We start from the raw sequence: 281,771 nt of genomic DNA, 5'->3' as shown, positions 1-281,771 counted from the left end.
ATTGCATGTGTACATTGTCAAATTATTGCAGGCATGGAGAAGCTGGAGGGATAGGTCAGTTTCAAATTTGATAGATCCTTCGGTGAGCACTGGCTCAAGAAGTGAAATTATGAGATGCATACATATTGGGTTGTTATGTGTTCAAGAAAATGTAGCTGACAGACCCACAATGGCTTCAGTTGTTCTCATGCTTAGTAGCTACTCTATCACTCTCCCATTACCTTCACAACCTGCATTTTTTATGCACAGTAGCATGGACACAGAGGCACCCTTGCTGCAGGACTCTGATTCTGGGGCAACTAGGTCTTCTGATAATGCTTTGTCGGTCAATGATGCTTCAATTACTGAGCTCCACCCTCGTTAGTGTTGTGGGGATGCAGGTTATATATGTTGAAATGTGACTCTTTTTGTTTTCTTTGTTCCAGATCAATTTCTATGACCCCATTTATTTTGTATATCAAATCGATCTTGATTTTTGCTTTCGTGAATACTCATGTGTGATATCCCAAACGTCATCATTGTTCAAGGATTAAGATAAGAAGTTTTGATTGGGAATGCTCCAAAGTTTTTATTGATCTAGATATGTAGAGATTTGAATTTAAAAACTGCCCATTGATGATGCAAAGTTGTTAATGCCAGCAAGAGTGCACGTTGACTGGTCGATTTCCTGGCGTGCCTTCAACCACATCTGTCCCAATTAACTCATTTACAAACAGCATACTTGACCGACAGTATTGCAGGTACCTATTCTTCCAAGCTATGTTAGTTTGTTCTTATGCTCCAGTGGAAAATTGATAAGCCAAATTTTGGCTGGTGTGCGGCCACTCCTGTCCCTATCAGCTTGTTCAAACCGCGTCTTTGACCGCTCCACTCGAAACCAAACCTTGTCTGATTTCATCATTTTTATTAATTAAATCTGAGCACTTTGATTAATTAAATATGAGGTAGCCACTGGGGGTAGGAAACAAGGAGGGGAGAAAAAATTTGAATAAAAAAAAATTAAACAAAAATTGTGAATCTATTGTATGGGTGTGGGGGGTTGGTGGGGGGATGGGGGATGAGAGGGACTTGGGTGGGTGAAATCTAGAAATTCGAGTGATGATTTGCTTAAAACCTTCTATGGAAAGAGGTGAAAAGGATATTTGATTGGATAAAGTCAGTCTTTTGATTCCTGAAACTTCGTGGATCCGACCTGGTGTTAATAGTGCATGTATTTGAATGGAAATGTCAGCTTTTGGTTCAGCAAAGGCGTGTCAAACTTGGCCACATGATTTTCTGTTTCACAAAACCACAATCACAGTGTACATGAGTAGAAAAAAATTTAGGTGAGATCTGTTTTCTATCTGAAATATAATTAAGTCTGTATTTATATAATCTAAATAAATATTCAAATAAATGTCATTTAAATACAAATTAAAGTAAAAATATCATTTACCACACACTTCCTGTCTATCATATTTGAGAAGCCCAGTGGGAACCATCCTTAGATTGAATAGAATTCTGCATTATTCAATGTCTCATATCGTATTTCGAGGGAAACGCATTTGACTGACCGTTCCCTTGTGCCTCTGCCTTTCTTCAGGGGACTCTTTCCTTCTCCAATCAACTCTCTGCACATGGACCTCCAATACCTAATCGTAGACTGACTCCCTTTCTTTTTTTCCATTTTTTTTTTTAAATACATTATCTTAAACCATCTCCCGGTTTATACTTTTCTAGTTAAGCTGATCATGTTAATCATTCTTCTCAAATTTTCTGAAAACCTTCTCTTATTTTTCTGTTTCTAAATGAGTTGACCACAACTCCTCAGCTCGTCATTTTTATTTTCTGAGTCTTTGAAATACATAAATCCTCTGTAAGTACTAAGTAGATTGAAGAGTTCATCCATCTTACAAATTATGAATTCAAGGGTGGGAAAGATGACGATAATGGATCCTCCAAGATTGCTTCTCTTCCTTTATCCCTTCCTCACACTTCACCTTCTTGCCGTAACAGTCTTTGCTCAGCCAGACTTCCTCTACCATTTCTGCATAGAGGGTGTTGGTAATTACACAAGTAATAGCACCTACAAGGCAAACCTCAACACCCTCCTCTCTTCTCTCCCCTCAGACAACGCAATCGACTACGGCTTTTATAATTTCTCCGCCGGCCAAAACTCTGAAAGAGTCAACGCAATTGGGCTTTGCAGAGGAGACGTTACACCAGATGCGTGCCGGAGTTGCCTCAATGACTCCAGGCTTCAACTCACTGAGCTCTGTCCCAATCAGAAGGAGGCAATAGGATGGTACGATAATTGTATGTTACGATACTCGAATCGCTCCATATTCAGCACCAAGGAAGATTTGCCTGCCTTCTCTATGCACAATGTGAACAACGTCTCCAATGGAGATGAGTTCAATGAAGCCCTGGGGAACTTGTTCGCCAGCCTTAAAAGCAAAGCTGCTTCGGGTGATTCGCGTTATAAATTTGCAACAGGAGAAGTGAATGTGTCGAGTTTTCAGAACATATATGCCCTGGTGCAGTGCACCCCTGATTTATCCCAGTTGTCCTGCAGCAACTGCATAGATGGGGCTATTAATGGTATTCCGGGTTGTTGTGATAGAAAGCAAGGAGGAAGAGTTGTGAAACCCAGTTGCAACATTAGGTTCGAGTTGTACCGTTTCTATGACTTCACTGCGGCTAATGCTCCTCCACCAGCAGCAGCAACGCTACCGCCTTCTCCTCCCACTAATGTCAGTACTCCACCTCCATCCAATACCACGTCTACAAAAGGTACATTTATTAATCAGTCTGTGTCTCCATGTTCTGAATCTTATTGAGTTTATGATTCACTATTCAAATTAACCACAATGATTTACAAAGCGTAACAAATTGTTAAAGCCAGATGGTTAGCATCCAATGTCTATTATCGAGTTTGAGTTTGAGTGGAAGGCAGCTGTTTGATAAAATTATTAAGACCCGCAATTAAATCAATGCTTTTGTTTTTTTTCCTCGGCATGAAGACATCCAAGAAGTCATGATGACTACGCATGAAAAGATGGATTCTTCAGTATTGTAACTTGAATACAAATTATAAATCTCAAAACTTTTCAAATCAACCATTTGTAGAGGGGAAAATGATGGGTCCTCCTGTGAAAAAGAAAAGAAAAGCAATATGTTGTATTCTTTACTATTCCCGCTTAGAGAAAATTAAGAATTCAGCAATTAATGGAGGGATCTCTAATTATGTGGGTTCTGCAGGAAAGAACAGCAACACCTCCGGGACGGTGGTCCTAATAATTGTCCCCTCAGTTGTTATTTCTGTAATGCTCATCACCTTCATCTGCTGCCTTTTAAAAAGGAGGCGAACAAGGGAAAGTGTTGGAAGTAAGTTAAACACGGACTATACTTTGTTGACTTTGCCTCATGCAATTGAAATCATCGTGATGTCGGAAAATGACAGGATACAGCTGTTCTCCATTAACAATTTAAAAATAAAAGCACTTATCTCGTTTACAGCACTTTCGGCAATATATTAGTTTCTAAAGTCAACCCTTGGATTAAATTGAAGTAAAAAAAGAAATGCTGAAAATCTTCTCAAATTCTTCAAAGTATGTAGAGTAGATTTCCTTTCCCACTTTCGAATGGGAATGGGATTCTAAAAGTCATTTCAGCTGTCAAAAAGTCAATTCATCTTTCATGAATTTTTTTTTTTTACGTGTAATTTAAAATTTTTAATAACAAAATTATATTAAAGAACTTATTTTTAAAATTTATTTTTTCCTGTGAAAACCCTTAGCTCCTTACACATTATATTATATTTTTATCTATTTTTAACGTTTTTTTATTATTATTTCATAAAAATATCTTAAATATATTCTTAAAACCATTCCATCCTTGGTTGTTGCATGATATTTTGTTGGTGTACATGATCCTTTAATTGAAACCACTCCTTCTAATATGATGAAAACATGAGAGCATATATACATAGAACAAAAATTCCATTCTATTTCAGTATAATTGGGTTGCTGAGGTTGTAATAATTAGATATGCATGTATGTGTAATTAATCGATCACATATTCAATAAAAGCTAGCTCACTTTTGATGGTTTTACTTCCTTCCTTTTGTGAATTAAGCTCAAGATGAGGATGAAATTGGAAATACGGAATCCTTGCAATTTGACTTTGCCACTATTAGAGTTGCAACAAATAACTTCTCTGATGCTAATAAGCTTGGACAAGGTGGATTTGGCCCTGTTTATAAGGTAATTAATTTGGTCAATTGATCAAATGTTATCAATTTTCTTATTTGTTGAATGTGGCTTAAATTATTTTGTATTTATCCCTATACATATTTTCATCAGGGTCGGCTTTCCAATGGACAAGAAATTGCTGTGAAGAGGTTGTCAAGCGGCTCGGGACAAGGAGAACTAGAGTTCAAGAATGAGGTGATATTGGTGGCCAAGCTTCAACACAGAAATTTGGTTAGGCTCTTGGGTTTTTGTTTGGAAGGAATAGAAAGGCTTCTTATCTATGAGTTTGTGCCTAAGACTAGCCTTGATAACTTCATCTTTGGTAATAATATCTCTTTGACTTTATCTAGATTATAATTTACAGAACTTCATTAGCGATGCATTCCTAGATGGATTAGTTCAACTTGGATGTTATACAATAAACTGAAGCATCCTATATTTCAGTCATTTGGTGATGCATAAACCTGAACCTTTCTAGTTATTTTTCTTTTGTTAGTTTATTACCTATTCATCCCTTAACAATGTGATATATGTTCTACTTGTATTAATAATATAGATCCAGTCAAACGTGCGCAATTAGATTGGGACAGGCGCTACAAAATCATAGGAGGCATTGCTCGAGGACTTCTCTACCTTCATGAAGATTCTAGACTTCGGATCATTCATCGTGATCTCAAAGCAAGCAACATTCTCTTGGATACAGAAATGAACCCTAAAATTTCAGATTTTGGCATGGCAAGATTATTTGTAGTAGATCAAACCCAAGGCAATACCAGTAGAATTGTAGGAACCTAGTAAGTACTAAAAATAAACTAGCTCAGACCAATGATTTTAACTTTTCATGCTTTTATTGAAAGCTTTTGTTGTCATTGAAATTCCATATTGATGTCTATAACTTTAATATGCAGTGGCTATATGGCTCCTGAATATGCCATGCATGGACACTTTTCAGTTAAGACAGATGTTTATAGCTTTGGTGTTCTAGTTCTGGAAATTGTGAGCGGCCAAAGGAACAATTGTATCCGTATTGGTGAGAATGTTGAGGATCTCCTGAGCTATGTAAGTAATGCTTGAGATATTGAATACATAACCAATCTTGTTGTTGATTCCAAAGATTTATATTGTTGAAATATTCTTGTAGGCCTGGAAAAATTGGAGGGAGGGGAAAGCAACCAATGTGATGGATCCAACAATGGGGACTGGCTCAACAAGTGAAATAATGAGATGCATCCACATTGGGCTCCTATGCGTGCAAGAAAATGAAGCTGACAGACCAACCATGGCTTCTGTTGTTCTCATGCTTAATAGCTACTCTTTGAGTCTCCCACTACCTTCACAACCTGCATTCTTTATGAATAGTGGCATGAATGGGGACTTGCCTCTTGAACTAGAGGATAATTCAAGCGTGACCAAGTCAGATCATTCTCAAAATAAATCTGCCAAGTTTTCAGCAAATGAGGCTTCAATCACCGATCTGTATCCTCGATAATGTGCCAGCTGCAGGCTATGATAAAAAAGCATGCTTGTTTTAACTAAATACCCAATGGGGTTAAGAGGAAAAGATGATACATAGAGTACTCATTCATAACGAATTCATAATTGCTTTCAGTTCTTTGTATCTAAATCCCGTGTATTGTTATTATATGGTTCCCTTCCAACAGGACATTTTTAAGTTTTTCATTTATTTACTTTATGTTTAATTAAAACAAAAAATTATTGCAAGTGCATATATTGGTAATTGGGATGATAAGACAAGTTTCTAAGGTATAATTCAGAGTAATTCCAATAGATGTATTGTACTATGTGAACTCTTATAATTTTAAAACACATCTACATGGTTAAAAAGACTTTTTACATTTATAATACTAAAAAAAATTCTCATATCCGATGTAGAATATCATAATCACCTTATCTTTTGGATATTTCAATCATCATATACCTACATGAGGGTGATTATTATATCCGATAACAAACAAGAAAATTTCTTTTTGACAATATATACATAAGCATTTCTTAATATTTTTTTTTTTAACCTTAATAGATGTATTTTTTAAAATCGTAAAAACTCATTAGATGATAAACAATATCTACATGATTGAAAACAAATCATTACAATATACATCACTATTGAAGATTCATAATTTCAAATTTATATCACCAACTCATTAATATTATATGTCATATGACAAAACTATGTTACATTAATCTTCTACTTACTAAATATTTTCAAGGTGCAAGTCTCCCTAATTACCCTTTTTTTTTTTTCTTTTTAATTTTGTTAGCATGATGTATATCATAGTCCCATAGTCTAATAGTGGATTCTTGATAAATGTACGGCTAATGGGGAAAGTAGTTTTTAAAATGCCGTAGATTGGAAAATAATTTCAATTCTACGACACTTTTTAACACGTAGGATGAGAAGTGGAAACCCATTTCCTCCAACCCATTTCTTCTCTGCCTCAAAACTCATTTTGTCCTTAGTCCGAAAACCCATTATCCCGCACGTTGATCATGGAGTGGAGATCCTTGCCTCAACACCAATAGGAAGGAAGTAAAGTGCAGATCTAAGACACTATTGCCTCCGATGTTTTCTGTAAGTTTTGTGGTTATATTTGGTGGTGTGGTTGTGTTTGGTCACCAAGAAAGTGTGGGAAAGTTGAAAAAAAAATAAAGTTTTCGTTTTTTTTTTTTTACAATGAAACTGAGTAGACTAAAAATTATGGAGAAAGTTTTCATTTTTTTTTTTTTTTTTTTGTAGTTCGGCTTGTTGTGATTCTATTTGGTTGCCAAGGAAGTGTGGGAAAGTTGAAAAAAATAAAGTTTTTTTTTTTTTTTTTTTTTTTTTTTTTTTTTTTTTTTTTGTGGTTCGGCTTGTTGTGATTCTGTTTGGTTGGCAAGAAAGTGTGGGAAAGTTGAAAAAAAATAAGGGCCTATTAGGATCTGAGATAACACATCAACTCCTCATTTCTTTTTCCACACAACCATTAACAAAAACCTCAAAATTCTCCCTCCCTCAATTTTTTCAACAACCAAACAAAACCATACCTAAAAAAATATTGAAGAAAAAAACATCTGGAACAAAAAAAAAAAAGGAAAAAAAAAACAGAGTAAATCAAACAACCAATTTTTTTTGTGTGACAATTCAGTAATTCTAGAAATTTCACCCGTTGATTCCATTTATTTTTGTGTTATTCTCTTTGGAGTTTAATTTCTTTAGATTTTAAAGATAAAGAGGTTGTAGTTGTGGGACTATGGGAGTACGTGGAGTGTTGGGAGAGAAAGTAGAGATAGAAGTATTCTCTTTTCATACAATTTTTATTTTTTTTATTTATTAAAAAAACGATTTTTAATTAAAAGTTTTTTATTTTATTTATTCTAAAAAATTATTTTTTATAAAGTGTGAATGTAAAATTTATTTATATATTTACAATATCAATTAGTTAAAGAAAATACTCAATTTTAAAAAACAAAACCAATTATTATTATCTTTTGTTGAATTTTTTTATTTATATCTTTTTTTATTAATCTAGAGGAGTTACAAAAAAAACATTCAATTAAAAAAAAAAAAACCAACTTTCAAACATGTTTTTTGTTTTACTTATTCTAAAAAACTTTTTTATTAACATAACCAAACATTTTTTTTTTTTAGAACAAAAACTGTTTTCTAAAATTCAGTTCCCAAACACAATTTGTTTTTTTGAAAACACAAAAAATTGTTTTAAAAAACCGTTATCATCCATTACTTGATCAGGAGGTGTACGGACTAGAGGGAGAGAGGCTCATACGAGGAGTAGTCCACCACCTCATGAGCAGCCAATATCATCCATTACTCGATCAGGAGGTGTATGGACTAGAGGGCGAGGGGCTCATACGAGAGAGACTAGGCATACATCTGTTCTTAGAGATGCACCATTGACTAACATTAGCCTGCCACCTATTAAGGAGACTCCTATTACACTTATGGAGGTGCCATCCACCTCACCTATAGTACCACTTATTGCATCATCACCACCATCGATAGAGACTACATTGGTTGATGAGGAGTTAGTTCATATAGCAAATGATGATCAACAATGACAAAAGACTAATTGTGGTAGAGGACATGGTCGAGGATGTGGCAGGAGACGTGGTCGTGGAGCTCATGGAGGGTTACATGTTAGCCCCATAAAGCCAATAGTGGAACATGCACATCATGGATGCCCACTACGAAAGAGGAAGGCTCCTTCATGCGGTACACATTGAGGATGTTACTACATATGACTTGTATTTTGGATACTATTAGTATTTTGCATATCATTATTTTGGACAAATACTCAAGATGTATGCTTTTACTTGTTATATTTTGGATTAACTAACTTTTTATTAACGTAAGTTCTATAGTACTCTATCTATTTTAGACTTATTTTACACAAAATAGTATTGTTACTATTTTGGAAAGGTGCTGACTTAATTGACATTTGGTTTACTTGTTTTCATTGGTTTTGGATCAAATGTCAAAATATTGATTATAATGTATACAGGTGATAAAATTTAAACATTTGGTTGTACAGTAGGTAATACTAATTAAGAGATAGAATTTTTTTTTTTTCCTTTGTGGAAGGTGTCTCTTCAAGAGATACCTTCAGCATAAATTCAAAATTTTCTACTATGTATGGAAATTGTGGAAAGTGTCTATTGAAGAGACACTTTCAGTATAAACCGAAATTTTTTAAAAATTATGGAAATTGTGGAAAGTGTCTCTTGAAGAGACACTTTCAATATAAACCCAATTTTTTTTTTTAAATTATGGAAAGTGTCTCTTTAAGAGACACCTTTAGTATAATTTTATTTTTTGGGAATTGTAGAATGTCCCTTTTCAAAATTCGAAATTTTCGATTGTGTATGAAAAATTGTAGAAAGTGTCTTTTGAAGAAACACTTTCAGTATAAACCCAATTGTTTTAAAAATTATGAAAGGTGTTCGAATATAATTCCATTTTTTTGGTAATTATGGAAGGTGTCTCTTGAAGATACAACTTTAGCATAAATTCGAAATTTTCCACTGTTTGAATGGAAATTGTGGTAAGTGTCTTTTGAAGAGACACTTTCAGTATAAACCCAATTTTTTTAAAATTGTGGAAGGTGTCAAGAGACACCTTTCACAATTCCCAAAAAATGGAGAGACACCTTCCATTATTTTAAAAAAATTGGGTGTATACTGAAAGTGTCTCTTGAAGAGACTTTCCACAATTTTCATGCACAGTAGACAATTTCGAATTTATGTTGAAGAGAGACATCTTTAGCTTTAAAATCATTTCCACAATTTTTAATACATATTGGATTTTGTGGAATTGTGAAAAGTGTTTTTTCAAGAGACACCTTTAGTATAAATCTTATTTTTTGGAATTGTAGAAGGTGTCTCTTTAAGAGACACCTTTGATACCTTTTGTGTAAATTAAAATTTTTAAGAATTGTAGAAGGTATCTCTTCAAGAGATATCTTTAACTTTAAAATCAAATTCATGAGACATTCAACTTTATCAAATTATTGAAGGTGTTTCTTCAAAAAACGCCTTTAATGCACATTGAATTTTTTGCCACTTGAAAAATGTCTTTCCAAGATACACCTTTAATATAAATCCAATTTTATGAAATTGTATAAGGTATCTCTTGAAGAGACACCTTTAACTTAAATTCAATTATTTTAAATATGTATCTTGATTTTGAAAATTGTGGAAAAAGACACCTTCCACGTTTCAAATCTATCAATATTTTTCCAACTACCATTTTTTAATAATTATTTTTAAAAATTGCCTCAAAAGTTAAAAAAGCCCGTCTAATAGTTTAAATTTTAGAAAAATTAGTAGTTAAATAACAATCAAAACATTGCAGGGCACCCAACCGTATTCAGTGAAGGGGTCCATTCTTTCTGTTTACCTTGTCATAATAATAGTCAAAGGTCACCATTATGCACGGGACGGGTATCTCACTATGATTTCACACCACGTTGGAAAGCAGAGCCACTGCTGTCCCAGTCAGCGTGTTCGAACCGCGTGAACTTTGATCACCAGTCCAGTCCCAATCAAATCTTTCTTCTATTAAATATGAGAAAAATCGATTAATTTAATAAGAGACGCCACGGCTTGCTTTAGAAAGAGGAGGACAAATTTGACTGCGAAGTATTCAAAAACCATCAACCCAGTTAGGTGCAAAAATTGAGGGCCTATTAATTATTATTTCCTTGGGGAAAAAATCTGCGTAAAGTGGCGGAAATATGTTTGGTTTGATGAAATTTCCACCCCATATTTCCATTCATATGGAACTGAAAGGAACCCACCTGGTTTTTGGAGTATGGGAATGGGAATTTCGGAATTTTGGTTCAGCAAAATCAGGATAAACATATATAGCTACATGGGAATGTAGAAATTTCTATTAAGGGAAAGTTTTGTTAAGATAGTTTTGAATTGATTTGTTATTCGATCAACTTGAATGAATTCCAGATAGCTATTTGAAATGTCAATGAAATACTGAATTTGTTGTCTCTTAACTGGGCCAAATTTCCAAGTTATTTTTCCATGGCCAGTATCATTGCTAATAGATGAAAGAATGATGATTAGTGCAAGTATCTTCTTCAGAAGGAAAAGACAAAAAGCAAAAAAACTCTCATCCCGTGATATTCAAAAAGCAGCCCACTTGGTGGTCAACTGTAGAGCCTGGTGGTCAATCCTTGAGGTCATGTATCTTCTTCCTCTCTCCTTCCTTTTCCTTCAAAAAGCCTTACAGAGAGCCAAGCTGAGAAACGAATGGAGTCTCCAAGATTACTTTTCTTCCTTTATCCCATTCTCATACTTCACCTTCTTGCTGTCACCAATGCTCAGCCAAGGTTTCTCTCCTATTGGTGTTCAAACGGTGTTGGTAATTATACCAATAACAGCACCTACAAGGCAAACCTCAACACTCTCCTCACCTCCCTCTCTTCAAACAACGAAATAGATTATGGCTTTTACAATTTCTCCGCTGGCCAAAACTCGGACAAAGTCAACGCAATCGCGCTTTGCAGAGGAGACGTAATGCCAACCGCGTGCCGGAGTTGTATCAATGACTCTAGGATTCAACTCACTCAGCTCTGTCCCAACCAGAAGGAGGCGATAGGATGGTACGATAATTGTATGCTGCGATACTCCAATGACTCCATATTTGGAACACAACAAAGTTCGCCTTATTTTTACATGAGGAATAGTAAAAACGCCTCCAATGTGGAAGAATTCAATCAGGTTCTGGGAAACATGATGGCCAGCCTCCGAAGCAAAGCTGCGTCTGGTGATTGGGGTCGCAAGTTCGCAACTGGAGAAGCAAATGTTACGAGCTTCCAAAGCATATATGGGCTTATGCAGTGCACTCCTGATTTGTCCGAGTTGTCTTGCAGTAATTGCTTAGAGGGCGCTACCAATGAAATTCCAACATGTTGTGATAGCAGAAAAGGAGGGAGAGTTGTTAAACCCAGCTGTAATTTGAGATACGAAACATACCGTTTCTATGATTTTACAGCAGCTAACGCGCCGCCACCACCAGCAACATCCCCACCGCCTTTAGCTAATACCACCTCTACACAAGGTACGTACGTATCCCTACATATCTCCATGCTTGAAATTTAATCAATTCCAAGATCGAGTAGATCCTTGATTGTAAAAGATAGATATATATGTGGTGCTCATTCTCCCTTGATTATGATTTGCAGTCGAGTGATCATCTAGATTACTGGGTTTCCAGAATTCATGGGTCTGAGTGATCTTTAATAATTGGGTTTTGCAGAAACAAGGAGTAACTCATCCCGAACCATCATCCTCATAATCGTCCCATCCGTAATTATTTTAATCATAATCCTTGTTGGCTTCATCTGTTTCTTTTCCAGAAAAAAGAGCTCAATGGAGAAGCTTGAGAGTAAGTTAAATACACTCCGTCCTTTCTTGACTTTGCTTCTTCCAATTGAAAACATGATCTTCTTGGAAAGTGACAAGGGCAGCTGATTGTCCTATTAGTAATTAATATGCATGCATGTGCTTCTCTTGCTTTACACGAAGTTGGTGGGAAGACTACTATCGACATTCATGACTTCATAATCTGTTACGCTTACGAAATTTTAATAGAATTCGACTGGCTGAGATTCATGGGTAGATCTGCATGTGTAGCCAAGCACTCATTATAATGCCTGACTAATTTAACCTTCTCCTTCTGTGAAGCTCATGATGAGGATGAAATTACAAATGTTGAATCCTTGCACTTCGACTTTGACACAATTAGAGTTGCTACAAATAACTTCTCTGATTCTAATAAGCTAGGACAAGGTGGATTTGGCCCTGTTTATAAGGTAATACAATATTTTCTTAAAAAATTTCACCATTTCATCGAGCTTATTAATCTAAATTTTCTTATTTTTTTAAAGGCGGCTTCAATTATTTTCCATCAATTCTTATTTTTATGTTCAGGGTAAGCTTTCTAATGGACAAAACGTTGCTGTGAAGAGATTGTCTAGTGGTTCAGCACAAGGAGAATTGGAATTCAAGAACGAGGTGGTATTAGTGGCCAAGCTTCAACACAGGAATTTGGTTAGGCTCCTGGGTTTTTGTTTGGATGGAGCCGAAAGACTTCTTATCTATGAGTTTGTGCCTAATACAAGTCTCGATCACTTCATCTTCGGTAACAACTCTTGACTTAATTTTAGATTGTGTTTTATTAACTTTATTTGTGATGCATGCCTTGATGAATTAACTTCAATGTCATTGATAATCAATAGCCACTATGGGATGTATACTCCTAAACCTTTCTAGGTTTATTTCTTTGGATGGTTTACTGCCTGTTTTAGCTTTAACTCTTACCCTACATGTGCTTGTATTAATGATATAGATCCAATTAGACGTGCACAATTGGATTGGGAAAGGCGTTACAAAATCATAGGAGGTATTGCTCGAGGGCTTCTATACCTTCATGAAGATTCTCGACTTCGCATTATTCATCGTGATCTTAAAGCTAGCAACATTCTCTTAGATGCAGAAATGAACCCTAAAATTTCTGATTTTGGTATGGCGAGGTTATTCTTAGTGGATCAAACTCAAGGCAACACTAATAGAATTGTGGGAACCTAGTAAGTATTACAAACAAGTTAGCTTGAACCAATAATTTTAGTTTTTCTTGTTTTATTAAAAACTTTACTGTCACTGAAATTCTATATTGACATAATGTGCAGTGGATATATGGCTCCTGAATATGCCATGCATGGACACTTCTCCGTTAAGACAGATGTTTATAGCTTTGGCGTGTTAGTTTTGGAACTTGTGAGTGGTCAAAGGAATAACTGTTTTCGTGTCAGTGAAAACATTGAGGATCTCCTAAGCTATGTAAGTAATGCATGAGACATTGAAAACATTACTAATCTTGCTTTTTATGTTGAATATTAATACGTTGTTGCATTCTTATAGGCCTGGAAAAATTGGAGGGAAGGGACAGCCACCAACTTGATAGATCCGACAATGAGGATCAGTTCAATAAGTGAAATAATGAGATGCATCCACATTGGGCTCTTGTGCGTTCAAGAAAACGAAGCTGACAGACCGACCATGGCTTCCATTGTTCTCATGCTTAACAGTTACTCTCTAAGTCTCCCAGTACCTTCACACCCTGCATTTTTTATGAATACTAGCATGAATCGGGACATGTCTTTGGAATTGGAGGATAATTCAAGGGTGGCCCAGTCGAATTATTTGCCGAGTAGATCATCCCATTTTTCAGTGAATGAGGCTTCAATCACTGATCCATATCCTCGATAAGGTGCCAATAGATGTTGACAACAGTCAAAAGCATGTGTTTTACGTACAATTTTTGTAGCATTGTTTCAACTCCAAATACTGTTTCCCTATTTGGTGTTAAAAATAAAAGATGCCACATGGAGTCATCATAATGAATTAATATTTGTTTTCAGTTCTTTTATTTTGAATCTTGTTTATGTTTATCATGTATAATTCATGAATTCAGAGGATTTTACAGTTAAAATGTTTGAATATCAATGGCTTGTTATTTAACATGTGTATAATTGGTTAAATCAAATTCCTTTATATAGGTTTTATAACAATTCTTCCAAAACCATTTTCTCTCTAAATTCTTCTTTTTGTTTAATTAAGTTGATTTGGTATCAGAGCTTTGAAAGTTTTAGAGCTACCATCATTCCCAAGCATTTACCGGAAATGAAGCTCTATTCACTAACCTTGATGTTTCTTATACCTCGAATTCAAAAACCCCAAACCAAAATGAGAATTTAAAAAAAAAAAAAAAAAAATCAACTAAACCCTCTTCCAATCTTTCAAAATCAAAACCTACCCTTTCTTATTCAGCCCCTTACCATCAAACTATTTCACTAAAAGCATCATGGGCTGGATTGTACACTACTCGAATACTCATAAGATCTTAGATGATTTAAATAGCGTTTACCCTCTCCATGAATAGATATAATGATGAGCCTAAAATCTCAACTCCAAATAAATAATAAAAGATAGGTATATTGGTCTCTTATTACTTAGCTAAAATTAAAGAAACGTTTGATAAGTTTGTTGCCATTGGAGTGCCACTTTCACATAGAGGACGGCTGATGTTTACACTTAAGGCCTTCAAGAATGGCCTTGAGATCAAGTCTTGATTATCAAAACACATTTTGTTTCTTCATGTTTACACTTAACAAAATGTGTTTTGATAATCATGCCACTTTCATAATCAAGTTTCTTCATGTCTTGCCCCTGAATGATCAAATCTTGAAGAAACTTCTTCAGGGGCACCTTGAGAATGACCTTAACAAACTTGATTATGTAGTCACCATCTCTAACTCTTCAACAATTCCAAAATCTTTAACTCCTCAATTTCTTCTTGAGCTTTTGCTTTTCTCAATCAGTCCAAGGATGCAGGCACAATAGGTTATGCTATCCTATGCCTCATGTAGTTCGCCAAGTCATAAATTCTTGTAATATGAAGTTTCCAAGTACAAAAAATTTTAATTTTTGTTATTCTTGTCAATTAGCCAAGAGTCATAAACCCCCTTTTGTACTCTCTGATTCTAGAGTAATAAAACTATTTGATTTAGTGCATTTTGATCTTTAGGGTGCTTCCCATATTGCTTTAGTTACTAATATAAAATATTGTTTATTAATATTCGTTAATGAATACTCTCGGTTCACATAGTTTTATCTTCTCACAACTAAAAATGAAGCTTTTTCCACATTTCTTAAATTTTAAAATCTTGTTGAGACTCAAGTTGAAACAAAAATCAAGTCTCTTTAAAGTAATTGGGGAGGTGAATTCAAACTACCCAAACCACTTTTTGATAAACTAGGTATTCATCATAGCACCTTCGCCCACATATCCCTTAGCAAAATTGTTAAGTTGAGAGAAAGAATAGACACATAATTGAGGTTGGCCTCTCCTTCCTAGCACATTCTCATGTTCCTTTAACCTATTGACCATATGCTTTTCAATCTGCTGCATACCTTATGAACATATTATCAACAGTAATCTTATCTAACAAATGCCCTTCTTGAAATGTTGTATCACAATGTGTCTTGCATCCTAAAAATCTCTATGGATGTTTGGTTGTGTATGTTTTCCTTTACCTTCGACCTTATAAATCAACAAACTTCAATTTTGATCTACTAAATGTGTTCTACTTGGTTTCAATTCCTATCATAAAGGGTTATGTCTAAAAAAATATACTAGCAGGATTTATGTCTCTAACCTTGTTATCTTTAATGAGTCTCATTTTCTTTTGTCCACATTTACTTCCTCACCATCCTATTCTACCTCCAAGCTTAACTCATCTTTTTTTTTTCACCTTTTTTTTTTCCTCTGTCATTCTTATTCTCACACTCAATGCCCTTTCTCCTCTACAACCAAAAAACTGTTTTGCTTCTTCCCCTATTGATGCTCCTACTTCTCTTTTGCTTTTTCCTTCCTCTTTCATATCTTCTCAATCTCCCCATTCCCTTTTATTCTTTTCCTACTTGTACTCTATGGTGTTCAGGTCTAAGTCACATAATAAAAAACGTGGAATATTCTTAATAGCATGTATTAATTATGTTTCATCTTTGCTTCATAAGCCATCTACCTTTCACCAAGGAATTATCCACCCCTATTTTTTGGTTTTAATGCAAACTAAATACTCTACTTTATTGAAAAGCAATACTCAGATTTTGGTTCCACCTCCTACTAATCATAAGATCATTGGTTGCAAGTGGATCTATAAGTTGAAATTCAAACTAGATGGATCCATTAAAAAAATACTAGGTTTAACTTATGGCAAAAGGTTTTCATCAAACAAATGGGTTTGACTATTTTGAAATGTTTAGTCCTATGGTTAAACAAACTATTATCTTAATTGCGTTGAGTCTTGCCTTATCACTTAACTGACCTATTAAGCAACTCAATGTTCATAATGTCTTATTGAATGGTTATTTGAATGCAGAAGTTTATATGGAGCAATCTGTCGTTTTCATTGATTTGACATACTTGCATTATGTTTACAAATTGAAGTTAGCTCTCTGTTGCATAAAATAGAGTCATCGTGCCTAGTTTACCAAACTAAGCAATTGTCTTCTACACTAAAGCTTTTATAGTTCAATGTTAGAGCATTCATATATGTTTGTTCTTATGACCATCACTGTTATGACTTTTGTTTTAGCATATGTTGATGATATTATTGTCACTAGAAGCAATGAACCTTTCATTCAAAGTCTCATTCATAGGCTAAATAAACATTTCGTTCTTAAAGATTTAAGAGATCTATCTTATTTTTTGGGAATTCAAGTCTACATATCCTCCTCATCTATTCATCTTTCTTAGCAAACTTTTATTACAGATCTGCTTCATCTAGTTGAAATGTTTGATTGCAAGCCAATCCTCACTCTTATGGCCTCGAACACTTCTTTGTCCTAGTGTGAAGGTGAAGTATTAATACTTTATCCAACTACTTATCAAAGTATTGTTGGTGTCCTTCAATATTGTACCATTACTAGCTAGACCTGAGCTTAGTTTTGCAATTAATAAAGCATGTCAATTTATGCGTGCCCCACCTCCTCTCACTGATAGGCTATTTAGAGGATCTTAGATACTTAAAGGGTAGTATAGTCTCATTCATGGAATTTCTCTCTAGGCCTCCTCAAACTTCTCCCTTACCTGCTATATTGATGTTGATTGGGCAAGTTACCCTAATGACACAAAGAGCACAAGTACTGGTTATTTCTATTTCTTTGGACCTAATCTAATATCTTGGAATTCCTCAAAGTAGGCAGTTGTCTCTTTATCCATGTTGAATCTGCGTATCATGGTTTGGTTAATGCAGTAACTGAAATCATATGGATTACAACACTCCTTAAGGAACTCAATGTCACTTTACCAAACCCATCCCTCCTCATTTGTAGACATGTCAAGATTGATTAGAATGTTTTCAAGAACTTGTTATGAATCATACTTCATTGGTTCAATTTACTCCTAAAGATCAATTTGTTGATACTATACAAAGCTCCTTTCAACTCAACAATTCTTGAGCTAACAAAGCAAGCTTACAGTGCTACATAGCCTCATCAACTTAAGGGGATGATGTATAGAATATAGGGGTTTATTCAAACTTGAGCTTTTTATAACAATTCTACTCTCCAAGATACGACTGAGTATTTCTTACAAAAACCATTTTCTTTGTGAATTCTTCCAATTTGACTAAAATGCAAAAGATAATATATTTTTTGGTTTCTATTATAAATTCTTTTGAACTCAAAATAATTTTAAGTTCTGCTTAATTAATATAAAATTACTCTAAAATAGATATATGAAATTATTTATGTGATAGCTTATAGGAAAAACACTTTTTTATATTGAATGAAAAATTTTTCATTTATTGAATCATAAAAGAAGAATTTAATTATTTGAAATAATAAATGAAATTAAGAAATTGAATCTCACCTCCATAAATCATTTTTCAATGAAATAAAAAAAAATTATAAAATAAATCAATCAATTATGATGCAAGGTGATTTACATCATGATGAACTCAAAAATAAAAGGGATATAACTCAAATGAAAATCATGATCGACTCAAAAATCAAAGTTGTTTATACTAATATATTAAAAGGTTAAAGGATATCCCTCTGGTTAATAAGTTATTCTTGGATCCAAATATTTCATGTCTACAATTATAAAAACAAAGGTAACTTCATTCATAATAAAAAGACATAACTAATTTAAGATATTAATTCATTTTCAGGCAAAAGTATATTAAATTAGTGAAAAATTATAAAAATATACTTGTTATCACTCTTCTTTATTATTATTATTTTTTTACACTAGATGTTACCAAATTTAAAAACAAATTCATATGAACTTAACTCTAAATTAATGTCTACTTGTTAAAAATATATTAGTGTTAAAAAACATTACCAAATATATCTGTATTTTAATGTAAATCTTTTATATAGAGAGAGTTATTTATTTGTTTATTCTAACAAAAAGGTTGACAAAAGAGATCATAGGAGAGAAAGCATGCCCACTTGTCATTTGTCAAGAAAAGATAAAAGATACAATGTTGATATGAAAATATGAAGTCAATAACATTCAAAAATTCTAAAATTTCACTACTTTAAAGAGTTCAAAACTTTTAAAATTCTTCACAAAAACCCTTGGAATCCCCTCCATCTAGAAATTCCTACGATTCCAAACAAGGAAAACTTCTAGAAAGGAGAATAAAGCCCACAAAAAAAAAAAAAACAAAAAACAAAAAAACAAAACAAAAGCAAAAGTAAAAGGTGCCCATTTAACACGCAAATGCGTGGATGGAACTAGCGAATTGTCGTCAGCCACTCAGCCTCAATCAACATGTTGAAACCGCGTGTTCACCAATATAAACCCAATCATCTTTTTCTTTTGTCTATTAATTAAGTGTTGACCAGTTGACCTGTGCAAAGGCCCAGGACCACAGCATAAGGGCTATGCATATGGCAATGGGTTCTTCAAAAAATACAAAATTAATTTTATTTTCGTAGTTTCAACACTGAAGTTTGATCAAGATCTGAGAAAAGCAAGATTGACTTGGTTGTCAATCCCTGCTCATCACTTCTCTTTTCAAAGGTATGAATCTTAAAGCTTTGACCCAAGTTATCTTAAAATTTGTTACTAGTTAAGTCTTGGAAGTAATTTTAATATAGAGTTTAAGATAGTATTCTTGGAGCATGAAGCCCATTGTGTGGGCTGTAATATTTCAATCAGCAACTTGATCCAAATTTTGTGTGGTTATTTGGAGGCTTCTCAAGCCTAACATTGTGGAAATCTGAGATCAGTCTCCACGGGGGGTCACATTTTATGTGACGAATGATACTTTTAGTTCTACAAAAAATTAAGATGAAGTGACCCACGTCTAGAGAATTTTAAGTAAAAGGAAAAAATAATGATATATATAAAGAAGGGTAAAATGAAAAAGTCTTTTAATAGCTTTACCATCACCTCTGAGAGCAATTTCAAAATTCTGCAGTCAATGAATGTGGTGTTAAATTGACTTTTTCAGGAAAGAAGAGTAACACATCCCGGACCCTCATCCTCATAGTCGTTCCCACGGTTATTAATTCAGTGTTATTGATCAGCATCATCTGCTTCTTTTTAAAAAAGAGGAGGCCAAGGGGGCAGTTTCTAAGTAAGTTAATCATAGGTGCTTCATCTTTTATTGACTTTTCCTCTAGCAATTGAAATCATTTTCTTCTTGAAACCACTCCCAAGATCTTTTATAATAACATTCATGACTCCACAATGCGCATTTTTACTCACAAAGTTTTAGTATATGCTGGCTCAGATCATGATGGTGAAGTCTGCATGACTAACCAACCATTCATAAAAAGCTACACTCAAGTTATTCAATTTCCAATTTTTTTTCTCATATGTATTTGTATATATGTAACTCTATCCTTCATGTGAAGGTTTTGAGGGTGAAACGAGAACCCTGGAATCCTTGCAATTTCAGTTCAGCACCATTAGAGTTGCAACAGACAACTTCTCTGATGCTAATAAGCTTGGAGAAGGTGGATTCGGCTCTGTTTACAAGGTAATAAAACAGAACCATATGAGAGAGAATATAAATGTTTTACTTTCTAACATGTGTTAAATTCAAAGTTTCTCATTCATTGAGGATGATTTTCATGAACTATTTTGCTTTCTTTTGTTGCCATATATCATCAGGGTAGGCTTTCCGAAGGGCAAGAAATAGCTGTTAAGAGGCTGTCTGCTGGTTCTAAACAAGGAGAACTAGAGTGTAATAGTTTGCTAACTTCTCTAACAGCAAGCTAATTACTCTTCATAGCCCCCCTCAAACTTAGAGTGTTGAGATCCTTAACTCTGAGTTTGTGTCTTAAGGTTAGAAAACAAGAACTAGAAAAGCCTTTGTGAGAACATCAACTATTTGATCTTGAGATGGCACATGATAAACTTCTAGAGTTTTCCAAATCTGAGTTGTTGTATCACAATTAACCATTCTAGAAAGAATTCCTTCAGTCATTGATGGCAAAAGCCAAGATACAAGAAGTTGATCTTGTTGTTCACAATCCCGAAAATCAGGATTTATCTTATCATGAGTTCGATCTTCTTGAATAGGATACTTTGATGGTTGTGAGTTGTGTCTGAAATGAAGCCTTGTAATTTGTAGCCTTTGATTGCAGCCATAACTTGTTTCCTCCAAAGAATGAAGTTGTTGATATCAAGCTTAAGTGAGATTGAATAATTGAATGTTATAGGAATAAACTTTGGAAGAGGATGGATGGTGGAGATTGATGATGAATCCATTGCTAGAGAAGAGTGGCTTTGATACCAGGTCAGAGGAATCCCTTAAATGAAAGAACTTTCTGAATAGTGGTTTTTCATTACAATGGTAAAAGAATGGTTACAAATGGTCTTTTAAATATAGTTTTAATAGTCAAGATCTAGCACTACCTACTCAATTGTTTCTTTCATTTTCAGCAACTTAATAACAACCTGGAACAGCACGCTAACTACTCTTGAGACCCTTATCTTCTAAAGCTTCCACCAACACCTTCTACAATGATACCTTGAACCAAATCTACAGCCTCTACCTCTGCAGAGGCGATGTTAACGCTACTGCCTGCCAGAGTTGTGTGAAAACTGCAGTCCAAGTAATCCAGGAGGAGTGCCAGTATAATAAAACAGCTATCATGAAGGCATGATACGGTACTCAAATGAAGACTTCATTGGAACTATGGATACTACTCCAGGCTTCTTAATGTGGAAGGTGAACAACAGAACTTATCCCAATGAAGGAGATGTTGGCGCTCTATCTTTGATGAATAAGCTGCTGTCAGAAGCTCCATATTCTGAGTCCATGTTTGCGATAAAAGAGGGTCCGTGGATAACACATCTCTTATTTTATATGGGCTAGTGCAGTGTACTAGAGATCCAGGAGGGTTGCCAAGAGAAGGTAGGATGGCGTGTTCTGGGTCCAAATCACAATATAAGGTATGAACGGTACCGCTTCTACGATGAAGTCTCTGCTGGTAACCCAGGTGAGTTAAGTATATGTGTAATTGAGTTAAGTCTCCGTATGTCCTATTTGGCCTATCCCTAAAAATACCAAAATAAAAAATCAAGTATTGTTATAACTAAAGTAATGAATGCCACCACATTAATTATAATAAATGTTAATTAAGTATTATTTATGACTTCCATTAATACTCATTAATGGAAACCATTAATATTATTTATGAGTTCCATTAATATTCATTAATGAGAATATTAATGGAAGCCATTTGGAAAGCCTATAAAAGGGATTCACATCCCTTATAATATGTATCCCAAAGTAAGAAAGAAATTTCTTACTTTCTCTTATTTTCTCTGTCTTTCATTCTCTCAACTCTCTTCTTTGATTCCTTCTTCCTATTATTTATATTGTTAAAGTAAAACATATTTTATCTCTACTACTTTATTTGTGTTGCATTTATCCTTGTTTTACAATATGTTATCAGCACGAATTGCTTTGAAGGTAATTCTCGTATCTTAAAATTGAAGTTATTTATATAGAATAAAATTTCACATATTTATATTATTGTTGATTTGTTTTGTTACATATTGTTAAAAGTTATAAACAAATTATTTGATTTTGTTTATAATCAAAGTTATACCAATGCTATCAATTTATTATAATTGATTCTAATAATATTGTTTTGTCATATATATGAAGTTATTTGACAATGTCGAATCTCACAAAACTCGAATTTGTGGCACTTGACATTTCGGGAAAGAACTATCTATCTTAGATCCTTTATGTTGAAATACATCTTGATACAATGAATCTTAGAGCTATTATCAAAGAAGAAAATCAAGCATTCCTGCAGGATCGCACAAAAACTCTGATTTTCCTTCGCCATCACCTCCATGAAGGTTTAAAAAATGAGTATTTTACGGTAAAGGATCCTTTTACTCTATGGAGTAATTTGAAAGAAAGATATGACCACTAGAAAACTATGATTCTCCCAAAAGCTCGATATGATTGGATGCACTTGAGGTTGCTGGATTTTAAAACTGTTAGTGAATATAACTTTGCATTTTTCAAAATTAGCTCTCAATTAAAGCTATGTGGAGAAAAAAATCACAAAAGAAGACATGTTAGAGGAAACTTTTACTACATTTCATGCCTCGAAAGTGCTCCTGCAGCAGCAATATCGAGAGCATAGATTTAAAAAATATTCTGAATTAATATCATGACTTCTTGTTGCTGAACAAAATAATGAGCTTTTAATGAGAAATCACTAGTCTTGTCCAATTGCATCTAAACCATTCCTTGAAGTGAATGCAATATCGTCCCAAACTCGTAGACGTGAATGAGGATGAGGACGTGGTCGTGGTCATGGAAGAAATACTCGATACCATGGTTCTTATAGTAATAATTCATCAAATTCTCAAAAAATGAAAGCCTCATTGCACTACCAGAAGTGGAAAATACTGAGGCAAAACAAGAAAATAGGAAGTGTTTACAAGATAAACCTCCTAAGAACCATAAGAATAATTGTTATAGATGTGGTATGAAGGGGCATTGGTCGCATACTTGTCGTACACCCAAACATTTGGTTGACCTTTACCAAGCATCAATAAAAGCAAAATGAAAAGAGATAGAGATGAACTTTACCAATGGTGATGGATTAGACCTAACCTACTATGACATTGATTTCTTTAAAGGTCCTAATGAAAAAACAGACCATTTAATAAATGATGAGAAAATTAACATTGATTGATGTTACTTTATATATCAAATAATATATTATTATTTCTTATATTTACATCTGATTTTCTTTTGTTATTTACATTATGCCTTGTTTTTTTTAGTTATATCTAAAATCCGTGTGTTATTTGGTCTCAAGATGAATAAGGATGATGTATGTCTCACAGACTGTGCAACCACGCACACAATTCTTCGAGATAAAAGACATTTCCTCGAATTGACATTAATAAAAGTTAATGTAAGTACTATATCTGGTACTACAAACTTAGTTGAAGGTTGTGGAAGAGAAAACATAACGCTACCGAATGGAACTAGATTCCATTTAAATGATGTTTTATATTCTAGAAAATCAGAAGAAATTTGCTCAGTTTTAAAGATATCTATAGAAATGGATATCATATTGAAACTATGAATGAAGATAATGTAGAATATTTTTACATTACTTCCATTATATCTAGCTAGAAGCTTATAATGGAAAAACTTCTAGCTTTTTCTTTTGGGTTGTATCATACAACTATAAAGCCTATTGAATCATATGTTGTCATGAACTAGAAGTTCAACGACCCAAAAGTTTTTGTCCTTTGGCATGACAGGCTAGGTCACCCAAGGTCTTCAATGATGCATCGAATAATCGAACACTCACATAAGCATCCACTAAAGAACTAGAAGATTCTTTCACCTAATGAATACTCATGTGTTGCCTGCTCACAAGGTAAATTGATAGTCAAACCATCTTTTACTAAAGTTATATCTGAGTCACCAGACTTTTTAGAAGGAATACATGGGGACATATGTGGGCCTATCCATCCACCATGTGGACCATTCCGTTATTTTATGATCTTAATAGATGCTTCTACTAGGTAGTCACATGTTTGTCTTATTTCTACACGTAAAGTTGCCTTTGCTAGACTCCTTACACAAATAATCAGATTACAAGCACATTTTCTAGATTATCCAATTAAGACAATACGTCTTAATAATGCTAGAAAATTTAATTCTCAAACATTCATTGACTATTATTGCATGTCAATAGGGATAAATATTGAACATCCTGCTGTTCATACTCATACCCAAAATGGTTTAGCAAAATCTTTCATCAAACGCCTCTAATTAATAGCTTGGCCATTACTAATGAAAACCAAATTACCTACTTCCACCTGGGGACATGCTATTATGCATGCTGCAGCTTTAGTCCATATTCAACTTACAACTTACCATGAATATTCCTCTTCACAACTTGTGTTAGGAAAACAACCAAATATCTATCACTTAAAAATCTTTGGTTGTGCAGTATATGTACCAATTGCACCTACACAAAGCACTAAAATGGGTCCCTAAAGAAGACTTGGCATTTATGTAGGTTTTGATTCTCCATCTATCATAAAATATCTTGAACCTTTGACAGGTGATGTTTTTACAACTCGCTTGCAGATTGTCATTTTAATGAGAGTGTTTTCCCATCATTAGGAGGAGAAAAGTTGATTCCTGAAGAACGACGAGAAATTAGTTGGAAGACATCTACTATGACCCATCTTGATGCTCGTACAAATTAATGTGAACTAGAGGTTCAAAGGATCATTCATTTGCAAAATCTTGCAAATCAATTACCAGATGCATTCATTGATACAAAGAAAGTGACAAAGTCACATATCTCGGCCACAAATACTCTAGCACGAATTGATGTCCCTATAAGATAGTTAACAAATGAATCTAAGATACACCTGAAGCGTGGTAAACTTGTCGGCTCAAAAAATGTAACTTCCCGAAAGAGGAGAACACACGAAAAACTTAGCACTTTAGAAAAGGTCATCAAAATGACTGATCAGTTTAAAATTGATAAATCTATAGTCTTAGAAGAGGCACAAATAATGCAGAAAGCCCTTGAAGAGGCACAAGTATCTGAAAATTGTGAGATCTTAGCAAGTTATGTACATATGGGAGAAAAATAGGATCGAAATAATATTGGTATTAACAATATTTTCGCTTTCCAAGTGGCCTCCGATATCATAAGAAATTATAAAGATCCCGAACCATGAAATATGGAAGAATGTCGACATAGAAATGATTGGCCAAAATGGAAAGAAGTTATACAGGCAGTGTTAAACCTATTAACAAAACGAGAAGTTTTTGGACTTGTAGTCTAAACACCTAAAGATATAAATCCTGTTGGATACAAATGGGTATTTGTACGAAAGCACAATGAGAATAATGAGATCATAAGATATAAAGCGCAATTAGTAGCACAAGGTTTCTCGTAGAGTCCTAGTATTGACTACGAGGAAACATACTCTTCTATCATGGACGTAGTCACATTTCGTTTCTTAATTAGTTTGATAGTCTCAGAAAGACTAGATATGCATCTCATGGATGTTATCACAACATATTTATACAAATCCATGGATAATGATGTATACATGAAAATCCCTGAATGATTTAAATTGCTTAAAGCAAATTGTACAAAGCCTTAGAGCATGTACTAAATCAAGTTACAACAATCCTTGTATGGATTAAAGCAATCTAGATGCATGTGGTACAATCGCCTTAGCAAATACTTGATAAAAGAAGGGTGTGTGAATAACCCCTATATGGCCATGCATTTTCATTAAGAAATCAGAAAACGGATTTGCAATTATTGTAGTGTATGTTGATGACTTAAATCTTGTTAGAACTCTTGAAGAGCTCACAAGAACAACAAAATACTTGAAAAAAGAATTTGAGATGAAAGATCTTGGAAAAACAAAATTTTGTCTCGGCCTGCAGATCGAGCATTTTCCAAATGGAGTTTTAGTACATCAATCAACATACATTAAGAAAGTTTTAAAGTATTTTTATATGGATAAAACGCATCCTTTAAGTTCTCCAATAGTTGTCCAATCACTTGATGTGGAAAAAAACTCATTTCGTCATTGCAAAAAAACCAAAGAATTACTTGGTCTTGAAGTACCATATCTTAGTGATATTATTGCACTTATGTATCTTGCCAATTGTACACGTCCAGACATTGTTTTTTCTATCAATTTATTAGCAAGATATAGTTCCGCTCCAACTCGAAGACATTAGAATGGTATCAAACATTCATTGTGTTATCTTCGTGGAACTACTAATATGGGTCTATTTTATTCAAGAGAATCAAAGCAATAATTGCTTGGATATGCAGATGTATGATATCTTTCAGATCCATATAAAGGTAGGTCACAAACAGGGTATGTGTTTGATTGCAATAGTACTACTATTTCATGGAGATTTATCAAACAAACAATGGTGGCCACATCATCAAATCATTCAAAAATACTAGCAATTCATGAAGCAAGTTGTGAAAGTATATGACTAAGATCTATGATCCAGCATATTCGGGAATCATGTGGACTCTCCTCTATCAAAGGTGACCCGACAATATTATTTGAAGATAATGTTGCATGCATTGCACAAATAGCAGGGAGTTATATTAAAAGAGATAGAACTAAACACATTTCACCAAAATTCTTTTATACACATGAACTCCAGAAGAGTGGTGAAATTGATGTGCAACAAATACACTCAAGTGATAATCTAGCAGATTTATTCACAAAATCATTGCCAACTTCAACATTCAAGAAGTTAATACACAAGATTAGAATGCGTCAACTCAAGGATATCGACATGAGGGAGAGTATGCTTGTAAAAGGGTGTTAGTGTACTGTACTCTTTTTTCCTTCATCTAGGTTTTGTCCTACTGGGTTTTACTGGCAAGGTTTTTAACGAGACAGTCCTAATATATCAAAAGCAACTAAAGAATTATAAGAATATTGTACTCTTTTTCCTTCACTAGGTTTTTCCCATATGGTTTTTTACTAGCAAGGTTTTAATAAGACATATTCTTCAATGTGGTGGACATCAAGGGGAGTGTTATAACTGAAGTAATGAATGTCACCACATTAATTATAATAAATGTTAATTAAGTAATATTTATGACTTCCATTAATACTCATTACTGGAAACCATTAATGTTATTTATGAGTTCCATTAATATTTATTAATAGGAATATTAATGGAAGTCATTTGGAAAGCCTATAAAAGGGCTTCCCATCCTCTGTAATATGTATCTCAAAGTAAGAAAGAAATTTCTTATTTTCTCTTATTCTCTCTGTCTTTCATTCTCTTAATTTTCTCAACTCCTTCTTCATTCCCATTATCATTTTGTTATGTATTAATCTTCACTAGATTTTGAGTCTCGTTTGGATGCTAGGGGGTAGAATGACAAAGGTCATATGTTTGTCTACATTGGTACTTGATTGCTTCTATAGATGTTGTTGATTTGTCCATTTGGAGTTCTCTAATTTTGATTTAGGGCTGTAAGGTTCCATTTTTTTATTATTTCCTGTGCATTACATGAGAACTGTGGTTGTATTTGTTTGCTGGAATATGCTCGTACTTCTCTCACCATTTCAAGCCCATTGAATAAGCATGAAATGTGGCATTATAGTGTTCCTGTTTTACTTGTTCCATTTTTTCTCCTCTCTGCTTCATTCATTTCCCATTTCTGCACATTCTTCTATTTTTTCCTTTCTGGTGATCCACCACGGTTATTCCTCCTAGACAAGTTTGATATTGCGGGTGTTAGATCATGTTTGAAGCGCTACACAGATCCATCATTCTTTAAAGCAGAATCAGCATCCTCTAGGGCTGTGAAGTTACAGGTTCAAAGGGGAAAGAAAATCTGCAAAGAAATGAGGAAAGAGATACCAAACCCTGTTTTATTGCAATTGACGACGTTGGGGAATGGAAAAAGAACAAGAGTTGGAGTGGCTTGAAACCCAGAAGATTGTAATAAGTGAAGATCTTGTGGCCATTGCAAAAAAAATGCAGCTTCAGTCCCTTGCAATTGTTGATAAGCACAGATGTCTCTATGATGGTCCCACTTTACAAATAACCATCTACTGGTATAATGTTTACTGGTTTCCCTTGCTTGCCAAACACTCTTAAGTCCCAGACCTTTGAAGAAGCCCTAGTTGTTCCTGTGGATTATGAATGGATTTGGCATTATCACAGGCTCAATACAATGAGATACAAAACCGATTGTGAGGGTCTTCATGGTAGGATTCTTGATAACTGCAATGTTGTATCTTCTGTTCAAGGGACTTCAACAAGTGAAACTGAAAAAATATGCAACACAATGTACCCCAACGAGTCCCACCTCTTGGACTTGACAAGAGATATTTCACAAGATATATCTGAAAAGAAAAATTTTTGGATGTGGAAAACATACCAAATATGATTTGGTTTCAGCTGTTAAAAGGCAGAGTCCTTTCTATTACCAGGTACCCAGACCCCATATGGATAATCAACATTTTCTTGAAGGAATTAAAGCCAAATACAAAGGCTTTCTATATTTAATCAAGATAAATAGGGAAAGATCCATAAAGTGTTTATGTGTTCCAACTTACGACACTGACCTTATCTGACACTCTCATCAGACGCATCCTGTTTCTTATTGCAAAGACCTGTGTAAATTAGTTGGCAAGGTGTTAGAGCATGATGACATGGATTCAGACAGAACAAAGGGGAAAAGTCAGATGTTGGGCTTTCAGAAACTACCAAGCAGTGGGATGAGGCACTTGGTTCACGTTACTGGAAAGCATGAGCAATGTATAGAGACAGTGTTCCCTCTCCTCTTATGACCGCTCCTTACTCACCCAATGTGATGACCAAGAAGGTAGCTACACCATATGATTGTCAGAAAATAATCTAGCTTCCTGAGTTGAAAGTTGTAGAGGTCATTCTGGAGATTGTTGGAGTCAAAAACTTATTAGTGGGACATAAAGGAAGCCTATTCGTTTCATTTTGAAAATAAATAAATAAATAAAACACAGTCGGGCACAAAATTCAATGCTAAGCGAAGACTGACCAGATTATTAAAAAGTAAGGCTGACGATGAATTTAATGACAAGTTGGCATCATTTGATCATTTGTTGTTCTCTCCACGTGGACTATGAATCAGATAGTTGAGATATTAATGACTTTGAATGTTGTTGGCTAGAGAGCAGTTTTGAAGCCTGCTCAGTATACCGGTGTTTATGCAATAACTGAAAGACACATACCAGACTTTGAAGAAAATTGAGATTGCTAAGAGAAGGAATGGAAGATGATGAAGTCGGTGGAAATGGTGAGTTGACCTCTGAAACTCACAAGGAGTCACATTTACCTGTTGCCTTTTCTGGTGTGTATACTTCTGCTCAGGTGAGGGATATATTTGAGATAGAATTGGATCAAGATAATAGCTCTGATAGAGATGGAGTGAGCACGATACTTGAAGAAACTGAGAGTATTTCAGTTGGAGAAGTGATGAAGAGCCCATTTTTCAGTGAAGATGAATCATCAGACAACTCATTCTGGATTGATTTAGGGCACAATCCAATGGGGTTTGACTATGCGAGCCAGGTGAACAAATAGAAATTGGCTTCTCCCCTACCACCCACAATCACCATCATGAGGGAAATTTCCAACAGTGGTGACCACCATCGTGCTCAAAAAGCTGGTCTCATGGCAACTTAGCTTGAGGGTTCTTCTGAGGATGAGCAGAAGGTGAAGGGTGGAGTTAAACAAAAGAAGCAATGGAATACCAATTTACAACGGGCATGTCTTCATGTACTTGGGGATTCCAACCAGAACATTAGTATTATGATTGATGGTAGCATCATTCGTTATAAACCTGAGTGGAAGATTATTTAACTGATATGCACTCTCATATTCTCAGCATTTATTCTGGGCACAAAGTAGAGATGCTACAGATCGAAAGTGGAAAGCTCTTGCAAGTAAAACAACAATTTTTCATATTAATGATCCTCATGTTCAGGCTTCCTTACTTTCGTTTCTACCAGCAGACCTACTGAAAATATCATAAATTCCAAGGCTGACAGCAAATGCTTTCACTCTGCTTATTCGTTGGTTTCATGATAACTTCCATGTCAGAAGCCCAAGCAGTGCAGAGAGACCCTTCATTCATCATTGGCCTTTGCTCTTGAGGCTCATGAAGGCACTTCAGAAGAGGTTGCTGCATTATTTGTTGCACTGTTTAGAGCTTTGAATCTTACCACTCGGTTCGTATCCATTCTGGATGTGGCTCCCTTGAAACTAGGAACTGACAAATCTGAATCAGCTATTCAAAATGCAAACAGAGCAAGTAAAGGGATATTTGATAATTCAACACTAATGGTGGCAGAAAAAGAAAAAAATCAGGTTTCCTTCTCTCCTGTTAAATCATCCTCATGCCATAGCAAGGGCAACGTCTGTGAACCTTCTCAAAACAATGCATGTACAAATAAGGATCTTAAATCAACAAGAAAAACTACTCAGTCTAAAGATTCTCCAATCTCTGATCAATTAAATGATAGAATGTTGGATTCATTAACTTGCAAGGAACAATTTGCTATCTCTCAAAACTGCATTACTGATAAAATAGAGGGGTCAAAGAGGAAAGGAGATCTTGAGTTCGAGATGCAGCATGATCAATGGCATCCTCAATCACCAGGCAGGCCTACATATCAGGTAACTTGTTGCATGAATCAGCATGTCCGAGAGGAGTTCCGTCAGTGAGTAACCAGACACTATGAAGCTCAACGCAATAATTTGTCTTCAGAAGGATCTATCATCTGTTCCATCTCATGAGGTGAAATTGCCTATACTGTGGGGAATCTCTAGTTGCTTCCAGTTCAACCAAAACTATCCAGTACAGCAGTTTACTTCATTGAAAAACAGGAGCACAGAACTTTAAGCACAGAGGCTACATACAAGGGCAAAAGCTGAGGAAGCGCTGAGAATGGTAGAAACAAATAGTGTTGAACTGGCCATGAAATGGTTGTTTAGTCGTCCTGAAGATCATGTGCAGGAGGATGATGAATTGGCTCGGGCACTTGCTTCGTCACTAGGAAGTTCTTCAGAAACTTCTAAAGTGGAAAGCATTGATAAGTCAATGGACATTCTGACCAAAGAGGGACAAACAAAGGCACCGCCTGTTGATGATATTACATTGATGAAGTTGTTTCAGAGTAGTGGTACAATGGCATTCCCATTAATAGATTTGTTTGTGATTCTTTGCAATCGGAGCAAAGGAGAAGATCGGTCAAAGGTGGTCACTTAACTTATTCAGCAGCTAAAGCTTTGTCCACTAGAATTTTCAAAGAATGCTAGTGTACTGTATATGGTATCACAAATTTCAGCATGGATTCTGTTTGAAGGTGAAAGTACACGAGAAATTGATGCATGTAATGGCATTGTTTCTACTGCAAGTGATATTTTGATGAGCTTCAAGCCTAGAAACGAGTTAGGGAATGAGGTTCTAGTCCCAAAATGCATAAGTGCTCTACTGTTTATCTTGGATAACTTGTTGCAGTCCCGTCCTAGATTTTCTTCTGAAACTATGGAAGGAAATGCAGTAGGAACTGTACCTGACTCGACTGGAAAGCATGTTTTTTCGTCCATTCCACCAGATACAGAAAACAAATTGGATTCTGATGCCCATGAGAAGTAACCTGATTCCACCCTCGAGAAAATATTAGGCAAATCTACTGGTTATTTGACAATTGAAGAGAGTCGTAGCGTATTGTTAGTTGCTTGTCAATTGTTAAAACAAGAAGTTCCTATTGTGGTCATGCAGGCTAGTCTACAATTGTGTGCTCGTCTAACAAAAACACATTCTCTAGCCTTGGAGTTCCTTGAAAATGGAGGTATGACTGTTTTTTGTAGTCTTCCAAGAAGCTACTTCTTTCCTGGATATGAAATGCTAGCATCTGTTATCATTCGACATCTCCTTGAGGATCCGCAAACACTTCAAACAGCTATGGAGCTGGAGATACGACAAACTCTAAGTGGAAGTCGGCATGCTGCCCCCCTGTACTCTCTCGAGCCTTTTAAACATCAATGGCACCGGTCATCTCTAGAAATCCTGTGGTTTTCATGAAAGTTGTAGCTGCAGTTTGTCAGTTGGAATCATCAGTAGGGAGGACTGTCATCATGTTATCAAAGGAAAAAGAAAAGGACAAACCAAAATTCTCCAATGTTGAACTTGGTTTATCTTCTAATGAATGTGTGCGGATTCAAGAAAATAAGATACATGATGGACCAGGAAAGTGTCCTAAAGGCCACAAAAAGATTCCTGTGAATCTCACTCAAGTTATTGATCTTCTTCTCGAAATTATGCTGAAATACCCTGCTCCAAAAAGGCCAGAAGATGGTGCAGGTTACTCAACTACTATGGAGGTAGATGAACCTACTACTAAGGTAAAGGGTAAGTCAAAGGTCAATGCAAGAAGGAAGAATTTAAAGAAGAACAAAATAAAGTTGTAAATTCGCAAATCAATATCTTCATCTTGCAGAAATGTGTACAGGAGCTGGCAGCAAAGAATTTCTCTCTGTTGACTGAATGCCAGAAACTCTCAAAGGTGTCCAAATTGTCAGAAAAACTAATTTCTGAATTAGAACAAGAAAATCTTGAGCAACAAGTGCAAGTTAACTCCTTGTTTGATCAAGTAAAAATGCTAAGAACGAGGATGTATCACGTATCAAGAGCATTTGATATTGATGCAGAGCATAGGGCTGCAAACCAAGTGATCAAGATGATGCAGGCTGAAACTTCAAGACCGCACGATTAGCTTCTGGAGACATTCGAAAGACAATAGAATCTTGCTTCAGCAAAAGAAAATCAAGAGCTCAGAAATCAAATTACGGCCAAATCAAATATTGTACAATGTATTAGTTTCATTGGCCTCAGAATAATGGGGTTCGGGATAGGCACTAGAATCTGACCAGAAATGAATGCCTCAACAGAAAAAAAAAAAAAAAAAAAAACGTGTGTTCCATCTGGTTACTGGTAAGTTGAATTTTGGAGCCATGAGTGTGTGGTTTCTATTGAATCCCCCCTTATCAAAGCAACCATTCCGATAATGCAATGGGATTAGATTATAGCCAAAACTCTGAGCCATTCTTGCAAAAGGGTTTTACTGTCAGATCATCATAAGAAAAGGATTCTTTCAACAAGAATACTAGTTGAGATTAATGGAAAAGAAGAAACAACCGTGAAGTTTGATTTGGATGGGCTTGTTGTCATTGGTAGAGTTGACTCAAGCACAAATACTTACCTACTTGCTGAAAACTTAGGAAGTTCTGATCGTGAGATGCCTCGGTCTCGTGTATTGATTGACAAGATGATTTTTAGAGAAAATGACCCATTGGTAATTTTGTTGGAGCGGACGGTTACAGTAATGGTTTTATGCCCCAATATTCAAACCAAAGCCCAGTCTGAAATTGATGCACCATGGTCTTCAAAGGCTTTACTCAACATCACATTTAAAGGAACCCTTTAAGGTAATGCCTATTCAGGACAAGATTCCCATTGGAGCAAATTCTTTTGGGGAATATACCAGTCCACTTTACATATTCTGCGAAATCATATAGCAGCTCTCTGTTTGGCCTTTCTCTTGGGTTCTCTTCTACCTTGAATGAGAAAATGTCAGTTCTTCTTGCAACCCAGGGAAGCACATTGCTTACGATGAACCAATTCTCTAGACCTGACAAATTCGCAGAGTTTTGTATCTTTACTCATGCCTGATTCTCCCATTCTATTTGAGAAAATCTGGTTCAAGAATTCCACTTGCGCCTTGCTCATCTTCAGCTATTGCATTGTCAAATTTTCTCCGAAGTGCTAGCGTAAATGAATAAAAAACAAGCTTAGTTAGAAGTCCTAACCTGCTTTTGTCTGAATTATCAGAGTTTTCAAAGGATACATTGCAACAAAACATGAATCAATTGGACCCAGCTTATAGTCTCAATGCTGATGGTGAAAACAACTATGCTGATCCAGAAGAGTACAGTGAAGACAGTGACAGTGATGAAGATTACAATAGTTTATAGAGGCCAATCTTTTTTGCTTGATGGAGAACCTGATTTTGATTCTAGTCCTCTAACTCTATGTCGATCCCCTGGTCGAGTGACCTTCGTACTACAAGCCAGCCTTGAACTCTCGTTATCGGACTTGTCTAGTTTAATTATTCAAGTCAACTAGACCGTATAATCCTTCCTATGGTTCTGTTAACGAGATGAATCTTGTTGTTAATGTCAGGTCACTCTCTCACTTAGTTGCCGGGGGGTTCCCCTGGACCCCCAGTTGTCATAGGCCCCTAATATTAAAACAAAAACTCAGGAACTACTTTCCTAGTATCCTGAGGGCTTTCCCTCCCTCTAATTCACCTCCCCTCTGTATGGAGAATCTAATTTGAGGTTTTATTGAATTTCGGATAATGGAACAAGTGAAGCACATCTTTTGTTGTTTCCACTGCTTGACGTGTACGTGTCCTCAACAACCTGGCGGTTGTTCGGTCTCCACTTTTGGGGGCGGGAGTGCTTGGTGGCTGGGGTTTCCTTTTCCTCAACCAATTCAGTTGTGTTGGCCCGGTATAACATTATGCAGATGTGTGGCAAACCTAGCATAGATGAGTCAATCTGCCTATTCGATTCCTTAAGTCCCAGACCTGCTAAGACTAGCAGCGGATTCTCTAACAGCCAACCCTGTACATTTGTAACGGTCACAATGGTATTGTTAAAACTTGCTTGAACATGAATAACTCCCTTTGGTATTCTACGCGCACTCTTACGTGAACCAATACGTCCATTCCTACGTGAACCAATTCTTGGTATAGGTTTTGCCATATTTTATCATCTCATAAATATGAGTAAGAGATATATGGATATATCCATTTCATGTCAAAACATGATTTTTTTATTTTTTTTATTTTTTAAGAAATGCGAGTCTGTTTTGTCCACTTTCTCCATCCCCCTCTATCAAAATGATCAGAAAATGAGTTTACTAAAGTAGAGTTAAAGAGTTGGGATTGAATTTTGGAATTTTTTTATTATTTTTTTTATGGAAGTCGGTTGGAGAGAGGGTTCCCCCTCTCCCCCTTATAAAGGTCGTCAATATGGAATTACATCGAAAAAATATCTTCATAAAGCTATTGCACCAAAGCCATCTGGTAGAGACCAGGGTTTATCACAGAAAGCCATTGTAATAGTTGTTCCTGCCATAACTAAGAAGCGGTCACCTGATGCCTCTCCTACTCGATCTAGTAGAAATCCTCATCTCCTATAGAGTAGCCTTTCTGTCGGAACAAAGAGTGAATTGACTGTTTCTGAAATCAAGGATCCTCAAGAAGTGTCAAATGTCAATGGGAATGAGGAGCTCACAAAGGGAGTGGTGCAACACATGCACTTCATGCAAATTATGCTTAGATGCCACCACAAAGGATGCCACAACCATGAATAGCCGAAATGACCATATTCCAATCTTTCTTTGGGACACTTCGAGTATAAAGGATATTATGATTACCTGGGTCATTATTTCTTAGTTCCAACAGGTCCAACAGGTCCCATGAATTTTGGTGGTGAGGTCATTTCAGCATTGTGGGGACCGCAACAGGAAATATGGGCCTCATCCTGTTGTAACTCGCCTGGACTGCATAGATGAGTTTACAGTCACTGTGCCAATTTTGAGTCTTACTGGAATAAGTGGTAGCTTACCAATTGGAGAATAATGGTTGCAGAAACTGAAAGTGGAAGGAGCAGAGTAGTTTTGTTTTTAGATCTTTTATGATCGTCATGCAGAAAAGCAACTCAGTAGCTGAAGTTGAGTATATTGATAAACTTGAGAATGCATCTCCAACTGATGGAACTGAGCAACAGCACAGGAAATTTGATCAGGAACTAGATCTTACCGCTCCACCACAAGCTCCAGTTGATGATTTAAATCATGATCCCGAGAAACTAAAGTTGAATTTGAGCGACAATGATGATGAAGTTAATGTACCAAACCTAGTGAGTGTAACGACCCACACCCAACCATGTAGATATTGTCCGCTTTGGGCCCAAGGGGGCCCTCACGGCTTTAAAACGCGTCTACTTGGTTAAGAGGAGCCTCTACATATATAGCGTCAGGAACTTGCTCCCTTATCCGATGTGGGACATCACAAACACCCCCCCATGCAGACACAACGTCCTCGTTGTGTCCCATGGGATTGCGGGGCCAAACAGACAAACACCCCTTACGGGGCCAAACAAACCCCCACACCGGGGTCAGGGATCGGCTCTGATACCATTTGTAACGACCCGCACCCAACCATGTAGATATTGTCCGCTTTGGGCCCAAGGGGGCCCTCACGGCTTTAAAACGTGTCTACTTGGTTAAGAGGAGCCTCTACATATATAGCGCCAGGAACCTGCTCCCTTATCCGATGTGGGACATCACAGTGAGCATCGACTCTGAAATGAATATGGCCAATCCCTTTTCAGACAATTAGCATTCTACAAAGGCCTTCTCATGCGCCCATCAGTAATCAAACTTAGTCATACCCCCTGGTCCCACTCCAGCATGGCCACCTTGCCACATATCATACTCCTCATAATGTTTCTTTTTCTTCATTTTGTGATCTTATACATCTTAAATCTAGATTTCAAAATCTTTTTCCATCAAAATAACTTTGGTTTTCTTTAAAATTCCTTAGGAGTTTCTAGGTATAAAATCCAGATTTTAACATGCTATTTGCTGCCACTTTCCTTCGGGCATGCACTTTCACTATTTTTTTTTTTTTAACTATTTTTGTGATTTTCCACAAGCATGAACAAAATTCATGATTCCAAACAATGGAATTCATAGAATCAACTCATGCAAAATTGATTAGGGCTTTGGAGGGGCCCTGACATTTATGATATTCTCTTCGATATTGTTTATTTGATATCCGATTGATTCTTGATTCCTCTTGAAAATACATGAATCTGTTTTACATTTATTGTTAAGCTACTCATGTTTCCCATTGAGGTGTTGATGCCTGCTAAGCAAGTACGCTTTTTATGCCCCCCAACTCTAAGATTCTATGAATGTGTATGTTATCATGAGTCATGTCCATGTTTGATGTCATACTTGATTGCCATGATGTTGGATTCGCTTGGATGAAACACATGTTGTATGCTATATTTTTATGCTAACTTTCATGTTTCATGATAGCGCTTGAGAAGTCGTTCAAGTACGTACTTTGACTATCTCTTATGATCAGACTTTCTTGTTTAACATGCTATTTTTTTAAATCACTTAGTCTACCTAGGTACCCTTAATTAACCAATTAATTGCCACATTTCCTTTAATTTAGTTAGTAGAGACCTTTATAGGGCTTAGAGGGGTGCTACCTTTTTAGAGGTACCTTCCCAATTAGTAACCTGATCCCTGGACCTAGACTCGGGTTTTTCAAAGACACGCTTTTCAAAAACTATGGAGTCATTTTTCAGGGTTTTATTTTTTGTTTTATTTTCCCTTTAAAATAAAATAAAATAAGTGGCGACTCTGACTTTTCCAAAAATTAATTTTTTATTAATAAAAGCGAATATCGTCGATCGAGTGGGGACACACGTGAAAAATGCAGGTCCACAATATTATTCAAGACTAAAATGACTTATTTATTTTGCAAATTTAGAATTTGTTGCTTTGTTAGACATATGATTGAATAAGGAAAATGATAATTTTGATTGGTTTAAATTTGTATGGTTAGGGTTTCTTTTAGTGTGTATAATGTAAATGTAATATTATATTTTGGCATATGATTGTTTTTTATTCACCTAAAATTTCTAACCTATTTGGATGTAAAACACCCTATTGAACAATGAGGAATTGTTCACTAATTTATTCTCTAAAACTTTTAGATGCAGATATAGTTTTTAAAGGACCATAAGAAGATCATGAAGTATTCCAAAAAACAAAAGAAACATAATAATGATTGTTTTTTTATTTATTTATATTACCTTTTTTACATGTACTAATTTGAGTTATATGGACTTTTGTAAGTTAAATTATACTTTGTTAGTTTGTAAAACATTTTTGAAAATATTCTTTTTGACTTAGAGATTATTGTAAATATTTGATTTTTTGGGTAGGAAGATGATTGATGGAATTTTTTTTATACTAGTGAACAGGAGATAGTGTGGTGATTGGTTTTGGAAAAATAAAATAATATGTCACAATAAATCTTAGCTTAATAAATTTGTTTAGAATTAGACGCTTTATTAAAAAAGAAAAAAAAATCAGAATGTTTTGATATATTGCTAGCATGGATATGACTAATATTTAGGGTCAAACCTTTGACTTGGGCTCACAAGTCGAGTTCTAGGTTGCCCAGAATTTGGGGCATGACAAATTTTATTATATTTAGTATAGAATTGAGACAAAAAAAAAAAAACAAACAAAAGAATGTATAAGGGACTCTTTGAAAATATTTTCAAAAAGAATTTTTAAAAAGTAGTTTTAAAAAGAATTTTTAAAAATAATTCTCATTTGTTCTCAAAAACAAAATTTTGTTTCAAAACTTAAATATAAAAATTGGTTGTATCTACTTATTTTTTATGAATATATTACGTCTCTATATGGAATACAAAATTTTTTAAAGTATTTCTCATATCTTTGATTGTTACTTAGACCATTTTAAAAAATACCTAAGTCTTATTTTAGAAAACAACTTTTTTTCAATACAAATTCTTAAATAATTATTTTCTTAATAAAAGTTTATCTTTTCGAGAACAGTTTTCAAACTGACCAAAAATTTTACATTTGTATTGTAAATGTTATATAACATATACATACTTAGTACTAAATTTCTTTCAATATATAAACTGCTAAATTTTGTGATCACATCATTTTAGACCATTGAATACACAAAGTCGTCTTAAATTTGGTCCTAATTGGATTAAAGAAATGGATAAAAGACTTGCTAGAGAATTATAACTTCATCCATTTAAGTGCAAGGTGTGTAACTTAATTATTATTCTATTTTTCTCATCAAATTAATGATAATATTAATAAAATTTAAGTTATTTAGGTAAGATGGATGAAATCATCAAGAAAATGAGTCAACATATAGTGACAAATAGTACATAAAAATATAAAATAAAAATTATAAATTAATTAACTAGGGATCATCGAGAGAATGGGTCAACATATAGTGACAAATAGTACATAAAAATTATAAATTAATTAACTAGGGCGGCATTTGGATGCCCTTCTTATCTTTTTACTTTTAAAAATAGAAACTCATACAAAATAAAAATAAAACTCTAATTAATAGAACAAGTATGGGCTTATTTATGTTCTTAAAAATACTTTTACAAAAAATTTAAAATTTAAAATATTTTTTGAATTTAATTTTTTTTTAAATAATCCTTAAAAATATATAGAAAATGTTTTTTATTTTTAAAATTAAAAGCAGATTTTTTTTTTTCCAAAGAAACCTGTACGCTTCAAAATTTAGAGTAATGCTAGAAGACAAGGGCACCAGGGCGGCAGGGTGATGAGGCACTTCATAAGTCAAGTCAATCATCTGTGTTAGGCCAGTTAAAGGCGAATTACTGATAAGCACACAGTATGGTGGCAAGGAATTATGGAATTATACTCTTGAAAGATGATGAAAAGATCAGTATTTGGGGCGTTCTTCTAACCGGAAATTTCTATGCTTGTGGTAGAGCGTCTCTGAGGAAAGAGAGAATTCAACTCTTGCACCAGACGGCTAAAGAAGAAGGGTTCTAGTTCTCTTATACACAGTTTTCTTTTCATCAAACTTGCAATTTTCCTTGATGGGTTTCGATTTGTTTAGCACCAGAGCCTTTCTATTGTTCTTGATCTCAATCTTTAGCCTTTTCGTCTTCGCCAATGGGCAATCACCCCTCTACCACATTTGTGGCACTGAGACACCCGATGGGGATTACAAAACTGATCTCACTTCCCTCTTGGATTCTCTATCTTCTAAAGCTTCCACCTACACCTTCTACAATGATACCTTGAACCAAATCTACGGCCTCTATCTATGCAGAGGCGATGTTAACGCTACTACCTGCCAGAGTTGTGTGAAAACTGCAGGCCAAGAAATCCAGGAGCAGTGCCAGAATAATAAAACAGCTATCATATGGTATGATGAATGCATGTTACGTTACTCTAATGAAGACTTCATTGGAACTATGAGCACTTCTCCATGGTTCATAATGTACAATGTGAAGAACAAAACTGATTCCGGTGAAAGGGATGTGGGCGCTCTATCTTTGATGTATAAGCTGGTGTCAGAAGCTCCAGATTCGGAAGACATGGTTTCCATAAAAAACGAGACGTCCGTAAATAACGCGTCTCTGATGTTATATGGTCTAGCGCAGTGTACAAGAGATATCAGCGATGCTTCATGCAGTAGCTGTTTAGTGGAGCTGTCTTCGGAGATTGACAAGTGTTGCCAAGAGAAGGTAGGATGGCGTGTTCTGGGTCCAAATTGCAATATAAGGTATGAACGGTACCTCTTCTATGATGAAGTCTCTGCCGATCCACCCGCACCTGCGCCTGCTCCCGATAACCCAGGTGAGTTAAAGATATGTTCAAGCCCACAAATTTAGCAGAGTTAAGTCTCCGTTTGGGTGGTCAAAAAGTATTACCAGAAATCTCTTATTTGGTCTATCCCTAAAAAATACCAAAATAAAAAAATTGAGTATTAAATTAATTTGAAATTTATGCATTTTTTTAGTTCTATAATGAAAGAAAACTATTTTGAGGAGCATGTAAACAAATTTACAAACTATAAAATTATTTTTTATTTTAATTTATTGGCTAATTTCCTCTCATTTTTCCATTGTTTTACCAAGTGTAGGATCTGGATAGAATCTAAAACATATCTTGTAAGGGACAGACTTAGACATCATTTCTATAGAGGACCCATTAACCATTAGACTAGTCAAGCGGGTGGTTGGTCTTTACCCTAGTTAAAACAGATATTTATGAAGGCCAGGAGCTTAAAAGTGTGGGGATTTGGCCCTGGCAGAGGTGGTTGGTGGGGAATCTGGGATTGGAATAAATGGTGATTGGTATGCACGTGGGTTCGAGTTTATCCAAATTAGACATTGGGAGCTGACCCTGACTAGGAGCAAGGTCTGAGATTTAAGCTTGACGGAACTCATCAGATTGGTGTTTGTTGGGAGGTGCTAGTCAGGTTGACAAGCACGTGGGTCCAGGGAAGACTCAAGAAAGGTAAGGCCTTACATTTGGTTTGGGATTTGATGTTCAAACCGGTGAACTGGGAAGTTTATTCATGTAAGGTTGTGTTGCTGACTTGGGATTTTGTATTGGCTTTAAGAAGTAAGTAGGAGATTCTTAACTTGGGATTTTCTATTGGCTCCTCAGGAAGTCTGGCGAAGGTTAGCTAGGGATTTAGTGTGACTTGAACCATATAAAGAGAATTAGTTTAATTTCGTCGACAGCCAATTGATTTTCAAATGATATGATTAATGTTGCTAGAGTATTAATTCAAATCTCAAGACGGTCATGTTGGAGGAGAGATTTGTTAGGTTAGGAACAAAGCCACTACTCAGGAAAACAGTGGTTCAAGAAGTAAGGCCTTAGATTTGTATGCTTCTCAGGATTTGATATGATTTGGCTTTGGTATGACCTTGACAATATAAAGAGAACTAACTTGGCCTCACTAACAGTAAATTAATTTTCAAATGTGATGACTAATGTCCATGCATAACACCAACCACGCGGTTGTTGGAGAATCATAATCAAATAGTTTGTTGAAGAATGACAAACAAATTTCTAACTATATATACGTGTATAATGAGATGGCAGGAGGGGGAGGAAACAACACCATAAAGATCGTGATCATCACTGTATCAGCAATTACAGGAGCTGCAGTTGTCTTGGGTTTCTTCCTTTATTTTTCATTCTTTAGCAGGAAGAGCAGACGAGGTATGTATGATTGAGCTTGTCTATTAATCACCACACTGTTGAATATTGCTATTAAATTTTGGTGTCGGCACTGATTCAGGGGAGCAGAAAAGTGAAGAAATTCTGTTAAATGTGTTGGACCGTCCAACCGGCACACACTTTATGGAAGGGCATATGCATGATCAAGACAACACTGTAGAAACTTACTACTTCAATTTAACCACCATACTGGCTGCTACAAACAATTTTTCTGATTCCAATAAGCTTGGAGAAGGGGGTTTTGGTCCTGTTTACAAGGTTAAAGAAACATATGTTTTTCATATTGAAACCCTTGATCATGGAAGTGGGGTTCACTTGACAGATTAATACGACATTTGATTTTTAGAATAGACAAAATCTTAATTACCTTGAAAAGGATAACTGAGAGAGTTACCCAGACAAATGCCTAAAGAGCTGGCTGTGAACCTTGCTATCATGTGAAAAAATAGTAGTGCTTGGCTATTAAGATATAATACAATTTCTTCGGTTGTGAAAGTTTGGAATGCTGTCAGGGAAAGCTGCTTGATGGAAGGGAAATGGCTGTTAAAAGGCTTTCGACGAAATCAGGGCAAGGTCTTGAGGAGTTCAAGAATGAAGTTATGTTAATTGTTAAACTTCAACACAAAAATCTTGTGAGGCTGTTGGGTTGCTGCCTGGAGGGAGACGAGAAGCTCCTGGTCTACGAGTACATGGCTAATACAAGTCTTGATGCTTTTTTGTTTGGTTTGCTCTTCCTCTCTCTTTCTCTCTATACAATTAATGAATTTTAATGAGTAACAAACTTAGAATTTTTAAATTATTGAACCTCAAGTCTTTTTGTCCAATATTACAGCTGAGCTTTGCAGCTTTTGTTTGCGACCATTACAAATTCATCCACAGTCCAAGTCCCTGGAAATTTTGATTTAGTCTTGACCAACCCCAATTAGCCTGCTTGGTTACAACTGAACTAGTTTGAAGTTTTTAAACCTTGTCATGGAACACCATAGTTTCAAATTCAGGGCTTCAACAGGCTAAAAAGGCCACTTGAGTATGCAAAGAGCACTTCATAGTCGATGAAGCACAGGCTTGAGTAAGATGAATCAAATATGATGGCTATGTGCATTGAACTCCTTGGCCAGAAGATTAGAAATTTTAGGCCTATGATAAGATCAAGTGTGCCCTGACCTCAAATAGGTAAAAGGGATGCTCTGGGAACCTATCAATTATAAAGTTTAGGTTGGACCTGGTTCCAATTCTTAGAATAGTAATAGTCAGGTTACATTTCAAAATAAGTTGCCTTTCTTCTGTTACTTTCAAAATTCTTGTAGGATTTTTTTCTTTCTTCAAAAAATAAAAACTTCTCCCTGGCAGATCCAACAAAATGCAAGGAACTAGACTGGGATAAGCGAGCAGCCATTGTTCGTGGAATAGCAAGGGGGATCCTGTATCTTCATGAAGACTCTCGTCTCAAAATCATCCACAGGGATTTGAAAGCAAGCAATGTTTTGTTGGATGAGGAAATGAATGCAAAGATCTCAGACTTTGGCACTGCTAGGATTTTTGGCAGCAAGCAACTTGATGCTAACACCAACAGAGTGGTCGGTACATTGTAAGTCATCTTGCTGTTTTGAACTATTAAACTGAACTAAACTAAACAATTAATTAAAAAAAAAAAAAAGTGATTATTTCCAAAGATTTTAGATCTGTTTTCAGTAAAATTACCCCTACATAAGCAAATTGCAGAGGAAAAGAAAATGGCATTTCCCCATGATCATGATGTTCTCAATGTCTCTTTTGCTCAGTGTTTTATTTCAAATTACATTTTGAGTTATTTTAAGCACTGCTGTTGATTGCTTTACTCCATTCTGATGCTGAACTGTACCTCAAATTTTGTTTCCCAATAGTGGGTACATGGCACCAGAGTACGCAATGGAGGGACTATTTTCTGTGAAATCTGATACTTACAGCTTTGGAGTTCTATTGCTAGAAATCTTGAGTGGGAAAAAGAACAGTGGATTGTATAGCACGGATCATTCCCAAAACCTTCTATCTCATGTAGGCTTCTCTTTCTTCATCTCTATGTTGTGATCTTACTTTATTTTTCCCATTTATGAAGATCTCCATTATCTTGCCAACAGGCATGGCAGCTGTGGAATGAAGACAAGGGACTTGAATTTATAGATAGGAACTTAGTTGAGAAATGTCCTGTAAGTGAGGTTGTCAGATGGATCCATACTGCTCTGCTGTGTGTTCAAGAAGACCCCAATGATAGACCTCCCATGTCATCAGTTGCTCTCATGCTTGGAAGCAAATGGGCCAACCTTCCCCAACCATCAGCACCCCCATTCTCAGTGGGAAGATCTTTCATGTCTGATCTATCTTCAACAACCGGGTCGGGGTTAGGTTTTCTCATTTCAGATCAATCATCTACTAGTGCCTCTGTTTAGTTCGGAGGTTCATTGCAGCATACTTGAGATTCAAGGGTTATCGAGTCAGATCAAAACTAAAGTTAATATCTGTCCTTTTTCATTAGATAAGTCTTTTGTGACCCATAGACAACAAATGTGGATGCAAGTTATTATAACTGAAAGGCATGTTTGTATGATAATGTGTAGACAATATAAAAGTAAGACATGTGGAACAATTCAATTGAAAAAACAGTTGGTCGGTGATATGTCTTTTCCAGGGGAGAAGCGTGTTTCTAATCAAATAAGAGTGAAGCCTTCATGGAGAGTTCGGAAAACAAACGTATCTTTTCTTAGTGGGCAGCCGAAAAGATAAAGATTTGTGCTGAATCTTTCTTTTCCAACCACCAATACAATTCAATTATTGGCCTTCTCAATTCTTGCAGTGTTGATTCTGAAAAATATAAAAAGCAACAGAAGTCTACCAGTTTCCATGTTCGAAAACTCCAAGTTCCTACTAGCATGCTCCCACCATGGAGAGAAGTCAATTTTTGGCCGGTAGCTAAAAAGGAGTCATCCTCAAAAGTTTTTCTTGCCAGGCCTGCTATAGTGCTTTAGATCCCCAAACTTGAAAAAATGCCTTTTTCTCTATGTGCTTCTTTGATCTATTGAAGGTCGTATTTATGCTATCATAGAATTAGCAAACAGTTCAATTAGGCAATTAGCTATAAGAATTTTCTTTCATGTATGTCCTCCTTTAGATTTTCATTCACCTAAGGATATCAGTAGGAATATTTGATATCCAAGACACCAGAGCCTTTCCACTGATGATCTTAATCTCAATCTTCAACCTTATCAACTTCATCAATGGCCAACCAATTTACGATTACCACCTCTGTCAAGGCCAAGACGGTGACACTGGCAATTTTGAAACCAATCTTTCTTCCCTCTTGGATTCTGTGTCTTCTAAGGCTTCCCTCCATAAATTCTACAATGACTCCTCCAACCAAATCTACAGTCTCTACCAACGCAGAGGCGATGTCAACACTATCACCTGCCGCACTTGTGTGAAAGCTGCAGCTCAAGAAATCCAAGAGCGATGCCAGTTTAATAAAAAAGCGATCATATGGTTCGATGCTTTCATGGTACGTTACTCTAATCAAGACTTCTTTGGAATTCCAGAGACATACACAGGGTACTTGATGTGGAATAATAGGAACAGTACTGAATCCTCTTCAAGGCGTGATGCTGGGGCTCTAGCTTTGATCTATGAGCTAGTGGAAAAGGCTTCCAATCAGAAAGGATGTTTGAAATGGATGAGAGAGTGGCTTTGGATAATCCTTCTTGGAAGATATATGGGCTAGTTCTGTCACGCCCCAAGACCCACTCCAAGGGTGTGACGGTCATTTCACACTTCAAACCCGAAGTCTCACAATGTAACCTGACCCAAACAATTATCTTGTAATCGGAAGTTACCAATTACCAAAATACCTGTTCAGAGTAACGGAACAAAATCTAAAATCCTTAAAATTCAATTTCAAAACTAAAACATCCACTATCCAAAAATCAATTGTCCAAATATTTATAAACTTAAACAATTCAAGTACTAGAACAAATTTCAAAATCTCCAAAACTCAACTTTGATCTAACATAAAATTTGAAGGATCAATATCCAAATAACTTTCAAATACCAAAAGATCCAAATGAACACAACTAACAGTTAAACAAAATCCAACATAAAATCCTAAGTCAAATCCTAATGATGACCATTCCTCAGCCTAGCCATCACTCCTCATCCGAACTAAGGGTACCTGAAAAATAGTCAACAAATGGGAATGAGCTCACAGCCCAATAAGGAACATTAATGTAGTCCATGGATCAAACATTTCAAACTCACTTGCAAAATAGGGGATATTGTAATCAATCATTTTCATAAAGTTGTGAGTAAATTTTATTTTATTTTATTATTATTATTATTTTGCCAATACATTCAAAATTTCTAACTGTATGCATTTATTTCTAATTCAAATAATTTCTTATTAAATTCAGTCAAAACATTCTAATAATTTATTTACTCTGGTCATCAAACTTCAAAGGATGCCCAGTTAGGTGGGACTTTTCAAATGGGTGGCTAGCCTCAAATTGTTCCTTTAAGGTGGACGGAACCAAACACTACTAGTACTAGTAACCTCTAACCGAAACCCCTAGAGGCTGGGGTTCAAATCAATTACATTTCCCACCAAGAAATGTAAAGGTCAACTATTATATCCCATTGACAAGGGCCAAAAGTCAACTATTATATCCTGTTGACAAGGGTCAAACAAACCAGAGTCAAATATTTATTTCATTTATTCAAATTTACAACATATAATATCTCCACATTTATTTGTCAAAAACATAATATAAAATTCTAACATACTTTTCATGCAAAACAGGTTTGATCTATGCATAAAACGGAATATAACTCAAACGTTTTCAAATAATGTATATATATATATATATATATATATAAATTGTTTCAAAAAAAGAATTTAACAACTACATCAATTTCCCTTACCTCAAAATAATCCTGAAAATCTACTCTTCACCTAACAAAATATAAGAGGAATAACTATAACTATTTATCTATAATTTAACTAATCTATTCCTTATTTAAATAAATTAACAAATTCTCAATTTGTTTCTAATAACACAAAACTCTGCCATTATTAAATAATACAGTACTCAGTACTCAAGTACCCATCAAAGTCTAACAATATGGAGTCCTGTTACTATTAAATATTACATACCCAAGTATCCATCAAAGTCTAATAATAGAGTATGTGAAAATCCACCAACTAGATTTCAACCATGAAATCCTTACAAAAAAAAGTGGATGCATAGTTCCCACACGCATGCAACTAGTGCACATGCGTTTTTTTTTTTTTTTCTAAAAAAACCTTAAGATCTCCCCAATTCCAACAATAAATCAAAATCTTAAATTTTCACTATTTGATATTAAAACGAATAAAAAATAATAATAGTAAACTAACCCTAATCTAAATCGAAATCTTCACAGGAATCTTTTTTTTTTTTTTTTTCTAAAAAACCTTAAGATCTCCCCAATTCCAACAATAAATCAAAATCTTAAATTTTCACTATTTGATATGAAAACAAATAAATAAATAATAATAATAAACTAACCCTAATCTAGATTTGGGTTTTTCGAAAAAAATATATATCTAATGTGCTTGAAATTAACTAATGAATCTAAAATAATAATCTAGGGGTTAGAATCTTACCTATAGAGGTTTGTTCTTCAAACCTTGAAATCTGACCTCAACTTCACGTTCTCTGGAAACTCTCTGCAAACAGAAATACAATTCAGAAAAGAACAGGAAGAAGAGAATTTTCTATTTATACCTAGGATATTATTCGTAAAATTACCTTTTCATCCCTCTTCATTTTTATTAAATTAATTAATTAATTAATTTAATATCATTATTATGAATTTCCTAAATTACCCTTAAAAAAAAAAAACTTGGGCGTTACAAGTTCAGTGTACAAGAGATATCAGTAATGTTTCATGCAAAGATTGTTTAGTGAAGCTGCTGAAGAACATTGAATTGTGCTGCCGAGAGAGGTTAGGGTGGCATATTATGAGCCCAAGTTGCCATTTAAGATACGAACAAATCTTCTACCAGCAACCCATGCGCAATTCAGGTATGTTGATGTTATAATCATTGAGAAATTTATCACACTTTGAAGTCCCCATATGAAGTATGTTCTCTATTTTGTTCTAATTATGAAAAAAAAAAAAAAAAACAGATCCAATCTTAGAGCAGGGGCTAACAATAATTGAAAGGAGCCCATGTATGTAAGAGGCTAAGGGGATTCATGTAAGCAAACTTGATAACCTAAATTAATTTTGTGAAGGTTATTATTTCATTTATGCTTATTATTTATTGTATGTATATATAATTTAGATGTTTTCTACTCTTCCTTATTTTTATTTACAGGTTGCAAAGGAAACTTGTTTGCTAAAAGAAGAGAAACCATTGTGTTAAAGAAGATGAAGTCAAAAACCATGAAGATTACATCAGTGAACTCATTAGGAGGTTGAACTATGCTTTTAAAGATTATGGTTTATTTTAGTAGTCTTAGTACCAATGTTTGTTATTATGTTAGAATTAGAAATTCTTATTGAAATATTTTGATATAATTAACAAGTTTATGTGTAATTAATATATATAGGTGGTTACATTAATTGTTTAAACTAGGTTCATGTGTATCAATATTTGGATATATTTTAATTAATAAAATTTGATTTGATTTTATTGGTTGTAATTGTTTTTTTAATTTAATTATATAAGAAATCAATTGTTTTAATAACAAAATCAAAATATTATTTTTTAATAGAAACTGTTCAAAGATGATGCTTTTATAAGCGTCATTGTTAACATGAAACAAAGAAGACATTTTTAAAAGTGTCATTAATAAGATTAAATCAAAGATGGTGTTCACATAAGTGTCAAGAGTGGTAATTTTATAAAAATTATTTCAATTAAAATGTTCAAAGATGACGCTTTCACAAGTGTCATTGTTGACATTATTCAAGGATAACACTTCTTAAAGCGCCATTGAAAGCATTAATAAAAGATGGCGCTTCTTGGAAGTGTCATTGTTAATTGTAACATTTAATGACAGGGGCGGAGATGACGCTTCAGGGAAGTGTCATCTTTACCTTTCTTGACGCTTAAAAAGCGTCATTATTTCACTTTTTTCTTGTAGTGAATGAATTAAGTACCTAAAATACCTAAATCTAAAACAGGTACTCATGTAAAACCCACCTTGAGATCAACTCAAAACTTTATACATACTATAAAAGGAAAAGTCTAAGGAATAGTATACCAAGCCTTTTCCTAGTCTTCATTGACGCCATATGTGGGAATCTTACCAAAAAAGAGAGGATTTTGGATTTGAACGCTATGAATGGAGAAAAGGTCATCGTTGAAGAAAGTCATACATATGATGGTGGCCTGAACCAACAAGACAAAGCGCAAAACCTGTTGGCCCGATTGTGACATCAACTGGAACATCAACAACAATTGGAAAGTATTCTAGATCGACAGGATTATTTGGTTCAGTAGCTCTATCGAACTCTGGGAAACCAAATACCACTTGCCCAAAGCCACTTCAACCTTGGAGAAAATGTCGTTGGTTCCGCGCAAAGGGCTTCCGTTGGGCAAACAAATTCAGTAAGAGACGTAGTACCACGAATCCATTGACTAGTGGAATTGGAGCAAAAATACAAAGAACTGGTAGGAAGTCCAACAAATGAAGTTCCAGGCAAATCCGACAGCAGGACCAGTCAGGGAATGGAAAGGAATGGTGTATTCCCCTTTGTCCACCCAATTGCTCCAAGAAGAGTTGCCAACACATTGTGTGCCATCGAAGTTTAACCTCTACGATGGCACAAGAGACCCTACGGAACATATTTACCATTTTCATCAACTAATGGCATTGGTTGATGATCGTAAAGGCCTTCTATGCCAAGTCTTTTCGGCAAGCTTACAGGGTCATCGCTAACCTGGTTTCATCAACTCCCCCCGCACTCTATTCATAGTTTTGCACAACTCTGTGACCAATTTGTGATTCAGTATGCATGCAACGCTCGACCGCTCTAGGGGATCAATCATCTATTCAACCTAAAGCAAAATTCAAGAGAAACACTTAGGCAATTTATCCATTGTTTCATGAATGAAATGGTACAATTGGAAAACTATATATGACCAAAGAACGGCGGTTATTGCCTTTCGAAAGGCACTCTTGCCTGGGAGTTCACTACTCAGGTCGTTAGCGAAAATCAAGATAAACACTATGGAGGATTTGCTTTCCAAGGCAAAATGATATGCCAATGTGGAAGAAGAGTTCCAGACTATATAAGGAAATAAGAAAATATCTCAAGTTGATCAAGCACAAGAGTGAGGCTCTGTTGGGCTTTGTGGAGCCTAGTTTTGTTTGATTCGGTTTGACGACCCGACCCAAATAATATTGCATGGCTTTTTAATGGGAGATTTATTAAGGCCTGTTGGGCCCGTTTAGCCCATTGTGGAACCACCTTTTGTAATTAGGGTTTTTTAGTGTGGTGGGGTTGCCGTGTTATATATATAGAGAGAATATTATAGCCGCTATGTTGTACTCTGTATTTTTCCCTGATAATAGTGATATCCCTGCAACTCCGTGAATGTAGGCAAATTGCCGAACCACGTAAATACTGTCTTGTGCGTGTGATTATTTTTCTTTGGCGTGTGTTTTCTCTAATTTTTGTTTCTCACGGGTTAGGAATTCGGTTTAATTCCCTACAGGCTCAATATCTAAAAGGAAAGTGGAGTATAATCAAAAGTCTGCTATGGGGCATTCAACTAAGAAAGTCCCCCGGGCGGAATTTACTATTCCTTTGCGAGAGCTAATGATCAAACTACAAGCTGATCCCGACTTTCAGTGGCCGCTCGAACCGATTCGGCCACCCCAATCTCCAGACAAGTCAATGTACTGCCATTATCATCGCATCCATGGGCATCAGACCAACCAGTGTAAGGCACTAAGGAGGAACCTTGAAAATCTGGTGCGACAGGCGAAGCTACACTAGTACGTGAAGAAAAAATATGCATAACCTGACCTGAACTCAGAAGATAAATCTGGTGACCCTATGGATGTATCAAAGCCGAAAGTTAACACGCCGCCATTTATTCAAGTCGTCAACAACTATTCGGCTAACGATGTTCAACGTCAACGAAACGATCGACACTTAAAACACCAAATGAAGCATCGGGAACTCACACAACCTATGACATACGCCTAGATGATAGGTTGTATGAGGACGTCTGCACCTACCATTGAGTTCACTGCAAAGGACGTGAGCCATGTATTCCTTCCTCATGACGACCTTCTTGGTTGACAAAGGAACTTCTTAATGTTTTGGGTGGCCAAAAAGTATTAACACAAATCTCTAATTTGGTTTATCCCGAGAAATACCGAAATAAAAAATCAAGTATAATTAAATTAATTTGAAACTTCTTATAAATTTTTTACTTCTATAAAAAGAAATATTTTGAGAAGCATGTAAACAAATTTACTAACTATAAAATTATTTTTTACTTTTCTTGATTAATTTCCTACCATTTTTTCCACTGTTTTACGAGGCGTAGGATCTAGATAGAGCCTAAACTAAATCTTGTAAGGGACAGACTTAGACGTCATTTCCATCGAGGACTCACTAACCATTAGACTAGTCAAGTAGGCAGCTAGTCTTTATCCTAATTAAAACAGATATTTATGAAGGCCAGGAGCTTAGAAGTATGGGGATTAGGCCCTGGCAGAGGTCGTTAGTGGGAATCTGGGATTGTACTAAATGGTGATGGGCTAGCGTGTGGGTTTGAGTTAAAAGCAGGGTCTGGGGCTTAAGCTTGATAGAACTCATTAGAATTGGTGTTTGTCCGTAGGTGCTTTTCAGTAGATACTTTGGAAATATCGATCAATATTTAGATAAAAATATCAAAAAATATTTTTTAAAAAATGATCGATAGAACAAAAATGCTTCAAAATTTATTAAAATATTTAAAATTTAAAAAAATAAATAAATAAATAAATAAAAATACATATATTAAAATTATTTTATTAATATAATTAACATAAATAATATTAAATATAATATTTAACCATTTTTTTATAAAACAATTACCTTAAATTCCTTTAATATATTTATATTTATTTATTTTAAAAATTAAAAAATATTTTTATTAAAACATGTTTTATTATATTTTACATAAAAAATTAAATTGATTTATGTAAAATATTTTATTTGATATTTACTTTTTTATTACAAATATGTGATGATAACTCGTTCTATTAATATTAATTTATTTAAGTAATTAAAATAATTAATAATTTATCTTATCAAATTAATTTTAATTTATAAAATATTAAGACTTCATTAATTTTGTTTATTGTAGCAATTTTTGAGTAAAATTATATCTTTAATATTTTAAAATAAAAATATTTAAAATTAAATAAAATTAAAAGAATAAATGAAAAAATTTAAGAGTAAAGTCATAACAATTTTTTAAAATAGGATTAATGAGATAAATATAAAAAGTAATTAAACAAAATAACTACTTAATATTGGGTGTGTTGATTCTGGAGATTAAAAGCGGTCAAAACAATAATGGTTTCCATGTTGGCGAGAACACTGAGTTTCTGTAAGTATGAATAGAGAGGTGCATTTCTGTTTTTAGGGTAATGCATACAATAATGAAAATGTTTTAGAACCTCATACCTAATATTGAATATGCATATATATCCTTGCATCCCCATCGGCCTGGATTTCTTGGAGGGAAGGAATAGCAAGCAGTTGATAGATCCAACATTAAGGAATGGCTCAACAAGCGAAATAATGAGACGTATCCACATTGGGTTGCTATGTGTTCAAGAAAACGTGGCTGATCGACCAACAATGGCTTCAGTAATGCTCATGCTAAATAGCTACTCTCTGAGTCTCCCAATACCTTCACACCCTGCATTTTTTTTACGTAGTAACATTGACCAGAACATTTCTTCGGGGCTGGAGCATAATTCAAGGTTGACAGATTCTGATCTTTCCTGAAGTAGGTAGTCCTATTGATTCTCAATACATACGGCTTGAAAAAAAGATGGATGATGTTGCATTTTTGAGTTATAATCTAAAGACATGCATGTTTATGTTATAATTTGTTCTCAGAAATGATAGCATCAAAATAGAATTCTGATTTGTTCTCAAAAACAAAATTTTGTTTCGAAGCTTAAATATAAAAGATAGTAATTTTTGCTCGTTTTTTATGAATACACTATACATAATACAATTTTTTTAAAGTATTCCTCATATCTTCGATTGTTAATCAAACTGTTTTAAAAAATACCCTAATTTTATTTTAGAAAACAAATTTTTTTTTCAATACAAATTCTCAAATAATTATTTTCCTAACAAAAGTTTATCAAATATGTTTTCTAGAGCGGTCCCAAAGTTTTGTATTTGTCTCACAAATGTTGTATAAACATATACGTAGTTGAACTAAATTTTCTTTCTAGTACCGGCAAAAATAAAACATATGCCTCACAATAGATGCAGCTACAATCAATTAAATACCTAAAATACCTCAATCTAAAACCGGTACTCATATAAAACTCACCTGAAGAGTAGACCAAGCCTTTTCCTAGTCTTCATTGGCGCCGTCGGTGGGAATCTTACCAAAAAGAGAGAGGATTCTGGATATGAACGCTATGAATGGAGAAGAGGCCATGCATTGTCGGAGAAAGTCGTACATATGATGGTGGCCTGGACCAGCAAGACGAAGTGAAAAACCAGTTGCCCGACTGCGAAATCAACTGGAGCAACAATATCAGGAACATCAACAGCTATTGGAAAGTATTCTAGATCGACAGGATTATTTGGTTCGACAGCTTTGTCGAACTCTGGGAAATCAAATACCACCTACCCGAAACCACTCTGACCCTGGAGAAAATGTTGTTGGTTCTGATGCGAGGGGCTTCCGCTGGGCGAACAGATTCACGACGAATGAAGTTGCATCCAAATCCAGCAGCAGGACCAGTTAAGGGATGGAAAGGAATGGCGTATTCCCCTTTGTCCACCTAACTACTCCATGATGCCAGCACATTATGTGCCATCAAAGTTTAACCTCTACGATGGCACAAGAGACCCTATGGAACATACCAACCATTTCCGTCAGCTAATGGCGTTGGTTGATGATTGTGAAGGCCTACTATATCAAGTCTTTTCGGCAAGCTTACGAGAATCGTCGCTAACCTGGTTTCATCAACTCCCTCCGCACTCTATGCACAGTTTTGCACAACTCTGCGACCAATTTGTGATTCAGCATGCATGCAACGCTCGACCGCGCGCACAGGGGGATCGATCATCTGTTCAACTTAAAGCAGAATTCAGGAGAACCAGTTAGGCAATTTATCCATCGTTTTGTGAATGAAATGGTACAAGTGGAAAAGTGTGACCAAAGAACGACGGTTATCGCCTTTCGGAAGGCACTCCCGCCTGGGAGTTCACTACTCAGGTCATTAGCCAAAAGCGACCTAGACACTATGAAGGTATTGCTTTCCAAGGCAAACAAATATACCAATATGGAAGACGAGCTCGGAAATACAGAAGGAAAAAAGAAAATATCTCAGGTTGATCAAGCGCAAGAGTGGGGCTCAGCACCTAGAAGGAAGGTGGAGTATAATCAAAAGTCTTCTATGGGGCATTCAACTAAGAAAGTCCCCCGGGTGGAATTTACTATTCCTCCGCGAGAGCTAATGATCAAACTACAAGATGATCCTGACTTTCAGTGGCCGCCTGAACCAGTTCGGCCACCCCAATCTCCAGACAAGTCAATGTACTACCATTATCATCGCATCCATGGGCATCAGACCAACTAGTGTAAGGCACTAAGGAGGTACCTTGAAAATCTGGTGTGACAGGGGAAGCTACACTAGTACGTGAAGAAAAAATCTACACAACCCGACTTGAACTTAGAAGATAAATCTGGTGACCCTATGGATGTATCGAAGCCGAAAGTTAACACGCCGCCAGTTATATAAGTCATCAACGACTATTGGGCCAACCATGTTCAACGTCGACTAAACGATCCGCGCCTAAAGCGCCAAGGCGCTAAATGAAGCTCCGGAAACTCACACAACCTATGACATACGCCCAGATAATAGGCTGTGTGAGGACGTCTGCACCTACCATTGAGTTCACTAGAAAGGACCTCAGCCATGTATTCCTACCTCATGATGATCCTCTTGTGGTAACGCTACAACTCGAATCATACCAAGTACATCGAATCTTTGTAGACATAGGGAGTTCAACGAACATCCTGTTGAACTCGAAGAACAACCGAGTATTAATGAAATTGAAGTCAACATGAGTTGTAACACTGAAATCGACGAAGAAAACTGGAGAACCCCAATCCTGAAATATCTCCTGCACCAGATTCAACCTTCCGACAAAAGGGAAGCACACAAACTTCGAGCTCAAGCCTCACGATACTCTGTGACAGATGGGCACCTATATCGACAATCCGCTCGGGGACCTTATTTGAAATGCTTATCACGACTAGAATCTCCGTATGTGTTGGCTGAAATACACCAAGGCTAGTGTGGGAATCACATCAGTAGAAGAACTCTAACTCATTGGGCGATCAGTAGAAGAACTCTAACTACTGGCCATATATGCAGAAAAATGTGACGCAATTCGTGCAAGCGTGCGAGCAATGCCAAAGAAATGCACCCCAACAACGTTTGCCTCCATAGGAATACCGCGCAACCGTATCAGTTTGGTCTTTCGCACATTGGGGAATAGATCTTATGGGTCCCTTACCAACCTCATCTGCTCAAAAGCAATTTTTATTGGTCGCCCACAGATTATTTCACCAAGTGGATTGAAGTTGAACCCCTAACTCAAATTAAAGGTAAGAATGCGCGAAATTTTCTCTGGAAATATATCATATGTCGATTTGGCATACCCCGAGAAATTACAACTGACAACGGGACCCAATTTGAGTCCTGGGAGGTTAGCGATCTATGTAAAGAGTTGAAAATCGAGCACCATTTTTCTACGCCCACCTACCCGCAAGGCAACGGACAAGCTAAAATAGTAATCGAACCATCCTAACTGTTCTCAAGAAGAGATTATAAGCCTCAAAAACTATATTCAATCTTTTGCCTGCTACATATTTTCTAGGTGCAAGTCTCTCTAATTACCCTTGTTTTGTCCTTTTTCCTTTTTAATTTTGTTTGCATGATGTAAACATAGTCTCAATATTCTAATAGTTTAAATTTTAGAAAAATTAGTAGTTAAATAACAACCATTACCTACAGATACAAAGTTCTCAATGTTTCTCCTGTTGAAGTTTCTTGTATTGCGGGGCATTTGAAAAGTATTCATTGAAAGGGTCCATTCTTTCTGTTCTTCTTTTCATAATAATGGTCAAAGCTCACCATCATACACGGCACGTTGGAAAGTATTCAGCCAATTGGAGGTATGTGTGGAATCACTCTCCTTTCCTGAACAGCGTATTCAGACCGCGTCTTTGGTCACCACTCCAGTCCTAATCAGATCTTTCTTCTATTAATTTCACCCTTTTTGCTAATTAAATATGAGAAAATTTGATTAACTAAATGTGAAACGCCACGGGTGGGGTGATTATTAATCGGGCAGCTACCAGTTGGGTGCAAAAATTTAGGGCTTATGAATTATTCTTTTAAGATTTCGGTCATCTTAACGTAGGAAGCCCAAAGGAGGATGGACTAACCAACAATGCGGCCCCACATTTCTTCTTTTCGTGGACGTGTTTATTTATAATTAGAATGTTTCTCCAAACTGCCTTTCTATGTGCTTTTTTCCCATTAGAACGTATCATAAGGAGCCAGTTGCTTCTTCCAAAGCCTTTCAAATTCAGCTTCACACTGTTTTTAATTTGATAGATACGTTCAACTTGTAAAATTTTTACTAAAATTAATTTTTTTTTAAAAATCGTTTTCAAAATAAATATTTTCAACAAATGACTTAATTTTTTTACTCCAAGCAGCACACAAATTATTAAAAATATTATAAATAAGCATTGTAAATAAATATTACACCTTGATTATGAGCCTTCACTATTTATAGTTGCATCGTTCCTTTTTTATTATGTATTTTTCGATAAAATGATATCTTGTATGACTTAATGTACTTATTTCTATCATGCAATATTAGTTTATTTGCTAAGATGCAAGAACAAAAACTAGAATGTTCTTATTAATGAGAATATTCATGCCTTCTCCTAAGAGTCATTGTTCCAAGATTGAGATTTTATATTTCATATTTGACACATATAATCTACATTTCAAATAAATTGTACATTCTATTCTTTAAGTAATCAAAATTTTGCCTTTGATATTATGAATATCACTTTAATATTTGGATGCATATGCCCCAACCCTAAATCCACGATTTTTTAGCCAAGCTGAAAAACACAACCTTTGCCTGCAAATCATGATCAGATTACCAAATAGCATCTTATGTTTTTTTAAAAAAAAATTGGACAGATTTTGTATCCTGTGCGCAGCCTGGACTGGTAGGAAATATCGGGAAATTTCCCAAAAAAATTGGTAAAATTACCAAAATTTCAGCGATATTTTCGAATCGATAAAAATATTGTGTCTTCCTCAGAAATATCGTCGAACTTTTTCGACATTTCAATCACTACCATATTGTTGGGTTTTTCCTCATGTGGAAGGCCCAAATTAAGAGCCCAAAATTTAAGGCCTCTTAGGCCTTTATATAAAAGGGCTAGAAAAAGAATCCTTCTTTTTCTTCTTCCAATTTTTCTCAACCACCAAAGGTAGGAGAAAAGAGAAAAAAAAAGGAGAACCGCCATTTTTTAAGTTAGAGAGAAAAATTCAGTTTTTTTTCTTCATTGCCCAGATTTCATCAAAGGTTCGGTCCCACTTTGTCTGTGGGCCGATCAACCTGAAATTTGGAGGAAAGGTTCTTGATCATTGATCTCCATTCTGAACGGTGGAGATTGGATTTGGAGATACGGACGGTCGTCTTTCAGTCTAAGAACAGAGCCTCCGTTTTGATGCATTTTCTATCCAGACAGTTTTGATCATGAACTCCGATTGAGGTTGATCTGTGGTTCGATTGAGCCAATTTTTGGAGAGCACATTCAGAACTCATTGTTCTTCATTCTGAACGGTGGAGATTGGATTTGAAGTTCTAAAAAGTTATATTTTAGTCTGAGAACAGTGGTGTGTTTGGTGAGATCTTTCCATTGTTTTTATGCAAAGTTGTTGAAATTGTCAAGATCAATTTGTCTTGAGATATGGTTGATGTATGCCTCTAGTTTTATCCAAAGAGAATTGTGTAACCCATTAATTATATTAGTGGAGTTTTTAAGTGGCCTAAGGGTCCCGTGGTTTTTACTTCTCATATTGGAGAAGGTTTTCCACGCTAAAATTATTGGTGTTCATATACTTGTTGATTGGGTGTTTTCTTGCTACTCTATTTGATTGATTCCTATTAGGTTCTCATAAGAGGGGATAAAAGATGGTTGTGCATTATTTGTATTTATCCCTTCACATATGACATAGGATGAGTGAAGTACCTGTTCTGGGGGAGTGGCTAGAGTTGCTTGCAAAGGGAGATTGGTTTCGGATACTCCGCCAAAGTCCGGATTGAACCATCTTCATCCAATGGCCAAAGGAACTAATCAAGGTGTCAGCGTGTTCAAACCGCGTGGACTTTGACAACCATTCCAATCCCAATCGAATCTTTCTTCTATTAAATATGAGAAAAACCAATTAATTTAATATGAGAGGCCACGGCTTGCTTTAGAAAGAGGAGGACAAATTTGACTGCGAAGTATTCAAAAACCATGAACCCAGTTAGGTGCAAAAATTGAGGGCCTATTAATTATTATTTCCTTGGGGAAAAAATCTGCGTAAAGTGGCTGAAATATGTTTGGTTTGATGAAATTTCCACCCCAATATTTCCATTCATATGGAACTGAAAGGAACCCACCTGGTTTTTGGAGTATGGGAATGGGAATTTCGGAATTTTGGTTCAGCAAAATCAGGATAAACATATATAGCTACATGGGAATGTAGAAATTTCTATTAAGGGAAAGTTTTGTTAAGATAGTTTTGAATTGATTTGTTATTCGATCAACTTGAATGAATTCCAGATAGCTATTTGAAATGTCAATGAAATACTGAATTTGTTGTCTCTTAACTGGGCCTAATTTCCAAGTTATTTTTCCATGGCCAGTATCATTGCTAATAGATGAAAGAATGATGATTAGTGCAAGTATCTTCTTCAGAAGGAAAAGACCAAAAGCAACAACAGTCAACGGGAAACTCTCATCCCGTGATATTCAAAGCCCACTTGGTGGTCAACTGTAGAGCCTGGTGGTCAATCCTTGAGGTCATGTATCTTCTTCCTCTCTCCTTCCTTTTCCTTCAAAAAGCCTTACAGAGAGCCAAGCTGAGAAACGAATGGAGTCTCCAAGATTACTTTTCTTCCTTTATCCCATTCTCATACTTCACCTTCTTGCTGTCACCAATGCTCAGCCAAACTTTCTCTTCTATCGGTGTTCAAACGGTGTTGGTAATTATACCAATAACAGCACCTACAAGGCAAACCTCAACACTCTCCTCACCTCCCTCTCTTCAAACAACGAAATAGATTATGGCTTTTACAATTTCTCCGCAGGCCAAAACTCGGACAAAGTCAACGCAATCGCGCTTTGCAGAGGAGACGTAATGCCAACCGCGTGCCGGAGTTGTATCAATGACTCTAGGATTCAACTCACTCGGCTCTGTCCCAACCAGAAGGAGGCAATAGGATGGTACGATAATTGTATGCTGCGATACTCCAATGACTCCATATTTGGAAAAGCCCAAAATTCGCCCTACTTTACAATGTGGAACCTTCAAAACGTCTCCAATGTGGAAGATTTCAATCAGGTTCTGGGAAACCTGATGGCCAGCCTCCGAAGCAAAGCTGCGTCTGGTGATTGGCGTCGCAAGTTCGCAACTGAAGAAGCAAATGTTACGAGTTTCCAAAGCATATATGGGCTTATGCAGTGCACTCCTGATTTGTCCGAGTTGTCTTGCAGTAATTGCTTAGAGGGCGCTATCAATGAAATTCCAAGATGTTGTAATAGGAGCAAAGCAGGGAGAGTTGTTAAACCCAGCTGTATTGTGAGATACGCAACATACCGTTTCTATTATTTTACAGCAGCTAACGCGCCGCCACCACCAGCAACACCCCCACCTTCTCCTCCCTCAGCTGATCTCTCTCCACCGCCTTTAGCTAATACCACCTCTACACAAGGTACGTACGTATCCCTACATATCTCCATGCTTGAAATTTAATCAATTCCAAGATCGAGTAGATCCTTGATTGTAAAAGATAGATATATCTGTGGTGCTCATTCTCCCTTGATTATGATTTGCAGTCGAGTGATCATCTAGATCACTGGGTTTCCAGAATTCATGGGTCTGAGTGATCTTTAATAATTGGGTTTTGCAGAACCAAGGAGTAACTCATCCCGAACCATCATCCTCATAATCGTCCCATCCGTAATTATTTTAATCATAATCCTTGTTGGCTTCATCTGTTTCTTTTCCAGAAAAAGGAGCTCAATGGAGAAGCTTGAGAGTAAGTTAAATACACTCCGTCCTTTCTTGACTTTGCTTCTTCCTATTGAAAACATGATCTTCTTGGAAAGTGACAAGGGCAGCTGATTGTCCTTTTAGTAATTTAAATATGCAAGCACGTGCTTCTCTTGCTTTACACGAAGTTGGTGGGAAGACTACTATAGACATTCATGACTTCATAATCTATTACGCTTACAAAATTTTAATAGAATTCGACTGGCTGAGATTCATGGGTAGATCTGCATGTGTAGCCAAGCACTCATTATAATGCCTGACTAATCTAACCTTCTCCTTTTGTGAAGCTAATGACGAGGATGACATTATAAATGTTGAATCCTTGCACTTCGACTTTGACACAATTAGAGTTGCTACAAATAACTTCTCTGATTCTAATAAGCTAGGACAAGGTGGATTTGGCCCTGTTTATAAGGTAATACAATATTTTCTTATAAAATTTCACCATTTCATCGAGCTTCTTAATCTAAATTTTCTTACTTTTTTAAAGGCGGCTTCAATTATTTTCCATCAATTCCTATTTTTATGTTCAGGGTAAGCTTTCTACTGGACAAGATATTGCTGTGAAGAGATTGTCTAGTGGTTCAGGACAAGGAGAATTGGAATTCAAGAACGAGGTGGTATTAGTAGCCAAGCTTCAGCACAGGAATTTGGTTAGGCTCCTAGGTTTTTGTTTGGATGGAGCCGAAAGACTTCTTATCTATGAGTTTGTGCCTAATACAAGTCTCGATCACTTCATCTTCGGTAACAACTCTTGACTTAATTTTAGATTGTGTTTTATTAACTTTATTTGTGATGCATGCCTTGATGAATTAACTTCAATGTCATTGATAATCAATAGCCACTATGGGATGTATACTCCTAAACCTTTCTAGGTTTATTTCTTTGGATGGTTTACTGCCTGTTTTAGCTTTAACTCATGTGCTTGTATTAATGATATAGATCCAATTAGACGTGAACAATTGGATTGGGAAAGGCGTTACAAAATCATAGGAGGCATTGCTCGAGGGCTTCTATACCTTCATGAAGATTCTCGACTTCGCATTATTCATCGTGATCTTAAAGCTAGCAACATTCTCTTAGATGCAGAAATGAACCCTAAAATTTCTGATTTTGGTATGGCGAGGTTATTCTTAGTGGATCAAACTCAAGGCAACACTAATAGAATTGTGGGAACCTAGTAAGTATTACAAACAAGTTAGCTTGAACCAATAATTTTAGTTTTTCTTGTTTTATTAAAAACTTTACTGTCACTGAAATTCTATATTGACATAATATGCAGTGGCTATATGCCTCCTGAATATGCCATGCATGGACACTTCTCTGTTAAGACAGATGTTTATAGCTTTGGCGTGTTAGTTTTGGAACTTGTGAGTGGTCAAAGGAATAACTGTTTTCGTGTCAGTGAAAACATTGAGCATCTCCCAAGCTATGTAAGTAATGCATGAGACATGAAAACATTACTAATCTTGCTTTTTATGTTAATACATTGTTGCATTCTTATAGGCCTGGAAAAATTGGAGGGAAGGGACAGCCACCAACTTGATAGATCCGACAATGAGGATCAGTTCAATAAGTGAAATAATGAGATGCATTCACATTGGGCTCTTGTGCGTTCAAGAAAACGAAGCTGACAGACCGACCACGGCTTCTATTGTTCTCATGCTTAACAGTTACTCTCTAAGTCTCCCAGTACCTTCACACCCTGCATTTTTTATTAATACTAGCATGAATCGGGACATGTCTTTGGAATTGGAGGATAATTCAAGGGTGGCCCAGTCGAATTATTTGCCGAGTAGATCATCCCATTTTTCAGTGAATGAGGCTTCAATCACTGATCCATATCCTCGATAAGGTGCCAATAAATGTTGACAACAGTCAAAAGCATGTGTATTACGTACAATCTTTGTAGCATTGTTTCAACTCCAAATACTGTTTCCCTATTTGGTGCTAAAAATAAAAGATGCCACATGGAGTCATCATAATGAATTAATATTTGTTTTCAGTTCTTTTATTTTGAATCTTGTATATGTTTATCATGTATAATTCATGAATTCAGAGGATTTTACTGTTAAAATGTTTGAATATCAATGACTTGTTATTTATAGAATATAGAGGTTATTTATTCGGTCTTTTTTTATACAATTAACTTAGCTTATAGTGTTGTAACATGTCTATAATTGGTTAAATCAAATTCATTTATATAGGTTTTATAGCAATTCTTCCAAAACCATTTTCTCTCTAAATTCTTCTTTTTGTTTAACTAAGTTGATTTGGTATCGGAGCTTTGAAAGCTTTAGAGCTACCATCATTCCTAAACATTTACCAAAAATCAAGCTCTATTCACTAACCTTGATATTTCTTAAACCTCAAATTCAAAAACCCCAAACCAAAATGAGAATTTTAAAAAAAATCAACTAAACCCTCTTCCAATATTTCAAAACAAAAACCTACCCTTTCTTACTTAGCCCCTTACCATCAAACTATTTCACTAAAGGCATGATGGGCTGGATTGCATGTAAGCTACTCGAATACTGATAAGTTCTCAAATGATTTAAATAGAGTTTACCAATCTCCATCAATAGCTATAATGATAAGCCTAAAATCTCAACTCCAAATAAATAATAAAAGAAGGTATATTGGTCTCTTATTACTTAGCTAAAATTAGAGAAATGTTTGATAAGTTCGTTGCCATTAGAGCGCCACTTTCATATAGAGAACGGTTGATGTTTACACTTAAGGCCTTCAAGAATGGCCTTGAGGTCAAGTCTTGATTATCAAAACACATTTTGTTTCTTCATGTTTACACTTAACAAAATGTGTTTTGATAATCACACCACTTTCATAATCAAGTTTCTTCATGTCTTACCCCTGAATGATCAAATCTTGAAGAAACTTCTTCTAGAGCACCTTGAGAATGGCCTTAACAAACTTGATTATGTAGTCACCATCTCTAAGCCTTCAACAATTCCAAAATCTTCAACTCCTCAATTTTTTTCTCAAGCTTTTGCTTTTCTCAATCAGTCCAAGGATGCATACTCAATAGGTTATGCTATCCAATGCCTCAAGTAGTTCACCAAGTCATAAATTCTTGTAATTTGAAGTTTCCAAGTATAAAAAATTTTAATTTTTGTTATTCTTGTCAATTAGACAAGAGTCATAAACCCCCTTTTGTACTCTCTGATTCTAGAGCAATAAAACTATTTGATTTAGTGCATTTTGATCTTTAGGGTCCTTCCCATATTGCTTTAATTACTCGTATAAAATATTGTCTATTAATATTCGTTAATAAATACTCTCGGTTCACATAGTTTTATCTTCTCACAACTAAAAATGAAGCTTTTTCTACCTTTCTTAAATTTAAAAATCTTATTGAGACTCAACTTGAAACAAAAACTAACTCTCTTTAAAGTAATTGGGGAGGTGAATTCAGACAACCCAAACCACTTTTTGATAAATTGGGTATTCATCATAGGCACCTTTGCCTGCATATCCCTCGGCAAAATTGTTAAGTTGAGAGAAAGAATAGACACATAATTGAGGTTGGCCTCTCCTTACTAGCACATTCTCATGTTCCTTTAACCTATTGACCATATGTTTTTCAATTTGTTGCATACCTTACAATCATATTATCAACACTAATCTTATCTAACAAATTCCCTTTTGAAATGTTGTATCACAATGTGTCTTGCATCCTAAAAATCTCTATGGGTGTTTGGTTGTGTATGTTATCCTTTACCTTCGACCTTATAAATCAACAAACTTCAATTCTGATCCACTGAATGTGTTCTACTTGGTTTCAATTCCTATCATAAAGAGTTATGTATAAAAAAATATGCTAGCAGGATTTACGTCTCTAACCTTGTTATCTTTAATGAGTTTCATTTTCCTTTGTCCACATTTACTTCCTCGCCATCCTATTCTACCTCCAAGCTTAACTCATCTTTTTTTTTTTCACCTTTTTTTTTCCTCTGTCATTCCTATTCTCACACTCAATGCCCTTTCTCCTCTACAACCAACAAACTCTTTTGCTTCTTCTCCTATTGATGCTCCTACTTCTCTTTTGCTTTTTCCTTCCTCTCTCATATCTTCTCAATCTCCCCCTTCCCTTTTATTATTTTCCTACTTGTACTCTATGGTGTTCAGGTCTAAGTCACGTAATAAAAAACGTGGAATATTCTTAATAGCATGTATTAATTATGTTGCATCTTTGCTTCGTAACCCACCTCCTCTCACTGATAGGCTATTAAGAGGATCTTAGATACTTGAAGGATATAGTCTCATTCATGGAATTTCTCTCTAGGCCTCCTCAAACTTCTCTCTTACCTGCTATATTGATGTTGATTGGGCAAGTTACCCTAATGACATAAAGATCACAAGTACTAGTTATTTCCATTTCTTTGGACCTAATCTAGTATCTTGGAATTCCAAACAAAGTAGGCAGTTGTCTCTTTATCCATGTTGAATCTGAGTATCATGGTTTGGCTAATGCAGTAACTCTAAATCATATGGATTACTACAACACTCCTTGAGGAACTCAATGTCACTTTACCAAACCCACCCCTCCTCATTTGTAAACATGTCGAGATTGATTAGAATGTTTTCAAGAACTTGTTATGAATCATACTTTATTGGTTCAGTTTACTCCTAAAGATCAATTTGTTGATACTATGACAAAGCTCCTTTCAACTCAACGATTCTTGAGCTAACAAAGCAAGCTTACAGTGCTACATAGTGTCATCAACTTCAGGGGGATGATGTATAGAATATAGGGGTTTATTCAAACTTGAGCTTTTTATAACAATTCTACTCTCCAAGATACGGTTGAGTATTTCTTACAAAAACCATTTTCTTTGTGAATTCTTCCAATTTTGACTAAAATGCAAAAGATAATATATTTTTTGGTTTCTATTGTAAATTCTTTTGAACCCAAAATAGTTTTAAGTTCTTCTTAATCAATATAAAATTACTCTTAAATAGAAATATGAAATGATTTATGTGATAGCTTATAGGAAAAACACTTTTTTATATTGAATGAAAAAAATCTTTCATTTATTGAATCATAAAAGAAAAGAATTTAATTATTTGAAATAATAAATGAAATTAGGAAATTGAATCTCACCTCCATAAATCATTTTTCAATGAAATAAAAAAATAAATTTAAAAAATAAATCAATTAATTATGATGCAAAGTGATTTATATCATGATCAACTCAAAAATCAAAGTTATTTATACTAATATATTAAAAGTTTAAAGGATATCCTTCCAGTTAACAAGTTATTTTTGAATCCAAATATGTCATGTCTACAATTATAAAAACGAACATAACTTCATTGATAATAAAAAGACATAACTAATTTAAGACATTAATTCATTTGCAGGTAAAAGTATATTAAATTAGTGAAAAATTATAAAAATATACTAGTTATCACTCTTCCTTTTTCTTTTTTTTTACACAAGATGTTACCTGATTTAAAAACAAATTCATCTGAACTGAACTCTAAATTAATGTCTACTTGTTAAAAATATATTAGTGTTAAAAAACATTGCCAAATATATCGGTATTTTAATGTAATCTTTTATATAGAGAGAGAGTTATTTATTTGTTTATTACAACAAAAAGGTTGACAAAAGAGATCATAGGAGAGAAAGCATGCCCACTTGTCATTCAAGAAAAGATAAAAGATACAATGTTGATATGAAAATATGAAGTCAATAACATTCAAAAATTCTAAAATTTCACTACTTTAAAGAGTTCAAAACTTCTAAAATTCTTCACAAAAACCCTTGGAATCCCTCCATCTAGAAATTCCTACCATTCCAAACAAGGAAAACTTCTAGAAAGGAGAATAAAGCCCAAAAAAAAATAACAAAAAGAAAAAAAAACAAAACAAAAGCAAAAGTAAAAGGTGCCCATTTAACACGCAAATGCGTGGATGGAACTAGCGAATTGTCGTCAGCCACTCAGTCTCAATCAACATGTTGAAACCGCGTGTTCACCAATATAAACGCAATCATCTTTTTCTTGTCTATTAATTAGTTGACGAGTTGACCTGTGCAAGGCCAAGGACCACAGCATAAGGACTATGCCTATGGAAATGGGTCCTTCAAAATTACAAAATTAATTTTATTTTCGTAGTTTCAACACTGAAGTTTGATCAAGATCTGAGAAAAGCAAGATTGACTTGGTTGTCAATCCCTGCTAATCACTTTCATTTCAAAGCCGTGGAGCCTGAATCTTTCCATTTAGTGAAAACCATCACAAGAAGCCATGGAGATGAGAATGGATTTTCCCAGACTGGTTTTCTTCGCTTATACCATTCTCATACCACACCTTGTTGCTGTAACAGTAGCCCAGCCTGACCTGGTCTACCACAATTGTTCAGAAAATGTTGGTACTTACAGCAATAACAGCACCTACCAGTCAAACCTCAACACCCTTCTCTCTACACTGTTCTCATACAAAGAAATCAACTATGGCTTTTACAATTTCTCCGTCGGCCAAAGCCCCAACGAGGTTAACGCAATTGCCCTCTGCAGAGGAGACATCACACAAGATAAGTGCCACAGTTGCCTCAACGACTCCAGGCTTCAGCTCCCGCAGCGCTGTCCCTACCAGAATGAAGCAATAGGAGGGTATGATGAATGCATGTTACGATACTCCAATCGGTCCATATTCAGGACTCTGGAAATTTTGCCTAGTTTTTATGTTTCAAACCCGAACAACGTCTCCAATGAAGATGTGTTCAATCAGGCGCTGAAGACCTTGTTGGACAGCCTCCGAAGCAAAGCTGCTTCGGGCAATTCGCTGCTCAAATTTGCGACAGGAGAAGCGACTGGCACTGGTGATAAAAGGATATACGGGTTTATGCAGTGCACTCCTGATCTAAATGAGTCGTCTTGCAGAAGTTGTTTAGAAGGGGCTATTAATGATGTTCCAGCATGTTGCGGTAACAAGGAAGGAGGACGAATTTTTAAGCCCAGTTGCAGCCTCAGGTTTGAAACATTCCGTTTCTATGATTTTACAGCGGCTAACACGCCTCCACCTGCAACATGGCCACCTTCCTCACCTTCTCCTTCGGATAACCTCACCCCACCCTCCCCAGCCATTGTTACACCTACCAAAGGTATGAATCTTAAAGCTTTGACCCAAGTTATCTTAAAATTTGTTACTAGTTAAGTCTTGGAAGTAATTTTAATATAGAGTTTAAGATAGTATTCTTGGAGCATGAAGCCCATTGTGTGGGCTGTAATATTTCAATCAGCAACTTGATCCAAATTTTGTGTGGTTATTTGGAGGCTTCTCAAGCCTAACATTGTGGAAATCTGAGATCAGTCTCCACGGGGGGTCACATTTTATGTGACGAATGATACTTTTAGTTCTACAAAAAATTAAGATGAAGTGACCCACGTCTAGAGAATTTTAAGTAAAAGGAAAAAATAATGATATATATAAAGAAGGGTAAAATGAAAAAGTCTTTTAATAGCTTTACCATCACCTCTGAGAGCAATTTCAAAATTCTGCAGTCAATGAATGTGGTGTTAAATTGACTTTTTCAGGAAAGAAGAGTAACACATCCCGGACCCTCATCCTCATAGTCGTTCCCACGGTTATTAATTCAGTGTTATTGATCAGCATCATCTGCTTCTTTTTAAAAAAGAGGAGGCCAAGGGGGCAGTTTCTAAGTAAGTTAATCATAGGTGCTTCATCTTTTATTGACTTTTCCTCTAGCAATTGAAATCATTTTCTTCTTGAAACCACTCCCAAGATCTTTTATAATAACATTCATGACTCCACAATGCGCATTTTTACTCACAAAGTTTTAGTATATGCTGGCTCAGATCATGATGGTGAAGTCTGCATGACTAACCAACCATTCATAAAAAGCTACACTCAAGTTATTCCATTTCCAATTTTTTTTCTCATATGTATTTGTATATATGTAACTCTATCCTTCATGTGAAGGTTTTGAGGGTGAAACTAGAACCCTGGAATCCTTGCAATTTCAGTTCAGCACCATTAGAGTTGCAACAGACAACTTCTCTGATGCTAATAAGCTTGGAGAAGGTGGATTCGGCTCTGTTTACAAGGTAATAAAACATAACCATATGAGAGAGAATATCAATGTTTTACTTTCTAACATGTGTTAAATTCAAAGTTTCTCATTCATTGAGGATGATTTTCATGAACTATTTTGCTTTCTTTTGTTGCCATATATCATCAGGGTAGGCTTTCCGATGGGCAAGAAATAGCTGTTAAGAGGCTGTCTGCTGGTTCTAAACAAGGAGAACTAGAATTCAAAAATGAGGTGCTGTTAATGGCGAAGCTTCAACATAGAAATTTGGTTAGGCTACTGGGTTTTTGCTTGGAAAGATCCGAAAGACTTCTCATCTATGAGTTTATGCCTAACTTAAGCCTCCATGGCTTCATATTTGGTACAACTGCTCGTCCTGTTCTATATTAGATTCTATTTATCAACATTTGATATGCATGGTGGGACTGATTAAAATCGAACTACATATATAAACAAGAAAAACATCTCAGACATGCTCCTGCTTACAGTTATTTTCCTTTTGTAGTTCAGGAGCCATATAAATCTTCACTTAATCACTTATATACTCATACTTGTCTGAGCATGTAGATCCAATTAAGCAGACACAATTGGATTGGGAAAAGCGTTACAAAATCATAGGAGGCATCGCTCGAGGGCTTCTTTATCTTCATGAAGATTCTCGACTTCGAATTATTCACCGTGATCTCAAAGCAAGCAACATTCTATTAGATGCAGAGATGAACCCTAAAATTTCTGATTTTGGGATAGCTAGATTATTTGCAGTTGATCAAACTCAAGAGAATACAAGTAGAATTATGGGAACCTAGTAAGTACCAAAATTAGGACTACTAGTTAACTACAACATTGAATAAATATAAATCTTGAGAGCTTTTTTTCCTTTTTCTTTTTTCCTTTCTTTCATATTTGACTTTATTGACTATGATATGCAGTGGATATATGGCCCCAGAATATGTATTGCATGGGAAATTCTCAGTTAAGTCGGACGTATATAGCTTGGGTGTGTTGATTCTGGAGATTATAAGCGGTCAAAAGAATAATTGTTTCCATGTTGGCGAGAACACTGAGTATCTTCTGACCCACGTAAGTATGAATAGAGAGGTGCATTTCTCTTTTTATGGTAATGCATACAATAATGAAAATGTTATAGAACCTCATACTTAATATTGAATATGCACATATATCCTTGCATCCCCATAGGCTTGGATTTCTTGGAGGGAAGGAACAGCAAACAGTATGATAGATCCAACATTAAGGGATGGCTCAACAAGCGAAATAATGAGATGTATCCACATTGGGTTGCTATGTGTTCAAGAAAATGTGGCTGATCGACCAACAATGGCTTCAGTAATGCTCATGCTAAATAGCTACTCTCTCAGTCTCCCAATACCTTCACACCCTGCATTTTTTTTACGTAGTAACATTGACCAGAACATTTCTTCGGGGCTGGAGCATAATTCAAGGTCGACTGATTCTGATCTTTCCCGAAGTAGTAGTCCTATTAATTCTCAATACATACGACTTGAATAACAGATGGATGATGTTGCATTTTTGAGTTATAATCTAAAGACATGCATGTTCATGTTATAATTTGTTCTCAGAAATGATTGCATCAAAACAGAATTAAAATTTTATTTAAATTCTTTCTTTTTTTTTTTCTTTTTTTTCTTTTTTCATTTTTTTCTCTCTCCACCAACCCACTACCACATGAATTATGGGGTAGGATATATGATGAAGACTTTAATGGCATCATCTAACCTTATGCCACGAGCTGTGACCTCTCCACGAGCAAATAGGAATGGGATTGTTTGATTAAAGATTGTTTATCAAAAATAAAAATTCACTATCATGATAATCAAAACTTACTCTTATTTAAATTTTGATTCATCTCTTCACGTGATGTTACGATCTAATTTCTTTACCATTTTCACTGACCAAATGCTCTTGAGAAGAAAAATGTGTAATTTATTTTTTCCTAGTTTGTAGCACATTTTTTGTCATCCCTTTTAAACGAGAAGCATTTTAATATTTAATGGTATATCTGGATGTAAAAGTAATAAGAAGCATAACATCACTTAGAACCAATATACCATTTTAATTATTTTTATCCATGTGATCCGTGAAGAATAACATCACCTTGAAAATTTGATGAAACAACTAACATTGTCCTTAAAAAAATAATTGAAATACATCGATAATAATTAAACTATAACTTTATTTCATTTAATATGGAATTGACACCAAAACAAAAACACAAAAAAATGTATCAGGGACTCTTTGAAAATGTTTTCGAAAACAACTTTCAGAAAATAGTTTTAAAATTTTTAAAAATAATTCTCATTTATTTTTAAAAACATAATTTTGTTTCAAAACTTAATATAAAAAACAGTTTTCTCTACTTTTATATATATATATATATATATAAATAATACAAAAATTGTATATCTTCAATTGTTGCTTGGACCATTTTAGAAAATACCTAAATTTTATATAGTCACCATTATATCAAAGGTGCACATAATGTCATGCTCTAATGTTCACAAATAAAGTAATTAATGTCCACAAATAAAGTTTCAAGGCTTTACACAAGTAATATCTAAGTTTAATTAAGGTAGTACCTAAGGTTAGTTAAGATCGGACCTAAGGTAGATTAAGGTAATACTTAAAGGTTACTAAGGTAGTACCTAAATGTTACTAAGGTATTACCTAAAGGTTACTAAAGGTTCCTAAGCAAGTTCCAAAACTCCAACCTGCATTTTTTTCTTTTTATCTACTTTCTTAGCAACCAAATGCAGCATTCCATCCTAAGAACGCCCAGTTAAAAAATGATTTCAATAGGCGTAACTAGGATTCTGATTTTGTTATAACAGAGCATAACTGAACGAAAAGTTGAAATCCAAAATATTGGTTTCTTTAAAAAAATATCTCATCTTCCTGTCATTTTGTTGCATTTTTCCCTAACCCCTACCCGAAAGCTGAAGATAATTAATTTTTATTTATTGCAACTAGGCTCCAAACTAATAATTTTTAACTTTTTCCTTGTTGCATTTTTTCAACATTAGCATTAGTACTTTCAACATGAACAACAATTAGTAAATTAGTTCAACATCAGTGTTATCATTTGTGAGAAAGAAATAAATAAAAGTTACAAACCAATATAACGGACCAACATTATAGTAACCTCTTCCAATCTGTGCTAGCATTTGTAAGGAGTTATGACTACAATATGAACCTGTAAAGTCATTCACATAAAAAAGAAAAGAAAAATTGAATGAAAATTCATAAGAAATAGAAGCACTACAAGATTGTGAGATTAAGACCATAAGAATTTTTCACTTACCTGATACCCATGCCAAAATACAGATACAAGGACAAATTGGGCCTCTGTTTCTAAGTTGACCTTCTAGAGAATTACAAATGTGTCTTCCATCTTCAACAACCCTATCAGTAATGACAAAAATGTGAGGCATCAAGAAGTAACGAAGTTAAAAATAAAATAAAATCTCTAAATTTAAGCTCAAAATGAAAATATTATTAGTTTAAGTTTCACTAGCAAAGATTTCAGCAGAGAATTTCAGGCTTTGAACGTTGAGAGAGGTAACAGAGAGAGGTGGAAGCGTTGGATCTAGAGGTGGCAACTGAAAATGCGACGACGACAATGAGGAAGAGGTGTTGCCCATGGTAGGTGTGACAGTGAGCATGAGAGAGACAATTTGAGGGGGATATGCTCGAGTTTCTTTCATTGAATTGACCGTCTCAAGTCAGGGTTAGGGCAAAATGAGAGAAAGATGAGAAATTTTGTTTCGGAAATAAGGAAATTTCAAATGACACTATGTTTGGGTGATGAGGAAGTCAAAGAAAGAGAGAAATGTTGTTTGGGGAATTTCAAACTGTAGTAATGCAAAGTGAATGCTGATATGGAGATTGGATAAGAGCAAAGTGGGTATAAAAAGACCACTCAGCACATAGTGTATAAAAATCATATATTTTTCCACATATTAATGGGGGAATCTTGGATTTCCAATTTTTAGGTTTTGAAAACCCTATTACCTCCAAATGGGCGACCCAAAACACAAGTTTCCCCATATAAAACCTTCCTCGCCTCAAGTGGTCAAGTCAAACTTTCGTTATCAACTCAAAACTTTATACAAACTATAAAAGGAAATGTCGAGGGAGGAGTGGACCAAGCCTTTTCCTTGTCTTCCACTTTCAATAAATAAAATGCTAAAATTTGTCATCCTTTAGACGTTGAATAAATAAAGTGATCTTAAACCTAATTGGATTAAAGAAATGAATAAAAGACCTTTTAGAGAGTTATAACTTCATTCATTTAAGTGTGTAACTTAATTATTTTTTATTTTTCTCATCAAATTAATAATAACAATTAAGTCATTTAGGTCAAATGGATGAAATCATTAAAATTGATGCCACAAAAAATAATCCCTCCTCAAATTAGGTACCCATAACTAGTGATTAAAATATCAAGATATTTCTTCGCCAATATCGGAAAATGGGAGCATGAGCATTTTCCTGCTCCCAAACCCCAACCAAAAGGTTGGGACCAACACCTACCATCCATTAAGGCAGTTCCCAACCCCCAACCAAAAGGCTGGGACCAACACCTACCATCCATTAAGGCAGTTTGCACCACACACACACACACACATATACCTACCATCCATTAAAGACAGTTTGCCCTTTGATGATTATCTCACGCGCACACACACACACATACCATCCATTAAAGGCAGTTTGCCCTTTGATGATTATCTCACACACACACACACAGATATATATATATAAAAGTGTTCATATACACAAAATATTAAAACAATCTTTTAAACAACGAATTAAATATAATTATTTTATAAATAAATAAATGAATTCATTTAATTAAGTAGAAAAAAGTTTTTAATATCATTAATATATTAATTAAATATTAAAAAATTATATATTTATTATCATTTAATACAATTAAATTAAATATAGTATAATCAAATATCACAATATTATTATTGAATAATATTTTATGTAATTTAACAATCAATATATATATATATATATATATTAATTTCTTCAACAAAACAACTTTAAAATGCATATTATACTTCTAATTTCATTTATAATAGCTTTGTTTCATATTTTTATAAGTTTTGATCAATTTTAAACCAATCAATATTTTTCATCATAATATTCATAGATATATCTTCGATATATCCGTAAAATGAAACTAGTGATATATTCGTGATTACCAATATTTTTATCCTTGTATAAAACCCACCTCGATCAAGCAGTCAATTCAAACCTTCATGATCTACCTAGAACTTTATACTAACTATAAAAAGGGATGATTCAAAAGGGATCAGGTCCAAGCCTTTTACCAAGTCTTCAAAAATATAAAATAAATTTTACAAATTAATTAATTGCACTTCTTACCGTTTTACTTTTAAAAATAGAAATTCATATAAAATAAAAATAAAACTCTTAATAGAATAGGTAGGGACTTATTTATGTTCTTAAAAAAATTACAAAAAAAATTAAAATTTAAAATACTTTTCTAATTTTAAATTTTTTTTAAAAAATAATTCTTAAAAATAGAAAATATTTTTTATTTTAAAAATTAAAAGCAGATTTTTATTTTTCAAAGTACACTTTAAAGGTCTAGTCAACAATCCATGTTACGTCAGTTAAAGGCGAATTACTGATGAGAACGCGAGTACGGTGATTAGGAATTATGGAAATGTTCTCTTGTAAGATGATGAAAAGGTCAGTATTTGAGGCGTTCTTCTAATTTGAAATTTCTAAGTTTGTGGTAGCACGTCTCTTCTGAGGAAAGAGAGAGAAGGCAACTTGTGCACCAGACAGCTAAAGAAGAAGGGCTCTAGTTCTCTTGTACACAGTTTTCTTTTCATCAAACTTGCAATTTTCCTTGATGGGTTCCGACTTGTTTAGCACCAGAGCCTTTCTATTGTTCTTGATCTCAATCTTTAGCCTTATCGTCTTCGCCAGTGGGCAATTATCATACCTCTACAGCTCTTGTGGCAGTGAGACACCCGATGGGGATTACAAAACTAATCTCACTTCCCTCTTGGATTCTCAACCTTCTAAAGCTTCCACCTACACCTTTTACAATGATACCTTGAACCAAATCTACAGCCTCTATCTATGCAGAGGCGACGTTAACGCTACTACCTGCCAGAGTTGTGTGAAAACTGCAGGCCAAGAAATCCAGGAGCAGTGCCAGTATAATAAAACAGCTATCATATGGTATGATGAATGCATGTTACGTTACTCTAATGAAGACTTCATTGGAACTATGAACACTTCTCCAGGCTTCTTAATGTACAATGTGAACAACAGAACTGATTCCGGTGAAAGGGATGTGGGCGCTCTATCTTTGATGGATCAGCTGAGGGGAGAAACTCCATATTCGGAGCTCATGTTTCAGACAGATGAGAGACCGTCCACAGATAACGCGTCTCTAATTTTATATGGGCTGGCGCAGTGTACTAGAGATATCAACACTACTTCATGCTATAACTGTTTATTTGACCTGTCGTCGATGATCCAAGAGTGTTGCCAAGAGAAGGTAGGATGGCGTGCTTTGGGTCCAAATTGCAATATAAGGTATGAACGGTACCGCTTCTATGCTGATCCAGCCTCTCCTGCGCCTGCTCAGCTGCCGCCTCCGCCTCCGCCTACTGCAGAGCCACCTCCTCCTGATAACCCAGGTGAGTTAAATATATGTGTAATTGCTCACAAATTTAGCAGAGTTATGTCTCCTTTGGGTGGTCAGAAAGTATTACCAGAAATCTCTTATTTGGTCTATCCCTAAAAAAATACCAAAATAAAAACTCAAGAATGATTAAATTATTTTGAAATTTATGCATTTTTTTAGGTCTACAATGAAAACTATTTTGAGAAGCATGTAAACAAATTTACAAACTATATAATTATTTTTTTATTTTAATTTCTTGGCTAATTTCCTCTCATTTTTCCATTGTTTTACGAAGTGTAGGATCTAGATAGAGCCTAAAATATATCTTGTAAGGGACAGACTTGGACATCATTTCTATAGACGACCCATTAACCATTAGCCTAGTCAAGTGGGTGGTTGCTCTTTACCCTAGTTAAAACAGATATTTTTGAAGGCCAAGAGCTTAGAAATATGGGGGCCTGGCAGAGGTGGTTGGTGGGAATCTGGGATTGGAAAAAATGGTGATTGGTGAGCATGTGGGTTTGAGTTGATCCAATCGAGGTATTGGGAGCTGACCCTGACTAGGAGCAAGGTCTAACATTTAAGCTTGAAGGAACTCATCAGATTGGTGTTAATATGGGGATTTAGTCCTGCCAGAGGTGGCTGGTGGGAATCTGGGATAGGAATAAATAGTGATCGGTGAGCATGTGGGTTAGAGTTGATCCAATTGAGGTATTGGGAGCTGACCCTGACTCGGAGCAAGGTCTGAGATTGATGCTTGACAGAACTCATCAGTTTGGTGTACGTATGATGATTTGGCCCTGGCAGAGGTGGTTGGTGGGAATCTGGGATTGGAATAAACGGTGATTGGTGAGCACGTGGGTTCGAGTTGATCCAAATTAGGCATTGGGAGCTGACCCTGACTAGGAGCAAGGTCTGAGATTTAAGCTTGACGGAACTCATCAGATTGGTGTTTGTTGGGAGGTGCTAGTCAGGTTGACAAGCACGTGGGTCCAGGGAAGACTCAAGAAAGGTAAGGCCTTACATTTGGTTTGGGATTTGATGTTCAAACTGGTGAACTGGGAAGTCTATACATATAAGGTTGTGCTGGTGACCTGGGATTTTGTATTGGCTTTAAGAAGTAAGTAGGAGATTCTCTTAACTTGGGATTTTATATTGGCTCTCAGGAAGTCTGGCGAAGGTTAGCTAGGGATTTAGTGTGACTTGAACCATATAAAGAGAATTAGTTTAATTTCATCGACAGCCAATTGATTTTCAAATGATATGATTAATGTTGCTAGACTATTAATTCAAATCTCAAGACGGTCATGTTGGAGGAGAGATTTGTTAGGTTAGGAACAAAGCCACTACTCAGGAAAACAGTGGTTCAAGAAGTAAGGCCTTAGATTTGTATGCTTCTCACGATTTGATATGATTTGGCTTTGGTATGACCTTGACAATATAAAGAGAACTAACTTGGCCTCACTAACAGTAAATTAATTTTCAAATGTGATGACTAATGTCCATGCATAACTCCAACCACGCGGTTGTTGGAGAATCATAATCAAATAGTTTGTTGAAGAATGACAAACAAATTTCTAACTATATATACGTGTATAATGTAATGGCAGGAGGGGAAGGAAACAACACCATAAAGATCGCGATCATCACTGTATCAGCAATTACAGGAGCTGCAGTTGTCTTGGGTTTCTTCCTTTATTTTTCATTCTTTAGCAGGAAGAGCAGACGAGGTATGTATGATTGAGCTTGTCTATTAATCACCACACTGTTGAATATTGCTATTAAATTTTGGTGCCGGCACTGATTCAGGGGAGCAGAAAAGTGAAGAAATTCTGTTAAATGTGTTGGACCGTCCAACCGGCACACACTTTATGGAAGGGCATATGCATGATCAAGACAACACTGTAGAAACTTACTACTTCAATTTAACCACCATACTGGCTGCTACAAACAATTTTTCTGATTACAATAAGCTTGGAGAAGGGGGTTTTGGCCCTGTTTACAAGGTTAAAGAAACATATATTTTTCATATTGAAGAAAAATGATAAGTAATGGAAGTGGGGTTCACTTGACAGATTAATATGACATTTGATTTTTAGAATAGAAAAAATCTTAATTACCTTGAAAAGGGTAACTGAGAGAGTTACCCAGACAAATGCGTAATGAGCTGGCTGTGAACCTTGCTATCATGTGAAAAAATGGTAGTGCTTGGCTGTTAAGATATGATACAATTTCTTTGGTTGTGAAAGTTTGAAATTCTGTCAGGGGAAGCTGCTTGATGGAAGGGAAATAGCTGTTAAAAGGCTTTCAACGAAATCAGGACAAGGTCTTGAGGAGTTCAAGAATGAAGTTATGTTAATCGTTAAACTTCAACACAAAAATCTTGTGAGGCTGTTGGGTTGCTGCATGGAGGGAGACGAGAAGCTCCTGGTCTACGAGTACATGGCTAATACGAGTCTTGATGCTTTTTTGTTTGGTTTGCTCTTCCTCTCTCTTTCTCTCTATACAATTAATGAATTTTAATGAATAACAAACTTAGAATTTTTAAATTATTGAGCCTCAAGTCTTTTTGTCCAATATTACAGCTGAGCTTTGCAGCTTTTGTTTGCAACCATTACAAATTCATCCACAGTCCAAGTCCCTGGAAATTTTGATTTAGTCTTGACCAACCCCAATTAGCCTGCTTGGTTACAACTGAACTAGTTTGAAGTTTTCAAACCTTGTCATGGAACACCATAGTTTCAAATTCAGGGCTTCAACAGGCTAAAAAGGCCACTTGAGTATGCAAAGAGCACTTCATAGTCGATGAAGCACAGGCTTGAGTAAGATGAATCAAATAAGATGGCTATGTGCATTGAACTCCTTGGCCAGAACATTAGAAATTTTAGGCCTATGATAAGATCAAGTGTGCCCTGACCTCAAATAGGTAAAAGGGATGCTCTGGGAACCTATCAATTATAAAGTTTAGGTTGGACCTGGTTCCAATTCTTAGAAAAGTAATAGTCAGGTTACATTTCAAAATAAGTTGCCTTTCTTCTGTTACTTTCAAAATTGTTGTAGGATTTTTTTCTTTCTTCCAAAAACAAAACTTCTCCCTGGCAGATCCAACAAAATGCAAGGAACTAGACTGGGATAAGCGAGCAGCCATTGTTCGTGGAATAGCAAGGGGGATCCTGTATCTTCATGAAGACTCTCGTCTCAAAATCATCCACAGGGATTTGAAAGCAAGCAATGTTTTGTTGGATGAGGAAATGAATGCAAAGATCTCAGACTTTGGCACTGCTAGGATTTTTGGCAGCAAGCAACTTGATGCTAACACCAACAGAGTGGTCGGTACATTGTAAGTCATCTTGCTGTTTTGAACTATTAAACTGAACTAAACTAAACAATTAATTAAAAAAAAAAAAGTGATTATTTCCAAAGATTTTAGATCTGTTTTCAGTAAAATTACCCCTACATAAGCAAATTGCAGAGGAAAAAGAAAATGGCATTTCCCCATGATCATGATGTTCTCAATGTCTCTTTTGCTCAGTGTTTTATTTCAAATTACATTTTGAGTTATTTTAAGCACTGCTGTTGATTGCTTTACTCCATTCTGATGCTGAACTGTACCTCAAATTTTGTTTCCCAATAGTGGGTACATGGCACCAGAGTACGCAATGGAGGGACTATTTTCTGTGAAATCTGATACTTACAGCTTTGGAGTTCTATTGCTAGAAATCTTGAGTGGGAAAAAGAACAGTGGATTGTATAGCACGGATCATTCCCAAAACCTTCTATCTCATGTAGGCTTCTCTTTCTTCATCTCTATGTTGTGATCTTACTTTATTTTCCCCATTTACGAAGATCTCCATTATCTTGCCAACAGGCATGGCAGCTGTGGAATGAAGACAAGGGACTTGAATTTATAGATAGGAACTTAGTTGACAAATGTCCTGTAAGTGAGGCTGTCAGATGGATCCATATTGCTCTGCTGTGTGTTCAGGAAGACCCCAATGATAGACCACCTATGTCATCAGTTGCTCTCATGCTTGGAAGCAAATGGGTCAACCTTCCCCAACCATCAGCACCCCCATTCTCAGTGGGAAGATCTTTCATGTCTGATCTATCTTCAACAAGCGGGTCGGGGTTAGGTTTTCTCATTTCAGATCAATCATCCACTAGTGCCTCTGTTTAGTTCGGAGGTTCATTGCATCATACTTGAGCTCATACCAGTATACCTTGATTCATAATTTCAATTTCAGGAACACAGTGATGTACCAATAAGATAGAATAGCCTGCCACTTGTCAGTGCAATTTTTTTCCTTGGTTTTTTCCGGTGGATCAGACCAACTTTTGAATAGGTTCTACTGAAATTTTCTCACCAATCAGACCTCATTTTTGCAAAAATATCTTACTGTCTTTAGATTATACTCAAAGCCATTTAAATTCTGATTCTCTTGAATATACTTCCAACAACCAATTTTTTATAATTGTTTCTCTTCCCTTCCAACTCTATTTTGTTTCTTTTTATATCAGCTCATTGATAAATAAAAGAATCAGAATCTGCTTAGCTTCAACTACAAATTATAACTCCCCATAATTTTTAGCTCCAACTAGTAATTACAACTCAGCACAAGTTCTATAATTCTAACTAATTAAAGATCTAGCCATGTCTTCTTCTTCTTTATTAGGGAAAAAGAGTTCGCATCTCATTAACAGAAAGTATCAACTAATTAGATATTGATTCTGAGGAGCTAAAGTATAATTGGAATTTCATAATGATCTCATTGACTGCAATACTGCAGATGCACATCCTTCCACAGGAAGGGATGTCTACCAATATGATGGATCCCATATTGAGGATGGGATTGTGAGCAAAATAACGAGATGCATCGGCATTGGTCTACTGTGTGTTCCAGAAGGCTTTGCTGACAGACCAAAAATGCCTTCAGTTCTTTTCATGCTTGATAGCCACTCTTGGTCCCCAGTACCCTCACAACCTTCGTTTCTATGCCTGTAATGTGGGACAAGAGCATAATTCAAGGGTTATCGACTCAGATCAAAACTAAAGTTAATATCTGTCTTTTTTCATTAAATAAGTCTTTAGTGAACCATAGACAACAAATGTGGATGCAAGTTATTATAACTGAAAGGCATGTTTGTATGATAATGTGTAGACAATATAAAAGTAAGACATGTGGAACAATTCAATTAAAAAAAAAAAAACAGTTGGCCGATGATATGTTAGGAGAAAAGTGTTTCTAATAAAATAAGAGTGAAGATTTCAGGGAGAGTTCTGAAAACAAACATATCTTTTCTTAGTGAGCAGCCGAAAAGAACGATAAAGATTTGTGTCTAGAAAAGCATAACATTAAAAAAGCCATATCTGAATCTTTCTTTTCCAACCACCAATACAATTCAATTATTGGCCTTCTCAATTCTTGCAGTGTTGATTCTGAAAAATATAAAAAACAACAGAAATCTACCAGTTTCCATGTTTGAAAACTCCAAGTTCCTACTAGCATGCTCCCACCATGGAGAGAAGTCAATTTTTGGCAGGTAGCTAAAAAGGAGTCATCCTCAAAGTTTTTCTTGCCAGGCCTGCTATAGTGCTTTAGATCCCCAAACTTGAAAAAATGCCTTTTTCTCTATGTGCTTCTTTGATTTATTGAAGGTCATATTAATGCTATCATAGAATTAGCAAACAGTTCAATTAGGCAATTAGATATAAGAATTTTCTTTCATGTATGTCCTCCTTTAGATTTTCATTCACCTAAGGATATCAGTAGGAATGTTTGATATCCAAGACACCAGAGCCTTTCCACTGATGATTTTAATCTCAATCTTCAGCCTTATGAGCTTCATCAATGCCCAACCAATTTACGATTACCACCTCTGTCAAGGCCAAGATGGTGACACTGCAAACCGCAATTTTGAAACCAATCTTTCTTCCCTCTTGGATTCTGTGTCTTCTAAGGCTTCCCTCCATAAATTCTACAATGACTCCTCTAACCAAATCTACAGTTGTCAACACTACCACCTGTCACACTTGTGTGAAAGCTGCAGCTCAAGAAATCCAAGAACGATGCCATTTTAGTAAAAAAGCGATCATATGGTTCGATGCTTGCATGGTACTTTAATCAAGAATTCTTTGGAATTCCAGAGACATATACAGGGTACTTGATGTGGAATAATAGGAACGGTACTGAATCCTCTCCAAGGCATGATGCTGGGGCTCTAGCTTTGATCTATGAGCTAGTGGAAAAGGCTTCCAATTCAGAAAGGATGTTTGAAATGGATGAGAGAGTGGCTTTGGATAATCCTTCTTGGAAGATATATGGGCTAGTTCAGTGCACAAGAGATATCAGTAATGTTTCATGCAAAGATTGTTTAGTGAAGCTGCTGAAGAACATTGAACAATGCTGCCGAGAGAGGTTAGGGTGGCGTATAATGAGCCCAAGTTGACATTTAAGAAACGGACAAATCTTCTACCAGCAACCCATGTGCGGTTCAGGTATGTTGATGTTATAATCATTGAGAAATTTATCACACTTTAAAGTCCCCCCATATGAAGTATGTTCTCTGTTTTGTTCTATTTATGAAAAAAAAAAAAAAAAAAAAAAACAGATCCAATCTTGGAGCAGGGGCTAACAATAAACAATTCTTTTGGCCATTCTCTTATCTTCTTTAATTGATAATTTGCTTAAGACTCACTATCAGACTAATAATTGTAAAACTTGACTGCAGGAAAAGCAGGAAAGAAGAGAACAAAGATTGTAATCTGCATAGCATCAGCATTTACAGTAGTTGTTATTTTTTTGGGTTGCTGCATTTACTATTCAGTTAGCAGAGGAGGTATATGTATATATAACAATAATGCCTGTATTTCAACAACCACATAGGTCAACTTGTGCGATTAAATCTTAATCTTCTTTCCTACTCAGGGAAGAAAACAAGGGAAGATATTTTATTGAAAGATTTGGAACGTCCCACTGGCAAAACAAAATTCAGGGAGGGAAATATGCAAGCAAGGGGTGAGGAGGACAGTGGAGAAATGTATTACTTCAATTTAACCACTATTCTGGCTGCTACAAACAATTTCTCTGAGGCTAATAAGCTTGGACAAGGAGGTTTTGGCCCTGTTTACAAGGTTAAGAAATTCAAACTCTTTCACTAAATTTATACACAAAAATAATGTCATGAAAGTTGAATTCACTGGCTTGAGTGCTATGAAAAAGGCTATTGGGAGAAACTACCCAACTGTCTTTGTGTGTTGTTTTTATGAGATACAGCAGCAGTCATGGCCATTAGTGTATGATGTGTTAATATATGATACAATATTCTGGTTGAGAAAGTTTGAATGACTGCAGGGCATTCTGCTTAATGGAAAAGAAATAGCAGTTAAAAGGCTTTCAGCCAAATCAAGACAAGGGATTGAAGAGTTCAGGAATGAAGTTTTGCTAATCGTTAAACTTCAACACAAAAATCTTGTGAGGCTGTTGGGTTACTGCATAAAGGGAGATGAAAAGCTTCTTGTCTATGAGTACATGGCCAACACGAGTCTGGATGCCTTTTTGTTTGGTTTGTTTCCTCTCCTTCTCTCAATTGAAGAGTTGTAAGACTCTCTTGGCTTGAATGGCATCACTGCCCTATGATTCAAGTCTTCTCACCTCATGAAAAACTTTCACAAGGACATAACACCAATGTCATGGACTCATAGGAAACCTTGAATCTTGTGTGATTTATGGTTCATTTATTTATCTTGTTCTTGCTCTTCTGACTGACATTCTTTTTCTTCTGTAAATCTCAATTGAAAATTTTCATGCTGTTTTGACAAAGACAGATCCAACAAAAACAAAGCAACTAGACTGGGCTAGGCAGGCAGCCATTATTGGTGGCATAGCTAGGGGGCTTCTATATCTGCATGAGGATTCTAGGCTCAAAATCATCCATAGGGATTTGAAATCAAGCAATGTTTTGTTGGATGATGAGATGAACCCTAAGATCTCAGACTTTGGCACTGCCAGGATTTTTGGAAGCAACCAAATTGAAGCTAGCACCAACAGTATTGTTGGCACATTGTAAGTCATCTCCTCCTCTTTTCATTCTGCCTTAACTGCAAAACAATAAAGATTACAACTACAAAAAACGCTCAATTGTTACTGAAATTTCATATCATTGTCATTGACTATCATATGCAGTGGATATATGGCTCCAGAGTATGCAATGCACGGCCACTTCTCAGTCAAGACAGATGTTTATAGCTTTGGTGTGTTAGTTTTGGATGTTGTGACTGGTCAAAGGAATAACCATATCCGCAGCAGGGAAACCATTGAGGACCTTCTGAGCTATGTAAGTATAATGAACTCCTCTTTTGCATGGATGTAGATGTTGAATAATGCTTGAGGAATTGGTGACATTACAAAACCTTGTCTTTAATATTGAACATATTGATATATTCTTGTAGGCTTGGGAAAATTGGAAAGAAGGGACAGCTACCAATATAGTAGATCCCACATTAAGGGATAGCTCAACAAGCGAGATAATGAAATATATCCACATTAAGGGAAATGAAGCTGACAGACCAGCCATGGCTTCCATTGTTCTCATGCTTAATGGCCACTCTCTGAGTCTCCCTGTACCTTCACATCCTGCATTTTTTGTCCATAACAGCAGCCAGTTGGACATGCCTTTAGGAAACAAGTTGGATCAATTCTCAGTAGATGAGGCTACAATTACCGATCTACATCCTCGATAATTTGTAAACGAAGATTATAATCAAAAGAATGTTTTTGTTACAATTTATATGATAATAGAAGTTATATCATATGTTTTTCTTTTCTTTCTTTCTTAACATGTTTGAATGCTTACATATAAAAGAGACAGGCCATGTGATATTCAGTACTTGAAAATGATACATCTAATTCAGTAAAATCATTTAAGGGGATGTCTAATTAACATCAAATGTTTGAAAATTTGATTTATTTTTTAAACTCCCTCTTACTATTTCTCTGTAGATGAGATCTCATATGATCATGAAACCTAATATCATTCCAAATAACTTTATATACACTATTGCTTCGATTGAGCCACATCATCTTCAAATTCATTTTTCCTTTCTGCAAAGAAAGATTTTAAGGCATGGCCCGGTTACAGCCTGCTTCTGGGATTTTAAAGTCAAATGGCAAGGCCCATTAAACGTGTATTGAGAAGTGCACCAACGACCAGGAATTGCGATATTGGAAAATAATCTCAATGTAGACGACTTTCATCTTCCTCCAGTGCATGTGCATATTCAATTGCCATAGAAATTTGTGAAGAACAGCATCTCATAAAGGCCACGAGCGACAGCTTCAGTCTTTTCTGGGAATTGACACATTCTTCTTTTGTAAAATTTCAAAGAGAATTTAATTTGTGGGGTTACAAGTTGGAACACTGGTAGTAAAGGGACTGGTCCTTGGTTTTTTCGTATTCAATCGGTTCCTTTCTTCCCTTCTCTAAGCAGTTCTACCTGTTGTATGTGATCAATCACATCCTCATTTGTGCCTTGGAATGATTTAGCAGAGAGTGGTGGATACAATCCCTTTACCATTACCCTTACAATTTTCTTTTCGTCAATTAAGTGGATGAATACCTTCATGGATTTGATTTCCATGTCGAGAAGCTAGTGTAGCAGCAGGAATGTTTGACACCCAAGACAACAGAGCCTTCCTATTTCTGTTAATCTCAATATTTCTGCTTACGATCAGCAACCACACTGTTAAATTTGCAATTAGATTTTGATGTTGTTACTTACCCGGAGGAGGGAACAGGTGTAGAAATTTCATTAAATGATTTGGAAGGTACAACTGAAACTTGCTGCATGGAGGGAGATATGCATGCAAGGGTTCAAGACCACAGCAGGGAGATCCATTACTTCAATTTTACTACTATTCTGGCTGCATGGAGGGAGATATGCATGCAGAGGCGATGTTAACACTACTGCCTGCCAGAGTTGTGTGAAAACAACAGTCCAAGTAATCCAGGAGGAGTGCCAGTATAATAAAACAGCTACCATATGGTATGATGAATGCATGTTACGTTACTCAAATGAGGACTTCCTTGGAACTATGGAGACTACTCGAGGCTTCTTAATGTGGAATGTGAACAACAGAACTGATCCCGATGAAGGGGATGTTGGCGCTCTATCTTTGATGAATGAGCTGCTGTCAGAAGCTCCATATTGGGAGTCCATGTTTGTGGTAAAAGAGGGACCGTCCGTTGATAACGCGTCTCTGATATTATATGGGCTAGCGCAGTGTAGTAGAGATACCAGCGATGTTAGATGCAATAGGTGTTTGGGGAAGCTGTTTTTGGAGACCCAAGAGTGTTGCCAACAGAAGGTAGGATGGTGTGTTCTGGGTCCAAATTGCAATATAAGGTATGAACAGTACCCCTTCTATGTTGAAGTCTCTGCTGATCCACCCGCTCCTGCGCCTGCACAGCGGCCGCCTCCGCCTCCTGCAGAACCATTTCCTCCTGATAACGCAGGTGAGTTAAATGTTTGTTTTGGGTGGCCAAAAAGTATTAACAGAAATCTCTTAGGTGGTGTTTGTATTTTTTACTTAATTCTAAATAGAATATTAATGCTTAATAATGTTAAATATTAGATTGTTTGTTTTTGTAGTATTTTATTTCTATTAAGTATTAAAAAGAAAAGAAAAATAACAATATTTTTTCTATTTAGAAAAAGCTACATATTTTGGTTTTTTCTATTTTGTAAAAAGTTTATAATAAGTTATGAAAAAATAGAAAAACAAATAATATAATTTCTGAAAACAAATTGGTATTAGCAAAAATCCAAAAAAACAAATACCACCTTTTACTTATGCATTTTTTAGTTTTATAAGGAAAAATATTTTGAGAAGCATGTAAACAAATTTACTAATTAGAAAATTATTTTTATTTTTCTTGGTTAATTTCCTCTCATTTTTCCACTGTTTTACGAGGTGTAGGATCTAGATAGAGCCTAAAATATATCTTGCAAGGGACAGACTTAGACATCATTCCCATAAAGGATCCATTAACCATTAGACTAGTCAAGTGGTTGGCCGGTCTTGACCCTAGCTAAAACAGATATTTATGAAGGCCAGAGGTGGTTAGTGGGAATCTGGGGTTGGAATAAATGGTGAATGGTTAACACGTGGGTTTGAGTTTATCCAATTGAGGTATTGGGAGCCGACCCTGACTAGTAGCAAGATCTGGAGTTTGAGCTTTGACGGAACTCATCAGACCTGATGTTTGTTGGGAGGTGCTTGTCATGTTGACTACAATGTGGGTCCCGGGAAGACTCGAGAAGTAAGGCCTTACATTTGGTGTATTTGGATTTCATGTTCACATCAGGAAGGATATAAATATAAGGTGGTGTTGACTTGGGATTTTGTATTAGCTTTAAGAAGTAAGTTCCAGATTTTGTTAACTTGGATTTGATATAGGCTCCCAGGAAGTGTGGCCAAGGTTAGCTAAGGATTTGGTGTGACTCAAACCATATAAAGAGAATTAGTTTAACTTCATTGACAGGCAATTGATTTTCTAATCATATGATTAATGTCACTAGGTTATTAATTCAAATCTCAAGAGGTCATGTTGGAGGAGCAGACGAGGTTCCCATGGTTGAGCTTGTCTGTTAAGCGCACACTGTTGAATATATCTATTAAATTTTGATGTCACCACTGATTCAGGGGAGCAGACAATTGAAGAAATTCTGTTAAATGTTTTGGACCGTCCAACTGGCGTACACTTCATGAAAGGGCATATGCATCATCAAGACAACACTGTAGAAACTTACTACTTCATTTTAACTACCATCCTGGCTGCCACAAACAATTTTTCTGAGTCCAATAAGCTTGGAGAAGGAGGTTTTGGCCCTGTCTACAAGGTTAAAGAAAAATACATGATTCACATTGAAGAAAAATGATGATGGAAGTGGGGTTCACTTGACAGATTAATATGACATTTGATTTTTAATATAGAAAAAAACTTAATTACCTTGAAAAGGGTACCTGAGAGAGTTACCCAGGCATATGCATAATGTCTGATCAGCACCTCCATTCTCAGTGGGAAGATCCTTCATGTCTGATCAATCTTCAACAAGCGGGTCGAGGTTAGGTATTCTCATTTCAGATCAATCATCCACAAGTGCCTCTGTTTAGTTAGGAGATTCATCGGAGCATGCTTGAGCTCATACCAGTATACCTTGATTCATAATTTCAATTTCATGAATACAATGATGTAGCAATAAGATATTATAGCATACCACTTAACAGTGCAAATTGTTTTTTTCCTTGTTTTTTCCAATTATGTGGGACAAGAGCATAATTCAAGGGTTATGGACGTTATCATATGTCTTTTTCTGTAAATAAGGCTTTAATTAATGCCCATAGACAAGAATTGTGGATGCAAGTTATTATATAATTGTGGACTATCTCAAAGTTTTTAAACGTCAAGATATGTGCAACAATTCAATTAAAAAATCAGTTGGTGGGTCATATGTTAGGACAAACGTGTTTTTAATAAAATAAGATTGAAGACTTCAGGGAGAGTTCTGAAAACAAACATATTTTTTCTTAGTGGGCAGCATAAAAGAAGGATAGAGACTTGTGCCTAGAAAAGTATGACGTTAGAAATGCTCTGCCTGAGTCTTTCTTTTCCAACCCCCAATACAATTCAGTTATTGGCCTTGTCAATTCTTGCCGTCTTGATTCTGAAAAATATATAAACACTGGAAATCTATCAGTTTCCATATTTGAAAATTCCAAGCTTCTATTAGCATGCTCCCACCAAAGAGAAAAGTCAATTTGTGGCAGCTAGGTAAAAACAAGTCATCCTCAAGGTTTTTCTTGTCAAGCCTGCTATAGAACTTGAGGCCCCCAAACTTGAAAAATGCCTTTTTCTCTATTTGCTTCTTTGATTTATTCAAGGTCGTATTTATGCTATGTACTTCTGCTTTGTGTAGCAACCATTTCAATCAGTCAGTGAGCTATAAGACTATTATCTTTCATGTATGTCCTCTAGATTTTCATTCACCTAAGGATAGCAGTAGGAATGTTTGATATCCAAGACACCAGAGTCTTTCCATTGCTGATCTTAATCTCAATCTTCAGCCTTATCAGCTTCATCAATGCCCAACCAAACTATGATTACCACCTCTGTCAAGGCCAAGACGGTGACACGGCAAACAGCAATTTTGAAACCAATCTTTCTTCCCTGTTAGATTCTCTGTCTTCTAAGGCTTCCCTCTACAACTTCTACAATGACTCCTTCAACCAAATCTACAGCCTCTACCAATGCAGAGGCGATGTCAACACTACCACTTGCCACACTTGTGTGAAAGCTGCAGCTCAACAAATTCAAGAGCGATGCCAGTTTAATAAAACAGCAATCATATGGTTCGATTATTGCATGTTACGTTACTCTAATGAAGACTTCTTTGGAATTCCAGAGACATATACAGGGTACTTGCTGTGGAATAATAAGAACAGTACTGAATCCTCTCCAAGACTTGATGTTGGGGCTCTTGCTTTGATCTATGAGCTAGTGGAAAAGGCTCCCAATTCAGAAAGGATGTTTGCCATGGATGAGGGAGTGCCTTTGGATAATTCTTCTTGGAACATATATGGACTGGTTCAGTGTACAAGAGATATAAATAATGTTTCCTGCAAAGATTGTTTGGTGAAGCTGCTGAAGAACATTGAACAGTGTTGCCGAGAGAGGTTAGGGTGGCGTATTATGAGCCCAAGTTGCCATTTGAGATACGAACAAACCCTATTCTACCAGCAATCTCCAGCTAATCAACCCATGCCCACTTCAGGTAAGTTGATGTTATAATCATTGAGAAATTTATCACACTTTGAAGTCCTCATGCTACACCTCAAATAGCACAACCCCTAGGCCCAACCATATGAAGTTTGTTCTCTGTTTTGTTTTATTTATAAAAAGCGCAGATCTAGTCTTGGGAGATGATGAAATTTTGGTAATTATTTTGCTATGGTAGTTTATCTATAAGAATTAAGAGTTCTTTTTAATTATTCACTTGTATGGGGAGTGATCAGTATTCTGGGGCCAGTCAGAATGATCTCCCTCCAAACGGGGTAACAACATACCATTGTTTTGGCCTTGCTCCTGTCTTCTTTAATTGATTATACTTTGTTTAAGAATCATAATCAAACTTATAACTGTATCACTTGATTGCAGGAAAAAGACGAAAGGGCACAAGAAAGATTGTAATTAGTACCGTTTCAGCATTTACAGTAGTAGTAATTCTTTTGGGTTGCTACATTTACTATTCAGTTTTCAGAAGGAAGAGCAGAGGAGGTACATATATATTATAATGCCTGTAATTCAACGACCACATAGGTTAACTTGTGCCATTAAATTTAACCTTATTACCCACTCAGGGGAGAAAACAAGGGAAGATATGTTATTGAAAGATTTGAAACGTCCAACTGGCAAAACAAAATTCAGGGAGGGAGGTATGCAAGCAAGCGGTGATGAGGACAGTGGAGAAATGTATTACTTCGATTTAACCACTATACTGGCTGCTACAAACAATTTCTCTGATGCTAATAAGCTTGGACAAGGAGGTTTTGGCCCTGTTTACAAGGTTTAGAAATACAAACTCTTCCACTAAATTTATACTAGTAAAAATAATGTCATGAAAGTTGAATTCACTGTCTTTATGTCTTGCTTTTGTGAGATATAGCAGTTGTCATGGCCATTAGTGTATGATTTGTTGATATATGAGAGGATATTCTGGTTGAGAAAGTTTGAATGACTGCAGGGCACTCTGCTTAATGGAAAAGAAATAGCAGTTAAAAGGCTTTCAGCAAAATCAGGGCAAGGAATTGAAGAGTTCAGGAATGAAGTTTTGCTGATTGTTAAACTTCAACATAAAAATCTTGTGAGGCTTCTGGGTTGCTGCATAAAGGGAGATGAAAAGCTTCTAGTCTACGAGTACATGGCCAACACTAGTCTGGATGCCTTTTTGTTTGGTCTGTTCCCTCTCCTCTCAATTGAAGGGTCATACGATTCTCTTGGCTTGAATGGCATCACTGTCCTATAATTCATGTCTTCTCACCTCATGAAAAACCTTCACAAGAAGGGCATAACACCAATGTCATGGACTCATACGAATCCTTGAATCTTGGATGATTTATGGTTCATTTATTTACTTTTGCTCCTGCCTGCTCTTCTCAATAACATGCTTTTTCTTCTGTAAATCTCAATTGAAATTTTTTATGTTGTTTTCACAAGGACAGATCCAACAAAAAAAAAGCAACTAGACTGGGCTAAGCGGGCAGCCATTATTGGTGGCATAGCAAGGGGGCTTCTATATCTGCATGAGGATTCTCGGCTCAAAATCATCCATAGGGATTTGAAAGCAAGCAATGTTTTGTTGGATGATGAGATGAACCCCAAGATCTCAGACTTTGGCACTGCCAGGATTTTTGGAAGCAATCAAATTGAAGCTAGCACCAACAGAATTGTTGGTACATTGTAAGTCATCTCCTCATCTTTTCATTCTGCCTCAACTACTAAACAATAAAGATTACAACTATAAAGAAATTTCCATTGTCACTGAAATTTCATATCATTGTCATTGACTATCATATGCAGTGGCTATATGGCTCCAGAGTATGCAATGCACGGCCACTTCTCAGTCAAGACAGATGTTTATGGCTTTGGTGTGTTGGTTTTGGAAATTGTGACTGGTCAGAGGAATAACCGTTTCCGGAACGGGGAAAACACTGAGGACCTTCTTAGCTATGTAAGCAAAGGTGAATAATGCTTGAGAGATCAGAAACACAACAAAATTTTGTCTCTAATATTGAACATATTGTTATATTCTTGTAGGCTTGGAAAAATTGGAAAGAAGGGACAGCTACCAATATAGTAGATCCCATGTTAAAGGATGGCTCAACAAGCGAGATAATGAAAGGCATCCACATTGGGCTCCTATGCGTTCAAGAAAAGGAAGTTGACAGACCAACCATGGCTTCTATTGTTCTCATGCTTAATGGCCACTCTCTGAGTCTCCCTGCACCTTCACATCCTGCATTTTTTATGCATAGCAGCAGTCAGTTGGACATGCCTATAGGAACCAACTCGGGTCAATCCCAAAGTGGGAATACACAATTCTCAGTAGATGAGGTTGCAATTACTGATGTACATCCTCGATAGTTTGTAAGTCAAGATTATAACTAAAAGAATGTTTTGTTGCAATTTATAAGATAATAGAAGTTATATCATATGTTTTTCTTTTCTTTCTTCCTTAACAAGTTTGAATGCTCACGCATAAATGAGACAGACCATGTGATATTCAATGTTTGAAAATGATACATTTAATTCAGTAAATTATTGAAGGAGATATCTAATTAACATCAAATGTTTGAAAATTTAACGTATTTTTTAGACTCCCTCTTACTATTTCTCTGTAGATCATATGATCATAAAACCTAATATCATTCTAAATAGCTTCATATCTGTTGCTTCGATTGAGCCACATTAGATTTCCATGTCGAGAAGCTGGTGCAGCAGCAGGAATGTTTAATACCCGAGATACCAGAGCCTTCCTGATGCTGTTAATCTCAACTTTTTTGCTTATGATCAGCTCCATCAATGGCCAACCATGTTATAACTACTGTGATTGTTCAGCTCCAGACAATGGCACAGACAGCACCAATTACATAGATAATCTCACTTCCCTCCTGGGGTCCACCTACAGCTTCTACAATGATACGTTGAGTCAAATCTACAGCCTCTATCTCTGCAGAGACGATGTTGATGCAACTACTTGCCAGAATTGCTAGTCAGGAAATTCAAAAGCTAGCTATGCCTGTCTAATAAAACAGCCATCATCCGGCATGATGAATGCATAGTAAGATACTCTAACCTCAACTTCTTTGGAATTGGACAGACCACTCCAAGGGTGGTCGTGTGGAATGCCTAGAACGCTAGTTCCAGAGAAGAACCGGCGTTGGACGCTCTAGGTATGATATCCAAGCTCGTGGCAAATGCTCCATATGCAGGGAAAAAGTTGGGGGACAGTGTAGATACGAGTTGGTGCAGTGTAGTAAAGATATGTGCAGGGATGAATGCAGAAGTTGATAGACGCAGCTGAGGGAAGATATTAGTTAGTGTTGCCAAGGAAGGAGAGGATGGCGGATTATGCGCCCAAATTGCTATCTAAGGTATGAAGACCACCAATTCTACAATCACAAAACTCTGGCTCCATCTCCACCATCACCACCACCACCATCTCTACTGCCTTCCCCGGTTCTGCCTTGCAGGGGCCACCTGAAGATGACCGAGGTCAGTCAACATGGACCAGACAAGTAATTTTAGTTTTGTGGAAATTTTGGTTTGGAGAGAAGTGTTGAGAATCTGATTAGTCTTGAACATGCCTTTGAATGAGTTTGTAAACTGTTTGAAGACAACCTCTTTGACGCTAACCACTCAAAATTTCAACATCTTATCTAAAATGTTGTTAGACAATAATGAATGAAACAGCGTGCATAGATGATTTTTTGCCCCAACAACAAATCAACCAGTCCCAAGAAAGACTTGCATCTTTTTAAAATAAACCATCTTCTTTTGGCAGGAAAGGGAGGAAATTTAGTATACTATATGAATTGTATGATTTAATGGCAGGAAAGGGAGGAAAGAACACAACAAAGACTAATCATGACTGTATCAACTTGTACAGCAGTTGTAGTTCTCTTCAGTTTCTACATTTATTATTCAATCATCAGAAGGAAGAGCATACCAAGTATATATACTTAAAACTGCTGATAGCAACCACACTGTTAAATTTGCTGTTAGATTTTGATCTTATTACTTACCCAGAGGAAGGAACAGGAGTAGAAATTGTATTAAATGATTTAGAAGGTACAACTGGAACTTGCTGCATGGAGGCAGATAAGCATACAAAGCCTATGTTAACACTACTGCCTGCCAGAGTTGTGTGAAAACTGCAGTCCAAGTAATCCAGGAGGTGCGCCAGTATGATAAAACAGCTATCATATGGTTTGATGAATGCATGTTACGATACTCAAATGAATACTTCTTTGGAACCCTGGAGACTACTCCGGGCTTCTTAATGTGGAATGTGAACAACAGAACTGATCCCGATGAAGGGGATGTTGGCTCTCTATCTTTGATGAATAAGCTGCTCTCAGAAGCTCCATATTCGGAGTCCATGTTTGCGATAAAAGAGGGACCGTCCATGGATAACGCGTCGACTCTGATTTTACATGGGCTAGCGCAGTGTAAAAGAGATAAGCGATGTTGGATGCGATAGGTGTTCGGGGAAGCTGTTTTTGGAGATCCAAGAGTGTTGCCAAGAGAAGGTAGGATAGCGTGTTCTGGGTCCAAATTGCAATATAAGGTATGAAGGGTACTCCTATGTTGAAGTTTCCGCTGATCCACCCGCTCCTGCTCCTGCACAGCGGCTTGATGGAAGGGAAATGGCTGTTGAAAGGCTTCCGAGGAAGTCAGGGCAAGGTCTTGAGGCGTACGTTCAAGAATGAAGTTATGTTAATTGTTAAACTTCAACACAAAAATCTTGTGAGGCTGTTGGGTTACTGCATGGAGAGAGACGAGTACCTCTGTTTAGTTAGGAGATTATTTCAATTTCATGAATACATTGATGTACCAATAAGACATTATATCATACCACTTAACAGTGCAGTTTTTTCTTTTTTGTTCTTGTTTTTTTCCAGTGGATCAGACCCACTTTTGAACAGGTTCCAGTGAAATTTTCTCACCAATCAGATCTCATTTTTCCAAAAATATCTCACTGACTTTAGATTATAAAAACTATTTTAATTTTTCTAGGTTTTACAAGAGTCCTTAGGTCAACTCTTCATCCTAAAGGGGGTTTGATTCTTAATCATCTTGAATAAGCTTCTGAAACCCAATTGTTTATGATTGTATCTCTTCTCTTCCAACCCTATTTTATTCTTTGGCTATTTCCCTTTATATCAGTTGGTATATAAATAAGAGAATCTGAATCGGCTTAGCTTCAACTAGAAATTATAACTCCCCATAATTTTGAGCTCCAACTAATAATTACAACTCAGCACAGGTCTTATAATTCCTAACTAATCAAAGGTCTAGCCATGTCTTCTTCTTTATTAGAAAAGAAGAAGGTACGCGGAAGTTGAAAAAACAGTTGGTCAGTGATCTATTAGGAGAAATGTCTTTCTAATAAAACAAAAGTGAAGCCTTCAGGGATAGTTCTAAGAACACGTTGTTTACAGTAGGTATAAAGACTTGTGCCTAGAAAAGTCTTCACGTTAAAAATAGTATACCTGAGTCTTTATTTTCCAACCCCCAATACAATCCAATTCTAGCCTTATCAATTCTAGCCGTCAAAAAAAATATCCCACCAAACCACGAAGATAAGTCAATTTATGGCTGGAAGCTAAAAAGAAGCCATCCTCAGTCTTTCTTGTGAAGCCTGTTATAGAACTTAAAGAGTCCCCCAAACTTGAAAACTGCCTTTTTCTCTATGTGCCTCTTTGATTTATTGAAGGTCATATTTATGCTATCAAAGAATCAGCTGTACTTCTGCTTTGTGTTGCAACCATTTCAATTAGGCAATTAGCTTTAAGAATTATCTTTCATGTATGTCCTTTAAATTTTCGTTCACCTAAGGATAACAGTAGGAATGTTTGATATCCAAGACACCAGAACCTTTCCGTTGCTGATCTTAATCTCAATCTTCAGCCTTATCAGCTTCATCAATGCCCAACCAAACTACGATTACCACCTCTGTCAAGGCCAAGATGGTGACTCGGCAAATGCCAATTTTGAAACTGATCTCTCTTCCCTCTTGGATTCTCTGTCTCCTAAGGCTGCCCTCTACAAATTCTACAATGACTCCTTTAACCAAATCTACAGCCTCTACCAGTGCAGAGGCGATATCAACGCTACCACCTGCTACAATTGTGTGAAAGCTGCAGCTCAAGAAATCCAAGAGCAATGCCGGTTTAATAAAACAGCGATCATATGGTTTGATGCTTGCATGGTACGTTACTCTAATAAATACTTCTTTGGAATTCCAGAGACATATACAGGGTACTTGATGTGGAATAACAACAACAGTACTGAATCCTCTCCAAGCCTTGGTGTTGGGGCTTTAGCTTTGATCTATGAGCTAGTGGAAAAGGCTCCCAATTCAGAAATGATGTTTGCCACGAAGGAGGGAGTGGCTATGGATAATTCTTCTTGGAAGATATATGGGCTGGTTCAGTGTACAGGAGATATCAATAATGTTTCATGCAAAGATTGTTTAGTGAAGCTGCTGAAGAACATTGAAGAATGCTGCCGAGAGAGGTTGGGGTGGCGTACTATGAGCCCAAGTTGTCATTTAAGATACGACCAAAGGCCTTTCTACCAGCAATCTCTGGCTAATCCACCCTTGCACACTTCAGGTAAGTTGATGTTATAATCATTGAGAAATTTATCACACTCTGAAGTCATCGTGCTACGCACCAAAAAATAGCACAACTCCAAGGCCCAACCACATGAAGTATGTTCTCTGTTTTGTCTTATTTATGAAAAAGGCAGATCTAGTCTTGGGAAGTAATGAAATTTTGGTAATTATTTTGCTATGCTGGTTTATTCACTTGTATGGGGAGTGATCAATTTTCTGGGGCGAGTCACAATGATCTCCCTCTAAATGATGTAAAAAAGTATCATCGCTTTGGACATGCTCCTGTCTTCTTTAATTGATACTTTGCTTTAGAATCATAATCAAATTTATAATTGTATTACATGATTGCAGGAAAAGGAGGAAAGCGCACAACAAAGATTGTAATTGGTACCGTGTCAGCATTTATGGTAGTAGTAATTCTTTTGGGTTGCTACATTTACTATTCAGTTTTCAGAAGGAAGAGCAGAGGAGGTATATATACATATTATAACGCCTGTAATTCAATGACCACATAGGTTAACTTGTGCCATTAAATCTTAATCTTGTTACCTACTCAGGGGAGAAATCTAGGGAAGATATTTTATTCAAAGATTTGAAACGTCCAACTGGCAAAACAAAATTCAGGGAGGGAAATATGCAAGCAAGGGGTGAGGAGGACAGTGGAGAAATGTATTACTTCAATTTAACCACTATTCTGACGGCTACAAACAATTTCTATGAGGCTAATAAGCTTGGACAAGGAGGTTTTGGCCCTGTTTACAAGGTTAAGAAATATAAAATCTTTCACTAAGTTTATACTCACAAAAATAATGTTATGGAAGTTGAATTCACTGTCTTTACATCTTGCTTTTGTGGGATATAGCAGCAGTCACGGCCATTAGTGTATGATTTGTTCATATTCTGATTGAGAAAGCTTGAATGACTGCAGGGCACTCTGCCTAATGGCAAAGAAATAGCAGTTAAAAGGCTTTCAGCAAAATCAGGGCAAGGGATTGAAGAGTTCAGAAATGAAGTTATGGTAATTGTTAAACTTCAACACAAAAATCTTGTGAGGCTGTTGGGTTGCTGCATAGAAGGAGATGAAAAGCTTCTAGTCTACGAGTACATGGCCAACACGAGTCTAGACGCCTTTTTGTTTGGTCCGTTCCCTCTCCTTCTTTCAATTGAAGAGTTATAAGAGTCTTGGCTTGAATAGCATCACTGTCCTATCTAATCTCATGAAAACCTTCACAAGGTCTTAACACCAATGTCATGGACTCATATGAATCCTTGAAATTTGAGTTATTGATGGTTGATTTATTGCTTTGCTCTTGCATGCTCTTCTCATTAACATGCTTTTTCTTCTGCAAATCTCAATTGAAAATTTTCATGTTGTTTTCACCAAGACAGATCCAACAAAAAAAAAGCAACTAGACTGGGCTAAGCGGGCAGCCATTATTGGTGGCATAGCAAGGGGGCTTCTATATCTGCATGAGGATTCTAGGCTCAAAATCATCCATAGGGATTTGAAAGCAAGCAATGTTTTGTTGGATGATGAGATGAACCCCAAGATCTCAGACTTTGGCACTGCCAGGATTTTTGGAAGCAACCAAATTGAAGCTAGCACCAACAGAATTGTTGGTACATTGTAAGCCATCTCCTCATCTTTTCATTCTGCCTCAACTGCTAAACAATAAAGATTACAACTATAAAAAAAGTTCCATTGTTACTGAAATTCCATATCATTGTCATTGACTATCATATGCAGTGGCTATATGGCGCCAGAGTATGCAATGCACGGTCACTTCTCAGTCAAGACAGATGTTTATAGCTTTGGTGTGTTAGTTTTGGAGATTGTGACCGGTCAGAGGAATAACCGTTTTGGCCGCAGGGAAAATGTTGAGGACCTTCTGAGCTATGTAAGTATAGATGAATTTCTCTTTTGCATGGATGTATTGGTGAATAATGCTTGTGAGATTTGAGACATTACAAAACCTTGTCTACAATATTGAACATATTGTTGTATTCTTGTAGGCTTGGAAAAATTGGAAAGAAGGGACAGCTACCAATATAGTAGATCCCATGTTAAGGGATGACACAACAAGTGAAATAATGAAATGTATCCACATTGGGCTCCTCTGCGTTCAAGAAAAGGAAGTTGATAGACCAACCATGGCTTCTATTGTTCTTATGCTTAATGGCCACTCTCTAAGTCTCCCGGTACCTTCACATCCTGCATTTTTTAGCCATAACAGTAGCCAGTTGGACATGCCTTTAGGAACCAAGTTGGATCAATTCTCAGTAGATGAGGCTACAATTACTGATCTACATCCTCGATAGTTTGTAAATGACGATTATAATTAAAAGAATTGTTTTGCTACAATTTATATGATAAAAGAACTAATATCCTATATTTTTCTTTCCTTTCTTTCTTAACATGTTTGAATGTGTTGAAATCTGTGCAACGATTTATGGCGAAAAAAATAGAAAAACGAGAAAGAAGAACACAAAGATTTAACGTGGTTCGGCTAATTACCTAAGTCCACAAGAACAGGGAAAGAGGATTTTCACTATGTATCAAATTAGGGTTACATAAAAGAGTATTTATATTAACCCTTAAGAATGAAAATTTCAAAAATACCCCTGAACCATACCGTGAGAGGCAACCCCAACCTATGGTTCGCCCCACAACAAAAGAAGTACAAACCTAAATGGCAAATGCCATCACACCGCTTCTCTCCGGCATTTGCCACTTTTTCTCCATATGTCTTTTCACTCAAATATGAGCCACATACTACAACAAAATGCTCACACAGAAAGAAGATAGGCCATGTGATATTCAACGCTTGAAAATGATACATCTAATTCAGTAAATTATTGAAGGACACATCTAATTAACATGTAATGTTTGAAAATTTAACTAATTTTTTAAACTCCCTCTTACCATTTCTTGGTAGATGAGATCTCATATAATCATGAAACCTAATATCATTCTAAATAGCTACATATCCATTGCTTTGATTGACCTGCATTATCTTCAAATTCATTCTATTGAAAAGTGATTCAAATTTCTAATTAGTAAAAATTCCCTTTTTGTAAAAAAATATATTAGAAAATATTTCCTAAATTGATATATTGTCGTAATATTAGATTGTCTAATTGAACAAATTATTAGGAATATCTTTATAACTATTATAATTCATAAGGGAAAAAGGTTATGAGATAAAGATGGGCTTATAAAGACTATACGAGGTGAATAAAAATATGAGAAAGAACGAGAGACACCTGATGAAATAAGGGGCTCATGATTCAAGGTGTGGATACAAACATGGGATATTTATATTTGGTTTTGTCCTCTATAGTAGTTTATGGTATAATGGAAAGATTCTCTCTCATCCATGGATGTCAGTATGATCGGTCAAACCATGTTAAGACCTCATGTGTCCTTAAGTTGATTGTTTTATCTGTGTTCTTGGACTAACTTTGTTTAGGCACAACACGTTTCTCATTTCTGGCAAGAAAAAGTTTGAGGCATGGCCCGGTTACAGCTTGCTTTGAGTGTTTAAAGTCAAATGGCAAGGCCCATTAAACGTGTGTTGAAAAGTGCACCAACGACCAGGAATTGCTTTATTGGAAAATAATCACAACGTAGACGACTTGCATGTTCCTCCAGTGTATGTGCATTATTCAATTGCCATAGAAATTTGTGAATAACAACATCTTAAGCGACGTTTCAGTCTCTACTGGGAATTGACACATTCTTCTTTTGTGAAATTTCAAAGATAGAATTTAATTTGTGGGGTTATAAGTTGGACCACTGGTAGTAAAGGGACTGGTCATTGTTTCTTTTTTCTTCAGTCATTTCCCTTTTTCCGTTCTCTAAGCAGTTCTACCTGTTATATATGATCAATCACATCCTCATTTGCACCTTGGAATGGTTTAGCAGAGAGTGGTGGATACAACAATCCATTTACCATTACCATTACCATTACATAGATGAATATCTAGCTAGTGTAGCAGCAGGAATGTTTGATACCCAAGACACCAGAGCCTTCCTATTGCTGTCAATCTCAACTTTTTTGCTGACGATCATCTCCATCAATGGCCAACCAAGTTATAACCACTGTGATTGTTCAGGTCCAGACAATGACTCAGACAGCGCCAATTACATAGACAATCTCACTTCCCTCTTGGATTCTCTATCTTCTAAAGCTTCCACCAACAGCTTCTACAATGATACCTTCAATCAAATCTACAGCCTCTATCTCTGCAGAGGCGATGTTGATGCTACTACTTGCCAGAATTGCGTGAAAACTGCTAGTCAAGAAATTCAAAAGCGATGCCAGTCCAATAAAACAGCCATCATCTGGTATGATGAATGCATAGTAAGATACTCTAACCTCAATTTCTTTGGAATTGGGCAGACCACTCCGATGGTGCTCATGTGGAATGCCCAGAACACTAGTTCCAGAGAAGAGCCGCCGTGGGAGGCTGTAGGTATGATATCGGAGCTCCTGGCAAATGCTCCATATGCAGAGAATATGTTTAAAACGTCAGAGAAAAAGTTGGACAGTGGATATAGATACGGGTTGGTGCAGTGTAGTAGAGATATGGGCAGGGATGAATGCAGAAATTGTTTAACGCAGCTGAGGGAGAATATTAGCCAGTGTTGCAACGGAAGGAGAGGATGGCAGATTATGTGCCCAAGTTGCTATGTAAGGTATGAAGACCACCAATTCTACAACCACAAAACTCTGGCTCCATCTCCACCACCACCACCATCGCTACTGCCTTCCCTGGTTGTCACTACCTTGCAGGGGCCGCCTGAAGATGACCAAGGTCAGTCAACAGCGGCCAGACAAGTAATTTTAGTTTTGTGGAAATTTTGGTTTGCCTTTGAATGAGTTTCGCAAACTGTTTGAAGACAATCTCTTTGACACTAACCACTCAAAATTTCAACATCTTATCTCAAATGTTATTAGAGAATAATCAGACGAAACAGTATGCTTAGATAATTTTTTGCCCAAACAACAATCCAACCAGTCCCAAGAAACTCCTACATCTTTTAAAGTAAACCATCTTCTTTTGGTCCCCTCAGATAGACTATGCTCCTATATTCTTTGAGATTTGTATGAGAATCATAAACAAATTCAAAATTATATGAATTGTATAATATAATGGCAGGAAAGGGAGGAAAGACCATAACAAAGACTGTAATTATAACCGTATCAACTTGTACAGCAGTTGTGGTTCTCTTCGGTTTCTACATTTATTGTTCGATCATCAGAAGGAAGCACATACCAGGTATATATAATTAAACTGTTGATAGCAACGACACTGTTAAATTTGCTATTAGATTTTGACGTTATTTCTTACCCAGAGGAGGGAACAGGTGTAGAAATTCTATTAAATGATTTGGAAGGTACAACTGGAACTTGCTGCATGGAGGCACATATGCACGCAAGGGATCAAGACCACAGCAGGGAGATGCATTACTTCAATTTTACTACCATACTGGCTGCCACAAACAGTTTCTCTGATGAGAATAAGCTTGGAGAAGGAGGTTTTGGCCCTGTTTACAAGGTTAAGTCATACACATATTTCTTTGTACATATAGAAAAATGTTGTCATGAAAATTGGGCGGCTCGGACTAATCAGATATTTGATTGACACAATCTTAACTGCCTTGAAAAGGTTCTACCGTGTGCATCTGCATAATAAACTGCCCATGGTCCTCACTGTCATGACATGTAGCTAATTCATATATGATAAAATTTCTTTCATTGAGAAAGCTTGAAATGACCTCAGGGTAAGCTGCTTAATGGAAAGGAAGTAGCAGTCAAAAGATTTTGGGCAAAATCAGGGCAAGGCCATGGAGAGTTTGAGAATGAAGTCATGTTGCTTGTTAAACTTCAACACAAGAATCTTGTGAGGCTGTTGGGTTACTGCACAGAGGGGGATGAAAAGCTCCTTGTCTATGAATACATGGCTAACACTAGTCTCGACTCCTTTTTGTTTGGTTTGTTCTCTCAAACTCTGTCTATTGAAACTATTGAAATCATTATGGGATTTCCTTAGAAATTTTCCCATCTTTTTCTCCCAAAGCCAGATCCTACAAAGAGCAGACAACTGGACTGGCCAAAGCGCGCAGCCATTGTTGGTGGAATAGCAAGGGGCCTTCTCTATCTGCATGAAGACTCTCGTCTCAAAATCATCCACAGGGACTTGAAAGCAAGCAATATTTTGTTGGATGAAGAGATGAACCCAAAGATCTCAGATTTTGGTACTGCAAGGATTTTTGGCCGAAATCAAATTGATGCCAACACCAGCAGAGTTGTTGGTACATTGTAAGCCATCTCATTCTCTCTAACTATTGAGTAATTTCAATTCATTTCCAATTTTTTAACTTTTCTTCACACGATTTAAAGTTGAACTGCACCTCAAAATTTGTTCTCCAATAGTGGGTACATGGCACCAGAGTATGCAATGGAGGGATTATTTTCGGTGAAGTCTGATACTTACAGCTTTGGAGTTCTGTTGCTAGAAATCTTAAGTGGAAGAAAGAACAGTGGCTTCCATAACCCAGACCATTCCCAAAGCCTTCTATCATATGTAGATCTTTCTCTTCTCTTATGTGCTGAGCTTAAACATTAGAAGTTCCTTTACTATTCCCATTTGTAAATTCATCAATTTTGCTGTTGAACAGGCATGGCGGCTATGGAATGAAGACAAAGGACTGGAGTTTATAGACCAGAACTTAGTTGACACTTGTCCTGTAAGCGAGGCACTCAGATGGATCCATATTGCTTTGTTGTGTGTTCAGGAAGAACCCAATGATAGACCCCTCATGTCATCAGTTGCTCTCATGCTTGGAAGCAAATCAGTGAACCTTCCCCAACCATCAGCACCTCCCTTCTCTATGGGAAGACATTTCATGTCTGATCAATCTTCAACAACCGGGACCAGCACTGGTTTTCTCATGACAGATCAAGACGAGGGGGAGTTGGAGATGCAAGTCTAGCTTTTCTCCCTGTGATTCACAAATTCAAATATACAAGATCTCTTCATTCTTTCCTCTTCATTCTCTGCTTCTCTCTGTTTTAATATTCAACAACTCCCTATGGTTTTGTTAAAATCTCTTTTAAATTAACACTTGAAGAAATGGTCAAACACCTTCCCAAAATTATGATTTCTTTGGGGAAATCTGGTCATTGTAAGACATGATTATTTAACAAACATATTTATCATCAGACTCAGTCAAAAAAAGAAATACATCTCTTACCCATAGTCAAAGAAGGGAAGAGAAAACCACAAATGATTATGTCTAATTTCTGCCAGAAGTTCTCAAGTTCTTTACCAGCAGTTAGCCTCTTTTAGCCAACCACCAGCTGCAGTTTTATGGGCAGCAAAATTTCCCTCTTTTCCTTTTGGATGGTCCATAAGAGGGTAATTCTCTGTAAATGAGACCAATTCAGCCATTCAGTGCTATGATTCATAGAACATATATAGTTGAATATATGGTAGAAGTAATAACAAATGTCCACGATTGCGGAATTCCTAGAAAATTTGTACACAGTCATTTTATTATCAAAAGTTCACCAATCTTTTAAAATTGAATGCAGTCTCTCCAGGTGACGGACATATTATTCTTCAGTTTCCTTCTAAAATCAAATTCCCAAGTTCCAAGTCTACAATTGCTCTTACAGTGACATACCTCATCAGAGGGAAGTGAACTACTTGTATGGTATATACCTAGAAGGCGGCATTCTAGACGCCTTTTTTTTTTTTAATCCTTCTTCAAACATTTCTTCTTTTCACATTCTTCAAACACCTGGTCTCTGCTGGTAGGATGGTAGTTGTGCTAACTTCATAATATAATAGTTCTCATTAATATAATCATCGAGGGGAGCCATTGTTTTCAAGTTTTGACACGTACCAGGAGACTAATTCTAATCCCTTCACCATTACAATGTTCAATTATTAATAGCTATAAGAGTATCTCCAAAGCCTCCCTTGGACTAATTTCCATTGATAGAAGCTTAGCATAGGAATGGAAATGTTTGAGATCAACAGCGCTGGAGCCTTTCTGTTGCTCTTAGTCTCAACTTTGTGGCTTGTTAGCTCCATCAATGCCCAACCAACCTATGTTTCCCACAGTTGTTCACGTCCAAATAATGCCACGGACAACGCCAATTATGAAAATAATCTCGCTGCCCTCTTGGATTCTCTGTCTTCTAAAGCTTCCCTCTACAGCTTCTACAATGACTCTGCTAATCAAATATACAGCCTCTATCTCTGCAGAGGCGATGTTAACGCTACTACCTGCCAGAATTGTGTGAGAACTGCAAGTCAAGAAGTCCAACAACAATGTCAGTCTAACAGAACTGCAATTATATGGTATGATGAATGCAAGTTACGCTACTCTAGTGAAAACTTCTTTGGAATTGCAGCTACTTCTCCATACTTCTTACTATGGAATACTAGGAACAATAGTTCATCAGATGAAAGGGATGTTGGAGCTCTAGCTTTGATCTATACTTTAGTGTCAAAAGCTCCAAATTCGGAAAATATGTTTGGGACGGATGTTGCAGAGGCTGTGAATAATGCATCTCAGAATATATATGGGTTGGTGCAGTGTACTAGAGATATAAGCAATGATGAATGCAGAAGCTGTTTGCTGCAGCAGATAGAGGAGATTGAGGGGTGTTGCCAGGGGAAGACAGGATGGAATATTATGGGCCCAAGTTGCAATATGAGGTATGAACAATACCTCTTTTACCAGCAACCTTTGGCTCCATCAACCCCTGCTTCACAGCCAATGCCTGATGACAACCCAGGTGAGTTAAATGTTATAATTACTGACTATTTTGGTTTTTGGTAGAAAATTAGGGGAGATTTAGCCTCCCTTATGTTTTAAAGATTATTTTAGCTTTGAAAATGGTTGATGTAGATTATAGATAGGAATACCAATGCTCTAGTTACTTACTCATGTGGCAAGTCAAGTGCATTAGGCCCAGTCACACCAAGAAACCAACAAAAAAACATGATCTAATCTCCATTGAATGAGGATATCAGATCATGGTTCAAATGAAGTAAAATAAATCAATAAATTTTTCTGTGCTCTAATATTCTTTTATTGCCAATTTGTTTGAGAATTATAAGAAAATTTACCATCGTAATGTATAATATAGTGGTAGGAAAGGGAGGAAAGAACACAACCAATATAGTGATCATCACTGTATCAACAGTTACGGGAGCTGCAGTTCTCTTGGGCTTCTACCTTTATTGCGCAATCTTCAGAAGGAAGAGATAACCAGGTATATATGGTTAAGCTTGTGCGTTAACAACACACCGTTTTCCTTTTTCATTTTTGGCTGTTGAAGCCTAGTCTTTTTATTACTCAGAGGAGCACGTAAGTGAAGAAATTCTTTTACATCATTCAACTGCTGCCACACACTTCATGGAGGGACATATTCATGCAAGGGATCAAGATAAAAGTGGGGAATTGCATTACTTCAATTTAACTACTATATTGACTGCTACAAACGACTTTTCTGATGCCACTAAGCTTGGAGAGGGAGGTTTTGGCCCAGTCTACAAGGTGAAGAATGATCTTAATTGCCTTAGAAAAAGGTGTAAAGAGACACTACCATATATATGCACATTAAACTCTGTGAACCTTAATTTCATGACATAGAGCAATGCTTGGCCACTACTTGTTTGATTGAGAAAGTGTGAAATTGCTCTAGGGGAAGCTGCTTAATGGGAAGGAGATAGCAGTCAAAAGGCTTTCAAGGAAATCAGGGCAAGGTCTTGAAGAGTTCAAGAATGAAGTTATGTTAATTGTTAAACTTCAACACAAGAATCTTGTGAGGCTGCTGGGTTGCTGCATAGAGAGAGAGGAAAAGCTCCTTGTCTACGAGTACATGGCCAACACTAGTCTTGATGCCTTTTTATTTGGTTTGCTCTCTCTGTCTCTCTCCCACACACATATAGCATCATCTTACTAATACTTTGCTCTTCGAGTATCATGAAAAACCTTCACAAGAATGGTCTAAACCTCAAAATTATTATAAGATTTTCCCCTGAAATTTTTTCATATGTTCTTACAAAAACAGATCCAATAAAAAGTAGGCAACTAGACTGGGCCAAACGCGCTGCCATTGTTGGTGGAATGGCAAGAGGGATTCTGTATCTGCATGAGGACTCCCGGCTCAAAATCATCCATAGGGATTTGAAAGCAAGCAACGTTTTGTTGGATGAAGAGATGAACCCAAAGATCTCAGACTTTGGAACTGCTAGGATTTTTGGCAGCAATCAGATTGACGCTAACACAAAGAAAGTTGTCGGTACATTGTAAGTCATCTCCTCTTGCCATGCTGTGTTTAACTGTCAAACCAAAAAGAAAAAAAGAAAAACTGCACATACATATAGAGAAATTTTGTCACACTTCCATTATTTTTTACACCATGTGAAGCTGAACTGTTCCTCAAAATTTGGTCTTCCAATAGTGGGTACATGGCACCAGAGTATGCAATGGAGGGACTATTTTCAATGAAGTCTGATACCTACAGCTTTGGAGTCCTATTACTGGAAATTTTAAGTGGGAAAAAGAACAGTGGCTTCCATCACCCAGATCATTCCCAAAACCTTCTATCACATGTAGGTTTCTCCTCCACCATCTATATTCCCCAAATTTGATATAAGGTTACTTTCTTTTCCCATTCATGAATTCCTGAATTATGATGTTGAGCAGGCATGGCAGCTATGGAATGAAGGCAAGGGACTTGAGTTCATAGATCCGAACTTAGTTGACAATTGTCCTGTAAGTGTGGCTCTCAGATGGATCCATTTCGCATTATTGTGTGTTCAGGAAGACCCCAATGATAGACCCCCCATGTCATCGGTTGTTCTCATGCTTGGAAGTGAGACAGCAAGTCTTCCTACACCAGCAGCTCGCCCATTCTCTGTGGGAAGATTTTTCATCTCTGATCAATCTTCAACAACCGGAACCGAACCGGCTTTCTCACATCGGATAAATCTTCAACCAGTGTTTCTACCTAGCTAAGAGATTTATAGGAGCATGCTGTTCCAGCTAGTTAACAGATGACAGTTCCATTGTTAAATACACATTCATATCTAATATGTACGAGATCATATCACTAGTAATAGAGCATTTAATGATTTCCTGGTGAATGGTCCATTCTTGGTGTGTTTTTCTATCCTTGAAGCATGGATACATATCCCTTCTCAGTATGCCCCAATAAGATGCAGCACACCTTCTGAATCATTAGAACACCCATGACATGCTCTGTTTGATTCTCTATCCAACTACAGACTAAAGCCTTGTGCTGTTGATGATATAAATCAACCAACAGAGACGTATACCACCATGCTTTCTCACTAGAAAGTCAAAAGGAGAATTTATTAGGTTTGGATCCCAACTACAAAAGTACGAAGAACTCATCAGCACAGAGAGCACCGATATTCAAGTCGAGAAGTGCATTTATAAGGCTTAGCTTCCAAACTACCAATAGAAATTTTCAAGAAAATTTCATTGTCTGAAGGTTTCAGTTATCTGGCCTCTCTTTCTTCCTCACTCTCCCAAATATGAATTCCTCTGTTCTGAAATCCTCTACTCTTCTTCTGTTCTTCTATTCTTTCCTCTGTTTCTGCAGCCCCACAAAGGCTGATTACATCTACAGCGTCTGTTCTAATCATTCTGAAATCGCCAGTAACAGTTACAAGACTAACCTCAATAGTCTATTTTCTTCACTGACCACCAAAGGCCCTCTCACCGGCTTCTACAACACAACGTCCGGCAAAACCCCAGATGAAGTTTTTGGTCTAGTTCTCTGCAGAGGTGATGATACAAGCAATGATTGCCAGATTTGCATCAAAGAAGCAAGTCAAGAGCTATTACAACGTTGCAACAGTAGTAAAGAAGGTACAATATGGTATGATGAATGCCTCCTAAGATACTCCAGCCAGAATTTTTTCTCTTCTGTAACATTGAAGAAGGAATTGTCTTTGCTGAACACCATTAGTGCGTCAGATCCAATTCGGTTCAATACCATACTGGGACAGTTGATGGATAACATTTCATCAGAGGCCGCATTTTCCTCTAGCCAGATGTTTGCTACCGGAGAGGCCGTTGTTTCAAGCCTTCAGAAGATATATGGGCTGGTGCAGTGCACTAGAGACTTGTCCAAGGAGGATTGTAATGATTGTCTTGAGAGCTCAATAGAGAAACTATCATCTTGCTGCAGTGGAAAGCAAGGAGGCCAAGTGATTTCCAAGAGTTGTATTCTGAGATATGAGGTATATCCCTTCTTCAGGGGTGCTTCAACCGCTGCTACATCCCCTCCACCTGCAAATGCCATGGTTGATGGGAAGAATTCTACCACTACAGCCCCAACAGCCACAACTAAAGGTCAGTGTGGTGATGGGTAATCACAATTTACAAGTTCATTTCAGTTCATCTTGATTTTTTTGTTTATTTTCCATTATTTTTTGGTCTTTTTACCCTAGAAAAAAAAAATCTGAAGCTTTGACACAAGAAGCAAATCCTTCCCTCCCTCTGCTTAACCTCTTGATTGTGATTGTTTTTCTAAGTGATGTAGAATTTGTAACCATTTCTGATGACCCATATATCATTACCCTTAAATTGTTGATAATTCTTCATCTACTTCACCAGCGTTAGGTTGAGACTTTATTGTTGACCAGTCTTATCAGTTTGGAAAGGAGATCGGAGGTCATTAGTAAAGGTTGCGAGTAAGGATATACTTTGGTTAGCTGTAATGGACTGACCATGATCTAGCTGTCAAGTGGTAGCCCCTAACATTTGAGGGATTCTGCTACGTGTTGGGCTCTAAGTCTCTCCGTACATGACTCATTTAAGAGGGGCATCCGTTGATGATAAGACTAGGGATTGGCCAAACTTATTTGTTTAGAAAGTGTAGTAGAACATGACAGTTCAATGCCAAAATAGTCCTTTCAAAAAAAAAATAATAATCAAATAGATCTCGTCCTAAACTATTTACCAATCTAATTTTTATTATGATATATTTATTTGCATGACTTTTTTTTATTTTAAGCATATAAAACTATAATTACCCATTATGATTTTAAAATTAAAAATTAAATTAAATTAAATTTGGTGTTACAGGAACACACTACTTTGATAAATATTTTGAACACAAGTTTACATTAACAATTATTTTTACAAAAAAATTACTTTGATCGAAAACTCAATATGACAACACTTTTGTTGTCATCCTAAAAAATCAAAATTCTCATGTTTGCAAAACACAACTTTGCTCCAACTTTTTCACGAGTTTAGATTTGGATTGGTTTAGGCCTACTTTGTTGTTGACTTATAAATATATAATTTTTGGATTAGTATATATAAAATAAATTTATTTTGAATTGACATATTTAATAATTTAATTATAATTTTAAATTATTTAATTTATTTTTAAATAAATATTTTAATTGAGTCATAAATATATTTAATGAAAATATTAATCATATATAACTTATAGAAGATTTAACTCGATATGATTATTAAATGAGTCACATGACATATTACCTATATAATAATCAAGTAGTATTTGGATTTATATTTTTCATACAATTATTTTTGTGTCAAGTTTGGGTTGATATATTAACACAACACAATTAAAGCCCACCGATAGGAACTACCACCTCTAATTACAAATTTCCACTAGCATATTGTAGGCTTCATTCATGGTGGGGCTCTTCATTCAAATATCAGCATAAGACTGAAAACCCCCACACATCTTAAGCTATTTTGTTGCTCTCCTGGTCTTATCAATAAAGTTCCTGTATAAGGTGGTTGCACCTGGCAGGTTTTGTTCACCTTTATAAACTGAGCTGCATACACATCAGGCCACAAATTGAGGCCCCAAGCCTGGCCAAATTTAGAATAGTCTTCTTGAAGACCCCAACCCGGAATTGCATATAGGAGAAGATGGCTGCATGGAGCAGTAGTTGTAGAGGATTATGCCTTCAACTGCAATTCTATCCACACATTGTGGCCTCTAGATGTTAGATTACTTGATCACAGAAAGACTTCATACTTGTGTTTATACCAACTCTAACTATGGTTTCTTTAAGAAATTAATATGGCCACAGTCTTCTGTCACATGACAAAATCTGATTTCTAATAAGAATGTGATGAAAACTACAATGACAGACTGACACACATGAGAACATCGAAGTTATAATAATCAAGCACCAAAAATTAACAAATATACTTCTGCAACTAAGTTTTGAAGCTAATGATAAAGAAAGGCCCTGCTAATTTTCCATTGAACTTTCCCTTGATCTCCTGCCAACCTTACATTTCCTTCTTGCCTCCAAAAATTGGAGACATGTTCTGCTAGATATGCATAGAACCACAGAGCATTTTCTCCTTCACCTAATGTTTTTTCTCTTTTCATTCATGCAGGGAACAGAAAGAAAACTTTGACAATTGCCCTGGCTATTGTCATCCCCATAATTGTTTTGCTGGTGATCTTTATAGCTCTATGGTACTGTCTCTTGAAGAGAAAGACAAAGAAAGCAAGTGGAGGTAAGCATACAAAACATATCCATTCTCATATGCTGCTTCTGCATTGTTCAGTAGTGGATGAGTTACAGAGTCTGTTAACTACAGACATGTCACTGACATTATTGCATTTTTTTGTGCAGTTGACACAGAGATAATGAGCATTGAATCCCTGCTATTTGATCTGAACACAATTAAAGCAGCAACAGATGACTTTGCAGATTCAAATAAACTTGGGGAAGGTGGATTTGGTCCTGTTTACAAGGTAATTGTGTGCCTTAAGCTTTCTAAATTGACTTCTTGGACTATTCTTAAATTAAAACCATTGCATTTTATGGAGACATGCCCCTCCAGTGTGAGGTATCCAGGTGCTGATAGAGTGATTCTGATAGTTCATATTTCTATTTTTTTAGGGTAAGTTGAGAGATGGACAAGAAATAGCCGTAAAAAGACTCTCAAGAACTTCTGGACAAGGTGTTGAAGAATTCAAGAATGAGATCATATTAGTGGCAAAACTTCAACACAGGAATCTTGTTAGACTCTTGGGGTGTTGCTTTGAAGGACAGGAAAGGTTGCTCGTATATGAATTTGTCCCCAACACAAGCCTTGATAAATTCTTATTTGGTGGGCAAAATCTTCCTCTTCTACAAGTGATTTTCTTCAATGTAAAACTTAATTTTGGTTTTGATTACTGGTTTCAGTTTTGATATAAAATCACCATAATTTTGGTGCAGATCCAACCAGACGTACACAGCTAGACTGGGATACTCGTTACAAGATTATTTCAGGGGTGGCTCGTGGGATTCTCTATCTTCATGAAGATTCTAGGCTCCGCGTAATCCACAGGGACATTAAAGCTAGCAATGTGTTGTTGGATAACAAGATGAATCCTAAAATTTCAGATTTTGGTGTGGCAAGAATGTTCGATGTAGATCAAACTCGAGCCAATACCAATAGAATTGTAGGGACATAGTAAGGCCAAACCTTTTACTACATCTTTCAATGAATCATCAACTAAATTTAGTGTCAAATTTTTATATATGAAATTTTGTTCTGAGTTTCATTGTTGTCTGATTTAACTGTTTCAGTGGATACATGTCTCCTGAGTATGCTATGCAAGGACTGTTCTCTGTAAAATCTGATGTCTTCAGCTTCGGAGTCCTGTTACTAGAAATTGTGAGGGGCCAGAAGAACAGCTCTTTTTATTTAACTGATTCCTCTCATGATCTTCTAAGCTATGTAAGTATGCACCTAAATAAGCTTATGTATACTCAATTATTTGTTTCTTCTAGTAGTCATACCGCAAAGCGAAGCTCATTGTTGGTTGTTCTGCTTTCTGTTTGGATATCGGGTACTGAAGGCTTGGAAACTGTGGACTGAAAATAGGCCATTAGAATTGGTGGATTCGGCTTTGGGGAATATGTTTCCAAGCAATGAAGTTCTGAAATGCATTCACGTAGGCCTACTATGCGTTCAAGAAGATGCAGCTGACAGACCCACAATGTCATCCGTGGCTTTCATGCTCAACAGCTATTCTTCCACGCTTGACCATCCTGCTCCACCACCATTAGTAGGGGAAAACCGTTCCAAGGAACTGCACTGGTCAGCTACCAGGTCACAGTACTCAGCGAATGAGCTTGATGCTTCAGAAATAGAACCCAGATAGAAAAATGCTTCATATGACTCCAAACCAAATATTGTAAACGCTTAATATTTTGGTGTATGCAACCTTTGGGAGCATGCTAATACCTCTCACTATCACTCCTACAAGAGACTCAATTTCTGTCCTACTTTTATTTGTTTGTTTCCATTTATTTTTTTCTCCCTCCTCTTTTCAAATATTAGAAAGAAATCATGGAGTATTTATTGTTAAATCATTTCATTGTAGAAAAATGCCTTGTAGCAAAGCTGCTTTGTCTTGGTGGTTAAGATGTTAAACTTGAAATAGAACTTTTGAAACGACAAGGTAATCACAGGCCAAAGTAAAGAGTATACACAATTTCAGAACTAACAATTATCTGATTTCACAGTTTTGGGTCAGCAGCACCTGATTTCAGATCTACAACCATATGGTCAAAAGCACCAAGAAGCAGAAACCGAATCAAGTTGGTGAAGAAATGATGAATATCATATTCACGATCATCAACCGCAGGGATGAATAACAGAATAGTACTCTGGGTTACTACAGAATCATTAGAAAGGCTAAGATTGTAAATGTGAGTATGCCAGTCATGACTCCACCATGTAACGATCTTCTATTTCCTGTATTGCACAGTAATATCAGACAATGCCATCAATCTTAAATAATCAAATTTGTGCTAGTTTAGAGGATGGTTTGGGGTTAGGCTTCAGGGCAAGAGTGGGGTTGGGCAGCCTTATGAGGATTGAGGTGGTCAAATACAAATAGCATCAAAAAGATCTACGGTGATCAAATTAACTCACCTTCACTTGCAGTTGTCGTGGAGATGTTGGTATAGAACTGGTAGTCATGGTACCACATGCTGCAACTCTTCCCATAAATCTCCCATCCTCTTTTATTTGAAAGTGTCGATCCTAGACCACCCAACTGAGCATCCAAGCACTTGCTGCAGTCAGTCCTGCTAATATCTCTGGTGCATTGAGCCATGCCATACCTGTTCCCACTTTCTCCAACATCCAACACCGCCATCTGGAACATCAGCCGCTGCTTTGGAGCTCCAGATATTAGCCCACCCATGAATGCAAGTCCTTTTGAAACCACAACTGGATCATCAAAATCAGCCCCATAGTCAATGGCTGCAAAACTTGGTTCCACAACACCAAAGAAATTCTCATCCGAATATCGCAGGAAACACCATGTGAACCAAACCCCAACTTGCTTGCTCTTTGAGCATTGATGCAAGGCTACCGCAACAGACTCCTTGGTGCAGTTAGCACAATCTCTGGCTGAAACATCACCTCTACATTGCACCAGGCCATAAATCTTGTGGGAACTTTTACCCATTGTGGCTCTGTAGAAGCCATTGTTGAGAGGCACATTTGATGAAAGTGAATCCAGAAGATTGTTTAGATTGGTCTGGAATGAGTTCTCAAGTGTTGAATTATCTGCTTCTGAGCACTCAGTCCCAGCACTCATATTGGTATCAGCATGGCAATGGCCAAATAACAACATCACAATTGATACCAGAACCAAACTCATCACTGTCAAATGGCATGCCTCCATCAAGCTGCAGGGCCTCCAATATCTTTGATTCTTTGAAGGATTAGTAAGGGAAGAGAGAGAAAGAGAGAATGTATGTGCCATGTTCTTACCAAGTCAAAATTATAAAACTAATGCATTATTCTATTGAAATGTTAGGTCAACTCTTCTTGCTTTGACGTCAAAAACTGAGTAGCTTGTGGCTCATGACAGAGTATAGTTGACATTGCCATGAATTGTATATCCATATTTTTTTTTTATTTTTTTTTTCATCATTTCACAAGTCAAATAGGAATAAAATTGTGAAAGGAGGTCGGATTTAGAGAAGGGACAAAATAATATAGGGCGAAGATGTTTAGCTTAGCAACTTCTTATAAAACTTGGTTTTGACTTTGGGCAACCATAAATTTAATGTCTCACCTTAATATAAAAATGTATAGATTGTGCATACTTTTAAGGGATGTTAGCATTTTCATATTTTGACTTTGGGCTATCATAGATTCAATGTCTTAACATTTGGTGGGCACCCTGGACCCAAAAATTTTGAGCCAAACCTCGGTCTGGTTCATGTATGAGATCGGCCCAATCCTAACCTGACCATGTTTACTAATTTTTGTAAGTAATTTCTCAATTAGGAGTGCAACATGGGCTTACAAGTACTATTTTTAAAAAAAAATTGAGAGAGGTAAGGCAACTCGAGTTGCAAATCAGATTGGAATGAACTTCAAACAAATATGATTTATTCTTGAATCGACTGTCAACTTGACCCAAGTCGCCCAAATTACACCCCCTTGTACACACAAGCATACTCTTTGAACGGGTTCAAAGCATGATGAATTATCATTTAGCTACAAGTTTTTAAATTATATTTAAAAAAAAAAATCTATAATTAAATTTCTTGTTCAAAATTCAGTGGCCCAAAAGGCCTGGCTTGGAATGCAATTCCCAGCCCAACCAAGACGAGAAGCGTGCCTGGACCAAGCTACCCAAGCCCGCCTGATCCGGTCATGCCTAATCCAACCTCACCTAACTACAGAGAACTTAATGCACTATTCGCTGTGGTTGTGTACGTTGTTTTCTTGCATTTCACACAATGGCAGACAACAGCCGGAGGAACTTATCTAGTTGTTTTTAATATAATAAAGTACAACGAGCCAAGATAAGGGTCATTTAACTTTCACATTAACAATATAGAGGATAAGCGGAGACTTTCTCAAATCCAATTATTCTGTGTCTTGGGCCAGCCAATGAGCGCTGGATCAAACGTCGCCATTGATGGACCTTGTGAACAACCATACCATTATTTCTCCCTCGGAGAGAAGGCAGCAGTCCATGTTTGTCCTCCACTAATTAGCTAAGTCTACATCGGTGATCAGTGGGACTCCTTTAACCCTGCTGTTCAATCATATGCCACACCACCACATGAAATCAAAGTCTAGTATACATTGACGTTTCCTCCATGAAAGCAACTCCACCAAAACAATGGAGGATTCCATGGATAAAGGCAAAGAGACAAGCTCATTTATGGGGATCCCTCCAAATTAAGGAAATCATGGATGGATTCCAAGTTGAAGAGTGACTGACAAATTAATTAATTAATTAATTCCTTTTTTCTTCATCCCATGCATGTCTGATAGTAATAATAATATCAAGAATGATCATGGGAAAATAATTCTAGTAATTGATAGAATCAAAACTTGCAAATAGGCAGGAAAATAATTGAAGTAATGAATGGAATCAAATCTTTACAAAGAAGCCATAGTTGCAGACATGCAAGACCCAGAATTAGTGCAGTAGATAGACAAAACTTGTACTTCAAATAAGCCACGTTTTGAATTTCCAAACTCAAAAACTAACATATGGCAGATAAGTACGATGGCTTTTCCAATTTCAGTCACAGTTACTAGTTATTACAAGAACATTGTTTCCACTTTCTGTCTAGTTAGTGGAGAAACTTCTTGTTCTCAAAAGGGCTTTTGCATTGCATTGGCTGCGACCTTGAAAACTTCACGTACATTCTCAAAAGGCACTCTGAAGGTTGGATGAAGCTTCCTCCTTTTAAGTTGCGACTCCATTATTGTTTTCCTGGTTGGATAAAATCAAGTGGTTTTCCTAAGATTGAAGATTATTTTAGCTAGTCCTCCTTTCATGATTGAAGGGGAGAAAGGAAAACCCAGATAAGATACTGGGTGAACGAAAGCACACAATCCAATAAATTTTGTGACCAAAGTAAATGTGATGATTTTATGGAAGACTAGCTTATATGCTTTTCTATTTGCTTCTGTAGTTCTGCAGCCAAGGGCACAAACTTTGAGTAAGGGGACCCTTGAAATAAGAGCTATGCTTTGTCAATAAATTGTCTGAATGATTGAAGAACTTCTAGTCTATGAAAAGATCCAAATGTCTCATTTTGTTCCTCACACCCTTGAATCACCCTCAAATGGAACCATGTGATGGTTTTCTTTATATTAAAAATTAAACTTTTACTCTGGATGCAGATTAACGGGGTCTCTATATGGACGTCCATTAGCACTGAAAGGACTTGTGGGGTCACAAAATGACTCATTTCCCACCAGGGTTAACACAAGAAATTATCTTCTTTATTGAAGATTTTCTTTGTAGGGTAGGTTTTTGTTGGTTAAAAAGCTTACATGGTCAGTGTCAAAACCTACCATAATCTAACCCTTGAAAATTAAGAAATAAAAATAAGAACCAATTAGTCCCTTTACAGTATGTTTTTCCCCCACGATCGTGATCACATAAGCAGTAATGAGAAATGGAGCTATGCAAAGACTTGAAATGAATCTTGCCAACCTCCAACAGGATTTTGTAGGACAAGGGCTAAGCAGGCTGCCTAAAGAAATGGGAAAAGACAAAGAAGACAAATTAAATGTAGCCAATTGTACATGAACATGTCACACCCACAAATGGGTTTAAACTTTTCGAAGTACACTGAACTCTTTCCATAAAAAATGTTTGTTTCTCAATATAATATGAGCCTCTTGTTTGGAGAGGAAAGTTCCTGGAGCTTTCGATTTGGCTTGTTTTTATTGGTTCACATGGATGATGCAGTGAGGAAATTGTATAGAAACTGCTTGCTCGGCAAGGGTTCACACTGCCCCCCACCCTTCTAGCTCCCTTTTTCTTTTGTGGCCAGGAGAAAAACCTCTTTCTAGAGGATGGCCTTCTCCCTGTGCTTTGAATACTTAAGGATGGTTCAAAAAGTTGGTTCATCTTTGAACTCCATGTTTAATCTAAATTTTAGAAGATTGGTATTAAGTTGTTAATTTTTCCAAAATTTTAAGCTTTTAGAGATTAAGTTAGCAGTTTCATGTGAATTCATAGTCTTGATTTTCAAAAGATCATGAACTTTAACTACACTATTTATTTAATTATTTTATTTTAATATATATAAACGGACAAAAATAATAACTCAAAAATCATAACGATGAACTTGATATATATTGATAGTTGATTATATTGTGGTTTAAACCCTCAAATTAAACTGATAGCTTAATATATTATGAATTTTCACTTTAACAATAATCTTCATCTAAATTTAATTTAGTCTAAGGATGACATCGAAGTTTTTTTATTAACTTTGTTAGGGATATACTTGTTTTACTATTCCGATCTCAATCTAATTTAAATCTTAAAACTTAATGTAACCGATCGTCAAAACCTCCTTCATAACTCGATTAAAAATATATAATTCTATTTTCATCAAAAAAGAATTAACTTAATTTTAGTTTAAGAGCTTATTGCTAACTTGGTTAGAGGTGTACTATACCATCTTATTAGTTGAAAATAGGTTTATTACTCATTTTTACATACCAATAGTCCTATATGAAAAAGTCTTCTCTATCATAAATAATATTGTTGATGTAAGTTACATCACTTAACTCACTCTTGACACGTGTACGGACGTATCAAAATATTCTTTACTTAATTCCCTAACTAGTCTTGTCTCCAATCAATTGATTTTTAGACTTAGTACTATGTTAACTTAGGTCCATTACTTCTATACCTACATTAGGATCTTTCATAAGTCTTACTTGTCATGGACTTAAAATTTGATTTTTTTTTTTCATTTATTTCGATCTAATCAATATTCAAACATTTGTATATATTCCATGTTACATGATGTATACCAAAATTAAATTAAAAACTAATAAATCATGAATTCAAGACAAACAAAGTGCAATATTGTCCCCCCTAATAAAGGAATAAGTAGGAATGATAGAGAAATAGCCCTAATTACAATTTAAGGAGAAGAATTGGATGTGTTTATTGACCTATGACAAAAGACAAAGACTCTTTATTGAAGGAGATTGTTTTACTCTTGGACAAATTTTTTCGATTAAAGTTATATTTTATTTGCCCTCTCGTTAAAATAAACATTAAGAATTTAACCAAAATAAAATTCTTGTGTATAAATTAATTATGGGTAATCATGCATAAATCCCTTTTTACCGAAATCTTATTTTATCAAAATTCTTAGTTAAAATGCATGTTCAAGAAATTAACCAAAATAAGTTTCCACCTAATTAAAGGTCACATTCCCTTCTTCTTTAGTATATTTGGAAGTATATATTGGGATAATTTCTCCAATTTATGCCTTGCATATCTCTCTTATCAATATTATCATTCTAATATTAACATAGCTTTATTTGCATTATTTTGTGTAATTTGCTTCCTAATTAAAATGCATACTAGAAAATTAATCAAAATAATTAAGCATCTACCTAAAAGGTCACATTCCCTTCTTTAATATACTCGAGTATATCTAGACAATTTCTCTAATTTTATGTGTTGTATGTCCTCTTATCACTGTTATCATTCTCATATCAACCTAGTTATACTTGGATTATTCTATGATTATATTTGGTTCATAAAAGAAAGAATATTATTAAAGAAAATAATTTCCTCATATTTGATTATACTATGAAAATAAATAAATAAATAAATATAAATTAAAATTAGCAAATACTTATATATTTTTAAATTATTTAATTTTTATATTAAAGAGTTAAATGAGCTTGAAATAATATATAAAAATAATTTATTAATTTTAAATCTATTTTTTATTTTATTTTTTCATTTTCTTTTATGCTTTTCCTTTTGTATTTTTTTTCTCAAATATTTCGGAGACAAACATGTGCCCTGTGATTTGCTAAAATATGGCCAAACAAATGACCCAGGGAATGATTAAAGAGAAAATAAAGAAAAAAAATTTGCATTAGTTAGATATGATCATAATGAGCATGGATGAAGTCCCATAATAGCCAAATAATAACACCTCATTCCAATCCATGAGAACCAGACCCATTTCTCCACAAGCAATCCCTGGTTTATAAAATCAAATCCCAATGTCTACGTTTGAAGAATTCTGGAAACAATGGTTTTTTTTTTTTTTTTTTTTTCTGAAGTCACCGCTTCTGTCGATCATTACAGAGCTTTTTGGCCACATGCTATTCAAACCAGAAGGTACACAGGCTTTTTCCTCTTTCCAATATGTTCCTTTTCTTAATTTTGTTTTCTTCCTCAGAAATGCCATGCAACTCCTTTATCCTTATATAAAGCCACAATACACTGGCTTTTGATTTACAGCGCCACCAAGAATTGCCAAATGAAGGGCCATACCTTGATGAGAAGGGCAGTTCTTCTCCCCCTTTTCATTCTCTTCTCCTTAAGCCATGCAGAACAATCACAACCCATTTCTGATGTACCCAAAATGGAAGAGCTTACCAACACAAGCCATCAATGGAGCAATCTCCAGAAGGTGTTCCAAGAAATTCAACTGAAATTTTCGCCTCCTATTGTGAGAGCAGCAGTGTTGTGCTTCATAGCTGCATCTATATCCAGTGCTGGTGGGATTGGAGGTGGTGGGCTGTTCGTTCCCATATTGGCTATAGTGGGGGGTCTAGACCTCAAAACAGCATCAACATTCTCAGCATTCATGGTTGCAGGAGGGTCAACTGCTAATATCTTGTGCACCATGTTCATCAATTGCATTCATGGTGGTAAGAGTGTCATTGATTTTGATATAGCACTTTTATCAGAGCCATGCTTGTTACTGGGTGTGAGTATTGGAGTAGTCTGCAACATTGTCTTCCCAGAGTGGCTGATTACCATACTGTTTGTAGTTTTCCTTTCTTGGACCACCTCTAAAACATGTAGAAAAGGGGTGGTGTCTTGGAAATTGGAGTCAGAGGTGATAAGAAGAAATGGGCTTGGAGAATTGGAAAATGGGGTGAGGAGAGATGAGAGTAATGGTGAGAATGAAGTGATCAAAAGCCTTAAAGAGCCTCTTATGGGTGAGGTAGAGAACTTCAAAATCAGTATCCCATGGACGAAATTTGGGGCGCTTCTTGTAATTTGGTTGTCTTTCTTCCTTCTCTATATTCTTCGTGGTGACAGAGATGGGCAGGTATGACTACTTACTTTTTCATCTTCATTCATTTTTCAATTTTTTTTCAAACACACTGAGGACTCTGAGTTCCCTCTTTCAATATCTGCAGAGCATTATACCAATGGAGCCTTGTGGGGAGGGATATTGGATCCTCTCATCACTCCAATTTCCTCTTGCCATAACGTTTACTGCTTGGATCCTACACAGAAGAGAAACTTCCAACCAGCAGGTACTTGTCAAAACATAATCAAAATCATCCCCCTCCTCTTGTCATATATCCGAACTTTCATCTCTCTGCTGCACATCAATAAAATGGTGTTTTTTATGAAGGAGATACTAGGCCAAACTGGGGAAAAACCACCAAACCTTATTTTCCCAATAATGGCTCTACTAGCAGGGATTTTGGGTGGAGTTTTTGGGATTGGAGGTGGAATGCTTATAAGCCCACTTCTTCTTCACATTGGAATACCCCCGGAGGTAAAGTTTGCTCAACCTTTTTGGCTTTTCAGTAAGGACAATGCAGTCCATCCTCTCATGGCAGACTGTGATTGGTAACTACCATTTGGTACATGGGTGCAGGTAACAGCCGCCACATGTTCTGTGATGGTTTTCTTCTCATCAACCATGTCATCATTTCAGTACTTGTTGATAGGGATGGAGCACAAAGAGGTGGCCCTCATCTTTGCCATTATCTGCTTCTTTGCATCAATCCTTGGAGTGGTGGTGGTACAGAGAGCCATTGAGAAATATGGTAGGGCCTCCCTCATTGTATTCTCTGTCAGTACAGTGATGGCACTGAGTACTGTTCTGATAACCAGCTTTGGGGCTATTGATGTTTGGAGAGACTATGCCAGGGGAGAATATATGGGGTTCAAGCTTCCCTGTTAAATGCAATTTTGTAAATGAGGTTAGCAAATGTGTACAATTATCTAAGTAGGATTGTGAGTGCCAAGACATCTGGTCTTGGGCATTTAATTTCGAGTTTATAATGCGAATGTGTTGATGGAAATAATGAAATAATGGAATAATGGAAATAACAAGCTAGATTTTTCTAGATTTGGTAATTCAAACAAACAGCCATTCTCAAGGATGTCTTCTGATCTTTTTGTATTCCGATGAACGTAAACATTGTTCTAAAACAGTTACAAAAATCAACAGTTCGACTAGACAAAATTGGGAACATAAATTGCCAGATTTGGCTAATGAAAAATTACAGGTAATAGCAACAATATCCGAACCAAATTTCCCAACAATATCAGTCAGTCACCTAATTGAGTCTTGGGGTCTTCAAGAGCCAGAAGAAAACCCAGATCATGGAACCATGCCACACGCACAGGGAAGGAAGATCCACAGTTAACGCCTTCAAATTTAAGCAACTGGGGGCCGGAGAACATGATCCTGTGAAGTATCAACGGCAGCAGGTGGCATGAACTGCCACATGGAAACTCCAGGGTAGCCAATGAAAGGCATCAGCTTGCTGCCAACAACTTGGCCTGGAGCGGCAAATGGAGCTGGGATTGCAGAAGGGTGTGGCAGGAAGCCTGCTTGGGAACTCAGAGCTTTTATTTGCTGCACAATGTTCTCTTTCTCTGTCTTCAGCCTCTGCTTCTCATCACGAAGCTCATTCTTCTCAGCCTGCACAAACAAAGTTCTTCAATGTAACTAAAGAGGAATTGGACACTCCGAAATGCATTTTCTTGAAACTATCTGCAGAACCCAGGCATGATAACCAATTTCTAAAATGAATTGAATTCTGAAATAGCTTCTAAAAGTGAAAAGAACGGAAAAAAAAACATCAGATAAAAAATTGCAGGCAGACCTTCAATTCATTGATCTTCTCTTGCAGATCCTCACATGATTTCTTCAGCTTCTGTCTTTCACTACGCAGCTGAGTCATCATTCTAAGAGCATCACTTAATATAACAGCCTTGTCCATTTTAGGGGGTCTTCCAGGCTCCAGGATAGAACCCAATTCTAGGAACCTTTAGATGAAGCCAAAATTCAACATGAGAAAGACTGAGAGATGAATCCAAAGATAAAATGAGAGAGAGAGAGAGAGAGAGAGTATAGTAGAACATGCCTGTCATTCAGCCTATCCCTCCGTACTTTCTCCCGACATGCTTTGGAGCCAGATGCGCTGCACAGTCCAGACCTCATCCTGTAGCAGAATCAGACATGAATTGATGGAACAACAAATAAAGATGTGAGAAGCAAAGAACTAATAAATTGTTTGCCACCGATCTAATTTGATAGCACAGATATAATTGTGCAATATAAATTTGAAGCTACTAAATTGGAAGTCAGAAGAAAACTACACCAAGAAAACAAATGTAGAAAATATGCTGTATTGTAACGGGATAAAGCATTGGTCTAGTGTAACTATCCCTACCACAAACAAAATGAATAGTTACATGCCTTTTCCGGGAGTGATTTTCCTTCACATCATCCAAATTCACAGGCGAGTCATCAAATTCCACACTGAGAAAAATGATAAGAAAACACATGAGTCTGTTTTGCAAAACAAGAGTTTATTTTGCTCAGTTGCAACAAAATTGATGAAACCATTAAAGCATTAAAAAATAAGAAATAAAGAGGGGTAAAAACAGTAACAAGAGAAGAACAGCACAATCATGTAGAGATAATCTTTGAAGTTGGCAAATTCCCTCTAAGGGATGTTTAGTTCTCATACTACCTCAGTAAAAAGGTCTAGAGGGAAAAAAAAATTCTGCAGAAACATAATCACATACAAATGCTCCGGTTGCAAATATCAGAACTTGCAATTGTTTTCTTTTATCTGAACTGCATTTGTTCGCACAAACAAACCCAAAAAGTAAATAAATAAAATAAAATGAAATAACTTTACAACTAACATTCATTGACCAGAGCATTAATACAGGAGAAAGAACCATTTGAATATGCAAGCATTCAGATTTCCTGGTTATCCTGAAGGCTAAAGAAAGATAAAGCTGAGCCATATTGAATCCTTTATTAATCATAATGTTTCAAGTTTCATTCTTTTATAATCATCTATCTAATCTATAGTCAGCAGATATAAACCAATAATTGGTAAATAACACAGATAAAACTGTCATCACATTGGTAGATATCACCGTTTTATGTACTTCAAGGAGGTTCAGAAATTGAGAATATTACCAATCTCTACTATGTTTTCTAAAATATTCCTAAAGGCCCTGGTCTTGAATCTTGCCTTAAATCAACTGTTAAATGATAATTTACTTTCTTATAACTAACTTTACTATTTAGGTTGATAATCAAAATGAGGGTAAAAAATTGTTTTACTTAACTTGCATTGACCAGAAAACTCAGATCAGGAAGAGAAGTGATGCATCATAGCCATATAGAGAGAAAGAATGTCATTGATATTTCAGAAACCACAAAGGAAGTCAATGAAAAATTCAAAAACGTGAAGGAAGTATATGACACATTCCCTTTTTGTCATGAGAAAACATATTAGGCATATGAATATTAAAAACGTTATTTTTTAAGGTGGGATCCAGAAAAGCATGCCAGATTTACTACCAACAGTAACTAACAACATTTTGCATCGTGCAGAAAACTTTCATCCACTTTGGGGGCTGCAGATGGTGTTAAATGATATTAGAGGAACTATAAGAGTTCCTTGTTTTTTAAATGGTTGTAAGCTGCTTACTCTGAAGGCAAACAAAGTATTTCAAGCATGAATCCTTGCAGCAAATACCAGCATCCTGTCTTTTTCAAGCTATATAACCAGTCAGGGACGTCTGATGTCAAAATCCATGTAAAACAAGGTTCCTTGAGGTAACTCTGAACCGAACCAAAAGGATAAATGCCGAACCCAAGTGAAATAAAAGTGCAAGGAGTAGAGCCAAACCGAGCCTATGCCCAGCAACACTTAAATAAGAGTGATCCAAACTAGTGAAACTTCAGAACAATTTAGCTTATATACACTGGAACAGCCAGAGTCACTGATAAGCAGTGGATTGGATGTGTATCATTTGTATTTTCATAGAGTTCCAAAAAGAAAACTCTCTCTGGAGAATGTACAAGAACTAATAACCGAACTAGTTTTCATGGAGGCTTCAACAATCTGAAATTGTTCTTATAAAGGGCAACTGAAAATAGTTATTTCAGCAACACAAGCATTTACGCAAGACTTACAAGATCCAAATCAAAGCAATTCCATAACGCTTGGCGGAAATAAGCAATTTGACAATCCTAAAACCTCAGATCATCACTTATCCTTGCTCTTCAAACACCTAAAAATTATTGATTAGAAAAAATGACAGCACTCTCAAATTGGAAAAAGTCTTGGGCTCTCTACTTTCCACAAAAACCCGGGCGTATAATCTGAAAAGGCAAAAGCATAACTCATTCCATTGTCCCTGGTAAAGAGTGGTTATTTTATCTGAAAATAAAGCAGTCACCGTATTTCACACATTTTTTCAACTCTAATTATGAATTTTCAGGAAATTGCTTCCTTCATTCTACTTCAAACAATCCCCAACCCAAAGTATACCTCACAACTGACTACAGTTGGTACCATTTTCAACTTCTCACGCCAAATCCAGCCAAGATGCCGACAAAAGTAATACCCAACCGACACAAATTAGCTAAATGTCACAACTGGGCTCAACAATTGGCAGAATGAAAGTATAAAATTATTTATCATGTCTCCATTAGCTGTGCTCCACAATTAGTCATTTTATGAAGAACAAACTCGAAGATGACCACATTATACTCTCCACAGTCATGCACAATTTTGAAGCATTGCACTTGATCAAGGCACGCAGATTTACAGTCATTTCAACAAATAAAATATTGCAATAAATCAAATAATTCAAAGCACAACAAAAAGGAGGAAGACAAACATCATAAATCAAATCCTCAATTACATCACTAAAGACAAAGAAGAACGAACCCGAGAGCGGCGGAAGCAGTGAAATCATGAGAAGGCCAATTAAAGGTTGCTTGGAGGGAGGGGACAGGAACGTCGTCGATCAAGCCGTAGTCGAAGATCCAATTTGGATCTTCTTCTGGAGATACCATACCGGAGTTTTCTCCGGCGAAATTGAAGTCGGTGGTGAGAAGAGAAATGAATTTGGGTTTTTTTTTTTTTTTTTTTTCTGGTTTTAAGGATCGGTGGCACCATTCACCATCACACACCACCGTTCAAATTCATTCATTTTCGTGGACCGGGGCTCAGCCATCCATTTCCAGGCACAGTCAATACGACGTCGTTTTGCTTTCCCACTTTTCACAAAAGTGGCAACATATTAGTCAATTTCGCAGACCCGGGCTCAGCCATCCACTTGCAATCACAGTCAATACGACGTCGTTTTTGTTTTCATGCCATTTCATATTTTCCTTTATCTCAAATAAAAAAATTAAATAAATACACTTTACTTTTTCTTTTTTTTTAAATTTTCTTTTTCCCATTCAATTAGAATCATGGTTATAGTTCAATTAACGCTCATCAAGGAATGGATTTCTTGAGTTTTTCTGTTTGGAAGCAACATTGGGCACACCAGCTGTACCTAATATCCACCTGCCCAAAGTAATGGTCCTGAATAAGGGCACATAACCCAACAAACACAAGAGGTCTGATTTCATTTTCTGGCCCTGGGGTAGAGGCTAGAGCAAGGCCATTCAAATGGAGTCAGTGGTGACCAGAGGGATGAGAAATGCCACTCTTTACACACGATTAAGGTGAATTCAGAAACCCTGATGTACAAAGGAGAAGATAAGAAAGTGATGATTAGGAATTTAGAATTTCAATCATTCACTCATAGTCATCCATATCCTCGTCTGGAATAGCACAACCGCATATTTACACTATTATATATCTATATATGCGTATGCATAAACCCACTAGGCTACATACACGCGAAAGGACTGCACCAAAGCATCTATCCTTTTCCTTATCTCATCTGGATTGGCACCCACCAGCCTGTCCACCTGAGCTCCTTCCTTCATCAGCAGAAATGTGGGCATAGCCTTCACTTCCATTTTGACCGCAACCGCCTAAACCAAACCAAAGAGAACAAAAAAAAATTATGTTCACATCACCATAAACAAACTGGCATCAAATTTGTTGTTAATTCACAAGGGCATAAGCATAAACCCATCTCCACACCCTCTTCCCCCCTTTGGTTGCCGTACAAGCAAGGAACTTTCTAAGAAGATCAAGCCCACAACAAAGGTTTCCAATTATATTTCCATAAAACAGAGGGGGGCTCACCTTAACTTCATCCACATCAACAGTGAGGAACAGAGCATCTGGGTAATTTGAAGCCAGTTCTTCAAAAAACTGGTTCATGGCCACAGAGGGGATGCACCATGCAGCAGTGAAGTGCACAACAACCTGCAATTCGACAACCCCACAACCCAATTTAAAAACACTTTCGAATCATCATCAAGATTGAATGAATATGAAGTTGGGATCGATTGATCTATCTGGCATGTCAGGGTTACATGGGATGATTCCATCAAACAAAAGTCATTTATGGGTGAGAAGTGAGACGGTTCCGCTGAAATCAGTTGATAAAAATCAAAACAGCAGAGAAGATACAATATGGAATTGAGAAAATGAAAATTGTGAAGTTGATGATGATGATGGGGAAAGAATACTGACAGGGCAGCCTTGGGTGGTGGCTTGGCTGATATAGAAATCCCATGACTCCTCAGACTCCACCTTAACAACTCTAGACTTGTTTTCCTCCGGCTCCTGATTTTCCATCTTTTTCCTCTTCCTCTTCCTCTTCCTCTTCCTCTTCGTTTGATAGTTAAAGATATTAAACCAGGGTGGAATCTAGAATATCTATCTTGCGTCATGACAACTAGTGGACCCAGCCACGGATCATAATTGAGGCTATTTCTTATTAGCAAACTATTTCAGCAAGTAACGGATGACAATCCCCAACACAAGTTGGACACGGATCATAATTAAGGCAATTTCTTATTAGCTAACTATTTCAGCAAGTTAACGGATGACCATCCACAACATGAGTTGGATAAATAGAAATAGAAATATAAATAAAATGGAATATTAAAAAATTCAATTGAAAATTAATATATTGTTTTGTTTCAATTTCCGTTACAACTTTTACCCGGATAAATAGAGGGTTTGATTTGTTGAAACCAAACCTTGTGCATAAGGATAAGGATAAGGAGGATGCAATTAAGGCATCCATACTTTTTCATTGCCTACATTTATCAAATGGCAGATAGCTTTTGTTTTTCATGTAAGATTCGATTATCATGTTAATACGCCAATAAGTTGATTTCTGCGTTTCTATCAGTCACCAAAGAAAAGGGGAAATGGCCTCACCGCGGCACCACTCTAAAATACAAATTAGTAAGCTCACTCTATAATCACTGATACAAGCCAGATCCATTTCTTGATTATACACGTTACAACCAAACATGAACCTTCATTGCAAATAACGGTTACACAAAAAAAAATATTTAGCCATAGCTCAAGCGAGAATCTGAAATCCGCATGGTGGTCTGGCGCCGAGGAATCCCAATTTCACAGGCATTGACCTTGGCAGCAAACCTAAGAGAGCATAGGGACTCACCAACTGAAGATGGGTCGGGAGAGATGTTGACAAACATCAGGGTCTTGGAATCCCCACCTAAGCAAGGCTGATTATTCAAATAACAAAGATTTCAGAAATTCTTAATGATGCAAAACCAGCTAAGATATGACAAACTTCTATGCCATTTAATAGAACAGAAACTTACTTAACTTATGGAGACCAGTCCAAGTTCCGAATCAAATACATCTCATCAATATAAGAACATGAATAAAAACTGGTGATGACTAGCATGGAATGTCCCATATCCAACATTTCACAATCATATGAGGGATATATGGAGGAAACAATCATAACAAGAGTCTGGAAGTACATGATTGGCATGTTTATTTTCCACAAAGCATCAAAATAAAACAAGCATCTCTTTCTATGCATTGTTCTAACATAATTTAAAATCACTAAAGCAGGCAAACAGTATAGCTTTGGGAGTTTGCATCAAATTGTCAACCCTTCAATCCAAAACTAATCTGCCAAAAAGATTATATCTAAACCTTTATTTAATCATGGAAGATAGATATTGGGGAATCAATTTTTCAGGATTATTTGAACTGCCAACAGTCAAACTTGTTCATAATTTTAATGAGTATGATTATGCTAATTCAACCAGAAAGGCCAATCAACCTAATTCTTTTTCCAACAGATAGGTCCAGCTCAGCTTTTACTAGATCGACAAACCATTGTTCCAAAGAACATGCAGCCACAAGGTCAGGAAGTTTGAAGACATTTACCTGGAGAAGATAGGTTAGCTTTGAGTTCCTATATGGAACATGATCATCTTTCCTTGCTAGGGCCAGTATGACATCGCTTAGTGAAGATAAGCTTTTATTAATAGCCTGATTTTTTAAGGGAAGGTCAGAATAATTATTTAGAATGAATATTAAAAACAAATCAAAAAGGGTGGATAGTAAAAAGGATCTCTAAAAGAGATACCTGAGTTTCCTTCAACCGGTCTCCGGTTGACATACTCTTGGAGAGTCGCTCACTTCCCGCAAGATCAATGAGGTTTAAGACACCTTGTACTTGTTGTTCGGTACTCTAGCAGATCAACAAAGTGGTCAACAGATGTGGATGAGAGTTTGTTTGTGCACGCATGTATGTAGCAGAAGAGTACAAAAATGTAGTATTGCAAGGGAATGGGAATGTACCTCATTTACCCCAGATATTCGCAAGGTAAATACCAAGTGACTTCTGGATGACTGCTCATTCATTTGTGTTCTGCCAACAGACCTAAGAGAAAAAAGTGGCAATACCCTTTTATCTTAGAATTTACAGATCCAAATAAATGAAATTTCTTAACGAGATTAAAAGTGTCATATATTTAACATTTTATGTTTTATCTAAGATTTATCATATCTAACATTTATATATATATATATATATATATATATATATATATATATATATATATATATATTAACAAAAAAAATCTCAGGAAAAGCATTGCAGAACTTAACACAAAATCAATAGCAATATAAGAAACATAACCTAGAACCCATTTTGTGTATCAACATTCTTAAATTGACAACAAATATTAATGGACAACTTCAAAATACCTGCAATGAGCAGCCTGCTGTAGAAGAGATGAAATCTCTTTCATACTGCTGACGTCAACAATGGTGAGATCAGAGACATGGGTGTTTCCATTCACATCATGTTTAATTGCATACTGCTTTCCACCAACACCATTTTCTGTACGTGTCACATCTAGACCACCTGTTCTACTCGTTGATAACAAATCACGGATGGTTTCATTATAAATTTCCAGCATCGAGGCCTACAAATTTCATAAGAAATGGTAAGAACTCAGAACAGAAAATCTCAAGAAAGTGGATGAAAACCGACAAAAACTATTTACCTGCATTTTATATCTCCAGCCCTGGGCCAAAAGAGACTGACTGGTTTGAAATATCTGTTCTAATGACCGAGGTATCAGGCCTTTCTCATCAGAAGCTTCTGGCCTTCCCATCATTGTATAGGTTTTACCAGAACCTGTCTGACCATATGCAAATATGCAAACCTACAAAGAGAACAAAACAAGAATCAAATGAGAATTATACAAAATATTTCATTGCATTTTACAACATTAAGAGGTAATCAGACAATTGCAACCAATAAGCTAAATTCTTCTCAATGCACATCCAATAAAATAAAGTTCTCTATGGAAAGAAAAATATTTTGTATGGTTTCACAAGAAAAACAAATCCATCAGAAGGTTTATAGACAATGCAACAATGTAAACAAATAAGTCAAATTTTTAAAGAAGCAAATAGTGATTCCATTTCCATCCATTTTCATAAAGTAATAGAATAAAATACATTTCAACCTTGCATTTGCAGAAATCTATTCTAGTAAACAATAAGAGAAAGGCGTCTAAGGCTACATGAATTCAAATAGTAGCAGAAGGTCAAAACTGCCAAATCAGATAACAATTTCAGATAAGCATAATCCAAGAACAAACGACTCCAAACAGCCTTTCTATTGCAATCAAGTTGCGTTTTAAAATTTGGGTCTGAACTGTAGCTGAAAAAATAATCAGCTCGAACCTTCAAATTCAAGTTAAATCTTAATTCCAGGCTACCTTACCCACCCAAATCAGTACAGTTTTATGCTCATAATTTTGTTACAGTTTCAAAGGACAAAAGCACAGATGAATCACCTTATAGCCATCAAGGGCACTCTGTACTAACTGTGATATTTCTACAAATACATCCTGCTGGGAGGCCCCATGAGCAAAAACTTTGTCAAATGTGAAAGGATATATCTGCCCTGTTGACAATTAAAATATTGTAAGAAATTTTCTATTTCTACTCAGTAACAAATATGCTGGCACAAAAACAAAAATGATTTTCTGAATTTTTTTTTCAGCTGATAAAGGAAATAGAATAAAAGATTTCACACGTTAAATTTCAGAGATGCTAAAACATTGTCCACAAAAAGTCTTATTTGGGACCACTGCATGACAATTGAAATATGTAAAGCGACTATCTATTTAGCTTTGAACAGACTGTAACTATAGATTCTTTACCATTCTGTGTTAAGTCAATGCCCCGGCCAAGGGCTTCTGTAGATGTAGGAAAAGAAACTACTGAGGTTTCAGAACCAGCACCATCTTCGGGTAACAAAGGTCGCACTCTGCAGAATACACGAATGTTCCCTTTTAGTTCCTGCAGAGAAACAAATGTTTAGTAACAGTCAATCTTTATGCCAAGCAGTAAAGTGCAAGAACCTCACCAAAATAGTGTTGTGAAGCTTCTTTCGTAAATTCTCTCCCTCAATAATTCGAAGCTCTGCATCTGCCAAACGATCTTGTAATTCGCTTACAACACCCTTTTGCAGCTCAAATTCTGTCCTTGTTTCTGAAGCAGACAAATCAACCATCTAAAGAAAGCAAATCACATGCTCATGGATCAGCAATATCACAAAGACCATCACTATATGCTACATGTGATGGACTACATCAAAAATACAAACACAACAAACATTTGAAACAATTCCAAAAACCTTAAGAGCATTACCTTCAATTTCTCATTTGCTGCTGCTAGTTGATGCTGTAAGATGCGTAACTGCTCCCGTTGAGAAGAACATGTTTCCTGAAAAACAAAGTCCAAGATCTTCAGAAGGCATGCCAGTGTGAAACCTACAATGCATGACAATAGGACCAACAGACCTCCAATGCATTTGATTTTACTGTCAAATTATCCAACTCTACGAATGATTTCCCAGTACTCTCTTTGTACTTCTCCACTTCTGTAGCCAAGGCATGCACCTGCATCACTTGTCGATCACGGTCATCTCTTACTTGTTGCAGTTCTCCTCTAAGACACTGGACTTCATTTCCTAGCAATTCCCTTTGCTTTACAGCCTCGTCCTGAGAAGCCTAAAAAACAAAAGAAACAAACAAAAAACCCACAAACTTAAACACAACCAACGTAATAGCGTATGCAAAATAATAATAAAGAGTTTCCTTATAAAGGAAAACAATTTAGGCCAAAACAAAACAAACAAACAAACAAAAAACCCTACAAATTTAAACAAAGCCGTTGAAATGATATATGCAAACTAATAATAAACAGTTTCCTTCTAGAGGAAAACAATTTTGGTCCTTGACTTTCTTTCTCCCTCCTAAGTATCTTCTTTTAGTGTATAGTTAAATTTATTTTTAAAAATGATCCCATTTGACAGAGATTTGTAGTTTTTAGTTATGAGGAAATGGGACTGTAATGGGAGATGGAATAGATAAGTTCGGACAAATGATCACTACATTATTCATCCAAACTGCATAGTGTAAATCTCCAAATCTCCGGGAGCACCTGTCCTTATTGTTTGAATTTATTTTCAACTGCATTTACCAATTTGTAACTTTTCCTTTATTTTCTTCATTTATTTTTCTTACTATGATTCGAATATAACTAAATTAAAGCATTAAAATCCACCACAAGTATTTATGTTTGCTGCCGTTTCAACTTCTGGCATTCTATGTAAGAAAAGGTCAACAAGCTAACTACTACAGGAAAGATAAATGTACAAGCTTGAGACCTTGCAAGAAAAGAACCAAGATGGTAGTAGGGTTAAGAGATCAACCACCAGGTTAATAAGCAATGCTATTCAAGCTAGGTTAGGCATGCCATTTGTTAGAATTCGAAAAAAAATAGGTTCACATTATTCCAATGAGTAGCTCACACAAACAAGCTTTTCAAGCATTCTGCCAATATACATTACAGCGACTAAAAACAAGTGGAGGAATGGGAACAAGTATAATACATTCAAATCAACATTGTTTGTTGAGATATAGTAATATAGTGATAACAACAATGAAAAGATCAATAATAATAAGACGAAGCCCAAGTGAAAAACAGCCCAAATTCAGCATAAAATGAACAATGCACTTACTCTAGATGATGTTAATTGCTCTTGCAGCGAGTTATAGTGACCTCGCAAGGTGCTAAGGTTCTCCACTATAGCCAGTTTCTCCTTTTCCACTCTTTTTTGTGACTCATTTGCCGTTGCAAGATCTGTTTGAAGCTTGCTATTGTACTGCTGTAAACTTGTGTTGTACTCTTGCAATCGCTTGTACATATCATTTAGTGAGGTTACCTGCAAAATTCAAAATATACAAAGGGAGACATTAATTATATGAATTCGGAGATAAAAACACAAATCATCTAGATGACTGTTGTTACATTACCTTTTGATTAGCATTTAATTTCTCCTGCTGAGTTTTAGCAAGCTCCTCTGATAAAGAAGCTTTCACTTTCTCAACTGCAGCCCTGGCTTCTTTTTCTCTTGTATAAGAGTCCATTGCATCCTGATTGTTCAATCATAAACATTTACATGAAGGAAAAAGAAAAGGAAAAATATAAAATGTCATAGTAAACAATCAAAAAGGATTGAAAAACTAACCAATTTTTCTGATTCTTCCTTCACAAGTTTGTCTTGTAAAGAAGCAATGCTTTTCCTCAGTTCCTCGATAATTACATTCAACTCCTCTTCCTTGTTTTTCATCTCCAACTCTGAGAGCATACAAATAAATCTACATTACAGCTCCCCTGGGGTTCTGCTTGATTTGGTGGAAACAAAATCAAGAAAAAAAAAACATTCTTAATGATGAATGAGAGTATGCATCATTGAGAATGTTAGACTACCATGTTTATTTCTATAACAGGAGTGGGATGAGCACAATATATCTAATTTACGTCCTGGAAATGGCATTGTAGAAATGGAAGGAAACACAATTCCCAACAAATCAACTAATTGGTTTTGCTGTATAAAGAGAAATTGTTAGGTTTTCAAATGATTTTTTTGTATCTTCTTATCCAAAAAAATAAGACCAAGAAAGGACCTTCTTAGAAAAGAAGCAAATGATTTTTTTTCAAGACTATATAAATAAAACGAAGGTGTCACTGTTACCAGTATCAGCGCATTTTTTCTCAGCACATTCCAATGCGTTCTGTAGTTTTCCCTGCTCGACAAGTTGGCCTTCTTCGTGTTGTTGAAACCATTTGATACAAAGCTTTAGCTTCTTAATATGACCATCCATTTGTTCCATTTTCCCCTGCAAAAATAGGTACTCAAAATTAACAGGCAAACCATGGAAACAAGCAAAATGAAGAATTAAATTACAATCTTGAAAGATCAAGACAACCTTCGTGTCAAACTTCTTTGCCTTAATCTTTTCATTTAGTAGTGCCTCGACTTCCTCTTTAGTAAACTCGATGGTTCCACACTCCGGACCTTCAGTACTAGTCATTCCACTTGGAGCCCCCAAATCTTGCTGATTATTGATGGCGGCAAAGGCTTGGCGTCCACGACCCACCCCTCTTGTGCCCAACATTCTACCTGTTCCAATCTTCCTACGCTTATCTAGGGGAACTTCATCCATATTGTCCTTTTTCTAAAAGGAAAAAAATTCAAATTAAGGGGTAAGGAAAATAAGGCAGAAAGAAGCAAATGTATTACAAACAAAGAAACGCTAATTCTGCGCTGTTTGGTTGCTTACAAAATGTAGAAAAAGAAAACTTAAGTTGTTAAAGCTTAGATTTCCCATTGTCAGAAACTAAAGCTCCTCCAACCGAGCCAAATGTAATTAGTTAACAGACTTGAGTTCTTCCTTTTATGAGAGTAAATTCACACAACTTTTTACTTCAATTGAGAGTTTTACATATTCTACAACCCAAAAACAACAACAAAAACAAGATTCATAACTTCCATTTCTTTCCCCTGTCCTCAGTTCCCTCAGTGACCAAACAAACCTAGGAAAACAACCTAACAAAATGAAGCTTACCGTAGCAGGACTACGAGGAGGCCTGTTCTGATTACGGGAAGCCATTCACCGAAGCCGAGAAAGTGAAGAGAAAAAAAATCAGAGAGTGAGATTTTCCAAGAGTTCTTGGTGCGCGGCCGTGGATTGCATCTGAATGTACCAGACTTCTATCGGATTGATTCAACAGATGGAAGGATAATGATCCAGATCTGGCTTTGATTTTCTCAAAAAACAATGGAATTTGGAGTTGGAATCAGCGGTTAGGGTTAGGGCTTGCAGAAGAGCGAGATGGAGAGACAGGAGGGAGAAGGAGGAATTTGAATTGTTTTGAATGTTCGATCTGGCGGTAGCCGCGGTACTCGATTTTCATTTTTTGGGGTCTGAACCGAACCGGTTGTAAAGACCGGTTCATGATATATTTGTAGCTTCTACGGTCCGGCTCAGCTGTATACAAGTAGGAATAATACCAAAAAATGTACAAAAAAAAATTATTTTCGAGGACAAGAACCTTAATTTGGTCATTAATATTCCCTAAATGTTTTTTTTAATTATTCTGAAAATGGAGTATTATAGGAGAAAATATTTTAATTGCTTTTATTTATTTTTTGGATTTATTTTAAAAAATAATTTAATTTTTTTAAAAATAGATTAAAATATTTAACAAAGTTTTTAAACAAGCTTTTACTATAAAAAAAACACCGAACATTTGTTTTGAAAATTATTTTAAAAAACATTCTCAAGATACAATATGATTTTCTCATAAATATTTTACTTGAATGTGCATTTTTTTAATACACATCTATTAAAATGTGATAATAATATATGTTAATTTTTTTCAAAGTAACCTTTTTAAGAAATATCTTTCTTCTTGCTTTTCATCTTTTTTCTAATTTTGAAAACATGGAGTTATTACGATTATTATTGGTAAATTGATATTTTCTTTAAATAAGTCTACCAACTTGAATTTCGACAATATGCTTGATAAATTAATATTACTTGTCATATTTAACGGATTATTATAACCTTTTTTTCTTTATGAATCGAATAAGTGTTATCAAAATTTAGATTTTACGGAACTTTGATAAATTTCATACATCTTGCTAGATGTTTAAGCAAGGGAATATCTCTCTTATTTTGAATAAAAAAGAGACAAATGAAAATAATAAATAAAAAGGGTAAAAATGCATTTGAAGAAAATTTAAATAAAAAATGATGGTGTATTTAATTCAAACCCAATTAATAAAATACTTTAATAAGTCAAATGTGGGAACTTCATAATTTAATCATCCTTAAATTACAAATGTAACAACGGTAACTATGCAACTTTTGACTAAATGTCCTAGAGCTTTTCGATAGGGTCAAAATCTTGTTGGAGAAAATGAAGGAAGCCAATCATATAGGATGATTAAAAAAAAAAGATGGAGTTTTATATTTTATGTTTTCTAATTATGTTTTGTTCCCGAAAAATATTAAGGAAAGAAAAAAAATGTAAAGGAGAATGATTTTTTTCATGTTTGGTTGTCCTATGAAAAATATAAAAAAAAATCAAACATAATTAAAATTAATTAAAATTTTATGTATTTTTAAAGTATTTAATCTTTATATTGATGAGTTTAAATAAATAAAATGAGTTTGAAGTAACAAAAATAATAATTTATCTACTTTTAATCTATTTTTTATTTTCCTTCACTTTTTCTTTCATTCTATTTTTCCTTTGTATTTTATTTCCCATGCATTTTCCCCTTAATTTTTTGGGAACCAAACATAGCCTAAGGTTGTGTTTGGTTCCTGAAAAGTACAAAGGAAAGAAAAAAGGGAAACTTGTGTTTTGATGGGGTCATTTGGGAAATATATGGTTTTTGAAACCCAACTTTATGAAATCTGAAAACCAGTTTTTAATGTGGAAAGTTATATATTTTTCATGCACTTTGAGCCGACTGCATATTTTGTGCTAATATTGCCCCCGGGTCTAGTGATTTTCCAAAATTATCATTTCTTTTCCTCACGTACCCACCATCCACCTCTCCCTCCCTTCCCAATGAAACCGGCAGACACTTTGTCGGCGTCATCACCGACTACCACTCACACCTCTCTCCGGTCGGCAATCTCTCCCCCCCCCCCCTCTCTCTCTTTCCCTTCCCTCTTTCTCTCTCTTTCCTTCCCTTTCGACATCACCAAGAGAGAGAAAAGGGAAGGGAAAGGGAGAAAGGGGGAGGTTGCCAGCCGGAGAGAGTTGTAAGCGACGGCCAATGATGAAGCTGACAAAGTGCCGCCTGGTTTTGCCGCTGATGAGAGGTAGCAAGAGCAATGGGTCATTGGTAGTGGTGGCGGTGGCGATGGTGGAGAACTAGGGCCGGAGGGAAGAAGGCGCGACTGAGTTCCACTGTTAACCTCTCCTAGAGGTGAGCTCGCCCTCGTCGGCCTCCCTCCCGCCCCTCCTCGACGTCTCTCCCTACACTGGTGCTTCCGCCGTCGCCGCCATCAATGACTGCGAGAGTTGCTCCTACAACGGCGGTGACAACAACAACAATAGCAATGTGCGTGATCAGCGCGTGATCAACAAGTGCCCTTCCCTTTTGACATCACCAAGAGAAAGAAAGAGATAAAGGAAATGGAGAGAAGGGGAGATTGCCGACCAGAGAGAGGTGTGAGTGACAGCCAGTGATGATGCCAACAAAGTGTTGGCTAGTTTCACTAAGGATGGAAGGAGAGGCGGATAGTGGGTACGAGGAGGGAAAAAAAAAAAGAACAAAAAGGATAATTTTTGAAAATCTCTAAACCCGAGGGCAATCTCGGCACAAAATATGTAGCCGACTCAGAGTGCATGAAAAATATGTAACTTTCCACATTAAAAGTTGGTTTTCAAATCTCATAAAGTTGGGTTCCGAAAACCATATATTTCTTAAATTGCCCCATCAAAATACAAGTTTCTCAAGAAAAAAAAATGTTAAGAAAAATGATTTTCTCATGTTTGGTTGTCTTATAAAATATTCCAAAGAAAATTAAATATAACTAAAATTAATTGGAAACTTATGCATTTTAAAATTATTTAATCTTTATATTGATAAGTTAAAATAAATAAAATGAGTTTGAAGTAACAAATAAAAATAATTTATCATATTTAACTCTATTTTTTATTTTCCTTCAGTTTTTCTTTTATTTTACTTTTTTTCTCTATTTTCTTTCCTTTGCATTTTCCCTCAAAATTTTTGAGAACCATACATAGCTTAAAAGTTTTGGTTGAAAATTCAACTTGATGAACTTCTATATCGTGGATGCAATGATGTCATTCTTGAGTTTGGGAATGAATTACTCAAATGATGGTAGTCAAATACCATAAAAAGGCTTAACTTATCCTCATTGAATATCAATTGGTTTCAAGTCATTGATACCATAAATTCAATGACTATTTTCTTTGATAATTAAATTCTAATCCGAAACTATTTTCTTTAAAACGATTTTTCATCCAAATTCCAAAAATATAAAATAATTTGAAATAACTTAGATGAGCTATGATGCTTTAAAACCGATGAAATGCAATTCTAACCTAGTGCCTCTACAATCTTACAAAAATTCAATTTAAAATGGTCTTTATCTTTTTGAAAACTTCCATGGCTCCATTTGATCTTCCTTAGCTATTGACATGGTAAAAAACATTTTAGTTCAAAGAGCTAAAAAACAACATTAGATCAATTTCCTTTGGTTTGTAATCATCAAAATTAATTGAAAAGAAAACCTTTAGCTAACAAAAATGTAACCTAAATTGAGGGGGGTTGGATTAGTTAACATTTATTATATTAATAATTTTATACTATATTAATTAACTAGTGACATTTAAATTTTAATTAAATTTACGAATTTAAATAATTTATCTTATATCAACAATAAATCGATGGATGTCATGATTTTGATGAAATTAATAGATATTATATATTTCTCCACCCAATGAAATGCAAACTTTTAATGTCGCAAACTTCCTTCAACTTGTTAATATATTATACTTTTTTTTTCCATGAAGCAATCTATTAGAAAGTGTCTCAAATTTTGAATTAATATATATTCCTTTTTTTATAAAAAAAAAATATTATACAAAAATATTTTTTATATTCACATGTCATAATAATATTAAATTTCCTTATGATATAAGGAAATTAAGTTATTAAAAATATTTATATACATATGATTGGTAAATGTTAATTAGATAGAGATGAACTTATGAAAGATTATATATGGTAGATAGAGATTGTGGAGAAAGTGAGACACTCTAAGGAACAAAGAGATGACTCGTTGATTCAACGTGTAGATACAATGAAAAAAAAAATAGGATATTTTTAAATTAAATAATTGTATTTTTATTTTTATTATATTTTCTATAATGCATAATAATATTTTCTTTCATTTTTGGATGTACATACAATATTGCGTGTGAATTGTTTTATCTTTTATATTTTTGTATTAACATATTTACATTGAAATTATATATTTTTCTTTTGTTCTTTTCCTTGGTGCAAGCCAAATCGACTCAAGTTTTGATCTTGTTAACCCATGTAAACCACCCAATCCGACGGATGTGAGCCTAACTCATACATCTTCTCTAATTCGAACCTAACCCGAGTATGAAAAAAAAAGTTTGATTGAATTCGGATTAAGCAATTGGGGTTATAAATCAAATTGGACTGAACTTTGGACAAATATGATTTATTTTTGGATTGAGTTTGAGTATCGACCCGGGTGAACCCAGATGAACTCATCTTCTAATTTCAATGTGTAGGAATCCCCAATTTACCTTGCACAATAACACACGGGAGAGGAGTCGTTGGAATCAATATCTGCTAGAGTCCACGTGTCAAGGCACCATCAGGCCAGACAGGGAACCCAATCCAGCTTGTCGAATAGAAGAGGTTTGGCATGGAAACGTGTCAAACAGCCAGTGGATAGTGGCATATCCAAGTTATCCAAGGAGGAAATGGCAGATAAGGTGGAGCTCCTAATCAATCTACATCACAGAAATAAACTTAAAAGAGAAATATCATCCACTCCTTACTCAAAAATATATTTCACATAACCTCTCATCATCTACCATTACAACCTGATCAATACCACAAGCTTGGGGTGAGTTCAAGGCTCTAGAAATGGCACAAGCTATGGCTTCAATGGCTGGGCTACGCGGGTCCTCTCAGGCCGTCCTGGAGGGCAGTCTCCAGATCAGTGGCTCAACCCGATTGAGCAGCGGCAGCAGCAGCAGGGTGGGTGTGGCACGCCCTGGGTTCAGTGTTAGAGCTCAGCAGGCTCCAGTTGAGCCTGAGACTAGCCGTCGTGCAGTGCTGGGCCTCGTTGCTGCTGGCCTGGCCTCGGGCTCTTTTGTTCAGGCTGTGCTTGCTGAGGCCAAGTCCATCAAGGTTGGCCCCCCTCCCCCACCCTCTGGTGGATTGCGTAAGTCTCCGGTTCACTTTCACAAGCATATGCATCGGAATACATAATTCACTATATATCTTACAAATCAAACCTCTATGTCTATGGACTTTGATTTGATCATGGTGGAAAAAATTTGGGTTCTTGCAGCTGGTACTCTAAACTCTGATGAGGCAAGGGACCTTGATCTGCCATTGAAGGACCGGTTCTTCATTCAGCCACTGCCCCCAGCTGCAGCAGCAGTAAGGGCGAAGGAGTCAGCTAAGGACATTGTTGGGGTGAAGACATTGATAGACAAGAAGGCTTGGCCATATGTCCAGATGGATCTCCGTCTCAAGGCAGAATATCTCCGGTACGACCTCAACACCGTCATTTCTGCAAAGCCCAAAGACGAGAAGAAATCCCTGAAAGAACTCACTGGAAAGCTCTTCTCGACCATCAGTGATGTGAGTAAAAGAACCCACTTCTTACCAAGTTCAATCACATAAATGCCCTAACACCCCTCAAAAGTGGACAATTTTTTCTACTGAAAATGTGTTGATGATCTTGATTGTCTACTAACTTGGGTTTTGTTGGCAACAGTTGGACCATGCGGCAAAGATTAAAAGCTCCCCTGAAGCAGAGAAGTACTATGCAGCGACTGTGTCCACCCTGAACGATGTCCTTTCCAAGATTGGTTAAGAAGAATCCACTAATCTTGGTGTAAGCTTTAGTTTTCACTGCATGGGACATGTGCTTGGATGTTATTTTAAGGAAATCTAATTTGAAAAAAAAATACCCCTCGTGATAATGTTTCTTTGGATTTCATTTCTGGGAAGATTGATAGATAAATACCACTAAGAAATTTTACTAGAATTTTGAAGACTTGGGGAAAAGAAATTCACTTATCTATGAATGAATGAAAAGATTCCAGTTTTTAATTAAGTTTTAAATGAATAATTTTACTTAAAATCAACTTAAATCATTAAATTTTACGGGCTCCAAATATCAAGCAATTCTCCTTCAAAATGCTTTATTATGATCTTAGTAACCAATTTGTATTCAGCCAAAAAGAGACCAACAAACAGTTTCAATGAAAAATGAAAATCTTGTCTGTACCCAGTAAGGGTCCTAAGCAAACCACCAGCATACGAATGTATATTGAAGATAAGAAAATTTTCTGACAGAGAAGATGTAGGATGATCCATCAAACCAGCCAAGAACTTGGCTGCTTCTGCATTCCCCTCAATGTTGCTAAGCTTTCTCTGCCAATATACATTGTGTCTGTAATACGGTAACCCTCGGGCACAGATAACTCTCGACGAACTCTTCCATGTTTGATATCATAACCAAACATCTTCTTGTCTCTCAGCCAGACCCACAAAATGCCACGCTCAGCAACAAGAGGAACAAAATCTTCTCCCTGCATAACTTTTTTTGCCCCTCCCAATGAGACACCAAACTTGTTTTCAGCCAGTTTGTACTTCTTTTTGTAATCTTCTATCACCAGCACCTTGAGCTCTTCTCTTCCTGTCTCTGCAAGTGCCGGACGCCCATTCCAATTCAAAGCCCAAACCTTCTTCCAATCCGAATATAAGCCCGGCTCCAAAATAGTACTTGTGAAGCACTCTGTCTCCAAATCAAGAGAGACCACTTCTTCAAATACCTCCCCCACAACCTCGGTTACTCTAAAGCAGTGAACAGCTGCACCTGCAGAGGCAACAGAGAGTTTCCTTCTACTCTGGTTAGGACCATGTGAGTTAGGGAGTTGTAGAGGCCTCCAAGACTCGTCGACACCGACAGTAATAACTTCACAACCTTCGTTACCAGTGGCAGTATCTTCATATATAGAGACCAATTTATACTCACCAATGGATGGTACAAAAGAGAATGATATGCTAAGGCTAAGATCATGATCAGAGTCAGGCAGATATAGTATTTTGCGGGTGGTAGGATTATGAATTAAACACTTCTGGGAGGCATTGCTTCTCTTTAGTAGCATTCCATCACAACCACAGACCAGATGGAATGTCTCCTTTTTAGACTTGTCCTTGTCATCATCTTCCTCATCCATGTTACCTTCAACTTTCTGTCTATTGAAATAGTATACATAGCGACTATTAGTGAGACTAATATGCTTTTGGATGAAATAGCGGTCTTGAATTAAATCATTCCATTGTTTGCACACACATTTCATCCTTAACAAATACTTTACTGGCATCCAGTTCAGGATCTCAATGACGATTTCTTGGGGTAAAAATGGTTCTCTAGCTGAAACACAATTCTCGTCTTTATCAGGGGCCTTCAGCTCCTTCCTTCCTCGACATCTATGGGCCATATTTCCTAATTTCCTCTATGAACACTTGCAGGGTATATTTTTTATTGTGCTCGAAGTTGAAGGAACTGTGACAATCTAGGTTGGAACAACATGAAATTAGATGTTTGATGAGCAGGAAAATAGAATATACTACTCAACGTGCAAAAGTGTAGTGAGTTGATGGAAATTAATGCTTATTACTATTCGAATGAATACTAATTTTAGAACAAAGATAGTTTTATATTTTGTGGTTTAAGGAAAATAGTAAGGAAAGAAAAAAAAAAAGTGTAAGAATAATTTTTTTTTTTCATATTCAGTTTTATTAAGAAAAATAATAGAAAAACTAAATATAATTAAACTTAATTAGGAATTTATGTATTTTCAAATCATTTAGTTTTTAAATAGAAGAGGTAAAATTAGGAGTGTTAACTTAGGTAGGTTGGTTTGAATCCAACTTGACATTTGATAGTCTTTAAGTAATTATTTTAAATGCTCGGATTTGGTTAAACTTTATAAACTCAAACACAATTTGGGCTAGGCTCAGTCTAAAGTTTGGACAATACGTAACCTAAATTTGATTTAATGTTTTTACAATATTTGTAAATACGTTATCCTATATTAAAATATTCATTTTCCTTTTAGAATTTCAAGAAAAAAATATCAAATTATAATACATTATATACTTTTTCATTTGTGTATAAATTTATTTTTAATTTTTTGTTATTATTTTGAAATTTTGTCTCATTTACTATTTGAATTTTCATACAAATATATAGATTTAAAAAAAAATATTATAAATGGATTTTGAATATGCAACCCAACTAATATGAATATAACCCGATCAATACAAACTCAACCCGAACTTAGAGAAATGAGGTTAGATTGGCCATGAGTTGAATATCTTAGGTTAGACATCGGATTGGGTTGGGATCAAATTGACTACTTCTTAATTTGGATTGAACTCAAGTTGGTCATTAATTTGACCAACCCACCCAAATTGTAGCCCTAGGTAAAATAAGCGAAATATGATAGAACAAGCATATAAAAATAATTTAATGACTTTAAATGTATCTTTATTTTCTTTCGGTTTCTTTTTTCCTTCCCTTGTATTCTTTGTATTTTATTTCCCTCCATAACCAAATATGTTGAGATTGAGCCATATGAGCCCAACATGGCTGGCGCTTAGCACATCCGAAGGGAAGGCCAGAGGACGATATTAGGACTAAACCTTATATCCAACCAACCATATCCTGGTACCATCTGAGTTACATGGTTGACGCTTTCAATTCACCAATTGTTTATTTGTCCCTTTATAAAGGGGGCATCCCCAGGAGAATTCGATACTAGGACTAAACGTTATGTTCAACCATCTCTTGGTACCATAACTCAGATGGTACCAGGAGATGGTTGAACATAACGTTTAGTCCTAGTATACTAGGAGATGGTTGGACATAAGGTTTAATCCTAATATCGAATCCTCCTGAGGAGGCCCCCTTTATAAAGGAACAAATAAACAATTGGTGGATTGAGGGGCTACGGTTCTAGGCCTCAGGCCTTCCTTCGGATGTGCTAAGCGTCAGCCATGTTGGGCCCATATGGCTCAATCCCAACAAAATAAACATCAAGGATTTTAAAGATTTTGAGTGTAATGCAGATTTCATTGAATATATTCCAAACAAGCATGGAGAAGTAAGAGATTAAACAGCACAAAACAGTGAATAAAACAAATAACACTCAAAGGTGAAACAAAATAAAAAATCAAGAATCTGCAAGAAGAAAGTTAGGAAACTAACCCCAAATCTATACCAAAGAATAATGTGCCGAGGAAAAGATCTTAGTTTCTCAGATTCTCTTGCAAGATTGTATTCTAAAAAATGAACAGTGTCAAGATCAATCACTTTTCACTTTCCTGCATTCTCTTCTCACAGTTTTTAAGCTTTGCTAAGAAGATTCAATCTCCGGAAAGAAGAAAGCGAAAGCCAAATACTGGAAAAGGAGAAAAGAAGTAGAAGAAAGTGAAAGAAAATACTGAGGGAGAGAGAGAAAAGGGAAGAATGCAAAAGGGTATTACGTGGATGCCAAAAGAGAGAACACCATGCGACATGCGGACGAAGCCCAACTCTGCAATTGGCGGCCTAGTTTCAATTACCCTTCTCCAATTATATGGTTCCAGTGCTCTGTGTTACTTTAAATAAATCATATTTGAGATTTATACAACTCTCATTCCAAAGGACTTTCCTTTTTAGCTTTTAGAAAGTGTACATAATTGATCCATTACTTAAAAATTTAAACTTCTAGATAATATTGAATAAAACTTAAGTTGGTTTTAAGTTAAAATATTAAATCATATTAAGTCATTAAGGGGACTTATTAAAATTATTTTTAATTTTAAATTATAATATTAAGTTACTTTAAAAAAAACATACTTAATATGTGTAGACCTATATTTTTGTATGATTTTTATTCCAGACTAGTTTTTATGTAAAAAATTGATTTTTTTTATAAGTTAAAGTCGATGCTTATTTTTAAAATAAAAAATAAATTGTCATTTATTTTTGTTTATTTTTAAAAAGAAAAATAAAATAAGAAATAAAAACAACTTATGTTTTAAATATATATTTGCCAAAACCAATTTCAAATATAGGATCAAGTTATTTATTCGGAAGGTAATATCGGATAACACCCTCTATAAACCTTAAAAAAAATTCTATTAAACAAGTAAAAAAGAATTTGGACAATTAATTAATTAATCATAAATACTATAAATATAATAATACAAATAAATCTGCACAAGTCAAGGTGAAAATCACATTGCAAAAATATATAAAATAATAGCAAGAGATGCAAGCTGATTTCTTTCGGTTAATTGGAAGAAAAGTTTAATTATTTCAAAGATTAAACATATTTTCAACAAATTTCAAAAACAGTTTATTTGAAAAAAAAAAAAAAAGAGTTTTAATTTATTTTCAACAAGTGATTTCATTCAATTTTATTTATATTCAATTTTTATTTTTAAGAAGGTTATTTACACCTGTTAAAATAATTTATTAAAAAATCATTTAAAAAATGAATTAAAATTTTATTTACAAGAAAATGATTTTTATTTTCTTTGTTACCAAATGAATAAATTTTTACAATTTTATTTACGAATTGATTAAAATTTAATTTAATTTTATTAATAAAAATATTTTTTAATAAGAAAATGAATTTTTACAAAAATGCTTCAATCCTTTTTTATTTACCAAAAATAATTTATTACTTGATTCTATGTATATATATAAAAGATTTATTAAAAAAAATTATCTTTGTTTGATTCAAGGAAAAGCTTTTCAATTTTAGTAGGACTTAAAAAAAAGGATCATTGATTCTATAAAAAGAGATTTCTACCGTATTACTTTTTTTAAAGGTTTCAAATTTATTAAAAAAACGTTAGGAAAGAATTTTATCCAAATTTGTAAAAGAAATATTTTCATAAATTCACTCACAAAAAGTATTTCAATTTGACTTTTGTTTTCTTTTTTAAAAAAAACTGAAATATGCATTTTTACAATTTTGTTTAATAGGAAAGAATTTTTGTTTACTTTTATTATTAAAAAAAGAAGATGCTTACAAATTATTTAGTAAAGAAAAATATCTTTCACAATTTTATCAAAGGATAGGGAATTTTTCTTGACTTTTATTAAAAATTAATTTTTATTTACAAGTTTATCTAAAAATTTTGATTTATTTTTATTTTTTCTTTCAAGTTTATCTAAAAGGAATTTGACTTAGATTTAAATAAATAAATAAATAAATAAATAAATAAAAACCATATACATTTCAAAAGAACATTTCAATTAAAATTTTATTTTAAAAAAAATATATGATTTTGCAATTTTTATTAAGGAAATATATTTTTACATATTCATTTAGCAAAAGATATTTCAATTCAAATTTATTTTTAAAAAGGAATTTTACAGAAAAAGTGAAATTCTTATAGATTTATATAACACAATAACTTTCCTACAAACTTTTTTACAACTTTCATTCAAGAAAAAAGAATTTTTCCTATTTTAAAAGAAGATTTCAACAATTTTATCCAAAAACAAATTTACTTAACTCTATTAAAAAACACTTTTACATTTTATTTATATATAAAAAAAAAATCATTCTAATCCTAATTTTATTTAAGAAAAATGACCTTTAAAATTTTATTTAGAACAAAAATCTTTACAAATTTGATGAAAAGGACTTTTACCAATTTGGGATTTTTATAAATTATTTAAATAAATTATTTTCCTATTTTTTTCTAAGAAAAATCCCAAATCAATTTTCATTTCACCCAAGTTGATTCTATTTGATTTCTTTAGGAAGTTTATGGAAAAAGACCTTACTTCTACTTGATTTTTATTAGGAAAGATTTGTTAAAAAGGATTTTATTTTTATTTTGTTTAAGAAAAAGAAAGTTTTTCAATTTTACGTGTAACCATCTTTGCAATTTATTTTAAAAATAGTGATTTCAATTTTATTAAAAAAAAAATCAAATTTGTTATCAAGTTTATTTAAAAAAATACATCAGAGAATATTTTATTTAAACTTTCTTTAAGTTTATTTTAAAGATGATTTCCCTATTTTATTTAAAAGGAAAATTTTATATTTTTATTAAAAAAAATATTTCCCAAAAATGTTTTCCAATTTTATTTTGAACAAAAGAGGGAATAAAAAGAAAGAGTTTTTTTATTTATGTATACAAAAAGATTTTAAGTAATTAAAGAAATAAAAATCTCAGTTTGTTATTCTAAAAACAAGATTTTAATTTTATTCAAAAAAATATTTTTTTTTAAAGTTTAGTTTTATTATTATTTTAAAAAAATGTTTCAAATTTATTTTTGAGAGAAAGAAATTTATTTATTTTTCACAAAAAAAAAGGAAGAGAAAAAAACAAATATATTTTTTTAGGAAAAGAAAAATCTGATTTATTTTTAAGGAAAAAAAATTGGATTTATTTTTGAGGAGAAAAAAGGGGAAAAAAGAAGAAGAAGAAGGATTTTGGATTTAGTTTTTTGGAAGAAAGGTTTAAAGAAGGGGTTCAAATTTTATTTTATTTTTTTAAGAGAAAAAAAGAAGTTAGGTTTCAACAAAAAAGGAAAAAAAAGCTTTTCAAGATTCATATACTAAAAAATGGGTTTTTATAGACTATTAATATACATAAGCCAAAAAAAAATATTCAGCTCTCTAAAAAGATTCAGATTCTATTTTATTTACATAAAAAAAATAAAATAAAAAATAAACTAAAACTACACAATATATGCAACAAATAAATTGAAAGAATAAAATTAACTAAAATTATGCAAAATATAAACTAAAAGTGTATGATAAAATTTAAGTATAAAAAATATATAGTGAAATCTAAATCTTTGAAATATGATACAAATATACACAATTGGGGATTAAGTATAAATAAATAAAATCAAAGTACAAAGCAATGAGACCTAAAATTATAAGTGTGACATAATCCGGTTGCTCCTATATTTTATTTTGATATATATCAAATAGGTACTGTGGCAGACCCTATCTTGCATATGACTTAATAAATATGCGTAGCGACTATCATATTATTTCATGTTAAGTTACCTTTTAACTGATATCTTATCAATATATTTATTTAGAGGATGTTCGATAAATCGGTTTATTGGCTTAATATAACTTAATTAAGTGATTAAACATATTAAGTATGCAACAAAGTAATTTAAAGTTAAAATTAACATGGGTAGATCAATTTAATGATTTGATATATGTTAATAACTTGAGAATAGTTTAATTTAAAATAAACTTAAACCACTTATTAATAAATATTATCATGAATCCGCATTTTTCACATGTGTCCCACTCGATGACATGACTCCTTTTTTATTTGTGAATTTTTTTTTTTTTTTTGAAAATTTGGAGTGACTACTTATTTTGTTTTATTTTTAAAGGAAAAAAATAAAAAAACCATAAGTGTGACTCCTAGAAAGGAAAAACAAATTTGTGAAAATCGAGTTGAGTCTAGGGGTCAAGTATCCTATCAGGAAGGTACAATAATAAACCATAACATCCCTCTAAGCCCTAAAATCAAGTCTCTACTAATAAAGCTAAGGTAAGTGTGATAATTAATCGACTAATCAATGGATACCGGGAAGTGAGAATCATGATAATAAAGAATGAACAAGCAAGATAGGTTCGAGGTGTACCTTAGTAGCAAGTTGAGTGCTATCATGAGAGACAAGATTAGTACAAAATGATAAGTGTAAAATATCTCACATGCATCACAAAACAAATCAAAATCGAGCATGCACTTCATTGAGTCATTTTCAAAGAAAATATCTGGGATGTTGGGCTCCCACTAAGGCCCAATTTATTTTTGCATGAATTAATTTTATAAATTTCATTATTTTTTGAACCATAAAATTAATTCATGCTTATTAAAAATCATGAAAACTATTAAAAACCAAAGAAAAAAATGCCTGAACCAAATATGGCAACAAGTTTATTAAAGAAAGGATTTTAGAGACCTGAAAAAGTCCAAGGATGAATTTGTACGGCAAAAAGGTTTTGAAAACCTAATTTAAAAAGTGTAAATTCACACAAATAAAAGAGGAGCATCAGGAGGATGATGGTGACAGATTGCAGAGTGTTTAAATGAATACCAATTTAGCCAGGAGTTCACTTTCCAGAAACTGCACTATCTCTGCTTGTTTCCTCAACTCTTCTAGATATTCCTGTGTTTGAGCCCAAGTTGTTGTTACTAACTGTAACTCTGCTTCTTTTCATATAGGACGGCAGAGTTCTATTTCTCTGTTTCAATAGCAACCAGCTTTGAACGAATAATAGCTTCATTGAGCTCTGAGACATTCTTTAGAAGCTCAGCTGTCTTGCTTCTTCCCATAGTCTTAACTGATACAAGAGATACTAGGACAACGGCTAATGCATTGCTGGGTTCAGGGATTGAGCTTGCTGGTGTGATCGAAGTTGTAGTACTGCCATTATCTCTGGTTCCAGTTTGAGAGTGTTGAATTGTATCTCCCCCAAAAATTCTGCTGGCAGACTAATCACGTTCCCAAGAATTTCACCAAGGACAAGAGTATATTTTTTAATGACACGAGGAACGAATTCTCTTTTGGCAGGCAACAGGATTTGCGTTGATGAAATGGCATGACCCACTTCAACCCAGCGTCTGAAGATGAAAGGCTCCAGAAATTTCAACATTAGAAGGTAGGCCCAGATTTATATCAAGTGGAGGTGGGTCAGAAATCACTTGCCCAGCTGTACAGACAGTCATTTCCTTCATACGACATGCAGCGATATAGGCCAAATCACCTTCAGATATTAATGGAATTCATAGAGCCGGAGAATGAGAAGCAGCATTGGCGTCTTGGGTGATGACAGTGACAACCCAGCACTTGCTATCAGAAGACTGCTGAAACTGAGCTGGAGGATAAGAACCTTACCAATCAGATTCACTGAATTGTGCACCTTGGCCTGCCATTGTGGATATGTCCTGGAGTTGCATAAACTTCTCCACCTGTTGCTCAAAGAAAAATAGCCCATACCAGTGCCTACTGACTTTTTCCATCAATGTTTGATCCAGAAATGAACACATTTCCTGCATACTTATGGCCTCCGATGAGTAGACTGGTTGCAAGTGATCAACTTGAGGCAATCGCCTTTTCTTATTATATGCTGAAAAATCCATTGGTCCAATTTTCTGAGCAAGACTTCTAAGAAAAGCGGGGTTCTGAATTGCCTTTTCATTCTTTCTGGATCTCCCTGAACTTGCCTTGTTCCATGAATCATACTGTTCTATGGAGCACTAGCAGTCATTGGTATTATTTCCAGTTGTGCATGGTGTCATCACCAGAACAGTGCTCATCAGAAATGGTACCAGCAAGGTCATCGAGGTCTTTAAGCAACTTGTTGATTCTGATCATATTCCAAGGGTTTCTGTTTCACATTTCCAATAGCTGATTTCGCAAGCACAGTTCCTTTACCATTTGAAATCAGCGTCTCATTTGACTTCTTGGTTGACGGTAGCATCTGTGCTGGTAAACTAGTAGAGATTATGGGTGTTTGAAGCAAGATCTTAGGCCATACTCATTCGCTCCATTCCCTTATTCAGTTGTCATTTGGAAACCCCCACACTAGCGGAAAGAGGGGTGTGAAGGTATAGTCACCAGTAAGTCCAGACTCATCAGACTCCTCCACGTGAGCATGCTGCCTGCCTCGGGCCTAAATCAGCTTCGTAACAAGAACTGAGGAACTTGAGTGGTCCTAACACATCCAGTCCTTCCACAAATAATAACAGCTGTGTGCATACTGGTTTGCGAATGGCTTCAGCAAAGTGCCAGAAATTCTATCCTCTTGCAACCTTAATCAAAGGGATTTGTGTTCTGTAAGTACAGACCATGAGTTATGTAGCCAGGTGAGCCAACATTCCGAGGAAGACAGGAGGTGAGAACATGTGGTCGAATCTGAGGGTGAGAACCCATCTCCAAGTGAAGAACCCCAAGGCTAGATCATCTTTAGGAATTTTTGAAAATGGAAATTTGAAGTCTCTCCTTGATCTATGGCAGTACCTAAAGCCATTAAACCTGCAACACTGAACACCTCCCCAACTTTCAATATCTTTATCAGGATCTGCCACAGTAGATCATGGAGAAGCCCCCTGATCTGATACATTGACAGGACGAGCAATATTTCTGATCTGATCCAAATTTTTAAATCATGAGACAATCCTCCACTGTTTCAGTTAGGTTCTTCACAGTATCACCATAAAACTGATCACCAAGTTGAGCAGCCAGAACAAGTGCAGATCCCAATGTGTTAATGAGCTTTCCTCAGTTGGGATATCGAGGGCAAGCTGCAATCTCTTCTTCATTGTATGTGCCTTGTCACTCTTGGCTAACTCCATGCCCAACATAATGCCAGTTTCAGTTTGAACAAAACACATCTTCTTGTATAAGGTTCTCTTCCCATTCTATTATTTTTCAGAGTAATAATAACTGGTTCCTTTGCTGGTTGCAACTGCCATCTGAGTTTGTAAAGGACTGTCCAGATCATGAGACATGGTAAGGAAAAGTGGCAGATGTCAATGCTGGAGGTAGAGGCAGAAGTGGTAGCAGCAGCAAAGAGCTTCTCTCTCCTGAATTCAGCTCCATCAATTGAAACAGTAATGCCCTCTTCTGATCAGGTGGTGCATTTGCTAGGGCAGTAGCCATGTGTTGAATTATTTGTTCTTTGAGTTCAGGATCATTTGGGCCAACTGATCGGCAGGGAATTTCTTCTGAGATGTCCACTTCCAGCCATATCACAATTTTCAATTCCAGCTTTCTCAAGATCACCAAAACTTTTTCATTGTTTGTCTGCTCCTTTCTAGATTTATCTACTCTTACAAATTCATAAAACTCTGTTGCTTCTTTCCATTTTTTTCAGTTTTGGATCATTCTGGAACCAGTTGAAAGGAAATGAGTCATGTCTGCATGAGCCCCATGGCTTGTCAGCTCTGTTCTCACTTGCTCCAAAACAATCCAGCCTTGAGCTTGACTTGTCTGCTTGGTTGTGACTATGATTTGCGACCAGCAGTTCTTGATTTCGAGCTGAGATTCCAGTTCCCTTTTCCATTGGAATATCAGCTACATCATCAACCCACTTAGGTCTTTCTGCTCTGGAAGCTCCCTTGGAATTCTGCATAGTCTGGCATCCAAGTGAACTTTAAAGCCAGTGAGAGTGAGTTCCAGAAGTAGATCCTTACTGCGACTCTCACAATTTCTATTGGAGAGATAAGCCACTCATATCAAAGTTCTCAAGTTGAGGCCCTTTTAAACAAACTTCAGGTTTCAATGTCCACATCATTTCTTTCACAACGAGAAGCCCCTAACTGAAAGATTTGGTGTAGCTTCCATTCCATCTCCATGCCAGAAAAGCTCCTGCAGCTTCCAGGTGGTGGGCAAGACTCAATCACATCTGGGTACAATACTCCTTGGGCCAAGTAAACAGCTTTCTGCTGCAAATCTTTGACCAAGTGAGCATTAGCTAATATGGTCTCCAAGCCACTAGCATTCAGGAGAGTGGCAAAGGGCTGAGCCATCTCTTCCAATCATCTTTACCATATTCCAAGTTACAAAAATGAGAGGTCACGCCACTTCATGAGGTTGAAGGAGGCCATCAGAATCCTCATCAAGCTCACTCATATCAATTTAGGCCTGTGTAAATGAAATTGTGCACATCACATAAAGGTAAAAGGGCATTGTTCTGGAACCACCATAACCACCACCAGAATGCAGACTCAGTGAGTAATTAACATTAGCTTCACTGTGCTCAAACTTCATCATCCTCATCTCCACTTCCAGCCACAACTTGTAGAAGAACTCGCACTGGCAATGGTCCATTATCTGATGCCTAAAGAACCCCGCGATTCTTTCAATGATCTCCTCCTTACAAGGTTGTTTTGGCATGTCATTATGCATTCTATTTTCAATAACTGGAAGACTACTCTTCAGCCAGGTTGCTGATGAGGGAGTTTGATCGTCCATTGATATGCTCTGGAATGAGAAAATCAGAGATGAGAGAAGGATCTCAGTCACTCCTAGTGCAGTTTCCACCTAGAATCTGTAGAGCACTTGGCCTGAAGCTGAATGGGGATCCATATTCATCAAATAGACGCATCAAATTGCCAGATCATCTACGAAAATCGCCAAATACTTTAACAGGAGCTTTCAACTGGAGAACTGTTGGCTCAGAACAGAAGGTTGGAATGCAAAATCATTTTCCTCTTGATCATCCAATGAAGATGGAACCACAATTGAAGTGAAGGATGGAATCTGGATATTGCTCTTATCCTCCATATCTAGACCTTCAATTGATGTATTCTGATTTCCGAGGTTTCTTCTTGCCAAATCCTTTTGTAGAGTGCTTTCCTTCGGGAGGTTTATCCGTATACATGGCCTTCCTTCTCTCGAAAGCAAAACTGCTCCAGCTGTCAGCAGCCAAACAGAAATGGAGAAACCTGTTTTGGCATTCTTAGCACAGCACTCAACCATCCCAGTTATGTTTTTCACTCGGTCTAGCCTTGCCATGGAAAAGACTATGGGCTTTAACCGATCATTCAACATATCAATGTGTTCTTCCTTCTGCTCAAGATCACACAAGAACTCTTCAGTTGAACCACACAGGGAAACAATCTATCTTCAAATTCCCATTATATAGCTTCCACACCTTCACAACATCATCACAGCCACCAGAAACCAACCTCTGAACAGGATCCAACAGATGTGATCCAACAAGAGCACCAGATTACAGATGACAGCAGGATATAGCTCTTCTAATCTTTTTCAGAAAATATAAAAGAGATCCACCATCCATGCACTCTAAAATGAAAGAAGAAGGCACCATTATCATAGGAAGACTTGAAACACACCACAGCTTATGGGCATTGTGATGACAGCACTGGAGCAACTTGTCTTCGTTCAAAAGTATGAAGTAATTCAGCCCTTTGCCATTTTTCAGGAGGATGGCAAAAAGTGGACTAACACAGCATCAATAGCGGTCAAAATGGCACAATTGAGCAAGTCCACCCCAAACCAGAATCTCCCAACAAACTCTCTGGAACCAGTAACACCCTTCTCTGATACACCTATCTTTCACCCTTTTTCCATGCTTTGGATGCACAGCCTTGTCAAGAACAGCATCTAGACCCTTGATATCAGCATCACCTGCCAGATTCTTGAGTTCCTCAATAGAAGCAAGAGCTGTATCTTTGACCTGGTTCATAGGAAGTGCATCTCCTAATGTCATTTCTTTCTCGGTCTGAACTTTTGTTAAGGCACCACTGACTGCTCGTTCTTCATGGTAGAGCAATGACTGCCACTACCACTGATAGCACCCCACCAGCCATATCACTAACAATCATCCCCTCACACAGTCTCCCAAACTCATCTCCCAGAAACAGAGAGTAGAACAAAAGGTGTGGTTAACAAAAAAACAAAACAAAACAAAACAGGCCCTTTAAACCAAGCACCATTTCATCAATAATCCATGTGCTTAAAGGGCAGCTGGACAGAAACCAAGACCAAATTTAAAAGAAAAGAATGGAAATATGAGATCACCAAGGCATAATATGAAGCTAAAACAGAATCAGATTATTTTCGAGCCAAAACCAACGAAATCAAGCTAAATCAACTATAACTCATCTATGAACAACTCAGAAATCCAATAAAAACAAGTAATCCCCAGATATAGCAAGAAAAGAGAAAGAAATTATATGACAATGAAAAAGAACAGAGGAGCCATGGCAGTCATACCTGAGGGTGCTCCTTACCAGCAATGTTGGTTCAGCTGTAAGCAAGTCCTCTCTTCCTCCAGCTTGAACAAGACCCACCAGCTCCTCTTCTCCTTTTTTGGCCTCTTTCCTCCCTAAAACCTCTCTCAAACTTCCCAATCTATGGGATCCTCAAAAACTCACCAGAAAATCAGAATGCCCGCTGCCAGTTCCCCTCTTTCACTTCTCTGTTCTCTTCTTTCTCTAGCTCTCAAACCCACCAAAAGGAGCCAGCCCACTCAAAAAGGATATCCATTCACCAGTTAACTTTCATCTCTTTTATATAAGATTAAAGAATTTGAAAATACATAAACTTCTAACTATTTTTAATTATATTTAAATTTTATTTTGTTTTTTTGTATTTTCGACAATGAAACCAACCCAGGAAAACCATGGTCCTTAGCATTTCCTTCTTTTTTTTTAGAATTTTTTGGAACCAAATATAGCCTAAAAGCCTAAAACATTAAGGTGATGTTTGTTTTTTGGCAAAATAGAAAAAACCAAAATATTTTGTTTTTTCTATTCAACTAAAAGTCATTTGTTGATATTAACCAATATAACTAAATTGAACTTATTGATAACAAGTTTACTTTAGTTATGTTGGTTGATATCAATAGATCATTTTTAAGTAAATAGAAAAAGTCAAATATTTTGGTTTTTTCTATTCAGTCAAAAAACAAACACCGCCTAAGACTATATTTGATTTTTGAAACATTTGATAGAAAATGTGAGAGAAAGTAAAAGGAAAAGAAAAAAAAAACTAGATTTAAGGTTAAATTATTTTTTTCATAGTATTTTCGCTGGTAAACATAACATAAAACTATTTTTGTTTTAGAACCAGTGTTCATTCAAACAATAACAGGCATTCTCATCAATTCACTATACTTTGTAGGTTGCCACCTCATTAAACATCTCATCTCATATTGTTCCAACCCATATTATCACAGCTCCTTGAGCTTTGAGCACAATAAAAAATAAACTATGTAAATCTTCACAAAGGAAATTAGGAAATATAGCCTGGATGTGAAGAGAGGAAAGAGTCGAAGAGTCCTGGTGAAGATGATAACTGTGCACCAGTTAGAAAACCACATTAACCCCCAGATACCATAGTTGAAATCCTAAGTCGAATAGCAGTATAGTCTTTGATGAGGGTAAGATGTGTATGCAAGCAATGGACTAATATAATTCAAAACCGCTATTTCATCCAAAAGCATATAAGTTGCCCACTTTAATAGTTATTATATATATATATATATAACAACTATTAGCGAGGTTCATATGCTTTTCCATGCAATAACGGTCTAAAATTAAATCATTCCATTGCTTGCACACACACCACATCCTCAGCAAATGCTTTACTGGCATCCGTCTCAGGATCTTAACGATGATGCCTTGGGGTAAGAGTGGTTCTCCAACGGGAACACAGTTGTCATCATTACCAGGGATCTTCAGTTTCCTCCTTTCTTCACATTTAGCGGCCATATTTCTTAATTTTCTCTGTGAAGATTTATAATTTATGATTGTGCTCAAAGCTCAAGGAATCGTGACAATCTAAGTTGGAACAACATGAAATCAAATGTTTGATGAGCAGGCAACTTGCAAAGTGTAGTAAGTTGATGGGCATGCGAAGGAACATTGGTTCTAAAACAAAGATAATTTTAAGTTCTGTTTAGTTTGGGAAAATACTAAGAAAAAAATATATTAAACAAACTTATTTTTTAAAATAAATGAAATACTTTTAAAGTAGCGTGTTAAATCTATTTTTTAATTTTTTTTGTTTTTGTTTTTTCCTTTTCTTCTACTTTCCCTTATATTTTCTATCAAAACTTTCAAAAATCAAACATAATCTTAATGTTTTGCACTTCTAAGCCATATTTAATTCTTGAAAAAAACTAAAAATAAAAATAAAAAATGCAAAAGACAATAATTTTTTCATGTTTTGTTTCATTGCAAAAAATATATAAAAAAATCAAATATAATTAAAAAAATTAGTTAAAAATTTACATATTTTCATATTAAAGATAGGCAAAATGCAATTGATTAACTTATAAAAATAATTTAATGACTTTAAATTTTTTTTTATTCTTTTTCATTTTTTCTTTTCCTTCTACTCTTCTTTCTCTTACATTTTTCCTTCAAATCTTTCAAGAATCAAACACACTTCTAGGGTGTTAAAGAATTTGAGGAGGATGCAAATTTCATTGAATTTATTACATATAAGAGAAGTAAAAGATTAAACAGCATGAACCAGTGAATAAAACAAATAGCACTGAAAGGTGAAACAAAATAAAATCAAGAATCTGCAAAGAAGAAAATTAGATTTAAAGTTCAAATACCATTCCACTACTAAAATTCTTTTTTTTTTTTTTTCTGGGACTTTTGACCCCGTGTGGATCAAAATTTTCGAGAAAAGATTTTAGTTTTCAAGAAAAGATCCTAGTTTCTCTTTTTCTTGCAAGATGTATTAAAAAGATCAACAATGTCAAGATTAATTGCTTTCCAATTTCTATTTTCTTTCTCTGATATTTTTCCCCAAGAACCAACCACACTTCTAGGCTTTCAAAGAATTTGAGTACGATGACAATTTCACTGAGTTTATTAGAGACAAGGAGAAGTAAAAGATTAAACAGCACGAACCAGTGAATAACACAAATAACACTAAAAGGAGAAACAAGATAAAATCGAGCATCTGCAAGAAGAAATTTAGGAAACTAACCCCAAATCTCTACCAAAGAATAATGTGCTGAGGAAAATATGCTCTTGCCTGTTCATTTGGTTGCTGAGAAATGGGGAGAAGGAAAATTAGTTTAAAGCTCAAACACCATTCCACTATGGAAGTTGTTATAGGCTCGTAACAAATGCAATCTCTTCTAAAACATTTTCCTTTCTTTATCGGGGATTTTGTCCGAGTTTGGATCAAAATTTTCAAGAAAATATCTTAGTTTCTCTTTTTCTTGCTAGAAAATATCTTTTTCAAGAAAAGATCTTACTTTCCAATTTCCTGCATTCTTTTCTCATCCGATCCCCGAAAAAAACAGAAAATGAAAGCCAGAAAAGAAATCGAAGAAAGTGAAAGAGAATAGAGAGAGAGAGAGAGAGAGAGAGAGGGAGGGAGCGGGAGAGAGAGAGATAGCGGGAGAAGAATCCATACGTGGATGCCAAAGGAGAGAACAGCACGCAAAGCAGTCTCAGAGAATCTGACACTTTGGGTTCTGGGCTGTAAACGATGAAGAAATATTCAAATATATACCAAGTCCAGCTTTGCAACGGCCCGAGTCTCAAGTATCCTTTTTCATTCATGTTCAACCTTTAAAGTAAATTTCTCATAAGGAAATTTTGAAAATGTGTGGGTAACAAATGAACTTAGATGGACAGACAAATGTGCTTGAATTTACCATATTGATTTTATTGTTTTCGGTTTAAAAATTATAGTTAAAAATTATTTTTATTTAAAAGTATTTTTGTTAAAAATAAAAACATATTTTGGCACTTTTCCAGTTCCAATTATTCGATCACATAAATAAATTATATTAGAAATTGTAAAACTCTTATTTGAAAAAGCAGTGCATGACGGACATTTATTAATTAAAAATTGAATCCCGAGACTATTATATAAAATGGTATTTGACAAAACATAATATTTATTATTTAATAATTTAAATTAATTTTAAATTAAATTATACTTAAATTATTAACTTATATTAATTCATTAAATTGATTTACCAATGTCAATTTAAACTTTAAATTACAATAATAAATTATTTTGTTATATGCTTAATTAAGTTATATTAAGTCAACAAGCTGATTATTCGAACATTCACTAAAGAAATAGCCGAATAAGATATCGATCAAATGGTAACTTGATATGATATAATATGATAGTCACTGCACATTTTTATTAAATCACGTGCAAGCTCAAGAAGTTTAACCTTAGATTAAAGTATGAGTATAGGGTCTTGTCACAATACCGATTTGATATATACCAAAATAAAATGTGGAAACAATCAGATTGTGTCACACGACTCATACATATATTTTAGGTCACGTTGTCTTGTGCTTTGATTTTATTTATTTGTACTTGTTCTAATTATTTTTACCTTAGTCTCGTCTATTTATATCATATTCCAATTATTTGAATTTTACTATATATTTTTAATACCTAGATTTTATCGTTCGCTTTTAATGACTTGAATTGTATTATTGATGGGTACCGATGCCCTAGAATTTCCCATGGGTGTAACTAGATATAAATTGCAACAAAACCTTGGGAGAATGGGGAAAATTTTTAAAATGACAAGTCGATCCAATGGGCTTTATCTTAAATGTTCAATGAACATGGCTTCTTGCATTGGCAATTGGTTTATTAATTTTTTTGCTCAGGGTCTAATTAACTTAGTTTTAATGCGGCTCATTTCATCTATTGTAACTATAGAACTTTTTCTCTACCCAAAACTTAAAGAAGCATGTCATTGGCATGGTGGATACTTGGGAATCTTTCAATGCATCTATCAACAAGTTAACATAAAGAACAAGGGAGATTTACAACCTATTTGGGGACTCTTCTTAAAATCAATTTTCTATTTTTTTTTTATTTTTTATTTTAGAAAAAAAAGCCTACATTTAAACTTTTTTTTTTCAAAGTTTGTCTTAAAAACAAGTATTTTTTTCCCTATCAAATTTAAGGTGTTTTTAGTTATTTTGCACACCTTTTTTGAGCAACAATAAAAAAATATTTTGAGAACTTTTTCTTTGCATATAAGTGTATGGTATTTTTTTTTTATGGAAAATAAGCAAGAAAATTATTTTTTTGTATTTAAATTTTCAAATAGAATTTTGTTATTGGAAACAATTTGAAAAAACATATGTTTTAATATGATAACACTTAAAAGATGATCGAATGAGTGTTTTTTAAAGATTATAATATATGAATTGAAAAATGAAAATTAAGTCTTATTGAAACAATTAAGTAGTGTAGGATATTATGAATAGACAATAGAATCCATACAAAATAAACAATTTTACGTGGAAAACCTTCACACCTATCGTGATCTACAAACAAACATCTTTTATGAAGTAAAACAAACAAATACCTCTTATGAAGTTAAACAAACCTCCACACCGGGATTTTACCTTATGAAAGGTATTTGTCTATTTGTCTTCATAATCTCATAGGAAAAAATGTGACCATTGTGTCTACATAAGGGAAGGTCACCACAAATCTATGTTGTAATTAAATTACTACAAGATAAATACATGATAACCTTAGCAAAAAAAAAAAAAAATTAGAGATAAGGTTGTCATGACTTTGTAGTATTCCAAGGTGTTGTCTTTTAGGATTAGCTTTAATGTGTTCAATTATTTTTAGATTAGAATAATTAATTATTTAATAAGGGTTAAAAAAAACCTAATGTGAATAAATCATAATAAAATATGAATATAAAATAAACTTAATTCAATTAAAAAATAATTTTTAATTTTTAATTCAATTAATCAATAATAAGGGTTCCATAGTTGATTCTCAACCTTAATATGAATGTTTCTTTGGCTTTGTAAGAGATGTATGTTTATTTGGCTTCACAATCTTATAAAATATGACAAAGACGTTATATAAATATTAGGTGGTGATTATGATATTGCATATTGGATAGAGAAAAAAGTTTTCAATGTTCCACATATATTAAGTCCTCTCAACTTTATGTATTTTAAAGTCGTGAGGAACTTTGTAAACCTAGAATGGATAATATTTACATGGTTGTCATGAACTTATTAATCTAACTAATATAATATATTATAATCGTCTCTCATGGAAAGCATTAAATTAAAATGTGAGAGAAAGTTTTGCATTGAGATTGATACTAGTTTTGACACCGTATATAATGACTTAATATTGTTCATTTTAAGTTAAATTAAAACTTGTACACAATACCTATATAGACCCATGAAGTCCTTTTGACCCATCAATCAATTAAAAATTATGTTCTTTCTATTTTTTTATTGTAATAAATTTAGAAACTTCAATTAAAGAATTTTGTGTTTTTTATTTCTTTATTATAAATTTAATAAATGTCATCATATCCACATATATCTGCATACAAAAAAAAAAAAAAAAATGGGGTGAATTTTGATTTTACCAAACATAATGTAATTATTAAGACAACTAATCATCTAACCTAAATATCATTATAAAAATAATAATTAATTAAAAAAACTGTATACTCACCTAAGTCTATTTTTTTTCAATATGAAAATAATTTCATTTGTTTCAAAATGTTTTTATCAATTTTTTACTTAATTTTTTTTTTACTTTAATTTTATTTATTTATACTTGTTGATGCACAACTAACAAGGATAGCCCAGCTAGCCTTTGAATCCTAGATCGTGATTTAGCCTTACACAAAGGAATGTTTGGATAAGTTTTTTTGGAAAAGTGATAGAATATTTTTCTTATGATAAAAAACTGACTATTTATTTTTACCGTCTTTGTGTCTTAATAGTACATTTGATTGCGCGTTACTATTTTTAGTGTCAATGATTACTACTGAATAACAGTCGTCACGTCTTGATGAACCTTTCATAATAATTGTGTCAATCAAGATACTTAATGTCTATTACAATTAATACTTATCAGACGACGTATTCATGTTGGTTTTGTGTTTGTTTGATACCCTTAAACCAGACTGACAAACTTACTTGGCCCTGTGTTATCAAGCTATGACCCAAACGGTGGTGATATGATAGTCACAATACTTATAATTTATTTATCTTTTTATGTGTTTAATGATCTAGATAGGTAATTAAAGTTGGGTATGATACCATATAGGTAATTAGTATTTTCCTAATATGAAGTGAATTTTATTTGTTTTCCTCATGAAACTTTTTCTCAGGAGATTATTTTTCTCAAAACCAAACAGAACCAAGGATAACAAAGTTTGATTTTATTCGGCAACGCAACGGGCATGGACTTAGCTACGTAAAAATTTCCGAAACTGCCCCTAACTGAAATTCTTGAGTCCTGGACAGGTCATCTCCGCTTCACTCTATATAGTATATATAGACAGATGTCTTCAGTAAGGACACTGGACACCATAGCCCAGAAACCCTAAATCTCTCTATTTTGATTTTCTTGTTCTATGGCACCGAAGCGTCCACCCCCGGCAGAGGATCCTCCGGCGCCTTCTTCGACCTCCGAAGAAGAAGAAGAGAACGAGGAGAACGAAGAGAACGAAGAGGAGGAGGAAGAGGAGGAGGAATCGTCACCTGAAGAGTCGTCTGAAGAAGAGGAGGAAGGGGAAGAAAACAAATCTACCGTTCTTACTCCTCCTCCTGCCGTTGACAAGAAGGCGTCTTCTAACAAGCTTGTAGCCACTACTCCTGCTAAGTCTACCCCTCAATCTTCCTCTGAAGATGAAGAGGATGGATCGGAATCCGAGTCGGAATCCGATTCGCCGCCCAAAAGCCGTCGTTCCTCCCGCGGTGCGGACCCAACTATAAAGCCAATTGCAACAAAGCCCATGGAGGAAACTCCAAAATCGAAGAAGGCAAGATCCAAACCCGGAGTGTCTGTCACTCCTAGTCCTGTGAAATCAAGTCCTGTTAAACCATCGAACTCGAAGCGCCCGGGCGAGATCGGGCTCGAGAGGAAGGAGTCGAAGAGGGCAAAGAAGAAGGAGCCGGAGGCGGAGGCGGAGGAGGAAGAAGATGGAAAGAAGACTGGAGACGACTCGAAGAAGCAGATGTTCCAGAGGATATGGAGCGAAGAAGATGAGCTTGGCATCTTGAAGGGTATGATCGATTATTCGGCCAAGAATGGCTCTGTTCCGTATCCGAATGGAGATATGAATGAGTTTTATGATTTCGTCAAAAACACTCTCCATGGCGATTTTTCCAGGGTACAATTGACCGATAAAGCCCGCCGGCTGAAGAAGAAATATAGCAACAACGTTTCTAGGGCTAAATTGGGCGAAGACCCCACATTCCAGAAGCCCCATGAGCAAAGAGCCTTTGAATTGTCGAAAAAGATCTGGGGTGGTGAAGGGAATAGTGTAGGAGTTCAACAGAGCAATAAGGCTAATGGGAAAGCTAGGAAGAATCAGAAACCTAACAAGGCTGTAAAAGTAGAAGACGTAGAGGTGCTCTCTGTAATTAATGGTGATGATAAGGAAGCAGTGAAGTTGGAAAACGAGCCAAAGTCAGAGCCCCCTAAAAAATACTCATTGGTCGTTAGTGATTTTACCCGGATAAATGAATCCGTTGGTATGTCCTCTAGTATGGATCGGGCTATTGAGATAGGTCTGGGGCTGCTGTCTGAGCCTGTGAAGGCAGAGTTAAAGGAGAAGTGGAAAGAGTTGGAAGATGAAGAGTTTCAGTTATACATGAAGAAGCTTGACCTGATCCAGATGGAGGCAAGAGTGTCCATGCAAGCTTATAGAGCAAAGCATCAGTAGATTTCTGATAAAGGTAATCACGGTTGTCTGCAATGATGTCGAGTGGTGGAAACTGGAAGTAATAATTTAGGTAATTGGTAACATGTTTATGTTTCACAGTGATTTAGTATCTCCTCAGTTCCATTTTCTGAATCTGTCTAAATGGTTTCATGTTATGGTACTGTTATCTTATGGAGGTAACATTTGCTTGCTTTTGAAGACTTGGCTTTACGTACTGATGCTGTTTGTTTCTTTATAATGATATTTTTGTTCTTACATTTTATTAGTTCCAATTGTTAGCCACACCTTCCACATTGATGCTTTTGTTGTTGCAGGGGTGTGTGTGTGTGTGTATTTGTGTCCTGTTCTGCATTTTGAGAGTTTTCAATTACTTGGGTCTGGTTTCATGATTCCTTGCTGCCACTATGTTCTATTTGGTTTCAAATGTTCCATTAAATCAGTGGGCATTATTTTTGCTTGAGATGCATGTGAGGACTAATATTTCAGGGATTCTTTTTGGCAAGTAAATATGTTATGGTAGACATAGATTATCATTAGAAAATATGATAGTGATGAGACAATGAGCAAGAAAAACAAATTAGGAGCCCTTCATGGTGCCTAGTTTGATTGGGTGAATACTGGAAAGTGTGGTAGAGGCCCACAATCCCAAGCTTGGTTCTGTCCACTTGTTGAATGCCGTGGATTACCCGGTGCTAGTGGGCATGGTCAACACTCTTAAGGTTTGGGTCCCATGGAGAGTCCTAAGGGGTTAGCCATGGAAGGTTTCTCTCTTATCAAAAAAATGAAAAATTAAAAGAAATATATACATTGTTGTATTCATATTGTCTTAAAAAAAAGGAAAAAATGCAGGTTACATCAGTGGACATCCAATGGAAATTGCAGAGATGTATTTTTCTATTAGTGGCAATTTGCATAGAGAGCATCTATCCATTGTCCTGTTTGAATTTACTGTCTTTCTTTGGTTAAAGGTGTTATAAGCATTGTTTGGTAATCTGATCTCTGCTTCTGCAGTTGGAATATTTTTTTCTGAAGTTCTCTCTTCTTCTCATTTGATATATTTTGTTATTGTTTCAGAGGGGATTATAATAATCAATCTGTTTGACCAGCTAGGTTTCTTCTTGCTTCCACAGTCTTGCTTGTGACCTCAAAACTGTTGGTAGGTTCAGTAGTGTGTTTTCATCACTAGCTTGAATTTTGGTAGTGGTGTACTGCTTTCTTCTGAAGTGTGCAAAGCCATTTCCCTTTGCATTTTATTATAAGATTTCCATTCCTGGTTATCTTAAGATTGTGGTTCATTAGGACCTAATTGCACTATGCATTATTGAATATATATTTTTTATTTTTTGATGAGTAAGCAGAATGAGTATATCTATATAGCATCAAGGAAACTGTACACCAAAGTACATAAGGGATGTATACAACAGGTACCAAGTCTGTGCTAGAAAAGAGAGAACATAAAAAACTTCTCCATCCCTCAACAAGATACTACACAATCTACAGAATCAATTAAGGGCATTGAACCACATTCTATGTACATCCCAACCCATGACAAAAAAATGTTCTTTTGGAATGAGCACTTCAAAGATTGAATAGGCTGCTCCTTGTTTTTGAACTCTTTTCAATTCTTTTCCTTTTAAATTATCTGAAAAATGCGCTAAGGAGTGGCTCAATATACCTTCTTGTTCTTTTCTTCCCACAGATTAGTTATGCCAATTTAAAAGTCTCCTTACCTCAAAGGTAGATCCTAAACAGTGTCGAATAAAGAGAAGAACAATTGTCATTGCACCCCCGCTGTGGCACGATAAAGGAGGATGTGATTCCACTTCCCTTTTTTACATGGGATGATAGGAACATTTGTTTGCCAAGGCCACCTCTCTTCAAGCTGATCTAAAGTGTCTCAAACGTTTGCAACTCTAGCCTCCCTTGATGAGGTTAAGGCTTACAAAGAGTGGAGGGACACACATAAGCAGCCACCCCAATTGGGACCGATTTGCATTTTTTATAGGTTGGTTTTTTTTTTTTTTTTTTTTTTTTTTTTTTGCAGCTTCAAGATAGCCACATGAGCAGCCATCGTAAATGAGAAATTTGATCTTGCAAAGTTTCACAAAAAACAAGCATATCATCTGCAAACAATAGATAGGAGACCTTCACCCCCTTTGCCATCCCTTCCCTTGGCTTGAATCCCATCAAATAATCACTCTCTCTTGCCCCCACCAAGAGACAACTAAGTGCTTCCATACAAATAAATAAGGAGAAAGGGGTCCCGATGTCTTATAGCTTTACCTTTAGAGTTTTGAAAAAAGCGTGAGGGATGCCATTAATTAGCATGGGAAATTTTGTTGTAGTAATGCAGTATTTAGTCAATCCAACCCATTTTTTGGCCGAACTCCTTTTCAAGAATAGCAAGCAAGATTTCCCATTATCTGGAGCTATTACCCATCAATGCCTCAATTTACAGGTTGCCGAATTTAGTAGAGGAATTGATAATGTAAGGGTTTCATAGGGCTCTTGGATGGTTTTACATTCAAATTTTTTTTCCATGCACTATGATTAGCTGGATAACAGGCAGCTGCTGGATCTGGATGACTTCGACGAATTTGTAATGTCTTGCTGTGTTTTCACTTCAGATAATTGTTATTGGAATTTATTCTTTTGATGTGGGGTTAATGCACTCCCCTGAATGGGAAGTGAAACTGATTTGGTTGAAAGAGGAAGGGCAGTTGATAGTCAAGCTAATTTTGGTTCTTTTTATCTTGTTCCCTTTTTGACTTCCAGGGACTCATGCAATTTTGTTCTTTCATTTGGAATTTATGAGTAACAAAACTCACCTACCACCCCAAACCCTAAAATGGTTAGGGCTAAACAGTTGAAGAAATAATTGGTTGCTATTTTGGCAAGGATTTTGAAGAATTTTCGGGAGCTTCTTCGATGTTCTTTTAACTAAATATTTCTCATGAAGAATGTGATCGTAACCCTACTATCTCCGTAATTGTAGTTAAAGAGCATGATATATATACATTATGAATGCAACGCTTTTGTTCAACATGATACCAAGTCTGGTTTGTGTATGGGTAAAATTTATTAAAAATGCGTTTGATAATGATTTTAGGAAGTATTTTTATAATTTATAATATAAAAAATACAAATTTTTAAACATTAAAAATATTTTAAAATCATTATCAAACATATTCGGGCTAACTAACGAGGGTTGTTTTCACTTTTCAAAAAAGTCTGGATATATCTCTCCACGGAAGGGAGGAGAGGCAGAATACCTCCCTCCGTCCCTCTCACCCATATGATAAAAATGTTTTGAATATAAATTCAAGTTATAAGACTTTAAATTTGAGATGTATTAATTTGGTAGGGCATCTATTATATCATTTTATTTTTTAAATATATTACTTTTGCTCAAACATCCCTTTTTTTTAAAATATTTTATTTTAACCAGGGGTCGTACTACTCCACTTTGTGCGTTGAATTCTAATCCTTAGAAAAATGAGAAATCAACCCCGTCATGACAATGAATTAGCAGGTATTATTGTTTATTATGTTTCTATAATATCCAATATTTTTAAATATTACTTGGTTGAAAAAAAAAATAATAATAAAAAAAAAATCTCAACTTTAAGCTCCATTCTAACCCTACTAATTATGGGAATGGTTCCTATTTATGGCTCTCTTCAGCGCTGCTGTGGGCCCATTACATGCTCTCAACTATCTTCGCCGAAAACATCGGATAAGGATAATTTTGTCTTTTCATCCCCGTAAAAAAATCTTTATTTCCCGCCTCCCCAAACCCCTATGCGCAGTGCGCTAAATCACAGTCACATCCAGCCATCCAACGCGTTGAAATCGACGGACAGAGATTGCGATCCGCGTGACTCTACTTGATTGGCTGATACTTCACCGATGCGCCTATATAATAAAGGTCTCCACAGTACACTTTCCATCGAAACACCTAATCCTTTCTCTCCTTTTTTCCAAGGATCGCAACTCACATACCCTGAAACAACTATGGCTGGAAGAGGAAAATCGTTGGGCGCTGGCGCTGCCAAAAAGGCCACTTCCCGGAGTAGCAAGGCCGGTCTCCAATTCCCCGTTGGTCGTATCGCCCGCTTCCTCAAAGCTGGCAAGTACGCCGAGCGCGTCGGCGCCGGCGCTCCGGTCTATCTTGCAGCCGTCCTCGAGTATCTTGCTGCCGAGGTATGTTTGATGTTTCTCTCTGAGATTTCTCAGGCGGTTTCTTTGTTCGCTCGTATGAACTCCTGTTTTGTGGCTGAAAAAACCGAGGAAGGAGAGAGACGAATCTTTCAATCTTTGTTGCGCATCTTAGCCTTTTGACCTAGATTTCTGGTTTTCTGTCATTTTTCTGTAGTTTATTGTAGCACTATTAGGTTTTCTTGATGATGTCAAAGTGTTGAGTTGCTCAATTCGAATAATTGGCTTACAGGTACTGGAATTGGCTGGGAACGCAGCGAGAGACAACAAGAAAACCCGTATTGTGCCTCGCCATATTCAACTGGCGGTGAGAAACGACGAAGAGCTCAGCAAATTGCTCGGGTCGGTCACTATTGCCAACGGCGGTGTGATGCCCAACATTCACAATCTCTTGTTGCCCAAGAAATCTAGTTCTTCCAAAGGCGGTGCAGCAGCTGATGATGATAACTGAGCCAATCGATTCTCATGAAGTACAAAACGAGAACATAGGAGCAGTAGTTAGGAGTTCGCATTTGATTTTAAGTGTCTCTTTGGTTTTTTTTTTCCCCTTCTTTTTGGGATTAGGGTTTCATTCTTGCCTGTGTAGATCGGTGAAAATAGCTTAAGCTGATGTACTACTTCAATCAATCAACGAAAGAATTGGTAATTTTCTTCCAAATTTAGCATCAATTTGTTTGTGCTACTGTTATTGCTATTTGTCCGTGACTGGGATGTTTGGTTTCCTAGAAAATGTAAGGGGATAAAAAAAATCCCTCTGATAAAAAATGCCTATGGACCAACAATGTTCATTAAAGGCCTGGTTAGGATGGAAAATTTTGAAGAATCAGGATTTTCCTGCTTTTATTTTTCCTTTAGTGCGTGAATTGTTGTATTCTAAATCCCATCTATAAGGGATCTGGTTGAAATTCCAATTCTTGTAAGCTCAGCTTCAAGCAATTCCGAAACCAATACTATTGACTTTAAAAAGCCAAAACATTTACTTTCACATGGAACATGGCAGCAAAGGAAACGATGGCCATGCTGAAATCTGTACCAGGCTACATAGACGGGCACAAAAAAATGGGGCTACACTTGAGCAGGTGCGGCTTGAGGGTGGTGCTGCTTCCTTTCTTCTCGAGCAACTGCGGCGGCTGACACATAATAAGCAACGGAAAACAGTGCATGAATGAAACACAGAATCCCTCCTATGGACAGAAAATGGGTGTGAAGTATCGTGCAAGATTTCTTCGGTTTTGAGTTTGCCGTTGTCCCTATGATCAGACACGAGAATGCTACTGCTAATATAATCCTGAAACATTCAACATCTAAATGAAAGAATGCCCAAGAAGAAATCATCTGCCTGAAAAAACCCACCCTGAAAACTTACCATGCAAAAATGAGGGAACCCACTGCAAGCTTCTTGTTTGCTGTTGCTTCTTCTAGTTCTTTCTTGGACCTTATGTATATGCATCCACCAAGCAGGTTAGCAATGACATGCCCCAGTATCAGAAGTATTAATGCAGCCAACCCCAGGTTGTAAGATTTGTGGCTTGGGCTTCTGCACTCAAATATCCACAGCCTTGCATGTGTCACCTGTTCAACATCAGTTAAAAAACTCATTAATAGAAGCATCCAAGCCCATAGTTTTTGGTCTTTTCGATACAGGGAAAAGCATCAAACTACCTTGTGCTGAGCCTTTTCAGCTTCAATGGCAAGTATCCCTGCTACTATGTCCAAAACCATGATCAAGATACACAGGATTGGGCCCAGGTCTTTGTGTAGTTTTTCCAATCTAGACATTTTTTCAGAGTTGAAAAAGAGATCTGATGAGTAGAAAGGGACCAGCTATGAGGAAATTTTCTAGTTATAAGCACCTTAGAAAGTGCTCTGAAGAGAAGTAGGGACAAGTTAAAGAGGAATTTCTCTATTTATAAGCACATAGAGGTTTATAGTTTGCCTTTATTCCACCATTGTTTCTGCTTTGCTTTACATGGGGGACAAGAAAAGCAGGGCATCACCAGCCCTGCTTCACATTCAGTCATTCCTTTCTTCATCTCCATTTTCATGATTCCTCTGCTCACTTTCCTCAATTCCAACTTACAGCAGTCCTCATGTTTTGTCCGCCCCTCTTCATTTTCCTTTAACTTTCTGTTTGGTTACAGAGAAAATTGAGCCTCATGTAATAGAATCAAAATTTGAAACCAAGCCTGTGCACTGTTTCAAGGGACGAGGATTCAATCCCAACCGCAAGACTTATTTGTTTGTTTATTTATAATTTCGAGACTGTTATAATCTTTTTAACTTCATGAAATTTAGTAATCCTGTCCCTCAAAACAGACTCTTACATCCTGGATTGAAGGTGAAAGAAAGTTTACTACGTCCTAAAAAAAAATGGCAAGATTGGGGTGAAAATGATAGCGTTAGTCTTCATAAAAGACGTGGTAACAGCAGCAGTAACGAATCTGACTTTTCTTGTTACTGACGTGGCGGCCCACATGTTCTGACCTGGCCTCTAGGTCACGTCAAAAATTTTCTATTTCCAGAATGTTTTATCGAGTATCATCCATTCGGATTCTGAAATGGATGTGGACGCATCAATTTTGTTTTTGCAATAGCATTGTCATCTTTATAAAAATCATCCACCTACACGTGTCGACAAACCCCGTTTCTAGAAAGAGCTCGACACTTCTCAAAGCCAGTTCAAGAGTGCATCATACGTGCTCTCTCGCATTTCTCCGTTTGGCCGTCTGTGAATTGCAAAGATGTCGGCGTATCGGTGGAAGAGCTTCCACGAGGACGAGGATCGGCCGGAGAAGCCTCGCCGATTTGGTGTGACGGAGATGAGAGGCCCGCATTATACCCTCTTGACCCAGAACGTACTTCAGGTTTGTTTTTCTTTTTTTAATCCAAGCTCTGTTTGGTTGCTGAGAAAATATGGGAATGGAAAAGGTTAACAAGAATGTCATTTGATTAGCTTAGTGTTGGTATTTTTTTGTTGGGGAGGTCGAGGAAACGTACTTCAGGTTGTTTTCCTCTGGTTTGATCCAAGCTCTGCTTGGTTGCTGAGAAAATGTGGGAATGGAAAAGATAAACAAGAATTTCATTTGATTAGCCTAGTGCTTTTATTTGGGCATTTATTTTGTTATTGGCTTGTTCCTTTTTCCTGATCAATTATTTGGTGTGGTGTGTTTTTTTTTTTGTTTGTTTTCTTTCCCTAAAGATGCTACTGATTAATTTTTGACCTCGTTGAGCTGGGAAATTCTCTCCTTGATTATGCCAAAGACAGGAACTGAATCCTCACTCACCTGGTTTAGGATATTGTTAGGATTATGAGCGTTATAGAGTTCGGTTTCCTTCTTAATGACGAAAAAAATGGAAGACACGCTTTTGTCCTAAAATTCAGTGCTTTGTAGGTACTTCCATAGAATTAAACGTTTATATAAAAGGTCCTTCACAGTTGTGATCATGAGAGAACTTGGGAATCGTTCCATATAAAGATATAGATTAATATAGGTGGGAATTGTAGATAAGGTAGCGTATTCCATTCTTTTTTCATAATGAGGGGAGGTTTAATAAAGAGCTTAAAGGTATAAAACTGGTTTAAGTCATTTGGAAGACTAATATATGATTGGATACTCTTTTAGTATTTTGTTTTTAATAACAGAAAATATTAATAACTTCTATATAAAATAGAAGAATAAGAGGTTTACATGGGAAAGGTAATGGTTTTTAAAAAGTGTTTAAAAAAATTAAGGTAGTAAAACATTTTTATTACCTCAAATTTTAAAATTTTGGAAAGTAATTTTTAAAGACATGAGATAAATCTATACTTTTTTAGAGATTATTTCTATTTTTTTGTTTTTGAAAGCATAAAACAAGGAGTGTATCCAAATGAGACTAGTTTTCTTTGTTTTTTCCCCAAATAAATTATTCCACCAAAATAACTACAACATATGGAATAGACTTAAATATAAATTATAAAGTTTATAATTTTACAAATTAAAAGCAGCATTCAATTTGAAATGTCCAATAATAAATAATAATTTTTCTCTTTACATAGAAAATTATGACTAAAAATATTTTAAATGGAGTTTAAGACATGATGGTCTATTTTGGTGATGTGTGTGTGGGCACCTTGTCATAAAGCTCCTATAACCTTCCTATATATGGGTATCAACATTAGACAATTATTCTAAGATGCAACCCCAATGACTCACAAGAATGTTTTCTCTATGAACACATTCATTGGAGGATTAAATGAACCATCCAAATCATGTTGTGAGAAATAATGTGGAAGAAAAGATAGCAAGAAGTAAAAGAAATTCTGGATTGGAAAAAAAGTGTTTTTTTTAATCCTAAATGTTTCAAATTATGCAAAAGGAAAGGCAAACTCCTTTTGTAAGGAATTGTGGGTAAACACTATCTATTATGTTTTTTTTTTTTTTTTTTTTTGGATGAGTAAGAGAATGTATCAAAAGTACAAAACACACACAATATTACACTAAAAGTATACAATGAGTGAAAGATGCAAAACAAAAAGGAGAGAAACTAAGAAAATACTCCCTCCCTCAACCAGAGCCTATTCAATTTACACAATCAATTAAGGACATAGATCTTCCATTAATGCACACCCTAATCCACATAGCAAGATTGTAAAGGAATGAATTTTTAAGCCTTTGATCTGACATCTCCTCATCTTCAAACATTGTAATGGTTAAACCAAATTAAACCCTTAATGTTCAATCCACGGTTGGAAACATGAAAAGCCTTTTAACATCTTTTTAAAAATATTGACTCAAAATAAATTACCCCACAATTAAGCCATTTTCCTTTTTTAAAATTGAGAATTTTAAATAATATTCCAATTTGAACCATCCCTAACAAAGTCTGAAACTTCACAAAGCAATAAAGAATTAAAAATAATAATAAAATTGCAAGCAGATCTAAAACTAATCTGCATCATACTCTTATTATTTGAGGGCAATACATTTAAATAGACTTAGGTTAGGGTTATCAACCAAGCCCTGAAATTGCTCCTAGGATTATGGCAGAAATGTTATAGATAACAATCTACCCTTATTTGAATTTTAAAAAACATAAAAATCCTAATCCTACATAATCTAAAATAACAAAAAAACTGAAGAGAATTCAAATAGCTTGATTAATTCAAATTCTCTAACAAATCTAATCTAATCCGCTAACACTTCCCCTCAAGCTTGGTTGTAGATGTCAATGAATCCAAGCTTGCTTGTTAGAAAGTCGAATGTTGGTCTAGGTAGTCCTTTTGTAAATATGTCAGCAACCTGTTGGACTATAGGAATGCACTTTATGCTGATTACCTCCTTCTCAAGTTTTTCGGTGATGAAATGTCTATCAACCTCCACATGTTTTGTTCTATCATGATGAACCGGGTTGTGTGCTATGCAAATTGTGGCCTTGTTGTTGCAATAGAGCTGCATAAGGAACTCATAGCTGATCTTCAATTCTTCTAGTAATCGCTTTATCCAAATAGCTTCACAAATACCATGAGCCATAGCTCTATATTCTGCTTCAGCACTGCTCCTTGCAACTACAAATTGTTTTTTACTGCGCCAAGTCACTAAATTTCCCCAAAGTTGTGTGCAATACCCAGATGTTGACTTCCTATCTATGACGGATCCTGCCCAATCTGGGTCTGTAAACATTTCCACCATTCTGTCTTCATTTTTACCAAAAAACAGTCATTTCCTCAGGTTTTTCTTGACATACCTTAATATTCGATAGACCACATCAAAGTGTCTTTGGCATGGTGAGTGCATATATTGACTAACCACACTTACTGCAAAGGCTGTGTCAGGCCGAGTATGTGAGAGATAAATTAATTTTCCCACGAGCCTTTGATATCTTCCTTTATCAACTGAATCTCCATCAAACAATTTTCCCTTTGCCTCCTTGTTCAATTAGGGTTTCAATTGGTTTGCAACTGAGCATACCTGTTTCATCTAACAAGTCCATTGTGTACTTCTTTTGTGATATGGAGATACCCTTCTTACTTCTTGCAACTTCCATTCCCAGAAAGTATTTCATAGTTCGAAGATCTTTAATCTCGAACTCCATTGCCATTAATCTTTTAATCTCCTCCATTTCATTAAGTCATCTCCTGTGAGTATTATGTCATCAACATATACTATTAGGATTGTAACCCTTTTGTTGGATGAGTGTTTGACAAACAAAGTATGATCAGTTTGCCCTTGTGAATATCCACGACTCTTGATCACTTTTGAGAATCTTTCAAACCATGCACGCGGAGATTGCTTGAGACCATATAGAGACTTTTTCAGTTTGCATACCATTTTGCCCTTTTTATCTTCTTCAAAGCCGGGTGGTGGGCTCGTATGCACATCTTCCTACAATTTTCCATTTAAGAATACATTCTTCACATCGAGTTGATATAATGGCCAGTCCAAATTTGCTGCTAGTGATAATAGGACACGAATTGTGTTGAGCTTTGCAACGGGAGCAAATGTCTCGGTATAGTCAATACCATATGTTTGTGTGAAACCTTTTGCAACCAATCGTGCTTTGTATATCTCGATTGAGCCATTTGGTCTCACCTTAATAGTGAACACCCATTTGCATTCAACCACACTCTTGCCTTGTGGGAATTCCACCAAACTCTATGTATCACTCTTCTCAAGGGCTTGCATATCCTCAAGAACAACATTTTTCCATTCGGGAACAGCTAAAGCATCTTCTATTGTCCTGGGAACATCAATTCTAGAAAGATTTGTGGTAAAGGCATGAAATGAAGGAGATAGATTATCATATGACACAAATTTAGAAATAGGATGTTGTGTACATGACCTAACACCTTTCCTAAGTGCAATAGGTTCATCTAGTCTATCAGAAATAGTTTCAGGATTACCTGAGGATGAAGAACCAGTTCCTAACATAGGTTCAGATTCCGGGCAGTGCACAGTGCTCATGAGTGGCTTATTCCCTTGAGAACTCTTTTTCTGGGAGTAAACTTGTAGTTTTTGCTGATTTGGTATGGTTGGATCTGCCCTTGTTGTTGGGACTAGTACTGCAGGTGAATGCTGTGGCAAGGTTTCAGCTGGGACTGGTACTGCAGGTGAATGCTGTGACAAGGTTTCACTTGGTGGTGAGGTTTCAAATGTGGTGAGCTCGGGTATGATGGATGGAGTAGCCACAATCTTGGGTAATGGTATTGCAGGTTGCAATGGGATCTCAGATATGGTTAAAGCAATGGTATCCCAGTCCCACATAGGAGCTTCTTTGTCTCGATTCTCCCCTTGAAGCGAAGTATGCGAATAATACAGGATTTCTTAAAAAAATGTGATATCTCGGGGGACAAACCTTTTATTTGTTTGGGGACAGTAACACTGGTACCCTTTTTGGGTTGGAGAATAACCAATAAAGATTGTTTTGATGGCTTGAGGATCAAGTTTGGTTCGGTGTTGAGAGTAAATGTGAACAAATGCGGTGCAGCCGAATGTCTTGAGTGGAAGGGTATTTGTAAGCACATTGAGATGTGGGAACTTGTGTGAAAGCATGGATAGTGGGAATTTAAAGATCAAGGTGCAGCTGGGTAGGCGGTTAATGAGAAATGCAGCGGTTAAAATGGCATCCCCCCACAAATATTTAGGAACATTCATTGTAAACATAAGAGCATACGATAAATATTTAGGAACATTCATTGTAAGCATACGAGCCACATCTGATAAATGTCCATTCTTTCTTTCTGAGACACCATTTCCTTTATGCGATAAATAATCTCCCAAGATAGATTGAAAATATTCTCTCCTGTTGTCAGTTCGTAAGACATAAATATTTTTCTGAAATTGGGTTTGAATCATATTGTAGAAATTTTGGAACACTTGACAAGTCTCTGATTTATCTTGAAGGAGATATACCCAAGTGAGTCTTGTATGATCATCAATAAATGTCACAAACTACTGTTTTCCATGCATTGTGGTAACTTTGGATGGACCCCAGATATCGCTATGAATTAAGGTAAAAGACATTGAGGGTGTATACGGTTTTGGAGAAAATGGTACCCAAGTATGTTTTGCAAATTGGCATATATCACAAGTGAAAGAAACAGAATCTTCATGTTTAAACAACGAAGGCAAAAAACGTTTTAAGTACAAAAAATTAGGGTGGCCAAGTCGATGATGCCACAACATTATTTCCCTAGCACTAGAAATAGAAACTGATGCAACCCCTGACACAAAAGCTTGTAGACCCTCATACTCCGTGTTGTTAAGATAATAAAGCCCTTCATGAATTCTAGCACTGCCAATCGTCCTCCCCGATGATAGGTCCTGAAATTGACACATTGAAGAATGAAAGTTAGCAACACAATTATTATCACGAGTGGTTTTACTAATGGATAACAAATTGCTTTTTAAGGCAGGAACATGAAAGACTTGGTGAAGAATTAAATACTTAGAGATTCTTATTGAACCTATTCCAGCAACAGAAGATAAAGATCCATCTACAATTCTTATTTTAGTAGAACTAGGACATGAAGTATAAGAGAGGAAAAAATTAGAACCACTTGTCACATGGTCGGAGGCACCGGAATCAATGATCCAAGGTTCCTTAGAGTGAACCAAAGATGTTAGGGCTGAGTGGTTACCAGATTGTGCTATAGAACATGACCCTAGATCAGGAGTTGACAAAGATGGTGTTGGTGATGGATTGAGAAGACGATAGAATTGCTCAAGTTGTTCCTTGCTGAACGGAATTGATGATTTTGTAGACTGATGTTGTGTTGAAGGATCTATTCCTTGATTGTCTTGGTTTGATTGAGCTTGAAATCTTCGGCCTTCAGTTTGCCTCCGGGGAGCTCAATTTGCAGGTTTTCCATGAATCTTCCAGCATATATCCTTGGTGTGTCCATGGTGACTAAAATGATAACACCACATTTGTTCTCCTCGGCGTGATATCCTTGAATCGTCGTTGTTCTTTCCTGGTTGTGAGTGGTTTCTGGTCATCAGGGCCGAGCCTTCTGTTGGTGGTGCACTCGATGGTCCTTCTTCAAATAGCATTACTTCCTGACGGTTTCTTCTTTACATACTTCAGCAAAGGCTTCATCAATTGTTGGGAATGGAACTCGACTCAAAACACGGATTTCATCAAGATCTAGGTTTAATCCACCAAGAAAATCATATTCATCAAGATCTAGGTTTAATCCACCAAGAAAATCATACACCCGTTCTCTCTCAAGATTCTGTCGCCGCTTAACACTGCAGGTTGCACACATTGAGTTTTCATCAAGAAGCAAATCCAATTCTTGCTACTTATCCTCCAAGTCAGTGAAATACTGAGTAACCAACTGGGTGCCTTTCTTCATCTCCTTTAATTTTGACCGAATTTCAAACACCTGCGACATGTTGCCAAGATCAGAGTACATTCGTTAAGTAGTATCCCATACATCCTTGGCTGTCTTGAGAAAGAGATATCGACGGCTAATCCTGGGTTCCATTGAGTTAATTAACCAAACATGCGTTATAGAATTTTCGGCAAACCAAATCTTGTATGTTGGATCAGTTGCTGGAGCATTGGCTTCACCAGTGAGGTACTCAAATTTGCCTCTGCCACATATAACAATATTCACAGATTGGGACCATTGAAGGTAATTTTTACCATTCAGCCTATGCGCCGTAATCTGAAGTGAGTTGTCCCCGTTGGGAAATGTCATGACGGATTGATTGGCGTGGGATTGATCAGATGTCGTAGCTATGGAGTCATCTTGACTTGAGGACCCTGTCATGGCTGTTTTTGCCATAGGTATTTTTTAGAGTTCAAGGCTTTGATACCATGAAAGCAGATCTAAAACTAATCAAGTAGATCTAAAACTAATCTGCATCATACTCTTATTATTTGAGGGCAATACATTTAAGTAGACTTAGGTAGGGTTATCAACCAAGCCCTGAAATTGCTCATAGGATTATGACAGAATTGTTACAGATAACAATCTGCCCTTATTTGAATTTTAAAAAACATAAAAATCCTAATCCTACATAATCTAAAATAACAAAAAAACTAAAGTGAATTCAAATAGCTTGACTAATTCAAATTCTCTAACAAATCTAATCTAATCCGCTAAAAAAAAAAAAGAAAACTCAGTAACTATATTATGCACTTAACATATGTGTTTTTAAGTCTTGAACTTCCACTTAGTGTTGATATTTCCATTTGAGAATTCATAATGAACTATGTCTTGAACTAGACTCTTGAACCAAATTACCAAATTCAACATGTTGCATGCATAGCATTTGATATAAGACTTGGTTCTAAGTAGGTCAATATTAGTGTGATTAAGGGTTATCCATTGTATCTTAATTCTCATAGGAGTTACTAGGTGTCAAAAGCATGAAATTTTCCCACCAATTTTTTGTGTTGTGCAGCATTTAGAAGCCTTCTAAGCTAGGCCTCTCTAACCCATGCAACATTTGATATAAGACTTGGTTCTAAGTAGGTCAATATTTGTGTGATTAAGGGTTATGCAATGTATCTTAATTCTCATAGGAGTTACTAGGTGTCAAAAGCATGAAATTTTCCCACAATTTTTTTGTGTCGTGCAATGCTTAGAAGCCTTCTAAGCTAGGCTTCTCTAACCCACACCAAATGTAATAAGAAGAAAGCACACACACAACCCACATGAAATTATAGGGTAATCGCCCCAAGTTGTATATTGCTCTACAAAGAATTTACATGAAAATAATTTAGACCTCTTTCAACAAGACTCCCATAATCTCTTTGGTGAGTTCATGCAAAGAATGGCTTGTTGGTCAAACTATTTATAGGCATCCAACCTAACCCTCACATGCTAGAAATCGGCCTATAACTTCCCTCACATCTAGGTAGTGGACTTCTTCAAATGGCCTCAGCCCTTGCCACTTGTCATGTGGATTGATTCAAAGCCTTTGGCTATTGCAACCTATTAGTAGCATGTAATGTTTGTCTCTTCATCATTTCCACCTATCCTCATGGTCAACAACCTATTCTTTGCCATGCTACCATCATAGGGACTTAGTTGCCTGCTTGCTCCTTTTCTTGCTACCTTCCCTTATGTTTTATAGATTTGCTTGGTTTATGCCAAGTGTCTAGCATCATCTCAGCCCACCATGTGTCAAGCCTTTGTAGTGTTAATAAACCCTTACTTGGGCTTTGTCTAATGCCAAGGTGTCCTTCATGTGTCATGCATACTATCAGCCCATGCTTGTTGAGTCTGTGAGCATCAAGCCCACTCATGTATCTTGTTGCCCTAAGAATGATCTAGCCCCATTGCATGTGTCTCTAGACAACCCATTTGTGCTAAGCCATCTTCTTAGCCCATTATCTTTGTTGTTATGTTGGCCCATGTGTGTGCCTACCATGTTGATCCTACCAACCTAAAGCAATCATGCTTATACCTTGTGATAGAACCTTATGCTGTGTCATTGAGTTCATGGGTTGCACTAGACCCATGACATTGCACCTATGTGTGTGTGATAGCATTGGGTCACTACTACCCTTTGCTTATATCTGAAGCCCTAATGCCATGCCTTTAGTGTGACATAACTTATGTCACAGTCACCACCTCCAAGTGAGCTTCTTCCTTAAAGAGCATTTTAAGTTATTTCCAAAGTGTCAAAAGGAGATATCATAGATGTTTGAGGAAGCATGATGAATTTTCTAAAAAAATAGAAAATCCCAAAAATCAATCTTTCACTTGGAAACCCTTCTTAAGGCCTCGAAATATACTAGCCTCTCAAAATTCAACCCTTGAATTTTGGTCGTGTTGAGCCACTCCACACACTAGCTTGTGTACTATGTGTTGCTCCTGTGTGAGAGCAACACATGCTGTACCCTTATGCACTACCGAGCTCACATGATCCCTCATCGTCCTTAGTCATTATCTTGTCTTGCTCATGACATGTATCAACTTGCTCCCAACCATGTAGATATTGTACACTTTAAGTCTAATGACCCTTATGACTTTAAAACACATCTATATGGTTAAGATGAGCTCATACATATATAGCGTCAAAATTTTTTTTCTTATTCGATGTAGATACAACAAGGAAACGTCCTCGTGTCCCATAGAAATGTAAGACTAAATAGATAAACACCCCTTACGAAGCTAAACGAACTCTCACATTGGGGTCGAAGATCGATTTTGATATCATTTGTAATGACCTACTCTTTCCTATGTGGATATTGCCCGTTCTAAACCCAATTGGACCTTCATTGCTTTGAAATGCGTTTACAAGGTTAAGAAGAACCTATAAATATATAGCGTCAATTTTTTTTTCCCTATTCGATGTGGGATATCACATGACATGTGTTCCACCATGAATAGACACTCATGAGTGCAAGGTGCCACCACATAAGCCTTGGTGTAGTATCTTTTGTGTCAAGGTGGTGACACTAGGGAACAACTCTATTTCTATAGTTACTTCACAGTAGCTCTCACTTAGGCGAGTCCTTCAAAGGTACATGTGATTTGTACTTGGCATAAATTTGTACCTTAGGCTCATTTGAGGATATGCCCTTTCTAACATTACATTAAAAGTACTATCATCATAGGGATGAGGAGGAAACTCTCTCTTCAATAGTAGTGCAAGTAAGTCATGTAGTGTGCATTGTTTTTATTATTGAACCTTATTCAGGCATCCTATGAATTTGATTGAAGTAAAATGGAGAAGGTAAAACATGTGCTTTATAGTATTTTTGGTAAGACAGAGGCATGTTATACTTGTTTCTAACATAATGCTGGCTTAAAGTAAAATGAAGAGGGAATGAGTGGTTCTCACCTTGTCGTGCTGTGTTCTTATTGCTGCTCCTTGTTTTCCAGCACTCAATTAGCAGTTTTAGACCTGAATGGGCATCCTAACTGTTTTTTAGAGCAATAATATGGTTAAGAAAGGTGCAGAGTAGGACACAACCTGAATATCCCCAATATATTTTAAAGTGACATCGAAGGAAAATGTCCATTGCCTCTTTTCACATATGGTATATTAATTGCATGTGACATGATGTAATTGAAGTCAATTGCCAAAAACTATATCACAATAAGAAAATGGTAGTGTTTGTGGGAAGGATTGCTATTGCCTTTTCTCTGTGATCACCTCAATGTATGATTCACACTAGCTTTATTCTGTCATTTGAGTGAGGTGTGATGGGACAAAAACTCATGGGATCACAAGGCTAAATTTTTTGACAGAGAAATCTGCTTTAAATTTAAATAATGGGTAATAGGTTGAGCTTCTTCATCCATGTTCAAAGCACTACTGCATCATTTTTTCATGGTGAGAAAAATGGAAACAGGAATCACCAAATTTTCTATGGAAATGTGTTTTTTATTAATTTGGTTAAAAATTGGATACCACATCTGTTCCTATTTTTGTACTCTTCTCCTGGAAATTGGTCATCCACCAAAAGCTTAGCCAAGGTTCTCAAATTCAGGAGATTGTGTACCCATAGCATTCCAAGTTCCTCTCAATCCTTGGGTTATGACTGCCATATCTTTTCATGCTTCCCTAGGAACCTTCCATAAATGAGTTCTTTCTGTAATATGTGTCCATCTATGTGTGCATGTGTGTTTTTCTGTGTTGGATGCTATGGATTCTTTTCTGTTAGGATCAATGGTAAAATAAAGAAATGGAATGTGATTCAAGCGGAAAAATTCACTTCCAGAGGATGGAAATGGAAGTATCAAAGAGTTCCATTTTTCCTGAATATCAAAATCCATATGGCATTTAGAATTGTGTGGTAGTAGAACTTCTAATTATTACATTAATCATGCTATATCTGTTCATTCCTAATTGATTCACTAGCCTAAAGTGCCTTCCCATGCTATTTCTTAGTTTTATTTGGATATTGAATTAATTCATATGTGCACTTTCTAATGCGGCATTCCTACCTCCTTCTGGAGTGGGGCCGGCAGTGCTGTCCAAAACAAACAAGTTTATTATCGCACTTATGATGAAGAGGAGGGGCTTGAAGGCCTATATGACTGGAGAAAGATTAATGTTGCCACCTCCATATAGTTGGGGAAGGTGATGTGGAATGTTTAGTTCACCTAATTAAACTTTTGGTGTTTCACAGGATATTTTTGAATCTATGGGGCAGTTTGTTGATGGGCTGAAGTTTGCTGGAGGTTCCCATAGTTTGATGCCAAAAAATTTTATCAAAGAAGTCACTGACATGGCCCACAAACATGATGTATATGTCAGTACAGGTGATTGGGCTGAACATTTGCGGGGCAAGGGTCCATCTGCTTTCAAAGAATATATAGAGGTGAGCACAGAAATCATTAATTGGTTTTTCTTTATTTATTTGAGCACTAATTCAATTTTTTCTTATATGTTACGTCTCAGGAGTGTAAGCATTTGGGATTTGACACAATCGAGCTAAATGTGGGTTCACTAGGAATTCCAGAAGAAACTCTTTTGAGATTTGTGCGTTTGATTAAGAGTGATGGTATGAAAGCCAAGCCTCAATTTACATTGAAGATTAACAAGTCTGATATTCCCATTGGAGGTGATAGAGCATTTGGGGCTTATATTGTCCCACAGCCTCAAACCTATGGTATGTGAGCAAATCTTCTAGTGTTGGTCCACAATTTGTGAAATGCGAAATCCTTAAATTCTTAAATTTGATTCCTTGCTGAGATGCTAATCAAACTTGTTCTTAGAATACTTGAATGCAACTTCCTGTATGAAAATGAGCAAATCTTCATCCATATTCCTTTCTTTCTGGTTGAGGGGAATTGTCGATGTCTTGCTGCTTGGTAGCATTTTAACCGTGTACTAATATTGCAAGTCTTCTCACCTGCTGACTGGTCTCCTCGACTATCATTCGCATTAGGTTTCTCTCCCATCACCAGTTGCCGAGTTTTGCATTATTTTGTAGAAGGATGAAGTCTGGTAAAGAGCTGGCTGAAATTTTTTTAACCTTGATGGTCAAATTTGGTCCAGAAAGCTGAGCTCAAATTGTTGGCATTTGTTCTGCTGGCTATGCTTATGCTTAACCAAAAGAATGCAATATTTCATTCAAGCTAAAAGGAGATGAATTTATCGCACCTGGTAAAGGAGTTTGAAAATTTTTGTGTCATTGTATCCAAATGATGATAGTTCTGTGCAGTATTTGTTTCTTTGAAGGAACTTTTTACAACTCTTGAGCCTTGTGGCTATGGTCATTGCTTTTTCAACTGTTACTTGCATACCTCCATGAACTTTGATGTTTTTAAAAAACTTGCTTTTCCATCAATCCAACATGTTGTTCTTTTGGTAACCATGAAAGAAAGGTGATACATTTAGTATAAAGGAAATCCCCAAACTCCATGACGAAGGATATGGAGTTTCTACCCATTTATGAGTAAATGTAGGATAACGCTGTGTTTTAATTTTCCTTTTACAGAAATGGTTGAAGATGTTGATCTCTTGATCAGAAGGGCTGAGAGATGCTTAGAAGCTGGGGCGGATATGATAATGATCGATGCTGATGATGTCTGCAAATATGCTGATTCTGTACGGGCAGATGTCATTGCAAAGGTCATTGGGCGTCTAGGTCTTGAGAAGACCATGTTTGAAGCATCAAGTGCCCAGACCTCTGAGTGGTTCATCAAGCACTATGGTCCCAAGGTATAACGCTCTTCTGCTTCTCCTGTTCTCCCACTACTGCATTATATTTTTTTGTATGTTCATCATAGCATCTTAACCAATGACCTATAAATTTAGGTGAACCTCTTTGTGGATCATTCTCAAGTCATGGATTTGGAGTGCCTCCGAGGGCGTAACTTGGGTAAAAACCACACATCTGTTCTTGGTTCTTCATACTTTCTGTTCTGATCTAGTGCTGCTCTGCACTGATACATAGTGCTTGTTGGAGTTGTATGTTTTTTTTTTACAATGTTGTATTTTGTTCCAATCGTGTTTGAAGGCTATCCATATAATGACTGAAAAGCGTGAGTGGGGAAGTGCTTTAATTTGCTGTCACTGCAGTAAAAGCTTAACTAGTTTGTGTTTATATAATGTTTTGTTTTTATGGTCTATATAGCTCTTATATGCAGCTGAATTCCTTGTCCAAGAAAGAAAAACAAGGAAAAGGAAGAATAGAAAAATAACTTGTAGATTTATATATTTGTTTAAAATTTTCTATTTTGAGGAGACAAATTAGCAAGCTGGTTAGTTCTTTTACCCTTTCTTACCCTTTCTATCTCAGGAGTGACTGGACCAAGTCTGGAAATCCACCAACAGTCCCTACCGGTGGAGACTATCAATTTTCATTTTTGTCTGCATTTGAGACCCATTTACTTCAAAGAGTGGTGCTAAATCACCTGGTACGAGAAATATTGTGAATATCAATGGAACTGAAAAAAAAAAAAAAAAAAGAGGAAGAGGGAAAAAAAAAAACCCACTCAATTGTTGCGAGGGAGATTTCCTAAATTGACTGGCACAGAACATGATGTCAAACAGGCTTAAGGTGACATTTTGTGGACACAAGCTACATTTGTTTTACTAGGTCACCCACAAAATTCTGAGTTCTGTTGGGGAAATGGAGTTTTCATTTGGAAAAATGGATCCTATGGGAGATAGAATAGTAAGGCAAGTTAAAAATCTACTCTCTCAGGGGTTTTGCTGTCAGGAAAGGGATGTGGTACTACCACTAGGACAAAAGTAAAATACAATGATTGTACCTTGAGTTCTGTGCAGGCCATTTTCACATGTTTAACAAGTAATGCGGTGTCTAAGAATGGTCTAAAATTAGTGCCAGTGGGTGGGCTTATGTTTCGGTCGCTTTTAACTCAGAACGACAACTTCGATGCAAAACTCAAACAGTTTGACCTTCTGTGGCCATTTTTAAGAGTGCGATAGGGACCTTTCTCTTCTACAGGCGTTGGCGTGTTTGTCTGAAGAGGTCTGGTCCTCTTTGACCCAGTGTGGCCACTGCCCAGCTCTGAAATGGGTGCACCTCAAACTGAGGAAGAATGGAGCATCCGCATCCATAGATGATGATAAACTGGTGCATGGTTGTCACTGCCTTGCATACATTAAACATGGACTGCCTCTTCACCAGTCTCAATTTTCCTCCACTTTCTTGTTCAATTTTAGTGAGGTCCGAGCACTACCATTTTCTGTTTCTTGATCAGCGCAAGGACAACAAGGCGATTGATTCTCATGTGCTGTCGTTTTACCAACATAATGGCTTGTACATTGACACTTCACTCGCATTTAGTTCCCTACCGGCATATCTCTCTCATAATCACTCTGAATTAGGCATCTCACCATGTGCCCCATCTGTGCTTGAACGTGACCATTGATTGCTAACATCTATTTCTTCTTTGTGTTTGATTATTATATTCTGTGCATCACCCATTTCTTCATTGAATTGCATCATTATTTTATGGGCATTTTGCATAGATTGAATGTCAATAGCCTCGTTCTCCCAATGCCTATGAATGGAAACGGTAACAGTGCTAATTTAATTAACAACTAATGCCGCTTGTCATGTCATGACTCTGGATTTGTGTGATGGGTTTGACAAGACCAAGAAATATTTTAAGCCAGCACATTCGACCCAATCAAAATGCTAGAAGACAGGTCTATTTTAGTAACAAGATTTTTTCCTACTGGCCCACTGGTCTTGACCCTAGCAAACCTCAGGCTCCAAAAATTCAAAGTCGAAAGACTCGAAACACAAGATGAAGATTAGAATAAATGCAAGTTTCTGAATTTGTTCAAGTTTCTATAAAAGCTGGTCTTTGCAATGAAGCCTGGGTCACGGGGCAGTGTATTCGTACGACTTATCAATGAGAATAGCAGGAAATTTTTGTTGCTCTAAGGTCAAGTTGCTATTGAATGGTGACAAATTGAATTTGAAGACATTAATCTCATTAAGAAATCCTCAAAAAGGGGTGACCATGATTTCAATCATCCAACAACTTGGTGGAAGTACGCCACTGCCAGGTTGAGGTTGAATAATATCCTCGATGCATTTGGGATTTTAATTCTACTAGAGCAAAAAAAATCCAAGGAAAAGGAAGTGGGTGATGATGTAAGAATTGAAAGTTAATGAAAAACAAACCATAATTTCGGAAATCCGATGTGGGTTTCACCTAAATTCAACATTAATGGTGGCATTGAAAGCCAATCGAGAAGCTAAAATCCTAAAACCAGTTACGGTGACGGGTGACCATGAGATCTCTGAAAGGACAAAGTGGTGATGACCATAATTTCTTACTATAATTCCCCAACTGCAACACTAGCCATGTATCTCAATCCTCCCTACCCTTTCTATACACAAAAATAGTAAGACCATAAATGTATGGTGCATTACCGAAAATCCTCTTTATTGTATGTATACTTGCCACCTCAGATGCCGACATGGGAAACCCTGATCTTTATATGAAAAGGTAGAATACAGTTTTTTGCTTAAGTGACCAAAATTTTCCAGGACAGTTTTACTTGCTGTTAAGGTTAAATGATGGTAATGAAGAAGCTATGGGGATAGAGTATAAGCCTATATGTGCCTCCGTTTGGCTGTTTGATGAAGACCCAACTGGTGAAAGTCTTTGTTAATGCATGTACTGGTCCTTAAGAATGGTGGGTTCTGTAGTTTCCTAGTTGGTGAATGGGTTGCAGGGCTTGAAAGTTTGAAAGGAAAGGGTTTTTCCATAAGAAGCTTTTCGATTCTTCTAATTTTGTGCAAGTTACCATAGATGAATTTCTGATGGTGTGGTTGGTCCATGGAAGGAAAGGAGATGCGGATATGGTGAGTTGGTGAACTCAAAATAGAAGCAAATCTTGGAGGAGACCGCCTTTCCTTGATAATCTAGATTTGCAGAATGCAGTCTTCTTCTGATGAGGAGAATGGGAGTTGCAGAAGGAAGTTTTGAAGATTTTTGGAGCCTGAGAAAGAGGGAGAATGCCGGCTGTATGGTTTGCTCTGAAGAGGTCGCTGCACTGCAAATCAGAGCCGTCAGATGTGTATGATCCAAAGGCAGGAAGTAACTTGAGCGCCATTCTGACAAAGAAGACAGGGAGGTCTGGGTGTTCAAGGTCAATTTCAAATCTGAAAGATGTCATCCATGGAAGTAAGCGACACATCGAAAAGCCTGCAACTTGTAGCCCAAGGTCTATCGGGAGCAGTGAACTCCTCAACCCCATTACCCATGAAGTAGTCCTCAATAATTCAACTTGTGAACTTAAAATAACTGGGTTTGGTGGTGCTTTCCAAGAAGGCAATGGTGGGGGAGGGGCTGGGGCTGGGGCTGGGGCTGGTTCAACCTTTGTGGGTACCCTTAAGCCCGGAACCCCTGGCCCTGGAGGCCACCACATAGTTCCCTCTCCCAACCCCAGAAGATCAGCTAGCCAGCCAAGAAGGCCCCCTACTAGTTCTGCTAGTTTTGGTGTTACTGGACGTGGTGTTCCTTCGCATCCCAGGGCCTCTCTTGGGGCAGCTTCTAATTCTTCTTCCAGTGTAACCTGCCATAAATGTGGTGAACAATTCAAAAAGTTGGAATCCGTTGAAGAACATCATCTCTCCAAGCATGCTGGTAAACATTCTTAATTTCGAAATCTCTTATCCATTTAAATATATGCATCTTCCTTTACTTTCTTCGTTGATTTTAGGTTATTTGGTTCCTTACTGTCTAATCCTCAAATCATTATGTGCAGTTACAGAACTTGTTGAAGGAGACTCATCCAGGAAGATTGTAGAGATAATTTGTCGAACAAGTTGGTTGAAGTCCGAAAATAGCTGTGGGCGGATTGAGAGGGTTTTGAAGGTCCATAACATGCAAAAGACTCTTGCTAGATTTGAAGAATACAGAGAAATAGTGAAGATCAAAGCCAGCAAACTGCCCAAGAAACACCCACGTTGCTTGGCTGATGGCAACGAACTTCTGAGGTTCCATGGCACAACCATTGCATGCTCTCTTGGCATGAATGGCTCCTCTAGTCTGTGTACATCAGATAAATGCAGTGTATGTCGGATTCTAAGACATGGGTTCTCCACCAAGAAGGAAGTCAATGGTGGTGTAGGTGTTTTCACCACTTCCACAAGCGGATCTGCCTTTGAATTGATCAAATTAAATGAAGAAAATCAGTCTCTGGGAAGGGCTTTAATAGTCTGCAGAGTAATCGCCGGGAGGGTTCACAGACCTTTGGAAAATATTCAAGAACTGGCTGGTCAGTCAGGGTTTGATTCATTGGCGGGGAAGGTGGGTGTCTATTCAAATATTGAGGAACTCTATTTACTAAATCCCATCGCTCTCCTCCCTTGCTTTGTGGTAATTTGCAAACCTTGAAATGAAAGCATTCAATTTGCTACTAGGGTAGTTTTTGTGAATCATTCCTTTTGCTCTTTCAACTCCATTCATGATTGAAGTCTGGAATCTTCTCATCAGTGGAAGCTTATTTTATCTGTGCCATCTTCTCTATTCTATAAGATTTTCTATTCTTCTCAACCATCTCCACACTCCATTCCCACCTAGTGCAAAATTTGCTATTCCTTTTTCATTTATGACACTCTGTCACAGCATGTGCACATACACACACAAATCCATCACAAATGATAATATCCAAATTCATGCTTCTACACTTCTCAATAATAATGCCGGCATCTCCACCTAGGGGTTCAAGTGGGCATATTTCATTAGGAAACAAGGGAAGATGAGTAGTTTAATACAATTACCCTATGATCACATCATTTATTTTCAACTCTAGATTTCATCATACAGATAAGATTTGACATTGCCCTGGTTTTTTTGGGTCATTTTTGAAACAAAGATTAGCCCAAAATGGAAGAGGTATCCAGGTAGATTTGAGGGCCATTATTTGGGGGGTGGGGGGGGCGCGAATAAATTTGACTCTTCCTTATTTGAATTTCTGTTTCGAGTTTCAACAGTAGTAATTCAAACTGTCAGGGAAGGTTTTATTTCCAGTCTGGACCCTGGCCATCCTCCTGTAAATGCACATCATTCATTGAATGTTAAAGGCCAGAGGGACCCTCCCTCTCTTCCCTCTTTGGGTCATTTCCAGTGGTCCCTCAAATATCTTTTTTAACTGCTTGTATGAGCATGACTGCCCCATTACTGTAGCTTATCCATGATTCCATGGTATTAACTGCCTCTTAGAGAAGCAACTAATCAACATCCTTAACATACAAAGCATATATCAATTATAGGTCGAGCACCACATTTCCATATCGACAGGCTCACCATTATGTTTCAATAACTTGCAGTTGCAATTTGCAAAGCATTGCTTTCACAGTAGGGACATGGCATGTGCTCTTGACTAGCAGGTAGCAACACCAACACCATGGCGTCCTTGGGAATGGTCTGTCTGGGACCAATTTTTGAAGGGTGACTGAGAATGAGGTGAGGAGATGTTGATATGAAGTTGTGGGTAGATGCCAAATTTTAAGAAGGGTTGTAGCTGGTGCTATCATTTGGTGCTACACATTTGTCTCTCTCAAAAATACCCAAATAATTGCTGGATGAATATCACCCAAGTAGGCCCTCTGCCCTCTCTTCTGCAGAAGAGGAAAAAGAGGAAAGGGAAAACTGTGCTTTTCCACAACCTTATTTCCCTTAAATTTGCAGAAACAATTGGGAAAAAATAAAAAACGACAATGTTTCCTCCCTGGTAGTCTTGTAGTTGCACCTCCACGCCATTTGAGTAGGACAGACTTTCCTTTCAAGTGCCCTCTAAAGTCTGGGGCGGAGGAGTGCAGATTTAGCCTACCCCAGGTGTATATTTGGATGGTAGGGCTCTTGACCCTAGATGAGCCTCTGCCATTGCAGGCCCAACCCGATTCAAGTCAATGAAAGAATACAAAATTCAACTTATTTTTAAATCATTAATTACGAAACTTCAAATTCTGTGGTCGTTTACATAAATGCTGAGAAAAATAGTCTCAATGGGGGAGGTTGATGACTTTGATTTTCTTAGTCTACTAAGATAATTTATGTCTGGTTGAAACAAGAGGTGTCGTGTTTGATAAATTGTATTTATATACTAAATACTTGACAATTACAAGTGGCAATTTTTTTATAGATTCCTGGTATATATATATATATATATATATTTAATCACGTTATATAATTTTGAAATATTTGGTTAAAAGGAATGAAATAATCCCAAAAATTGAAAATCTAACATTTCTCATGTTTTTTCTGGAAAAATAATCAATTTTTGACATAAATGCCCTTTTTTATTTTAAATATTTACATGTAGATTTTAAAATAAAATGTTATTTTTACAAGAAAATAATGAGGATATTTTTGTCCAAATGATGCCAAAAAAGAATGAGAGGTTAAATTTTAAAAATTGAGTTTTGAGAGACTTTTTAATCAAATAACCCTATAATTTTTGCGTCGATCGGTGCAACATATTTATTAAATGGGCTATATTCAAGATGAAGTCTTTAACCCAACACTATCCATTTTAAAACACTTAATTTTCACGTAGGCAGGCATTGGTTATAGCGAGCCCAAGCCCAAAGTTACATGGACGGGTGGGAAACACTTTGGGCCAGCAGCTTCCTCTGGGTTTGAGCTGGGCAAAATTTATATTCACGAGAGATGGAGGGTTAGGGCCTAATATTGAGGGCATCGGTAAAGTTTCAAAATTTAAAGGACCATTTGAAATTGTTTTTGAATGACATTCAGTAGATTATCATTTTCTTATTATGTAACATGTGGTTGACTAATACTTTTTGTTTTAGTGGGAAAATGTTTAAATATGATAGAAAATTTGGTCAAGAAAAATAAGTGAAATGACAACTAGGGTGCATGGTATTAGAATGTTGTCCCTTAGAGTTGACATAAATGATTGTTTATGTGTTGTTAAGACTACCTTTGAGTCTAATAGAATAATTTTCAATTATAGGATCAAATCGATTTGATATTGCTTTTTCCTTTTTGAAATCAATTTACCTTCTATAAATGGTTGGTCTTCTACAAATCTTTTGCTTCAATCTCCATATCCAATTTCTATGTTTTGTGGCTTTTCTAACATTTTTTTTCCCACTTTGGTAGGTTGTAGCAACCACACACGTAATGTTCCTCAATTCCACATCCCACATGTTTAGATTTTGAAGGAAAAAGGTGGGATGAAGAGAAAAAGACGGAATCGAGAGAGGGGAATGGGAAAAGTAAATAAGACTATCCACGACTACTTGCTTAAATATTGTTTTTTTTTTTTTTTTTTTTTTGTTATTGGAAGCAATTTTTTTTTAGTGTTTTTTGGGTTTTTTTTCCTCTAGATTGTTATAATAGGTGTGTCCACCTTATATACTAGGATTTTATGGGTGAACTTCAGGATGATTGAGGGATATTCACAGGTTTTTCCAGCTAAATACTAATGAAAAACGTGGTCTTGTCATTGCGGTCATATTAGTGGTCAGATGATGACTTAGGTAGTGTTTGTTTTTTGGTTGAATATGAAAAATTAAAATATTTGATTTTTTCTATTCACCTTAAAGTAACCTGTTGATATCGTCCAATATAAGTAAACTGCACCTATCGATATCAAGTTCACTTTAATTATATTGAACGATATCAACAAGTTACTTTTAATTTAATAGAAAAAGCCAAATATTTTGACTTTTTTTATTTAATAAAAAAACAAACACCATTTGAAAGTGCCTTGTGGTACCTGGAGGATGCCTTCTTACTTGGCATGGGGTTAAGATGAGTTGTGTCCTTCGAGGATTACCTAGATGACATGTACCTATTATTGGTATTACTAGTTTAATATTAATGATTTGTATTGGATGTTAACGTCTAATGGTTGACATTGAAAATTCTGGAAATTATCCTAAAATGGGAGTAGAATTTTTCAAAAATTAAAGATTAGATGATCCGGGAGTTTGTGTCCAAATAGCTAGAGTGCAGTCAAAAGGTCCAAGAGGATATTATTATCTCCATTAGTTTATTTAGATTTAAAATGTCAAAACTAATGAAATTAACTATTTTCAATTTTAAATTTAAATAAGTTAATGAGTAACGTTTTTAGGGTTTTTTTTTAAAGAATAAAAAAATTACATGAGTATATGAAAGACTAATGCCTTTAAGTTTAAAAATTACATGCAAAATTTCATAGGTGTTCATTTGTATATAATTCATATTTTAATTTTTAAAAGGAAAAAATAATAGTGACTTTTATAAAAGAAAATAAAAAAGCATAAATTTGTTATGTATTTTTTAAAATTATTTTATGAATTTGGGATGGTAATTTTTTTAATATTTTATTTTTTAAATAATTTTTATCTTTTTTGAAGATCAGTTTTAATGAATTCTTGTTATATATATATATATATGACAAGAAAAAATACTTTATTTTTAAATTTCATTTAATTGATAAGAGTAAAAAAACTATTTAGTCTCGATAATTTTTTGTTGGTTTTTTCTTTATATATTTTGCATATGCATTAAATATAAAATTATAAATAATTATAACAAATCACACAAATATCATAATTTTTTTTATATGATGGAATACAATTAAATTATATAAATTATTATTTTAATATTAAATATATTTTTAAATTAATATATTTTGTTAAATGTTATATATAATTTTTTTAATAAAATAATTTTAATACGTGTATTATTATTATTTTTTTAATCATTTAATTTTTTAAAAAATATTTTTATGAGTTTTAATTAATTTTTATTTCAATTTCTATTAAAATTCAATTACCCATCCGTGAACTTAGATTTTTATCCTCGCTCTTCCTTCCCCACCCAACTCTGAAACAAGGGCTTCGACATGTGGACGGTCAAGTTTCTTTCCATCCACAGGCGGGTTGTGACCCCTTCAATAAAAATAAAAATTCTATTCCCTGCCCCAGTCCAAGCTCATTTTCCTTCCATAAATTATTAGAGGAGATGATTTTTTTTTTTTTTTTTAACCATTTTTGGTTTTATTATTCTCTACATTTAAAAGAGGGGTTTAACTACCATCCAAATTTTGAGAGTTGCTGGTGAGGAAGCTTCACGTGCTCAGCTACGCCAACTTTTGTCTTCTTATTCTCGACTTAATTGGATTGTTGAGAACCTTATTCACATTAACAATCTCTTTTCTCTGTATAAATTGTTCTAATTAATTCTCGTCTATTGCTACTTAATCAAATTATTTTCGTTTCTATTTTTGAAAGTGAGAGCAAATGGCCACCCAACATCTCATCATCAGGAAGAAGACGACATGTGTGATCGGCGGCACTAGATTTCTAGCATCTTTTCTCGTTAGGCTTTTGCTTAAAAGGGGCTATGCAGTTAATGTCGTCCATGTTGCAACTCCCAAAAACTTTGCTTCTCAGGATCCGGGGGTGTGTGCCTATTTTGTGGTTGTTTAAGAATTACTTCAATTGACTTTTTAAATTGTTTTGAAAGTTTATCAAACACTTAATTTTTATATAAGAAACACTTCATTTTTATAAGAAACACTTCCGAGTATCAGAAAACTTGGAAGTAGGCTCTTTAGCTGAGGAACTGCATCATTTATAAAAATTAATTGACTTGGTTTCACCTTCAACTGTACACAGAATGACATGATCAAGCCAGCAATTCAAGGGGGGTATTGAATGTTTTGAAAACCTGTGCAAAAGGAAAGACTGAAGCGAGTCATTTATACATCACCTGCAGGTACTGTTACAATCAATAAGCTTAATGGGACAGGTGTGATGATTGATGAGAACAAATGGTCTGATGTTGAGTTCCTCACTTCTGTGAAGCCACTTACTTGGGTATATATTTCCCTTAATTTTCTTTCCTTTTTCAACAACTTCAAAATAGACTAACTTATCTGCATTTTTTGCAGGGTTATGCTGTCTCCAAGACGCTAGCTGAGAATGCAGCTTGGAAATTCGCCCAAGAAAATAGCATTGATCTTGTCACTGTCGTCCCCGCCATCATTACTGGTCCTTCTCTTACTTCAGAGGTTCCTCACGACATTTCTCTCTCAATGTCCCTTGTGTAGGGAATTAAACTGAATTCCTAACCCGTGAGAAACAAAAATTAGAGAAAACAAACGCTAAAGAAAAAACAATCACACGCACAAGACAGTATTTACGTGGTTCGACAATTTGCCTACATCCACGGAGTTGTAGGGATATCACTATTATTAGGGAAGAATATAGAGTACAATACGACGGCTACAATATTCTCTCTATATATATAACACGGCAACCCTGCCACACTAAAAAACCTTAATTACAAAAGGTGGTTCCACAATGGGCTAAACGGGCCCAACAGGCCTCAATAAATCTCCCATTAAAAAGCCATGCAATATTATTCGGGTCGGGTTGTCAAACCGGATCAAACAAAACTAGGCTCCACAAAGCCCAACAAATCTCCCACTTGGAGACTAGTTCAATCACCAACATCAAACCGCTATCCTCCAAGAAACAATTCCTCATCCCTGCAACTCATCCTCCTGTCCTCAAGCTAGAAGACCAATTGAAGCTGCGCACAACTTCAACTTCTCAATAGTGACACCCTTAGTCAACATGTCTGCTGGGTTCTTAGATCCACAAATCTTCTCAAGTATTACCAGTTTATCTTCAACAAGGTAACGGATAAAGTGATATTTTGTTTGTATATGCTTCGACTTTGAATGAAAAACCGAATTTTTGGCAAGAAAAATTGCACTCTGACTGTCACTGTGTAGAATGCCCATCTCTTGCTTCTTACCCAATTCATCTAAGAAACCATGTAGCCAAATCATCTCCTTTCCAGCTTCAGTTGCTGCAACATACTCAGCTTCTGTAGTAGACAAAGTAACAATCTTCTGTAGATTTGAAACCCATGATATAGATGTACCACCTAGAGTAAAAACAAACCCAGTAGTACTCTTTCTACTATCAATATCACCAGCAAAATCAGCATCTACATAACCCTGCAATTTCAAACTTGCACCTGTGAAGCAAAGACATGTATCTAATGAACCCTTCAGATATCTTAGAATCCACTTGACTGCCTCCCAATGTTGCTTTCCAGGCCTACTCATGAATCTGCTCACAACTCCCACTGCATGTGCAATGTCTGGCCTTGTACACACCATAGCATACATCAAGCTACTAATAGCTGAGGCATAGGGCACCTTGCTCATATGGTCCCTTTCTTCTTCTGTCTTCGGTGACTGTTCTTTGCTTAGTTTGAAATGGCTCCCCAAGGGTGTGCTCACTGGTTAGCTTCATTCATGTTGAACCTACTGAGAACTTTCTTCACATACTCTGATTGTGAAAGCTTCAATGTACCATTAGCCTTATCTCTAATGATTCTCATACCAAGGATTTGCTTTGCAGCTCCCAAATCCTTCATTGCAAATTGTTTGGACAATTGCTTCTTCAGATTATTAATCTTCTCAATGTCAGACCCTGTAATAAGCATATCATCCACATACAACAGTAATATGATGTAAGAATTGTCAAAAGACTTAACATAGCAACAGTGATCAGCTTCACATCTCTTGAACCCAATTCTATGCATAAAACTGTCAAACTTCTTGTACCACTGTCTAGGAGCTTGTTTAAGGCCATACAAGCTCTTTCTCAGTTTGCAGACTAGACTCTCTTGTCCCTGAACAATGAACCCTTCTGGCTGAATCATGTAAAGGTCTTCCTCCAAGTCACCATGAAGGAATGCTGTCTTCACATCTAACTGTTCAAGATGTAAGTTTTCTGCAGCCACCATTCCAAGTACAAGTCTAATTGTTGACATCTTCACAACTGGAGAAATATCTCTGTGTAGTCAATGCCCTCCTTCTGCTGGAACCCTTTAACAACTAATCTGGCCTTGTAACGTTTGCTACCATCATACTCATTCTTTATTCTGTATACCCACTTGTTGTGCAAAGCCTTCTTTCCTACTGGCAATTCAGTTAGTTCCCATGTCTGATTCCCCAACAGGGAATCCATCTCATCCTTCATGGCTAACTCCCACTTGCTTGAATTCTCATCTTGCAAGGCTTCATCATAACACTCTGGCTCACCACCATTAGTCAACAGGAGATAATTTAAAATAGGTGAATAACGCTGCGGAGGTCTAATGTTCCTGGAAGATCTGCGAACTTCAGCTACAGGTGTACTCAAATCTACCTGTGAATTTACATTCTCCTTATCTTCTTCACCCATTTTTTGGACAGTACTTTCAGTCAATTCATCTAAGTTGACAAACTTAGATTTCTTTTTATCTATCTCTGTAACATCTGACACTACAGTTGACATGTCCTTGTACATAATCTGTTCATTAAATATCACATTTCTACTTCTGATGATTTTCCTGTTTTGTTCATCCCAAAACCTATAGCCAAATTTCTCATCACCATAGCCAATGAAAAAACATATTTTTGACTTTGCATCAAGTTTACTACGAGCATTAGAATCAATACGAACATAAGAAACACAACAAAAAACTTTTAAATGTGAAAACTTCACCTCTTTACCGCTCCAAACCTCCTCAGGAAGTTTGAACTCCATGGGAACTGATGGTCCTCGGTTTATCAGGTAAGCTGCAGTGCTAACAGCATCAACCCAAAAAGTTTTTGGTAGTCCAGCATGCAACCTCATACTTCTAGCACGCTCATTGAGAGTTCTGTTCATGCGCTCAGCCACACCATTCTGCTGTGGTGTCCCAGGAATGGTCTTCTCCATCCTAATTTCCTGTGCAGCACAATACTCACTGAACCCTCCATCTATGCACTCTCCTCCATCATCTGACCTTAGACATGTTACTTTCAAGCCTGTTTCTGTCTCAACCATGGCCTTCCACTTCTTAAAAGTTTCAAATACATCAGATTTATTTTTCAGAAAATAAACCCATACCTTTCTACTTGAGTCATCAATAAAGGTGATGTAGTACCTTGAACCTCCTAGGGATGCAACCGGAGAAGGCCCCCACAAATCAGTGTGTACTAGTTCCAATTTTTCAGCCTTCGGTGTCCTGTCAGTTTTCAAAAAACTCACATTTTTTTGCTTTCCTAAGATGCAACTTTCACACATGTCAAAATCAATGGACTTCAATTCTGGTAGTTTTCCTTTTGACAACAACATCTTCATCCATTTCTCACTCATGTGACCAAGTCTACGGTGCCATAGGCTTGTATCAATACTTGCATCAGCAACTGCAATTGTGTCTCTTGGACATGAGGTCATATACAGAGTACTAGTTTTCTTTCCACGAGCCAATACCCTAGCTCCCTTTGTAACCTTCCAAGTACCACCAACAAATAGTATTGCATGTCCTTCATCATCAAGTTGTCCAACAGAAATCAGATTCCTCCTCAGGTCAGGAATATGTCGAACCTTCTCCAGTAACCAAACAGACCCATTAGGCAACGATATCCGGACGTCTCCCAGACCCACAACATCCAAGGCTGAACCATCAGCCAAATACACCTTCCCAAAATCACCTGCAACATAATTCTGTATGATTTCTCGGTGTGGAGTGGTATGAAACGAAGCTCCTGAATCCAAAACCCAATCATCAAGTGAACTGTCTACTGCAAGAAGTAATGCATCTTGTACCTCTTCTGTTACAACATTAGCAGAATCATTTTCATTCTTCTTCTTAGGGCTTTTGCATTGCCTTTTAAAGTGACCTATTTTCCCACAATTCCAACATTGTACTTGTTGGCCTGATCTAGATTTGCTTCTGTTCCGATTAGAATTTCTGGAATTTGATCTACCCCGATTTGAATTTCTGTCATTACCTTTGCCTCTTGTCTCAAGGTTTAGGGCAGAACCAGATCCTAAGGTTTCACCTGCATCTCTTCGGCGAATCTCCTCAGCCAGAATTAAATCTCGTATATCATTGTACTGGAGCTTTTCCTTTCCCGTAGAATTGCTTACTACCATCCTCATTGCCTCCCAACTGTTTGGCAAAGAAGTCAAGACGATCAGAGCACGAATTTCATCATCAAAATCAATTTCTACAGACGACAATTGATTTGTGATTGTATTAAATTCATTCAGATGTTGTGTTACTGATACATTCTCTGCCATCTTCAAATTAAACAATTTCTTCATCAGATGCACTTTATTGTTTGCGGACGACTTTTCATACATACCGGACAAAGCCTTCATCAAATCTGCTGTGGTCTTCTCCTTTACAACATTATGTGCAACAGACCTAGACAGAGTTAACCTAATAACTCTTAGAACCTGTCTGTCAAGAAGCGCCCATTCCTCAGCCTTCATACTCTCAGGTTTTGTCCCCAAAAGAGGCAGATGCAATTTCCTCCCATAGAGATAATCTTCAATCTGCATCCTCCAATACGCAAAGTCTGTGCCATCAAACTTTTCTATTCCAGACGCCTTTCCTGCTTCCTCTGCCATTGCTCCCACTCAAACCTAACCCTAGGCTTTGATACCAGTTGTAGGAAATTAAACCGAATTCCCAACCCGTGAGAAACAAAAATTAGAGAAAACAAACGCCAAAGAAAAAACAATCACACGCACAAGACAGTATTTACGTGGTTCGGAAATTTGCCTACATCCACGGAGTTGCAGGGATATCACTATTATCAGGGAAGAATACAAAGTACAATACGACGACTACAATATTCTCTCTATATATATAACACGACAACCCTACCACACTAAAAAATCCTAATTACAAAAGGTGGTTCCACAATGGGTTAAACGGGCCCAACAGGCCTCAATAAATCTCCCATTAAAAAGCCATGCAATATTATTCGGGTCGGGTTGTCAAACCGGATCAAACAAAACTAGGCTCCACAAAGCCCAACACCTTGATTACAGGTGCTAAACCGAAACCTATATACATATTTACCAACTTCTTTATTTGATCTGGACAAACATGTGGGGATTTTCTGATGGGGTGGTGTTGCAACATTGGGCAGCGAATGAATCCCTCATAAATGGTATGAAAGGGATGCAAATCTCCATGACTCATGTGGAAGATGTCTGCTTGGCCCATATCTTTGTGGCGGAGAAAGCATCGGCTTCTGGGCGATACATCTGCTGCGGTGCTAATACCAGTGTACCTGAGCTTGCCAACTTCCTCAATAAAAGATACCCTCAGTGCAAAGTCCCAACTGAGTAAGCCTCTTGTCCAAGCATTTGAGATTCTGATCCATTGTAAAGTGTTTTTAAAACAAAATTAACCAAAATAGTTTTGTATAAAAAACAAAATAAAATTCCAAAGTAGAGTGTCCCTTGATCCAACATGGATATCCATGTTGGGTGAGGCATATTATTATTATTACTACTTAAAATAGAAAGGCTTTGAATTTGGATTAGCCAGGCAAGTCGTAGGTTAGAAACCAAGTTGAGTTAAGCTTAATAACCTAAATGGTCTTTAAGTTCGTGTTAGATTTGGATGACTATTGGTCCAATCCAATCCTCTTAAGTTCGTGTTGAGAATGTCTCGATTGAAAATAGTTCGAGGTCAAAATGGACATGCATGTATGTGCTTTAAAAACCATCTTAACTTAATTATGAAAGAACGTTTTAATATCTACTTGTCCTATGTAGGAAGTATTCAAAATTTCAAAATCAATTTCCAAACTTCTCTTCATTAGTGTTTAATGGCCATTAATTGGGTAATCTTATGATGCCTTGCAGTTTCCGAGACTTCCCCTCTAAGTCCAAGATGTTACTCTCTTCAAAGAAACTTGTTAAAGAGGGATTCGGTTTTAAGCATGGGATTGAAGAAATCTATGATCAATCCATGGAGTACATGAAGGCTAAGGGACTACTGCAGAATTGAACTCTTAATAATGGGGATTGTAGAATATTATGAGAGATCTCACTCTGAAAATGAGAATTTATGACAATATTATAATATTTTTCAATGAAATAATTAAGGTAAAAGGTTGGAAAGATTGGTCACTTTATTTTCTCGAGTACACAAGATCATCCATGATTAAGATTAATGGCAAATGACGACATCCTTCCTCACCTTGGCGCCTAAATTTTCTATTGCCCAAAATTATTTTTCGCCTAGGTAACATCACCGTTAACAAAGTGACTTCTTCACATTCCGATGGATGAAAGGAGTAAGTAGGATTGAACATATACGACGTTTGATAATGATTTTAGAAAATATTTTTAACCTTTATAACACTTAAATTTTTTTTATCATTTAAGTATTAAAAATGCTAACAATACTTCTTATAATCACCGTTAAACGCATTTAAAATGTGTTTGACAGTAATTTTGAAAAGTATTTTTAATTTTTTTAATACTTAAAAAATAAAAATTTTCAAATGTTAAAAACACTTAAAACATTTTTTAAAATCATTATCAAACGCACTTATAATCAAATTAAAAAAATCAATTAATGATCAATAATAATATATATCAAACTTTTTATAACATCTCACATCACATTTTTAGGCCTATTTCAAGTCATCATCTGAATTATTTGTCCCGAAACTTCAAAACAATATTATTGCACCCAATACCGGAATATATCCTACTGATTCGTGTGCATGTGAAAGAATAAAGCATTTCACAGCATAGTATTGCAATGCTGGGCTCCCCAACTTGCATGTATGGCTCTGCTTGTAGTAGATATGTAGATTTTGACATGCACTTTAGAAATGAGTCTTGAATCCCAACTACCAGCGAGCAGGAGCACCACGTGGTTAGTCATCTGCAACAAGTCACCTACCCCCCTGCACCACCGCATATTCATGCTTCCTATATCTCAGCCACCTAATACACTTGGGCAGGTATAAGGATATTTTATCATTCCCTTGTGGAAAGGGGATTATTTTCAAATGAAAAAAAGTCGTACAAAGCCAGTAGTAGGTGGCTCTTAATAACGTCGGCTTCCAAAATTTCTGTAATTTTAAAAGCGTATATGAAGGGTTGACCCAAAAAAAATTAAATCTTGGTATGAATTTATGTTAGTTGGGAACCATCTGTTGAAGGATTCAACCCATCTTCATAGCCAAACTCAAGCTTAAAGGGTTAAGCTTAGGTTGAACCCAGTATCTTCCATATTCAGTAATAGAATTTTTTAATTTTCATATGAATCCTCGAGGACTACATATCTGGTATATAAAGAGTTATATATTCATACAGCTCATCTGAGTATCAGATGTGGACTGCTGTTGAGATATGCAGTCAAACAGGGCTTTGCTAGCAGCAACGTTGGAGTTGTTTGTTGGGCAGCCTCACGTGCTCACCTAAGATAAATCACCTTTTCCTCTTCTTTTCAATGGTTCAACGTACAATCTGAGGTCTATACCCTCTATATAAGAGACGCAGAGAGCGTTATCCAAGATACAAATTACTTGCATTAATTAAGAGAACATCGGTTTTTGCAAATTTGGAAGTGAGGGCATATGGCCACCCAGCACCCCATCGGAAAGAAGACCGCATGTGTCGTCGGCGGCACCGGATTTGTTGCATCTTTACTGGTTAAGCTTTTGCTGCAGAAGGGCTATGCTGTCAACACCACTGTCAGGGACCCTGGTTTGTCTCTCTTCTTCTTCCCTCTTTGCTTGTTTATTTTTTATTCACGTGTTTGTGCTAAGATTTTCTGAACAATATTGTTTTATGGTGGCCGTGAATTTGAACGTTTTTTGGGCTTTTCTTTCTCCTGGTGTCTCGTTAAAATATCTGATAACCCAAATCGAATGGGAGGGGAGAAGAGGGAGGGTGGAGATGGATGCATTTTATGTGGTAATTGCGGAAGATTTGGAACTTATGATGTAGGCGTTTTTAAGGGCTACTAGGCTCCTGTCTAAATTGTATGATCAAGAAAAAATTCTTGCAGAAATTCGACTCATAAATGGTATACAAGCTGATTAGGTTTTGGGTAGTTTTAGTCAAAATTGTTACCACGTTTTACATGATGGGACGTGAATCCTATGAGACTTGAGTGATGGGTTCTGGGTTCAAGTTTATGCAAGGTGATTTTCATTTGTATCTGGAAATGAAGAGAAGAGGGTATGAGCTTGTTGGGGCTTAGATTGGGTTGGATTGTTGGAGTTTTCGCTAGAACCCTAATTCTTGTCTTCAAACAGATTCTCTACAAGTTACATAGTCAATCTGTCCAAGTTACATTGCCTTCTGGTGCAAATTAGTAAACTTAGCACAAGCACATCCCATATGACATAAATGGAACTTCAGAAACAAAACAGAGATGCAGTTGTTGCAAGTTCAAAGCTCCAGACCCGAAAAATGAGAAAAGGAAAAATCAAAGCCAATGTGAAGTTTCCTGTGATATGGTCTGTTTATAGTTGGGGAGTTCATTTTAAGTTGGATGAGGATTATGATTTTTTTCCCCATGTCTTCCATTTCCCCTCACTTTTGGGGACAACCACATTCCATTGTGTGGGCATTGGCCCTTTTGGCACTGATCTCAACTTATGTTTTAGAGTCTGTACTGTCAATTGGGGGTTGGCAGGGACACCTGATCTGGTGAGACGGAAATCTAATTTCAGATTGGGGGTTGATGTTGGAAATGGATGTTTTAGACATAAGAGAATAGGAGTTTTGAACCCTGGCTTACCTTTTTCAACAGGGTATTACTTATCAGTGAAGGTCAAAGAATGTAACATGGCATTCACTATATCACACAACCCGTCCGGGAAGAATACCATTTGAATACAATGCCATTGGCCTATATGTGCCTCTGAATTCACCCAATAGATAATTCATTGTCTCAACATTTTCTTTTAAGTATTTCTAACTTCAATTTTTCTTGATTCCCTCCTTGATACTCTCTACTTTTGGGTGCAGACAATCAGAAAAAAGTCTCTCACCTCCTAGAACTACAGGAGTTGGGTGACCTAAAAATCTTTCGAGCAGATCTAACTGACGAATTGAGCTTTGAGGCCCCTATAGCAGGTTGCGACTTTGTCTTCCATGTTGCTACGCCCGTCCACTTTGCTTCTGAAGATCCAGAGGTGTGGACCTAAGGAACTGAATTATTAAACAGTTTTATGCAATCATGATTTTTTTTCTTTTAAATTTTTTATTTGTTTTATAAAAAATACTTTGTTTCACCTTTTTGCATACAGAATGACATGATCAAGCCAGCAATTCAAGGAGTAGTGAATGTCATGAAAGCTTGTACAAGGGCAAAATCAGTTAAACGAGTCATTTTGACATCCTCTGCAGCTGCTGTTACCATCAATCAGCTTGATGGGACAGGTCTGGTTGTGGATGAGAAGAACTGGACTGATATTGAGTTCTTGACTTCCGTGAAGCCACCTACTTGGGTAATTTCCCCTTTTTTTTTTTGGTTATTCAAACGTTACTTTCTAAGCTTATATTTTGTGAGAAACCTGAGGAAGCAAGCAGGCTTCCATGAACAAATTAACAGATGATCAAGAAGCTTACATGCTTTTGTAGGGCTATCCTGCCTCCAAGACACTAGCTGAGAAAGCAGCTTGGAAATTTGCCGAAGAAAATAACATTGATCTGATCACTGTCATCCCTACTCTAATGGCCGGTTCCTCTCTTACTTCAGATGTCCCCAGCAGCATTGGACTTGCAATGTCCTTGATTACAGGTGCAAAGCCTGAACCTAAAATACATTACATAATGCTTTATCTGCTCTTTACGTTTTGCATTCAACCTGTCTAGTTAAGACAGAGCAAAAGGGGACTACCATGTTTCTGGATAAACTCACATATTGGTGTTCTGATGGTCTTTTCAACATTGTCCTTGATTACAGGGAATGAATTCCTCATAAACGGTATGAAAGGTATGCAGATGCTGTCAGGTTCAGTCTCCATTGCACATGTGGAAGATGTTTGCCGGGCACATATATTTGTAGCTGAGAAAGAATCAGCTTCTGGCCGATACATCTGCTGTGCTGCCAATACCAGTGTTCCTGAGCTAGCAAAGTTCCTGAGCAAAAGATACCCTCAGTACAAAGTCCCAACTGAGTAAGCCCCTTGTCTAAGCTTTTGAATCACATAGTGACCCATTTTGTAGGGCTGAATCAAGTTAGAAATGAAAAAGAATTTGCATATATCTACCTACCCCACATTAAGTGCCCCATTCATTACTGTATACCAATTAAAAGTCTGCCAAAGGGAATTCTAACTGTAAGGACTCATCCTAACCATCTCAAGTTTGTGCCCACTGAGTGAGACCAAGAATCATTGTTGAGCATGCCATCTAGCTACGATGGGGAATAGTTTATAAGGAAACAGTGGATGGACATGTGCATGAAAGACCTGTTAGGTTGTGGAAGAATAATCATGAACTGCTCCTTCCCAAAATTCTATTCATTGTGCAAAAATTGCTATCTTAACTTGTCTCTTGTCTTCTGATACATTGCAGTTTTGGAGACTTCCCCCCTAAATCGAAGTTAATAATCTCCTCAGAGAAGCTTGTGAAAGAGGGGTTCAGTTTTAAGTACGGGATTGAAGAAATTTATGATGAAAGTGTGGAGTATTTCAAGGCCAAGGGGCTATTGCAGAATTGAAGTCTTAATAGTTTGTGTCTTGGCTAAAAGGAGCACTATCTTATCCCTCTATTGCTGTGTTTTAGCTTGCTGTCCGTTCTTTTATATAAAAATCATCCCAGTTTTCTATGCTTACCATGTTAAAAATGTTTGAGAAATGAGAAATCAAAAGCAATTAAAATAATAACCGTCAGGCCTGGCAATGCCAAGTCATAGCAACTTACATATTTTAATCTTGCCTTCTCAGTTAAGATCAAATCATAGATCTTGCCTTCTCGGCCAAGATACAAAAACCTTTCAATTTAGCGTAAATAAAGAAAAATCAGTCATGAAGAAGGATCAGTTACAGTAAAGAATGGCTAACCGATCTACAATCGCCAACTCAAATAACTGAATGATTTACAGCCACTGACTTTGGACTGTTTCTTTCCGTACTGTTCGTGTCGTCCTCTTGATGGTTCGCACTTCTGTAATAGAAGAGAAAGATGTCACTGAATGGATTTGTTCAGCATTCGTTTCCACTATGGATGCCTGGTTGCATCCTACTTGCAATGAACACAATGTTCTTTCAGCTTGTAAGGCATTGCAAAATGAGGCTATGACACTGTCAAGTGACACCTGGAGAGCAAATTTTTGCTAAAAAGAAAGCTAACAAGAAGGAAAAGAGACTTTCTGTTTCATAAATTGACAAGCAAAATAGAGTTTTAGCATGGAAAGGACACTCTTTGCTGAGACAACCCAGCTGGTCAATCACTTTCCTCGGTCTGCAATCACCAAAATGAAGAAGAGGCATACTGGTACTACCAATCAAAATTCTATGCCATAGCACTATTGTAGCCTACCTGCACAAATGGTAAGTCCAAATGGCGAAGGAGAGAAGGGATGAGCCAAGCTCCCAGGCCTGTGGGACAGTTGCTTTATGCATCTGAAATCTGAAGCTGAGTTGGAATATAAGGAGAGCCATGAAATCTAATCCTGATATAATTCTTATCCACAACTATAGCCAAAGAGGTAGGTATGTACGACTGGAAGCCAGATCATCATCATATGCTCTCAGCATAAAGGCTAGGACTTCCAGTTGGAGGTCCTGGTCTATTTTATGCAGCACAGGAGAGACATTCAGTTTCTATTGTGCATGGTACATTTCCCCAATTAGACATGTAGTCATAAATCTTATTTAAAACCAACTCTATCATGCATCCTCTAATCTGCAGGAACTTGACCTCTTTAAATCACCATTTTACGTTGACCAGCACCCTTGCCCCATTTCACAGCCTGGACAATGAAAGGCAGATACCAAACAAAGCTAACTGCAATACTGTTGGGGTTTCTTTAAGCACAATAGATGGGTGTTTGGAAGATATGGGGGTCGGCTTATGTTACAAGAACAACACACAAAAGGCTTTACTAATTGCTGCATTTAAAATAAAGTTTGACTCTCTAATGACTAACTTGAATGTTTGTTGAGCAGAATGAGAACAAACTCCAACATCGTCTTTTACAACATGGGGTCATTCACATGGGAAATTGAAACAAATCTGAGATGACGGTAGGGGAAAGGCAGTTTCATTCTCCTTGGCAGACATGAGAAGCAATACAAAAATGAGACCTTGTCACAAAAATATTCAGACATACAAACAATTGTTATTATTTTTTTTAAAACAGGGAAGACAAGCTTCCCTTTGTAGCTTCCTGGTGACTATGGTATACGAACCAAAACAGAAGAAACAGAAGTAAGAATAAACCAAATGAAAAAAAAGAAGAAAGATTGTAAAATCATTATCATATTTCAACGGATTGGGTTGTGATGTCAATAGCCACCTTTTTTTGAAATTCCATTACTGTGGGATCCCGTGTCTCTGACTTCTGCAATTCGATGGTGATTTCCTCTTCTGTAGCAGACATGGACTCCTTGTGACGCTTCCTGCTGTGGTTCAGCTTGAGAATCCTAGATAGAGCTAGAACAATGTCCCTCATAGAAGGTCTTTTTTTTGAGAGATGATTGATACATTGGTAAGCAAGAGAAGCAATATCATTGAGTTCTTCCACATCAAATTTTCCATTGAGACTGGAATCCACAATCTCCTCCCACCCAACTTCATCTTCTGTACCTATTGTTGCCTGTTCATTGACATAAAGTTAATACTACAATGTTGTCATAGATAGTATATGAAGATGCATATAACTCAGAAGCAGCTCAAGGCCAATTGTGTTAGTTACTTAGCAAAATTTTTTGTCTAGGAGTATGTGGTTGTTGTGTATATGATAGAGAAAGAACTTACAAGTTCTACATATTCCATGAGACCCTGTAGGGGATTCCTGCCTGCAATTAGTTCAAAGAGCAGCACGCCAAAACTATAAACATCACTTTTCTTAGTGAAGGTTTTTGTTGACAGATATTCAGGATCAAGATACCCAAAAGTCCCCTTGACATTAGATGCATGTGATTTAAAAATCTGTTCTCTTGAAAGCCCAAAGTCTGCCACCTGCTTAACTAATTACATCAATTACACATATCCATAGGAGTAGAAATGTTGAAGCTTTAAACATACAGACAAATCCATTCATGAAAAGAGTAGGCATTGCTGAAAGAAAATGGAGAAAAAAGTGAAAATAACAGTATCATTTTTTGAATAAGACATTTTCTTTTATACCAAACACCTTTTATACCCCTCATTAGGACACATGGTTTTAGCAAAGTAATTTTGGACATTTTCAATGCTTATCAATAGGGGCGTCCTGTTTATTCAAACAAGATTGAAGAGTCACCAGTAACCTTCTCTTTTCATGGTGAGTAGAGCTGGATTTCATGGACAAACACACACACACACACACACAACAGATCTTCTGGAAGAGAATCCGGAATCCTGGGTAACTTCAGAAACCTCTGTATTAAGCACAAATTTATTTTATAATTTGATAAGCTTCCACTGGAACAGAATGTGACTCAGAAGTCAGCAGGAAAAACGCTTGGTGCTTCTTACAAGTTTACAATATCTAGCTTCCAAGAGGCTCCCTTTTCTTTTATTTGTAAATCACACACCATTTTAAATTTATAAATATCAATGGATAGCAAACAGAAGAGTCACTTACTCTGGCTCTCATGGATTGGTCCAGCAGTATGTTGGAAGATTTGATGTCGCGGTGGACTATGGAAGGAGCTGCCTGTATGAAGAGGGGAAACACAATAAACAGGTAAAGTGGAGTCCATTCCAAAAATTCCGCAAGTTGTTTCTACTCTTCTACTGGCAGGAAAATCAAATGAAAACCACATACCCCATAATGTAGATATTCCATTCCCCTTGCAACATCGAGAGCTATGGAAACTCTTGAATCCCAGCTTAGTGGCTCATGCTTTTGACCTACATTTTCAAATGGTTCAGGAATTGTGTTACTCAGTGGTCATACAGGAACAGTTGTGCATCCAAAAGGAAAAAAGAAACAAAATTTGCCATCTTTTGTACCAGAAGTCCACTTTGTTTTTTAAGTACAGTAAAATTGTTGAACAACCCTATGTAACCAAGCTATGATACATGTCCAGAAGTGAAACAATTCTGGGCCTTGTCACATGCTATTACAGGTTCAGTTTTTTAGGGATTGCTTCATGAAACATTAAGAAGAAACAGGGAAATTCCCTTTTGCTACTGAAAGGCAGAAGCTTCTTTGAGCAGAATCCAAGATAAAAGCATGGATGAAATATCCCATAGAGGCTAGTCTTTATGTCAACAGCAGCAGCACAAAATCTCTAATTAATTTGATAGCAAAATGGTTCGCCAGAAAGATCATAGACCCAAGAAAAGAAAAGAAAAAAAGAATATAATGATCAGAATGAAAAATGATCTCATTAAGGTCAATAGAGCAACTATCCATTTCTAGTGCAACGAAACTATGAATTCATACAAAGAACCATCAATGGATCCCAGCAACATTGCTTTTGCATGAAATATTTTTGTTTTGCGTTACAAATAGAGCTTAGAGCTTATTGGTTTCTTACCATATAAATGAGAAGCCAGACTGCCATTACTCATGTAGACATACACAAGCATAAGCTGTCCTTTATCTGCACTGTATCCCACTAAGTTCACAAGATTTCTATGGTGTAATCTTCCTAGTAACAGAATCTGAAAAGAAAGAAATAAAAAGAAAGGTTCAAAACTTTGCAGTTATTTGGGGGAGGCAGAGAGAGGATACACTTCAAAACTTGTTAACTCCTTTCAATAAATTACAACAATTGGCCCAATCAGTGTTAGGATTCAGTTCTTTGCAATCCCTAGTAACCTTCTCCTCACATTTGATTTTGTACCACCATAAGGTTTCCTAGATGAATCAATTTCTAATATCAAATTTTTTTTCATTCCCTCTCAATAACCTCTGACATATCATTCACCAAATAAATATTGATGCTGTACAAACATGATTGAGGCATATAGAAATACTTATCAACAATGTGTCTACAAATATCTTGAATGCCAAAAAATGTAATCATCAGTTCACTACCTCTGCCTGGAACTCCCTTTTCCCTTGCTTAGAGTCAGTGGCAAGAACTTTAACAGCCACAGTCTCACCATTTGACAACTGAGCTTTGTAAACAGGACCAAATGCCCCTTGCCCTATCAGAGTTGTAAAGCTACAAGTGGCTTTCTCTAGCTCTCTGTGAAACAAGTTCCATCAGCAAGGCAACAACAAACTGCTTGTTAGAAAAACCTCCCCAAAACCCTATTGCCAGAACTTATCAGACAATTCAAAATTTTCAAGCAACAACCTGTAAGAGTAGTTGGGTATTCCAAAAGCTGAGGCCGCATTCTTCCTCTTATGACCCTCCATATCCACCCACGCAGACATGGCATTCCCTTCAGACGTTCTGGCTGAGACCTGGCCCAGTGATGAGTCGGAGTAGCGGCCAACAGAGAATTCCGATAAGTTTGCAGAAGAATCAACATCATTTACGCGGATGGGGACGGTGGCGGCCCTCCGACTCAATTTTGGGGAACACTTGCTTCTGTACCTGATCAACATACACACAGCGCATACGCCCAAAACCCCTCCAATCATCACACCCACGGTGATCCCCACTATGAGAGCCCCTGGCATCCCTCTCATTTTCTTCATCCTGGGTTTAGAGGTTTATCATCTAAACCGAAAGTGTTTTCTGAAAACGAAATGGTAATGCCAACATCTTAAAGTTGCTCACTATGGATTTTATCAAACTAGGTGGAGAGATTGATTGACCTCTGTACTGTCTTCATCGAATTTAAGGAAGGAGCATGGGATGGATTAAAAAAAAATCAACTCAAAATCGGTTCTGTTGGTATGGGAGCCAATGATTGGATCAGCTACTCATGACACTGTTTGACACGGGGACATGTAGGAGTATCTTGCTTTTGTTTGATTCTTAATGACGCCATTTCACCTCTCGAGCCCAATGTTGATCAGGGACGCAGCATGGATGAGTTGTCGGACCCAACTCCATCTTGGAGAATCATTTCTAATATAACTTTGAGGTTTCGTTAAGATTTTTCATTTTGGATTGAAATCGGATGATTATTCTAATTTATTTCTTTTTAGATTTTTAAGAAACAAAAAATATATCAAATTATCGTTCCATCTTTTATATATATATATATATTCTAAAAAAATATATGATTTTTTTCTATGATTAACATGAAATTTTAGGATAAATATAGATATAAAAGTTTCTAAAAAAAATATTACAAATAAATTTTAAATCATACAATCTGATCATTTTAAATATAATCCAACATAATCCAACTCAATAAAAAAAAAAAAGATTTTGTTGTTAATTATATTTAAGCATTTAAAACTTATTTCTTAATTTTTACTTTAAGTATTATGGTTGTTTGATAAAATTAACTTAAAACTTATTCTAAATCATCAAATTAACATATTTATATGTATAAATTATAATTAGAGTAAATGAGGTTAAGTAACAGTGGAGGTTGCATAATAGTAGAAGTAGATGTTTTAAAATAGTATAAGAGACGGTAGAGGTAATTAAGACAAATGAAGTAAAAAAGTAAAATGAAGATGTGAATTTGAGGTAAGTTAATTATTTTTACTTATTACTTAAAGTTATTTTTGAATTTAAGTCGTACTAATATTTTATTTTATTAAATATACTTAATTTACTTAATGATTTAAATTAAGTTATTAAGTTACTTTAAGTTATTAAGTTGATTTACCAAACACCTATTAAGACCCTGAATATTAAACTTTAAATATTTTAGAATATTTTATTTTTTTAATTAAGTTATAGACATTATTATAAACATGATTAAAGAAAAAAATAAAGGGGTATTTAGTAAAACTTAATACTTATTACTTAATGATTTAAGTTAACTTTAAGTTAAATTATACTTAAATTGTTGATTTAAAACTTATTATTTAATTTTTACTTAAAGTATTAAGATTGTTTAATAAAATTGATTTAAAATTTATTCTAAATCATCAAATTGATATATTTATCCTCATAAATTATAATTAGGGTAAAAGAGGTTGAATAATAATGGAGGTCATGGAATAACGAAAGAGAATCATGGAGGTAATTAGAGTGAATGAGGATAAAAATGTAAAATGAAGATGTTGACTTAAGAATAAGTTAATTGCTTTTATTTATTACTTAAAGTTATTTTTCACTTCAAGTGATACCATTAAGTTATTTTATCAAATATACTTAATATATTTAATAACTTAAATTAAATTACTAAGTTGTTTTAAGTTATTAAATTAGTTTATCAAATACCCAAATCTCTTTACAAATTGAATTGATAAAAAATATTTTCTTTTTATGGATTTATACTATTAGGGATTATCTCATGAATGAAATTTAAGAGAAATATATATTATTTTTATATATAATTAAGATAAACATTTTTAATTTTGCAAAATATATGTTATAGAAAAGATTGAGAAAATATGATATAACATTCTTATTGATGATAGGTAAATATTCATATACAAATAATGTTTGAGGGGATAAATCTTAAGTTCTACTTTAATTCAAATTTTATCTTTTACTCTAATTCAAATTAATAATAGACTTTTACTATGATTCAAACTTTAAATCATACTCTAATTTAAACAATTGAAAAATTATTAAGAGACTAAATCTATATATAAAATGATAAAATTCATATTCTACATATGTATGTACATAAGATCATTGAATTGATGATGTATTTTTTATAGATATGGAAAAAGTATCTTTCAATGGTATAATAGTATAATCTTCAAATCCTCGTAATGCACACGATTCAATATTAAGGCTATGTTTGGTTTCATAAAGTTTGAAGGAAAATGTGAGCAGGGAAAGAAAATAAAAATGAAACAAAAAACAAAAATTTAAAGTCAATAAATTATTTTATATATTATTTCAAAATTTTTTCACGGATTTAACTCTTCTATATATAGATTAAATAATTTAAAAATATACGTTTTTTTAAATAATTTTATTGCATTTATCATAATAAAACCAGAAAGTCATTTTTCTTATATTTTTTTTCATTCCTTAATACTTTCCGGTACCAAATATAACCTAAATGAATCGTTAGAGGAAAATTTTCAATTAAATGTCTTTTATATTATATACTGTTGGAAAGTGTTTCTAATTCTTAAATGATATATATTTTTTTTTATATAGAATATTTCTTAAAATTATTTGTCAATGTGGTGTCAGATTTCCTTATTAGAATAAATATTTGAAATGTAAGTAAGAATGGAAAATCGTAAATAAGATTTTATTCTCTTTAATTTTGAAAACTTCTGTCTGCATAAGGAACGATCATTGATATAGTTAATAATATTCTACATGTATTTGGAAACAATTGATTTTTTTAATATAATTTAATATTGCAGTTGAATTTTTAATTCTGAAAATAAATCAAACCATCAATATAAAATATATCATCATATTTCAAATAAATCCAATATTTGGACAATATTTTTCAAAAGTATCTTTATCTAAAGCTTTTAATTTTTATTTATTTTTAAATATCTACTCAAATCTTGTTGTTCATAATTTTATAACAAATGATGTTCTTAATTAATTGTATTATTATGGATTTTTTTGAAAGCATTTTGAATGCTTTCATTTTTACTTCGTTATTATTTTAAACATATCAAAAGATTCACAATCAAATTCACAATTAAAGAAGTAAGTTTTGAAAATTATAACATAAAGCATAACATGATAATTAATATTTATATACAAATACATTTGAATTATATTATAATTTAAACTCTATCTCATATTCTAATTAATTCAAACTGATAGTAGATTTTTATTTTAATTCAAATTCTATATTTTACTTTATTCAAATTAATAATAAATTGATAAATGTTAATAACTAAAATTAAAGATAAATATTTAAATTATTTTATTTTCGTTTGGAGTTTCGGGAGGAGAGCCCAATCTAAAAATCGTGCATGTGGAAGAGGTTGGGTGAGTTCATTAGCTAATTGATCTTGGAAGGAGACATTTAAAAAAAAAAAAAAAAAACTCTTTATTGGTAATCTCTTGTTTTTTTTTTTTTTTTATGTAATTGTTACAGTGTGTCAGCCATCTTACTCTTAACAAATTCCACCTATGGAATAATTTCAGAAAAATATGTTCAGCATAAAAACAATTCTTTGCTCTATTCCTATTTTCTCAAGAGAGAAAAAAAAAAAAAGCACACAATTACTGTGACCCGTGCCCTAGCACATGGTGCAACAGCTCCTGATGAGAGCCACAAGAGTCACCAGTTTGACTTGGGAGTGGTGATTTTGTAGCAGTGGATGCACAGTAACTTTGTTGTTGCCTGTTCCGATTGATGCATATCATTGGCTTTTGACATTAGGGGTCTCCAACAACGGGCGGGCGAGGTCGGGCCGGGCCGTAAATAGGAGGCCCGTGGCCCAGCTCGGGCCGGGCCTATGGGCCCGTTGACTGGTTAACGGGCCAGGCCGGGCCATGCTAAAATGCTAGGCCCACGGCCCGGCCTATGAGCCTACGGGCTGGCGGGCCGGCTTTTTGAATTAAGCCAAAATGACTTTCAAAAAAGCCAAGGGAAGGGAGAGGGGGGGATTCGAACCCCTCCCCTCATGTTTAAACTTTAAGCTTTTAACCAACTAAAATACATTCTTTTTATATTTATTAATTGAGTTTGTTATATATATATAAAAATAAAGTATATTATTTTATTTAAAAAAATTAAAGGCTCCAGCGGTCATGTGACCATTGGAGCCTAACTCCAACCCATGTGACCGTTGGAGCTAAGCCTCCAACGGTCACATGGCCAATTATTTTGAATTTTGATTTTTTTTTTTTAACCTTGCTATAAATACATTTTATTCCTTTTCATTTTTTCATCAAATTCTCTCTATTTCTCTCACATTCTACAATATTTCAAATTCTTTTATTTTTCCCTCAAATTATACAATATTGTTGGTGGTGCAAAACAAGCATTAGTGGCTCCAAGAGTTCAAATTTGTTAGGAATTTCTGCATCGGTTCTCTAATTGAGTAACATACTTCACCCCTACTACTTTATTTTTTTGTTACATTTTTTTTTTTATATTTATTACTTTATTATTTTTGGCATAATATTTTATCAATAATTATAATATGACAAGTGCTTCTTCATCTAGTCCATGTGATGAAATATCATCAAACAAAAAATTTACTTCAAATATATGGATTTTTTTTTATAGAATAGAAATAATTTTAGAAAATAATAAAAAAGAAATAAAAGCAAAATGTAAAATTTGTAATAAATTTCTTACTGGTGGCTCAAATGCAGACACAAGTCATTTAAAAAGACATCATGAAAATTGTAAAACTAAAAATAATGTAGATATTAGAAATTATATGCAATTAGGTAAAAATGAAAGTGGAAATTAAAAACATTTTCTTATGATGAATCTAACTGTCGTGAAGAAATGATTGATTATATAATAAGAGCAGAACAACCTTTCAACATGATGGAAACTCATGATTTTGCAAGAACAATTCAACGAGGTATTAATCCTCAATTTAAAGGTTGGTCTGGAAATATAGTTAAAAGAGATATTATGAAAAAAATTTATACACAAAAAGAAATTAATTTTTTTTTTTTTGTAAATTTTGAAGGAAATATTTGTTTAACATCTGATATTTGGACATCTTTAACTCACACTGATTTTTTATGTATAACTGCTCACTACATTGATAATGAATGGAAATTAAATAAAAGAATAATTTCATTTAAATTAATAAATGATCCACATAGTGGTAAAAATATAGCATATTTAATAAATGATGAAATTATAGATTTAGGCATTCGTGATAAAATATTGACAATAACATTAGATAATGCTGCTAACAATGATGCAGCAATACATAGACTAAAACGATATTGGCAAGTAAAAGAAGATCATGCTAAAATATTTCATGTGCGTTGTTGTGTACATATTTTAAATTTAATTGTAAAGGATGGATTAAAAAATGTTGATAGTACATTGGAAAAAATTAGAGGCATTGCATATAGTATTAATAGTTTTCAAGCAAAACATGAATTATTTTTTGATTGTTGCAAAATGTTAAATATGAAAAGAAAAAATATAAATTTGGATATGGTCATTAGATGGAATTCCACATATAAACTTTTACAAAATATTACAAAATATAGAAAAGTAGTCGAATTATATGAAATACAATTAATTAACAATGATTGTGAAGTAGATATTTATGCATTAAATGATTATGATTGACATATTACGGATCTTTTAAGAGATCTTTTTGAAATTTTTGATATTTCAACAAACATTTTTTGTGGTGTATATTATCCAACTTCAAATCGAGTTATTATGCAAATAACTAATATTTTTATTGTACTTCAAAAATATTTAAGTTTTGAAATATTTAATGATACAATATTTGCAATGATAGAAAAATTTAGAAAATATTGGGGAGAAATACCTTTAATTTTTTATATTACTTTAATTGTGGACCCTAGATTGAAATTTGAAGCTTTGGATGAATGGTTAACAATTATTTATTTTAATGACCAAATAAAAATTGAAGAAATTAAAAATGAAATAAATTCATTATTATATAATTTATATAACTATTATAAAGAAAAATATGGTAATAATATTAATACTATTAAATTACCACCTACATCTACAAACTCCTCATCTTTTTATAAAGGAGCTTTAGAAATGTTGAAAAGTCGAAAAAAGACAACAAATAATTCTCCAAATAATACATCTGATTTAGATAAATATCTTAATACTGATATAATTTCATTTGAAGATCAAGAAGATTTTGATATTTTAATATGGTGGAAATCACATCAACACAAATATCCTGTGCTTTCTATAATTGCTCGTGATGTACTAACAGTTCCTATGAGTACAGTTGCATCAGAAGTTGCTTTTAGTGCAGATGGAAGAGTAGTTAGTAAAAAACGATGCAACTTAACGCCAGATGTTATTGAAGCAGGGATATGTGTGAAAGATTGGGAAATAGCAGATAAAAGGATGTACGATTCCATTCGAGAAACAGAGATACTTGCCGATATGGAATCTTTAAAATTATCAAAATCTTCATGGATGCATGATAGTTCACCATCACCATCAGAAAATAATGACTAAATGTATATTATATTTTTATTTTTATTTTTTGTGGTTGAAAAATACAGATGATTGACAAATAAATAGGTGCCAACCTAGTTGGGATGTATTTATTTTGTAGTGATGTAAATTTTTCCCACATTTTCAAATGTAATTATACATTCAATGAATAAAATTTTGAAATGAATATTTTTTTTTAATACTTTTTATTTTTGTAGTTTTTTTTTTAAGGGGCGGGCCTAAGGGCAGGCTTACTGGCTTAACGGGCCGGGCCGGCCCGTCAGGCCTAAAATTAGGCCCGCAGCCCGGCCCGCCCAAAAACGGGCTCGGGCCGTGCTTTAGCCTGTCGGGCTGGGCTGGGCCGGGCCTAAAGCGGGCCGCGGGCTTTTTGGAGACCCTTGGCTTTTGTTGACAAACAGTAAACGTACTTCTGATAAACCTAAAAGAGGTTCAATGAGTAGGGATAGAATCTAAGCCTTCGTTTCACGATCAAGAATTTGAGTTTTGCGTCAAAATGACCCATTTAAAAAAAATAATAATAATATTTAGCCACTTTTTAAAACTTATGTTCAAAGTGACCTCTTTGTGCTACGTAAGCGTCATATCATTAAAAAATACATATTTTTTTTTATCATTTTAGTTAAAGTTGCAGTTGGCAAATACGACTTCGTATTTGAACTAAAGTCGTAGTTGCCAATTGCCAACTGCGGCTTTAGTTAATTTTTTAAAAAATTTAAAATTTAATTTAAAATTATTAAATTACAATTTATTATTGAAATTTAAAAAATATACTTAAATAATAAATTATTTATATTTAAATTTAAAATTTTAGTATTACTTCAACAAACATAAATTGATAAGTAAAAGATATTATAAATGAATATTTTATTTGTTAATAAATTAATAATCTTAAAATAATAAACTTATATAACATATACATAATATATAAAATTATATAATTTATTAATTTAAGATATTTAATTTGTTGTTTTTTAAAATATTAATTTATTTGTATTATGATAAATTTATCTTTATCAAAATAATAGTATACTTTTAAGTCGTAGTTGGTAACTCAGATTTCAATTATATATTTTTTTTTTACTTTCAAATTTAATTAAAAACTATTAAATTATAATTTATTATTGAAATTAAATATATATACTTTAATAATAAATTATTTATATTTAAACTTAAGAATTTAGTATTAGTTCAATAAACATAAATTAATAAATAAAAGATATTATAAATGAATGTTTTATTTATTAATAAATTAATAATCTTAAAATAATAAACTTATATAACATATAAATAATATAAAAAATTTTATAATTTATTAATTTAAAATATTTAATTTGTTGTTTTTTAAAATATTAATTTATTTGTATTATGACAAATTTATCTTTATTGAAATAATAGTATACTCTTAAACCGTAGTTGTCATATATAGATTTTTTACAAAATTAGTTAATAAAATTAATTACAAAAAGTCTACTACAAAATGTAATATTTAATAGTTTAATTAAAGTCACAAAAAATATTCACTAAATATTAATGTAGTGAAAAATAAAAAACATATATAATCTCACATGGAACCTATGTGTAACTAGATTTTTAAATTTAAATATAAATAATTTATTATTTAAGTATATTTTTTAAATTTCAATCATAAATTGTAATTTAATAATTTTTAGTTAAATTTTAAATTTTAAAAAAAATTAACTAAAGCCGCAGTTGCCAACTGCGGCTTTTGTTAAAAAATGAAACTGCAGCTGGCAACTACGACTTTAGTTCAAATATAAAGCCGTTAGTTCAAATATAAAGCCGCAGCTGACAACTACGGTTTTAGTTCAAATATGAAGTCGCGGTTGCCAACCGCGGCTTTAGTTCAAATATAAAGCTGCATTTGCCAATTGCGGCTTTAACTAAAATGATGAAAAAAAATATTTTTTAATGATATGACGCCTACGTGACACCAAAGAGGTCACTTTGAACATAAGTTTCAAAAAGTGGCTAGATATTACAATTTTTTTTTTTTTTAAATGGACCATTTTAACCCAAAACTCCAGGAATTCCAAGCCCATCTCCATATTGGTAAATCCACTGTGCTACCCTTGCAATGTTTGTGATGATATTGACAATCGGTTGCAGTAATGGAGATGGGGCGATGCTTCCGAGATATCTCCTCTGAGACATTCACTTCTTTCATATAAGCAGCATCACCTCTCTCTATTTCTGCCTATTAGAAGCAGCATCACCACATTTCTTGTAAGCTTTCATTGACGACGACCGATTATATCAAGATTTCTATGCCCAGATAGCCCCACATGTCCATGCAGTATAATTGAAGAAAGAAATAATTGAAAGCAACAAGCCTAAAGAGCCGTACGTATGCTCCGGAAATGATCCTGAACAAAGGGAAAATTCCCGGAGGTAGCAATGCTTACCAGAATTAATTTTGAATCGTCGACTAGTCTAGTCAAAGGCCGTGAGACACGATCTAATTAGATCGATCACAACAGGAACAGGAACGTGCATGGAATGACTTCTTTGATGGTAGCATGATATAGACGGTAACTGTTTCTACACGTTCCTGAGGACCCCCTAGAAGAAAGGGACGCCTTAGGAAAGATGTTTTCTATTTGCTTCTCTTCACCAAGAGCCACGAAAGCGTTCAAGCGTTCAACATGAAAGTGAGTCCAATAAGTCATCCATGTCTCCATCTCCATCCTATTGACGCGATGATACAATGTTTCACTTAAATTGAAGTTATAGGAAAACTCAGAATCTGATTATTATCATATTTATAAAATAAAATATCAAATTATTTAGCTAAAAAAGTATTTGAAATATAGAGTCGATTATTTGATGATCAAATTTTCTTAAAAATAATTGAAAATATTTAAGAAGAACATATAAAAAAAGAGAGGAAAAATACACGTAATCTAAATTTTAGGTATTAAAATTTTGCATTGACAGTGAGTTGTGACATTGAAAAGCAAATAAGATCAAAGAATAGGAAAGCTGAATCATTTGACTAATGTGGTAGAATAAAGGGAGCGAGATGCATGCACTCTCTTTTAATATGTATCCACTCTATTGTCGCTCAAAAACGTACATGTTTATCACAAAAAATGTCATTTTCACTTTGCATGCGTGGGCCTCAGCTCCTTCAACATTCATCCACACTTTTTGGGCTCAAAAAGACGCATTTTTATCATCAGTTAATTTGTTTCCCTCATGCATATTAGTAACATAAATTCTAAAATTTTCATTAGTTAACAAGAGTATAGAATATAGGGAGAATTATGTTTTGGGGGTAGATGGACCTCCAAATTAATAAAAGGTCTATGTAACTCTTTAAATTGAGCCCAAGACTCAATGAAAGTATGAAAATTAAGTTGAAGGATATCATCCTTCAGTATTTCCAAAAATGTCCTTTGTTGATTTTAAGAAAAAAAATTAATATTTTTGAAAAATACTTTTATTTAATTTAATATTTTTTTAAAATAAATTTATTTAATTTAATATTTTTTTTAAAATAAATTTATTTCATTTAATATTTAAAAAAATATATATAATTTAATATTTTTTTAAATACTTTAATTTAATTTAATATTTTTGAAAAAAAAATTATTGAAAAAAAATTATTTAACTTAATTTTATAAAATATTTTATATGTGTTCTTAAAGGGTATATTTGTCTGTTGCTATTTCATATCCTTCAACTCAATTTGAAGAGTTATATGAACCTTTTGTTAATTTGGGGGCCCATCTACCCCCAAAAGATAATTCTCCTTAGAATATATTGTCTATGGTGGATTTTTTTTTTTTTTTTAAAATGTGGTACCGAGTACCAATTGATGGCAATGTATACTTCACAACAAAATGGAAGAATAGAGAGAAAATAAATCGATCATGGATACGGTGAGATGCATGTTGCACTTAAATCAATATATAAGAATTAATTTTTAAACTTCACTCTTATTTAATAGAGTGCTATTGTGAGTTTCTCATTTGAAAATTTCAAACAAAATCACAGCTTTAAGTCAAATGATAAAGAAGTCAGTCCATGCACGTTCCTGTTGTTATCTTAGGTCGTGTTTCACGACCTTTGTCTAGACTAGTTGAAGGTTCAAAATTCTGGTAAGCATTGCTACCCAGGGGAAATTTCCCTTTGGTCAGGATCATTGCCGGAGCATATGGCTCGCTAGGCTTGTTGCTTTCATTTGTTATGGACATGTGAGGCTATCTGGGCATGAAATACTCGTATAATTGGTCATCAATGAAAGCTTATAAATAATGTTTTCACAAAATAAACATTCAAATTATTGATGGTACATGAAAGAAGTGAATGTCTCAGAGGAGATATCTAGGAAGCACCTTAGAGGCACGATAGTTTAAACTTGGAGGAATATTAATGGACACTGCATTGTCCCATCTCCATTACTGCAACCAATTGTCAATATCATCACGAACATTGCAATATGGAGATGGGCTCGGAATTCCTGATCGTGAAACAAGGGCTCAGATCCTGTCTCTACTCATTGAGCCTCTTTAAGTTTTAGGTTTATCAGAAGTCTGTTTACAGTTTGTCAACAAAACCCAATGATATGCATCAATCGGAACAGGCAATAACAAAGTTACTGTGCATCCACTGCTACAAAATCACCGCCCCCAAGTCAAACTGGTGCTTCTTGTGCCTCTGATCAGGAGCTGTTGCACCATGAGCTAAGGCACGGGGTCAATTAATTAAAGAATTTCGATTAATAGAACTTGAAATGAAAGAAATTGAATTTCAATCCTTTCATTCTCTTGCACCTAAGAGGAAGTTAAAATGAAAGCATTAAAAAAAATCAATAATAATAAAATTAATTAAGAACATCACTTGCAACAAAATTAAATGAACAACAAGATTTGAGTTTGAACAGTTTCCTCTTTAGAGATAGGTTTGAATTTTTTTTTATCTACATTAGAAAAATTGAAAGCTTTCATAATGATAATTTTGAAAAATATTATCGAATTTTGAATTTATTTGAAATATGATGAGTCTTGATATTGATGGTTTGATTTATTTTCAAAATTAACTGCTTTTGTTTGACCCTTATTAAAATGATTATGAATTTGATGGTGATTTTTTTTGTTGTGTTTAGAGCAATATTCTAAAGGAAAAGACTTTCATTAATAAAATTTGAAACGAAAGAAATTGAATTTCAACAAGATTAAATAAACAACAAGATTTGAGTTTGAATAATTTCCTCTTTAAAATTGGGTTTGAACAATTTCAAATATAAGGAGATTTTTTTTATTTTTTATTTTATCTATCTATCTTAGAATGATAGTTTTGAAAAATATTATCGATATCTTTCGTTTAAACTCTCACCATGGGTTTGTGTGTTGTTTTCCTTAAAACCCTCACCATATGTGCGCATGTTCGTTTATCATTCCGGACACGTCTGCATGGTGTGGTCCTTCACCATATGTGTACGTTGGTTTAGCACATCGTATACAGCTGCATGGTCCAAATTAAAAGTTGGGTAGCTATCTATTCAATACCCTAAAGATTTTTCCATGTATCAACATCATATCTGTCCAGTCATAAGACTCATTTCCGGTGGTTCAAATGCCTCAAGCGATCACATCACGGCCAGTTCTGCCAAGAAATATGCCGCCGACCCATGTAACTGTTGGGCCCAAAATGGCCTCTTACCAGTGAAATATACAGATGGGTCTATTCCTTTCGCTCTCTTATAACCACCCATTTATACTCGTGGGTCACATCTCTGGTACACAAGAATTATATAATAAAACAAAAAATTAAAAACTTTAAAATTTAAAAATAGTGAAAATAAAAAAAATCACATAAATAAATAAAAATATTTAAAATTTAAAATTTAATTTATTGAAGGAATGAAAAATAGGTTAGGATAAGAAACTAATAATAATATTAAATACATCTTATAAAATATTTTGTTTGTTTTTTATGGATTTTATTCAAAATTTGTGAATTATTTTTCTAATCATACTAAATCCAATTATTTTTTATTTTTGAAATTTAGGTACCACCCAAATGCATTAGGTATTTACACATGATGTTATTTTTTAATGCTGAAAAGAGCATTAAATAAAAACCTTTTAAAAATAATTCAAGTCTTGTATACCTACTAATCACTAATAAAAGGTACGTAGTATATATATATTTTAAAAATAATACCATTGATGGTAATATATTTGATCAAAAAATATATAAAATCTTAATTAATTTTAAATTTACACATACAATTTAAATTAAAGAAAGGTGTGCATCACACTTTTCCCTTTTCATTCAAACAAGCGATTTGGACGTACGTCAATCTTGCTTTTAAATACATATACAATTTAAATTAAATAAAGGTATGCATCACAATTTTCCCTATTCATTCAAGTGATCTGGACGTAAGTCAATGTTGCCCTTTGGGTCGTATATTCGTTTAGTGGTCGAACCATGCTTGTCCAAACAAATTTTGAATGAAAAATTCTGGGGGAGGCCTTCCAATTAATTTCCCACCCCAGCTGACAAGTCCCATCTACAGTCTTACTCATGGAGGGCCAAAATTATCCGAGTTTTGTGGCTTTCCCCGCATGGAAGTATCTATGCGTGCAGACGAAAGATTGGTCTGACCATTTTCCTTAACTTCCTACTAATATTTTGGAACCAAAATAAGATATCATGTGCGGGTTGGGCAAGGGGACGCCTCGACCATGACAATGTATCTACCCATGCAATGTCTGGATGTGATGGGTAGCTATCATGGCCTACCAGCAATCACATCCTTTGCTTAGCAAAGCCCAGCTCATGCACAATTTAAGTATCAAGGATATGTGGACCGTGAAGAAACAAAACGCGAAACGAACTTAGCACGATGCCTTGAGAAGCTCCATTCCGCAAATAAAAGTCCAGCCATTTGAAAGCTAATTTGATTACCTTAAAATGATCACTTATGTATCACATTATGGATTTAATTTTATCATATGATCATTTAGAGTTCTCATTTGGTTTGAATTTTTCAAAGGACAAACTCAAAACAACCCTCTATTAAATAACCATGGAATTTAAAAATTAAGGGTTGGGTTGGATTTATTTCTTATTTTCTTTTTATAATGAAAAATGACAATAATTTCTATATTAAATGTAAGAACTCTTTTGAAAAGTGATATAAAAGGACAATGATTTTTAAAAATTATTTAAAATGAATAAAATATTAAAATAGCAATCCTATCCATTGGGAAAAATGTTTTTTAAACATCTTTGCTAAAGAAAACATGTAATATTAAAAACCCTTTTAACTAATTATAAAAAGAAATTAGAATGCGTGTTACTCCACATGCGATGCAAATCTTCATGGAATTTGATATTAATATTTTTGCTTCTTTCAAGAAATAAATAAATAAAATCTCTATATGTGATTGTGAATTTATTATCACAAAAAATTTCTTATAGGAATTTCTTAAGTACCATTTAAATTAAAAAGCATTCAATGCAACCATACCATTATCACTAGTAGTTGCAATATTACTAATAATAACATATTAATAAAATTAGTAAAATATTAAAATAGCCATCCTATCTGTTGGGAAAAATGTTTTTTAAACATCTTTGCCAAAGGAAACACGTAATATTAAATACCCTTTAAACTAATTATAAAAAAAAAATTAGAATGCATGTTACTCCGCACGGGGATACAAATCTTCATGGAATTTGATATTAATATCTTTGCTTCTTTCAAGAAATAAATAAATAAATTCTCTATATGTAATTGTGAATTTATTATCACAAAAAATTTCTTGTATGATTTGTTAAGTACGATTTAAATTTAAAAGCATTAATACCATTATCACTAGAAGTTGCAATATTCTCAACTTTTGCTAGTTATTGACAAAACAAACATCTATTATTTCTTTGATGACCAAGAAAAATACTCACTATTTTTTTGCTTCTTTAATTATGTCACTTGTAAAATGAAAATTGTCACTTTGTGTTCTTTGATGTATCATAAAATACACTTCTTTGCTTGCAAGTGAGACTAACATGGAGACTCCATAAATTTATAAAAGTCAAATAAAGAAAATTCTCAGCCATTCTTTTAAAAATTTTAAGATCAGCAAACTCACATAAACTATCTTTCCCTAATTTAAAATTTTTTTAATTGGAATTTAAGAGGCTTGCATAATTCCACTTGAATTTTTAAAAATGTTACTTGTATATTTCTTCTAAAAATAAATATACCATTATTTGTTTGAATACTTTCAATTTCAAAACAACAAGAAATCAATATCATATTCAACATTTAAAAAGGACTAATAATCAATTTTTGTAAAAAAAAAATTATTACTAATAATAACTAGATCAACCTCATATAAACATATAATAAAAATGTCATTCTGTAAATTAGATTTAATATATAAAATATGTTTATAATAACATCTTTGAAATTTATTCTTAACAAAATAGGTATTAATACATATTTTTCATGTTCTTGGAACTTGTTTCAATCCAATAAGACACTTTTTTAGCTTATAGACTTTTTATTCCTTTTCTTATCGTATCCTATGGGCTACCAAATATAAATAATCAATATATGGATGGATGACTAATGCTAGGTTTCGTATGATTCTAATTTTCTTGTGTGGTCTATCCATAAATATTTTTAGTAAGACGGTACCTAGTCAATAAATAAGTTGTACAAGGAACTACTTTTGCCAAAAATAAAAATAAAAATAAAAATAGGCAATTGTTTTAAGTGCAATTAATGCTCACTTTTACCATATCCATAAACATTCAATTTTTTTTGGGAAGTTAAAAAAAATCATCATAGCTAATATATTCTATGATCTCAAAATTTTAATGTAACGTTTACTTTGTTTTTCCATACAAGCTTTAAAAATCTTGAAATTCTCATATGTGGCTATTTTTCAATTTAAAAAATAAATCCAAGTCTTTCAACAAAATTAATCAATAAAGATAATAAAATACTATGATATCTATTAATTGAGGAACTTTTACTTATAAATTTGGGTGAATCAACTTGAGAATCTTCCTTGCGCCGATGATTTTCTTATAAGAAAAATGGTTTTTATGTTTCTTTCTCAAAACACAAACTTCATTTTGAGAATTCATATAAAGCTAATCCAAAAAACTAACTTCTTAGCAATAAGTTTAGAGTTCCAAAATTAAAATTTTTAAAGCATAATTGTACTTATCATCAATTATAAAACTAAAACAAAACTAATTTTCACAACTAATATTTAAAAGAAATAAATGTTTTTGTGTCATCAGTAATATCGATCAATCCTAAAATATACTTTGATATCAAATAGACTATTTTATTATGATTTTCTTAGACAAAAAAGAAGAAGATGAATAATGATATAAAAAATAATAGATAAATTAGACATATCCAAACATATCATATTTATATTAGTATTCGAGGTTTAAGTATAATATTTTACAATCAACATTTCTTCCTAAGGATAAATTGAGACATAAATAAAATTATAGAGGTGATATTTGTAATTTACTTTTAAAATTATATCAATTGCTTAAAGGTCATAAGACCTTTGAAGCAAGTTGAGGTCACCACTACAATAAGTTGGTCTACTGATAAATATAGAAGTCACCAATTATTTAAATGATTCACTAGAATGAGACAACTCTCTCTGTTGTGGGAGAAGAATCACCTTCTGAGTAAAACTGCATTGGCACACAAATTTTAAACATTAGGAACTTAAGAATAGTGTTGCGAAGATTTTTCAAAATGTAATTTGATTCTAAAAATAATAAAGGAAAATTTGAATTATCACATACTCATTTATAAGTTTCACGTAATTTAATTGAAAGTTCTACTAACATCTATGTCAATATTTTTTTATTGGATTATGAAATTTGAATTAATATTAATTTTGTTATAGTTTACTCAAGATATCAGGGTCGAGCTCTCAATTGAGATCGAGGGGATTGAGCTATTTAGTCAAGTCATTGAGTTGAAGGAGATATTTTTTTTATGCAATGAATGATGAGGTTGCCTATATATATATATATATATATATTTAATCATTTTATATTTTAGGATTTTATATTTTAAAGAGTATAAGGAGGATTGATGCATTTCGTGAACATAAAAATCATATTAATAATGGAACCCCATATCTTGTGTTTTTCTTAATTTTAATTATCCAGACATTATTCATTCACATTCACGATGTGTCTTTCTCCTCATGATGTCCCTTTCTCCGTGAAGTTCATAGGGGACAGTATAATTCAACTAGACAGACAAAAACACTACATGCAACAACTTAATTGTGTGTTGTTGATATAATATTATGATCAAAGACGTCATTCCATGCATGTTTCTGTTTTAATCTTATCTTGTGTCTCACATCCTTTGTCTAGTCTAGATGAAGATTCAAGAGGCAATAAAAGTAGTACCATATCCCCAACTACTAAGGTTCACGGTACCCATGAGACTTTAGTTTTTGCATTTAAGGTCAAAATAGTCTTTTTGAAGAAAAAAAAAAAACCAAATTACATCTCCTTCCAAAATATTTGTCGATGTAATCTTTACTATCACATGTTCATTCATGTGATTTTTTTTTTTTTTACTTTTTATTTTATTTTATTTTATTTTGAGTATATAAAACCATAATTAATAACTATGGTTTTAATTTTAAATTTAAAACCATAGTCACCAATTGTGGTTTTAAAATGAAAAAAAAAAAAAAAAAAAAAACCGATACACTACTTTGATAAATATTTTCAACATGACATTAGATTGAGATATTTTTTTTTTTTTTTTTCTAAAAAAGAAAGACTACTTTAACCGGAAACTCTTAGTTTTTATCGCAAATAGCGTGCATGCAAACGGCAAATTGGGGAAGTTTTTGAATTCTATTCTTGGTTTTCACAAATTGAAGATAAAGGAGAAGGCCTCACTGGAGAAAGGAACAAAATCCATCGGGAGAGATTATTTTAGACTTTTGCTCTTTTTTTGTGAAACATTAATGCATTCCATGAGGACCACCAGGTTTTTGTTTTTGTTTTTCCTTTTCCATCCCCACAGTCAAAATTAACTATGCATTCAATTGGAGACCACACAAATTTAGTAAGAAAGCGTACGACGTTTTAGACTTGTCCCTGTCATTTCTTCCTCTCTTCAATAATACTGGACATGCACATATGGAGCTATTAGGGCCATAAACATATTGATATAGCTAGTGACCAATGAAAATTTAGAAGTGAAGTATTTCATAGCTAGAGTTCATCCGTATGGTTTCATAAAATAAAACATTCAAATTGTTGATGGTAAGAAATTAACCTCAATCACTAAAATGAAGTTAATAAAAAAATTTGATATAAAAATTATAAAACGGAACAGTACTCATCTTTCACCTAATGATCTTTCATAGAGCAAAAGCAAAGATGATATATAAAAGAAAGGGAGTGAGTGTAGGGTTGTCGAATGTATGCATATTTGGATCTCATTGCTTTATGCAAAGTTTAATATAATTATTTGTATCTTAATATCATTATCTGTCTCAGAGTCTTAATTTTTATAGTCTCGTGGGATGGTCTAAATTTTATCTTAGTCAATGGTTTAGATACAAAGCCAAGTAAGCACCACATAATTGACCTAGTTTTTTGCAAACAACAAGGAATGGCACGAAGTGTGAACATAGAATAGACAGAATCGGGTACATCGGATATTTTCAGCCTTAATCTTGTTCACATTATTTGTCTTATATTAATCTTCTTTCTTTTCCATTCATACGTTCAAAATTAACTAAGCCTTAAATTGGGGTCCATAAAAATTTGGAAAGTACTCTGGGGAAAATTTTCTTTGGTTAGGTACCATTTCTGGGATTAATCGCTTACGGCTTTGATAGTTGTTGCTTTCATTTCTCGGGGCTATTTGAGCCATAGAAAATTGGTGAGACAGTCCCACGTTGCTTCTTGCTTTGCCTTCGAACTTCCTTCTCTATGGAGTATTTCCGCATAGGCAAGATCCGTAGCCGGGTTGTCTGACTACCGCCAGCATGTACCATCAGCATGTACCGTCAGCATGTGTCTTTTCGTAGACGTATGCATGTGTGCTTCACATGGGTTGATTAAGGCCGAGACTTGGAAATGCAGTCTATATAAACAGGCATGAGGATAGGTGCTTCCTCATCAAATTAACTCTCTTTCTTCAACAAGTAACTATTCAGTCATCATGGATAGTGCCAACCACATACAAAACAGCCAAGAATTTTTACGGTGCCAAGCTAAGTCCGAAGGTGTTGGAACGATATCCCAAAGGAGATCTGCCAATTACAAGCCAAACATCTGGAAATATGATTGCGTCCAGTCTCTTACAAGTGAATACATGGTGAGATTTAGGATTATTCCGAGAAAAATCTTATCATCCTGTGTTCTATTTGCACTGCATCCACAATAATAAAATTTTTCCGTTGTATGTATCCATGTTCATATGTGCTTGGAAATTTGATGATTTTTCAGGGAGAGCCATACACAAGACAGGTCCAGCAGCTGAAAGGAGAGGTTAGGCGTGTGTTTGTTGAAGTGGTGGAACAATTGGCCAAGTTAGAGTTCATTGACAGCATTAAAAAGCTAGGTCTGGGCAACTTCTTTGAGGAGGAGATCAGAGAAGCCCTTGACACCATAATGTCTGATAAGAACAACAGTCCCGGTATCAAAGCAAATCTCTATGCTGCTGCACTATGCTTTAGGCTTCTCAGGCAACATGGTTATGGAGTTTCACAAGGTACAGATATTCATTATCAAATATTTAACTCTACTTTCTCCAAAAGATGCCTTACATTTTTTATTTTCAGTGCTATTCGCTGATGTTCTTAGTGAATGCTGTGAAACCCAGATATGTTTAGCGGCTTCATGGAGGAGGTTGGTATGTTCTCTAAAAGCACATGCACAAATGTCAAAGGAATGATTGAGCTTTTTGAGGCCTCGCATCTCGCCTTGGAAGGTGAAAACATCTTGGACGAGGCTAAAGCTTTCTCTTCGGGATATCTCAAAGAAATCATTTCTAACCTAGATAATAACCTGGCCAAACAAGTGGTCCATTCTTTGGAGCGTCCATTGCACTGGAGAGTGCAGTGGTTTGATATCAGGTGGTACATTGATTTCTATGAGGAGGAAGGAGTGAACCTGGATTTACTCAAGCTTGCTAAACTTAACTTCAACATGGTTCAAGCCGTACATCAAAAGGATCTCAAACACATCTCCAGGTAATAATGAAAAAGCAGGTGCAATCTCTATAAGCATCAGTATGCCGCAAATTCATTAGAAAAGACAAGTCACTTTTTCTCTCTATTTTTTCTCACTAGGTGGTGGAGGAATCTGGGCCTCATTGAAAATTTGAGCTTTACAAGAGATAGATTGGTGGAAAGTTTCCTGTGTGGTGTGGGATTCTCATCTGAACCTCAGCATGGATCTTTTCGCCTATGCATTACAAAAGTCATTATTTTTATTCAAGTCCTTGATGACGTTTATGATATTTATGGTTCGTTGGATGAGCTAGAGCAATTCACCAATGCTGTTGATCGGTCAGTCTTAATAAATCATCTCCAAAAAATCCATGAGTTTCAAGAAAGAAGGTTAAAATTAAATTGTTCAAAAATTTTATTATCTCTCAATTTCAGGTGGGATTCCAAGGAAATCCAACAACTTCCTGAGAGTATGAAGCTTTGTTTCCAAGTACTCGAGGACACAACTAATGCAGTGGCTAATGAAATTCAGAAGGAAAAGGGTTGGGACAATGTATTACCCATGCTACAACAAGCGGTATTATATCTTTTGTTTTGAGTCTCATTTCAAATAAAAGTTTTCCGGAATAATCATTTGATTTTTCTTACAACAAAAATCTTTTGTTTTTTCTAGTGGGCAAATTTTTGCAAGTCTTTATTTGTGGAAGCCAAGTGGTACAACAAGGGTTATACACCAACCCTGCAGGAATATCTAAGTAATGCCTGGATTTCATCCTCAGTTTCATTGCTGTCTGTTCATGCAATATTTTTCTGTGTACCACATGAGGCTAAAGAGGAGATGGTAGATTTTCTGGAGAAAAATCAGGAACTTGTGTACTCTTCATCTCTGATTCTTCGTCTCTGTAATGATCTTGGGACTTTGGAGGTAATTATTCCTTCTTAAGAAAAGCGCCATTCAGATATAACTTTCTTTTAATTTGTCTTTAGAACATTAGCATGTATAATAATCACCCTGTGGCTCTTCTAATAGGCAGAACTAGAGAGAGGTGATGCCGCTTCATCAGTTCTATGCTATATGAAAGAAGTGAATGTCTCAGAGGAGATATCTCGGACGCACATTAGAGGCATGATAGTTAAAACTTGGAAGAATATGAATGGACATTGCATTGCCTCATCTCCATTAGTACAACCAATTGTCAACACCATCACAAATATCGCAAGGGTAGCACAGTGGATTTACCAATATGGAGATGGGCTTGGAATTCCTGACCGTGAAACAAAGGCTCAGATTCTGTCTTTACTGATTGAACCCCTTGGAATCAACTAAATCAAAGTTCTAATCTTGCTTTAGCTTTCTGTGATTGAGAACTTGGGGACAGTAAGAAAATGTAAACATAATGTGCCATGAGGGTACTTGGGAAGTCCATGTCTAATTTAGAGACTCTACTTTTGAATAAACTTTTATAGCCTTGCAACCAAACGTAAGTCATTATTGATAATACTCTTACTGGGCTGGAATCAATGAGAAGTCACTATTGTTGATATTCCTTCTGCCGCCCTGAAACCATTGGAGGGAAATAAAACACATGGCTCTCTGTGTGAACCGGTGACCCAGAGAAGTGTCATCTTATCCAATTGAAATGAAACTGACACCCAACGAGACAATGCATATGGGGCTCTAGGAAAATGATATATTGTCCTAGGCCTCCTGCCTATGAAAAACCTTCTGCTTATGAAAAAACTGATATAAATGCTATACACTAGCAACTGCATTGCTGTTGTTGGGCTGTCTTATATTTTGGAATTTATATTTACTGATCTGAAAATTGTGCAAACGGATCAGTAATTTCTTGTACCATTACTGGGTAAGAAAAACAAAAATCAGCCGATCAAGTCTTAGCGAGGAATAGAGTACATCAGAACTGGATTGATGTTAAATCGTTTTCACTCGTTGAAATCCGTGCAATGATTTATGGTGAAAAATACTAAAAAAAAAACGAGAAAGAAGTACTAAGATTTAATGTGGTTCGACTAATTATCTACGTCTACCAGAACAGGAAAGATGATTTCAAATATACCTTTGAACAGTATTGCAGGGCACCCCCAACCTAGCATTTGTCCCACAACAAAATAAATACAAGTCTTAATGATAAATGTCGTCGCTCCGTTTCACTCCATTTCGCTGCAACATATATATATATATATATATATATATATATTTTTTTTTCATTTATCTTTTTATTCAAATATGAGCCACATACTACAACATCACTGCTCTAGAACCTCAAAACCCACTTCAGTATAACAGAACAAGTGAACAACCACCACCAGAAACGAAGTTGGTTAGTACTGAAGTAAGAAAGCAATTTGTCTCCCTTTCAAGGGCCCAAATTCTTTTAAAATGTTTTGGCCCCATGCATATCTGCCAAAATAAAGATTTAATAAGTATGTTTGCAATTTATAAACAAAAGCCGATGATATTCACCGAGAAGACTCTATGATTCCTAATGGAACAGGCAACAAAGTTATCTTGCACACACTGCTACTAAATATAAAAATCTTATTGAATTCAATTACTCAAATATAAAAACTAAATCTACTATTTGAACCAAAAATATTCTAATTGGCTTTTAAAACCAAATCAAAATATAATTTTCGGAAACTTTAAAAATTAAATTATTCCAACGGAATTCCACTAGTCCGCTTAATATGGTCCCCTGCCCAGGCCTGACACCTATACATGTGTTGCGCTCAAAGGAAAAAATCCAAACAGAAGTTCATAATCGGGCGGTGCGGTTGTCTTTCTTGACATAAAGTCGTACAGAGACATGCAAGCGTGCTTCACGAGATGTACCGTAACCATGGCCCACGGAATGACTTTCTAACTTGAAAGTCAAAAATTGTAAGTCTAATACATAAAATACCTATGCGAGTTTAAGCAGTGTTTTTAGTTTATTTTATATTTAAAAAATAAAAATTTTAAAATATAAGAAAATCTAAAAACACTTTTTAAAATCACTAGTAAATATACTCTAATTAATAAGACTCGTATAAATAGTAAAAAAAAATGATCAAACATGGTATTATTTCAAAAGGAGAAATAAAAGGCCCACATAATACCATGTCAATGATACGAGTAATCATAAATTCTTGAAACATATAGAATGGAAGACAGTAATTTTTCACCCATTGATCTTTTAAATGGGAAAAGGAAAGTTGATACATCAAAGAATGGGGGTCCAGGTTGTGCATGGATGCTGAAGAGGATTGAGGCTTTTAGCATACTAAATGCTTTTGTTTAATTTTATATGGAGATATCCTCTCAAAGTTTATAATATTGTATCATGAGACTAACTAAATTGAGTGATCAATAGATGATCTTTTATTGAATTAGCCAAAAGGTTCCAAATTTTTATTTTTTAAATATTTTTAAATTTATTAGACAGTTAATCAATAAAACAAGAATTTCAATCATATACACACAAACGATTTATGTGGAAAATTATTCACAAAACCTCTTAAGAACTTTTAAGATGTAAAAACTTTTGAGTTCAGAGACCATCAAAACTAAAATGCACTAAATCTCCAGAATAGGTTGGTATACAAATTTATCCGAAGATTATTATTTATGAGAGACACTCTTGTACTTATGCTTAACCTCATATCCACAATGTAAGACAATCATGTTCCTTAATGAACTCCTCGATACCTCGAGGGATTGCAAATTTTTTTCACAACCCTAAGAATGAAACTCGATTCATTATTTAAAGTTTCTTATGTGTGTATGTGTGAATCCATAGTGGATTTGGACTATGTGTGTGAAACCCTAGTGAACTTAAGACTATTTTCCAAAATCTTAATTTTTTAAAACCAATTTTTTAAAATACAGAAAAAATAGAAACTTTGCAAATCGAAATTTTGACAAAACCACCTTCAAATATGGGATATGTGTAATTGAACACCCCTTTTCAATGCTTGAGGACTTTTAAAAAGAAAAAGAAAAAAAAAAATCAATCTAAAGTTCGAAACTTCTCAAACTTTTGTGCATGCCCTGAAAATCACTTTATATCTCTTGCTAAAAGCCTAAATGTCATTACCCTTTAGTAACTCTCTCTACTTATTTTATACTATTCTTGGTGGACTCTGCAACACTCCTGAATCTTCTAGATGAAACAAAGTTATCAGTTTAATATAATTATGCTACAGCACCAACTTTTTCAAATGTTAAAGAATCAGGAATTTAATTCGGCTTGCTTCCAGAGTAAAATGCTTTTGTTTCTCTCTGGGTATCTTTAAAGGAATTGGAATATATATATATATAGGATCTTTTTCCAGGGCTTGGCTAAGGTACTGAAAACCTAGACTTGGTTAGAGTACTCTTTGTCAAGGAAATCAAGGAAGCTCTAGATACCATAGTGTCCAGTATGACTGGCACCAGTGTCGTCCAAGTGAATCTTCATGCCACTGCACTTAATTTTGGGAGAATTGTGTTTTGGGCCGGTTGGCCCAAAAATTAACATTTGGTCCTCCAATCATACATATTTAAGTCCAAGACCCAAACAAAGTATGAAAATTATTGTCTTTCATTAATTCTTAAAATATCCTTATCCCTTATATGCCTACAAGTGAGTGTGAATTTTAATTTTTTTTTGTGTTTTTTTTCCTTTTTATTCCAATATATATTTCTATTTTATGTCAAATAAAAAGCAATGATATTTTTTTATTTTTCATTTTTAAAGATATTGAATCTTTTTGCTCTTATTAAAAGCAATGATAAAAATTTTGGGATTTTTCATTCAAATATTTTTTATCTTTTTACATTTATCTTTTAGTTTAATTTTAATTTTTTATTTTAAATTTATATTACCCTTTCATCTATATTTTTCTCTTATTTTTAATTATTTTTTATATTTTCTACATTAACCATATTTTAAAATTTTTTTAAATTAATTATCACTTCACTTTATTATATATATAGCTTTTTAATTTTTAATGTTTTTATTTTAAAATTTTTAAAAAGATAAATTTGTTGAAAAAAAATAACTAAGATATGAAGTTCTAATATTGTATTAATAATTTTTAGTATCTAGATAGATTAATGTAAAGTATTTTGACCCACAACAAGAAAATTGTCAATACAATTTTTAGTTAAACTTTAAAAATTAAGTTTCAAATAAAATATATTATATAAAATTTTTTTATTTATTGACTTTCAAACTTATCTAATTTTTTACTTGAAATGTAATAGAACATGTTTACAAAAAAAAAAAAAAATTAGTTTTTCATTTTTTAAATAAATGACTATAAATATATTAAAAGAATTAAAGATAATCTAAGTAAAACTTTTGAGAAATATGATTATAATTTTAAATATAGATTCATTTGGATAAAATTTCACAAAAAAAAAAAAAATAGTGAAAAGAAAGAACATTGCTAAAACTACAAAAACAAAATATGCAATTACAAAATTTTGATGATGAAATTTAAAAATAAAATTCAAAATAATTCTTGAGTGAGAGAATTTGAGTGGGGGAAAAATCTTTGAGTGGAAAAAAATAGGAAAGTTTTTCAAAATCACTTGAAATCCATAACAAAAAGTAATCTTGTACACCCTTGTACAATTAATAAATTTGTCTTGTACAGTTAGTGTAATACCCTTGTACAATAACTCAAATAACTCAAAATTTTATTTCTTATGTGTTAATTTTTGTAGGTAATGTCTTAATGAAATAGTTTGGTAAAAAAAAGAAAAAAAAACTATCAATAATCGTCTTAATATCAAATTCAAGTTGTTTAAAAATAGTACAAAACCTATTAGGAACCTTATACACCCTTGTACACTTAGCACATTTCCCTTGTACAATTAGTATAATACCCTTGTACAATGACACAAATTTCATATTTGTCATAATTTAAACGTATTTTCAAAAAGAGACAATATAGAAAATAAAAATAAATAAAAATAAAAACTAGAAAAATATTTTAAAACCAAACTCAAATATAATCTATATAATTTTTAGTTATTTGTTTTCATCTAAAACAAGTAAATATACCTTTCAACCCTTTTTATATAAAAATAAATAAATAAATCTCTACTATGTATTGATATAATCCACTTCTAAAATTAGGTCATATGAAAACATTTTAATTGAGTACTTAAAATAAAAACTCTCAATCCATCCACTTTCTTTATTTTTCTTTTTCTTATTTTAATAAATTTTCAATTAATTCAAATCATTTAAAAAAAATCCTTAATAAACAAATTTGTAGCATTTCATATAACTTATTACTAAAAGTCATGTTTAAAAAGTTATTAAAATAAGGAAGGAAGAAGATTAAAAAAAAAAAATTGAACTTTTTATTTTATAATAGTAAAAAAAAAACTTTAAAATACTTTTTAGTATAAAAAAAATTAAAATAGTGAATATATTTATTTTAAATGGTATTTTAATCATTAAATTATTTACTTCTAAAATGTAAACTATAAAAATAAATGTAAAAGATAATTTTTATTTATTTAAATTAATATTTTTTTAGAAAATATTTTCCAAAATAGTCTTTGAATCATTAATATAATTTTTGTTTATTTATAATTTAAAAATAAAAAATAATGTAATTTTTCAATTATTTATAAAAGGGTTTTAAAAAAATGAAAAATCTAAAAATGGTTAAATAAGAAAGAAGAGTGACAAGTAGTAAAATAAAGACAAAAATGAGTCAAGTGGGTATTTTTGTCAATTACTATCTTATATCCTTGGGCTTAAATATAAGTGATTGGAGTACCAAATGTTAATTTTTGGGCCCAACCGGGCCAAAACACAATTCTCCCCTTAACTTTAGGCTCAAGTCAGCACCATTATGACTTTTCACACGGCACAAACCCACTTAAAGTTGGACCTTATTTCAGCCCAAAATCAGTGATTTTTATTTTTATTTTTGAAAAATTGTAGATGAATTGATATATTAAAAAGGTGGGTGCACGCTGGACTATGATAGTAATTTGTGTATCCTTTCAAAGTTACCCTTCAATCAATTGCAGGTGGAGTGTAACTTATATTAGACAATAATCGCATTTAGGTGTATGACTATTACATCATCCACGACGGCTTCAACCTCTACATCAAATCATGAATAATAGTAATATTATTTTTATATAAAGGTAACAATATAACTATACATAACATGATAACTCACTATCACTTTAACCTTTACATAAAAAATATCACGAAAAATAATAATATTGTTTTTATCCAAAAATAACAATATAAGTAATTAAAAGTGACATTGTTTTTGTTGAATCCAAATAAAGGTAAATTAATATTTTTTTATTTTAAAAAAAAATAGTTTCAACATATATATGTTGATAGTGTTTTAAAATAATAAATTTTAAAATTCTATAAAATATTTTAAAATAAAATATAAAAAAATGATATCTATAATATGAAAATTATAAATATTATAAATAATATATATATATATATATATATATATATATATATATGTTTAAAATTAATATTATTTAAAATTTTAGTATTTATTTATTTATTTATTAGATTATTAATTATTATAGGTGAATATTTTTTTATATTAAAAACTAATTTATTTTAATGTATTAATTATTATATTATAGATTTTAAAAAATAGGGAAAATGAGAATTATTTAAAAAAATCAAAATTTAAACACTGTTTTAAAACCAAACAGAATAAAGAGAAGTGGAATGGAGAGCGTTGGCTTCTAAAAAAAAATGTAACCATGATCAAATATCTTTACTTTGTTAGGCGCCGACCCACATTTATGGTTGGAGGGATGTTTTGGAAGAATGTCTAAAGTTATTATTTTCGTGCATGATTTAGGGATTATTTCCCCTAAAATGTGGTCCTTCTAAATGAATGCTCCATGGAAGAAACTGAGAAGTTGTGGAGTTATAATTGCACAGGAGGCTTCATGCAATGAATCAACATCAGGCTACACGTTGATGCCTTGGAGAGAGAGGAACACGTGAACTCATGACTTGAGCTGGTTTAACTTAATTGGCTTCAACATTGTCCAGGCCACACACCACAAGGATCTGCGAGTGATCTCCAGGTGATGACAGGAAAAACTTGTGCATATATGAATTATGCATCACAGCCACAAATGAAGGATCAAAGAAAGTGACAAATGGCCATTTGTGTAATTCCAGTGCTGTGGTGGAGCAATCTGGGTCTCAATGAAAATTTGAGCTTCACCAAGGACAGATGGGTGGAAATTTTCTTCAGTTCTCTGGGATTTTCATCTCATCTTTGTCTCTGATGAATCTGTTAGATTGTTGTTTAAGAAAGTATAGACTATGTCTGTGATGTTTATGGTCCACTGGTGAACTGGATCACTTCATCTGTATATGCTGCCAATATGTCACTAGTTTTAGTGAATCACCAATATCTGCTAGAAGAGGGCAGTGTTCAACAGTTCATATATATAATTCCAATTTCTTCTTAGTTTCAGGGGGAACTTCAAGGAAATGCAACAACTTACTGATTATATGAAGATTTGTTCCAAGATTAAGATACTACTAAACAATTTCGCTTATGAACTTCAGAAAGAAAATTTTTTGTTGGAAAGTGATAGAGAAGATCAGTTGTTGCATGTTACAGTTGTTTCATCAGTTGGTTAGTTAGAATGTAGCTTAGTTAGTTCTCCTTCTGTTGCAACAAAACTCCTCAAGTAGTTGCAGACCACTTACTACTTAAAGAACCATGTATGTTCTATAGAATGTAACCAGATAATAAAATCAAGAAGGGACTAATAGTTCCTTTCTTCCTACTCTGCTATCTTTCCTTTCTTTCAAACATGGTATCAGAGCAGAGCAGTGCACATTCACCATATATAGGAGACCTACCAACGGAATTTTCCCTATCTCCAGTCACACTTGCCTTCACTCCCTCTATTGGTGCTATCCCCTTCTTCACCTTCCTTAGCCTCTTCACAAGCACCCCCTTCCTCATCTGTCAATCAAATTTCCAAATCACCCTACCTTTCTCACATCTCTCACCCTATCTCTCACTGTATGTCCAACTCCCACTCCTCCCACCCCACACACACCCCACCCCCGCCCCCTGCTCACCCTATCAGTTTGATGAACATTGTCTATGCTTAGAGATATTAAAGACTTTGTGAATCTATAATCTAAACCAAAATGCTCAAATCATATCATTTCAATAACTTGAAATTTTGATTTATTTGTAGGGAGAGGTGTACATAAGGCATACAGGTTAAGAAGCTAAGAGAAGATGTTATCCATATGTTTGTTAATTGTCGAAGATGAGGACCCCTTTGTGAAGTTAGAGTTAATTGACAACATTAAGAAACTCGGTCTGACCAGCCTTTTTGAGCTGTAGATCAAGCAAGCCTCGGATAGAATGGTGTCTGCTAGGTGCAACAATGCCAGTATTGAGGGCAATCTCCATGCTACTGCACTATGGTTTAGGCTCCTCAGGGAGCATGGTTATGAAGTTTCACAAGGTACAAATTGTTGAGATATTAAGAATGCTTTCCTTATATCATTCTTTCCTTATATCATTTAGTGTTGAGATATTAGGAATGTTTAGATATTAGGAAAGTTGAGATATTATGAATATTGAGATATTAGGAATATTGGGATATTAGGAAAGTTGAGATATTAGGATATTAGTTGTTATTTCTTTATATCATTATTTCCCATTCTCAGAATGGTGATTACCCTCTATATATACTCTATACATGAACGAATGAAATAATGAATGAAAAAACTACCATTTATCAATTTGAAGATGGTATCAGAGCCATGGAACTGAAATCCTGGATATTTTGTCGCTATGGTAGTCCGATAGTGATCAACCATCCTAAGACAAGCCCTAATATTGATAAGTCAATCTTCAAATGCACTCACTGCAATAAGACTGGTCCCACCAGTATGGATATAATGACCCGCACCCAACCATGTAGATATTGTCCACTTTGGGCCCAAAGGGACCCTCACGGCTTTAAAACACGTCTACTTGGTTAAGAGGAGCCTCTACATATATAGCGCCAGGAACATTCTCCCCTATCCGAGGACGTTGTGTCTGCATGGAGGGGTGTTTGTGATGTCCCACATCGGATATGGGAGAATGTTCATGGCGCTATATATGTAGAGGCTCCTCTTAACCAAGTAGATGCGTTTTAAAGCCGTGAGGGCCCCCTTGTACCCAAAGCGGACAATATCTATATGGTTGGGTGCGGGTCGTTACAAATGGTATCAGAGCCAGGTTCCCGACCCTAGTGTGGGGGTTTGTTTAGCTTTGTCTGTTTGGCCCCGCAATCCCATGGGACACAATGAGGACGTTGTGTCTGTATGGAGGGGTGTTTGTGATGTCTCACATCGGATAGGGGAGAATGTTCCTGGCGCTATAAATGTAGAGGCTCCTCTTAACTAAGTAGACGCGTTTTAAAGCCGTGAGGGCCCCTTTGGGCCCAAAGCGGACAATATCTACATGGTTGGGTGCGGGTCGTTATAAATGGTATCAGAGACGATCCCCGACCCCAGTGTGGGGGTTTGTTTGGCCCTGTAAGGGGTGTTTATTTGTCTGTTTGGCCCCGCAATCCCATGGGACACAACTAGGACGTTGTGTCTACATTGAGGGGTGTTTGTGATATCCCACATCGGATAAGGGAGAATGTTCATGGCGCTATATATGTAGAGGATCCTCTTAACCAAGTAGATGCGTTTTAAAGCCGTGAGGGCCCCCTTGGGCCCAAAGCGGACAATATCTACATGGTTGGGTGTAGGTCGTTACAAATGGTATCAGAGCCAGGTTCTCGACCCCGGTGTGGGGGTTTATTTGGCTTTGTCTGTTTAGTCCCGCAATCCCATGGGACACAATGAGGATGTTGTGTCTGCCTGGAGGGGTGTTTGTGATGTCCCACATCGGATAGGGGAGAATGTTCATGACGCTATATATGTAGAGGCTCCTCTTAACCAAGTAGACGCGTTTTAAAGACATGAGGGCCCCCTTGGGCCCAAAGCGGACAATATCTACATGGTTGGGTGCGGGTCGTTACAAATGGTATCAGAGCCAGGTTCCCGACCCCGATGTGGGGGTTTGTTTGGCTTTGTCTGTTTGGCCCCGCAATCCTATGGGACACAACGAGGACGTTGTGTCTGCATGAGGGGGTGTTTGTGATATCCCACATCGGATAAGGGAGAATGTTCTTGGCGCTATATATGTAGAGACTCCTCTTAACCAAGTAGACGCGTTTTAAAGCCGTAAGGGCCCCATTGGGCCCAAAGCAGACAATATCTACATGGTTGGGTGCGGGTCGTTACAATGGATATCCCACAATTTCAAAGCAACGACTCTTGGTATGACTAGGAAAACAATGAGGAACCGAGGGTTTGAACCATGGACCTTTAAATCATGTTTAGGCTATCAACACTTTGTTATTAATGATAATAATCGTGATTAACGGAAGAAGGATTCCAAGAAAACCTCGACTGCAACTGTTGCCGAAATAAAAACAAAGGCTAATGTTGCTGAAAAAGCCTTTGCATTAGTAGCCGCTATTGATTATGGTGGTAAGTTTTTAAATATTTTTACACCTGTTATTAATAGTGCATGGATAATTGATTCTGGTGCTACAGAGCATATGACTTTGGATTCTAGACAGGTTTCACCCCTTAGACCTTCCTCACAAAAAATTGTTTTCACAACCAATGGTAACATAACCCCAGTCATTAGGGAAGGATCCTTAACTCTTACTGATACTTTGAATTTGGATTCTGTTTTAGTTGTTCCATCTTTAGATTACAACCTTTTGTCAGTTTCTCAAATCACTACAACCTTATCTTGTATTGTCATTTTTTGGCCTGAATTTTGTGTGATTAAAGACATCCAAACAAGACAGACAATTGGTTGTGGTATTAAATGGGGAAAACTTTATTACTTGGACTTGTAGTCAAAGGATTCAAATAACTTGCAACAAGCCTTGATGACAAATAGATTTGAGGGGGAGAAGAAAAAGTCTGAAATTTGGTTTGTGGCATTGACGTTTGGGACATGCTTCCTTTGGTTATTTAAAAAAAATTGTTTCCTAGTTTGTTTGCAAAGAGTGATATTTCTGGTTTCCATTGTGATATTTGTGAATTGGCTAAAAGCCATCGTGCTTCGTTTCCGTTAATTTTGAATAAAAGTTTGTTTCCTTTTATGATTATATATTCTGATGTTTGGGGCCCATCCAAAGTCCCAACTTTGAGTGGCTCACGTTGGTTTGTTACTTTTATTGATGATTGTACTAGAATGACATGGTTATGCTTGATGAAGACCAAAGATGAAGTGAACTTGTTGTTTCAAAATTTTCATAAAATGATTGAAACTCAATACAATGCAAAGGTTCGGGTTCTGCGTAGTGATAATGGTGGAGAATATCAAAGTTCTGATCTTCAAAAGTATTTGGAAGGACATGACATCATTCATCAGACTACTTGTTCCAATACACCCTAACAAAATGGAGTCGCTAAACGAAAAAATCGGCACTTGTTAGAGGTTGTTCATGCTTCATTGATAGCAGCAAAAACACCGATATCTTATTGGGGAGAAGCAATCACATCTGTCGCATACTTGATCAATCGGGTACCTTCTATCTCAATTAACTTTCAAACACCTCTCAAAGCTCTTACTAATGTCGTAGTTGCCCTAATCGTCCCAAATCTACCTCCTCGTGTTTTTGGTTGCGTGGCATTTGTGCATCTACACAAGCACCAACGTACCAAGTTAACTTCTCATGCATTGCAATGTGTGTTTGTTTGATATTCATTGCACAAAAAGGGATATCGATGTTACCATCCTCCAACTCGACAAATGTATATTACAATGGATGTGGTGTTTCATGAAGATTCGATGTATTTTTCATCTGAGTCTGAACTTCAGGGGGAGTACCATAAGGAAATTCAGACTCTCGATTATGATTATCATATCTCAGAGGAAGATGAATCTGGACAATCTGAACTAGTGAACCAGGAAGCGGGTGAGTTGGATATGAGTGGTCAACAATTTGGGTCCGAAGATGTCTTCATTGAAATACCAAACCAATCGTCGTCTATTGAGGGTGTTCTTAATTTGGAACCTGATCCATTCATGAAACGGTTACCACACCGTCATAATAGAGGTATTCCTAAACCCACATATGAACCTGGATTGTCTACCAAAGCCAAATATCTCATGAGCAACTATGTGTCTAACCATTGTTTGTCTGAATCAAATAAGTCATTTGTAAATCAATTATATACTGTAGTTATTCCTAACAGTGTGCAGGAAGCCTTAGCTGATCCAAGGTGGAAAGCAGCCATGAATGAAGAGATGAAATCATTGCAGAAGAATGAAACATGGGAACTCGTAGAATGTCCATCAGGAAAGAAGCCAGTTGGGTGTCGTTGGATCTATACTGTGAAGTACAAGGCAGATGGTAGTATTGAACGATTTAAAGCAAGACTGGTAGCAAAAGGGTACACTCAAACTTAAGGAATTGACTACATAGAGACATTTACACCTGTAGCTAAGATCAACACAGTTCGAGTATTACTGTCTTTAGCTGCAAACCTAGATTAGCCATTACAACAATTCGATGTGAAAAATGTCTTTCTACATGGCGAGTTATCTGAAGAAGTATACATGGATCTTCCACCAGGATGCATGGTGCCAGAAAAGCAATGTCAGAAGGTGTGCAAATTGAAGAAGTCATTGTATGGGTTGAAGTAATCCCCGAGAGCATGGTTTGGAAGGTTCACAAAGTCAATGAGAGCTTTTGGCTATCGTCAAAGTAATTCAGATCACACTTTGTTCCTAAAAAAACAACATGGTAAGATTACAACACTCATCGTATATGTTGATGACATGGTAGTTACAAGAAATGATCCTGAAGAAAGAAAAGCTCTGCAAAATTATTTATCTAGAGAATTTGAAACGAAAGATCTAGGTCCTCTAAAATACCTTCTTAGGATTGAAGTTTCTCGATCAAGTGAAGGAATTTTTCTGTCTCAAGAAAGTATGCCTTAGATATTTTACAGGAGACTGGAATGTCAGGATGTCAACCTGTTAATACACCAATAGAAAAAGGTCTGAAATTGTGTGTTGAGCCTAATCAAGTATCAATCGATAAGGGAAGATACTAGAGACTTGTGGGGAGATTAATGTACTTAGCTCATACAAGACCAGATCTTGCTTATGCATTGAGTGTAGTGAGTCAATACATGCATAATCATGGAGAGCAACATATGAATGCAGTCATGCGTATTTTGAGGTATTTGAAGAATGCTCTTGGGAAGGGAATTTTGTTCGCTAAAAATGTTAATCATCAGAGTATAGAAGTATATACTGATGCTGATTGGGCCGGTGCAGTGGATGATAGGCGATCTACATCTGATTACTTTACCTTTGTAGGTGGTAATCTTGTGACATGGAAAAGTAAGAAGCAGAATGTCATCGCTCGTTTAAGTGTAGAAGCAGAATTTAGAGGTATGACTCTAGGACTTTGTGAGGCATTATGGCTAAGACTCCTTTTACAGGATTTAGGTTACCTATCTAGGCAACCAATCCGATTGTTTTGTGACAATAAAGCCGCATGTGACATTGCTCATAATCCAGTACAACATGATCGTATAAAGCATGTTGACGTGGATAGATTATTCATTAAGGAAAAGTTGGATGATAAGATTGTGGAATTGCCTAAGATTCGATCAGAAGATCAATTGGCTGATATCCTTACCAAAGTTGTCTCAAGTTAAGTGTTTTCAAAATTTTTAGACAAGTTGGGCATGTGTGACATCTATGCACCAACTTGAGGGGGAGTGTTGAGATATTAGGAATGCTTTCCTTATATCATTCTTTCCTTATATCATTTAGTGTTGAGATATTAGGAATGTTTAGATATTAGGAAAGTTGAAATATTATGAATATTGAGATATTAGGAATATTGAGATATTAAGAAAGTTGAGATATTAAGATATTAGTTGTTATTTCCTTATATCATTCTTTCCTTGTATCATTCTTTCCCATTTTCAGAATGGTGATTACCCTCTATATATACTCTGTACATGAACGAATGAAAGAATGAATGAAAAAACTACAATTTATCAATTTGAAGACAAATATTGATTAATATGACTTTCATTTTGATCATCATCATTATCTAACTTCCAAATAATGGTTTAAAACGCAGACATGTTTACTGTCTTCATGGATGAGACAAATATGTTCTCTAGAAGCATATGCACAATGTTAAAGGAGTGACTGAGCTTTTTGAGGCCACCCATCTAGCCTTAGAAGGAGAAACCATCCTGGATGCAGATAAAGCTTTCTCTTCCAAATATCTCTAGGAAATTATTTCCAACTTAGACATTAACCTAGCCAAAACTGTGGCTTAATCTTTGGAGGTTTCATTTCACTGGAGACTGCAGTGGTTTGATGTCAAGTGGCGAATTGATTCTTATGAGAAAGAGGAACGCATCATGAGTCCAATCTCACTCGAGCTAGATAAACTTAACTTCAACATTGTTCAAGCCATACACGAAAAAGATCTCAAAGGGATGTCTAGGTAAGGATGTGAAAAGCTCATAAATGATATCAGTATCACCACCACAAAGTAGAAAAGATTGATGGAATCTAGGTATATTGACTGAACATACTAATGTTCAGTCAATATACTAATGTTCTATCATTTATTTTTCCCCGATTTTTGGAACATTATTATATTGACTGAACATATGGGTTCTAATAGGCAGAAGCGGAGAGAGGTGATGCTCCTTCATCAATATTCTGCTATATGCAAGAATTGTTGGCGTGAGTAATTAGAATTACTGGGTTATTGAAATTGTAACCGTAGAAATCCCTTAATTTAAGGGTCAACCATTAGTTTGGCCAAAGATATTGTATATGCTAAGTATAGCATCCTAAATTATCTCCCTGTATCTCTATATCTTGAAATTGAGTCAAAAAAACAAAAAATAGAAAGTTTTTTGCAGTTTGACATGGTATTAGAGCATGGTCTTGGGTTTCCTGTGACTTAACCAAAGAAGGGAACGCAAACTACTCAGAATCCATGGCAAACTCCATCGAACTGATACAACCACCAATCACCACAACTGAATCCATCCTTGACAACCTGACAACCAAGATGACAAAGGTTTTGTCAAGGGCCCAGGCCTCATCACCATTACCTTTCATTGATTCCCCAACAGTACTAGGCATCAAGTTAGATGGTTCTAACTATGCCTTATGGTCCCAGGTTGTTGAGATGTATACCTCGGGCAAAGACAAACTGGGATACATCAATGGAGACTTACCACAACCATTAGAGACAGATCCATCATTTCGAAAATGGTGGATTGAGAATGCTATAGTGAATGGGTGGCTAATCAACTCAATGGAATCCTCCTTAGTCGGGAACTTCATTTGCTTCCCAACTACCAAGTAGGTTTGGGATTCTATTGCTACCACATACTTTGATGGATCCGACACATCACAAGTTTATGATCTCCGAAGGCGTGTAACTCAAATACGACAATGAGGTGAATCCATTGAAAAATACTACAATGATGTACAAGGTTTGTGGCGCGAGATTGACTTTTGTCGGCCCAACCCGATAGAGTGTGCAACGGATATACAAAAATATAACTCCATCCTACAGGAGGAAAGAATTTATATTTTTCTGGATAGGTTAGATGATCAACTTGATAATATTCGAAGTGATGTTCTTTAGTTGAAGCTTTTTCCTACTATTGAGCAGGCCTATGCACATGTTAAAAGGGAAGATACTCACCAAGTTGTACTGACATCTGGGGTCGGGAATGCCTCTAGCGGTGTTGTCATGGCCACTAAAGGGGTTAGACCTGGCCAGCCACAAACTTTGGTGAAATTGGGATCATCAACCAAAAGTAAGAGCCAAACTGATGGGGGAAAGTGTACTCATTATGGCAATACCAAACACACTCGAGACATTTGTTTCAAACTACATGGGTACCCCGACTGGTGGCATGAGTTGCAATCCCGAAAAAAGAAGGATAACACAACAACTGAGGAAGGCACGAGCCGAGCTGCTATGGTCATCGCCGAGCCCTAGTTATCACTCATTCCCATGGTTGATTCTTCTACCACAGTCAATGATCGAGGTAATTGTGGACAGGTTCTGTGTAACTCCAACACTCAGAATAATGGTGTCTGGATCATTGACTCCGGGGCCACGGATCACTTGACCTTTGACCCGAGTGACTTTTCTCATATAACACAGCCATGACGAGTTTGCATTGCTAATGCCAATGGGGTGGCATATCCTGTCACAGGGGCTGGAATCGTGCCCATATCACCATCTTTCACTCTCCCACACGCTTCTTGTTCCATCTTTATCAAACAAACTGATGTCAGTAATTCAAGTTACTGAAGAACTTAATTATGTAGTATTAATATATCTTGCATTTTCTCTTCTTCAGGATATTCTCAACAAGGAGATCATTGGGCATGGTACTAAAAGAGGGGGGCTCTATTACTTGGATGACTTCAGCTCGGGAAAGACAAATCACATGCAAACTTGGGTCAGTAGCAAGGAAAGACAAATCTGGTTGTTGCATCGTCGTTTGGGGCATCCATCATTTGGTTATTTACGACACTTATTTCCGAATATATTTTTACATTTACCGAATGTAGACTTTAAATGTAATACATGTACTATGGCTAAGAGCCATAGAATTTCCTATCTGACAAATTTGAATAAAAATGTTGTCCATTTTTCCTTAATACACTCTGATGTATGGGGACTTTCACCGATGACTACTTTCTCGGGTTATCGATGGTTTGTGATTTTTGTCGATGATTGTACTCGCATGACATGGCTCTATCAAATGAAGACTAAAGATGAAGTCTTTCCTATTTTTCAAACATTTCATACCATGATTTAGACCCAATTCTCAACCAAGATACGAGTTTTTCGGTCCGACAATGATGTAGAGTTTATTAATCAACACTTTCAAACCTATTTCCAACACCATGGTCTACTCCACGAAGCATCTTGCTCCCAGACCCCACAACAAAATGGTATTGCCGAGAGAAAAAATCGGCATATCTTGGAGATCGCTTGCATTTTACTCCTTGGCACACATGTTCCTAGTCGTCACTAGGATGATGCAATTGTCATTGTTGTATACTTGCTCAATCGGATGTCTTCCAAAGTGTTGAATTTCAAGACTTCACTACAGGTTTTATCTACTCATTTTCCTCTGCCCTCAGTTCTTATGCTTCCTTCTCGGGTATTTGGATGTGTTGTTTTTGTCCATCTTCACAAGAATCAAAGTACCAAGTTGGATCCATGTGCAGTTTGGTGCATTTTTTTGGGATATGGTTTACATAAAAAAAAAAAAGGGTTATAGGTGTTATGACCCTACTACCAATCGCACCTACATCACCATGGATGTGACATTCCTTGAGTTTGAGTCGTTCTTCCAAACCAGGATGAATAATTCAGCTTTTCAGGGGGAACCTATGGGTGAAGAACTGAATTAGTTGATAACTCTAGGATGTGAGATGACACCAGGAGGAGAGATGACACCAAGAATTGAAATTGAAAATGAGGAGCTATAACCACTTATGAATATGGTAGAAATGGGAGTTGTTGTAGGTGGAAAAGGACCCGAGAGTGAAGAACTTGCCAATGAACCCGAGAATGAAGAACCTATCAATGATGAGCTTGAAAATCCCCTCTCACTTTAGTACTCGAAGACTCTCCCACTGAGAATACTCCTGAGGTAAGCCACTCTACCACTCCTCCATGTGATAATACCTTGGATCTCCTGCTGGTTACATATTGCCTTTCAGACACAATCGTGTGAAACCACCTAATAGATATTCTTCTGATGAGGAAGAGAGAAGATCCAAGTACCCAATTGCAAATTATGTGACCACTCAAGCACTCTCTGAGCCTATCAAAATCTTTACACACACCTTGTCTTCCTGCCACATCCCGAGAAGTGTTGAAGAAGCTCTAGCCGATCCAAAGTGGGCACAAACAATACAAGAAGAGTTGGAGGCCTTACAGAAAAATAATACTTGGAGATTGGTTCCTCTACCATAAGAGAAAAAATTAGTGGGATGTAAATGGGTGTTCTCTATAAAATACAAGGTTGATGGATCGATTGACCGATACAAGGCAAAGCTTGTGGCGAAGGGGTTTACACTGACATATGACGTAGACTATTTAGAGACTTTCTCACCAGTAGCTAAACTAAATAATGTGAGAGTACTACTATCTCTCATAGCAAATTTAGATTGACCACTACTCCAACTCGAGGTGAAAAATGCCTTTCTCCATGGTGATCTTGAAGAAGAAGTCTACATGGACATCCCACCGAGGTATACAACCTTTTTCGAAGCCAAAATTGTATGTAAGTTGGAGCGAGCATTATATGGATTGAAACAATCACCTCGGGCATAGTTTGGCCGATTTAGTTCGGCTATGAGAAAGTATGGGTACCTCTAAAGCAATCAGATCACACCTTCTTCCTAAAGCATCGACAAGGCAAAGTGACTTTGTGAGCTTCTTTGGCTCCGAAGATTACTAATAGAGATTGACTTTGGTCCTAGCTCGGAAATGAACCTATTTTGCGATAATAAGGCCGCCATTGACATTTCCCACAACCCTATCCAACATGATTGCACAAAGCATGTGGAAGTGGATAGACATTTCATTAGACAAAATCTTGAAGAAAAAATCATTTGATTCCCATTTGTCAAATCAGAAGACCAACTAGCAGTTATACCTCCAAGGTAGTTTCAAGCAAAAACTTCCATGACTCTCTTGACAAGTTGGGCATGAGAGACATCTATGCACCAATTTGAGGGGAAGTGTTGACGTGAGTCATTAGAATTACTGGGTTATTGAAATTGTAACCGTAGAAATCCCTTAATTTAAGAGTCAACTATCTGTTTAGCCGAAGATATTGTATAGGCTAAGTATAGCATCCTAAATTATCTCCTTGTACCTCTATATCTTGAAATTCAATCGAAGAATAAAATAGAAAGTTTTTTACGGTTTGACATGAATGTCCCAAAAGAGATGGCCCAAGAGGTACATTAGAGGCATGAAAATTAAAACTTGGAAGAAGATTAACCAATACTTCATCACCTCATCTCCTTTGCTACGTACAACCCATTGTTAATATCATCACAAACATTGCCCGCATGGCACACTGGGCTTACCAATTTGGAGGTGGGTTTGGTGTACCAGATCGTGAAACTCAGGTTGACATCCTCTCTCTATTTTTTAAACCTCTGGAAATCAACCGAACCGTCATATTTTCTAGGTGGCTTCGACTCAAACCAAGCTATTGGTGCCGTCATATTTAGCTAAAATAATTGCACCCACATAACTAGTTATATGTCCTTTGTCCTTTTGTCTTCCTATGCATGGTGTAGTAACTATGTATCATGAGGATTCCTTGACAATCCTCGATCTCGATTTTCCCTTTTTATATAATAATATATAACATATTTCTTATTATTAATAGTGAACAAAAAAGATCATAAAGTATATTAGTTCAGTACTGCATGCGGCCATGGTTGAATTCCCACAAACATTAGTTATTTTGATGGAGAGTTTGTAAGGATTCCTGTTACAGACATGATCTTTTAGACGTAGACAATAACAAGTTGTTAGTTTGTAATTATGGTAATTAATCATGAAGACAGAGAAGGGAATTTTTGTGGTGGTTGGCCTTACACCTCTGGACTTATTGATAAGGATCAAGACATTTGCATATACGTTGTAACTGGAATGCTAGTCTTGTACACCATGAATTCCTTGTCCTTATTCTCTAATCACCAACTTATATATGGACAAATTATCTTAACTGTTAGGTTACAAGGGCTGGTTTTGATTGTTCAGATATGATGATTGTCTCTAATGAGAACTTTATGTTAGTAAATGATGTAGAGATGATTAAGGTTATAATTGTTATTACCTCGTACTTTCTTTCACTCTTAACCAAAGGGATTTTTATTCTTAGTCCTGCTTGATGCCCTACGCCATTCTTCTTGATATATAAACACCTTTGTTTTCATCCCAAGACAAGATAAATTATATATATATAAAGATTAAATAATTTAGATATGTATTAATTTTAATTATATTTTTTATTTATTTATGTTTTTCATCTTAAAAATGAAACATGATAAAAGTTTTAAATTATTTATATATAGTCTAATTCCTTGTAATTATTTTTTTAATTTTATAAAATATAAATCATATCATTACTATATCATGAAGGTTGAATTACCGGTTGGATCAATGACTTGATCTAATAAATTTTTCAATTGATTGATCTGATTCTTTTATCGGATATTACAATCATTTCATAAATCATTTTTCACTTATTTAAGAAAGAGAAAGAAAGAGAAGTATTTGTCAAATTGAATTTAGGTACATTGACTCAACTCTCTCTTAACAAAGTAATTTTAAAAACATTCGTCCTTAATATCGCATATTTATCCATATCGATAAGAGAATACCACCATATATTAAATTATCTCTTAAAAATAAGGTTTTATATTAAAAAATCTTAAAACACACTCATTGAGAATTCTCAAGAGTAAAATTAAGAAAATATCTTATTTGTGAAGACAAAGTGATTATTTCAATTCAATCCCAAGTGGGCGATTAAAAAAATAATAAATCAAAATAATAAGAAATTAAGAGAGTGGGGCATGGCAACATGGGTCAAAATTCCCAATTACTTATAAATTTTAGAAAGATTTGTTCATGGGGTCATATGACATCATCATCATTATTTGTGAGAATATATGTTTGTTCTTAGAGCAAGTGGCCATATTTTTGTTCAGCATATTGTTTGTGGAAGCTGAGTGGTGAAGCAATCTAACCTAATAACAACATTAAAAAAAAAAAAATACATGTATTTTATTTATTACATCTCGCAATTCCTCCATATTCTTATACATTATGCCCAATATGTGGTCTCAAAATTTTAATAGAATAATTAATTTTAATTATCTTATTTTTGAATTTTATTTAAGTGGTTGTTGAAAATATTTACAATAAATAATAACAATTATATTTATACCATCTTTCCTTTTATATCCTTAAATAATTGAATATATCATCATTTTAATATTACACCTGTATTCAAATTAAATATGTTAACATCATTTTTAATATTAGTTAATATTGCTAATATTAATAAATAATATATGGTCCTTAGTTCAAATCATGCCACTAATAATATATTGAATCTATCCGATGCTAGTTGTTGCGAGGTGATCAATATTTCAAGGCTTGAGTCCCATGAAAAGTTTTAAGAGCTAAACCATGAAAAGTTAATTGATTAAATAAAAATAAAAATTTAAATATGAAAAATATTTTTTTTAACTTATTTTTTAAAATGTTAAGGTAGTTATTTGCAATGAAAAATTTTAAAATAATTTTTATTTTTTAATTATTATTCAAAACATATTTTAAAAAAAAACTAAAAAGGCTTCCAATTGATTTAAAAAATAATTTATTCTCAAGGAAAATTCTTATACAACTGTGTTTATATATATAAAAAGAGAAAAAAAAAAAAACATATTTTAAGACTATTTTAATTTAAAAAACAATACTTGGAAAGCCTAGAAAGGCCCATGGTTGGGGTCCAGACCTGAAAGTTGAAACCTATCAAGACGGGTGTTTGGGAACGAAGGGCAAACCGTAAACCCACCGGTTTCCTACCACTCCTCCTCTCGGCATCTCATCTGTGGATCGGGGTTTCTCACTTTTTTTTATCTAAAATCCCAGTTCACAGGAAAACAAAATCCACAGAGAGTGAGAGAGCGGTGAGAATGTCGAAGAAGAAGGCATTCGGCGGCTCAACTATGACCCTTAAGGACTTTCATGGCGGCTCTATCCCTTCCGATATTCCTCTCCCCTCTGCTCCTGGCGCGTATGTTCTTCTTCTTCTTTTCTAATTGTTTTTCTTATTTTTATTAATTATCGAATCTATCTCGATTTCTGATTTTGTGATTCTTATTTGTTTTTTGGAAATAATTTATTCTTTTATGTGAGTTGATTTCTTTCTCTATCTTGGTGTTTCGGCTTACATGGCTTTTAGATCTGATTGTCTTATCAGTTTTCCCGTGTGTTTTCCTGGAAAAATTTTCAGCTATAAAAAATGGAACTTTCAATTTGTGAAATTTTTATGCTTTATGCCCTGGTTCAAGCTCTCTTTTTTCATTTTTAATAATTGTTTCTTTCTGTGTAAAAGCCTAGTTAATGTTCATTGGGTTTCGCAGAGTGGTGAGGCCTTCGGATCGTTCTGGGTTTGACCGCCATACATCTTGGGGAAACCCTACGGGAAGGCCCGATTATCGTTCCCGACCCAACTCTTCCCCAGCGACCAGAAATTTTGATGACAAAACTCCATTCCTTGCTCATACAGTACACATTGGTAGGAATTTTGACGAGGATGAGCGGAAGCCCTTAGATGGTGTATCAGCCCCACGGCGAACTGTTAGTGATGAAAATATTAATGTTCCGCTGACTCGTGTGGAACCAAAGACAGATTATACATCCTCAGGGAGGTTGGCAGGGCGACAGGTTTCAACTCCGGTCTCACAGTTGCCAAGTGCTTCTGCAAGTTCTTACTCAGCAAGATTGGCTGAGGCAACTCAAGGGGGGTCAGCTCACGTGGGGGTGATTCCTGGGAATTCGATGGGTCATGGTGGGCAGGCTGTTTCTGGCTCTTATCCAAATGCATGGGCTGCTAGGAAAGAGGCTGTTGGCATTGCTGAGCCTGGGCAGTCTGCCTGGTCTGGGTCTGTTGCTGAATCAAAGTTTGCTCAAGCAAGTGCCCTTGAAAAGGTATCTTCAGGTAGATGGCAGTCAAAGCACTCAGTCCATCATCAGCCAGATGTTGAGGTTATTAGACATTCTGAAACTGAGAGTAGCTTGCACACCAAGGGTGGTATTGATAATTATGCCTTAAATGGGATGGATGTGGTGAACGGGGGGGAACATTATGATGCATCATTAGCAAGGCATGCTGAAAGGGGTTTGACTATCAAAGATGGGTTTTGGGCTGGTGGCAGGGATGTAACAGTCTATGGGAGTGCTAGGTCTAATATACATCGAGAAGCAAAAGAGAGGAACCCTCAATCTTACAATGATGGGGTTCAGGTGTCTCCTACCAATGGAAAATCTGGTAGGTCTGAATTCCAGCCACCAGTGCCTTCAGATGCAGCAGAGAGACCCAAGCTGAAGTTACTTCCTGCATCAAAGCGGTTGGACGGTTTGGAGCAACCCGTTAATGATTATAAGCTGGTACCAGTTTGGTTCCTATATGATGATTTTTTGAAATTCTCTTTTATATTTTTTGAAGTCTCCAGTATATTCATTGCACTGAGCTCTCTTCATTTGGGTAATTTAGGGGCACAATTGGTCAAGTGACCCTATTCATGCTGAAACTGTTACTGAATTATATGGAAATACGAATCCTGCAAGAACAGGGTTAGCTGGAACTGAGACAGAGAGTCGTGCAGCAGAGCGTCCAAAATTGAATTTAAAGCCCCGGACACAGTCTCTTGAAAGATTGGAAGGAAATGTTGAAAGAGAAAGGTCAGTACCTTGTTTTGGAACTCTTTATTAATACTACTTGTTATGAGTTGCCTTATCAACATGTTGTTAGTATAGGGTGAGCTGAATAAAGTATACAGCAAAAGCCTAAAGGTTCACCATAGAGGGAAAGGGAAAAAAGCAAAAAAATCACCTGCCTTTACTTTGAACCTAACCAATCAATGAAGCTAACAAGAGAATTAGGGCTCATATCTACAGATACCCTAAACCAAGATCATAAATTACATACAAAAGAATTTTTTAATCTTTGGACCGATTACTCTTCATTGTCAAACACTAACAAGTTCCTTCCCTTTCACACTGTCCAAAATATACATCAAGTGGCCACTTACCAAGCCTTTTTATGGGCTTTACCCATGAAGGACCCATGCCACCCAAAAAGACTTTCCTTAACCAAGCAGGAAAGAACCTAAGACACCTTAAAGAGGGAAAAGAACAAATGCCCAAGAACCCGCGATTTTGCATAGTAAAGATTCAAAGAAGAATATGATTGACCGTTTCTACTTTAGACTAACAAAGGAATCATCTATTTTCCAAATAAAACCCACTCCTTTGGATCTAGTTCAGAGTTAAGACATTCCCCTAAGTTGCCCCCCAAGCGAAGAAAGCCACCTTAGCACAGGATCTCCAAATCCTGCTACTAAGGAACAAAAGAGTGTCTCCGGGCTCCAAAATAGAATAGAGAGTTTTGAACGAAAAGTTCCCACACCTTGAGGCTATCCAAATCACTTTGTCACCCATATCCTTGTGCACCCTAGTTGCTTGAATCTTTAGCAAAAAACATTCCACAGTTTCCAATTTCTAATCATTAAAGGCCTTAGAGAACCAAGGGGTCCAACCACCCTCTTCACCTTCGGGGTTCCAAACATCTGCCACCCAAGCTTCTTTAGATAAGGAGAGGGCAAGTAAGGAAGAGAAGGACTCACAAAGTGGCTCATCTCTACGCCACTTGTCCCTCCAGAATCACAATCTCTGACCATTACCCACTTGGAAGGCCAATTTGCTACTCAAAATATGCCACTCCTTTCTTATAGCTTCCCATAGCCCCACATCATACCTCTCACTCACCTCACATGGACGCCACCCCCCATCATCTTCTCCGTACTTTTGACTAATGACTTGCTTCTAGGGGCCTTTCTTTCATTGGCATACCGCTAACTCTGCTTGCATAAGAAGGCTTTGTTCATTGCAAAGAGATTCCTCACACCCGATCCTTCCTTCTTTTTCTCCAAACTGACTGTTTTCCACCTTACTAGATGCAATTTTTGCACAAGAGCCCCACTACCTCAAAGAAAATCTCTTTGAATTTTTCCAACCTCAACCTCAACCTCACCTGCCTTGGCATGCAAAAAAGAGACATGGAATAGATTGACATGCTAGAAAGAGTGCTATGAATTAAAGTGAGCCTTCCTCCTTTTGAGATATATTGTGTTTCCCACATGGCTAGCCTTTTTCGGAATCTCTCTTCAACACCATCCCAAACTATTACATATTTGAAAGGAGCCTCCAAAGGAAGACCCAGGTAGTGGGAAGGGACACCGCCCACCTTACACCCCAACTTCAAGGTCAAGTCATTAATATTTTCTACCCTTCCTATCAGAATTAGCTCACTTTTTTCCAAGTTGATTCTAAAACCAGAACAAGCCTCAAACCAAATAAGAAGCCAACTTAGAAAAGTCATCTGGTTCAGTGACGCCTCACAAAACACCAAAATATCATCAACAAATAATAAATGAGAGATTTGAATCCCACCACCACCCCTACCTCTCACCCACCACCTAGACAAGTAGCTACCACTTGTCACCCTCTTCAAGAGACAACTAAAAACCTCCATGGTGATCACAAATAAATAAGGGAAGAGGGGATCTCCTTTCTCAATCCTCTCGAACTTTGGAAAAAAATCAGATGGGGATCCATTCACTAGAATGGAGAACTTCGCTGTTGAGATACACCATTCTACCCATTTAATCCATCTCTCCCCAAAGCCTATCTTTTTTAGCACCAAAAACAAGAAGTTCCAATTCACATAATCATACACTTTCTCTATATCAAGCTTGCAAAGAACACTACTTTCATTGCTTTTCAACCTTGAGTCAATAGCCTCATTTGCAATCAAAATTGCATCTAAAATCTGTCTACCCTCCGCAAAAGCGTTTTGAGATTTCATGATCACTTTACCCATAACCTTCTTAAGTCTATTGGCTAACATCTTAGCCAACAACTTATAGAGGTTGTCTACTAGGTTGATCAGCCTAAAATCTCTCAAGTCTTCAACACCTCCTTTATTTGGAACAAGAACCAAGAAGGTTGCATTTGAAGACTTAACAAATCTGCCTCCCTCATGGAACTCCCTAGAAAAAACTCAACACCCCTTCCTTCACAAACTCCCAACTGAAAAGCCAAAAATGCCATGGTGTACCCATTTGGACTTTGTGCTTTGTCCTTGCCCAAATCAAAGAGAGCAGCGAACACCACTTCTTCCGAAAAAGGAAGCTCCAGCTTCTTAGCCTTATGGCTATCTAAATCCTCAAAAGTCAACCCATCAAAACTAGGTCTCCACCCCCCTTCCTCGGAAAAGAGATTATGAAATGCCCTAACCACACTAGCTTTTATCTCATTCTCCTTGGTATGCCAACTGTCATTCACTTTCACCTTAGGTAACCGGTTTCTTCTTCTATGTGCATTCGGCATCCTATGGAAAAAACTAGTGTTGTAGTGATCCTCCTTCGACCACACTTCCCTTGATTTCTATCTTCAAGAGATTTCCTCTCTAAATATCCACTTTTTTTTAAGCCTCCATTGCCTCCTTTCTAGCTTCAAACTCTTCCAGGTTTAGGGTTGTACCCTTCTCCTTTTCATCCTATAATGCCACTTGACTGAGACTTCTCCCTTTCTAGCCTCAATGAAACCAAACATGTCTTTATTACAGGACTTCAAGACTGCTTTTAAAGCTCTCAAATTGCATCTAAAACAAAGCTAGCGGAATCATTAAAATTAAGGCCCACCCACCAATTCTTAAGCAAATCTTTGAACCCCTCTTCCTTCAACCACATATTCTCAAATCTAAAAGGAAAGGGTCCCCTCCTTAGGCTTCCCCCATCAAGCAAAATGGGAAAATGATTAGAAACCGATCTGGGTAGAAAATACTACATGGTCCCATTAAACAAATTGTCCCAATTTTCTATCATAAAAAACCAATTAAGTCTAGATTGGGATTGGTTATCCAACCCACCCCTCCAAGTGAAAGGACCCCCCTTGCAGAGGAAAGCCCCTCAACTCCAGCTCCTTTATCACCTCTGAAAATCTCCTCATGGTTGAAGTTTGCCCTCCTTCTCTATCGCGCTCTCCAGGGAACCTTATTAGGTTAAAATCCCCACCAACACACCAAGGGTCACTCCATAATCCTCTTATTGTCCCAAGCTCATCCTAGGAGTTCTCCTTGTCTCTTTTGCAAACCATGGCATACCCACTAGTAAACACCCACAAAACACTATCCTCACAATTCTTGAAGCAACACGGAATCGAGTAGGCCCCCATTTCCAAACCAACTAACTCCATCACCTTGCTATCCTAGTACACTAGAATGTCACCTATTGCACCCCCCGAATTGATTGCACTCCAACCTAAACACCTTCCCACCCCAAGACTACACACAAGTCCAATAGTCATCATTTATATTTTGTTTCCTGCAAACAAACCACATCCACCCTCTTTGATTTGATCAAGGACTTTATTATCTTCCTTTTGTTCCTGTCGTTTGCCCCTCTTACATTCCAGGATAACATTCTTATCTTCATTAGTGCCCCAAAATAAAAGCCCCATCAGATTTGTCCAATCCGCTATCGTTTCTTGCTCTCTTATAACTCATTGTCCACTCTAACTTCTTGAGTTCCCTTTCAAATTTAGAAGACATGGACCTCGCCCTTCTAGTAGCCCCTTCTGGCCCCCTTTGGTCAATTCTCTCCTTCATCCTCCTAATAAGGTACAAAATCTCATCTTCAAAGCCTTTCGTTGGCATGCCAAGGCACTGACTGAACTTAGCGAGACAACTGAAGTACCACCCTTCTAGCCGCTCCTCTTTTTATATATATATATATATATATAAAACCGTGGATGTTCGGGCTAGTTTGCGCTCACCTCGACTAATCCCATGGGGCCCTGAAGTTAACGACTGGGTAAACCTCCAGTGGCCCTAAGGGGACAGGAACTGGTGACCATTGGGGAGCAAACCTAAGGCCGGACAGGGTTCCGCTCCCCTTCAGGGTTCCGCTCCCCTTCTTTCTCTTGATAATCAATCGTTGCCTCCAGAGGCCTTAGGAAGTCCGCCCCAATCGGGACAAGTGCAAGCTTAGACGAGACCCCCCCAATCCACTAGGCTGCAAAAGAGCTCCTACCGACTATCAAGGACCGAGGCACTATCTTCTGCCAAGACTACTGGTAGAGGGTCACAATCCTCTCTCGTTGCCTTAAAGCCATCCGCCGCAACAAACCCCTCCTCCCGCACCCCTAAAGCCTCAATGGGCAACAAGAAAGGAGTAGAAGAAGAGACACCCTATAACCCCAAAGAAAAGAGAGGTTGAGAGTGAGAGACAGGGTACTTGGAAGCCTCCACCGTCAGCACCTCGTCGGCGAGCATCAATCGGCTTGTTAGCAAGTCAAGTCTCCATTGGCCGGCACCTCTATCACCCTCCACACTTCTTCCACGGAAGGCTGTAGAGGAGCCCTAGACCCTTTAGGAGAAAGGGTCAGCCTAACATCCCAGCCCGCTTCCAAAAACCTCATGGATTTGGACCCCTCAGCCTCAACATGCACTAACTGTGGGCTTGTCATGCAAAATTACTGTGGCCCATTTCACCTTTTCTCTCTTCCTCCACACTGCCAGCTGGCCCGGTCCCTAGACCACCTTTCTTTGACTCCAGAACAGTACCCTTAGCAGGCCTACCACCTGCACCTTCTGCACCCCTATTACTTCCACCACACTCAACCAGCACATCAGACACTGGGTTCTGCATAACCAGTTGTCTCTCCTCACGCTTTCTCCAGCATGTGAACTTCCTTCAGCTTCATCCCTAACCTCTTGCCCTGCATTTCCACACAATCCAAACATCGGAACCACATGAGAAACCCATGGTGTTAGTTTAGAATTTATTTGCTTGTTATCTGATTTATCTGTTTTTTTATGACTATAGGTATGGAAACCTTGTTGTGGTTTCTTATTCAAGGCTGTGTAATGTTTATGTTCTTGAATTTTGAGCTGCTTGTTATGCTCTTGACTTCTACTCAATTTGTATATGAGGCTTTCTTATTGGTGGGCGTGCCTTTCCCTTCTCAGTTCCTTCCCCTTCCATTAAAATTTTGATGCCGAGTAGTATGTTTACTGTCGTATAGGAATGATGACTGCAGTTGCCCTTTACAGCTCCATTTGGATCTCATAAACCATGAACCAAAGGATACTAGAAGGGAGAAGGAAAGGATAGGAAAAAGGAAGGAAAGAAGAAAAATAAAACAATTTTGAACCACAATGCCCCGTATACCTTAAAAATAAAAAATCTGTCCCCTCTTTTCCCCATTTTCTTATTTTTTTTAGAAAAGATAATGACAAGTTTGAAAATGTATGATTCTCCTACTCTTTTTTCCCTATAGTTTCCATCAACCATGTGAGAGGAATTGACGTTTCTTATGATGGCCCTTTTTGTTTTCTTTTTTCCCCTTTCCATGAAGTTTCTAAAATTAAAGCAGAGTTTACGAGTTCAATAGAAATCTACATGTAGCAGTCAAATTGCTATATGAATTTACAGGACGACTTTGAATGCTCTTTCTAGAACATGTTTCCCAAGAGAAATGTGTATTTCATATGGGCAAGAATTTTAAACAAAAAAAGTGAATGGTAGCCAGAAAGACATGCATGGGAAAAAAGATGAAAACAAGCTTTTAAAGACGGGCAAAATATCTGAATGGATACCATATGATAGAGAGCCAAATCAACAGTAACAAGTATAGATTAATAGATGAGAGAATAAGCAGCAAATTCAAGACCTCTAGTTAATTATAACACTGATGCCATGTTAAACTGCCAACTATCCTAAAAGCTTATATGCTAGGATCCACTATGTATACCAGGCTAACAAATGATTAACATGTTTTAGCATTGGTTGACATGACCAACAATTAATTAATGATCTGGCACCATTTAGACACTTCCAATGTCTTTGCTGCTAACATTTAAAGAAAAATGTGTGTAGTGCTTATTTACCATAGCAACCACCACTTCATAGTTGGTAGTTTGTACGCAAGATTTGACCTTATGTATGATGCCTTGATGCCTAAAGGCACATGTATTATTCTTCACATAATGGTTAATACCTCTCAACTACTAAACATGACTTGCCATTTTTTTTACTACATATATGAGCACATATGTCCTTTCAGCATCTTACTGATTCACAATATCTTTCCATTGTAGAGATCTCATATTTACCACCACTTCCCTCCTAAAGTCCCAACAATTAGAGAGTCCATCACAAATTTTAGTTCTGAAGCTACATACTTTTTATGTTCTTTTCCCCAGAACAATTGTATTTTTCTTCTGTCTGTTTCTTTTGTGTTCTTTTATAATAGAAATGAAGTTTGTTAGAAGTGGTGCACTTGGGTTAGTCAGTCATCAAACCTGGTTCTGTATTATGTTAGCCCGATCAATTGGTTTAAAGGCTGCTCATTTAGGCTTCTGTTCTTCTATGAAACCATCCTCCTTTGATAATTAGCAAGTTCACCCATTCCCAATGTGCTTGGGTTGAGCCCTTTTTTTGCTAGGTGCTTTCAATTTATTCCTTTTTCTTGTTTGCCTTTTAAAAAATTAACACACACACATAAATATATATATATATATATATATATATATATATATATATATATATGCACATACATACTTAGGTTGAGCCCCTGCCCCTTTTTTGCTTGGTGCTTTCAATTTATTCTTTTTTCTTGTTTGCCTTTTAAAAAATTAACACACACACACACACACATACAAAGATATATATAGATAGATAGATAGATAAAGCAAGTTCACTCAGTTATTATCTTATTCGAGTCAAATTCTCAGCTCTTGGACTAACAATCTCCTGCTGTTATGGTTGTATTAGAAAGATTTTTTTCCCTGCATAAACAGTTCTATTAGAAAAGTTAAATTGAGCCATCTTGTGCATGTCAAGTTTTGTATCAATTCCTGCAACAGAAGCTTTTCTCAAGTGTAGGCATTCAGTAGATTATAACTTAATTGTATTGGATGTCTGGTCACCTTCTCAAAACAGGCAAAGATGGTCCCCCCAAATTATGGGGATTTTATTCTACTAGATTGTGGGTTTTTTTCCCTGGCATCAATAAGTAACAGGTTGTGATATCTGACTGGTGCAGGAACACATTGTTTGGTGGCGCTCGCCCACGAGAACTGGTAAGTAGTCTTTTCTGTCATTTTAAGATGTTAAGAGTTGAAGTTCCTTACACCTACAGTGCCTTGGCTGCCATGGAGCAGACACCATGGGTTCAATTCTACCTTGCAAGATGATAAAAGAAAATAGAAATTCCCTAAGATTTGCATTTTGATGTTCAAATAACAAAATTTTTGCATTGATTTCTTTAACTGTTCTTTTTTTCTCCATTAAAAATTTTTTCCATTGATTTTCTTTAGCTGTTCTTGTTAGAAAATATGGGTGTTATCTCTCTCTCTCTCTCTCTCTCATGCCTTCTCATTTGACCATTATGGTGTCTTTATGAAGTCATTAAGACTTATTATCTTCACTTGATGGAATAATTAAACCTTCTCTCAGGTTCTGAAAGAGCGGGGAATTGATGAGGTTGCTATCAACAACCATGATGTAGGTCAATCTTCCATTAGGTAGGGAGTCATTCTTAAATTTCATTTTGTAGGGAACTACTCTTCATGGGATGCATTTGGTGTTCGAATGGTATGTTTTATGTGGGTTATTTCTTAATATTTGCCTTACTAATTGTTATGTGAAGGGTCAAACATGATGGTCCCAAGAGTGACATGATTCCTGGGAATGCGGTTCCCACTCGTTTGAGTGAAAAGACCACGAATCTTCCTCTTGATGATAGGATTGGAAAGACTGCTGAGAGGAAGGATCACAGGGTAGAAGCTGACAGAACTGATGTGCAGAGGAGGAACTGGCGTAATGATAACAGGAAGAACATCAGGGAGACAGAAAAGCCGAAACCACAGCAGCATCAGCAGCAGGACAGGCTGCCTTCACCAGAGACCTGGCGCAAGCCGGCTGAGCAGCCAAGGCCAGCTTCTCCAGATGCTAATGGCCTGAGATACGGTAAAGTAGCTTCAGCTGTTGAGCTTGCCCAAGCATTCTCAAGTTCAGTCTCAGATCAGAAGACAACTGACCGATTGTCTACCCAAAGGGCCCTCCCTGGCCGGGGCCAGATGCCTTTCTCAAGGTTGATGGGTTCAGGCCCAAGGCCTCAGATTAATGGTTACTAAGATCCCTTATTGTGGTTGGGTGGGCAGTTGGCCATTACTTGGTAGCGGAGATGCTTGTTAATCGCTCAAGTGGCGCTTAGGGTGTGGAGATGCCTTAGCCTGCACCTGAATTTTCTTTTCTTTTCCTTTTCAGATAAAGGATTGTTAAAGAAAAACAAGGATTGGCAACCTGGGCTGTATTTCCCTCCTATTTTATCTCCTTAAGACTTAAGGTTTTTCATCCTTTAAGAAGGAATACTTATTTATTTGACTATTTAATTTGAAAATGAAGCTTTTATAGGTTGAATTACACAATGAATTCATGATATGCCAGAGTGATTTATGCATGTCATCTCAAATATTGTATTTTTCTCTTATGCCTAATTTTAAGGAGAATCAGGTTCTTGCCTCTACACAATCCAATGTGGAGTGAGGCATGAGACTGGTATATTCCATTTTTGTTGTCAATAAGAGGGTGTTTGAATTTCTAATTTTTTGCTTAAAATGATTTACTTTCAAATTTTACATCGTTTTTTTTCATGATTTATTATAGATTTTTTATTACATAGAAAAAATCAAAATATTTAAGTTCTATTTAGAATTAAATTAAAAAAAACATCGTCTAAATCTTAATTTTGGAAATTAATGTTATTTTGTGTTGCCGAATAAATTAAATAGGAGAAAGGGAAAAAAAATGGAAAATTTTACTATATATTATCATACTTTTGTATTATGGTTATATTACTTAAGATTTGGATGTACTATAGGTATTTTTTTATATAATTGAAAATTAAGTATATATTAAGTGAAAATTGTTTACTGTTTGAATTTAATTATTTGATAACAGAAATAACTTAAATTTCAAAATAATTTATTTTACAAATTTAATCTCTCTTTTTTTTCAAATACCATATGAATGATAATTTAATATAAAACAATACATGGATTATTCCCTAAAAATAGTTAAAACAAATAAATGTTATAAAGAATCCTAAGTAATTAAAATAACTAAAAAATGTGAACAATTGAAATAGTTCAAAAAAATTTTAAACTTGATTAAATGAATGTTATAAAAAAATTCATTTATTTGTTAGCGAGCATATAAATTTGATTAAACCATGCTTCAAATATTGTAAATTTTGTAGATGCCAAAATTTTAATATTGTTATCAATATTTATTATGATTTTTAGATAAATATATGGACAAATGAATTTTCTAAAAACATATTTTTAGAAAAAAATATTTCAACTAAAAACATTTCAAGTGGAAACTCTATCAAAATCACAATCATCATCTTTGAAATTAAAAATTATGATTTTAGAACTCTCAAAATTGTTTTTATCACATTCTTCCTTTGTTCTACAATCATCTGTATCCCAAAAATGTTGTAACAAGTAACAACACGGGCATTGATTATACTAGAATATCCGGCATGGCAGGGAAAAGGGTTTTTTTTTTTTTTTAAAAAAAAAAAAAGAAAAAAAAAGAAAAAAAAATAGTATGTACAGCATTTTCGTCAGGCCTGGCCTTTGTCGGAAGCTTGGGCGCTTGGGCTGAATGGGCTTGAGAATTCTCTCATGTCATAAAAACTATAGGTCACCATGACCTGGCTTAGCCTAGCTTTTGACCCTCTAAAAGGACATGGCTTTTTCCTTGTGCATGATCAAACCCAAGCTTTATTAACTCCTGCTAAGCTGCACTCTGATCTAGACCTCAGATCTCAGTCCTTCATGGATTATTAGATTCGATTTGGGTAGTATTCTCTTCATACGGACTTCACCCTAATGTTAATGATTTGGATATAGACAGCACACATGGATCCTGAACAAACCCATTGCATATCCAATCCATTTTGTGAAAAGCATTCCGGCCCCCTCCTTTAGTGGAATCCAGCATCAGTTCCCTGCCACTGAGTCAGAGTCAATCCACTACGGAAATTGGCGGCGAAAGTAACGGAATGTGGAATGGAAAAGTATAATGCAGTCAGTGAAATCATCACATGTAAAAGATTTGTGATCATGGGCCATGGAAAATGCTAGTGTTCTGAGCTTGTAGTTCTGAGTATCCCCCACTTATCCACAATATCACCCCCATAGCAAAAGTTTTTGTACAGAGGATGAATAACCCATTAACCTAATTTTTTGTCTGTTCCACAAGAACAGAAGGTCAATATAAATGCATTAAGTGTCAAGTGACCTTTTACCAATGCACCTCGGGGACTTGCTCACTTCTAAGAAGGTTTGGTGTGTCTTGGGTTAGGAGTCTTCTTTATTTCTTTTTCTTTATTTAATTCTGATAACTATATGCAGCTACTCTTGTTTGTTTATATGTTTGTTTGTTAAGTAAAACGCTTCATTGCTTCTTATTCTCTCCATTGACTGTGTACTAACAAACACTGCATCTGCACTCATTGACTGAGCAAAGCTGGGAAACTACCTTTTTCAGCTTCATTCTCACCCTGTCAGGATATGAATGTTCGTAGCTCTTCTCTTTGTTGGGTCGATCTGAAACTTTTCTAAGTTGCATAAGCGTTTAAGTTCTGGTGTATTTGAACCATGGGGTTCTGCTGTGATCTTGAAGTGGATGTCAACGGCGAAGAGACATTCTTACTGGATAAGGTACTTCCTCTGCTCTACTTTGTTTCTTCCTTCCTGCTCTGTGGCTTGCACGGTTGCACTCTTGTTGGTTTGCTTTTGGTTGTGGTTACAACAGTTTCTTTCAACGTGAACTTGATGGATATTGAAACCGCACCTTCCTTATTTATTGTAGCAGCCATGGCTGTTTCTGATCTATAAAACAGGAATGATTTTTCTTAAGTTCGTGGTGAGTGAAGCATGGACTTGGTCTTTTACTTAAGTTAAAGATTTCTCTCCGGCCATTAGATTCTAGTGAAATCAGGTCCACCCGCAATTTATTGTTAATAATGACCTCTCACCATAATTTAGCTGTATGAGTGCAATATTCCCTTGTTTTCTTACGCGGATTTCGGCTAATTTTTGATGAATTTAATGCTTTTGTCGGGTCGGCAAACATTGAAAGGTTCTTCAATGTGAAGGTTGTTGGGTCTTTCTCACAAAAAAATTCCTGTATTTTTGACAAACCAATCTTAGGAGGTTTGTAGATATGATTTCATATTTACTTTTATCTAATTTAATCCATTTTTTTCAGTGTATCTGGATTTTGTTTCCTGAGTTTGAGATTAGTTAATTTATTTGGAGATTTTATGACTGTTCAACTCTGTTTTGTCATAAATATTTGCAGAAAATTCTTATAACTTTCTCGAGTAAACTGAGCAGATTGTTCAGTGGATTGACAAGCAAGGCTGGGACCCTGAAAGTGATACTACCTGACTTTCCAGGAGGGGCGGAGGGTTTTGAGCTCATTGCAAGGTTCTGCTATAACAATGGTAGAGCTGAGATAAGTCCCTTTAATGCCGTCCTGCTAAATTGTGCTGCCTGTTTCATGGAAATGGACCAAGTTTTCTCTGGAACACCCAGTTTATTACACCAAACTGAGAAATCCCTTGAAGAGATCAACTCCTGGACTTGGTCCCAGCTCCTAGTAGCTTTGAAACAGTGCCAAGATTTACTTCCAGCCATGAATTCTTCATGTTTGCTTCAGAAAATCTTGGATTCACTTGTGGGGAGGCTTGCTTTGCCCAGTGTTGTGAGCCCATGTACTCCATCCTCAGGCTGCTCTAGTTTTCAGCTTTCCAGTGACACAAGAAGCACCGACAGCGTGAAAAACAGCTGGTCTCGCACAACTTGGTGGTTTGAAGATCTCGTGTTTTTGAATGCTGATTTGATTGATAAGGTGGTAAAAATGATGGTATCCCAGAAATTGGATCATGTTACACTAAGTCGGTTCCTCTTTTATTACCAAAAATCCAGATTTTTTATTGCTGGACCAGCTGAAAAGAGCAAAACCACAGAGGTTGTAGTCACTCTGCTTTCATCGCTAGATAGGAGCTCTGTTTCTTGCAAAGGGTTATATGATATTCTTCGGATGGCTTTGAGTTTGAAAGTAAGCAAATGTTGCAAGAACATATTAGAGAGTCTGATCGGTTCGCAGCTGGACCAAGCAACATTGGATAATCTGCTCGTTCCATCTCCTCATGGCAGGGGTTGTATATACTATGTGAATCTGGTTTTGAGGTTGCTGAAATCATTTCTTGGAGGTCAATTTTCATCAACTCAATTGAAAAAGGTTGCTGCCTTGATGGACTTGTACATTGCTGAAGTAGCCCCAGATTTCAGTCTGAAACCTACCAAGTTTGTGGCGTTAGTTGCTGCCCTGCCAGATTCTGCAAGAGACTCTTATGATGGTATTTACCAAGCTACAGACATCTATCTAGAGGTATGATGCTTTTCTGCAGAATTTCTTATGCTAGTAAATGAAATTTACTTGATCTGCTTTGAATTTACAACGTAGCTACTTATGCTACTTGGTTATGTATGTGCCAACACTACTCAGAAACATGGAGAATTCTAAATTTTTAGTTCAGTTGTGTTGAGAAACTGGTTTTTTATACTTTCTGCCAATTCGAGGATGCAAGAGTTGTTAGGAAATTGAATTGAATTGAATTGAATTTTTCAACAGGTCCATGGCGGATTAAGTGAAGAAGAAAAGATGACAGTATGCTGTGCACTCAACTATGAGAAGCTCTCCCCAGAAGCTTTGAGACACCTAGCTCGAAACTCAAAACTTCCATCAAGAGCAGCAGCTAAAGCTGTCATCACCTCTCAGCAAACCAAGCTCAAAAGCCTACTCCCTAACACCCACCCTCTCAAGGATTTCAGTTATTCAGCATCTTGTTACACCATTGAGGGAAGTAAGGACAAGAAAGGGGATCATGATCAAATTCTTCTGCACGTGAGAAAAATCGAACTTTCTACCGAGAATGAGAGGCTTAGAGCACACTTGCAAGGGATGCAATGGAGGGTGATAGAATTGGAGAAGGCTTGTAAAGGAATGCAGACGCGGATGGAACACATGATGAAATCAAGACTACAAGCCAGATCCTTGCCCAAGCTCTGTTCATGATATGTACTTTCCACTGATTTTTACCTCTATTCCAAATGATCTGTACAGTATAAGTAACGGGTTAATACAATTATAACAAAGTTTTCCTTCTTTGGAAAGATGAACTGAGAGCAGCTGCAATATCAATTCTTACTTTTCATGAATCCTACTTGTCCATCCCCTACTTTAATATGACAAACATTAATGTCAAAGGTTTAGTCCTTTTCACTTTCTGAGCAATTCCCATATGAGAAATCCAAGTTGGCAACTTGCCTGCAGATGCACAAAGTAAAATGGTGGGTTTAACGAATCCAGTTCTTGTCTTACAGAGGCAAAATTGAGGGGGAAACTCCAAGATTCAGAGGGCATACATGAATGTAATTTTAAAATTTAAGAGCTTCAGCCACATGTAGAGACAATTTTGGCATCTCTCCCAAACCAAAGCATTGGATGTTTCTAAGGCATATTTGTACCGACTGCCGAGTCTAATAACCTTGACTCGGTTGACAAACAATGTGGGAGAAAACGCGTATTGTGGGGCTCGCTGAGACAACAGCATTAATGGGTGTAATGGAAACCAAAGCTTTTTGTAAAATTCATTATCAAACCATGACTCCAAGGATGCCCTGTGGACCAACATCCTTGAAACAGCCACAGACATCTTTGATAAGCGTGATTCTTTAAGCTTCCAATTCATTGGGAGAGACGAGCATTAATGAACAACAAAGCCTAGAAGCTTTCCCTCTGGGTTTTTCTTTAATCTTGGTTTAGTTTCTAATATTTTAGTTGGTGATGGCGCTGTCAAGCTTTGCCCCTATACCATGAGGAATAAGGACTCATAAAATGGGTTGGAACCAATCAACAAAAGGCCATTCTTGGACCCATGCTTACTGGTCTCCTATTCCAATGGTCTATGTTTGGAAAAACATTTCTCTTGCATCAAACTTAAAAGGGTTGGCCTCTGTCAGTGAAGTGTTGCTTCAGACTTGTATTCACTGCTTTTCTTTTATTCGTGCACATCATGAACTTTTACCGCATGGATACCTTTTCAATTTGGCTTCAACTTCTAACCAGCGGAAAGCTTTTGAAATGAGAACTTCCTTTATATAAACAGCATCCGATTGGCCTCTTGGTAGTGGTATAGCTAGGCCCAAACTGACCCAATACGAATTTTGGGACCAAGCCCATAACTCAGCACAATCCAGTTTAACAAGTCTGGACCCATCCTTCACTCCTACCCTAAGTTGTGGGGTTTGGTGCAGAACGCCCAAATTATGAGCCCCACATATAGTACTGGGTTGCTTCTTTTGGGTTGATTTAAGCCCAATACTGATTGCAGTTGAAGGCAACAAAGGAGATGTCATTGTTAATTTTATTACGGGGTTATAATTTATGTTGGTGGGTGGTGTTGATTTTATGTCAAAACTTAGGTAGTTGATTAAATAAGTCAATCAAAACACAACAACAATAATAATTGGGTTAAAATCATAAACCTAAACATGACATAATTATTAATCTGATAATACATCATTCAACACGTTTAATATGATTTAACCTTTTAATTTGACATTTTTACGATTCAATTAACCTATTTATTTAAAATCAAAATTTAAATGCGGGTTAAATATGTTATGGTTATAATCAGATTCATCAACATGATTATTAAATAGGTTAATTGAGATCAAAATTGTGTTATACAAATTAATTAAAAATAACTTATTTATTAAATGAGTTATGTAAATTGGGAGGCTACCCTTGACTCACCTCTCTATCTATAAAAAAAAACCCCTCCCCGGAGGAGAGCAGAAGCTCTAGGATGAGTATGTCTTGGATTCTTACATTCATTTTTGTCTTGATCCACCATGGAATTTTTGGAATCTACCAAGACATTCTAGTAGAGGGCTCGTGATGATCATCTTAAAGATCACAAGGTGTAGAAGTAGTAGGATGGGTGGGGGAAGATCTGTAGGTTTGATGCCCATGCCCTGTCGAGTGAGGAGTCGTACTTATGGGGATCAAAAGTGACTAGCTCTAGGAAGCACTAAGAAAGCCATTTGAAGAATTCTTTACTTGAGTGTTCTCATAGCGATGTTGAAAAGGTCATCTCCACTTTGGCTCATTGATTTACTCATAAGAATAGTAAGTTTCACACTATTGGGAATAAATGGGTTATGCAAGTTGATATGAATTTGTTCCAAACACAAATATACTTAAACCAAACTTTTAAGAAAATGTCAAATTTGAATTGTATTGATGAATCATATAAAACTGTTACTGGTATATAAAAGATCGGATTTATTTATTTATTTATTTATTTTAGTTAAGTTAAAACCCAATACTTATCGTAATTGGAGGCAACAAAGGTGACTATCATCGTTAAGTATTCCAAACTAAGGGTGATAAATTGTATTGATAAGTTATATTCATGTGAAAACATCAAATACTCAATTAAATAGGCTACTTTAAGTACAATACAAATAATAACGAGTTTAAAAATATAAACCCAAGTATGATGTAATTATTAAATTGGTAATACGTTTGTATAACTCATTTAAAAAGTCATATCTAATTATTACAATTATTAAATAAATTAATTCAAATAAATTAAGCAAAAAATAACTTATTTGTAATAGACACAATTTTAATTCAAATACAATTATATTTAACCACCGTATCATATGTTGCCCAACTCATACTCAAGTAACTCAACCTAGGAAAAGTTTTCAGGTCATCACACCGATATCGAAGAACTTTGGCCGTCAAAGTTGACCCAACATTGCGTGGCACGATGGCAGTCTACAAAGAAACCATTAAAACGACGTCGTGCTGATTAACATGTCGAATCGGCATTGGTTCACCATTTGCGCTGGCCAAAACGACGTAGTTTTAATCTATCTTCGTATTCGAAGCCGTTCTCATCTGCTTACAAATTAGAAGTCATTTCTCTCTCTCCTTCTCTCTTCGATTGGAAAAGAAAGAAAATAAAAGAAAACAAAAAGGGAAGAAAGGAAGGTGAATAGCAGGGAAGTCCCTTGTGCCCATCTCGTATACTTTTTCTAAACTGCTCACTTTCCCTATTTTGTCTTTCATTTTCCCTGCCTTTTCCTGTTGACTCTTATTTTCCGGGAAAATCACGATGTTGGAGAAAATCGGATTGCCGCCAAAGCCATCACTGAGGGGAAACATTTGGGTAGTCGATGCTTCTCATTGTCAGGGATGTTCTTCTCAGTTCACCTTTATCAATCGCAAGGTCTCTCTTCCTTCTATTTCGTTTCTTCGATCTGATGATCCATTAATCAAAATCTTTGTTTAATTTTTCTATTTTTCTTCGGAATCCATTTAAAAAAATTTGATCTTTTGGGTTATATTCATCAAGTGATGGTTATGATTAGATGAGACCGTGTGTTTCTCCACTAACCATGCTTGGTTGTTGACGTATAGATCACTTTTTTGATCATGGCTAGTAGGCCCATGACTTTCTTCTTTTCAATTTGTATAATAGTTTGAGTAGATTCAGCGATTAGTTCACTAGGCTTGTTGAGAATTTGAGGTGCTTTTTTGTAATAATCTCTATTAAGCCATCCATGTCTATCTTGTTGTGCTCTTGAAGTATGTTGATTTATTAGAGATAGAAATAATTTAGACGCTTTGTTTATTTTTGAAGTATTGCTGCCTCTTTGGAATTTTTGTTTGGTTAGGCCCATCTGGGATTGCATTGTGTTCCTACCAAGACTGGGGGGTTGGAGATAGTAAATTCATCCAAAAATTAGAATCCTTGGCAAGAAGTTCAAAATGTGGGTTTTACTTTGGGAATTCTGGAAGCTTTGACAGCCTCAATGAAATAAGGGGATTGCTGGGGAATTTGCCTGTTTCGCTATGTATTTCCTTATTTTGTTGAATTTTCAGCTTAGTTAATACCAAATATGAATCATCTGACTTTTGAAATATATATGGGAATTTTAATAAATTTGCTCAGAATGTTCCATCTGAATTTGATTGGGGCTGAAACTGAAATTTTGAGAACCATGGATCAGGAATGTACTAGGAATAGATACTGTAAGGGTAATCTGGTATAAAATTCTGAATGCATGTTTTGTCTCCTCTAGAGATTGCTAGAGAATAAGTTCAAGAAAAGGCTGAAGACTGACTAAATTGATGTACAATTTTTTGGAGGAAGAAAATTTCATATGGTTAACAAATTTTTAAAGATGGTACTTCGATTACCATTGATAAATTTGTTGGATAATAGGAGTGCACAACTAGAGATTCAATGGATTTAAATGCGCAATTCAGTGCTCTTGAAGAATACTATTATCATGAAACAATTGGGGTTTATGGGTCTGTACAGGCATTTGTGTCAGATTTTCTGAATTCTTTTTCACTTATATATATATATGTTAAAAAAAGAGGTGCCAAATAAGTGGCCCAATGAATATAGGACTATACACCCAACGCCAAAAGGCCCAAAGAAGTGAATGATGTACAAAAGAGGAGGGGCAACAACACCCCCACCCTCAACATGAGCCCAACCAATCAAAGAAACTAACTAGAGTAAAAAAAATATCATATATAAACATCTTAATCTCCAACCAAAGAAAGTAAACAAAAGAACTTTTTACCCTTTGGATCAAAAACACTTCATCATTGAAAACGATCCTATTCCTTGCCTTCCAGACTGTCCAAAAGATGCAAAAGGGTCCTACTCTCCAAACCTTTTTTCATTTCTTTGCCCAAAATGAATCATGCCAACTTAGAAGTGCCTCCCTCTAAATGACGAAGGAAGCACCCAAGACATCCCAAAAAGTGTAAAGAGCAACTCTCATAAAACCCTTATTTTTACACAATGTAAAAAAATGTGGTTTATGGATTCTTTCTCCACTTGGCAAAGATAATTGCTATTCACTAAAGAGCACCCTCTTCTTTGGACTTGATCTAATGTTGAATCTTTTCCTCACGTTGCCTCCTAAGCAAAGAAACATACTTTAGGTTTCACCGATGGGTTCCAAATAGTTCTCAATGGAAAAGAAATTGAATTGCCCAACTCCAAGATGTTATAGAGGGACTTAACTGTAAACTTGCCTTTCTTTGTCTCTGTCCACAACACCCTATCTTCCTCATTCCTACACACTCTCCTCCCATGCAAACACCATATGAATCTCTCCATACAATCTATTTCCCAATCATTGAAAGATCTAGAGAAGTAAGGACTCCACCACCCCCTTCACCCATGCCTCATTGGAAATGGCTAAAGCAAGCAAGGAAGGGAATGTGGCACTCAAAGGATTATCTTCACACCACTAATCCTTCCAAAATTTCACCCTATCCCCATTACCCACCAAGAATGAAATCTTGCTATGCACAAGGTCCCTAGCCTTCCTTATTGCTTTCCAAAACCCGACACCATATCTCTTCCTCACTTTTTGAGTAAGGGGTATGGTGTCACTTTTCAAAAAGACGCTTTTTAATTCTCTTATTTATTTATTTTTCTTCTTGTTGTGTTACTGCTTGATGTCGTGTATTGTGGATTTTCAGCATCATTGCCGCAGGTGTGGAGGCTTGTTCTGCAACAGTTGCACCCAGCAACGAATGGTTTTACGTGGACAAGGTGATTCACCAGTGCGTATTTGTGACCCCTGTAAAAATCTAGAAGAGGCTGCACGCTTTGAGATGCGACACGGGCACAAGAATAGATCTGGAAAAGGTGCGCTTTGGAGATTAATAATTTCCTGAGGTTGTTAAGTTCCATTTTGAATGCCTTGCCTATTTTCTTTAATGTGTCAACAACTATGGTTTGCTTTTTGCAGAAAACCACATATGAGATCTTTTTTTTTTTTTTTTTTTAATTGATAGGCAAATGAGAGTATACTAAAAGTGCCAAAAAAAGGGGGGGAGGGGGAAGGGGGGATGTGCCTGAGAAATATACAATTGTCTTATGTTATCTTTACAAAAAGGAGCTCACCCCATAAAATGTTTGAATGTCCACTGAGTCACCCTTCTCTCATGGTCCATTCGGACTTACTCATTGACTGCGGTGTTAGTCCTAATCAATTTCTTGAGAGCTCTGGTGGTCCAGCAGATGCTGGAAAACGATTTTGAGTCCCTACTTGGTTGTCTTAGTTGATGTCTTAGTCAACCTGGCATGTCACAGTGGTGGATCATTTTAGGATGCCTTCAGTTTAACCTGGCATGTCTAGAAAATTGAGTCACGAAAGGTTGAAGTTGTGCTGAAATGAGGGGAGTTAGAAACTAGTGATTTGGGAATTGGATATATGCTCCATTGAAAAGTGGTATTATGACTTCCGTTAAGTAGAATCAATGTATTTTAAACAAGAGTATAATGGCTTATAAAGTTATTTAAGAGAGGGTTTCTATGTACCAAACCACCTCTGGTTTTAATTGTGGCTCTAAGTGAGCCTAGTCCAGGGTAATTTGAGGATGGATTTGGGAATCCAAAGGGATATTCTGTGGCTTTGTTTGGTTCTGAGACGAAGCTCCATGAGCTGTTGCAGTGTACCAGAATACTGCATTGCTTCAGGGCAAGAGGCTTCAGGTTTGTGATTATTATATGCTGTGGGGTATGCTTGCACCTTTTGGGGCAGATTATTTCATCACAGGCTCTTTAGATTACACTGGAGTAGAGGGTTGTAACTTTTTTTTTCTTTTATGCTGCCCCTTCTTTGCATGTCTCAATTAAGGGAAGTATGGGTTAAATTGTGGTTAGCAATGTCAGAAGTTATTGGAAGTCTTTTATTGTAGATTTCTAAGATGAACACCTAATTTGGTTCAAGATGATTAAAAGTTAAGAATATTTGGAAAGTGTTGTCATAATTTGGAATACATGGATGGAATATCTGTTCTTGGATTGATTGTGTTTTTGTTCTCCTTTTTCTTATCTTTAAACCAAGCCTTTTCACCTTGAAAGTTCTTGCAGGCATAAAATGTAACAAGATAGGTTTACTTTTCATATTAAAGTTAGCATTTTCAGCTTAGTGTTGGTTGCCTTGTGCAGGTAGCTCAAGATTGACATCAAAGCATGAGGATGAAGTTTTGAACCAAATTCTTGGGAAAGACGGAAAGGAATCCTTTTCATCAGGACGAGAGTCCACTAGTGATACGGTTTCCAGTATTGAAAGGTCAACGAGCAGTGCATCATGTTCAAAACTTGAAGAACTTTCCAGTCAGGATATGGAAGGGCAAATAGTTACCAGTCTCACTGTCAATGAGCCCAATCATGTGCCTGGTGAGATGGGATCAATTAGCCCTGAGGAATTGCGTCAACAAGCCCTGGATGAAAAAGGGAAATATAAGATTTTAAAAGGAGAAGGAAAATCTGAGGAAGCTCTGAAAGCCTTTAAGAGGGGAAAGGAGCTTGAGAGGCAGGCTGGGGCTTTGGAGATATCTTTAAGGAAAAGTCGTAAAAGGGCATTGTCTTCAAGTAACATTGCAGAGAACCAGAAAATTATGGATGGCCCTAAAGAATCAGGCAGAAAAAATAGACTTCTTCCTCAAATGGGAAAAGAAAAGGATGACCTTGCTGCCGCACTCAGAGAACTTGGGTGGTCTGACAGGGAGCTTCATGATGCAGATAAAAAACCTGTAAATATTAGTTTAGAGGGTGAACTCTCTACTCTCCTTAGAGAAGTCCCCCAAAAAACTAATACGGATAAGGAAACCCATGGTATTGACAAGTCTGAGGTTATCGCTCTTAAGAAAAAGGCTCTCATGCTTAAGCGGGAAGGCAAGCTCATCGAAGCAAAGGAAGAACTGAAGAGAGCTAAACTTTTAGAAAAGCAGCTTGAGGAACAGGAATTCTTGGCTGAGGCTGAAGATTCTGATGATGAGATATCCTCTTTGATTCGTAGTATTGACAATGATAAACAAGGTGATTTTTCAATTGGGTACAACCCGGCGAATGATTTCGACTTTGATCACCTTGTGGGCATGGCTGATGATATTGGTCTTGATGGTAATTTCGAAGCTATGGATGAGGATATGGATGATCCTGAAATGGCTGCTGCTTTAAAATCATTAGGTTGGAGTGAAGATTCTCATCATCCTGTGGACATTGTGGCCCAGTCTGCCCCTATTGATAGAGACACCCTTTTACATGAAATTCAATCTTTGAAAAGAGAGGCTCTCAATGAAAAAAGGGCAGGTAATACTTCAGTGGCAATGGTACTGCTCAAGAAGGCCAAAGTACTTGAAAGGGACCTTGATGGCTTTGATTCTCAAGGAGACAACTCATCTGCAAATGATCCTGCGATGTTTCAGAAGGGTTCGACTTCTCAAACTGCAGATAACTCATTGATGTTAAATAAGGCGGATGATAAAAATGTTAATGGGATGAAAATTGTGGAACCTAAAATGGCACCAAAAAGTAAATTAATGATTCAAAAAGAGCTTCTGGGTCTGAAAAAGAAGGCTCTTGCTTTGAGAAGGGAAGGAAGATTAGACGAGGCAGAAGAAGAATTGAAGAAAGGGAAGGTTCTTGAGCAGCAGCTTGAAGAGATGGACAATGCCTCCAAGGTAAAGTTTACACAGGTGAATGTTAGCAGTAAGCATCCTGATATTTCTGGAACCCTGAACCTTGGTGATGTGGGAGAAGAAGGTGATGTAACTGATCAGGACCTGAATGATCCAATGTATCTTTCACTTCTAAGTAATATGGGTTGGAAGGATGAAGATAATGAAACTGTAAGCTTTCCATCAAAATCTCGGAAACAAAATGATAGTTTATCTACACAGATTGCTGATTCCTCCATTATACAGGCTCCTACAACTACCCCAGTAGGGGCATCTAGAAGAAGCAAAGGTGAAATCCAGAGAGAACTCTTAGGATTGAAAAGAAAGGCCTTTGCTCTGAGACGTCAAGGAGAGACTGAGGAGGCAGAAGAAGTGTTGAGACTGGCAAGGGTGTTAGAGGCTCAAATTTCAGAAATGGAAGCACCAACAAAAGAAGCTCCTGTTGAAAATAAGTACAAGGACGACAAAGCCATCAAATATCCCCTTGAAAGTTCATCTGACAAAGGAGATGAAGGGGATGCAACAGAAAAGGATCTGGGTGATCCTGTACTTCTCTCAATGCAAAAAAATTTGGGGTGGAAGGATGAAGACAGACCTGAAACCACACAAGCAGAACCCTTTAAACAAAATGCTGGTATTTATACACATTCTACTGACCCATCTGTTATTCAATACAATTCTGAAGTTCCAGTCATATCACCTAGAAAAAGCAAAGGAGAAATCCAAAGGGAACTCTTGGGTTTGAAAAGAAAGGCTCTCACTCTTAGAAGGCAAGGGAAAACTGAAGAGGCTGAGGAAGTGCTGAGGAATGCAAAGATATTGGAAGCCCAAATGGACATGGAAGCCCCAAGAACAGAGCTTCTGCTTGATCCTTCTAAGGATAAAGATCTCGAGAGTTTTGAATCTTTGATTACCACTGAAAAACATGGTAGTATGAAGGATGTGGTTGAAGTAAATAAGCAGTCAGTCCAGGCGGTAGTAGATCCAACTGAAAAAGTTGTTGAGTGGGCAACAAGTTCAGGATTGAAGGAGAGTGAAACAGTGAAGCCTCCCTCAACGAGTTCAGGTCTTTTAATTCCTGAGATGTCTCAGATCGTTGAAGGCAACAATCCCTTATTGGTGGACATTGGTCCACCAGGCAAAATGGGAATCTCAGAAGGCACTTATTTTGTTCCTCCATCAGACCAGTCTGGAAACATAATGGATTTGCTAACTGGGGACGAGTGGAATGCTTCTCATGTACCTTCCGAAAAACAAGAAGGTGAATGGAATTTAAGTTCTGGAATTTCCTCTTTTGCTAATCCCCCTCTTCTGGTAGAATCCTTGAAGAGTACCAATGAAGATTTGGGAAGCAAAGTTGATGCTGCACCTCAAAAAAGAGAGGAGATGGTTGATGCAGATAGGAAGCTGCATGTAAGTGAAGCAAATTCAGGTCAGGCAATTGCTTCTCAAAAGAACAAAAGTTCCATTCAGCAAGAAATCCTGTCTCATAAAAGGAAGGCAGTTTCTCTGAAGAGAGAAGGAAAATTGGCAGAAGCTCGTGATGAACTTCGGCAGGCAAAACTATTAGAGAAGAATTTAGAGGAAGATGATCCCCAGCCCAGGTCTAGTCCAAGTGATACGTCAATATCTAGTTCCAGTGTGACTTCCATTGGACAAAGGACGCAGACTTTGGTAGATTCAGCTCCAAAAATGTTATCTGGTCGTGATCGTTTTAAGCTGCAGCAGGAGTCCCTCAGCCACAAACGATCGGCACTGAAGCTAAGACGGGAAGGTCGGATTGAAGAAGCAGAGGCTGAATTTGAATTGGCCAAGGCTCTTGAAACCCAGTTGGAGGAATTGGCTGCCCATGATGCGGCGAAGTCTTCTGCCAAAGGTGCAGAACCAGTAGATGATGTGCATGTCGATGATCTTCTGGATCCTCAACTTTTATCTGCACTGAAAGCGATAGGGCTGGAAGATGCTAGTCCCTTAGCACAAAGCCCTGAAAAACCAGAGCCTGCAAAACTCCACATTAGTAAGAGTGATAGCTCTAGCCAAGAGAAAAGCCAATTGGAAGAGCGGATCAAGGCTGAGAAGGTGAAGGCAGTAAACTTGAAACGTGCAGGAAAGCAAGCAGAGGCCTTGGATGCTCTTCGACGGGCCAAAATGTTTGAAAAGAAGCTCAACTCTTTAACTTCCTGAGACACAGAGATATCCCATTTTAGAGCTAGCACCCATTGTCCCTTCATGGATATCCCATTTTAAAACCATTGATGAGGTTACCACAAAAACGTACTGGACGACTAGAGAGAAAATGAAAGCGGCCTCTCCTTCCTCTGGGGGGACATATTTCTAGTTCAGGCTGAAGATTTGGTTGCAGAAAAATGTAGGATCCTTGTGAAGTTATTACATGTGTTTCTTCGTTGAAATAAATAAAACCATAGTTCTCTTCGGTTCAAGATTCTGTAGATTGTCTTGAATTTGCTTAGAACAGCAGTGGGGTGTTTGGCCATCTTTTCTAAAAATTGTTTTCAAGTTAGAAAACAAAAAATGATTTTTTATATATATTTTTAAAATAAGGATACACAAGTTATTTTTAAAAACATTTTTTTGAAGGAGCAAAGAATGAAAAGCCTTGTTTAAAAAAATAAATTTTAGTTGCTCCTAAGAAGAACTCTTTTATCTTGATATTTTTTTTAAAATTGTAAATTCAATTTATATAATATTAATTAAATTTAATTTAAGTTTTATTAAAAGTAAAAATAGTTTTATAATTACAAAGAAATTAAAAATAGTTTTTTTAAATGTAAATACTACTATTATGATAAATTTTAAATTATACTTGTTTATTGAAAAAAACTATTTTGGTATATATTATAAAATTAGAATGTTAACAAATTTGAAAAGATATAATTGATTTTTTTTTTGGTTAAAAATGAATAATAATAATTTAAAAATAATAATGATTGATAATATTTTGTTAAAAAATAAATTTGAAAACAAGCAATGTTTAATTCTTTTTATATGTAAATAAGCCGTGTGTATATTTAATACTTAATTATGAGCATGATATTTTGAATTAGTTTTGATTAATTTTATTAGTTTTTAAATTCCAAATTATTCTTAAAAACTAGTAAATTCATTAAAGAATCTAAAACATTTGATCCATCTTGACTTGATTCTGTGTAATTTAGAGTTTATTTATTTAGTGAGAAAATTCAAAAAAGTAAAATCAAATATAGAGGAGATTATGAGTTTTGGTTCATTACGTTGTGTGATTGATTGAGTCTATTTTTAAGTTGTGAATTATTTTTTAAAATTATTAAAATTATTAATAAATTCAATGTATTAATTTTTACTTAATTTGAAGTTTATTTGTCTCGTGAGAAAATTTATAAAAATACAATTACTTGTAAAAAAAGAAATAATTAAATCATTTAAAACTAGTTTGAATCCATGAATTTTTAATGACGATTGAATTATTTTTTGAATTCTAAATTATTTTTAAAATTAATATACTTGTTAAAGGATCAAATACATTAAGCCTTGCTTCATCTAGAATCTATTTGTCTAACGAGAAAATTAAAAAAAAAAAAAAATACAATTCAACATATATAGAAGAGAAATAGCATAATTATTCTAAATTATAATTTTTTTTTCATAAATTTATGACATTAATTGAGTTTTAATTTATTTTTAAATGTAATAATTCTAACTAATTAAGTCTTATTTGATTTATAGCTTGTTTTTTAATTAAAAAAATTCATAGAAATATAATTGAAGAATCTGTTAGAAAATTTTCATGAATACAAAAACATAAAATGAAAGTCATAGGTCATACATCCACCCTAATGTAAGGAGAGTTTTCTCCTTCCAATCAACATATTTATTATCGTTTAAAAATGGAATATGAAATGAATTAAAACTTGAAACAAACAAAGATTAAATAGCTTAAAAAATAAATAAATAAATTTTATCAAACATGCAATGAAGCAAATATGGAAAATTTACCCATGTAAATTAATAAAAAAAACAATTAAAATCAACACGTCATTATAATCTCTCACGTGGGCTCAAATTATAACATTGTAAGTAGGGAATAAAATATCAGGATATTTCGTCGAAATATCGTCGATATTTCGGTGTATCGGTACATGTCGACACGACATTTGCCACAGAAATATCGGAGGTCAACGCGGGTCAACGCTCCGCGTTGACCGAGTCAAACCAGCTAAAAATGTTCTGCTGATGCCCAAAATCCCTCCATTTCGCTTCTCACAAGACTTGAACTAGGACACCTAGCGACCATCTAGGCAACATTGTAGCAGTTTGTTTATAATCCGGCACCATATATATATATATATATATATATATATATATATATATATTAAAAGTGTTCATATACACAAATATTAAAACAATCCTTTAAATTACGAATTAATTATAATTATTTATAAGTAAATAAAATTTTTTCATTTAATTAAGTAGCAATAAGTTTTTAATATCATTAATATATTATTAATTAAATATTAAAAAATTATACATTTATTATCATCTAATACAATTAAATTAAATATATCATAATTTTAATATTAAATATATTTTAAAATTAAACATATTATAATCAAATATCACAATATTATTATTGAATAATATTTGATGTAATTTAATAATCAATTATATATATATATATATATGCATGACATGATAGAATTTTTAACCAATATAATCGAGGTTTATTGAGTTGGGACCAATATTGTCTCCAACAACAAGACGGGGTTCCTTCATCTATCAATCCCATTGAACCACATCGATCCTCATTTTGGTACTAAAGGGACATTGCAATGTAAATGTGTACAAATTATTGATATTTAATAAAATGAAGTATTTTATGTAACTTTATAATGAGAACAAGTACAAAATTAACATTTCTTATAGATCGACATAATATAATTACATCTAATATCGTAAATTATATCATATGTATATCAATTTTTTCAATAAAATAACTTTAACATGTCTATTATACTTCTAATTATATTATTATGAGGTTTTTCTTGCATTTTCATGAGTTTTTAACAATTTTGAGTTTACCGATATTTTTTTCCAAAATATCCGCCGATATATCTCCGATATATCCGTAAAATCGAAGTACCGATATATCCGTGATTACCGATATTTTCCTCCTTGATTGTAAGTGATTTTTAAAGAGTACATTCCAAATAAAAATTATTTCCTAGGCTTGTGGGCAGCTAGGTGTATTTTTTTTCTTTTTTTTTCAAATAAATATTACTTTTAAACATATTTTCTGAGTTAAATGTCCATGATCATCATGCATGTGCAATTAAGAGGATTATATTTGAAGGTTTTCTATATTGACATCCTATACATGAATATTCTAGTTCATTGCTTACGTTTACATGTACTAAGGTTGATATTTAATTAGACAATACTATTATTAAACCATGTGTGTCTTACTCTAATGCATCATGTTTAATATTTCTTGCTTTTATTTGTGTGAAAGATCTCATTTGGTATGTATTTATGGTTACTTTATTTTCCTATCCATTGGACAAATAAATTATTGTCATTTTAGAAGTACTTTTATCATCATTTTCATCATCAATATTGTTAGAAATGTCTTTATCAATTTGAAGATGGTATCATTTTAAGGATTTTTGTTAATATATTAGGCTATTTAAATTAAGTTGAAAATTTTCTATCCTGGTTTAAGATTTTGTGTACTTTTCTATGATTTACATTTTTTTTTTTTTTAAGATTCAAGATTGTTGTGAAATTAACTAGAGACTAAATTGATAAGTATGGTTGAGTTATTTGAGAATAATGACATAACAGATATAGAGTAGACTTATGAAAATTAAAAATAAAATTAATTTAGAAAGAATTTTAAATTGAGGATTTAAAAATAATTTTTTTTTCCAATAATACAAATAATTTGGAAAGAAATTTTAAATTGAGGATTTAAAAGAAAAATCTTTCCAAATAATAAAATTAATATGAAAAAAATTTTAAATTGAGAATTTTGAAAAGTAAATATTTCCATTTTTTTTAAGGAATTTAGAAAAAATGATTTGGAAAAGAATTTAAATTCTAAAAGAAAAATCTTTTCAAATGTTTTTTAATTTAAAATATAAAATCTTTTCAAATCTTTTTAAAATTCTTAAGTTTCTAAATTATTTTTTTATAAAATATGATTTCTAATTTGATTCCAAGTTCACTAGATTTTCTTTTATATATGCTTATTGGGAGAGTTCTTCTAAAAGCGAATGTACTTATACTTTTAAGTCATTATTCTTTGCGCTTAATCCAATACTTTAAAAAATATGAGCCTCCAAATATCTAGTCTTGTAATTTTCAGTTTGGATTTTCCATTTCCATTTCCTAAAACAACTTAGCTCATAAAATGAAAAAACTAAAAATATTGTTTTTGAAAATTTTCTCATTAAAAATGAAAA

The 281,771-nt window shown here is 35.5% G+C and overlaps 32 protein-coding genes, 2 long non-coding RNA genes and 1 pseudogene across 43 annotated transcripts in view; 27 read left to right on the top strand and 8 right to left on the bottom strand.

Moving 5' to 3' along the window:
- LOC117923564 (putative receptor-like protein kinase At4g00960) overlaps positions 1-575 on the top strand; it is a 54,734-nt gene extending 54,159 nt beyond the window's left edge. For both annotated transcript variants that reach the window (XM_034841910.1, XM_034841909.1), the window contains exon 7: positions 32-575. In XM_034841910.1, coding sequence (XP_034697801.1) covers positions 32-364 — 333 coding nt within the window. In that variant the 3' untranslated portion in view covers positions 365-575. The remainder of the gene's footprint in view (positions 1-31) is intronic.
- A 1,005-nt stretch (positions 576-1,580) lies between these two features.
- Positions 1,581-5,916, top strand: LOC117923556 (putative receptor-like protein kinase At4g00960). Of its 2 annotated transcripts, XM_034841899.1 has the most exons (7): positions 1,582-2,772; positions 3,241-3,366; positions 4,117-4,244; positions 4,344-4,554; positions 4,789-5,026; positions 5,141-5,291; positions 5,374-5,916. In XM_034841899.1, the coding sequence occupies exons 1-7, from the start codon at positions 1,899-1,901 to the stop codon at positions 5,719-5,721; spliced, it is 2,076 nt and encodes a 691-aa protein (XP_034697790.1). In that variant the 5' UTR covers positions 1,582-1,898; the 3' UTR covers positions 5,722-5,916. The 2 variants fall into 2 exon arrangements, with proteins under 2 accessions (XP_034697791.1, XP_034697790.1); XM_034841900.1 differs by lacking the exon at positions 3,241-3,366 and having other exon boundaries at positions 1,581-2,772.
- Positions 5,917-10,706: 4,790 nt separating this feature from the next.
- On the top strand, positions 10,707-14,256 carry LOC117923561 (putative receptor-like protein kinase At4g00960). The gene is made up of 7 exons (XM_034841906.1): positions 10,707-11,823; positions 12,022-12,150; positions 12,450-12,577; positions 12,696-12,906; positions 13,114-13,351; positions 13,454-13,604; positions 13,686-14,256. The coding sequence occupies exons 1-7, from the start codon at positions 11,013-11,015 to the stop codon at positions 14,031-14,033; spliced, it is 2,016 nt and encodes a 671-aa protein (XP_034697797.1). The 5' UTR covers positions 10,707-11,012; the 3' UTR covers positions 14,034-14,256.
- A 5,495-nt stretch (positions 14,257-19,751) lies between these two features.
- On the top strand, positions 19,752-20,522 carry LOC117923568. Its single transcript, XR_004652637.1, has 3 exons — positions 19,752-19,921; positions 20,202-20,326; positions 20,461-20,522. It is a non-coding gene; the product is annotated as an uncharacterized LOC117923568 (long non-coding RNA).
- Positions 20,523-28,264: 7,742 nt separating this feature from the next.
- On the top strand, positions 28,265-29,330 carry LOC117923565 (annotated as a pseudogene).
- Positions 29,331-40,141: 10,811 nt separating this feature from the next.
- LOC117923198 (cysteine-rich repeat secretory protein 38-like) lies at positions 40,142-41,477 on the top strand. The gene is made up of 2 exons (XM_034841428.1): positions 40,142-40,907; positions 41,365-41,477. Exons 1-2 carry the CDS (start codon positions 40,142-40,144, stop codon positions 41,475-41,477), a joined length of 879 nt encoding a protein of 292 aa, XP_034697319.1.
- Positions 40,831-44,861, top strand: LOC117923566 (cysteine-rich receptor-like protein kinase 10). The gene is made up of 7 exons (XM_034841913.1): positions 40,831-40,907; positions 42,168-42,287; positions 42,367-42,563; positions 42,818-43,028; positions 43,656-43,893; positions 44,189-44,339; positions 44,423-44,861. The coding sequence occupies exons 3-7, from the start codon at positions 42,429-42,431 to the stop codon at positions 44,729-44,731; spliced, it is 1,044 nt and encodes a 347-aa protein (XP_034697804.1). The 5' UTR covers positions 40,831-40,907; positions 42,168-42,287; positions 42,367-42,428; the 3' UTR covers positions 44,732-44,861.
- Positions 44,862-59,611: 14,750 nt separating this feature from the next.
- Positions 59,612-63,050, top strand: LOC117923558 (putative receptor-like protein kinase At4g00960). The gene is made up of 7 exons (XM_034841902.1): positions 59,612-60,599; positions 60,798-60,926; positions 61,228-61,355; positions 61,474-61,684; positions 61,883-62,120; positions 62,223-62,373; positions 62,447-63,050. Exons 1-7 carry the CDS (start codon positions 59,759-59,761, stop codon positions 62,792-62,794), a joined length of 2,046 nt encoding a protein of 681 aa, XP_034697793.1. The 5' UTR covers positions 59,612-59,758; the 3' UTR covers positions 62,795-63,050.
- Positions 63,051-67,038: 3,988 nt separating this feature from the next.
- Positions 67,039-70,629, top strand: LOC117923559 (cysteine-rich receptor-like protein kinase 15). Of its 2 annotated transcripts, XM_034841903.1 has the most exons (7): positions 67,040-68,068; positions 68,502-68,627; positions 68,908-69,032; positions 69,167-69,377; positions 69,584-69,821; positions 69,946-70,096; positions 70,214-70,629. In XM_034841903.1, the coding sequence occupies exons 1-7, from the start codon at positions 67,213-67,215 to the stop codon at positions 70,541-70,543; spliced, it is 2,037 nt and encodes a 678-aa protein (XP_034697794.1). In that variant the 5' UTR covers positions 67,040-67,212; the 3' UTR covers positions 70,544-70,629. The 2 variants fall into 2 exon arrangements, with proteins under 2 accessions (XP_034697795.1, XP_034697794.1); XM_034841904.1 differs by lacking the exon at positions 68,502-68,627 and having other exon boundaries at positions 67,039-68,068.
- Positions 70,630-74,835: 4,206 nt separating this feature from the next.
- Positions 74,836-80,034, top strand: LOC117923560 (cysteine-rich receptor-like protein kinase 10). Its single transcript, XM_034841905.1, has 7 exons — positions 74,836-75,744; positions 77,342-77,461; positions 77,541-77,737; positions 77,997-78,207; positions 78,834-79,071; positions 79,366-79,516; positions 79,600-80,034. The coding sequence occupies exons 1-7, from the start codon at positions 74,946-74,948 to the stop codon at positions 79,906-79,908; spliced, it is 2,025 nt and encodes a 674-aa protein (XP_034697796.1). The 5' UTR covers positions 74,836-74,945; the 3' UTR covers positions 79,909-80,034.
- Positions 80,035-82,725: 2,691 nt separating this feature from the next.
- On the top strand, positions 82,726-84,471 carry LOC117923775 (cysteine-rich receptor-like protein kinase 18). The gene is made up of 5 exons (XM_034842219.1): positions 82,726-82,863; positions 83,084-83,294; positions 83,557-83,794; positions 83,915-84,065; positions 84,181-84,471. Exons 1-5 carry the CDS (start codon positions 82,735-82,737, stop codon positions 84,469-84,471), a joined length of 1,020 nt encoding a protein of 339 aa, XP_034698110.1. The 5' UTR covers positions 82,726-82,734.
- A 4,289-nt stretch (positions 84,472-88,760) lies between these two features.
- LOC117923772 (cysteine-rich receptor-like protein kinase 10) lies at positions 88,761-91,931 on the top strand. Its single transcript, XM_034842216.1, has 7 exons — positions 88,761-89,562; positions 89,946-90,065; positions 90,149-90,354; positions 90,532-90,742; positions 91,010-91,247; positions 91,368-91,518; positions 91,605-91,931. The coding sequence occupies exons 1-7, from the start codon at positions 88,797-88,799 to the stop codon at positions 91,929-91,931; spliced, it is 2,019 nt and encodes a 672-aa protein (XP_034698107.1). The 5' UTR covers positions 88,761-88,796.
- A 3,404-nt stretch (positions 91,932-95,335) lies between these two features.
- LOC117923773 (putative receptor-like protein kinase At4g00960) lies at positions 95,336-98,514 on the top strand. The gene is made up of 7 exons (XM_034842217.1): positions 95,336-96,187; positions 96,541-96,660; positions 96,747-96,952; positions 97,118-97,328; positions 97,579-97,816; positions 97,937-98,087; positions 98,203-98,514. The coding sequence occupies exons 1-7, from the start codon at positions 95,422-95,424 to the stop codon at positions 98,506-98,508; spliced, it is 1,998 nt and encodes a 665-aa protein (XP_034698108.1). The 5' UTR covers positions 95,336-95,421; the 3' UTR covers positions 98,509-98,514.
- Positions 98,515-99,998: 1,484 nt separating this feature from the next.
- LOC117923197 lies at positions 99,999-107,337 on the top strand. Its single transcript, XM_034841427.1, has 13 exons — positions 99,999-101,007; positions 101,353-101,472; positions 101,549-101,751; positions 101,977-102,187; positions 102,278-102,515; positions 102,630-102,780; positions 102,875-103,188; positions 104,290-105,005; positions 105,573-105,769; positions 105,918-106,128; positions 106,287-106,524; positions 106,680-106,830; positions 106,925-107,337. Exons 1-13 carry the CDS (start codon positions 100,071-100,073, stop codon positions 107,234-107,236), a joined length of 3,999 nt encoding a protein of 1,332 aa, XP_034697318.1. The 5' UTR covers positions 99,999-100,070; the 3' UTR covers positions 107,237-107,337.
- Positions 107,338-107,559: 222 nt separating this feature from the next.
- LOC117923774 (putative receptor-like protein kinase At4g00960) lies at positions 107,560-112,647 on the top strand. Its single transcript, XM_034842218.1, has 7 exons — positions 107,560-108,601; positions 110,642-110,764; positions 110,884-111,005; positions 111,154-111,364; positions 111,475-111,712; positions 111,829-111,979; positions 112,101-112,647. Exons 1-7 carry the CDS (start codon positions 107,779-107,781, stop codon positions 112,404-112,406), a joined length of 1,974 nt encoding a protein of 657 aa, XP_034698109.1. The 5' UTR covers positions 107,560-107,778; the 3' UTR covers positions 112,407-112,647.
- Positions 112,648-112,707: 60 nt separating this feature from the next.
- LOC117923776 (cysteine-rich repeat secretory protein 38-like) lies at positions 112,708-113,945 on the bottom strand. The gene is made up of 2 exons (XM_034842220.1): positions 113,183-113,945; positions 112,708-113,002 (listed from the first exon to the last, which is right to left on the bottom strand). The coding sequence occupies exons 1-2, from the start codon at positions 113,940-113,942 to the stop codon at positions 112,923-112,925; spliced, it is 840 nt and encodes a 279-aa protein (XP_034698111.1). The 5' UTR covers positions 113,943-113,945; the 3' UTR covers positions 112,708-112,922.
- A 5,570-nt stretch (positions 113,946-119,515) lies between these two features.
- On the top strand, positions 119,516-121,319 carry LOC117923652 (sulfite exporter TauE/SafE family protein 5-like). Of its 2 annotated transcripts, none has more exons than XM_034842052.1 (4): positions 119,516-120,348; positions 120,440-120,559; positions 120,664-120,807; positions 120,910-121,319. In XM_034842052.1, the coding sequence occupies exons 1-4, from the start codon at positions 119,548-119,550 to the stop codon at positions 121,216-121,218; spliced, it is 1,374 nt and encodes a 457-aa protein (XP_034697943.1). In that variant the 5' UTR covers positions 119,516-119,547; the 3' UTR covers positions 121,219-121,319. The 2 variants fall into 2 exon arrangements, with proteins under 2 accessions (XP_034697943.1, XP_034697942.1); XM_034842051.1 differs by having other exon boundaries at positions 120,661-120,807.
- Positions 121,320-121,394: 75 nt separating this feature from the next.
- On the bottom strand, positions 121,395-125,447 carry LOC117923653 (transcription factor ILR3-like). 4 transcript variants are annotated; one of them, XM_034842054.1, is made up of 5 exons: positions 125,249-125,447; positions 122,746-122,838; positions 122,411-122,488; positions 122,150-122,312; positions 121,395-121,965 (listed from the first exon to the last, which is right to left on the bottom strand). In XM_034842054.1, the coding sequence occupies exons 1-5, from the start codon at positions 125,374-125,376 to the stop codon at positions 121,699-121,701; spliced, it is 729 nt and encodes a 242-aa protein (XP_034697945.1). In that variant the 5' UTR covers positions 125,377-125,447; the 3' UTR covers positions 121,395-121,698. The 4 variants fall into 4 exon arrangements, with proteins under 4 accessions (XP_034697945.1, XP_034697946.1, XP_034697948.1 ...); XM_034842055.1 differs by having other exon boundaries at positions 122,746-122,808; positions 125,249-125,445; XM_034842057.1 differs by lacking the exon at positions 125,249-125,447 and adding an exon at positions 124,001-124,526 and having other exon boundaries at positions 122,746-122,808.
- Positions 125,448-126,004: 557 nt separating this feature from the next.
- Positions 126,005-127,104, bottom strand: LOC117923654 (thioredoxin-like protein CXXS1). Its single transcript, XM_034842058.1, has 3 exons — positions 126,962-127,104; positions 126,569-126,691; positions 126,005-126,351 (listed from the first exon to the last, which is right to left on the bottom strand). The coding sequence occupies exons 1-3, from the start codon at positions 127,064-127,066 to the stop codon at positions 126,199-126,201; spliced, it is 381 nt and encodes a 126-aa protein (XP_034697949.1). The 5' UTR covers positions 127,067-127,104; the 3' UTR covers positions 126,005-126,198.
- A 481-nt stretch (positions 127,105-127,585) lies between these two features.
- Positions 127,586-135,013, bottom strand: LOC117922870 (kinesin-like protein KIN-14C). The gene is made up of 17 exons (XM_034841060.1): positions 134,707-135,013; positions 134,068-134,316; positions 133,833-133,977; positions 133,326-133,435; positions 133,111-133,230; positions 132,816-133,019; positions 131,593-131,802; positions 131,441-131,515; positions 131,157-131,303; positions 130,951-131,089; positions 130,582-130,691; positions 129,781-129,942; positions 129,479-129,699; positions 129,071-129,152; positions 128,856-128,960; positions 128,654-128,758; positions 127,586-127,974 (listed from the first exon to the last, which is right to left on the bottom strand). The coding sequence occupies exons 1-17, from the start codon at positions 134,749-134,751 to the stop codon at positions 127,795-127,797; spliced, it is 2,409 nt and encodes an 802-aa protein (XP_034696951.1). The 5' UTR covers positions 134,752-135,013; the 3' UTR covers positions 127,586-127,794.
- A 4,717-nt stretch (positions 135,014-139,730) lies between these two features.
- LOC117922948 (oxygen-evolving enhancer protein 3, chloroplastic-like) lies at positions 139,731-140,947 on the top strand. The gene is made up of 3 exons (XM_034841186.1): positions 139,731-140,118; positions 140,248-140,543; positions 140,680-140,947. Exons 1-3 carry the CDS (start codon positions 139,818-139,820, stop codon positions 140,776-140,778), a joined length of 696 nt encoding a protein of 231 aa, XP_034697077.1. The 5' UTR covers positions 139,731-139,817; the 3' UTR covers positions 140,779-140,947.
- A 151-nt stretch (positions 140,948-141,098) lies between these two features.
- Positions 141,099-144,551, bottom strand: LOC117922947 (putative F-box protein At3g52320). 2 transcript variants are annotated; one of them, XM_034841184.1, is made up of 3 exons: positions 144,465-144,551; positions 144,187-144,379; positions 141,099-142,489 (listed from the first exon to the last, which is right to left on the bottom strand). In XM_034841184.1, the coding sequence occupies exon 3, from the start codon at positions 142,412-142,414 to the stop codon at positions 141,284-141,286; it is 1,131 nt and encodes a 376-aa protein (XP_034697075.1). In that variant the 5' UTR covers positions 142,415-142,489; positions 144,187-144,379; positions 144,465-144,551; the 3' UTR covers positions 141,099-141,283. The 2 variants fall into 2 exon arrangements, with proteins under 2 accessions (XP_034697075.1, XP_034697076.1); XM_034841185.1 differs by having other exon boundaries at positions 144,187-144,260.
- A 17,252-nt stretch (positions 144,552-161,803) lies between these two features.
- Positions 161,804-163,443, top strand: LOC117923729 (STOREKEEPER protein-like). The gene has a single exon (XM_034842160.1). The coding sequence runs from the start codon at positions 161,858-161,860 to the stop codon at positions 163,169-163,171; it is 1,314 nt and encodes a 437-aa protein (XP_034698051.1). The 5' UTR covers positions 161,804-161,857; the 3' UTR covers positions 163,172-163,443.
- A 3,675-nt stretch (positions 163,444-167,118) lies between these two features.
- On the top strand, positions 167,119-168,058 carry LOC117923733 (probable histone H2A.3). Its single transcript, XM_034842164.1, has 2 exons — positions 167,119-167,374; positions 167,622-168,058. The coding sequence occupies exons 1-2, from the start codon at positions 167,186-167,188 to the stop codon at positions 167,838-167,840; spliced, it is 408 nt and encodes a 135-aa protein (XP_034698055.1). The 5' UTR covers positions 167,119-167,185; the 3' UTR covers positions 167,841-168,058.
- Positions 168,059-168,288: 230 nt separating this feature from the next.
- Positions 168,289-169,233, bottom strand: LOC117923732. The gene is made up of 3 exons (XM_034842163.1): positions 169,052-169,233; positions 168,756-168,961; positions 168,289-168,677 (listed from the first exon to the last, which is right to left on the bottom strand). Exons 1-3 carry the CDS (start codon positions 169,166-169,168, stop codon positions 168,455-168,457), a joined length of 546 nt encoding a protein of 181 aa, XP_034698054.1. The 5' UTR covers positions 169,169-169,233; the 3' UTR covers positions 168,289-168,454.
- An 829-nt stretch (positions 169,234-170,062) lies between these two features.
- On the top strand, positions 170,063-183,416 carry LOC117923731 (protein HEAT-STRESS-ASSOCIATED 32). The gene is made up of 5 exons (XM_034842162.1): positions 170,063-170,253; positions 181,469-181,660; positions 181,741-181,951; positions 182,783-183,006; positions 183,103-183,416. The coding sequence occupies exons 1-5, from the start codon at positions 170,131-170,133 to the stop codon at positions 183,211-183,213; spliced, it is 861 nt and encodes a 286-aa protein (XP_034698053.1). The 5' UTR covers positions 170,063-170,130; the 3' UTR covers positions 183,214-183,416.
- Positions 183,417-185,708: 2,292 nt separating this feature from the next.
- Positions 185,709-187,833, top strand: LOC117923730. Its single transcript, XM_034842161.1, has 2 exons — positions 185,709-186,920; positions 187,042-187,833. The coding sequence occupies exons 1-2, from the start codon at positions 186,290-186,292 to the stop codon at positions 187,671-187,673; spliced, it is 1,263 nt and encodes a 420-aa protein (XP_034698052.1). The 5' UTR covers positions 185,709-186,289; the 3' UTR covers positions 187,674-187,833.
- Positions 187,834-192,538: 4,705 nt separating this feature from the next.
- On the top strand, positions 192,539-199,103 carry LOC117924389 (anthocyanidin reductase ((2S)-flavan-3-ol-forming)-like). The gene is given in 6 exon segments (XM_034843017.1): positions 192,539-192,700; positions 192,917-193,117; positions 193,192-193,346; positions 197,531-197,535; positions 198,235-198,433; positions 198,959-199,103. Coding segments are annotated over 6 exon segments (867 nt in total).
- Positions 199,104-200,626: 1,523 nt separating this feature from the next.
- On the top strand, positions 200,627-203,901 carry LOC117923743 (anthocyanidin reductase ((2S)-flavan-3-ol-forming)). The gene is made up of 6 exons (XM_034842178.1): positions 200,627-200,818; positions 202,091-202,257; positions 202,372-202,572; positions 202,706-202,865; positions 203,031-203,244; positions 203,645-203,901. Exons 1-6 carry the CDS (start codon positions 200,689-200,691, stop codon positions 203,787-203,789), a joined length of 1,017 nt encoding a protein of 338 aa, XP_034698069.1. The 5' UTR covers positions 200,627-200,688; the 3' UTR covers positions 203,790-203,901.
- A 79-nt stretch (positions 203,902-203,980) lies between these two features.
- Positions 203,981-204,906, bottom strand: LOC117923745. The gene is made up of 2 exons (XR_004652675.1): positions 204,611-204,906; positions 203,981-204,235 (listed from the first exon to the last, which is right to left on the bottom strand). It is a non-coding gene; the product is annotated as an uncharacterized LOC117923745 (long non-coding RNA).
- Positions 204,907-205,318: 412 nt separating this feature from the next.
- Positions 205,319-209,114, bottom strand: LOC117923742 (calcium/calmodulin-regulated receptor-like kinase 1). Of its 2 annotated transcripts, XM_034842176.1 has the most exons (7): positions 208,531-209,114; positions 208,266-208,419; positions 207,763-207,889; positions 207,045-207,130; positions 206,862-206,933; positions 206,051-206,254; positions 205,319-205,889 (listed from the first exon to the last, which is right to left on the bottom strand). In XM_034842176.1, the coding sequence occupies exons 1-7, from the start codon at positions 208,875-208,877 to the stop codon at positions 205,551-205,553; spliced, it is 1,329 nt and encodes a 442-aa protein (XP_034698067.1). In that variant the 5' UTR covers positions 208,878-209,114; the 3' UTR covers positions 205,319-205,550. The 2 variants fall into 2 exon arrangements, with proteins under 2 accessions (XP_034698067.1, XP_034698068.1); XM_034842177.1 differs by lacking the exon at positions 206,051-206,254.
- Positions 209,115-227,600: 18,486 nt separating this feature from the next.
- Positions 227,601-230,170, top strand: LOC117923379 (alpha-farnesene synthase-like). The gene is made up of 7 exons (XM_034841639.1): positions 227,601-227,774; positions 227,906-228,170; positions 228,282-228,651; positions 228,751-228,969; positions 229,066-229,207; positions 229,304-229,555; positions 229,661-230,170. The coding sequence occupies exons 1-7, from the start codon at positions 227,619-227,621 to the stop codon at positions 229,955-229,957; spliced, it is 1,701 nt and encodes a 566-aa protein (XP_034697530.1). The 5' UTR covers positions 227,601-227,618; the 3' UTR covers positions 229,958-230,170.
- Positions 230,171-251,318: 21,148 nt separating this feature from the next.
- LOC117923549 lies at positions 251,319-262,086 on the top strand. Its single transcript, XM_034841891.1, has 6 exons — positions 251,319-251,597; positions 251,947-252,973; positions 253,080-253,267; positions 260,696-260,732; positions 261,109-261,176; positions 261,302-262,086. Exons 1-6 carry the CDS (start codon positions 251,497-251,499, stop codon positions 261,786-261,788), a joined length of 1,908 nt encoding a protein of 635 aa, XP_034697782.1. The 5' UTR covers positions 251,319-251,496; the 3' UTR covers positions 261,789-262,086.
- Positions 262,087-263,545: 1,459 nt separating this feature from the next.
- Positions 263,546-266,954, top strand: LOC117923550 (BTB/POZ domain-containing protein At3g22104-like). The gene is made up of 3 exons (XM_034841892.1): positions 263,546-264,386; positions 265,030-266,124; positions 266,368-266,954. The coding sequence occupies exons 1-3, from the start codon at positions 264,324-264,326 to the stop codon at positions 266,809-266,811; spliced, it is 1,602 nt and encodes a 533-aa protein (XP_034697783.1). The 5' UTR covers positions 263,546-264,323; the 3' UTR covers positions 266,812-266,954.
- A 2,812-nt stretch (positions 266,955-269,766) lies between these two features.
- LOC117923548 lies at positions 269,767-277,754 on the top strand. The gene is made up of 3 exons (XM_034841890.1): positions 269,767-270,040; positions 272,323-272,491; positions 273,800-277,754. Exons 1-3 carry the CDS (start codon positions 269,927-269,929, stop codon positions 277,495-277,497), a joined length of 3,981 nt encoding a protein of 1,326 aa, XP_034697781.1. The 5' UTR covers positions 269,767-269,926; the 3' UTR covers positions 277,498-277,754.
- The last annotated feature ends 4,017 nt before the right edge of the window (positions 277,755-281,771 follow it).

The sequence above is a fragment of the Vitis riparia genome, chromosome 10 (genome assembly GCF_004353265.1).
Source record: "Vitis riparia cultivar Riparia Gloire de Montpellier isolate 1030 chromosome 10, EGFV_Vit.rip_1.0, whole genome shotgun sequence".
NCBI lineage: Eukaryota > Viridiplantae > Streptophyta > Magnoliopsida > Vitales > Vitaceae > Vitis > Vitis riparia.
This window is presented reverse-complemented; position numbering and strand designations above follow the sequence as displayed.

Excerpts from the sequence above, each read along its gene's own strand:
- LOC117923556 (XM_034841899.1), top strand. The coding sequence starts at position 1,899 with ATGAATTCAAGGGTGGGAAAGATGACGATAATGGATCCTCCAAGATTG. Across the intron at positions 5,027-5,140 it reads AGTAGAATTGTAGGAACCTA|TGGCTATATGGCTCCTGAAT; the intron begins GTAAGTACTAAA and ends TTTAATATGCAG. Across the intron at positions 5,292-5,373 it reads TTGAGGATCTCCTGAGCTAT|GCCTGGAAAAATTGGAGGGA; the intron begins GTAAGTAATGCT and ends ATATTCTTGTAG.
- LOC117923561 (XM_034841906.1), top strand. The coding sequence starts at position 11,013 with ATGGAGTCTCCAAGATTACTTTTCTTCCTTTATCCCATTCTCATACTT. Across the intron at positions 12,151-12,449 it reads CTCAATGGAGAAGCTTGAGA|CTCATGATGAGGATGAAATT; the intron begins GTAAGTTAAATA and ends CCTTCTGTGAAG. Across the intron at positions 13,352-13,453 it reads AATAGAATTGTGGGAACCTA|TGGATATATGGCTCCTGAAT; the intron begins GTAAGTATTACA and ends CATAATGTGCAG.
- LOC117923198 (XM_034841428.1), top strand. The coding sequence starts at position 40,142 with ATGGGTTTCGATTTGTTTAGCACCAGAGCCTTTCTATTGTTCTTGATC. Across the intron at positions 40,908-41,364 it reads GCCTGCTCCCGATAACCCAG|AGGTGGTTGGTGGGGAATCT; the intron begins GTGAGTTAAAGA and ends TGGCCCTGGCAG.
- LOC117923566 (XM_034841913.1), top strand. The coding sequence starts at position 42,429 with ATGGAAGGGCATATGCATGATCAAGACAACACTGTAGAAACTTACTAC. Across the intron at positions 43,029-43,655 it reads TCTTGATGCTTTTTTGTTTG|ATCCAACAAAATGCAAGGAA; the intron begins GTTTGCTCTTCC and ends TCTCCCTGGCAG. Across the intron at positions 44,340-44,422 it reads CCCAAAACCTTCTATCTCAT|GCATGGCAGCTGTGGAATGA; the intron begins GTAGGCTTCTCT and ends TCTTGCCAACAG.
- LOC117923558 (XM_034841902.1), top strand. The coding sequence starts at position 59,759 with ATGGAGTCTCCAAGATTACTTTTCTTCCTTTATCCCATTCTCATACTT. Across the intron at positions 60,600-60,797 it reads TAATACCACCTCTACACAAG|AACCAAGGAGTAACTCATCC; the intron begins GTACGTACGTAT and ends TGGGTTTTGCAG. Across the intron at positions 61,356-61,473 it reads GATTTGGCCCTGTTTATAAG|GGTAAGCTTTCTACTGGACA; the intron begins GTAATACAATAT and ends TTTTATGTTCAG.
- LOC117923559 (XM_034841903.1), top strand. The coding sequence starts at position 67,213 with ATGGAGATGAGAATGGATTTTCCCAGACTGGTTTTCTTCGCTTATACC. Across the intron at positions 69,033-69,166 it reads GATTCGGCTCTGTTTACAAG|GGTAGGCTTTCCGATGGGCA; the intron begins GTAATAAAACAT and ends ATATATCATCAG. Across the intron at positions 69,378-69,583 it reads CCTCCATGGCTTCATATTTG|ATCCAATTAAGCAGACACAA; the intron begins GTACAACTGCTC and ends CTGAGCATGTAG.
- LOC117923560 (XM_034841905.1), top strand. The coding sequence starts at position 74,946 with ATGGGTTCCGACTTGTTTAGCACCAGAGCCTTTCTATTGTTCTTGATC. Across the intron at positions 77,738-77,996 it reads GTTTTGGCCCTGTTTACAAG|GGGAAGCTGCTTGATGGAAG; the intron begins GTTAAAGAAACA and ends AAATTCTGTCAG. Across the intron at positions 79,517-79,599 it reads CCCAAAACCTTCTATCTCAT|GCATGGCAGCTGTGGAATGA; the intron begins GTAGGCTTCTCT and ends TCTTGCCAACAG.
- LOC117923775 (XM_034842219.1), top strand. The coding sequence starts at position 82,735 with ATGCAAGCAAGGGGTGAGGAGGACAGTGGAGAAATGTATTACTTCAAT. Across the intron at positions 83,295-83,556 it reads TCTGGATGCCTTTTTGTTTG|ATCCAACAAAAACAAAGCAA; the intron begins GTTTGTTTCCTC and ends TGACAAAGACAG. Across the intron at positions 83,795-83,914 it reads AACAGTATTGTTGGCACATT|TGGATATATGGCTCCAGAGT; the intron begins GTAAGTCATCTC and ends TATCATATGCAG.
- LOC117923772 (XM_034842216.1), top strand. The coding sequence starts at position 88,797 with ATGTTTGATATCCAAGACACCAGAGTCTTTCCATTGCTGATCTTAATC. Across the intron at positions 90,743-91,009 it reads TCTGGATGCCTTTTTGTTTG|ATCCAACAAAAAAAAAGCAA; the intron begins GTCTGTTCCCTC and ends TCACAAGGACAG. Across the intron at positions 91,248-91,367 it reads AACAGAATTGTTGGTACATT|TGGCTATATGGCTCCAGAGT; the intron begins GTAAGTCATCTC and ends TATCATATGCAG.
- LOC117923773 (XM_034842217.1), top strand. The coding sequence starts at position 95,422 with ATGTTTGATATCCAAGACACCAGAACCTTTCCGTTGCTGATCTTAATC. Across the intron at positions 96,661-96,746 it reads CAGAAGGAAGAGCAGAGGAG|GGGAGAAATCTAGGGAAGAT; the intron begins GTATATATACAT and ends TTACCTACTCAG. Across the intron at positions 97,329-97,578 it reads TCTAGACGCCTTTTTGTTTG|ATCCAACAAAAAAAAAGCAA; the intron begins GTCCGTTCCCTC and ends TCACCAAGACAG.
- LOC117923197 (XM_034841427.1), top strand. The coding sequence starts at position 100,071 with ATGATCAATCACATCCTCATTTGCACCTTGGAATGGTTTAGCAGAGAG. Across the intron at positions 101,752-101,976 it reads GTTTTGGCCCTGTTTACAAG|GGTAAGCTGCTTAATGGAAA; the intron begins GTTAAGTCATAC and ends AAATGACCTCAG. Across the intron at positions 102,188-102,277 it reads TCTCGACTCCTTTTTGTTTG|ATCCTACAAAGAGCAGACAA; the intron begins GTTTGTTCTCTC and ends TCCCAAAGCCAG.
- LOC117923774 (XM_034842218.1), top strand. The coding sequence starts at position 107,779 with ATGAATTCCTCTGTTCTGAAATCCTCTACTCTTCTTCTGTTCTTCTAT. Across the intron at positions 110,765-110,883 it reads GACAAAGAAAGCAAGTGGAG|TTGACACAGAGATAATGAGC; the intron begins GTAAGCATACAA and ends TTTTTTGTGCAG. Across the intron at positions 111,006-111,153 it reads GATTTGGTCCTGTTTACAAG|GGTAAGTTGAGAGATGGACA; the intron begins GTAATTGTGTGC and ends CTATTTTTTTAG.
- LOC117923776 (XM_034842220.1), bottom strand. The coding sequence starts at position 113,942 with ATGGAGGCATGCCATTTGACAGTGATGAGTTTGGTTCTGGTATCAATT. Across the intron at positions 113,003-113,182 it reads CACGACAACTGCAAGTGAAG|GAAATAGAAGATCGTTACAT; the intron begins GTGAGTTAATTT and ends TGTGCAATACAG.
- LOC117923652 (XM_034842051.1), top strand. The coding sequence starts at position 119,548 with ATGAAGGGCCATACCTTGATGAGAAGGGCAGTTCTTCTCCCCCTTTTC. Across the intron at positions 120,349-120,439 it reads GTGGTGACAGAGATGGGCAG|AGCATTATACCAATGGAGCC; the intron begins GTATGACTACTT and ends CAATATCTGCAG. Across the intron at positions 120,560-120,660 it reads GAGAAACTTCCAACCAGCAG|GAGATACTAGGCCAAACTGG; the intron begins GTACTTGTCAAA and ends TTTTTTATGAAG.
- LOC117923653 (XM_034842054.1), bottom strand. The coding sequence starts at position 125,376 with ATGGTATCTCCAGAAGAAGATCCAAATTGGATCTTCGACTACGGCTTG. Across the intron at positions 122,489-122,745 it reads GAAAATCACTCCCGGAAAAG|GATGAGGTCTGGACTGTGCA; the intron begins GCATGTAACTAT and ends ATTCTGCTACAG. Across the intron at positions 121,966-122,149 it reads AGAAGATCAATGAATTGAAG|GCTGAGAAGAATGAGCTTCG; the intron begins GTCTGCCTGCAA and ends TTGTTTGTGCAG.
- LOC117923654 (XM_034842058.1), bottom strand. The coding sequence starts at position 127,066 with ATGGAAAATCAGGAGCCGGAGGAAAACAAGTCTAGAGTTGTTAAGGTG. Across the intron at positions 126,692-126,961 it reads CCACCACCCAAGGCTGCCCT|GTTGTTGTGCACTTCACTGC; the intron begins GTCAGTATTCTT and ends GTCGAATTGCAG. Across the intron at positions 126,352-126,568 it reads TTGATGTGGATGAAGTTAAG|GCGGTTGCGGTCAAAATGGA; the intron begins GTGAGCCCCCCT and ends GGTTTGGTTTAG.
- LOC117922870 (XM_034841060.1), bottom strand. The coding sequence starts at position 134,751 with ATGGCTTCCCGTAATCAGAACAGGCCTCCTCGTAGTCCTGCTACG. Across the intron at positions 129,153-129,478 it reads CAGCAGGCTGCTCATTGCAG|GTCTGTTGGCAGAACACAAA; the intron begins GTATTTTGAAGT and ends TTTTTCTCTTAG. Across the intron at positions 127,975-128,653 it reads AGCTAACCTATCTTCTCCAG|CCTTGCTTAGGTGGGGATTC; the intron begins GTAAATGTCTTC and ends TTGAATAATCAG.
- LOC117922948 (XM_034841186.1), top strand. The coding sequence starts at position 139,818 with ATGGCACAAGCTATGGCTTCAATGGCTGGGCTACGCGGGTCCTCTCAG. Across the intron at positions 140,119-140,247 it reads CCCACCCTCTGGTGGATTGC|CTGGTACTCTAAACTCTGAT; the intron begins GTAAGTCTCCGG and ends GGGTTCTTGCAG. Across the intron at positions 140,544-140,679 it reads TCTTCTCGACCATCAGTGAT|TTGGACCATGCGGCAAAGAT; the intron begins GTGAGTAAAAGA and ends TGTTGGCAACAG.
- LOC117922947 (XM_034841184.1), bottom strand. The coding sequence starts at position 142,414 with ATGGCCCATAGATGTCGAGGAAGGAAGGAGCTGAAGGCCCCTGATAAA.
- LOC117923729 (XM_034842160.1), top strand. The coding sequence starts at position 161,858 with ATGGCACCGAAGCGTCCACCCCCGGCAGAGGATCCTCCGGCGCCTTCT.
- LOC117923733 (XM_034842164.1), top strand. The coding sequence starts at position 167,186 with ATGGCTGGAAGAGGAAAATCGTTGGGCGCTGGCGCTGCCAAAAAGGCC. Across the intron at positions 167,375-167,621 it reads TCGAGTATCTTGCTGCCGAG|GTACTGGAATTGGCTGGGAA; the intron begins GTATGTTTGATG and ends ATTGGCTTACAG.
- LOC117923732 (XM_034842163.1), bottom strand. The coding sequence starts at position 169,168 with ATGTCTAGATTGGAAAAACTACACAAAGACCTGGGCCCAATCCTGTGT. Across the intron at positions 168,962-169,051 it reads CTGAAAAGGCTCAGCACAAG|GTGACACATGCAAGGCTGTG; the intron begins GTAGTTTGATGC and ends GATGTTGAACAG. Across the intron at positions 168,678-168,755 it reads GGTTCCCTCATTTTTGCATG|GATTATATTAGCAGTAGCAT; the intron begins GTAAGTTTTCAG and ends TGAATGTTTCAG.
- LOC117923731 (XM_034842162.1), top strand. The coding sequence starts at position 170,131 with ATGTCGGCGTATCGGTGGAAGAGCTTCCACGAGGACGAGGATCGGCCG. Across the intron at positions 181,952-182,782 it reads CCCACAGCCTCAAACCTATG|AAATGGTTGAAGATGTTGAT; the intron begins GTATGTGAGCAA and ends TTCCTTTTACAG. Across the intron at positions 183,007-183,102 it reads TCAAGCACTATGGTCCCAAG|GTGAACCTCTTTGTGGATCA; the intron begins GTATAACGCTCT and ends CTATAAATTTAG.
- LOC117923730 (XM_034842161.1), top strand. The coding sequence starts at position 186,290 with ATGCCGGCTGTATGGTTTGCTCTGAAGAGGTCGCTGCACTGCAAATCA. Across the intron at positions 186,921-187,041 it reads TCATCTCTCCAAGCATGCTG|TTACAGAACTTGTTGAAGGA; the intron begins GTAAACATTCTT and ends CATTATGTGCAG.
- LOC117923743 (XM_034842178.1), top strand. The coding sequence starts at position 200,689 with ATGGCCACCCAGCACCCCATCGGAAAGAAGACCGCATGTGTCGTCGGC. Across the intron at positions 202,866-203,030 it reads TGCAATGTCCTTGATTACAG|GGAATGAATTCCTCATAAAC; the intron begins GTGCAAAGCCTG and ends CCTTGATTACAG. Across the intron at positions 203,245-203,644 it reads CAGTACAAAGTCCCAACTGA|TTTTGGAGACTTCCCCCCTA; the intron begins GTAAGCCCCTTG and ends GATACATTGCAG.
- LOC117923742 (XM_034842176.1), bottom strand. The coding sequence starts at position 208,877 with ATGAAGAAAATGAGAGGGATGCCAGGGGCTCTCATAGTGGGGATCACC. Across the intron at positions 208,420-208,530 it reads ATACCCAACTACTCTTACAG|AGAGCTAGAGAAAGCCACTT; the intron begins GTTGTTGCTTGA and ends CTTGTTTCACAG. Across the intron at positions 207,890-208,265 it reads AAAGGGAGTTCCAGGCAGAG|ATTCTGTTACTAGGAAGATT; the intron begins GTAGTGAACTGA and ends CTTTCTTTTCAG.
- LOC117923379 (XM_034841639.1), top strand. The coding sequence starts at position 227,619 with ATGGATAGTGCCAACCACATACAAAACAGCCAAGAATTTTTACGGTGC. Across the intron at positions 228,970-229,065 it reads TTCACCAATGCTGTTGATCG|GTGGGATTCCAAGGAAATCC; the intron begins GTCAGTCTTAAT and ends TCTCAATTTCAG. Across the intron at positions 229,208-229,303 it reads TACCCATGCTACAACAAGCG|TGGGCAAATTTTTGCAAGTC; the intron begins GTATTATATCTT and ends TGTTTTTTCTAG.
- LOC117923549 (XM_034841891.1), top strand. The coding sequence starts at position 251,497 with ATGTCGAAGAAGAAGGCATTCGGCGGCTCAACTATGACCCTTAAGGAC. Across the intron at positions 252,974-253,079 it reads CCGTTAATGATTATAAGCTG|GGGCACAATTGGTCAAGTGA; the intron begins GTACCAGTTTGG and ends TGGGTAATTTAG. Across the intron at positions 261,177-261,301 it reads GTAGGTCAATCTTCCATTAG|GGTCAAACATGATGGTCCCA; the intron begins GTAGGGAGTCAT and ends TGTTATGTGAAG.
- LOC117923550 (XM_034841892.1), top strand. The coding sequence starts at position 264,324 with ATGGGGTTCTGCTGTGATCTTGAAGTGGATGTCAACGGCGAAGAGACA. Across the intron at positions 264,387-265,029 it reads AGACATTCTTACTGGATAAG|AAAATTCTTATAACTTTCTC; the intron begins GTACTTCCTCTG and ends AAATATTTGCAG. Across the intron at positions 266,125-266,367 it reads CTACAGACATCTATCTAGAG|GTCCATGGCGGATTAAGTGA; the intron begins GTATGATGCTTT and ends ATTTTTCAACAG.
- LOC117923548 (XM_034841890.1), top strand. The coding sequence starts at position 269,927 with ATGTTGGAGAAAATCGGATTGCCGCCAAAGCCATCACTGAGGGGAAAC. Across the intron at positions 270,041-272,322 it reads TCACCTTTATCAATCGCAAG|CATCATTGCCGCAGGTGTGG; the intron begins GTCTCTCTTCCT and ends GTGGATTTTCAG. Across the intron at positions 272,492-273,799 it reads CAAGAATAGATCTGGAAAAG|GTAGCTCAAGATTGACATCA; the intron begins GTGCGCTTTGGA and ends TGCCTTGTGCAG.